General features: G+C 48.4%; 10 protein-coding genes across 24 annotated transcripts; 6 read left to right on the forward strand and 4 right to left on the reverse strand.

Annotated features, from left to right (window-relative positions):
* Nucleotides 1–1399: 1399 nt before the first annotated feature.
* Snu13 (small nuclear ribonucleoprotein 13) lies at nt 1400–7724 on the reverse strand. The gene is made up of 3 exons (XM_057792109.1): nt 7627–7724; nt 4278–4398; nt 1400–1767 (listed from the first exon to the last, which is right to left on the reverse strand). The coding sequence occupies exons 1-3, from the start codon at nt 7627–7629 to the stop codon at nt 1505–1507; spliced, it is 387 nt and encodes a 128-aa protein (XP_057648092.1). The 5' UTR covers nt 7630–7724; the 3' UTR covers nt 1400–1504.
* Nucleotides 7725–8935: 1211 nt separating this feature from the next.
* On the forward strand, nt 8936–17702 carry LOC130888897 (uncharacterized). Its single transcript, XM_057792266.1, has 2 exons — nt 8936–9145; nt 13377–17702. Exons 1-2 carry the CDS (start codon nt 8936–8938, stop codon nt 17700–17702), a joined length of 4536 nt encoding a protein of 1511 aa, XP_057648249.1.
* A 3327-nt stretch (nt 17703–21029) lies between these two features.
* Mei1 (meiotic double-stranded break formation protein 1) lies at nt 21030–84019 on the forward strand. The gene is made up of 31 exons (XM_057792249.1): nt 21030–21188; nt 22702–22825; nt 23562–23612; nt 30981–31054; nt 34286–34391; nt 36032–36235; nt 38089–38219; nt 39513–39627; nt 40888–41004; nt 42900–42999; nt 43104–43238; nt 46905–47019; nt 48401–48492; nt 50071–50212; nt 52762–52873; nt 56910–56970; nt 58838–58935; nt 61580–61748; nt 62052–62199; nt 67530–67805; nt 71944–72109; nt 72685–72789; nt 76230–76340; nt 76579–76739; nt 78935–79016; nt 79164–79339; nt 81036–81117; nt 81502–81608; nt 82647–82778; nt 82944–83056; nt 83935–84019. Exons 1-31 carry the CDS (start codon nt 21030–21032, stop codon nt 83978–83980), a joined length of 3810 nt encoding a protein of 1269 aa, XP_057648232.1. The 3' UTR covers nt 83981–84019.
* Nucleotides 84020–85093: 1074 nt separating this feature from the next.
* On the forward strand, nt 85094–97730 carry Ccdc134 (coiled-coil domain containing 134). Its single transcript, XM_057792071.1, has 7 exons — nt 85094–85220; nt 87146–87264; nt 88452–88573; nt 88782–88866; nt 90373–90554; nt 90862–90933; nt 96448–97730. The coding sequence occupies exons 2-7, from the start codon at nt 87162–87164 to the stop codon at nt 96571–96573; spliced, it is 690 nt and encodes a 229-aa protein (XP_057648054.1). The 5' UTR covers nt 85094–85220; nt 87146–87161; the 3' UTR covers nt 96574–97730.
* A 4012-nt stretch (nt 97731–101742) lies between these two features.
* Nucleotides 101743–161664, forward strand: Srebf2 (sterol regulatory element binding transcription factor 2). Of its 2 annotated transcripts, none has more exons than XM_057791588.1 (19): nt 101743–101986; nt 125431–125856; nt 126794–126975; nt 128494–128640; nt 130710–130931; nt 131208–131322; nt 131475–131656; nt 134121–134313; nt 134824–135005; nt 137657–137933; nt 140937–141106; nt 147334–147502; nt 148712–148829; nt 149798–149907; nt 151967–152099; nt 153849–154017; nt 155855–156040; nt 159524–159635; nt 160051–161664. In XM_057791588.1, the coding sequence occupies exons 1-19, from the start codon at nt 101899–101901 to the stop codon at nt 160269–160271; spliced, it is 3402 nt and encodes a 1133-aa protein (XP_057647571.1). In that variant the 5' UTR covers nt 101743–101898; the 3' UTR covers nt 160272–161664. The 2 variants fall into 2 exon arrangements, with proteins under 2 accessions (XP_057647571.1, XP_057647573.1); XM_057791590.1 differs by lacking the exon at nt 101743–101986 and adding an exon at nt 102533–102643.
* An 886-nt stretch (nt 161665–162550) lies between these two features.
* Nucleotides 162551–168386, reverse strand: Shisa8 (shisa family member 8). The gene is made up of 4 exons (XM_057791913.1): nt 167465–168386; nt 164766–164899; nt 164030–164176; nt 162551–163845 (listed from the first exon to the last, which is right to left on the reverse strand). Exons 1-4 carry the CDS (start codon nt 167986–167988, stop codon nt 163451–163453), a joined length of 1200 nt encoding a protein of 399 aa, XP_057647896.1. The 5' UTR covers nt 167989–168386; the 3' UTR covers nt 162551–163450.
* A 9186-nt stretch (nt 168387–177572) lies between these two features.
* Nucleotides 177573–178784, reverse strand: Tnfrsf13c (TNF receptor superfamily member 13C). Its single transcript, XM_057792668.1, has 3 exons — nt 178637–178784; nt 178240–178443; nt 177573–177751 (listed from the first exon to the last, which is right to left on the reverse strand). The coding sequence occupies exons 1-3, from the start codon at nt 178782–178784 to the stop codon at nt 177573–177575; spliced, it is 531 nt and encodes a 176-aa protein (XP_057648651.1).
* Nucleotides 178785–187584: 8800 nt separating this feature from the next.
* Nucleotides 187585–197792, reverse strand: Cenpm (centromere protein M). Of its 2 annotated transcripts, XM_057792301.1 has the most exons (7): nt 197678–197792; nt 197218–197297; nt 196411–196503; nt 194308–194387; nt 193142–193233; nt 189562–189564; nt 187992–188141 (listed from the first exon to the last, which is right to left on the reverse strand). In XM_057792301.1, the coding sequence occupies exons 1-7, from the start codon at nt 197732–197734 to the stop codon at nt 188001–188003; spliced, it is 546 nt and encodes a 181-aa protein (XP_057648284.1). In that variant the 5' UTR covers nt 197735–197792; the 3' UTR covers nt 187992–188000. The 2 variants fall into 2 exon arrangements, with proteins under 2 accessions (XP_057648285.1, XP_057648284.1); XM_057792302.1 differs by lacking the exons at nt 189562–189564; nt 193142–193233 and having other exon boundaries at nt 187585–188141.
* A 5537-nt stretch (nt 197793–203329) lies between these two features.
* Nucleotides 203330–208121, forward strand: Smim45 (small integral membrane protein 45). 4 transcript variants are annotated; one of them, XM_057792099.1, is made up of 3 exons: nt 203330–203617; nt 204348–204689; nt 207041–208121. In XM_057792099.1, the coding sequence occupies exon 3, from the start codon at nt 207055–207057 to the stop codon at nt 207259–207261; it is 207 nt and encodes a 68-aa protein (XP_057648082.1). In that variant the 5' UTR covers nt 203330–203617; nt 204348–204689; nt 207041–207054; the 3' UTR covers nt 207262–208121. The 4 variants fall into 4 exon arrangements, with proteins under 4 accessions (XP_057648082.1, XP_057648083.1, XP_057648081.1 ...); XM_057792100.1 differs by having other exon boundaries at nt 204348–204571; XM_057792098.1 differs by having other exon boundaries at nt 204348–204434.
* Nucleotides 208122–220376: 12255 nt separating this feature from the next.
* Septin3 (septin 3) lies at nt 220377–243663 on the forward strand. Of its 10 annotated transcripts, XM_057791455.1 has the most exons (13): nt 224625–224861; nt 228023–228160; nt 229210–229401; nt 231777–231905; nt 232360–232441; nt 232719–232856; nt 234467–234584; nt 235220–235315; nt 237830–237929; nt 239519–239570; nt 239861–239954; nt 240307–240372; nt 242316–243663. In XM_057791455.1, exons 3-13 carry the CDS (start codon nt 229239–229241, stop codon nt 242379–242381), a joined length of 1104 nt encoding a protein of 367 aa, XP_057647438.1. In that variant the 5' UTR covers nt 224625–224861; nt 228023–228160; nt 229210–229238; the 3' UTR covers nt 242382–243663. The 10 variants fall into 10 exon arrangements, with proteins under 10 accessions (XP_057647432.1, XP_057647433.1, XP_057647434.1 ...); XM_057791449.1 differs by lacking the exons at nt 224625–224861; nt 228023–228160 and adding an exon at nt 220377–221760; XM_057791456.1 differs by lacking the exons at nt 224625–224861; nt 228023–228160 and adding an exon at nt 224560–224618.
* Nucleotides 243664–244273: the final 610 nt, after the last annotated feature.

Consider the following 244273-nt stretch of genomic DNA (forward strand, 5'->3'; position numbering starts at 1 on the left):
TTAGGAAATCCTGCTGTATAGAACAAGTGGGAACAGAAATTTTTAATATTTTTACCTTTATGTGGTTTGCTACTTTGTTTGCATGTGTGTGAGGGTGTTGGAAACTGGAGTTAGACGGTTGTGAGCCACCATGTGGGTGCTGGGAATTGAACCCAGGTCCTCTGGAAGAGCAATCAGTGCTAGTCCCTCTTTTCCTTAAGAGACAGGGTTTCTGTGTAGACCAGGCCTGCCACTGTGTCCAGCATGCTGGGATTAACTGTGTGTGCATCATCTGGCTTTTCATGGCCTCTCAGTGAAGAGTTAAGGCTGGAGATATAGTTCAGTGGTAGGTGTGCTTGCTACTTAGCACCAAGTGAAACAACAGCTGGGCTTGGAGCAGTAGTAGAGTACCTTGGAAGCCCTGGGCTTGATCTCCAACACCAACACACATTATCAAAATACAATAAAGCAGGGGTGTAGTGCATACCTACAATTACAGCATGGGAGGTGGAGGCGGGGGATCTCTTAAGAATTCAGGCCAGTCTGGTCTATGCACCCGGAACATCTCAATGTTTCCTTACCCATGTCACAACTGCCCTAGAAATGCTAAGCGTTTCATTTTCAAATATTAAATGATAAAACCGAAAATCAGGCACTGCTGCTACATTTCATTTAAAATGTAATATGAACATATTTATTAGGATGCTCAAGAATGAACATTATTTTCACTCTCTTCATGTGACAGAGAATACATCTGACCCATGTTGAGGGAGGAAAGGGATAGGGCTCTCAGACTGGGTGTCAAACAGCCCCACAAGAAATCCCCATTCAACGAAGGGCAGAATGTCCCTGATAGCATTGCTTCTGCTCTAAGTTCCAGCCCCATTGTTCTTTATTCCAACTATTCTGTCCTTGTCACTCTTCAAGATCCAGGCAGTCAAACTCAGGCCACCTAGGAGTCTGCAGACCATCCTTTTGGATTGTTACTGCCTTGATACCCTCAGTAGGGAATGGGGTGAGAACAGAAGGTTACACACATCAAAAACACAACATTAATAAACGGCACTTGGACGTAGGTTTAACATTATCAGACTTTCTCTTCAAATGATGGTGGGCGGGAGGGGCTGCTGATAGATCTTCAGTCATGGTAGCATATATGGAGATCTCATATGCAAAGGCGTGAGGGACCAGTGTTACTGTCATCTTGTCCTGCACAGAGTGAGTTTGCAGATGAAAGTAGACACTATCCTTGGTTTAGGTGTTCGCTGGTTCTTCCCACTGTTAAACTGTGACATTCTGCCTCTCTCCTGCCCTAGATATCATTTCACTTAGATTAAGTGAAACATTTAAAAATGGTAGGAGAGGGCGGGGAGATGGGACAGAACAACCCTGTAAGACTATAAAAAATACAAAAACCAGATGTAGTACAATATTTATAATAGAAACTGGCTGAAGACACTACATGCTAACAGACGGTATGATACAGAGTAGGGTGGGAGCGGACAGGAAGGGCAGAGCCACAGGCCTACACCAGGAGCCTTTCGATAGACTGCTGGATGGACTGGATCTGCTGCTTTAGCTGAGAGCCTTCTTTGATGGTAACAGAACAGGCGATGACAGGTCTGGAGACCCCACAGGCCCGTCCTAGGGCCTGCTTGGAGCGCACAAATACATAGGGGACATTCTTGTCTTCACACAGCAGTGGGAGGTGCAGGATGATCTCCAAGGGCTCAGCGTCTGCTGCCATCACGATGAACTCAGAGATGCCTCTGTTGAGGGTTTTGGTGGCTGTTGAGACAGGACATAAAGTCAACAGATGACATGGGACGTGGGCAGAGCAGTCACAGCAATGCAAAGAACAAGTAACAGGTACAAGGAAACAGACAAAATGCTTAGAAACAAGTCAGGCAAGGTGGCACACACCTTTAATCTCAGCAATAGGGAGGCAGATCTCTGAGTTTGAGGCCAGCCTAGTCTGGTCTACACATTGAGTTCCAGGACAGCCAAAACTACACAGTGAGACCTCAAAAAGAGGACGAGGCGGGGGGAGCAATTTTCTGGCTGGAGCAGCCCTGTGATAAGGCACCCAAATGCTAGCCAGTTGCTTAATCCTTAATGTCTTCCTCACCCACTCAGCATAAAGATCGACCAGCGAGAAGTAATGCTTCTATAGTTTTAACTGGTCACCAAGCCTCAGTGCTCTGTCCCCACTACACACCCTAGTCTCACCACAGCACTGCTGCCTTGCAGACACAGGACACACCTTCCTTCACTCTGTGAGCTCAAAAAGAGGACACAACAGAACAGGCCCCAAAGCGGTTTATTTTGCCTTCTGCCACAACATAGGTAAAAGATTCTCATTTTTTCAGGGTTCTCCTAAAATCTCAAACATAGTATTTAAAAACAAATCAGCTCTACCACAGAAAATTATTTGGTTTTATTTTCTCTGGGCAGAAATGTCATGGTGCATGTAATTAGTCCACTGAAAAATTGCTCACTCACCAAACCAAGCTACAGCCAGGCATGGTAGAACGTATTTATAATCCCAGCACTTGAGAGGTGGGGACAGGAGGATCGGCTGGCTACAGAGTAAATTTGTGAGGCTAGTCTGTGTTCATGAGGCTCTCCCAAACAAACAAACAAACCAACAAAACACAAAACTCCCTAGCTTCAGTCTGTCCCTACCTGTACCACTTCCTCCACAGACAAAAGGGAAATGTTTCTGAGAACCATTGGAATCCATGCATCCAGGGCTGGAGAGGTGGTTCAGTGGTTACCAGTACTGCCTGCTCTTCCAAAGGTTCTGAGTTCAATTCCCAACAACCACATGGTAGCTTACAACCATTTATAAGGATGAGATCTGGTGCCCTCTTCTGGCCCGCAGGCATACATGCAGGCAGAACACTGCATACATAATAAATCTTTCGGCCGGGCGGTGGTGGCACACGCCTTTAATCCCAGCACTTGGGAGGCAGAGGCAGGCGGATCTCTGTGAGTTCGAGACCAGCCTGGTCTACAAGAGCTAGTTCCAGGACAGGCTCCAAAACCACAGAGAAACCCTGTCTCGAAAAAAGCAAAACAAAAACAAAACAAAACAAAAAACATAATAAATCTTTCTTTTCTTTCCGAGACAGGGCTTTTCTCTGTGTAGCCTTGACTGTCCTGGAACTCACTCTGTAGACCAGGCTGGCTTCGAACTCAGAGATACATCTGCCTCTGCCTCCAGAGTACTGGGATTAAAGGCATGTGCCACCACATCCTGGCATAAATAAATCTTTAAAAAAAAAAAAAAATTCACTGTAGTGGTGGGAACCGCCACTCTGTTGTAGGAGCTGCGGGCAGTGTTCCTTCCTCCAGCTCCCGGCCGCCTGGCTAGCTTATGCCCCGAAATAATTACACAGAAACTGTATTCTTTTAATCACTGCTTGGCTCATTAGCTCTAGCCTCTTACTGGCTAGCTCTCACATCTAGATTAACCCATTTCTAATATTCTGTGTAGCACCACGAGCTGGCTTACCAGGAAAGATCTTAACCTGTGTCTGTCTGGAGTGGGAGAATCGTGGCGACTGCCTGACTCGGCTTCTTTCTCCCAGCATTCTGTTCTGGCTACTCCGCCTACCTAATTTTCTGTCCTATTAAAGGGCCAAGGCAGTCTCTTTATTTAACCAATGAAATTAACACAAAACAGAAGACTCTCCCCCATCAATTCACCTCACAGTGCCAGATACTGGGGAAGAAAAAAAAAAGCATTAAAATCCTTTTCCTTTTGATGGTTCTAAAGAGTGAGTACAACTTCATACATAAAGTTTAACTGCCTTCCAAATGGCCCCATAAAAAATAAATTATATATTCAAGAGAAAGATAGCAAAATATTAACTAATGACTACATCCTAACTACCCAATACATCTTTCATTGGTCAGTAAAGAACTGGTTTTTCAAGAGAGGGTTTCTCTGTTTAACAGTTCTGGCTATCTCGGAATTCACTTCATAGACCAAGCTGTCTCAAAAGAGATCATCCGCCTGCCTCTGCCTTCCAAGGCCTGGGATTAAAGGTGTGCGCCACCACTGCCCAGTCTAGAGTGCACTGTTAGCCCAACTATTTAGGAGGTTGAGGTATGGGGACTTTGAGGCCACCCTGGGAACACAGCAAGACTCGTCTCCACAAACTAAAAACAAAAGTGAAGAAGGGTGAGGGAGAGTGAAAATAAAACACTCAGTCTTTCTTCCAAACTAGAAATGCAGGACACCCTGCTGAAAACAGGGCCCTTGGCACCCCAGAATCACCCTGGAGTCTCACCCTCGTTGGCTCCTTTCCGAAGCTGCTTGTAGTTGCACGACTGCTGAACAAGGTCCAGCAGCTTCTTGGTGAGGTGGGCATCTGCGAGGGGATAGGCCTTCGGGTTCACATCAGCCTCTGTCTGTAAGGAAACACAGGATCAAAAGGGATTTCAGACAAATGACAAAGTATCTACAACCGAGACAAGGACCAGCTTGGTTCTCTCCTTACACACAGACACATGCATATCTCCCCCCATATTTTAGGGAGAGACGATGTTCAACTTCAAAAACAGTCCCTAGGGATTCAACAAAGAACCCAACTAAGTACAGACACAACATGTCTATTAACACAGGCCTGACCACTCGTGCTGTCTTCTGGACTCCAAGGGCAAGAGTGATCACACCCCCCCAGCATACCCATAATTACAAAATAATTGTTTTTGTTTGGTTTTTAGAGACAGTTTCTCTGTATAGCCCAGGCAAGCCTCAAACTCAGAGATCTGTAATCACCACCAGGTAAAACATTTTTTAGGCGAGCGGTGGTGGTGCACACCTTTAATCCCGGCACTCAGGAGCAAAGGCAGGGGGATCTCTATGAGTTCGAGGTCAATCTGGTCACGAAGAGAGTTCCAGGACAGCCAGGGCTGTTACAACACATAGAAACCCTGTCTCAAAAAACCAAAACCAATACCAATGAAAAAAGATCCTTAAAAAAACAACTTCCATACTTTTATTTAGCCTTAGTGGGTTGTCTAGTTTTATTTTAGCAGTCTGATAACTAACATCTTCTATGGTCCTGCATCTATGTTTCGTGGAGATAACCTCATCCATCACCAAACTCACCAGGTCAGGATTTCCTACCACAACCACCCAGTTCAGAGCATAATATTCAAGTTATTCAAATTAATTTTGCCGATGAGGATATTAATATATACAGTTCCTTATAATGATCATTAAAATATCCTTTAATTAATTAATTAATTTTGGTTTTTCGAGACACGGTTTCTCTGTAGCTTTGGAGCCTGTCCCGGAACTATCTCTTGTAGACCAGGTTGGCCTCGAACTCACAGAGATCCGCCTGCCTCTGCCTCCCGAGTGCTGGGATTAAAGGCGTGCGCCACCACCGCCCAGCTTAATTGTATTTTTCAAATATACAAAATAAGGTTTTATCTTTTGACAAATTCAGGGCTAGTGAGATGGTGCTTGCCTCCAACTTGAATGATTTCAGAACCCACATGATGGAGAGAACCGACTTCCCCAAGTTGTCTACTGATCCCACATGTACATCCATACCAGTGAGCAAATGCAGTAAAAAAGAGAAAAAGTCAGGAGTTTTGGTCGTATGCCTTTAATCCCGGCACTCAGGAGGCGGAGGCAGAGGCAGGTGGGTCTCTGGAGACAAATGCACTCTTGGGCATGCAGAGCTGGAACATTTAGAGCCTATATTTTAAGTACCAACATAGTGGGTTCAATCTTCATTTTGGGTTGCTGGGGTGTTGTTTCTTTCCTCTCTTTAGATTTATTACTATTTTTCATTCACTTGTTTTTTTCCCCCAAACAAACTTAACTAGGTTGGGTGGACCTGAATTCCTGGGCTCAAATAATGCTTTCAAGTAATCGGAACTCCAAGTTCTCAAATATTAGACAATAATCCAAAAGTTTAGGCCTCTTTAATGTCATGTTTTTGAGGTGCTGGCAACTGAATTCAAGACTTTGGGCATGCTACCAAGAACTTAACCTATATTTTCAGCCTACACCTTTTTGAGACAAGGCTGGTTATACAGCCCAGGCTAGTCAACTTGAATCCCTAGCTTGATCAATTTGGTCTCCTTGGATACCTGATAGTCAGACATGCATGATTTTCATTTAGCAAATACAGCCATACATAACCATAATGCCTCAGTCAACTAGACCCTGCTCACATAAAATGCTTCAGGGAGCTGAAAAAGGCCAGTGACACTAGTCACCTTAAAGTTCTAGCAAAATACCTTCTTAATATCTGTAAACTCATCGCCGTGTTGCTAGCTGTATACAGGGGCACATAAAATTACGCACAGTAATAAAAGGCTTGCTGTTTATACCACACTGCACTTCCATATTCTTTTGTGTATTGAAAAATGTTTCCTGTAGACAGTACACTTGTCATGGCAGCAGTATCCCGGTTTCTAATCACGAGGACCAAGAATGACTGACTAGCTCTGGTGTGGCGGCACGCACCTGTAATCCCAGCACTCCGGAGGCCGAGGAAGGAGGATCTAGAGTCCAAAGCTAGAAGGTACCTGTCCTTGAGGGATGCGTGCGCGCACAGCAAGTCTTACAACTAACTCATTCTGCCCATTTCACAGTCGATGCAAAGTTCAACCTGAGTGCACCGGAGCTCAAAACTTTTCCCGGGTTCAGCACTGCCTTAGAGGCTTTCTCAAACCAGACCGGGGCGCGAACATTATCAAAGCAGAGAAGCAAAGGGCTGAATGAGTATCTCACTAGAGACGTGAAAGAACTCGGCCAAACTCTTTCCTCCTTACTGTGTTCCGATCCCAACTAGTTACGACAGGAACACGAGCTGGAACCCTCTCGCCTCAATATTCAAGCGGAGCCGAGGAAGCGTTATCGTCACACGTGAGGCTCTCAGAACCTCTGACTTCTGAGGTGTCGGCCTCACCGTAGTACTGCCCGAGCCTCCAGCGGAGGCCACGCCACATTTCCCTTGACCCCCCCACCATCAATCCTTAATGAGAGGGCGTGAAGACACACGCCTTTAATCCGGAGGCAGAGTCAGACGGATCTGAGAGTTCGAGGTCAGCCTGGTCTACGTGTCGGGTTCCAGGCCAACCAGGGCTACATACTGAGTCCCTCAAAAAACAAACCGTAATCCTCCCCAGAATTCCCTAAACCGGGTTAGTTCCCGACAGGACAGCAGATGCAGACCCCACGGAGCCACGCTCCTGAACCCCGGGGCGTGGGAAGCCGGTGGGTAGCAGTCAACTACCTGTGATTTCACGTCATCTTGTGGAGATTTTAAAAAAGGGAAAAAATAAGGGAAAGGCAATGGAGGTCGATGTTTCCATAGCCCTCCGCCATCCCACGTGGGGCGATCATTTTTCCCACGCTGCGCCCGGCCTCTGGCCACGCCCACCGCTGCAAAGTGGCTCGAGCCACAGCGGTCCCGGGCTTCCCGCCGCCTGAGTTCTCCACTCTGCCGCCCGCGACCACGCCGCGGCGGCCCGAGTTCTACCCCGGGAACCGGAGGTCGGCCATCGCCGGGCGGACGAGATGGCGCACGCGCTCCGCCTCCCATCGGCCGGAGCGAGCAGAAGCCCGCGTCCCCCGCTCCCCGCGCCGGCGGCCTCACACGCTCACTCACTCACCATGGCTGCGGTGCGCCGGCCTCGCCGCGGGTCGAGAACAGCCAAGCTCCGACAGACCGAAAGCGCCGCACGGAAAGACGAGCGGAAGTCACTTTCTGCGCGGGAGGAAGCGGAAGTGATATCACTCGGAGCGCGCAGTGACGTCGCCCCGGCCCCCGACCCACCCTGCTTAAATACTAAAACCGGTTTGTGTGAGGGAACGTGTTACTGGTTTCCTTAGTGACTTAGTGTAAATCGTCGGCCAAAACTGTGATTTAAACGTTCGATACAAAGGGATTCAAGGGTCACCATATAATTGCCATTTTTTTCTTGCTTGCTTTTTTTTTTTCGAGATGGTCTGTGTAGCCTCGGCTGGTCTTGCACTCACTCTCTGTAGACCAGGCTGGCCTCGAACTCAGATCCGCCTGCCTTTGCCTCCTAAGTGCTGGGATTAAAGGTGTGGGCCACCACCACCCAGCCATTGCCTTTTTGTTTTTGTTTTATTTTATTTTATTTTGAGCATATCTTGTACCCTTTGAAAATCCTCTTCTCAGGCCTGAAGGTGGTGGTGGCTTGCCTGTCACCCCAGCGTTTGAAAAGTGAGGCAGGAGAATTCGTTTGTTGCCCTCTTCGGGTTCGAGGCCAGCCTTCGGCCACATGAGACCTTGTCTTCCTCCACAAGAAAAATTTGAGGACAGCCTGGGCTATATAGAAAAGTCTTGTCTCAAAACCAAGAAACAAACAAAAAAATTCAATGAAGTGTTGTCAAACATAGTTATCCCACCATGCTGTAGAACATTAGAAGCTATTCCTTCTGCCCAAATGCACCCAACTACTCATCAACGAGATAAGCTTTTATTATGCCACTAGCTCCTTTAGGTTCAAAGTCCTCTGTCTAGTCTTTGTTACCAAGGGATCATCTTAAGCTATTTATCAGTCCCTCCCTGGGCACAGTTTATGGCCCCAATTATGGATGATATTTCCCTCGCTGTCCTTGGTGAAGGCTCTGGTACCAATGTCAGGGAAAGCTGAACAGGTCTCACTTGTACCCAACCCACTATTTAGCCATTTGGCCACATGGAGGCCATCTTGGAGTTCCTGTCTGAGCCTAGTCTGGTCTGGCCAGGAAAGGTTTCCTCTCCCAAGGGCCTGCTAGCCAGAACTAGCTAGAGCTGAAAGTGCAGCGGCAGGCAGGCTCCTTTGTGAGGTGGCCTCAGTGACAGAGGTACTATGAAGTAAGGGGTATATCATCCCAAACTGGCTAAGCCAGCCACACCAGTGTTTCCTTCCCACTCCCCTAAAACACCATCTACCTGACCTAATCTTTGCCATGTTGCTACCACTTCTGGGAGCCTGTGTCGTGGTGGGTCCATTCCATGGCCCTGAGTGGGATCCAGTAAGGGGCCTACTACCCCAGGATCAAAGCTGCAGGGACCCCCGGTGTTGTGGTAATCTGATTGTCTTCTGCCTTTTTCTGATCTGGCAGATCCGACAGTATTGGTACCGGGTTTCCAGGACCAGCAAGAAGAATGCCACCAAGGTAAAGGGGCCACTTCCTTAGCATCACAATTGTTAGTCACTTGCTACATGGACCCCGTTCTGTGTCTTGTGTATCAGAGATGAACTAAAGAGCTTAGGCTGGTCTGTGTAATTAACATCTAAGCCTTAAACCCAGGAGACACCCCAGATTCACCTCTGTTCCTCACTCCATACACTCAATCATTTGCAAGTTTTAGGAACCCTCCATGCAATCCATCACCCTTAGCTATGACTCTGGAGACCTCACTATACCACCCGGGCCGAGCTGCCAGCATGTAGTTCTGGACCATGGTAACCACTGTCTGCGTCTGCCTGGAGTAACCTTCCCTTTCTCCTTTTAAAAAAGTTATGTACAAGCCGGGCGGTGGTGGCGCACGCCTTTAATCCCAGCACTTGGGAGGCAGAGGCAGGTGAATCTCTGTGAGTTTGAGACCAGCCTGGTCTACAAGAGCTAGTTCCAGGACAGGCTCCAAAGCCACAGAGAAACCCTGTCTCGAAAAACCAAAAGAAAAAAAAAAAGAAAGAAACAAGCCATCAAGTAAGAAGTGTTGCTTAGTGAGAGGGAGAATGTTTAGCCAGTCATAAAGCCTTGGCTGTGGCTATCTGGGGGGGCCAGCCTCCAGGAGCACAGGGCCTTGAGAGGAATCCACAGAGTAGGTGTAAACTAGACTTTTCTATCTGAGGGGGTTTAGGAAAAGAAACATTCACACGCTTTCTTGATGGCTTCCTTCTTTATTCTCTGTTCTCTCTTGTTCTTTCTCTTTTTCTACGGTATGCTTTTTTTCTACAGCTTCTATAACCCAACAAAGTTTTTCAGGCAATATAGAACTTACAAGGTGGTTACATTCTGTTTTTCAAGTGAACAGTTATAACAAATACAGGCAAAAACATGTTTTTCATCTCCCTTATGTGATGAAACATTTATGTACTACAGGTGAAAAACAAATTGCCACAAGAACCCACATCCATTCATGCCCAAGAAGCTTGTTACAGATTAATCGTGCGGGCAAGCAAGGTGTTCTTGTCGGGTTTTTTTTTTTTTTTACTGGCAGGCTGCATTTTGCAGCTACAAAGAAAGGGCCAATTGCTCGATTACTCATCTTGAAAGGAGTCTTAAAGGAATTAAGTCTTAAAGACTTAAGGAGTCTTAAGGGACTCACAAACCCAAGCTTTTGTATATGAAAAAGAATCAGTCAGCTCTACTTTAAAATTTTAGGGTACATATCCACTCTTAATAGTTTTTTTTTTTTTTTTTAATATCAGGAGATTGAGGGCAGAAATGGGTATAAGGAATTAATCATCACCTTTGGTCATCAACCAATCCTAGCAAGGAAAGCTAACACAATCAGGGTGTATGTTGTATTTTGGATCCTACCCTAACCTAATGAATCAGACAACCCAGCTATGTGTTCTTGTGAACTTTAGCTTGTTTTCTGAGGATATTTATTTATTTATTTTGGTTTTTCGAGACAGGGTTTCTCTGTAGCCTTGGAGCCTGTCCTGGAACTAGCTCTTGTAGACCAGGCTGGTCTCGAACTCACAGAGATCCGCCTGCCTCTGCCTCCCGAGTGCTGGGATTAAAGGTATGTGCCACCACCACCTGACTTGAGGATATTTATCTTAAAACCGTTATCAAGGCATCTGCTCTAAACTGAAGTTATTTTGAAGCTTTATTTTAGCTAATGGTATATGACAGCCTCTCTCTCTCTCTTTTTTTTTTTTGTTTTTTTTTTTGTTTTTGGTTTTTCAGATAGGGTTTCTCTATAGCTTTGGAGCCTGTCCTGGAACTCGCTCTGTAGACCAGGCTGGCCTCGAACTCACAGAGATTTGATTTGCCTGTTTTTGCCTCCTGAGTGCTGGGATTGAAGGTGTGTGCCAGCACTGCCTGGCTATGTGACTGACCCTTTTCAGCATTAAGAGAATTAGAGTCAACCTGGTCCCTGAGCAGGTCCTAAGGTGGAACTTATAGGCCTTAGCTGTGAAACATATCCTTGTATTTATTTTTATTCATCAAAACTCTGTATAGGCTATCATTATTATTATTATCAATTTAGACAGTACAGTTTAGGGAGGGGTCATCTTCTTGACAATCTCTAGATAAAAATGCCCGGTAGAACGGGATGTTTCCAAGAGATGACCACACTATATTACAGGCAGTGGAGATCTTCCCACATCCACACACACCATGCTAGATACCGGAGAAAGAGAGCCGCAGCAAACATGTAAAGGCACAACAGAAGCAAAAGATATTCCAGGGTCTGCAGTCCCGTGGCCTTGCCTAAATTGGCCCATCAGAGAGTTTCCTCCTGGGAGGTTGACACCTGGAACTTCAATCACCACCTGCTACTCCTCTGACAAGGCCATCAGCATTTGGCTTCAAACACTAGCAATGAAAACCAGGCATGAGACTGGGCATGGGGCGCACACCTTTAAACCCAGCACTCAGGAGGCAGAGGCAGGCATCTCTGTGAGTTCAAGGAAAGCCTGGTCCATATAGTAAGTTCCAGGACAGCCAGGGCTATATAGAGAGACCCTGTCTCAAATGAAAGAGAAAAAAGCAAACTGGGTATGGGTGGTTTATACCTGTGATCCCAGCACTCAGGACCCAGGATGCAGATCAGGAGGAGTAATAGACTCTGTTTCAAGCCTTGCCTCCTCTTACTCCACACCAAGCAAGCAAGCAAGCAAGCAAGCAAGCAAGCAAGCAAGCAAGCAAGCAAGCAAGCAAACAAAAATCTACTCCTCAAAAAACCAGACTAAATTGGGTGGTGGTGACGTATGCCTTTAATCCCAGCACTCAGGAGGCAGAGGCAGGCAGATCTCTGTGTGTTTGAGGCCAGTCTGGTTTACAGAGTGAATTCCAGGACAGGCCCCAAAGCTACAGAGAAACCCTATCACAAAAATCTAAAATACAAACAAACAAACAAAAAACTCCAGCCGGACTAGAAGATCCTGGGTTCGAATTCCAGCACTGAAAAGATGCCCTGAAGCCCCACAACGTGACTTGTAGCTGCTGCTAGTGCAGACCTATATGAAATCACAGGACAAGCATTCTACACTGACCTTCTGTCCAACACCGTGCTTGTGTGCCAGACAGACTTCAAAACAGATCAAAACTCTGTGCTACATAAAACCCTAGAGTGGTTTCTGTGAGTCCACTCCCTTCTAACAAAACCAAAACCCTGGCCTCAATTCCAAGGCCTGATAGGGTCTAGCCTGCACCCATCTCTGGCCTCATTTTCCAGGGTTCTCCTTGTTGCTGGCTCCATTCTGACCACATGGCTGCTCCTTCTCTTTCTTCCTTGTTTTTTAACGCTGGGGCAGAACTCAGGGTCTCACACACTAGGCATTGTGCTGTGCCATTGAACAACAGTAAGCTCTCACGGAGCGTCTTTGCTGTCCTACGGACATAATCTTTCTTGTTCTCTTCCTGGGGTCTTTACACTTAATGTCTTTTCTGTCTATTGTACTCTGGTGTCACTTGGCTTGCCCCTAACCTCATTCAGTTTTCCAGACAGATATCACCTCCTCTGAGAGGCCTTCCTTGACTCTTCTGTCTAGCGGAGTTAACTGCAGCCCCTCCTATGCATTTATTTCCATTCAAATGCTTTTTCTGGGTGCTAACATGGATTTTTGTTTTGTTTAAGAAAGAGTCTCGCCGGGCGTTGGTGGTGCACGCCTTTAATCCCAGCACTTGGGAGGCAGAGGCAGGCGGATCTCTGTGAGTTCGAGACCAGCCTGGTCTACAAGAGCTAGTTCCAGGATAGGCTCCAAAACCACAGAGAAACCCTGTCTCGAAAAACCAAAAAAAAGAAAAAAAAAAGAAAGAGTCTCACATAGCCCAGGCTGGCTTCTAACTTGCTATGTAGCCAAGGATGACTCCGAACTTCTGATCCTCCTTTGTCTACTTTGTGAGTGCAGAGATTATTGGAGTGGATTCTTCCCATGCTCGGCACAGACTCTATGAATTGAGCCACAATTTGCCTGATAGTTATGTATTTGCTTATAGTCTTCTCCATGTCTAGATTATGGTTCCCAGCATGGACTTTATCTTATTCACATTGGTACCCAACACACAGAACGGTGCCTGGCTCAGAGCAAGCTCTCAGCATTTTGGGGTGAATACATGCTGTTTGCTTATGGGAAGTGCCTCCCACTTAGCACCAGCACCTACATCTGGGTAGTGGGACACTTAGTCGGATCTGTAAGGATCTCGGTCCTCGCTTCTACAGGTACCACCGCAGAAATGGGCAGTGTCATCCGCCAGACATGAAGCTTTCTCTGGGATGGTTCCCCAATTCTTTACTCTTGGAAGAATCAGGGACCTGGATGCTCCTGTCCAACAATGGACACAGAGGCAGAGATGGGGATACAGGAAGAATGTTAGACAACAGTGGGGCACCCAGTATCTACTGTCACCACAGAACTCATGCCAAGACCTGCCTTGGTTTGTCCACACCTCTTCTGAGTCCATGCTTTGCACCTCTTCCTTTTCAAGCAGCACTCGTCTTCTTCCTCGGGACAATTCTTGGGACGTATGGCAGGTCCCCTGGTGTTCTAGCAATAGCCAGGCCCACCCTTCCCTGGACATGTGCCAAAGAATGGAGCAGCTACTGGCTCCCTCCCAGGAGAAGGTGGTGCCAGGAGAGCCTGTTAGCCTGAAGTACCACCTCACCTCCACAACTTTAGCCATATCCCCTCTAAACTTCCCTTTAGTTCAGAGGTCAAAGTTCTGCCTCAGAGGGCTTCTGCCTGGTCCTCTTAACCAACAATTGGAACTGCCCACCAAGAAGTCCCCGGATAGCACACAAGATCCCTCAGAACCACAGGGTAAAACCCAGACAGTAGACATAGACTATAGTGAAGGTACTCCACAATACACAACCAGAGAGAGCAGAAGGGAGGTTGCTTCAGAAATACAAGCATCTGGAGACTTCCTCCCAGGAGACTATGGGGTGGAGAAGGCTAAAGCCCTGGCGTGTGGAAACCAGAGACTAGTCATGAAAACCGATGGAGAGATGTCAATGCCAGGGCGGGAGAAGCAAGACCAAATGGGAACCGAAGATAGAGAACAAACTGAGGAAGTATGGAAGAAAACCAAGGAGCCTGGGGATAAGAATCCTTCTACCCAGGCTCTTATGGGAGAGGATCAAGAACAGTTCCGAGGTAAAACCGACATAGCAACTCAGACACCAGAGTGGGAGAACAAGGAAGATGCTATGGAAACTCTGGCAAGGGGAAAGAAGAATGAGAAAGAAGCTAGAAGGGAGGATGAGGCAGAGGCCCAGGACCAAGGATCGGAAACACAGAGCTGGACTGGAAGTAGGAATAGTGAGAATTCCCAGATGCTAACTCAGGGGACACAAGGCCAGACTGGAGGGAATACAGGGACAGAAACTGAGGCAGGGGAAGGAAGAAGCAAGGAGACTGGAGGTGAGGTTGGTGTGAAAATCCAGACATCTGGGAGGGAGAACCTGAGAGAAGTCAAACAGCAGGACAATGGAGAGACACAGGCCCTGCGGTGGGAGAAACAGGGATGTATTAGAACTCAGGATGAGGTCCAGACTCCAGCGGGGAAGAAGCAAGGATGGAGAGGAAACGCCAGGCAGACCCAAGTATCTAAAAGAGAGGACCAGAATCTGTCAAGACAAGAAGTTCAGGTGGGGCTGAAGAAGCTCAAGGAGATAAAAGAAGAGGACTGGGTGGTTCTCCAGGCTTCGTGCTGGGGAAACCAGAGACTGGTGCTGATTGCAATGGACAGAGGACTCAAGATATCGTGTTGGGGGAATCAGGATCAGGTTGGAGGGGAATACGCGGCAGGGAGCCTGACACCTGAGGCTGAGAATCAGGGTCAGCGTGGAGGTAAAGCTGAGACTTGTCCAGTAGAGAGCAAGAACGAGGGAAAGACTGGAAAGGAAAATGGGATGGATGAGCTGGCACCAGGGGAGAGAGACCCGAGAGGGGCTAAAGGCGAGGATGAAGCACGGCCCCAGACACTTGGGGAAGAAAATCGGGATTGGTTAGGAAATGGAGTTCATAAAAAGATTCACATACCAAAACAGAAGAATCAGGAGCCCACAAGAGACAACAAGAGTGTAAATAAGCAGATATCTGAGGCAGAGAACTGGGAAGAAAAATCAAGTCATCATGTTGATGATACAACCCACACAGCAGGGTACAAGGAGGCAGAGAAGGCTGGGCATGAGGATGGGGCAGAAGTTCTAACACAAGGAATGAGGCTCCTGCGAGGAGCTGGAGGAGAGGAAGGCACAGAGACCAAGGCAGCCATGAAAGAGAGCCAGACCGGGTTAGGAAGTAACAGGGGTACAAACACCCATTCGTCAGAGTCAAATAACCAGACGCAGGTGGGACGTGCGGATGGAACGGACGTTCAGGCTCCAGAGAAGAGAAACCAGAGAGAACCTGGAGATGATCATGTAAAGACCCAGAGACCCGAGAGCGAGAACCAGGGACAGTTGACTGAAACTGGAGGGAGCTGTTCTACCAGGTGGAGGAGCTGGGAGCAGGCTAGAGGGGAGAATGCTTCAGAAAATGGGGCGCTGGAGAAGAAAAACTGGAGAGAGGCTGGAGGCGAGGATGGCAAAAAGATCCAGAGAGCCAGAGGAAAGAATCAGAGAGTGTTAAATGAAGCTAATGGACAGACCTACTTGTTAGAGTGGAAGACCCAGCAAAATCTCAGAGACGGGGATGATGCAGAAATTCAAAATCAAGGGAAGAGAAACTTGAGAAATTTCACGAGTGATGGTGACCCAGAGACCCAAGCCTCGGTGGGACAGGACCAGAGACAGTCAGGTAATGAAACTGATGGAAACATTCATACACGGGGGCAAAGAATCCAGAGCAAGGGTCCGGATGCTGCTGCAGAAACCCAGGATGTGGGGGCCCAGAGAAAATGGCGCGCTGAGGATTCTGAACAGTCTCATGTGAGGAGGAGGGGAGGCAAGGGCCATGTCAGAAGAAAGGATGCTGTCAGGCCCAGTCTTCAGGGTGACTCTTCTGTGACAGTGGGACCCCCGGGCAGGAAGTACAGCTTGGTTCAGCCAGCTTCTCTCATTTTTAGGCACAAGCAGCCATTAGGTGGAAATGGTGTGGACTCTGTCCCCTGTCCTGAAGAACATCTAAGTAGCCAGGACACAGCCCCTGCCCGGAAGCACAGAGGTCGGGTCACTGAAGGCTCCCAGGGGTCCCAACCTGGATCTCAAAGACAAGAAAGGGACAAGCGGGTGGATGCAGGAAAGGCATCCAGGACATGCCAGCACTCCCACCCACAGCCTCAGGCATCCTCTGTCTTTCCCTCCCTCCTGTGTCCCCAAGTCTCCCAAACTGCCCCAGCTCTGGCAAGTGCACCCGTTGTTCTCACCGCTCTGCCCAAAGGGCCAGCCCTCAAGAAGAGCAAGCATCTGCTCCTGGAATCCCTTATGAAGAGGAGGATTGCACACCTGAGGTGGGGCCTCCCTCGACGAATCCTAGAGTCTTACTTACTTTTTCACTTCTTAGAATCTTGCTCTTTGCCTCGGGCTGGTGTGAGGCTTCCTGGAGTACACAGCAACCAGGATCGCCAAAGGCAGCAGGAACGGCATTGTGAGCCCCAGGGATCCCCGTTAGGCCCTGAGTCTCGAGGCAGCTCTCAAAGCTGTCCAGTTCTTGAAAGAAAAAGCTCAAAACTTTCTACCCAAGTCCAGGCTCTGGAGAAGTGTAGGCCACCCAAGTCAGAGCCAAAGGGCAGCTCCATGCCACCTAAGAAACCCAGGAGAACTAGACCACCAGGGGGCGCAAGAGAACCACAGATTCAAGAGGAGGCCCTGAAGACCAATATCCCTGCTCCGAGGAATCCCAGGCCAGCAGCAGAGTCTAAGAGCTGGTGTGGCCCAGGGCAGATCCAAGAGCTTTCCACTGAGAGCAGCAGGGGCAGAAAAATGGCCAGGCCTCGAGTCTCCCATGTGGAAGAGAGGGCTTCCAGCAGGGTGAGGGCTTTATCCTGCACAGAGGGCCACAGCCACTGGAAGAAGGAATGCATAACAAGGGAAGCCTCTGAGCACCCCAGACTCAAATGCCAGCAGCCCCCACACTGGAGAAGTAGAAGCATGGGACCTGCAGAGGGCAGAGGGGCCTGGCATCTGCCTTCCCCCTCTTCTGCACGTGTCTCCAGCTTCAAGAACAATGTCCACTCTGCCGCAGCCAGGCTGAGCATGACAATCTTGAGCAAGATGCCACGGTCGCCACAGCAGGCTAAGCCCCAGCGCTCAGCCCCCCTTCTTACCCTGAGGAATCCTACCCCGCTTTCCAAAGTGAGTGACCCATACACAAGGGCAGACGGCACCAGTGCCCCCACTGCTTTGAAGAGGGGCCATCAGTCACCAGAGCAGTGCTGTGCAGGAGTGACTGCTCCCCAGACTGAGGAGCATGAGGCACCTGGGAACCCAAATGGGGCACCCCCAAATCCAGCAGTTTCACAAAAGTTTGGTTTTATGAGGCACTTGAGATATTTTCTCGGACGGCGTGGTCTTAAAAAGCAGGCCACAGGCCGAAGTCCTTAGGGTGTGCCAGAGAAGTCACGAGAGTGATCTGCTTAGTCCCAGGGCCTCTAATAAATTGGTTATTTGGATTCTGTAGGGCAGCAGATGCTTTGGCGTGTTGTCCGACTGTTCTCTTTTGGGATTTGGGATTCTTTGGGGACAGGATTCCACTTCTACCCTCCGGTTTTGAGGGCTAGCAGAGTGTAGGACGATGCAGTGTCATCTACTACCAGCCCTAATGTTGAAGGGAGCAGGCCCCTTGTTCCGTCCTGCCCGGCTAGCTTACACCAGAAATAATCACACAGAAACTGTATTAATTAAATTACTGCTTGGCCATTAGCTCTAGCCTCCTACTGGCTAACTCTCACATCTTGATTTAACCCATTTCTTTTAAATCTGTGTTCATCACGAGGTCGTGGCTTACCAGGAAAGATTTCGCATGTCTGACCTGGCAGCTCCATAACTGCTCCCTCTTTCTCTCTGATTCTCTTTCTTCCTCCCAGAATTCAGTTCTGTCTCCCTGCCTACCTAAGTTCTGCCCTATCACCAGGCCCAAAGCAGTTTCTTTATTAACCAATGAAAGCAACACAAATACAGAAGGACCTCCTCCACCATCCTAACCTTCTTAGCCCCTCCCCCACATTCCTAGCTCCTCATGGAAGAGTGCGTTGAGGCTGTGTCACGGCTTTGTTTTGCCCCATTCCCAACTAATCCTGATGGAAGCAGGGTACTCAGCCCCGGTTGTTTGGAGGGAGGAGTCGCCCTCTGCATGAGACACTACTATTCAGACCCCTTTGAGGTCCTGTCAAGGCTGAGAAACCATTGAGAAAGAGGGGACAGAAAGACAGCAAGAGGCAGCAAAAGAGGACCAGAGAGAAACCGTGTCTTCTGGACCTGGCAGAACTGCTCCACCTATAAACTCACAGCGCCTATGATCGCCTGCACAAGACCTGTACAATATCAAGCCAGTCAGCATCCTAGTATGGAGCGGGAAGGGATGAAGAAGCCTCCACTCCTGGGGAGCCCTGCAGACTTGATGGTCTCTGTGGAAGGGGAGAGTCAGTTTTCTTTAAGGTGTAGCTCTTGATAGATCAACCATACTCTAATGGTTGACCCCATACTCAGGAGTATATGTGTTATGATTTCAGCCACAATAGGACTGATACTTCTGGGTTCTAGGGGCCATGCATGTACAGACAAGCCCTCAGAGAGAAGTGCCTAATGGCCTCCAGGTATGTTAAAGGGCCCCATGTGACCCACATATGACTCAGCTAAGCCCTTGCGGGCATGCGTGAGTCCTGTCACCTACATATGCCATAGCCACACTAACCCCTTGTGCCCATGTGCTAGGCAGCTTTTAAAAGCGGACATGCCTCCAACTTAAAGGTGGGTGGTGGTGGCGCATGCCTTTAATTCTAGCACTTGGGAGGCAGAGGCAGGCAGATATCTGTGAGTTTGAGGCCAGCCTAGTCTACAAGAGCTAGTTCCAGGACAGGCACCAAAGCTACAGAGAAACCTTGTCTCGGAAAAAAAAAAAGTGGGGAAAAAAATGCCGGGTGGTAGTGGCGCACGCCTTTAATCCTAGCAATTGGGAGGCAGACGCAGGTGGATCTCTGTGAGTTCAAGGCCAACCTGGTCTACAAGAGCTAGTTTCAGGACAGACTCCAAAGTTACAGAGAAACCCTGTCTTGAAAAACCAAACCAAACCAAACCAAAACAAAACAAAAAAAGCTGGAAGCGCCATCTTCCTCTCTCTCTCTCTGCACACTGACTTCCCCAGGCCCATACATGCCCCCTCTAATAAACTCCTAAGTGGATTTGTTGTGTTCCATGTTTCCTTCTCACTTGCATCAGGTAATTTCAATATGGCAGTCTAAGCTGGAGCCAAGAAGCTCTTTAAAACAAATACACAGAGCGAGGCGTGGCAGCTTGTGGTAGTTTGAATGTAGCTGACCCCATAAACACACAGAGAATGATACTGTTAGCAGTGTGGCCTTGTTGGAGGAAGTGTGTCACTGTAGGGGTGATCTTTGAGGTCTCACATATTCTGAAGCCACACCCAGTGTTTCAGACTGCTCCCTTTAAGATGTAGTAGGACACTGCCGCTTCTCCAGCACGATGTCTGCCTGCCCAGCACCGTAACCCACCATCATAATACTGGACTGAACCTCTGAAAATGTAAGCGACCCCAATTCAATGTTTTTCCTTTATAGGAGTTGCCATGATTATGGGTGTCTCTTCACAGCAATAGAAACCCAAAATAGCCTGGCGATGGTGGCGCACGCCTTTAATCCCAGCACTCGGGAGGCAGAGGCAGGCGGATCTCTGTGAGTTCGAGTCCAACCAGTCTCCAAAGCTACAGAGAAACCCTGTCTGAAAAAACCAAAAAAAAAAAAAAAAGCCAAAAACCAAACCACAACAACAAGAACAAAAAACCCAAACTAAGACAGAACTTGTGGTTTAGTTAGTGTTTGACAAGTTGACCCTGTCTTTAAAAAGTGGCTGGGAGGGAGGCCTGTCCTGGAACTAGCTCTTGTAGACCAGACTGACCTCGAACTCACAAAGATCCACCTGCCTCGGCCTCCCGAGGGCTGGGATTAAAGGCGTGCGCCACCACCACCAAGCTGAAAGCCCCTCTTCTTGAGTGTGATTTGGCACTACTGACTTCCAGCAGCGAGGTACAGCGGAGATGATGGAGCAGCCCTCCCGTCTCGGTCGCAGGAGAATCAGGAATTTAAAGTCATCCTCGGCTGCATTTCATGTTTGAGACCAGCCTGAACTACACGAGGGCCTAACTCAAAACAAAACAAAACCAAACAAACAAAAAGCAGGCTGGAGAGATGGCTCAGGGGTTAAGAGTACTTGTTCTTGCAGAGGACCTGGTTTTGGTTGCCGACACTCAAATGGTGGCTCCCAAGCCTCCTTAACTCCAGCTCCTGTGGATCTTTCTGACCTCCAGGCACTCACGTAGTGCACATACACAGGCAAACACTCATACGTAAAATTAAATCTGAAAACAAACAAACCCAAGTAAATAACAGCAGAAATCAATTTTCTTTCTTTTCTTTAAAGTCTGACAGCTACTTTATACTTTTCAACTTTCGATGTACTGAGCACCACTTCCTGCCGAGGTCTAGGTAGTCCTTTTGGGTTTCGTTGCACACAATTCAGTCCTTGCCTACATAACCCGCCCTTGCATCGGCTGCTCGCTGGCGCTGACTGCAGCCTCGGCGCACAGGAGACACGAGCAAGTACACGTGTGCGGTTCGCGCTTCCAAGTGCGCTTGCGCAAAAGCTGCGCGGGAAAACTTGCTGCAGAGCCGGAGCCTGGAGGTGGCTGTGGTGCAGATGACGGCTGCTGACCATCCAGCGTTTGGGAGAGATGAAGAAGCGGTGCTGCTCCTTGAGAGGACCCATCACCGGCACGATCCGCGCTGGCTGCTGCCCGTGTCCCCTCATGTCTGCCTGGCCTGCGCACTGGAGCTGCTGCCGGAGCCCGGCGTGTCGGTGCGACCTAAATCCTCCCCCGTGGATCTGGCGCGGCCATTTCCCTCACCCCCCTCAGCAAGCCGGTTTCTCTGAACTAGGCTTTCCTGAAAGAAAACCCAAACCCCATACGCTTCCCCTAGGCTCGCCCCTCTCTCGGCTGCAGCGGCCATTGCTGCCCCCACATTTGGTCTCCCCTGCAGCCCGCTTCCTCACCCCTCGGTTCAGGTCGACCTTCCCTCAGCGGGTGCTGCCTGTGGCTTATCCTGTCTCTAGTGAGCCTGCCCCTGGGTGCACTGAGTTTAGATGAGCCCCGGAGCCACGTACACCCCTAGAGCTCAGCGCCCAACACCATTCCTTCCTTTCCCCACACCTCCTGCTCCCATGTTTACTGCCCTTCTCCCTCTTTAAGAAATAGTTCTGACTCAGCTCTTCCACCCCACTTCCTTTTAGCCCTAGAAAAATGGGTGAGAGGCTGTTTTGAGCTTTGCGATAACAGGAATGGCGACAGGCCGAGGTTCCTGACAGGCAGAAGTGGGAAGTCTTTTTTTTTTTTTTTTTTTTTTTTTTTGATACAGGATTTCTCAGTAGCCAGTCCTGGAACTCGCTCTGCAGACCAGGCTGGCCTCAAACTCACAGAGATCCTCCTGCCTCTGCCTCCTGAGTGCTGGGATTAAAAAGGCATGCATCACCACCACCCTGCTTGGGAAGTCAGTTTTGATAGGCAGAAGTCCCTACACTTACCTTAGTAATGCTGCTAGTTTGGAGACAGGATCTCATAGATATTCCAGGATGGCCTTGACCACACAGAGATCTGCCTGCCTCTGTCACCTGGATGCCGGAATTAAAGGCTCACATTGCCATGCCTAGTGTTTCCCCCCTTTTCTTGGCCTGCTTTTGTCTTGGGCATTTCGCAGGAACTGTACAGGGGACTGGCCAGTGTGAGGGTTTATGTTTTTTCCTCTGTTTACTGCTGAGGCTCATGAAGGGTTCCCTGAATCCTTTCCTGGGACTGCTGAAGAGGAATGAGCATGGGCCTTAGCAATGTCTACTTAGAAACTTGGATTTGAGTCCCTGGGAAAGTCTCTGAGCCTGTCTTCCTCATCCACAAAATATCGGTTTTTGCTCGCTTCGCCAAATTGTTAGGCTGAGATGTGTTGGTGGCACACACTTGTAATTACAGCACTTGGGAGATAGAGGCAGGAGGATCAATTCAAAGCTAGCCTCAGCTACACAGTGAGTTTGAGGCCAACCTGGGCTACATGAGACAAAAAAAGAATGTCTCTCCTCCAAATGTATTGCTGGAGAAGAGTGACTGGAAATATGTGTTATGTAAATATAAGGTAGGAACATTAGTTTCTATATACTTCTATATAAATATGAATTCCTTATATATGTGTGAAATAATGGTGCATTTATCTATACTCCCTCTGGGGAGTATGACTCTCCCCACAGTTTAAATGGTTACTGTAGTATTTTGGGCTATTTGATTATATTTGGTTGCCAATGAATACTTCTCTTCATCCGCTCAAAGTTGGTGCGCAAGAAGCACGTGGTGTTCTGCTTCCAAGATGCTCTCGTGAGACACACCTGCTTGGTCACACAGCTGGTAGCTCAGGACCTGAGAGTCTGCATCCGTTTGGTACGCGTGCTTTTTGGTGAGCATCAACGGGAAAACTGCCATGAACTTGACTTGTGGAGCATAGTTTTCCCTCGGAGGATTTGGAAAGACGACTTCGATGTTTTGTATCATATGGCAGTTTACTAGCAAGTTTTGTTATACTCATAGCAAGATGACTCCCTTCCTAAGCTACACGAGACATTTCATGGCAACTGTCCTTATTAGATCTAAGAGGCTAGTGAATTATGGGAAGTGGCGAGTCCTCCTGTACAGTTGAGGTTCCTCTCAGGGTCGGAGGCCTGGAATGGAGTCTGCTGACCTTGGTTATGATACTCATCAAGTTGCCTTTTCATGTGCCTTGGTTTCTTTCCCTGTAAAGTGAGGTGGGTCCTTCTTTTATATGAGTCCAGTGTCCGGTGGAATGAATCCTTGTGGGGAGGATGTTAACATGAATTTGTGCTCTGTGTTGAGGCTTTCTCGGCTTTCAACTGCCTGCTTAGACCTTTGTGGGAGATAGGATGACCTTTGAAGAAAATAACAGCCAAAATTCATCTTTTAACCCTTAGATGTGTCAGACTCCAGAGCACACCATCTGTTTGCTGTGCACATGGACTATCTTAGACTGGACATTGAGGAGTCTAGGTGTTGCTGAGGGTAGAATTTAGCAAGGGCGTTACTTAAAACTGCCGGTTTGAGAATGATGCCTGCCTTTGAGGAGCTGTATCTTAGACGGCTCTGTTAACCACGTGTTTCTTGCCTCACTCTGCTCCAAGGACTGTTGAACAGCGTGGAAGATGGGAGTGTAGCAGACCTCTGTACTGAAGGTAAGGCGCGCCTACTGAAACTGTGATGCCTGCCATTCACACTGAACCGCAGCCGTGGTGGCTGAGGCTGTAGTGAAACTGCCCACTTCGGAACACAGGAGGGAACCCAGTCAGTTCATAAGGAACTCCAGGTTTCTTCTGAGCATCAGCTCTTTGCGAAGTCCTGCATTAGGTATTAGGGACATTAGGGGTAAGATGTGGCCCCTGCCTTCTAAGAGTCTACAGTCCGGAGTGTAATGGTAAAAATAAAAACGCTGCTATTCCCCGAGGGGCGCAGTGGCAGAAATGCTGCAGGTCCCCGAGTGGCTGCAGGCAGCAGGCAGCAGGTCCCGAGACCAGGGAGCCGCATGGTGGGTGACAGACTAAGACGGATTGGCATGCCATGCAGAGAAAGTGGGTATTTATTTAGTGGGTTATGGAAGGGAAGGGAAAATGGGGAGAGAGGGAGAAGGGAGAAGAGCAGAGAGAGAAGGGGGGAGGGGAGAAGTGGGGAGAAGGGAGCGAACAGAAGCTGCCTCTTTGGGAGAGAGACAGAAAAGGCTACAGGCAGGAAGGAAGATCTATCTGCCTCTGAGGTAGATAGGGGAAGGAGTGGGTGGGGCTTGTCTCTTAAAGGGGCAGGACAGACGGAAAAGAGATTGACTGTTAAGTAAGTGGGGTTGATGAGTGCTGTTACAAAGGCATGCATGATGACTGTGTGCTGGGCATAGTGGCGCATGCCTTTAATTCCAGCATTCTGGTGGCAGAGACAGGAGGATTTCTGTGGGCTTGAGGCTGGCCTGGTTTGTATATTGAGTTTCAGGACAGCCAGGACTACCCGGTGAGACTGCCGCGCCCCCCCCCCACCAAACAAAAGAAGAAAAGAAAGGAAGGAAGACATGGCCAACACAATTTTTTTGAGCTCTGTGTGGTAGTTCGTGCCTGTAATCCCAGCACTTGATAGGTAGAGGCAGAGGTATCAGTAATTCAAGGACATCTTTGGTTCCCTACCATCCTGAGATACCTAAGAACCTGTTTCAAACAAACAATAGGGCTGAAGAGATGGCTCAGTGGTTTAGAGCACATGTTGCCCTGCAGAGGGCCTGAGTTCAATTTCTAGCACCCACATGGTAGCTCACAACCATCTGCAATTCCATTTCCAGGGAATCAGTGTCCTCTTCTAACCTCCCTAGGCACTAGACATGTGCCTTGGGTTTCTATTGCTGTGAAGAGATACCATGACCCCAGAAACTCCTATGAAGGAAAACATTTAATTGGGGTGACTCACAGTTCATATTGAAGTTTATTTTGGGGTTAAGCCCACTAAACCTCTCAGGGTTTAGAAAGATTTGCCATAGCAGGCAAAAACTGGCTAGTTGGGTCTGAGGGTAAATGAAATAAATTAACTCACATCACTCTTTATCAAGTCCCATCTTTCTGTGGCCTCTCCAGTTTTTCATAACAAGCTATGTGACTGCTGGAAAGAAGATTCTCTCCCAGGACACACTTAGAAACCTTTAGACTGTTTATGTGTGTTCAGAACAGGCCAGTTTTGTTACTGAGTTCAATGCTGCCTTTCACCATATTCTGAGATGCTTAATTTTATCACAGAGTTCATTTTTTTCCATTGTCAATTTACCCAGAGATGCAAGAGCATCATTTTCCTTATTTTCCCACAAATTGGTTGGTCATGGTGGTACATGCCTTTAATCCCAGCACTGGGTAGGCAGAGTCAGGTGGATCTCTGAGTTCCAGGTCTGCCTGGTCTACAGAGTGAGTTCCAGGACATCCAGGGCTACACAGAGAAATTCTATCTTAAAAAAAAAAACCAAGCAAACAAAAAAGAGTTTTTCAATAACTGGAGAGGTTTCAGTAACTGTAGGTGTTGACAAATTGGAAAGCCTATTCCAGATGCTTAAAAAAGTTCATCCTTGCTGGGTGGTAGTGGTGGTATGAGCCTTTAATCCAGCACTCAGCAGAGACAGGTGGATCTCTGTGAGTTGAAGGCCCACCTTGTTTACCTTGTCCTTGTTCCAGGACAGCCAGAGATACACAGAGAAACCATGTCTCAAAAAACAACAACAAAAATTCATCCCTTTACTTCCCCAGATCCACCTCTGGTACCAAAATCTGTTAGCATTCTCTAAAGGAATATAATTTACTGAATAAATTTGTCTATATCTATCTACCTATCTATCTGTCTGTCTGTCTGTCCATCCATACATCTATCCATCTATCTATAGAGAAAGGATTTATTAAAGTGGCTTACAGGCTGTGGTCCAACCAGTCCAAAATGGCTGCCTACCAACAGATGGTCCAAGAACCCTAATAGTGTTCAGTCCGTGAGGCTGGATGTCTCATTGGGGATCCAGAACCCCAAAGAGGTGAGCTTCTAATGGCAGTAAAGGAATGGGCTTGTCAGCGAGAGCAAGCAGGCAAAGAAAGAGCTTCCTCCTTCCATGGCCTTTAATATAGGCTGCCAGAAGAAGACATGGCCCAGATCCAAGGTTTATCTTTCCCCTCAAAAGATCTGAATTCCAGATTACAAGTGGGTCTTCCCACTTCAAATGATTTAACTAAGAAAAAAAATCCCTCGCAGGTGTGCCCAGCCACTTGGGTTTTAGTTAATTCCAGATATAGTCAAGTTGACAACCACAGATGGCAAAGATGCTGGAGTGGAACAGTTCTCGCCGAGAGTGAGAAGCGTGCCAGTTAGGTCAGGAACCATTCCAGTCGTCTGAACAGAAAAACAAAGCCAACAAAAACATTTTAAAGAATTTTTTTTTGAGACAGGTTTCTCTATGTAACAGCCATAACTGTCTTGTAACTAGTTCTGTAGACCAGGCTGATCTTGAACTCACAGAGATCGCCTGCCTCTGCCTCCTGAGTGCTGAGATCAAAGGCATATGCCACCACCACCCAGAAAGAATTTCTAAGTAGGTAACTGAAGACACACAAAGTCTTCTTAGAGGCAGGTACTGTAGAAAGCAGCTTCCCCTCCTGGGGCTGCGTCTCTGAAGGAGAGGTTAGAGTTGTTAAAACTTAGAAGTTTGGAGGGCGAGCCGGGCGGTTGTGGTACAGGCCTTTAATCCCAGCACTCTGGGGGCAGAGGCGGGTGGATCTCTGTGAGTTCAAGACCAGCCAGGTAGAGAGTGTGAGTTCCAGGATAGTCAGAGCTATACAGAGAAACCCTGTCTTGAAAAAAACAAACAATTAGAAAAAGGAGTCTGGAGGGTGAGTCCTGTGAATGAAACAGTATCCTATTTAGATGCTGCTGAGCCGTGCAGTTCGCCTGGTACCCAGGTCTGAGGCAGGGTGTCCACCGGAAGTGTCTGTCAGTGGGTGTCTTCTAGAGAAGAGGGGTGCAAAGAAGCTGATTCTGGAAAAACTGCAGGCTTAATTCAGCTCCTGTGGTGGAAAGGCATTGTTCCAGTTAAGATAAGGAAGTCTTAGGGAAATACTCCTCAGTATAGGAAGCAGACAGTGAACAAAATAAATAATAAAAGAAGCAAAGGGAACAGCTCACTCTTTCCACTGCCCGTTATTGGAAGACATTAATTCAGCCTCACCCTCCCCAAATAACACCCAAAGGGTGGGTTTGTAGCTAAAAGACCATATATTGTGGGTTGGATTATGTCACTCCTCCAATCCCCAAATTCATATGTTGAAGGACTAATTTCCAGGACCTCATGTCTATTTGGAGACAGAGCCTTCAAAGAGACAAGTTAGAATGAGGCCAGCGAGTGTGGTCCTAATTTAGTCTGACCAGTGTCTTTATAAGGCGGACGTTAAACACACAGAGAGACACTTAGTATGTACTTGTATAAAGAAGAGGCCTTGGGAGGACACAGAAGGCAGGCAGGCATCTGCAAGCCTGGGAAAAGGCCACATGGTGTGTTTCCAGCCTCCAAAAACCGTAAGAAAATGAATTTTGATTGTTTGACATATTTCATCTGTGATATTTTTATTATGGAATTCCCAAAGAGCTAATACAGGATATAAAAATTCTCCAACTGTAAGAGGAGTGTTTCCACTCATTCATTGGTTCCTGACCCATGTATTCCGTGGTGCAGAGGGCGCTTTATGTCCCACTCAAGGAAGGTACCCACTCTTTTAGAGGGGTGACCTCTCAACGGTGCCATAACTGAGTCTATTTTTTTGATTTCCTTTTTGAGACAGGGTTTCTTTGTGTAGCCTTGGGACCTGTTCTGGGACTCTCTCTGTAGACCAGGCTGGCCTCGAACTCACAGAGATCCAACTGCCTCTGCCTCCCGAGTGCTGGGATCAAAGGTGTGCGCCACCACCCGGTGCCATAACTGAGTTTTTATAGGCTGTTCCATGTTGTTAGTCCCAGGCCCACATTGGTTCCAGGTGGTGAAATATAGGACAAGATCGGTGGGTTTCATGAGCTGAAGCCCCTTTGTGCCCTTTTGCTGCGGTGAGATGAGTTATTTGATCAAAGGGATGCTGTGTGGGATACCCCAGCAGTGAACAAGGATTCTGTGAACTTAGAGATGTGCTGCTGGCAGAACGAGCATGGTTCAGGAAGGTAAACCCATAGTCAGAATATGTGTGTATTCCAGTGGGGACAAATTTGTGCCTTTCCGCCATGCAAGGGCACAGTATATAATCCACCCATTGCCATGTGAATGGTACCCTCAGGGAATAGTGCCACACTGTAAACTTAGAGTTGGTCTCTATTATCTGTGGATTAAACATTCAGTTGTAACAGGGCTGGAGAGATGGCTCAGAGGTTAAGAGCATTGACTGCTCTTCCAGAGTTCTTGAGTTCAATTCCCAGCAGTCACATGGTGACTCAAAACCATCTATAATGACGTCTGGCGTCCTCTTCTGGCGTTCCGGCATACATGGAGGCAGAATATTGTATACATAATAAATAAGTCTTTAAAAAAAGCAGTAATTAGTCCAGCCTTCGGCGGAGTCCATGTTGAGCCCATCCGTGCACAGCCTCCAAGTCTGCCAGCACAGCCACGATATAAATGTGTCTATTAAACAGACGCTGGGGGTTCAGAGAGAAGGATAGACACCCATATGTGCCATTCTGTGACCTCGAGTGTTCAGAACAGATACTCCCTAGAAAATGCTCATATAGGAGACAAATCTTGTCAGCTGATCTATGTTTTTTGTCTTTCCCATGTTTGTGAACATCCCATAAGTCAATGTGATCTGTGTCTTTTTCTGACCACATCTGTCCAGACAAATATGTGGACCGACATTTATTGTTTGTTTATTTATTTATTTATTTTTGGTTTCTGGAACTAGCTCTTGTAGACCAGGCTGGCCTCAAACTCACAGAGATCCACCTGCCTCTGTCTCCCGAGTGCTGGGATTAAAGGCATGCGCCACCGTCATCCGGCTGGACACACATTTATTACTTCATGTTCTGGCTACTGGAGGAACTTCTTCCGTCCTCTTTATATTCTTCTTCCCTCCCTTTCTTCTTCCCTCCCTCCTCCCTTCCTCTCTTTCAATTTCTTTTCTTTTCTTTGTTTGAAACAGGGTCTTCTGTAGCCCAAACTGGCCTTAAACTCTTGTAGCTGAGGATAACTTTGAACTTGGGATCCCACCTAGTGCTGGGATTATAGGGTATGGCACCACACTCAGTTTTGTGTGGTCCTGAAAACTGAACCTAGGGTTTCATGCTTGCTAGGCAAATATTTTACCAACCGAGCCTTCCTGGGTGGGATTTCGTTCGTGAGCACCACTGCAGTGATTCACTTTTAGCTGGTGCCGATGTATCGTACAGAACCGTTACCAGACCCCTACGAACGTCTCTTGAGGCACTAGAGGGAACTGGAAAGTGCTAGGAGGACCTGATTCTTTTTCCTGGTCCTTGTTTGCTTCCTGCTGCATCTTGGCTTTAGGGATGCTGTCTTAGACTGCTTCTTTTTTAAAGAATTTTATTTATTATGTATACAGTGTTCTGCCTGCATGTTTGCCTGCAGGCCAGAAGAGGGCACCAGATCTCTTTACAGATGGTTGTGAGCCACCATATGATAGCTGGGAATTGAACTCAAGACCTCTGGAAGAGTAGCCAATGCTCTTAACTGCTGAGCCATTTCTCCAATCCTGTCAGACTGCTTCTTTGTTCCAACAATGGTAGAACATTCCAGCAATGGCTATAAATCCACATTGTAGTTTTTCTAACCATTTCATGCTTCTTAAAAGTGCCAGCAAAGTAGATTTGGGGCTGAGAGATATGTTAATAATTGGCCCAGGAACTCAACTTATAATTATCTTTTCTTAGATATAAAGGAGCAAACTCTGAGGAAGAAGAAAAACAGTTAAAACAAAGTAATTTCCAACCGTGGCTTCACAATAGATTTACTAAGAGACCTCAGCAATGTACTCACATTTTATATTAAGAAAAATGATTTTTTGGGAGGAGTCCAGTGAGATGGCCCAGAGCGTAAGGACAGGTATTGTCAAAGCCTGATGCCCTGGATTCAGTTCCTAGGACTCATATAATGGAGGAAGAGAACTGACTTCCAAAGGTGGTTGACCTACACACACACACCACAAATGTAATAAAATGTTTAAAAAAAACCAAAATATATTAATAGGTAAGTATATGTAAATATACCAGGAAATTTAAATAAATTATATATATATATGCTTGTATTTGTTCACATTTAAGAACTGTTAATTCTTTTTAAAAAAAATTTATTTATTTATTATGTATACAATGTTCTGTCTGTGTGTATGCCGGCAGGCCAGAAGAGGCCACCAGACCTCATTACAGATGGTTGTGAGCCACCATGTGGTTGCTGGGAACTCAGGACCTTTGGAAGAGCAGGCAATGCTCTTAACCTCTGAGCCATCTCTCCAGCCCCCAAGAACTGTTAATTCTTAATGGTTAATTCTAATTGTGGTGGTGCATCTCCATAATCCCAGAATTTGGGGAGGTAGAGGCAGGAAGATCAAGGGTTCAAGATCAAACTTGGTTATATCATGAGTTCAAAGCTATTCTGGACTACATCAGACCTTGTTTCAAAACAAACAATAAATAAATAATAAAGATACTTGGGTTTTTGTAGAGATTCTGATTGGTCTGGAATGGGACTTGGGTACTAGTGCTTTCTTATTCTTGTTTTGGTGTTGTTGAAGGTTGAACCCAGGACACCACACACGGTAAGCAGGAACCCCACCATTTTCATGGTCTCCGTTCCATATTGCTATGTTTTAAAAGCCTAGGTGACCCTGCTGTGCAGCCTGAATTGGGAACGGCTCATACAGAACAATGAGGGTTAGCACACACGCTTTAATGAGGGAGATAGCAAAACCGACACCATTTGCAACAAGCTAGTTATAGGGGGATCATAGGCGTGCGGTTGTCTTCTGGTTTGTAATGCAGTTGTGTCTCTTCAGTTCTTATCCAGCTCACCACCCAGCTGAAGCTGGAGCAGGTCATCCATTGCCTGGTGAGCGAGTGCTACAGAGAGGTGAGTGTGGAGCTGTGGGTTCTTGAGACCCTCAGAGTCCTCAGGTTCTATCGGAGCTAAGTCGGTCCTTCCACCTTCAGCATCCCAAATCCTGTCTCTGTGCAGTAGAGCCTCTTCTTGCCTGTGGAGTCCCCCCCATAGCCCATGCCTGGTATCTAAGTACAGCACACATTTCTTTGATGAATTTGTCAAGGGAATGGGGATTCTGTCTGGATTCGGGATTTCCACTCGGTTTTGAGTTGTATGTGTGACTTGGTATCAGTATCTGAAGCAAACCTTGTACACGCATGTACAGTGTGCTTCTTTTGCCATGCTCACAGCCAGTTAAACAAGACCAGACTGAGGGATAATATCAGAACCACCTTTTTGTTTGAGTTGAAATCTTAGCATGTAGTCTTGGCTGGGGGGAACTTGATGTGTATGTAGTTCATGCTGACCTTGAATTCATGGAGATCTGCCTACGTTTGCCTCCTGAATGTGGGATCAAAGGTGCGTAGCAACTTAGAATTCTATGCACCCAGCTTAGAATCACTTTTTATTTATTTTTCAGAAGGAAGATAAATGTTTACCTTAATCTCATTAAGAGCAATATATAATTACATATATATATATAATTACACAAACACACACACACACACACAAGAGCTGTCCTGGAACTAGCTCTTGTAGACCAGGTTGGCCTCGAACTCACAGAGATTCGCCTGCCTCTGCCTCCCAAGTGCTGGGATTAAAGGCATGCGCCACCACTACCCGGCTTAATTTTATATTGTATTTAAATGATACAATATTTTGTATGGAATAGATTAAATTTATAATTATTGTAAATGTTCATCATGATGCCATTAACACCTATTGAGCACTTGTTCTGTATTAGGCACGGTAAGGTGATTTGTATGCAATATTTCTTTCTTTTTCTTTTTTTTGAGATCATCTACCCATATGTAGTCTAGGCATTGAACTTTTGGGCCTTTCAAGTGTTCGCATTATACACAACAATATCCAGTTTACATGAAATATCTTTTAAAATTAAAATTAAACTTTTATTTTAATGAGTATGGGTGTTTTGTCTGCGCGCATACCTGTGCACCACATGCGTGCCCTCAGAGACTAAAAGATGGGGTTGGTTCCACTGGAACTGGAGTTACAGATGATTGTGAGCTGCCATGTGGGTGCTGGGAATCAAACATGAGTCCTTTGAAAGAGCAGCTAGTGCTCTTAACCACTGAGGCATCTCTCTAGACTCCCTCCCCATTTTTGAGACAGGATCTTATTCATAGACCAGGCTATGCTTAAATTTAGAGATCCCACATCTCTGCCTCCTGAGTTTGTGTGATTAAAGGCATGAGTTGCCATGCCTGCCATGTGTGCGGTATCTTATTCAATCTCATCAATGAGTGTAGGAGACTACTGCCGTTACTGTTTTCCACCTGGAGAGTCTATGCAGTATCATCTCAGGCTGGAGAGATGACTCAGCGGTTAAAAGGATTGTCCGCTGCACTTCCAGAGGTCCTTAGTTCAATTCCCAGGAACCACATGTTGGCTCGCAACCATCTTTTTTTAAAAAGATATATTTATTTATTATGTATACAGTATTCTCCCTTCATGTATGCTCCTATGCCACAGAGGGCACCAAACCTCATTATAGATGGTTCTGAGCTACCATGTGATTGCTAGGAATTGAACTCAGGACCTCTAAAAGAGCAGCCAGTGCTCCTAACCTCTGAACTGTCTCTTCAGCCCCCCTCACAACCACCTATAATGAGATCTGGTGCCCTTTGTGGCGTATGGACATATATGCAGGTAGAACACTGTATATATAATAAATAGAAGAAAGAAAAGGTTTTTAAAAAGACAGGAAAGGTTACTCTCCCTGTAAAGCAAAAACCATAGTGCTGGTCACGCACAGAGCGTTCATTAAAAACAGCCCGGTGTTGCTGCCTGTAATACCCAGCCACAGCTATATAGAGTTTAGGCTAGCATGGGCAATGTGAGATCTCAAAAAAACAAAATAGTAAAGGTTCACATCCATCATAAGGTCAGTAAGATAGAAATGATTACTCAAGTCATGTGACACTCATTCATTATTTTGGGGATATAGTTCAGTGGCATAGTGAAGTCCTGTGTTTAATCCTCAGTACTACATCCGCAAAAAAGTTAATTGAATGTTCAATAACAGTAGCTAAAATATGTACGTATATACATTTAGAGTCTGTAAATGGAGGCTGCTCATTCATTTCCCAGCCACCTGGACACAAATAATCACACGGAAACTATATTAATTATAACACCATTTGGCCGGTATCTCAGGCGTATTTCTAGCTGGCTCTTAAATCTTAAATTAACTCATTTCTACTATATTTTACCACGAGGTTCGTGGTTTGTAACCTCTTGCTTCTTGGGCAGCTACATGACATCTCTTATTTTCTCTGTATATCTCTATTTGGATTTCCCACCTGGCTTTATTCTGTCTTGCTGTAGACCAAAGCAACTTTGTTCATTAACCAATAAAAGCAACACATATACAGAAGGACCTCCCACATCGAGTCAGTGTTTTTTTTTTGTTTTTGTTTTTTTAAATATTTATTTATTTTTTATGTATATCGTGTTCTCTCTGCATGCATGCCTGCAGGCCAAAAGAGGGTACCAGATCTCTTTACAGATGGTTGTGAGTCTTTACAGATGGTTGTGAGCCACCATATGATAACTGGGAATTTAACTCAGGACCTCTGCAAGAGCAGCCTGAACTCTTAACCTCTCAGCCATCTCTCTAGGCCTAGAGTCAGTGTTTTATCTTTATGAGACTTCCAGATTTTATCTTCCAGTTTCTGGTTCTAAAGGAAGCAAAAAAAAAAATACTTACCTATTTATATATTTTGCATTTTAAAACATTTTATTTCGTGTGTGTGTGTGTGTGTGTGTGTGTGTGTGTGTGTGTGATTGAGCCCAGGTCCTCAAGCATGCTAGGCAGGTGTTCAACCACCAAGCTACATTCCCAAACCAGAATATGTTAATATTAGTACAGTTTAACAAGCGTGTACTGAGCCAGGTTCTGAGGCCTTGGAGAGGAATCTGACTTGGTCCCCTCCTTCAGGTGCTCCCAGTTGAATGGAGGAGACAGAGACTTAGCTAAAGTTAACTGTGGTGAGAGACAGGCATAACAGGCACTAGTCTGGGTAGGGCAAGGTCTTCACTGGAGGCCAGCCATGACTCTGGCGTGCTCACTTTCCGCAGCTGTGTTGCATGCCCTCCATGGGAGGCAGCCTGGCCATCATGACTCTTCTCGGCAAGCTGGTGGATGCCGTTTCCGGTTTGGCGGATGAGCTTGTAATGGAGCACGGTGAGTTTCCTATGGAGAGGGTGGCTCCTACCCTTTACCTGCTTTGGTCACATTGCCACTTGAGTGTCCTGTTAACTGTGTGCTCATACTTGGGAAGGCATTGCTTTTCTTACTGTTCTTGTTTGCTTGTTTTCTTAAATCTGCAGTATGTGCTTTATAGTGGTCAGTTTGAAAACAAAACAAAAAAACAGTTTCTGAGTTGTTTTTTTTTTGATTTTCGAGACAGGGTTTCTCCATAGCTTTTGGTTCCTGTCCTGGAACTAGCTCTTGTAGACCAGGCTGGCCTCGAACTCACAGAGATCCTCCTGCCTCTGCCTCCCGAGTGCTGGGATTAAAGGCATGCATCACCACCGCCCGGCAGTTTCTGAGTTTCTTGACTCTGATCTTGGGCTTTTTTTTTTTTATTAAAGATTTATTTATTTTTATTATGTATACAACATTCCTTCCATGTGTGCCTGCAGGCTAGAAGAGGGCACCAGATCTCATTATAGATGGCTGTGAGCCACCATGTGGTTGCTGGGAATTGAACTCAGGACCTCTGGAAGAACAGTCAGTGCTCTTAACCGCTGAGCCGTCTCTCCAGCCCCCGGCTTTTTTTTTTTTTTTTGAGGCAGGATTTCACCACATAGTCCAGCCTGGCCTTAAACTCACAGTTTTCCCTCAATCTAGGGAGTACTGGAATTAGAGGTGTGCACTACAAATGAACTAAGGGCTTAGCATGACCTTCCTTCTGGGTGAAAAAATAAATTAGTTCTGGGACATAGAAGCACCTTTACAGTTTACTAGAGTGTTTGTGAGTGTGTACATGTGTGTGCAGCGATGTACGTGCCACAGGGACTTTGTGGAATGCAGAGGACAACTCTTAGGAGTCATTTTCTTCTGCCAGCCTGTGGGATCTGGAGACCAAGCTCAGGTCATCAGGTTTCCAGGCAAGCCCTCTACCCACTGCTCACAGACCCAGACACAAAAAGGATCAGTGGCATGCAAATCGTATCTCCTAGAGGGTCGACCTTTAAGTTCTGACTTTCTCTTTTGGTTGTGTACTTAGGAAGCGTTTTTTTTTTTGTAGGGAAATCACTATTACCTCACTGAAGGCCCAAAGAGAGTGTCATATCCCCTGGAGCTGCAGTTATAAGGTAGTGTGAGCCTCTTGATGTGGGTGCTGGGACCTGAACTCAGGTCCTCCATAAGAGCCGCAAGTGCTCTTTAACTCTGAGCCGTTTCTCCAGCCCCTAGTCTGGAGTATATGGTAACTGACGTAAGATTCCTTGTTTGGAGGCAGAGGTAGGCGGATCTCTGTAAGTTCGAGACCAGCCTGCTCTACTGAGCTAGTTCCAGGACAGGCTCCAAAGCCACAGAGAAACCCTATCTCGAAAAACCAAAAAAAAAAAAAAAAAAAAAAAAAAAAAAAAAAAAAAAAAGATTCCTTGTTTGTGGCTGGAGCGATGGCTGAACAACTAAGACTGGAGTTCAGTTCCCAGCACCCACATCGGGTAGCACACAGCCGCCTGTAGCTCTTGATCTGACACCCTCTTCTGCCATCCTTGGGCACCTGCCCTCTGCATCCACATGCTCAAACCCACCCGCAGACACGACATCAAAAACAAAACTTAAAAGATTGCTTCTACTTTTCTGGATAGGCACGTTGATGGAGCATCTGCTGAGGGGCTTGGTTTATCCCAACGAGGCAGTCCAGGCCTCCGTCTGCTACCTCTATGGGAAACTCTACTCCTCACCGACGGCAGCTGAGATGCTTGCAGGCCATTTCCGGGAGAAGCTGTGTCCCCTGTTCCTTTCCACCCTGGACAATGCCCAGACAAAGGACCTACAATTCAACTGTCTGGGTAAGACGATGTTGGCAGGTAAAGGAAGAAGCTCTCATCTGAGGACTTACGAGACTGGCTGTTGGAGGTGGAGCGGAGGTTTGCTGCATTGGAGAGGGCAGAAGGCAGGTCTGGGAGAGAAGATTCATAGTGAGAGATGCCTGCATTTGGTGTGGCACTTTAGGAATGTTGTCTTTGGGAGAAAAGGGTAAAGGGAAAGAGAGGGTGTTTTGCTTTGAATCTTTGCTGCCTGAATTTGCTGTCATGGTTAATTGTTATACCACACAGTTTTCATCTCCTGGACAGTCACTGTCCTAGTCAGAAAAATCCTCTATGTCCTTTTCTGGCCTCCAGGGTAAAGGTCAGGTTTCCCTGCTTGTTATATAGGCGGATTCTTCCCCTTCCTCTTCCTATTCTTCCTCCTCTATTTGAGACTGGTCTCAGTTTATAGCCTAGGCTGGCCTTCAACCTTGTCTTCCAGACTTGTGGCACCATGCCTGGCTGTTTGAGGATTTCACGAGCCTTGGTTTAGCCTTCAGGTCCTGCTCCTTACGTGGATGCACATGAGCTGGTGGATGCTTCTGAGCTGTGAGCTGTCTAGTTTGCTGTATTTGTTGGTACCGGTGATTGGACTCTACGCCAGCTCCAGCTTTCCGTTTTCAGACAGTGTGGATTGACGCTGTCATAGGGGACCGAGTATGGGCTGCTTTTGGAGCAGGAGCTAGAGGGAAAAGCATCATCTATGTGACAACAACAACTTCTTTTCACAGTCTAAGCCAAGAGCTGTCAGGAACAGCCCAGCCAATCAGAGAGTGTTAATTCTGAGCCAGGCTGTGAGCTGGACTCTTGGATCACAAAGATGGTCAGATCCAGCTTCTATCCTGTGGGGACTCACAGGCCATGTGTAGGACAGACATGGACAGCTAGGATACAGTGTGGCATCCTGACATAGAGATGCAAAGAGGGTGAGGCGGGCAGAGGACAGGAGAGGCTTCCTGTAGGGAAAGATACTTAGACTGAGCCTGTGTGTGCACGGGAATGGGAGGGAGGGAAGTAACATGGACAGAAGCACCAGGCATGAAGCAGCCTGATGTGTAGCTTGTGATAAGACAGTGTTGGAATCAGAGAAGATTAGCATTCAGAGGGGCATTAAGTTGAAATCCTGATTGCTCCCAGAGCTGGCCTAGGGAAAGAAGAGGGAAATCTCATTTTAAATCCTCTCTCTTCTCTGGAGCCTTTCTCTCCAAATAGGTATGCAGTTATATTCTTATTTTTTAAGCTTTTTTTTAGAAGAATTTATTTTTATTTTATGTGTATGAGTGTTCTGCTTCTCTGTATGTCCAAGTGCCACATGCACAAAGAGCCTGCAGAGGCCAGGAGAGGGAATCAGATCCCCTTGACTGGAGTTACAGATGGTCCCTGTAGGCAGTGCCACCCCTGAGTAGGCGGACCTGGGCTGTAGGAGAAGGGAAACTGAGCGAACCCTGCAAAGCCAGCCAGGAAGCAGCATTCCTACATGGTTCCTAACTGGGTCTGCTCGAGTCCCTGCCCTGCCTTCCCTCAGTGGTGGACTCTGAGGAAGTAGCAGACAAACGCTTTGCTCCCTGAGTTGCTTCTGTTCAGAGTTTTATCACAGCAACAGGAAGCCAGACGAGGCCACAGCTGAATTCCTAGACTCACAGGCCTTACAGTTGTAGGTTCTCCTCAGGTGTTTGTGGGAGAAAGCTGGGTCACAGACAGCAAACTGATGCCTAAGCCTTCTAACCCAACTTCACATCTCCGGAGACCCGAAGAAGTCTCTCGGGCTGTCTGAGGGGCCGTCTTGGGAGGACCCTGGTGCCCTTCTGACCTCAGTCAACCCCTCTGCATCCTAGGTTTGCTAAGGCAGCTGCTGAAGTATGATCTCTTTGTGTCCGTGATCATGAGCAAGTCTGTGCTGGTGGAGAGTGCCGAGAGTGTTGAGCGGCCATCAAGAGAGACCTCGCTGCCTTTGGTGCTCAAAAAGGTAGTGGTGGGCCAGGGTCCGAGCTCCGTTGGAGAGCATGTGCATAGCATGTGGGGCAGGATCAGGCATGCAAGATTACCTGGGCCACATGGGATCCTGCCTCAAAACAACAGCAGTAGCAGTAATAACAACAGCAACCCTAAAGAACAAAGCACAACCCAAACAACCTCTCTCAAAACAACCAAGTTTTGATGAGACAATTTAGTTTTGGTAGGACCTCAAATTTACCATTGTTTGACCTTGGCTTTGCCTCTTCTTGATGATCTGCATAGAGGACTCATTGGCCTGGGTGTTTATTATATGACAATGACTTCTTTTTTGTTGTTTAAGATTTATTTATTATGTATATAGTGTTCTGTCTGCATGTATGCCTGCAGGTCAGAAGAGGGCACCAGACCTCATTACAGCTGGCTATGAGCTGCCATGTGGTTGCTGGGAATTGAACTCAGGACCTCTGGAAGAGCAGCCAGTGCTCTTAACCACTGAGCCATCTCTGCAGCCCCCCTGACAATGACTTCTTACACTGAATGGCTACAAGACAAAATTAAAAAGGGAAAAGGCACATGCAGTAAGGTCCAAGGGAAACCGGACAGAAGTTCCCAAAATTCTCTCACAGGGTGCTGTAGCTCCTCCAACAGTTCGCTGGGAAAATTGATGGGAAATGTTGCCTACTGAGGGAGGTTTTTGTGTCCTGGAGTTTTGCCTGGAGCAGGGTGGTCACGAAGGTACCCTTTGCCTCCCACAGCCTAGGTTTCTGGGCTCCCAGAAGGACAGCAGCTGCTCTCAGATGCATTGGTGTTCTCATTGTTTAGTCATAGCTGCCCTCATTGGGCCCGACAGGAGCAGGGACCACCCCCCCCAACCCAAATTCCAAATCCAGCCAAAGTTCAGTTTTGTAAACACTTCTCGCCAAGAGCAATAGCTTCAGACATGGACTCTTTTTGACACACTCAGAAAAGCAAAGATCACAGTGGCGAGCTCTTCTCTTGTGTCTGTCACGTGGTTATAGCGAATGCCCGGGCCAGATAAGAGTTTTCGCTAATGAATCCCCGTTTATGAGTTGGTGTTCCTTTTAGAACCGGGCGTCACTGTTGGATTTCACGTTGAGTCCTTCACTCTGTTTTCCCCTGAGTCAGGCAGAGACTCATTACCATAGTTTATGATTGTTCTTCTGCCTGGTGCCACGACATGGAAGCGATGACGATTTGGGCTCCTGCTTCAAGACGCTTAGGTTGGGCTCTCTGGTCTTCTTGGTGATGTGACTGGGGCGCTTTTCGCTATCTGTTTCTCCAGTTTCTCCTCTCCAGAGACGAGATCCTGCAGGTGGCCAGCTCCCACTGTATAACTGCGGTGCTGGTCCACTCCCCGGCAAAGCATGCTGCTGCCTTCATTCATGCTGACATCCCAGGTATGGGGAGCCGCTGATCTTCCTTTCTGGGGACTCGAGGATTCTGACTAGAGCTGGGAGGCCGTAGCAGCGGTTTGTCAGAATATCTCTGATAACTCGCTCAGGAGGGACTGGGCAGGGCTAAGGTCAACTATATGTCAAGTAGGCTTCCTACTAACTTATGGACTTGAGCAGTTTGTTACTGAGACTTGCCATTCATTTGACCAGGAGGTGTCAGAAGGACCTGAGACAGGAAGGCAAATGTCTGTTGAGGAGCTTTGAGGAGCCAGGAAATAAGCCTGGCGGTTATTGCAGATGTCAAACATGGTGGAACCCATCTTGGTTGTTTTACTTTTTGTGGTCAGGGTTTCAAACAAGGACCTTGCTCATGCTAAGTGGGTACTCTGTCACCGATGGACGTTCCAGCCCATCTTTATTTTATGGTTTAGGAAACTAATTTTTTTCCTAGAAAAGACACAAACTTACATATATGGAGACCATTACATAATACTCACCAGACCCATGTGAATAGATGCACCTCTTTTGGTAGAGGAGGTGGAAGAATGTGGAATGTGCAGTTTGGAAGGGCTGTAAATGATAACTGGGGAGAATTAAGGTTTGGAGAAGGGAGACGATATTCCAAGCCAGCCAGAGCAGTCGCTGGCAGAGATGCAACGTGCAGCTGGCAGAGATGTGACGTGCAGCTGGCAGAGATGCGACGTGCAGCTGGCAGAGATGTGACGTGCAGCTGGCAGAGATGCGATGTGCAGCTGAGACTGATTATCAAAGTTCTTTATTTCTAAATTGTGCTGCTACCCATCTGCCCTTCCTGAGAGTATGAAGACCCCAAGTTTCCGGGGCTACCAAGCAGAAATGGCTTTCACTGTTACTGTGGCTTTTCCGGGTCCTTGGTTTCTCCATCTGTTAAAAAAGAAATACCTTGCCGGGTGGTGGTGGCGCACACCTTTAATCCCAGCGCTCGGGAGGCAGAGGCAGGCAGATCTCTGTGAGTTCGAGGCCAGCCTGGTCTACAAGAAGTAGTTCCAGGACAGGCTCCAAAAGAAACTATGGAGAAACCCTGTCTCAAAAATTAAAAAAAAAAAAAAAAAAAAAAGAAAGAAATACCTTCACGATCCTGAGAGCACTTTGAAGGTTTATCTGTGAATTGGCAGTTTCTGATGGAGAAGGGTGTGTGGACAGACAGAAGGAGAAAGGGGTGGTGTGTGGCTAAAGGACCCAGACCTCCAGCTGTCATCCATTGTTCTCTCCATCCCTGGCCAGAGTTCCTCTTCGAGCATCTTTCGGCTTCCAGCGAAGTGCTTGTCTGGTCCAGCTACAATTGCTTGATCCTCCTGGCAGAAGAACCGCTCCTCTTTTCCAAGTGTCACACAGTGTATGGTTGGTAATGGGGGCCCCGTGCCGACTCCAGGGTCATGGACAGTGGTTGGGTTGCAGCCGCAGAGGCAGGGGCTGGCATCCACTCTGGGGATGCAGCGCAGACTCATTCCATATGTAAATGTATCTAGGCATTTCTGTAGAGACTCTTCGTCAGGAAGGGGCATTCTTTTTAGCCACTCAGTGAATTCTAGCTTCACACCAAACAATTTCAAACAGTTAGATTCAGCCTTGGATTCATTTCGGTGTGTGACCTAGATATCTGTCTGTCTATTTAGTCTCAAGGTTTTCCAGTTCATCCTTCAGGGTCTTTTGAAACTGTTCTTTGCTCTTCATACTAATGATCCTATTTGGGATTTATAAAACCATATCCAGATTTTTAGACTCAAAATAGTCTTTTCTTTTCTTTTTTGATTTCTCTGTGTAGTCCTGTCTGTCCTGTAACTCTCTGTAAGCCAGATTGGCTGTGAACTCACAGAGATCCTCCTGCCCCTGCCTACCGAGTTGCTGGGGTTAAAGGCGTGCACCACCATGCCCAGCTCTGTGTTGGATTTTTAAGGAAGGTAGACCTTTGGTGTGGATCCCTACTTGGGAGTCGGCCAGTGTCCTGTCTGCTGAGTGTGTGTGACTTTGTGCCGGTCCTTTTCTCTGAGTCCCAGTGCCTCCATCTGGAGAGGAGGGGCTGGTGAGCTGTCTCCTTCCAGCTTTGGGAGCCAGGGCCGGCCATGCTCATCAGTGGGACATGCCTAGCACTAGAACTCAGGTTGTCACCCACTAGCCTGGGCAGCTACATTGCTGACCTGTTGGTTAAACAGGGCCCTCCAGTCACTCTGCCCACTGACGTCACCCTCCCTGTCTCCTCTGCTCAGTGAGTCCAGTTGGGGCGGGACACAATGGGGCTGACTTGGGAGGGAGAGAAGGGGCCTTTGGTGGAGCTTGGCAAAACATTTGGTGACTGGAGAGATGCTCAGTAGTTAGCAGTGCGTGCTCTTCCAGAAGACCCACGGACAGCTCACAACCACTTGGACCTCTGTTTCTTCCTGGTTAGAGTTTTGTCACCTTGACACAAGCTAGCTTTTGGGACGAGGGACTCAACTGAGAAAACACTTCCATCCAGATTGCCTGTACACAAGCTTGTGGGGCATTTTCTTTTTCTCTCTTTTTGGTTTTTCGAGAGAGGGTTTCTCTGTTTAGCCCTGGCTGCCCTGGAACTTGCTCTGTAGACAAGGCTGGTCTCAACTCAGAGATCTGCCTGACTCGGCCTCCTGAGTGCTGGGATTAAAGGTGTGCGCCACCACCACCCGTCCAACTTTGTATGCTGTTTCTCATCTATGTTGGGTATCAGACTGGGGCCAGGAAGTTTAGAAATACATATAACATGGTCTGTGTGCCTAAGAAAGGAAGAGAGGTGTGAATAGGCAATTTTGATACAACTTAATTCAGTCTCTTAAATAGAAGCAAAAAGAGCTCAGGAGAGAGAGAGGTTCCCAGCTCTTCCTGGACGGAGCTGGGGGCTTTGTGGAGGAGCAGAGGAGGAAGGGGAAAGAGGTGACTTAATCAGTAGGACCCACTGACTCCCTCCTGTGCTTGAGTCTGTGTGGATGTAGGGGGATAGAATGAGACAGATGAGGACCTGGCCTTGAAAACCACACACCTGGGTCTCATCTTATCTCTACCCCACCCATCACTGGTGTGATGGAGCCCAGGCCTTTAGCACACTAGGCAAGCACTCTGTCCCTGGGAGGTACCTGTAGTCCCGGTCTTAGGGATCAGTTCAGCCGTGTCAGGGTCCTGTATACAGCCTGTAGGTTCTGTTTAGGGTATGTCACCTCTCCTGGGTGACATGGAAGAACCACAGAGCACTGACCCCGTGTCTGTGGTCTGTTATCCTGAGGCAGGGATTGAGGCAGTGGTCAGGAGCCTCCATGGAAGCCTACAGATGACCAACACAGAACTGCATAAGCAGGGCCTGCTGCTCTTCGCGGAAATTCTGACTCGGTAAGCAAAGATGTCAGGTAGGACTGGTGACGGAGAGGTGAGCATTAATTCCTGGTAGGGCCAGGGATGAATCAGTCACTCGTTCCCCACCTGCTGTTTCACAGGCAGCCCGAAGAGATCCGGCTGTTCACAACCTCAGCCATGTGCAGAGATGCCAGCCGTGCCCTCCGGCAGGCCGTGAGCAGCCCGGTGGTAGATGTGGCTGCTGAAGCACTGAGGGCCATTTCGGCTTTTCTGAGGTGAGAGGCTGAGGCAGGCTGAACTGAACATGCCTGAGGGTCTGTGGAGGCCAGGCAGCTTCCGGGATGCTTTCTTGTACCACAGTCATTATTATCATTTGTTGCTATTGTTGTTTTGTTGAGGCTGGATCTCATAGTGTAGCCCAGGCTGGCCTAGAACTCACTATGTACCCCAGGTTGGCTTCAAACAGTAATTTTCCTGTCCCTACTTTCTAAGTGTTAGGACTAGCACGAGCCCCACACCTGATTTCCTATAGTTCCTTCCTCCATTTTGTTCTTTTCTGAGACAAGGTTTCTCTACATAGCCCTGGCTGTCCTGGAACTCACATTGTAGACCGGGCTGGCCTCAAACTCACAGAGATTCTCTTGCCTCTGCCTCCTGAGCGCTAGGATTAAAGGTTTTGCCACCACACCCGGCTTCTGTTTGTTTCTTTTTGAGGAAAGATCTGTGTAGTCCAGGCTGGCCTCAAAGTTGCTGTGTGGCAGATGATGACCTTGGATTTCTGTGCATCCTGCCTCAGCCTGGGATTATACAAGCATGTACCACCTCAATCAGCTAAATATGGTTTTTGAAGCAATATCTGTTGGTTCTCGTTCTCTTAACAGCCCCCACGCCCCCCACCAAGCCCTCTCTTCTTTTCAAGGTCGGTCAGCTGTAACTTTATTTTTACATTGTAAAGGTTGTTAACATTTATAGTTCCTTCCTTCCTTATATTTAAAAATCTTTGTGATTTAACTCCAGGGTGGTTCTAAAAATTGAAGCAAAAAAAAAAAAAAAACATTTACATTACAATAACTTGATTCTCTCCTTCCTTTTGTGGTTCCCTGGATTTGAATCTCTAAATCTGGAGCACGAATCCCAGGGTGGATGAGATGAGTAAGCCCCCACGGTGCCAGGGCACAGCTAGAGTAAAAGCCATGGCAGTTAGGCTCCCATGCACAGGAGGGCTGTGCTTGGAAGAGACAGGAAGCAGCTCTCAAGCAGGTGGTGGTATTTGAGCTGTGCCTGGAGGGCTGAGGGAATGCAGGTTGTAGAAAGACAGGGTGGGTGGAAAGGCAAGGGGAGCGTCCTGAGGCGCAGCAGCTGGCTCAGTTAGCAGGTTACAAGAAGTGGGCAGTACCAGCAAAGCTGTTTGGTCAGAGCTGGGGAGAGTTGGGGAGGAAGGTGAGTGAGTCATTGATATTTGCAAGGCTGCCGAGGGGTTGACTTTACCCCCCAGAACCCTGACTGAGGTGGTTGCTCTGAGATGGAGTGGTTCGGCTCCGGGAGACAAACTAGAAGGAGAATGAAGAAAGCGAGAAGTTGAAACACAGATAGATAGTGCACACCAAATATAAGGGACCCGGAACTTGAGGATCACTGTAGGGAAAAGTTAGAGGGCCAGCATTCACATGGTGGTGCACCCCTGCAATCCCAGCACTTGGGAGGGTTGCTTGAGGATAGTGAAAACCCATCTGCATGGGCTGGCAAGATGGCTCTGTGGGCAAAAAGCCCTTGCAGCATAAGCCGAGGGTCCGAGTTCAGTCCCTAGAAAACCATGTTGGAAGGAGAGAGCTCACTCCTGAAAGTTGCCCTCTGACCTCTAGATGTGCACTCTGACGTTCCTGCTCACACGTATATGACAGACGACAATCAATAATTTTTAAAGAAATGGTCTGTGCAACATATCAAGACCCTGTCTCAAAAATCTAAACAAAGGCCAGGTGGTAGTGGTGCCCACTTTTAATCCTAGCACTTGGGAAGTGGATCTCTGAGTTCGAAGCCAGCCGGGTCTACAGAGTGAGTTCCAGGACAGCCAGGGCTATGCAGAGAGACCCTGTCTCAAAAAAACAAAAAACAAAACAAAAAAACCAAAACCCAAAACAAAACAGCAACAACAAAAAGCCAAAAATCAATCAAAGAAGAAAACAAGAGGTTTCCCGAAGGAGGAAGGAGAAGCCAAGCCTAAACTATGTGCAGTTGGCTGAGAACTTACTAGAAGGCCAAATAGCTCACTCAGTGTCAAAGGACCCAGGAATGAGAGATGATAGTGTTCCCTAGTTACTCCACTCAGTTTAATGGAGTCCTTCCAATGTCCTGTCTACGTAGACCTGTGAGTATGTCTTCAGACATAGCGCTTTTGTGGATATTGTCAAGTTAAGATAAAGTCATATAGCAGGGGTTGCAAATTCCAGGACTATTGTCTATTGGTGGCATTTACCTATAATCCTAGCACTGGGTGGTGGAGATAGGAGGATCAGGAGTTCCAGACCATCTTCAGGTACATAGGGAGCATTTGAAGTTAGCCCCAGCCACTTGAGACACCATCTCAAAATAAAAAACAAAACAAAACAGAACACAATCCAGACATGATGGTGTGATGCCTGTAATCTCAGTACTTGGGAGGCTGAGACAAGAGAATTTCTGAGAGTTTTGGGTTAGCCTGGACTACATAGTGAATTCTGAGCCAGTAAACTAAGAGTGAGACTCTGTTTCAAAAAGGTTGGGGTGAAGGATTGGGGTTAGAGAGATAGCTTGGTGGTTAAGAGCACTGGCTGCTCTTCCAGAGGACCTGGGTTCAGTTCCAAGTACCCACATGGCAGTCACAACTGTCTGCAACTGCAGTTCCCGGGGATCTGATGCCCTCTCTTGGCCCCTAGTGTTACCAGCCACCACATGTTGTGCACATAAATACACATGTGCACATTAATACAAATGCAACCAAAACATTTGTATGTATAAAAATAAATGAAACTTTAAAAGGGGATGATTTAGATACATGGTAACTTGGAAAAGAGGAGGGAGAAGATACCATTGTGAAGATGGGCAGAATTAGGGCAATGCCAAGGAATGCAAAGATTGCTGGCAACCACCAACAAGCTAAGACAAGGAAAGATACTTCCCAAAATGCTTTAGATTTGCAGGTTAGTCCCGTCTTCTAACATTATGACAAGACATTGTTGTCTACAGAATTCACACTCAAGAACTACGCAATTGAACCAGTCAGTGATGACATGTATCTTTAATCCCAGCACTCGGGAGGCAGAGGCAGGCGGATCTCTGTCAGTTTGAGGCCAGCCTGGTCAACAAAATGAGTTCCAGAACAGCCTGGTACACAGAGAAACCCTGTCTCAAATAAATACATAAATAAATAAATAATAGCATAAACCAAACCAAAACAAAACCCAGAAACCAAAATTTAAAAAAAAACACAAAAACCCTACACAATTGAATTATAAAAATTATCTCATAATATTCTTATTGTGATTGGTTTAATGTCAGCTTGCCAGACATTAGAATCACCTGAACAGGAGGCCTCTCCTGAAGAGCTGTCCTGATGGCCTCGATTGATGTGGGCAGGAAGACCCACACTCAGGATGGCACCTTCCTTCTGTGACAGCTCAGACTTTTAAAAGAAAGAGGCATGTCAGAAAGAAGGCCATTTCCGTTTTTGTTCCCTGGCCTTCTCTCTTGCCACCTTGGTTGACTGGCCTGGTATGATCACCAGCATCAGTCTGTGAGGTTCCCTGCTTGTTAAGCTGCCCTCCATGGGTGGTGAGTACAGAGGGTGAGCATGTACAGAAAGCTATGCATTTGCTCTGGGTCTCCCAATGCCCCAAACTCTGGGGCGTGAATTTTAGGGATCTCTTACCTCTCCGAGCTTATTCTTGTCTCCGTGGTTGTAGGAAGGACCATCAGAGCTCTCTACCTGTGCAATACAGAGCCCTTCGGGCCTTGCTTGAAGCCATGCTGAGTCGATGCATGGAGTTTTCCCAGACCCCGCTGAACAGGAGGCCCCTGGTGAGTGAAGTGCAAGCCCCTGCCCTAATGTCTGTCCGTCTTTTTTTTTCTCTGCCATGGGACTGGAAGCATGCATCATCTTGCCTATCTTATTTATTAAATTTTTTTTTTTTTTGGAATACTGGGGATTGAACCTAGGGCCTTGTACATGCAAGTAAGTACTTTACCACTGAGCTATCTCTCCAGCTCTACAAACTTGTCTTTAGAAAAGTAATTTGTACATCACCTTATCTCCCGTGCCAATTTACAGGCGTAAGGATAACTATCTCCATTCTGATTGATGAAGAAACTGAAGCCCCAGGGTTAAACACTTTTCTCTAAAGAGCAAAATTTTGCTGGGCAGTGGTGGTGGCATCTGCCTTTAATCCTAGCATGCACTTGGCAGACAGAGACAGGCGGATCTCTTGTGAGTTTGAGGCCAGCCTGGTCTACAGAGTGAGTTCCAGAACAGGCTCCAAAGCTACAGAGAAACCCTTTATTGGAAAAAAAAAAATCAAGGTACCTTAGCAAGCTAGGCTCATACCTATAATCCTTATATTCAAGAGGCTGAGGTAGGAGGATTAAAGAGTTTGAAGCTGGCCTCAGCTACATAATGTCCCAAAATAATTTAGCTAGTATCCAAACAGGGTTAATTACATTTTTCCTTGTTTTGTTTCTGTTTTCTTGCTTACTTTTGTGTTTCTGGGAATCAGTAAAAGGCAAGTACTCCCCACTAAGCCACATTCCTAACCCTACCTTGTAGGTATGGTAAACATTTTCACATTATGTCATTCTGGATGCTTTAGGATCTTAGAAAGAATCTGACTGATGGGTACTATGTTATAATCATTGGCTGTTTTTGGTTTCTGAGCCCTGGCTTTCCTGAAACTAGTTCTGTAGCCCAGGCTGGCCTCAAACTCACCTGCTTCTGCCTCCCAAGTGCTAGGATTAAAGGCATGTACCACCACTGCCTGGCTAATTATTGGCTTTTTATGGTTCATAGCCTTATGATATCAGGAAAGATGCTCTCAGTATGAGTGTTCTGTTTTTCAGGGTTGTATTCTCAGACTGCTGGAGTGAGGGCTTTCTTGTGTTATGGAGCAAAAATATGGATGTTACAACTACTTGGCTATTGTTCACAGCTGTGTTAGCTTCCTTTCTGTTTGTAATAGACCAAGAGCCATTCTTGAGGTGCTAGGCACATGGGGTTAAAGTTATTGCCTCTATTATTTTTAAGGGAGTTACTCAGATTTGTGAAGCTATTAGCATGATCCCTTGGAAAGTTAGGTGTATGTCCAGGGCAGGCTGCAGCGAGGGAAGGAGAGACCTGTGCCATCCAGGCCTAGGTTTGCACGTGAAGTGGGTGTGTGACTCATAATCTCCTCTCCCCTCCTCACCCCAGGGCCATGCTTGCAGTAGAAACTCAGAGAAGGCCACTCTTCGAATGGGGAAATTCCTCCTGAGCACTCTGGAGGGGTTCAGGAATGCCTGCAGGTAAGCCGCCTCTGCAGCTTGAGGCTGGAGAGTAGGGTCTGGCGAGTCTTAGGCATAGGACAGAGTAGAGCTTGGCCTCTGTTGCTCTTCAGAATCATGAAAGAACTCTGAGTGGGGTTGGAGTATGTGGAGGAAGCTTGAGGATGGGTAGCTTGAGGTAGGACAGTTCTAGATCCCCCCAAAGCATCCTGGTGATGCTTTCGCTACCGTACCGTGAGTTTGTTTTAAAAACATCTTTTAAGCTTTATTTATTTTTATTTTATGTGTGTGGGTGTTTTGCTTTAATGTATGTATGTATACCATGTACACACATTACCCATGAAAGCTAAGAGAGGGTATCAAGCCAGGTAGTGGTGGCGCACGCCTTTAATCCCAGCATTTGGGAGGCAGAGGCAGGTGGATCTTTGAGTTTGACATCAGCCTCATCTACAGAGTGAGTTCCAGGACAGCCAGGGCTACACAGGTAAACCCTGTCTCGAAAAACCAAAGAGAGAGAAAGAAGGAAAGAGAGAGGGAGAGTAGCAGATCCCCTGAAACCGGAGTTACAAGTGGTTGTCAGCCATCATGTGGGTGCTGGGAATTGAACCTGCATCCTCTGGAAGAGTAGCCAGTGCTTTTAACCCCTTGAGCCATCTCTCCAGCCCCTATAAAGTTATGTCTTATTCATTTTTGTTTTGTTCCTCCCTGAAACTAGCCTGACGTCACCCATTACTCTTCTCTGAACACACTTCACATAAACAGATGTTTGTCACATCTGTGTGCCAGACCTGGAGATAGAAAGATATGTCAGAGTGACTCCTGCTCACAGGGAGCTGACGGTCACTGCAGGGGAGACACTTTGGGGCATATGTGCAAATTCTCTAAGTTGTATACAATCCAAGGAAGGTGGTATAGGCAGGGAGAGGAGCATCAGCAGATAGCATGAGATGGTCAGGGGGTACCGGGGATGGATACACATGGGTATGGAAGAGCTGTATGTAAAAGGACAGCAGAGACTTGGAGGGCTAATTAAAGCCCTGAACTTCTCATTAAGAACTCTTAAAATTGCCCCCACCTGAGGGTGGGAATACTTTCCCTGAATGAGCTCCGTCTAAGAGGGTACATCCTCTCTCTCTTTTTTTTTTAATATTTATTTATTATGTATACAATATCCTGTCTGTGTGTGTGGCTGCAGGCAGAAGAGGGCACCAGTTCTCCCCATGTGGTTGCTGGGAATTGAACTCAGGACCTTTAGAAAAGCAGGCAATGCTCTTAACCACTGAGCCATCTCTCCAGCCCCTCTCTCTCTTTTTTTAAAGGTATATATATATATATATATATATATATATATAGTGTTATAATATATATAGTGTTTATATATAGTGTTCTGTCTACACGTATGCCTGCATGCCAGAAGAGGGAGGGCACCAGATCTCATTACAGATGGTTGTGAGCTACCATGTGGGTGCTGGGAATTGAACTCAGGACCTCTGGAAGAGAAGCCAGTGCTCTTAACCACTGAGCCATCTCTCCAGCCTTGGATACATCCTCTCTTACAGTGCATGGGTGTTAATAATAACATATGTACTGATTTCTCAGGTTGGCTGTGGAATTCCAAGGCGAGCCTTCCACTCAGGAGAATCCCTTCACAGCTCCAGGTGCAGAGAAGGAAGACACCTTGGAGGCCTTCTCAGAATTTCTTCTTAGTGCCTGTGACTCCCAGTGCATCCCTATGGTGATGGTAGGCTCTCCTCTGTGACTCCCAGTGCATCCCTGTGATGATGGTAGGCTCTCCTCCATAGTTTATCCCTGTGATGATGGTAGGCTCTCCTCCATAGTTTATCCCTGTGATGATGGTAGGCTCTCCTCCATAGGGAGCATGAATCTCAGGGAACACTCAGCTAGTCCTTAGCCCCTTATCAATGTTATTCCTGCAGCCACCTTACTTTGGTTGTAACAAGAAAGTGAGTTTCATTATAAAAGTAATAGACTCATCTGACAAAAGAGTTGAAATCAGTAACAGGTAACGTTTGTAATGTGGTACCTGTTTTACAGTTACATGTAATTTTGTCCCTGTGACCATGGGAGAAGGGTATTAGAATTTTCCCTGTATCTCTCCCCTGCCTCAGACCTTACACATGGCTGTCACTAAACTGTAGCATGAATTCTAATTGGTCTTAATAACAAAAACCTGGAGTTAGATATGGAGTAAGTTCCGAAAGATCAGAGAAGATCCAGCCACTAGAGAGACATTTTACCTCTACCAAATCCTCAGAGCAAAGTGGACAAGATCCTGTCTCCACGAATCTTCAGACCGAATTTTTGAGCTTCTGTCTCCTCCCGCCTTATATAACTCTCTGCCCAGTTATATCCTTCCTGTCTCCACCTCTTTAGTGCTGGGATTAAAGGTGTGTGACTCCCAAGTACTAGGATTAAAGGTTTGAGCTACCACTGCCTGGCTCTGTATCTCTTTTTAGACTGGATCAAGCTCGTGTAGCCCAGGGTGGTCTTGAACTCACAGAGATTGTCTGTCTCTGCCTCCTGAGCGCTGGGGTTAAAGGTGTGTGCCACCACTGCCTGGCCTCTATGGCTAACTAGTGGCTAGCTCCGCACTCTGATCTTCAGGCAAGCTTTATTTGTTAGATCACAAACAAAATATCACCACACTAAACTATATTCCGTAATTTTTAAATGGTACTCTTCTACTGTTAGAAAGCACGTGTGTGCCAGGCATGGTGGTACCCGTCTCTAATCCCAGCACTCAGGAAGCAGAGGCAGGTGGAATTCTGTGATTTTGAAGCCACTCTAGTCTACATAGTAAAATCCAGGACAGCCAGAGCTATGTAGAGAGACCTTGTTCCCACCCCCCACCAAAAAAATAAAAAAAAAAAGAAAGAAAGAAAAAAAAGAAAAGAAAAGAAAAGCAAGTACATTACGGTGCCGAGAAAGAGCATGTAATTTCATATTCATAGCTTTTCTTGCCTTTCCCCTCCGAGTAGTTAGCAACAGTGAATGTCTTTGATCCTAGCTTCAGTAAGGACCTGTGGGTTCCATAAATCAGAGACACCAATCTGAAATGAGACCTGGTCCCACAGAGCTTTGTTTATGGTTGACCTGGAAGAATATGGTGGGAAACAGGTTTGGGGAGGGAGGGGGCAGAGTGGTTGACTCTAGGGTCATCCAGAGTCCTCTCCTTCTGAGGGTTGGAGCATCCTATGAGCTGCCAAGAGTCCCGTGTTAGTCAGGGCAGACTATAGAATTATTATATTATTACTGATTCCTACTTTCCTTTATTTTGTAGATTTTTCTTTAATAAGTGCACATACTACTTTTTTTTGGTTTTGTGGTTTTGGGGACAGTCTCACTGTGTAGTTCTGGCGATCCTGGAACTTGCTATGTAGACCAGGCTGGCCTCTGACTTGCAGAGATTTACGTGCCTTTGCTTCCTAAGTGTTGGTATTAAAGGTGTGTCTTACTACCCCCAGTTACTACTTTTATAATAATTTATATGTATTTAAATGTTTTGCTTAAAAACTAAAGGACTAGCATGTCCAAGAATAATGTCTCAAAGTTCCTGCTGCTCACACTTAGGAACTGAGGCGCACGGAGGGGAGAAGGTTACTGTCTAAGCACATACAGAAATAGCCCTAAATTGAGCTTGAGTTTGATAGAAGACAAATTCCTTTAACCTCAATCCTGAGGTACTATATCAGGCTGTCTCATGACTGCCCAAGGATCACACGGGAAAAAAAAATAATGAAGGCAGAAGTTGGGTATGGTGGTGCACGTCTTTAATCTTCCAGCGTTCTGGAGGCAGAGACAGGTGGATGGATCTCTGAGTTCGGGGCCAGCCTGGTCTACAGAGTGAGTTCCAGGACAGCCAGGCTACACAGAGAAACCTTGTCTTTGGGAAAAATAAAAATGAAGGTTGAATTCTATAATCCTGTTAAAATTATAACTGTAGTGAGAGAAATATGTCACCCTGCATTATGGCCTAGAAATGCCTTCTGTACATTATAACTTATCTTTTCTTGGAGATAGGTGTTCTTGTTCTTGTTTGGGGGAAGGGGATAGAGCAGAGGCCAGGGAGGTGAAGTACCTGGTACGATCTATTGGCAGAGTCCTTTGGGGTAGGCCTGTGAGTTCAGAGTCCCTAGTCTTTCTTGTGTTGGTCAAATGGAAGTGGTTATCCCAACCTGGTTCATTTGATGCTGGTTTCTGAAGCTGTCTTTTCTTATTCGGAGACTCAGGCCTGGTGCTGCGTTGTCTTCTCACTTCTGGTACTTTCAGAGATACTCGGAGGAGGCCATGCATCCAAGCCTGATGGAAGTTTTCCTCTCAGTTCTGCACAGCCTCTTTGTCATCGTTCCCCACATGAAGGTGAAGTTCTCCAGGAAGCTTGGTAGGTGGCAGGCCGTTCTGGGGGTCTGCAGAGAGGTGGGCACTGTCAGCAGCTGTTGAGAGTACTCAAAGCGAACATTAGCTACAGGGTATATTTGCATGTCTCTTAAACTGTATGTCCTTTTCTCTGTCCAGTGTTGGTTGGCAGAAAAATCATGGAGCAATCAAAGCTATTGAAATCAGTTTTCCAACTTATTGATACTTTCAGTGTTGTCTTTCTTCTTTTTTTTGAGACAGGGCCTCACTATATAGAGCTGCCTGTCCTAGGATTCACTACATAGACCAGACTGACCTTGAACTCACAGAGAGTCACCTGCCTCTGCCTCTTAAGTACTGGGGTTAAATGTGTGTGCCTCTAATCCTGGATCCCCATTACTTTTATATACCATATCCCTTGAGACTACAAATGATGTTTAGAAGCTCTGCTTTCTTTCTTTCTTTCTTTCTTTCTTTCTTTCTTTCTTTCTTTCTTTCTTTCTTTCTTTCTTTCTTTGTTCCTTCCTTCCTTTCTTCCTTCCTTCCTTCCTTCCTTCCTTTCTTTCTTTCTTTCTTTCTTTCTTTCTTTCTTTCTTTCTCTCGGTCAAGATTTATTTTTATTTACATGTAATAAATATTTACTAAAAGTAATAAAATATTTAATGAAATTTAATTAATTAAATTTTGTTTTTCGAGACAGGGTTTCTCTGTGTGGCTCTGGCTGTCCTGGAACTCACTTTGTAGATCAGGCTGGTGTCGAACTCAGAGATCCACTTGCCTCTGCCTTCCTGAGTGCTGGTATTAAAGGTGTGTGCCATCCACACCCTGCAAAAAATATTTTAAAGATCATAAAAAATAAATAAATTGCATGGATGTTTGTGGGTGTATGGATACGGATGGGTGGGTGTGTGGATGTATGTGCATGTGTGGATATGAATGGGTGGATTGTGTGGGTGTGTAAATATGTGTGCATGTGTTGGTGTGTGCCGGTATGTGGCTATGGATGGGTTTGTGTGTGAATGTGTGTGTGTGTGTATGTAGATATGGATGGGTGAGTGTGTAGTAGTGTGTGGACATGGGTGTGTGGATGTGTGTGTGTGTGTGTGTATGGATGGGTGGGTGTATGAGTGTGTGTGGATATGGGTGTGTGGAAGTTTGTGTGTGTGTATGTGTATGTATGTGTGTAGATATGGATGGGTGGATGTGTGTGTGTGTGTAGATATGGATGGGTGGGTGGAGTGTGTGTGGATATGGGTGTGTGGATGTTTGTGTGGGTGTGTGGATATGGGTGGGTGGATGTGTGTGTGTGTGTGTGAATGTGTGTGTGTGGCTATGGATGGGTGTGGTTGTGCGCATGTGAGTGAAGGTGCTTGCAGAGGCCAGAAGAAGATGTGGAACCCCTGAAGCTGGAGTTATAAGCGGTTATGGGTCACCTGACATGGGTGTTGGGAACCGAACGTAGAATCTCTACAAAAACAGAATATGCACTTTGATGCTTAGTCATCTCTCCATCCCCTAGGATCTCTGATTCTGAGTACTGGATGCCGGGGCATTAGTCATTGTGAAAACTGAGAAAGGTCTTAATATACTTCCAAGTGTCTTCTAAGGGAGCCGTTGCACTCTATATAGAAGCTACTATTTAGTGGTCCATTGAGGTTCCTTCCATTTCTTTCTATCTGTCTGTCTATCTGTCTATCTGTCTATCTATCTACTATCTATCTATCTATCTATCTATCTATCTATCTATCTACTATTTATCTATCTATCATCTATCTATCTACTATCTATCATCTATCTACTATCTATCTATCATCTATCTACTATCTATCATCTATCTACTATCTATCTATCTATCTATCTATCTATCTATCTATCTATCTATCGTCTATCTATCTATCTATCTATCTATCTATCTATCTATCATCTACCTATCTATCTACCTATCTATCTATCATCTATCTCTCTATCTATCTATCTATCATCCATCCATCCATCCATCCATCCATCTATCTATCCATCCATCCAGCTAGCCATCTATTATCTTCCTTCTTTCTGTCATGTGTATATGTGTGCATCAAAGGATAACTTACATAAATCATCTCTCCATTTCTATTGTGTGGGTCCTGAGGATTCAACTCGGGTGATCAATCTTGGTAGGAAGGGCCTGAGCCATGTTACTGGCCACCTGGCCTCTGTTTTTTGTTTTTTGTTTTTTTTTGTTGTTGTTGTTTTGTTGTTTTTGTTTTTGTTTTTGCCTTCTCCATCCTCAATAATTTAAGTTCTTATTGTGTTGTAGAAATAAGCTTGATTCGGGAAATAACCAAGCTAACTAAAGGATAAAACAATTATATTTTTATTTATTACAAGGGGAAAACTCTGAAACAGGAATGAGAAGTCCAAGCTCAGTTGTGCCCCGCAGGAATCACACAGAGAGACTGATTTTGTTTTTCCTCTCCCGGTCCCAGAAAGCCACGCCTTAATTTAGATCCACCTCTTAAAGATAATTGGCTAACAAGGTTTCCCCATCACTGTCTGAGACACTATTTGATATGCTTTACATTTTTTGATGGGAAAACTCATGGGAATTACACATAGTCTTTTTTTTTTTTTTTTTTTTTTTTCGAGACGGGGTTTTTCTGTAGCTTTGGAGCCTGTCCTGGAACTAGCTCTTGTAGACCAGGCTGGCCTCGAACTCCCAGAGATCCACCTGCCTCTGCCTCCCGAGTGCTGGGATTAAAGGCGTGCGCCACCACCGCCCGGCTACACAGAGTCGTCCCTGAAGTGATGGATAAACTGAGTTATCAGGGAGACACAGGAACTTGCCCGGGGTTACACTGTAAGTAATCCTGTGACTGCGTATTTAGAGCTTTCTTTCCTTTTTAACGATTGTTTTTTTTTTTAAATATTTATTTATTTATTATGCATACAATATACTGTCTGTGTGCAGGCCAGAAGAGGGCACCAGACCTTCATTACAGATGGTTGTCAGCCACCATGTGGTTGCTGGGAATTGAACTCAGGACCTTTGGAAGAGCAGGCAATGCTCTTAACCGCTGAGCCATCTCTCCAGCCCTTTTTTTTTTTAATTAATTTATTTATTTATTAACGATTGTTTTTGAGGTGTGTGTGTGTTATGTGTGTAGGGTATTTGCTCGTAATTGCAGGTAGAGGCCAAAAGAGGGCATAGACCCCCTGGAGCTACAGGTAATTGTGAGCCACTTGATGTGGGTGCTGGGAGTGAAAGCCAATCTGAGGGAGAAACCTAGGAGAAACTTTGCAGTGGAAGCTAGGCCAGGGTCACTAGCTAAGACAGAAGCTGTTGTCAGGTCTGTGGTCCGAGATCCAGTCTCCTTCACATAGACAGTTTAGAGATAGGGATAAGACAATGACTACCACTCTTCTTTCCGAATCTGAAGCTAGAAACTAGATTGTTTTCTTTTTTGGATTTTTTCGAGACAGGGTTTCTCCGTGGCTTTTTTGGTTCCTGTCCTGGAACTAGCTCTTCTAGACCAGGCTGGCCTCGAACTCACAGAGATCCGCCTGCCTCTGCCTCCTGAGTGCTGGGATTAAAGGCGTGCGCCACCACCGCCCGGCAACTAGATTGTTTTCTACAAAGATGAGACAAGGTAGAAGCAACAAGGTGCCTGCAGAAATTACCATGTTAGAATATAACTGAGAGAGAGAGAGAGAGAGAGAGAGAGATCCAGCAAGCATTTGTTAGGTGTGCTATTCCCACCAGGTGGTAGTAGCATACATTTGGGAGGCAGAGGCAGGTGTGTCTCTGTGAGTTCGAGGCCAACCTGGTCTACTGAGCCAGTACCAGGACAGCTGAGGGCTGTATAGTGAGACCCTGTCTCTAAAAATAGACAAACAAACAAAAGATGTATTTATTCCCAACCTATGAGGGGCAGATAACGAAAGCAGAGTCTCAGAAGTTAACCGCTACTAGATCCTGTGAGCCAGGCCCCATGACTACAAAACCAGTACCCTGACACCAACACCTGCAAGTGTCTGTGACAAGCCCGGTTTAAACAGCTCTTCTTTTCCCCACTTCCTCAAAGCTGACTCATCATTCATACGGCTGGCCCTGGAGCTGAAGGCCAAGTTCTGCAATGGCCAGAGGTAGGTATGGCTTCCTGCAGAACTGGACAGCAGGGGCCAGAAAAAGTTCTGCTCAGACAAGCGGGAGTGTCTGGTTGGTGGTTTAGTCGTGGGACCCTGGTGTGTTGGAAACCGTGTCAGTGTTGCCCAGCAACTGACACACGAGCTGAAGATGCTTCTGTGAGTTGAGATTCGTCTGCCACGGAAAGGTGATATGTGAGCAGGCAGCTGCCACATCAAAACTGGGAGAGCTCTGTCCTCATTTCGTTTCTGTGGCTGCGATAAATCACCCTGGCAGAAACAACGTGGGGGAGAAAAGGGCTTGTTTCAGCTTAGAATAGGGAAGTTAAGGCAGGTCCTTCAAACAGATGGTCACATCGTATCCACAGTAAAGGAGAGAAATGAATGTGTGCTTGCTTGGTTGCTTACACTGTTGGCTTTCTTTATTCTTTTTTATTTATTATGTATGCAGTGTTCTGTCTGTGTGTATGCCTGCAGGCCGGAAGAAGGCGCCAGATCTCATTACAGATGGTTGTGAGCCACCATGTGGTTGCTGGGAATTGAACTCAGGACCTCTGGAAGAGCAGCCAGCGCTCTCAACCGTTAAGCCATCTCCAGCCCGCTTTCTTTATTCTAATACAGTTCAGGGCTCCCTACCTAGAAATGGTGCCACCCATAGTGGGCTGGGTCTTCCTGCATCAGTTAACTTAGTTAACACAACCTTCAAAGACATGCCCAAAGGCTACCCCAATACAGACACCTTCTCACCAACTCTTGGAGGAGAGCCTAGGTTGTGTCAAGTTCATAAGGAAAGATAAACACCGCAGGCTCTTGGAGATCATTTGTGTAATCTAGTTAATGGAGAAACTGAGGCCTGCAGAGATGAAAGAATACAATATTTATTAACTTGTAGTTGTTGCCAGCCCGGCGATTTCAGAGGGTCAATTTTTGCTCAGAGTGGATGTCAGTATTTCTAGATCTTCCTTCTGTACCTTCCCATCTGGGATTTGCCACTGTCCAGGGCTTACAAAGTGACCACAGAGTCACATGTGGCTCTCCTTCCGTAGCTCTGAATAGAATGTCCACAGTCAAGATTATTCAGGAATCAGTTTGGGTTCAAGGTCAGAACTGCAATTCAGCGTCTTCTTCCTCCCTCTTCCTTTTCCTCCTCCCTCTTCTTCCTTCTTCCTCTTCTTTCTCTTCTTTCTTCATCCTCCTCTTTCCTCTTCCTTTTCTTTCTTTCTTCTTTTCTTTTATTTGCAAATTGTCTACCCCAGGCTGGATCCTCCTGCCACAGCCTGCTGAGAGCTGGAATTATGGATATGTACTACCGTGTCAGGTCACTTCTTACATTTGTACTACTCTTAGGCCTGTATGTTTGGGCAGCCTTCCTTAGTGTATTTTGCGTGTTGTATGTTTGGGCAGACTGCCTTAGTGTATGTTTCAGGAAGCTTTCAATGATCCCACAGGAGCAGGTGCCTGTTGCAAATGTGGCAGCTGTTACATATTTACTTTTAAATATTTTTGATTTTTATTTTGTGTGTGTGTGTACCTACTTGTCTGTATGTGTGCTGTGCTCATGGAGGCAAAATATGGCATTGGAGTCCTTAGAAGTGGTGGTTGAATGCTGTCCATTATGGGTGCTGGAAACCGAACCTGGGTCCTTTGCCAGATCAGCAAATGCCCTTAATTACTGAGCCATCTCTCCACTTCCCCTCCCCAGCTACTTACTTTTTCTAACCACCTTAGGGTCTCCTCTACTGTAGCCATGATTAGACTTTCACTGGGCTCTGGCACAGGGCAGTGATGTCTTAGCACATGTTGGGGTTAATGGTGTTGGAGCCCAAGCAGTAATGCTGCCTCTTTTGTTCTTATTTCCCCCTTCAAGTCACTCATCCCTCAATCAGGTGTGTTCCAGTTTCCTCTACTACATGTGCCTCAATCTGCTCTCAGCTCCAGAGAAGACAGAACCATTGTCCCAAGAAGGTAAGATGAAGTGATCCGACCACCCCCGAGTCCCGTGACAGTTCTCAGTCTGCTAGTCTTGCTGATTGGTACACTGATGGAGTTCTAGAATGATTTCTAAGGATGTGGAATAACAGTAGAGACACTGATGGGATCCAAGGTTACTGGGATGTGAGCCTCTGGAAGGTTGAGAAGGACCCTGGAGTTTATTGGGTCTAAATCCTTTCTCTCAACTGTCTCCTTTGCGCCACCCCATCCCCACACCAACACTCTCCTGGTCTGCATCTGCCCAGGACTCAGTGTCTCTCAAATAGTCCGTTCTATTTCTTTGTTCGTTCATTCATGAAGTAGTTCTTGTGCATACATTTTATGCCAGGTGCTAGTGAAAGAGCTGGGGAGACAAGGCCCTTTCTCTCCAGTGAGCAAGGCAGGTATTATACAATAGGTGCAGTGTCGGGCATAGCACTATGAAAGAAATAAAAGTGGGCAAAGGGATGGAGGAAGACGGAGGAGAGGAGGCTATGCCAGACAGGGGACCAAAGGAGAGCCATGCGGGACCCAGGCAAGAAGAACAGTGGGTGTAGGCCTCTTGTTAGAAATCTTCTCTTTTATTGAATATTCCCTGAATTTTTCCCCTATGCCTGGTGAGGCACAGGTAGATCAGACAATGATTACGGGGCTATTTCTTATGAAATTCCCCTATTCTAGACTTATCATTTGAGATAACATAGGACAATCACTGTTTTATGTATGCACTCATGTTATCCTGTCTTTGTGGATTAGATAGGTGTTGTGTTTCTTCCTTTCATAATGACGAAGACTGGGTCATCCCCTATCTCTCCAGTCCATTGCCTTTCTCAGATACTGTGCCAAGACAGACAGGACTCCAGGCAAGCATTTTATTGCTTCCAGCATGTCCTGGGTCCTGATCCTTTCATTACACTGGCCAGTTTTGGCCGAATGGTTCCCAGCAGTCTGCTGCTCAGGCATAACTTGCAGAGAGAAGACCTCAGTGCCTCCGCTGTGGTGACCGGAGACTGTTGGCAGCCTCATCACTGGGGCTGGCCTCTCACACCCCCTCACCTGTCAGAACAAAAGGAACCCCCCACCCCCACCCCAGTTCCCTTGGGTACTGAGCACTTGTCAGAGTTCAGAATGCCAGGGGGAGCAGCTGACTTACTCTCACACTCGCGGCTTTATTTCCTTTTCCTGTGTGTGTCAGAGGAGAGGGCAGGTGGGTGTGTGAGGCTCAAGGACACTCATCTCATTATCATATACACATTCTGGAGCTTGTTGCTGGAGAAGGAATTGAATTGGAGTTAGAAAATCTGATGGGCTGTCCCCTCTGTTGTTCTGGGGATCCCCTCTGCGTGTTTAGGACTTGGCCTTGGCAGGGTGTGTTCTTTCAGCTGGTCTTTAGCTTGGATGCCGGCTTCTAGTCGCTCGTTCTCCAACCTGTCCCCACTCACTGCTGGGAAGTTTTATCACCTTACTTCCCCTGCTCTTCAGCTGTGGTTCTCACCCATCAGTCTGCGTAACAGCGTCAGATAGTGAGGGGAGAGCTCGCTGGCCTTTGGTGAAACGAGGAATAGTGGTAATGTGGTAACTTTCCCCAAAAGTTGAAAAAGCTCTGAGATTCTTTTGTTTCTGTTCCTCTGCTACCCTTCTTTGTAAAACAGGTTCCATAAGAAAAACTAGGATCTCTACTCCCAGGAGCAAATACAAATGGTTTTGCTGTTTTGTTTCAAGTGTTTTTTTTGTTTTGAGAGAGAGAGAGAGGATCCCACTATGTAGGCCAGGGTGTCCTTGAGCTGTCTACCCTTCTACTTCAGCCACCAGAGTCACAGTCAGTATGTGACAGGAACTGCATGTGCCACCACTTCCTGCTCAAGTACTAATCTGCCCTGCTAATATTTGAATTCTTTTTTTTGTTTGTTTGTTTTTTTGTTTTTCGAGACAAGGTTTCTCTGTAGCTTTGGTGCCTGTCCCGGAACTAGCTCTTGTAGACCAGGCTGGCCTCGAACTCATAGAGATAATATTTGAATTCTTTAAGCAGCTGCATCTGATGTCTTTTGCAGTCAAGCTGTGGATTATCCACATGGCCCTATGGTCCCTGACGCCCCGTACGTACCTGTTCATAGTGAACAGAAATGTGACCGCCTATGGCTCTGGGTCTCCAAACTCCTTGCTTCCCGTCCCTTGGGAGACAGAAAAATCTCTCTCCTCCGCCTGCTTTCTGCTTATCCTCTGTAATTCTCTGCCCTTTAAGGTTGCCCCCTCCGCTATAGGTAGCCTGATTTACCGTTTCCACACTGGAACATGGCACTGGCCACTTCTCTTGCAGTTCTGTCTTATCACTCTCTCCCTTCAGGGACTCCAGTAGGTCTCACAGTCTGCTCTAGAGTAAGCCACTCAGGAAACATATCAGAGGAATGAATGAATGAATGAGTGAGTGAGTGAATTAATGAATGAATACTGTCTGTGTCCTTCCACATGTTCAGTCTCTTCTGAGATACTGAGAGCTGCATAAGGGAAGAGAAGCCTCTAATTTGCACGGTGCAGCCCTTGGGTGCCTTGTGTAGCATCTATGTGCAGTGGTCTTCAGGCACCGTTACCAGCTCTCCTGTGTTCTCTTTGCGGCCTTCCCCTACCTGCCGCCTCCCAGAACTCAGTGCAGTGTCTGAGTTCCTGCAGCACGGACTGCCCCAGATAAGCAGCAGGACCCGAGAAAGCCTCGCCTTCCTGTCAGATCGCCAGTATGTGGAGGCCGCTGCACGCCAGAGACAGTACTGCATCCTGCTCCTCTTCTACCTGGCTCATATCCATGATGACAGGTCAGTTCTCAGAGCTGGCCCCCGGCCGGTGGTGAGTCCTGGGGCTTTTATCTGTAACCCAGTTCTGCGGAATGCATGTGTGCATGTGTCTGTGCTCATCTGTGCACACGTGTTTGAGCGCATTTGTATTGCACATGTCTGACAGTGCTTTGAAAGTCTATACAACACACTGTGCCCGGAGTGACCAGGCTGTGGGCGTGCTGGGGATGGACGCTGAGCAGAGGGAGAATGGGGCCAGCAGGACAGGAGGCTGCACCCGCCCCGCAGCTCTGCCTTTCTCACTCAGGCTCTTCTGGTCAACAGGTTTGTCCCGGAGGCAGAGTTACTCGTGGCTGTGCAGAGCTTCCTTTTGTCTCTGCAGGACCAGGGCGAGTGCCCTCCGCCAGCGGCCTGCAAAGCCTCCCTCTACCTGCTGGCCGTGTGCCAGGACAGGGACGGTGCACTGAGCGAGGTACGAACGAGAAGGCCTGGGGCTCTCCTCTATGGTCTTTGGGAGAGCGTGATGATCTGTGTAGACAGGGATGGCAGAGCGAGGCTGAGCTGAAGTGCCGTGCGACAAGAGAGGACAGTGCTGACACACCGCGAGTCTATAAACTCACTAATTCTCTCGATAGCCCTGGCTGGTGGAGATTGTGATTTCCATTTTATAGGTAAGAAAATGGAGACAGAAGTGAAAGTAGCTAAGCCAGACGTGGGATCACACCTATAATGCTAGTGAGGTGGAGACGACAAAGGCCAGCCTGGGTAGCCTGCCCCTAACAACAACCCCTGCCAAATATAAAAAGATAAAATAAGATAACTTTCTCAAGGTGCACACGTGTGCCCTTGGTGCCACCTCTGTGCTTTGAGGGAGCTGTGATGACAGCGCATCAGACTGAGTGGCCATCGTTAGTTGGACTGATTGTGGATCTCTCTCTCTCTCTCTCTCTCTCCACCCTCTCTCTGCACATGTATGTATATATAGGGCGGTTCTGGAGATTGAACCTAAGGCCTTCCACATGCTATGCTCAACTACTCAACTATATTCTTAGACTTTTTTCTTCTTATTTTATTTTGAAACAGGATTTCACTAAATTGCATAGGCTGGTCCCAAACTTGGAATTCTCCTGCCCCACTCTTCCAAGGAACTAGAATTAAATGCTCTGCCACACCTGGCTATTGGATCTTTTTTTTTTTTTAACTTCCCACCTACTTCAATGGTGGTGATAGTTGTATTGTACAAGTTTTCTCTGTTTTATCAGTCCCGGAAATCAAGAACAGTGTCTAACTCATAACGGAATGTTTTTCTTAGAAGTTTGCTTCTATGTCTTTTTAAAATGCATTTTATTTTTATTGTTGTCTGTGTGTATCTAAGTGAATGTGTAGCACAACTGTGTAACCTGTGGTAGCCAGAAGAGGGTGTCAAATTCCCAGAAAAGGCAGTTGTGAGCTATGTGACATGGGTGCTGGGAACAGAACTTGGTCCTCTGCAGGAGCAGGAAGTACTCTTGACCACTGAGCCAGCTTTCCAGCCCCACTTCAATTCCTTGACTGTGAACTTCTCAGTTTTTACCTAAGAATATATAGGGTTGTTTTTTTTTTTTTTTTTCAAAACAGGATTTCTCTGTGTAACAGCCCTGGCTGTCCTAGAACTGGGTCTGTAGACCAGGCTGGCCTTGAACTCACAGAGATCCTCCTGCCTCTGCCTGCCAGGTGCTAGGATTAAAGGCATGTTCACCTCCTGCCTGGCTACCACAGCCTATTTTTATTGCTCTGTTTACTTGATTTTTCAGTGCTGGGTATTGAACTCAGTGTGTTGCATATGTTAGGTATCGCTGGTCTACAGTAACAGTTCTTTTGTTTTTGGTTTTTTGAGACAAGGTCTTACTATGTACCCTTGCCTAGCTTAGAACTCACTTTGTAGACCATGATGGCCTCAAAGTCTTAAGAGATCTGGCTGCTCCTGTTTCCTGAGTTTTGGGACTAAAGGTGTGTGACACCAATTAACTTTTATTCTTTTTTTTTTAATTGATACTGGTCCAAATGTTATGTAAAGAGATTAAGTTTCATTGGAATAGAAGCATAAAGAACATGGCATGACTCTGCGGTCTAGCACAAAGGGTCCCATTGCTTGTCTTTGTGAGTTATCAGCAGCCTCCAGTGATTGTTGCCTACACTCATTACTTCACTGGAGATTTCCACACAATACTATCCTAATTCTATCATTCTTTCTGTTTGTAGATTAAAAGCTTGATTATTGTGTGAGTATATATGTGTGCATGACGTCTGTGTTAAGTGCGTGCACACATGCTGAGCCATGTGTGTGGAGGTCAGGGGACAACTCTGTGGTATTCATTCTCTCCTTCCACCCTTAAACAAGTTCCAGGAATCAAATTCAGACCGTCAGTCTTGGACAGCATGGACTTTTACCTGCTGAGTGACATCTCACTGGCCTGAGTTTAACATTCTTTATTTAGTCTTTGTTATTTTCAGACATGGTCTCTTTTAGTTGATACTGGCTTGGAACTCAACTCACTCAACTTCCTGTATAGCCAAGGATAGCCTTGAACTCTTGCGCATACTTCCTGGGTGCTGAGTTCACAGGTAGAAACACCGTGCCCTGCCCTCGCCAGTTATTAACTAGAGTATTTTATCAACTGTTCATTCACTCTCAAGGGCAGATTGCATAGGAAATAGCTGAAATGATTGATTCCTATTTTGGGTGCCAGGAATGAAACACAGGACCTCATATAAGCAAACATGCATTCCACTACTAAGCTGTATCCCCAATCGGGATTCTCTTTCTCTCTCTTTGGTTTTTCGAGACAGGCTTTCTCTGTGGCTTTGGAGCCTGTCCTGGAACTAGCTCTTGTAGACCAGGCTGGCCTCAAACTCACAGAGATCCGTCTTCCTCTGCCTCCCGAGTGCTGGGATTAAAGGCGTGCGCCACCACCGCCCAGTGATTCTTTCTCTTTAATTAGCAGTTTTCAAAAAAGAAATAAAAAGAGTTTCTTATATTTTCACACCTGCTGCATCTTTTTTTACGTGTATTGGTGTTTTGCCTCCATGTATGTCTGTACCAACATGCATGTAGTCTGCACAGAAGCTAGAAACACGCATTCTACAGAAGTTCTGTGGCAGTCAGATGACAGCGAGCAGGAGTGGGTTCTCTCATTTCACTGTGTGACCCTCAGGGATTGAACCCAGGTTTTCAGGCCTGAGTGGACAGAACCACAGACATGAATAGCTGAGGCAGGTGGAAGAAACTGGGAGGAAGTCACAGACTTTAGAACTCAGGGTTCTGGAAGTAGGGAGGTGGGACAGAAAGCACCTCTACTCAAGAGGCTAAAGGCAAAGCCAGTGTTTGGAAGGGAATCGAAGTAGCAGAGGGGAGGGAGTGTTCAGAGAAGTTTGAAAACACAGAATTTTTCAGTAACTTTTTGTGCATTGGGTCGGAGGGCACAGTGCACAGTTTGGGGAGATGAGTAAGACAGGACAGGAGGGCAGGAAAGGGTGTGTCCTGAGCCCAAAGGGGATGACTCTGGACTTCTGTGGCTGCCAGAGACAGAGGAGAAAGGCATGATGGGAGCAGTCCCAGTGGCTTCTCAATTGGTGTGTAGCAAGGCTGGATTGCTGGGTCTTTTTCACATCTGCTGCTGATGTGGGAGCCAAGAAGGAATTGAATGAGACTCTGGGCTTTCCCTTTTAGGCACGAATCCATAATATTATATAATACTTGAAAAAATTACAGCCTTTACATGGCAGGCAAGCACTCTATTGAGCTATAGTCTTATCTTAATTTTTCCATAAATATGTAAATGGTAATTCACAACCACAGCCTGATTTAGGGGGAGTTACGACAGGGTTTCATGCTATAACTCTGGCTGTCCTCAAACTTGAAATAATCCCCCAGCCTTAGCTTTCTGAGTACACCACCATGCCTATTACCGCAATATTTTATTTATATAATTTTATTTTATTTATATACTTTGAGAATCTAGGGCAGGAAGGTCTTGGCCAGCTTAGACTACATAATAAGTTCTGGGCCAATCTGGGTGAGGCTCTGTCTCAAGCAAACAAAATCTAGAGATACTATTACTATGCTTAATCCTTAATTTCACTTTTTGGGGTGGGGTCTGCTGGGGATTGAACCTGCTGCTTTTTAGACATGCTATCGAAACAATCTACTACTGAGCTATACAACCTTAGTCACCAAATTTTACTACTTAAACTAATAATGTTCTTTGTAGCGATTTTTCTCCACTCCAAGATACAGTGCAAAACTACGTATCACATTTACTTGCTGTTTCCCTCTCTTTTTTTTTTTTTTCCTAAAATAAAAATAGTCCATGATCTTGACTTTTTTGCTTTTTTGAATCAGCAGCTCCTGTGGTTGGCCTTGAACTCATTATTTGGCTAATAATGTTCTTGAACTTCTGATTCTCCTGTTTCTACTTCCTCAAAGCTTGAATCACAGGCATCTATCACTACCCCTGGTTTATACAGTGCTGGGGATAGAACCCAAGGCCTCGTACAGGCTAAGCAAGCCGATTGAGCTCTCCCTCTACTTTTAAAAAAATTAACTAGCTGGGTGCTGGTGGCACACACCTTTAATCCCTTTTAATCTCTGTGATCTTGAGGTCAGCATGGTCTTCAGAGCAAGTTCCAGGACAGCCAAGGTTGCACAGAGAAACCCTGTCTCAGGAAAACAAAACAAAATATAAAAGATGTATGTTTATTTATGTGTGTAGAAGCTCTTGGAGGCAGGAACTAGAGTTACAGATGGTTGTTAGTTGTCCGAAATTGAACTCAGATCCTCTGCAAGACCAAATGATGCTCTTGACCACTGAGGCATCTGCTGGACTCACAAAGCTACCTCAGCCACAACCTATCTTGCCTTTTTTTTTTTTGAGTCAGGGTCTCTCTGAGTAGCACTGGCTGTCCTGAAGTTCACTGTGTAGACCAGACTGGCCTTGAACTCAGACATCTGCCTGCCTCTGCTGGATTGGAAGCATGTGCCATCACCTCCAGCTGAGCCACACATTTATAATGGATTGTTTCCCTTTTCTCCCCTTTATCTGTTCAAGCCCCCACCCTCTACGATGGTAATACTCACATTCAGGGTAGCTCTTCCCCCGCCTCCTTATGTAATTAGGCTTTCTGAAAATGCCCTCCCAGACACACTTGGTTATGTCTTACTGATCTCCTGAGCAGTTTCCAATCAAACCCAGCCTTTCTGTTACTCTTTACTATCAAGACTATAAGGAATGTGAATGCTGGTCAGTTTTCCACGGGAAGGGAGTGGTTGCTAGTGTTTAGTACAGGGCACATCTGCTTTCTCCCTTCTGAGGCAGACTCTCTGCTAGGTGCACTTTCAGTCTGGGGTAGGAGACAGACAGAAAGATTGATAATCATTTTACACTGCGGTGCTATGACAGGCCTGGGCTCCTCAGCCTCAGGACTAGTTTATCTTGCACTGGGGTTTTCCCAGTGCAAGGATCTTTGCTGGGCTTTGTAGGGTATCTACCAGCATCCCTGCACTCTTCCCCAGTAGATGCCAGCAGCACTTCCCCTGTCGTGACAATGAGAAACATCTCCAGACCCCACCAGACATCACACAGGGAGCAAATCGCTCCAGCCTGAGAATTGCTGTTAGAGCCAAGCACTGGGGGTTTTTCTCTCCAAGCCGTTGGGATGATCAGCGAGATGCCCTGGGATGCTGAGATACCTCAGTCGTTGGTTACCTCATTGGGGTTTCAGGTCCTCTGCAAGGTCTATTCCTTTGCTCTCTTCTCCCTCCAGACTGTGATCAGTGCAATCAGGAAATTCCTAGAAGGCATCTCAGACCTGCGCCTGGTCTACACCCATCACCCACTGCTACTCAGGCTCTTCCTGGTCTACCCAGAGCTGATGAGCAGGTTCGGGTATCGTGTCCTGGAACTTTGGTTTTCTTGGGAAGAGTACAACCATGAGAACCTAGATCACGACTCGTCTCCTGGATGTGCCGTCCTTCCTGCCAGCTTGGCAGCCCTGTTCCAGATGCTCAGAAGCACACCTAGCGTCCTCCTCATTTTGCTGGTGGGTGCACTCATTCATTTCTGCATTCATGGACGGCAGGCTTGGGGAGAGGCAACTCGCTTGACAGAGTGCTTGCCTAGCCTGCAGGAGGCCCATGGTTTCATCCCAGTTTGCATAAACTGAGTACGGTGATGAATAGCAGTAATCCCACCACCAGGGAAGTGGAGGCAGGAGGATGGAAAGTTCAAGGTCATCCTCTACTATACAGTGAGTTTAAAGAAGGAGGAGGAAGAAGAAGGGAGAGAGAGAAGGAGAGAGAAAGAGATTGGTTTTTGTGTGTGAGTGTAAGCCCCGCTCACTGTTCTCTAGTGGCTCTGAAGGCCTTCTCCTTTTACCTACGGGCTCCCGAGTCCCTGCCTCCTGCTCTTTTTGCTTTAATTTCCCTCCTTGACACAGCCCAACTCTTAGAAGTAATTGTCTACTTCCAGTTTTTCACCTCCATCTCATTAATTTCTCTACCCTTTGGCTTCAGGCCCCGATGCTCCTTAACACTGCATCACCATTATAACAAGGAAGTTTCTGCCTAATTACCGCCGGCTTGCTGGTAATCATCTTAAGTGACCTGTTGATATTGATGGCTGTCCTTTTTCTTTTTAGTGGCCCACTCTTGGTTTAAGGTATGCCATCTCTCAATTTTCCTCACCCTTCTTCTGATGCTCCTTCTGAGTCCCTTAGAGATTTCCCTGTGCCCTGGCTAGGTCTTGAAGGGTGGTATTCTGCCAAGTTCTGTCTGAAGCTGTCCTCACTCAGTGCATCTCTCCTGGGTTGGTCACCTCTCCCAGACTCTGGTAGCCTCTACCTATATGCTGATGAGTCAAGTCTACACCTCACTTCTGACCACTCCAGACTCAGTCTTATAATACCAACCATGTACTTGGCAGTTTTGTCTAACATGAAGCTCTGTAGACAGAAGTTTCTGTCTACCTGGTCCTGCAGCTGCTCAGTCTCAAAGAAACACACAGGGACTTATATTAATTATAAATTGTTTGGCCTATTGCTCAGGCTTATTACTAACTACCTCTTACAACTTAAATTAATGCATAATTCTTGTCTATGTGTAGCCACATGGTTTGGTACCTCTTCTCACTGAAGCATTCTTATCTTGCTTCCTTCCTCTGCATTTGTCTGGTGACTATGTTTCTGCCTTTCTTCTTCCCATAATTCTCTTAGTCTGGTTGCCCTGCCTATACTTCCTGCCTGGCTACTGGCCAGTCAGCATTTTATTAAACCAATACAAGTGACAAATCTTTACAGTGTACAAGAGAATTTTCCCACAGCAGAGCTCCTTGGAATGGAGGTGTAAATTGGTGATAGAGCTTGTGCTTGGAACCCCTGAAGTACTGAATAAGTTCATGAATAAGTAAACATATAAATCCATAATTCATATGAAAACAATGCAGCTCGTTATCTCTTCTTTCTGTGCCTTTCATAGTTTGGACCTTGTTAGGGTGGAGACTATCCTGAAAACTGCCTTGGGCCACCAGTGTCTAAGGATATAAACACTTAGGAGAAGCAAACCAAAAAGAAAGTGAACCTCGCAAGACCAAATCCTTAGATTCCACGTGCTCAGGAAGGGATGGAGTGCACCATTTATCTATCCAGCTCAGACCTTGCCCTCGAATGTAAACTGTCCCGTTCATCGTTCATCTCTTCTTGGAGGCGGCTACATCAGGCCCCAGGAGTTTTTTACTTCCCTTTGCCTCGAGCTCAATAGGAAGGAGCCACCTTCAGGGCTGGATGCTGTTTAGAGATCTGGGAAAGGAGGCTTTCCTGTGTTTCAGATAAAATGGAGACAGCTGGAGGAGGGGGAGTTTGAGGGATATTAAGCAAGCTCCGTATACAGATAATCGCTTGTTAATCACTGGCTCTGAGTCTGAGCTGGATAATACTCAGAGATGCTAATAGAGTTGCCCAAGGTGATAAGGATCATGGCCTGGACTGCAGACCACAGGCTACCGAGTCTTACTAAATTAGGTCCTAGAAACATCAGTGCTGAAAAGAACAGCAAGGCACAACTTTGCTTGCTGTTCACACATATAATTCCCACCATTTATTCCCAGCTTTTAGCCACAGCGGGGAAAGGAGTCTAAAAATATGTGCTGGGACCAGTTTCTGGTTTTGATACGGGTAATTAGCAGCTAGCCGTTAATGGCCACTCTTATCCACGGGTGGTCTTTCATGTATATTGTTCGGCTGTGAAAAACAAGGCTGTCACAGATGCTCTGTTCTGAGTCTGCACAGCATTGGACAGTTGAAAATGCAGTGGGCCATGGGTCCGCCCAACACCTTCTCACCAACCCATGTGAGGAGGTGCACACCAGCACGCCGCATTTACTGCGGCCCACAAAGACCACACAACCCCTCTCCTTTAGACCTTTAACGCTCACAGATGTCTGGGGGAGCAGTTTTGTGACGCTGGAGCAGGAAGGGCCAGCAAAGGACAGCAGGGAGACTGACTTGGTCTTTTCTCCCTTGGCCCTAAGTAAGTTATTCCTACTTTAGGTTTCAGCCTAAAGCAGAGGAGGTGGATAAATTTGAGACCCACCCATCCCCGCCCTCGAGTTCTAGAATTTTAGGCTGAGGCCACACATCTATCTCTGAAATTATCTTGATTTTCCTTAGCCCTCTAATTTGTGATTTTTGTCTTCTCAGAGATGTGTTTTGAGTCTCCATGAAGTGTCAGAGATAAAGCTGCTTCACCCGTCCCCTTCATTAACACATCCTAGAGTAGAATTCACAGCGCTACTATTTCCTTTTTCTTTTTAAGACACCATCTTATTCTGTAGACTAGGCTAGCCCAGAAATTAATACCTAGCCCAGGCTGGCCTCACGCACATGGAATTCCTCTGCCTCATCCTCCTGAGTGCTGAGATTGTAGCACTCTGTCTGGTTCTCTACTATTTTCTAGATTAGTTGATAGACAACTAATCTATTTGCCTCAGTTTCCCCATTTGTAAATTGGAGTTATACCTAAAATTATCAGGAAGATGCAAAAAATATATAGACAGCCAGGCATGGTGGTGCATGCCTTTAATCCCAGCACTTGGGAAGCAGAAGCAGGTGGATCTCTGTGAATTCGAGGCCTGCATGGTCTACAGAGTAAGCTCCAGGACAGACAAGATCACAGAGAGTAACCCTGTCTGGAAAAACCAAATAAATAAATGAATGAATAAATAAAGATGAATGTATAGACAAATGTATAGCTATCATATATAAACAAAGCAGCACCTATGTTATCAGGTTCTAATTGCTGATATTGTCATTGTTTCTCCAAAGCCCAAGCCCTATGCTCATGTTTCCCCATTGTGTCCTGCCTGCCCAGAGGTCATCACATCAGGGTTTGTTTGGCTGAAGTGCCCTGTAGTCTCGTTTCTCTGCACTAGAAGTTGTTCTCTGCGTAGCAGCAGCGTCTGAGCGACCTTGGCTTCATAGCACCCTGTCATAACAGGCTTGACACATTCACTTGTCCAAAGGCATTGGCGTATTTGAGCTGGTAGGTGCCAGGAGCTATCAGGGACAGCTCCTGGTATGCCTTCTGCCTGCTTTGCCTTCAACATACACTCATTAAAATAACTCCAAAAGCAAAACAAACAAAACAAAATGTCCTTTTCCATTTCCTGAACCCAAGTCCTTCACTGCTTGGGGCAGAGAAGGGCAGATGCCATGGCAGAGAAGGGACCTGACCTGGTCTTCACTTCCTGTCCCTGAATCTTTCCCAACCTATTTTTCTCCTGACCTGTGACATCTCTGCCCTCTCTGTCATCTTCTGGCTCTCAGGTTTCTGGTCCTAAAAGCAACCTCTTCTTGCCTCAAACACTTTAGGTTGCAAGAGAGAGACATCCTGAGTTCAGAGGCATACAGTCACATCCTTGGTGCCACTTACTGACTTTATGTGACCTCGGGCAAATCGTGGGATGTCCGTGTTTGCTTCTTCATGTAATACGATGGAACTATTCTCCAGGATTTGTGAGGAGTCTGTTCATCCACCAGGGAATTTGGTACAAAGTTAGGTGCTAAGTGAGATCTCGCTCAGTTTCTGTGAAACCATCATCCTGGGTATAGTTCCTGACTCTTCCCTGCATTGTCTACCTGTCCCTGGCTGTGTGCCCTCTGAACTCTGGCTTCCTTCTCTTCTCAGGACCTCATCTATTCCAGCCCCATGGACACAGCCCGGAAGGTCCTGGTTGTCTTGGGGACCTTCATCCGGGAGAATAAAGATATTGAGGTGGGTGGTCTCATCCGAGGCCACTTCCTGCTCATCCTGCAGCACCTGCTGGTGGAGTACGGAGCTCCCACCTCAGGAGGTCAGTTTTCCTTGGACATGTTTTGACATGTAGGGTAGACCATTCTATTTTGGTGAAGTGTGCTCTAAGAAAGAGCATCAGGTTTTGCAACAGAAGAAAAATCAGGCCAGTCCCTACCGTGCACAGCATGTGCACAGAGCTGTTTGTCACAAAAATGGCAGCTCCCAGAGGAAAAAGGAAAGTGCAAATCTGGAGGAGGCTGGGGAACCAGCAGGGCTGTGGGAGTAGGGTGGATCTGTGATGTGTTGAATACCCAGTGAGCCCCAGGAGGATATGCTAGCAGTCACAGAAGCTGGCTTCTCAGTATGAAGAAACTCAAAATTAGGGTTGATTTGTCTTCAGCTATTTTTAAAGAAGGTGACATTTTTTTTTTCTTTGAGAATTTTATTTTGCTTTTGGGTTTTGAGGGAAGGTCTCATATAAACCAGGCTAGCCACAAATTCATAGAGATCCACCTGCTGTCCCTCGTGAGAGAGCCAAGTGCCCTTACTTGGGAATGTTTGTGGCAAGGCGGTATTCGACCTTTGGGTGGTCTGAGCTTAGCTCTCTGAGCAGCCGGTTCTTGTTCTCCATAGCCTCGGGGAACCTGCCACTGCTGCTGAACCTCCTCTCCTTGGTGCAGCTCAGGAGTGAGTCGGAGCAAGAACTGGACAGCATGGCCATGAAGCTGCTTCATCAAGGTGACTTGGCTGCTTGAGACAGTGCCCACGGGCCTGAGGCTGAGTGTGCTGGGGCCCTCTCGGTTCGGAAAATGTGAACAAGTCAGTCTGTTCCTAAGGTCGTCTTTTGATCCCCTCTGCTCATTGTAAAGGAATATTTGGGAGACACCCACTCTAAAAAGCAAACAAAAACCCAAAACAGCAAACTAACAATCAGTGTATGATAGGTACCAGCTATAGTGAAGTCAGGAAGACATTTGCATGTTAGCTATTGATAATTGTATGCAGAGCCACCTTGCCTGTACTGAGTTCATAGGTAAAAATGGAGCATCCCTCATATAGGGTTGAGATACAAATATGTGTTCTGGTAGATGTGCAGTGCTTGGCACACAGAGGCCTTCTGGACGCAGTCTGTGTCAGGTAACGCTTCCCAATGTCTGGTCGGCTCTCTTCCCTGTCTCACAGCTGACTCAGGCCATCTAGTTCACAATTCTCTGGGCATCTTTTTAAAAATATGTTTATTCAGCCGGGCAGTAGTGGCGCACGCCTTTAATCCCAGCACTTGAGAGGCAGAGGCAGGCGGATCTCTGTGAGTTCGAGACCAGCCTGGACTACAAGAGCTAGTTCCAGGATAGGCTTCAAAGCCACAGAGAAGCCCTGTCTTGAAAAACAAAAACAAAAATAAAATATTTTTCATTATTGTGATCCCAGAACTTAAGAGGGAGCAGGATCAGGAGTTCAAGGTCATCCTTGGTTATATAGTGAATTCAGGGCCATCCAAGACTGCTAACTGCTGTCTCAAGTGTGTGTGTGCATACACACACGCACAAGCGCGTGCACATACACAGGGAATGATTTTGATTATTCTGACAAAGAACAACAGACTGAAAACCTCCATGTGAAATATAGTAGACATTTCCACACATTCTCGAGTCCTACTGTCTGAGAGAGGAAAGAACTGTATTTCTGGAGTAGAGACACTGTTGAGGGGACACTTGCTTGCTCGGCTGAGCACAAGCCAGTGAGAAGTCAGATGTAATATGGCTGCCAAAAAGTGGAAAAAGCCTTATGTGGGATCGGTGGAATGGTAGGGGGGAGGTGGATGGTGCTTCCAGGATGAGAGGGAAGCCTTTTCTCGAGCTCTGCTCTTTGGTGCCGTGACTGCCTGTTTCGGAATGTTGATGAGCCGCCCAGATAGGCATAACGGTTACAGAGATAATCTGCCAGCTGAATATTTTTGTTTTGTTTTTTATTGCGGAGACAAGATCTTGATAGATAACCCATGTCTGGCCTGAGCCGAATCTTTCTGAGCTGGTGTTCTATCTCTCCTCCCTCTTAGCGGCCTTTCTTGCCAGATCAGAGGCTAACATGGAGGATTGCGTCTTCATGGCCTTTGCACACTCTTATTTCTTCCTCAAATGGGCGTGCTCCCTCTGGACAGCCCCGGTGTGTGTCCTATCACATAGCAGAGCCACAAAGCTGACACTGTTTTAATATTACTCAGTATGTGTATGATTTGTATGTGACTACAGGCATGCTATAGCATGTGTGTGGAGGTCAGAGGTTAACTCTGTGGAGCCAGTTCCCTCCTTCCATCTCCTCGTAGGTTCTAGGCAGTGAACTCAAGTTTTGAGTCCTTGTGGCAGATGTGTATACACACTGAGCCATCTCACCAGCAACTCTCTTGCTTCAAATTTTTTCTTATCCCACCAAAGCTCCTTATAATCCCATTCAATATGTGTTTTCAGGAATTGCAATATTGCCTGGGCTGTCACCCATTTTGGGGACAAATCTGTCCTCACATACATGGAAGACGACATTTTTTCAAGGAAGCATGCCACCCCATGTAAAGATGGCTATCCTGGGATTTCTCCATGGATGCTCCATTCTCAGATGGTTTAAGCTTAATTGCATATCTTACCACCTTTAACAGAGGCCATACAATTGCTCCACTCTGAGTCATCTTTGGTTGTATAATGTTTGTAATGCTACATTCCTCTTCCTGGGGAGATGTAAGGAAACGGCTGTTCAGCTCACATGGGGCACTGACAGACCAAAAAGGATTCCATCCCAGTTCAGTCAGTGAGGTTAGTAGAATTAAGAACGTGGATGACTCAAAGGTAGCAGCATCTATGAAAAATCTAGCCAGGTGTGATGCACACCTTTAATCCCAGCACTCGGGAGGCAGAGGCAGGCGTATCTCTGTGAGTTCAAGACCAGCCTGGTCTACATAGTGAGTTCCAGGACAGCAGGACTACACAGAGAAACCCTGTCTCTGAAGAAGAAGGAGCGGGGAGGAGGAATCCCCGATCTGAATTTTGGTGGCTGAATAGAAGTACAGTTAGCCAGAAAGCACTGCTGTAAGAGAACACACCAGATAAGGGTGTCTGCCTGTAACCATAGAATTCTAGAGGTAGAGGCAGGGAGACTGGAAACTGAAGGTCAGCCAGGACTGAACATACAGCCAGATTCTGTTATTTCAAAAATAAAGTTTGGTGTGGTGGTGCACACCTGCAATCCCAGCACTCGGGAGGCAGAGGCAGGAGGGTCAAAGGGGTCAGTCAGTACTATCATCAGCGAGTGATGAATTTGAGACTAGTCCAGGATACATGAGACCCTGTCTTAAAAAGAGTGGGGAAGGATGGAAGGAAGAAGGAGGGGGTGGAGGCGGAAGGGTAGCAAATATAAGGACTTTTGTCAATCCAGCATCACAGAAGTCCCTTGGGATAATTACGTGGCTGAACAACCTTAGGGAACAAAGATCACTGCTAAGGTATTGTCTTAGGGTTTCTATTGCTGCAATGAAACACTGTGACCAAAAGGCAAATTGGGAAGGAAAGGGTTTATTAGGCTCACACTTCAGCATTGCTGTTCATCACCGGAGGAAGTCAGGACAGGAACTCAAACAGGGCAGGATTCTGGAGGCAGGAGCTGATGCAGAGGCCGTAGAGGGGAGGTGCTTACTGGCTTGCTTTCCATGGCTTGCTTAGCCCAGGAGCAGCAGCCCTGGGATGTCTCCATCCACCATGGGTTGGGCCCTCCCCCATTGATCACTAAATGAGAAAATGCCTTACAGCTGGATCTCAAGGAGGCACTACCTCCATTGAGGCTCCTTCCTCTGATGACTCTAGCTTGTATCAAGTTGACACACAAAACCAGCCAATACAGGAAGCAGGCTGACACATGCACAGTAAGAGGATGCCCTTGACAAGTGAACTCCTAACAGTGTATTCAGATTGCCGGTTGGTTGTGGGTTGCTCATGTGTTTGTACAGATGGAGGGTGTGGACAAACATACCTTCAAGTTTGTCGCCATACTTCTTTCCACTGGCTATAACACAATGTTTGTCTTCTCCCCCATCTGAAACCAGCCAGTTGTTGGCCCGCATCTGTGTGAAGTGTAAGAGTGCTTAAACTAGAGTGCTGTGACATGGGCTACCCGTGGACTCTGGTTTCTTGCAGTCAGCAAGCTGTGTGGGAAGTGCAGCCCTGCGGATGTGGACATCCTGCAGCCCTCCTTCAACTTCTTGTACTGGAGTCTCCATCGAACCACACCCAGTAGCCAGAAAAGAGGTACAGGGGCTCCGACAGAGTCACTGAAGAGGCCGGTGTCAGGGGTCCTTGGTGCCCTTGGGTTTTTCTTCCTAAAAAGTAACTAGATGTTTGTGTGTGGTTGACGATGAGATGTGCAAGGCTCCTTAGGTCCCCTCGATGAGCCATTGTTTGGTTTTGTGTGCTCCAAGCCCTACTAGGTACCCAGTATCATAGAGGTGGTAAGCTAGACGATTGCCCCTCCCCCCTTTCCCTGCAGCTGCTGCTGTACTGCTGAGCTGCACAGCCTTGGTTGAGCTTCTGGAGAAGATGCTGGCCCTCACCTGGACGGAAGCAGGCTCTCCCAAGACTCCACTGCTCTGCTCTGCCTGGCTGCTCACTGCCTCCATCTCTGTCCAGCAGCATGATGGCAATTTGCAGGTTAGTGTCTGGTGCTGTATCCTCGGGACGTGAGATAGCGCTCACAGAAGAGGTAAAATTCTGAGTTCTGTCCCCAATTCTGTGGCATATTATCTGTGTGACCTTGGCAAAATACTTAACTATACTGAGTTTCAGAGTTCTTACCTACAACTATAAGGGAGTCAGGGTTATTTTTTTTTAAATATTTATGTATTTATTATGTATACAATATTCTGTCTGTGTGTATGCCTGCAGGCCAGAAGAGGGCACCAGACCCCTCTACATTTGGTTGTGAGCCACCATGTGGTTGCTAGGAATTGAACTCAGGACCTTTGGAAGAGCAGGCAATGCTCTTAACCTCTGAGCCATCTCTCCAGCCCCGGGAGTCAGGGTTATTGACAGCTTGGTTTAAATTACTCTTTTTTAACAGGAATGGATCACCTACATGTCAGGCTGTATTCTGGGCACAGAGAAATAAAAATGACTATCGCATTTGCCCCACCCTTAGGGAATGTGTTTTCTAAGTAAAGCCTTGAACGAAGACTCTACTTGGCAGAGGTAGTGGGAGAAGGTGCTCCAGGGCAGAGAGTACAATGTGAGCAAGGGCATAAAGATGCACGAATTTAGGACATGGGGTACGTATTTAGTGATAAGCTGGTATGTGTGGCTGGAACGAGGGAGTGAAAAAATAGATCGGTTTAGACAAGAAGGCAGGAGCCAGCTGTGACCTTGTAGTGCCCAGTGGCAAGATGTGGAGTGCCACATGTAGTTAGCTGTCATTGTCATTGTTGGAGGTGGACACAGAGAACACAAAAGCAGGGGACTTCTCCACAGAAACCCTTGTTTCCTTCTTGTGTCATCACAAGGTCCTTTGTGAGCTCCACTCCTGGCCATTTCATACACATCTAGCTCTTCCCCAAGCTGCTCCTCATGGGCAGACACCATCTCTGGCTTCCGCAGTATTTGTGCAGCAGCCAGCACGGCCAGTTCTCTGTTACAAGGGAAATCAGCTTTGGCTCCTGTGGTAGTGGCAAATGACGGCAGTTCTGTGCTGTGGCAGACCCTGCGTGGCGTTGCCTAGGGCTGATTTTTATTTATTATTTATTTATTAAAACAGGATTCCTCTCTGTAATCCTGGAGCTGGCTATGTAGATTGGGTTGATCTCCACCTCACAGAGATCTGCCTGCCGGTGCCACTGGAATGGGAGAATTAAAGGCATGCATAGCCATGCCTGTCTCTCTCTTTTTTTTTTTTTTTTTTTTAAATTTTATTGTGATAGGATGTCATGTGGCCCAGACAGGCCTCAGATTTGTTAGGTACCTAGTTCTGGCCTTTGATTCCTCATCCTCCTGCCTCGACCTCCCAGATATGATTTTATAGGTTTGTGTCACTGTGATGGTCCCATGGGTGATTCAGAACAGAACCTTCCCTGATTTACTCTGTGAGGAGCTTGGATCACTCTCACTTCTCTGGTCATGTGCCTGGGTAGAAGGCTGCCCTCCTTCCTCCTTCTTGACTGCGCCTGGCCATCAGCATATACCTAGCCGGCCACCTGCTCCTACCCAGCTGCACTGTCCTAATTCAGCCTCAGATCTGTAAGGGATCTCCTTGTGCTAGACTCTGAGTCGAGCAGAGTAGTAGTCGCCCTCGGGCAGCTCGTGTTCTGATGGAGGAGGGCAGAACAGACCGGCTTTGAACCCGCCGCCCTGTCCAGCTGCTCAGTTGGACATCTGACTCATGTTTACTCCTGCACCAGTCTCCAGGATGACACTGGAGGCAGAAAAGCAGGAGGCAGAGATTCCGTGACTTACCCGCTATGTTTACCTAGTGATTCACTATATAATTCAGGCTGGCCTTGAGCCCCCAATCCTCCCCTCTCAAGGCCACAATCGGCATGTGCCACCACCCTTGGCAAGAGCCAAGGTTCTGATTTGGTGTGTCGAACTCTAGGTGTTCCGGGTTAGGTGAGTGGAGCCAGAGACCAGGCTGCAGATGAGGCTGAACAAGGCTTCCTGGAGGCTGTGCTGTCTGGGACGACTTCAGCGTGGAGTTAGTTCTCTAGGTGCAGGCTTGTCCTCCTCACACTCCTGGCATCAGGACAGGCTCAGAGGCCTGTGTCTTGATGCAGCAAGTGCAATAGGAAGTGGGTAGCCATTTCTACTTCCACCTACAGAACACTGATTGGGATTAGCCCCTTTCCCTGCTTCTTTGCCAGGTCCATCAGACGTTATCTGTGGAGCTAAGCCAAGTACTGAAGGCTCTCAGCTTTCCAAAGAAAAAGTCTGCACTGCTGTCAGGTACGGTGTGGACTTCCCAGTGGGAGAAAAAAACCTTTCCCTTGGATTCTTAGACAGGACCACGCGCCCAGGCCATAATTCTCTATCAGCACCATTTCCCCTTCTGGGTGGAGGAGGAATGGGGTGTCAGGAGTCTCCTCTTTCTAGCTGCCATCCTACGATTCCTGCGGACAGCCCTGAAGCAAAGATTTTCTTCTGCCTTGGTGGCCTTGGTGCCCTCAGGGGGCCAACCGCTGCCAACTCCTGAGGACACTGTCCTAGCTCCACTGGACACATCACAGGTGCTGTCCCTGCTCATCGGGCTTCAGAACCTCCTAGTGCAGGTAAGGCTCCGGCTGAGCAGGCCCCTGCGGTGGGACAGCAGGAAAAGACGGCTTCCTCTCAGGAGATGAGTGTTTCTGTCAGAGCAGCCATTGAGTCACGTATGTGAAACCCCAGCATTTGGGAGGTGGCAGCAGGAAGACCAAGAGTTCAGGTCATTGTATTAGAGGCTTCTAGAGGGACAGAGCCAATAGTATAGTGTAGTTAAAGGGGTCTTTTAGAAGGCATGTAAGATACAGGTCTGTAGGTTGTTTGTTTGTTTTTTTAACTCTTTGAGGGCCCACCACGCAACTCCCAAATAAATACACAGAGACTTACTTATGAATGCCCAGCCTTAGCTTGGCTTGTTTCTCGCTAGCTTTCCTAACTTACATGATCGAGTTTTTCTCTAACTATCTCTTGCCTCTGGGCTTTTTACCTTTCTTTATTCTGTATTTCTTTTTTTCTTACTCTGTGGCTATGTGGCTATGTGGCTGGTCCCTGGTGTCCTCATCTTCTTTTTCTTCTCCTATCTATTCCTCTCCTTCCTAGCTATTGGCTGTCCAGCTCTTTATTAGACCAATCAGGTGTTTTAGACAGGCAAAGTAACAAAGCTTCACAGAGTTAAACAAGTGCAGCATGAAAGAATGCAGCGCATCTGTGCACCATTAAACAAGTGACTGGTGATAGTGAATTTGTCATGTGTTTGTTAGAGTTTAAAGTTTTGTTTGATAAAAGGTTCTGATGTTTAAAAAGTAAACCAGGTTCTGCTGGTTTAGACACACTGTAAGTCTTCCAATGTCTTATGGGTGAACCTTTTAGTGGGTCCCAGGGTCCATCTCCTTTTCTAAAACAAATCACATTTTCAAAAAAGGTAACTTTTAAGGGCACTTCCTCCTCTTGCAGAGGACCTGGGTTCAGTTTCCAGCATTCACAAGGGTGATGACAACCATCTATGACTCCAGTTCCCAGAGATCCAGTGACCTTTTCTGGCCTCTGTGGGTACTGCATTCACATGGTACACTTTCATACATATACTCATACATATAAAATAAAAATAAATACATCTTTGGGGGCTGTAGAGCTGGTTCAGTTGTTAAGAGCACTAGATACTCTGGCAGAGAACTCAGGTTCAGTTTCCAGCAGCCACACAGTGGTTCACAACCATCTGTAATTCCACTTCTGTGGGCAGCAATCCCTCTTCTGGCCTCTGTGGGCACCAGGTACACATATAGTGCATAGATATACATATAGGTAAAACACTTGTATACATAAAGCAGAAGTAAATAAGTCTTCCTTCGAAAGTTTGTTACAACTGGGTGCCTTGTTGTGCCCCTAATCTTAGTACTTGGGAAGTAGAAGCAGTAGGATTGCCCCAAGTCTGAGGCCAGCCTGATCTCCACAGTAGAATCTAAGTCAGCTGGGAATGTAATAGTGAGACCTGTTTCAGGAAAAATAAAAGAGTATGCTTCACAAAAAGGTGTTATTTAATATAAATATTGTGCTTTGTACATGACAGATGACTCTGACAAACACTTAAAGTTATCTACAGTATTGTATTCCATATCTGAAAAACAAATCTAAATAACTAAAAAATTAAACCTTATTGGTTAATATATATATATGATGTTCCTGGAGTTTGAGGCCAGCCTAACTACATGAGATCTTGTCTTAGAAAAACAAATAAATCCTGGCTCTAATTCTGTTTTGTTTTCCCAGAAAGACCCTCTATTATCGCAAGCCTGTGTTGGCTGTCTGGAAGCCTTGCTGGACTACTTGCATGCCAGGAGCCCAGACATTGGTAGAAACCGTCCTTATTCTCTCATTGTCCATGATCAAGATGGGAGGGCACCAACCCATCATCTTACTGCCCCAGTGCTGACAACCATGCAGAGGACTCTGTATGCCCATTGTATAGATGTGGGCACTGAGCACCAGAGTTTTAAAGTGATCTGCCTAACCGTGGTCACAGTGCTCTTAAGTAGCAGAGACTTTCTAGTTGTCTACCTCTCATAGTTATGGGATAGACTGTTTTGCTGAGAGTCCAGATAGGTGGGTAGAAGTCCAGGCAAGAGACCTCATGAACCCAGCCTGTTTTAAGCCAATAGGAGAAACTCCTCTTTGGGCATGTTCCCCGGGTCTCTGGAAGGACAGCGTTAACCACGGGGACTGATGTTTCTTACAGCACTCCATGTGGCCTCCCAGCCCTGGAATCGGTTTTTGCTGTTCACCCTCTTGGATGCTGGAGAGAATTCCTTCCTGAGACCTGAGATACTGAGACTTATGACCGTGGTAAGTGCAGACAGGAGAGCTCTATGGTTGGAAGATACCAGCAGGGTGTTGCTAAAGAAGTTCAAAACACAAAGGTATTTTAGGTGACCCTAATCTTTAAGGAGCAGTTGTAGGCCTTCTCCCTACAAGAGACTTGCCCAGGGATTTCCTGTGAATAGCTACAGCTAACCTTAGGACACATTTTCTCTTACTTCTTTAATGAAGTCTTTTGCCACATGACAGGTCTAAGTACTAAGGATGTCCCAGAGTCACATACTCTGCCTCCAGAGGTCCCTTATTCTAGAAAATGAGAAAGACAAGTAAATGAATAGTTAAGTTTGATATTTTTTTAATTAATTTATTTTTTTAAATTTATTTTCGAGACAGGGTTTCTCTGTAGTTTTTGGTGCCTGTCCTGGAACTAGCTCTTGTAGACCAGGCTGGCCTCGAACTCACAGAGATCCACCTGCCTCTGCCTCCCGAGTGCTGGGATTAAAGGCGTGCGCCACCACCGCCCGGCCTTAAGTTTGATATTTTGAGTGACAGGGTATTTGGCACATTAATAATTCTTGCTGAATGAAGAACAAAGGGACAAGCTCATGGCTGACAGTGAAGCTCACCCACAAATAAATCAGAGGTGAAAACACGGAGAGAATTCATTGCTTTTGTGAAGTGTAAGTAATGTGTCAGTCGAAGCTTAAAGGAGCAATAGGCAGAAGGAGACAGTATTTTAGGAAGTGAGGTGGGAGTAGTAGGGTCAAGAGCACATAGGGAGGTTACAGGAAACACACTCAGTCCATCTTGGCCATGAGTTTGCAGTGCAAGGCTGAGGGAGGGAGCCTGATGAAGAAGTCACTAAGGCCAGCTCTCTCTGGACCCAATCTACCTCATTTGCCCTGTTCCCCTGTGAGACAATCCCACCCATTCTCACCAGTGCGACCCTTAAAAGCAGGACTCTGGACTTGAGAATGGTGTTCCCTGCTCAGTGCTAGGCACAGCAGTGGACAGAAACAGCATCTCCTCTAATTATGGGCTTTTGGGGCTTTTCTTCTGGGCTAGTTTGTGCGGTACCAGAGTAACAACATCCTCTCTCGTGAAGAGGTGGGTCTTATTTTGCAAGCTGAAGCACTGGCTGACCTGTCAACTCTCCCAAATGATACCCTCCAGGCTCTGCGTGGCTTCTTCCTGCAGGTGAGTGGGAAAAGGATACTATACAGTTGTATGAGGCTAGACCCTCAAGACCATCTTCTCTGTGGCGAGTGGAAGCTCTGGCCACTTAAGCCATTAGGAAGTCAAGAATCTGAGTGGTGGGGGACAGTTAGAGAGGGCCAGTCTCTCCTGTCCCTTCTCCTGCAGGTCCAGAGTGCGGGTCTCCTGACTGACCACAACAAAATCCAGACTTTGCAGGCCTCCTTGGAGAGACTTTGTTCCAGGACCTTCCCAGCCCAGCCAGCCCTTCAAGACATGCTGTATCCTTTCTTGCTTCTGGGTGGGCGCTGTGGCCTGAGCAACATCTCCAAGGCCACGGAGGCTGTAGCAGTATTTGTTTGTTTGTTTTTTCAAGACAAGGTTTCTCTGTAGCTTTGGTTTCTGTCCTGGAACTAGCTCTTGTAGACCAGGCTGGCCTCTAACTCACAGAGGTCCACCTGCCTCTGCCTCCTGAATGCTGGGATTAAAGGCATGTGCCACCACCACCCGGCTTAACAATACCTTATCTCAGAGAGAGTGACAGAGACAGATGGAGAGAGGGAGGTAAGGGGGAGAGAAAGAGAGAGAGAGAGTTAGTTACCAGGCACTGGTAATGCTCACCTTCAATCCCAGGACTCAGGAAGAGGCAAGTGAGACCAGCCTGGTCTACAAAGTGAGTTCCTGGGTAGCCAGGGCTGTTACAGAGACACTGTGTCTTGAAAAACATGGGAGGGGGGAGGAGGAGAAGAACAGAGGGGGGACGACTGGCTGTCCTGGTGGCCACAGTCCTCTAGGTTGTGATGTGCTGGAGACATTATAGTGCCTCTGTGTGTGTGTAGGACTACTTCTCCATTTTAGAAGCACCCATGCTCCTTTTAATACATAATTTATTTCTACTTTATGTACATTGGGGTTTTACCTGCATGTACGTATTGTGAGGGTGTATTCCCTGGAACTGGAGTTACAGATAGTTGAGAACCACCATGTGGGTCCTCTGGAAGAACATCCAGTGCTCCTAACCACTGAGCCGTCTTTCCAGCCCCACATCCATGCTCTTGTCCGACCGTTCTTGCCCTTTGGGGTTCTGGAAGTGTGGGATTCCCTTCCCTACCCCTTCAGCTCCATTTCTCTCCTATTCTCCTCTCATGCTTCCTGCCAGCTGCCTTGGGGGTGTGTCAGTTTCCATGTCCCACATCAGAGACTGAGCTCTAAGGACACGAAGGCCCAGACGCGGAAAGAAGGGAGACCTGTAGAAACATTCAGGACAGTTGTTGATGGAAAAATGTCAATCTCAGTCCTTCGCCGGGAGCCATTTACTCCACTGTGAAAATGGAATCCTGAAATAAAGCAATGAGTTCACATTCCTGTGTGGGCTTTCTTTCTGAACTCACCTTTCTGAAACTTGTTCCTCAGCTGTCAGTTGGACACTGGGTTTTAACAAAGGTGGAGAGGGGCGGAGTGGAGACGGCATTTAAGGAGCCTGTGCAAAGTGCCTCATAGTAGATGTGCATAGAGAACGAGAGGACCCTGAGCTGGGAGGGCAGAGCAAGGGCTTGTAGTTGGAACTCTGAGGGTGTCTTTCCCTCGAGTGGTCATAGGGAGAGGTATAAGTCTCAGGCAAAGGCAATCAAACCCTCAGCCTGCCTTGCTGGGCAAATCTGCCTCAGCTCCCCTGGCTCAAGCCAGCCCTCTCAAAGCCCACATGGGCAGTGATCTTTTAACAGCTACCCGTCGCTGGCTGCTGGCAGACAACTCTGCCCACACCTGTTTATCAGCCCAGCCTGGGCCTCTGCGCTCTAACTGACCACTCCACCTGTCTTCCCGGATCTAGCTGTCCCGACACCCTCCCCAGCCCCACCACCGGGCAAAACTGAAAATGTATGACCAGACGGAGCGCTCTAGTTTAGAAATTAGTGTACCGAAGCAGCAAGCAGTGGGTGCCCGCGTTCCGCACTAAGAGTTCTGCTAGTTCTTTCAAAAGTTCTCGGGATCTTGTGAACTGCGGTTGAAAGAAGACTCAGATGAGACATCAAGCATCACACTTGCAGCGCCTGGGCAGCCAGGGTTTCGGGCCTGGGCTTGCTGACGCGCTTTAAGCAAAGTAAAGCCCCCACCGCAGCTTAGCTTAGTTTCCTCTAACTCGACCAGAAATGAGATCTGCCGCGCCGAGGGACGCCTTCGACCGGACCACGCCGGGGCCAACAGCTGTCGTGACAGGCACCGGAGCCCGCCGGGGGCGGGGCCGGAAGTGAAGTCAGCGGCGCGCGGCCGTCGCGGCCCGATCTCATTGGTCCGGAGCAGCGCAGTGGGTGGGACGGTGGTCGGTCTGGGTGCGCGGCGGGCCAGGTACTCTTAGAGTTCCGCGCTTTCGCCGGAGTTGGCTGGGTCCGGGAGTTGAGCTGCACACCGAGGGGCTGCCCTCATCTCCTTGCACCGCCGGCCCGGGTAGGTGGTGGCGGGGGTGCCGGGCTGTAGTGTCGGCTTCTTGGGAGGGGAGTGCGGAACCCACTGCCCTGCGTCCGGGTTTCGAGACTCGGACACCTCTTACACGGGCTCGCTACCAACGGCCGGCCGCTACCACTGACTCTTCTAAACAAGTTCAGAGAGGCTTGCAGAGTCTAGGGACGCTTGGGACAGAAGCGAGGTTTAGAGGCCGAATAGTAGAGTTACAGTAAAGAAACCAGACCTGTCCCCACAGTCCGCTTCTTTCCTTCCTTTCTCACGTTTGTCCTGCTCGAGTTATTTTAGTTTGTCTTGTAAATTTCTGTTTTCCTAAGTTTTGCTGTGGCCTGATTCAGGTTCCCTAGGGTCCTGGAACGTGAAGCGGGTGGTGGAGGGTCCTGAATGAGCTTGGAGTCCTTCTCTAGACTTCAGCTGTCCCATCTAGGAAGTCGGGACAGAGGTTCTTTTTTTTTTTTTTTTTTTTTTTTTTCCGAGACAGGGTTTCTCTGTAGCTTTGGATCCTGTCCTGGAACTAGCTCTGTAGACCAGGCTGGCCTCGAACTCCCAGAGATCCGCCTGCCTCTGCCTCCCGAGTGCTGGGATTAAAGGCGTGCGCCACCGCCGCTCTAACGGCCTCTGACTGAGCAATTCAAACTCTGGGTTGAGGTCGGGTGTGGCCAGCTTTGATATCAGGTGCCCTTTCCGTATTTAGAGACAAGGGACGCTGAACTGAGAGTTGGACTTTTGGCTCAGTGTAGGAACAACTGTGAGGCTCTGGACAGGCCTTTCAGTCGTTCATTCATTCAGCCGTTCATTCATTCGTTTGTTTATTTTTGTCCCCCAAATGGAAACATTAGTAAAACCGGGTATCTGAGTATGACGCCTCCCTTGACTTTCATCTTCCACCCATTATTCTATCCATTTTGGAGTTTTAGACACGATCTCACCATGTACCCTAGAATAGCCTCAAACTTAAGGAAGTTCTGCCTCAGACTCCCAAATGATAGGCTTAAAGTCATGAGCCACAACTCCTGGCCCCCACTTACTAATGTTGTACCTGATCATCTTCTTCTTATGATTTTCTTTTTAAATTGTGTATGTGTTCATGTGTGGACACTTCTGTGTGTGTGCATGTGGAGGTCAGAGGCCAATATCAAATATCTTCCCTAATTGTCCTCTACCCTATTTGTTGAGACAGTGTCTGTCACTGAACCTGGGGCTCCTAGATTCAGTCAGACTAGTTGAGTCCCAGGGATATTCTGTCTCCAGCTCTAGACCACAAACATACACTGTGCCCAGTGTGTACGTAGATACTAGGGAGTGAACTCAAAACTTCATGGTTCCAACTTTACCAATCGAATCATCTCCCTAGCCCTGTCTTTTTTTTTTTTTAAAGTATATTTGCTTGTATGTTTGTTCTGATGTTGGAAGAAGTTGGAGAAGGAGGGAACCCACACAAGTTTTACATATTTTTTCACTGCCTGAGAGTTCCTGGTTAGTACCCTCCTAGGAGGCTAGGACAGGGAACTAGAGGAGTGCTATTGACCAGCCCCTTCCTCCAGACATAGTACATCATCCAGACCTGCCTCTCTGCATCAGGAAAGAGACCTCCTAAGTCCTGCTTTACAAGTAAAGAAGCTGTGGTTTAGAGAGCTGGGACAATTGCCCAGTTATAAAGGCAAATGTTCTCACACTCCGTCCTAGAGCCCTGGCCTCAGTCGCCCCAGTATTGTAAGCATTGCCAAGTCCCTCTTCCTGTCTTTCTCCTGCAGTCCTATAGACCTGTACTGTGTGTGTGTGTGCTAGTCACCAGTCCTGGCTAGATCTTCAGGGCTTCTCAAAGCTGAATTCTTGGCATTTGGAGGCTGGGCCATGTCTGAGGGAGTTGCTTTTCACTGAGCTCACTCGTTTCTGGTTTACTCCCGCAGCTCCAGAGTCTCAGACATGGCCCTTCTTCAGTCCCTCGCACCCGTCTTCGTCCTGCTGTTGTCCGGCACAGAAGTCACAGGCACCCCAAAGACCAGCGTGGACCCCAGCCTCAAGATCTGTATCTCTTTGGGGATTGGGTGGGGTAAATGAGATCTCTCAGTGCCCGTAACTTCTTAGGGGAATCCCAGGAATGAGCAGAGTTGGGAAGAATGGGAGGAGGAAGCAAGCTCTAACCAGACTATGAGCAAATCAGTTTTCTCCTGAGCTGGTTCCCCACATGTTAACTGAAGTTTAGGCCCATCTCTCAGCTCTGCAAATGAGGAGTGTTCGTGTGTAGCACCTGGCTGGTGAGACCCCAGGCAGGTCCTCCAGAACTCTGGATTGCTAGCTTATCTTGACACTGGTTCTCTGAGCCATATCTAGGCAACACAAGGACAAGACCATCCCTGGTTTTGAGGCATTCACAGAGCTAGAAGGAGAAACATGCACGTTAGTTACTGTTGCTGTGAAGAGAAACCATGACCAAGGCTGCATTTGATTGAGAGCTTGCTTACAGTTTCAGAGGGTTAGTCCTTGATCATCATGGTGGGAAGACAGGCAGCCATGGTACTGGAGCAGTAGCTAAGAGCTTATATCCTTGTCTATAGGCAGGAGGCAGAGAGAAAGAGAGACTGTGCTTGGTGTGGGCTTTTGAAACCTCAAAGCCCATCTCCAGTGATACATCTCCAACAAGGTCACACTTCCACCTCCTAATCCTTCCTAAAGGGTCTAACAAACTGGGAACCAAACATTTAAATATGAACCTATGGGGGCCATTCTCATTTAAACCACCAGAACATCCAAGTGAATGGCCTTGATTCTCTGGATCGAGGCTCTGGTGGATACTGGAGGTCTTGGGAGAAGCACTGTACTGTGGACCTTCTTTCTGAGCAAGGTCTTGAGGATAAAAGCTCCAGGAGAATTGTGGGGGCATTTCAGGCTGAGATTATAGTTTAAGCGAATTGCTGGAGGTCCTGGAATAATGAATGATTGTGAGAGACAACGGGAAGACACAGAGATGGGAGGGTAGGTGCCAGGTCTTGGAGTGTTGGCTTTCGGTTCTTTTATGGGTGTGGAGTCTCTGAGATCTGGAGAAATGGTACATTACAGGACCTATATGCTTCACAGACAGCCTACCTCTTCTCAGGGGCATCCCAGCTGTGGCCATCCAAGACATCACAGGTCAGAAAGGGGCCCTCTGAGTCAGGACCATCGGGTTGCCCGGGTAGGTGTTTTCTGCTAGTCCCTTAACTTAATGGTGCTCAGACAAGAAGATGTTTGAGGTGAAGCGGCGGGAGCAGTTATTGGCACTGAAGAACCTGGCCCAGCTGAACGACATCCACCAGCAGTACAAGATCCTAGATGTCATGCTTAAGGGACTCTTTAAGGTGTGTCAGGGAACAGGGCAGCTCCCAGCAGGGCAGGGCTTTGATTTGTGCAGACAGAGGTCTCGGGGGGGGGGGGGGGGGGGGGTAGTGTTCAATGAGGAAGTGACTGTATATGCGGAAGAGTGGGAGCGGCGTTCAGGTAACTGGGCCTGGAGCTAGGTTGTGAGGGTCTCCCCAGAGCCACTTAGCAGACATGGGGTTCCTGCAGGTGCTGGAGGACTCCCGGACAGTACTCACCGCTGCCAATGTGCTCCCCGACGGGCCCTTCCCCCAGGACGAGAAGCTGAAGGACGGTATGGTCTCCCCAGCACTTTGCTTTGCTGCCTGCCACCCTGATATTCTCTAGCTGGTCCTTCTCTGTTCTCATCATTTGTCCCCTGGGGATATCCTCATATGTGCCTGAGTAGTTGGCCTGGGGTGGATAAGTGCCTTGTCTGTGGTTCTCTAAGCATTCCTGGGGTCCAGAACCAGTTTCTCTGCCCTTGCACATATTCCCTTATGTTGTCCTATGCTTAGGACAGGGAAACCAGAAAAGAATCTCTGCCCTCCTCACCCAGGGCCTGGATAGAGTCTGCCAGCTACTTTTTGGGAAGGCAGGTAGGGATTATTTCTGTTGGAAGGTGAAATGGCCGAGGCTTGTCAGATAGCTGAGTCAGAGTATGATTGCCAGCACTCTTAGCTTCTATAGTAAAACACACAAGCTCCTTAAATCCCTTTTTAGACAAGGGGAAAAAAGCGAGTAAGATGAAAGAATGTTTCACGTCCCTTTGTCCCTCTAGCAAGAACGTCTCTTCAGTGGCGGTCCCTCCTCGCTCATGCCTGCCAAGAGATGACGTTTTCGTTTCTTCTCACTATGTAACCGTGGCTGTCCTAGAACTTGATGTGTAGACCAGGTTGGCTTCAAATGAATTGCGATCCACCTGCCTCTGCCTCCTGAGTGCCGGGGTTAAAGGCCTGGCCTCACCAGTCCTGAGAGTCACTGAGAGGAGGGAACAGCTCATGCGTAGGAACGATGACTTTTACAGGGGCCACCCCTCATGCCTGGGAATTGCTTCTCTTCTCCAGTTGGAAGAGAACAAGTCATTTGCCTTTGCTCTTCTCTGTGAACCAAACTAACTCTTCAGTTCTCTGAGCATCAAGATTATTCTGAAGTCTATGGGTCCATGTCCCACATGCCAGCCTGGCAGATCTTTGGCTTCTGCTTGCCTCCCTGTGATGCCCAGCCAGTGCTAGGCAGGGCTCTCCAGGTCCTCTCTGCTCTAGGAGTGAAGAGATGGCTACTCTTTGTTGTTATCTGGGTCGGGGGACCTGTCATTAGAGTGAACATTCTAATCCCAGTGTAAACTGATCTGTTGGTCTCATTTGTGGGAAAAGTGACCAAGTTCAAATAACAAATAGTTGTAGGTAAGTTAAAATATTGCTGATTTCCTGATTTAGATACAGTGATCTAGGACCATGGCATTAGAGGGATGTGATTGAGGTTCCCTCTTCCCAGATGACTCTAGCTTATGTCAAGTTGAAAAAAAATCCAACAACAAATAAAACAAGCACCTAACCAACACAGTCTGTAAAACAGGAACAGCCATTGCCACTCCCTCCAGATTCCATCAATGGGGACTTTAGAGGGTCTTATTGCATATTGCACATGCAGTGAACAGCCTGTGATCAATGGGTGCCGACCCTTCTCTGGTTGGGGGATTTTGTGAGTGCCTCCATTCCTGGAGGAGGTCTGGGGCCATCTGGGTGGACAAGAGGAGAAGAACAACTACCCTGATGACTCACTAAGAGCCTCTTGCCAGCTTTCTCGCACGTGGTGGAGAACACAGCCTTCTTTGGTGATGTGGTGCTGCGCTTCCCAAAGATTGTGCACTACTACTTTGACCGTAATTCCAACTGGAACCTCCTCATCCGGTGGGGCATCAGCTTCTGCAATCAGACAGGTGTCTTTGACCAGGGGCCCCACTCACCCATCCTCAACCTGGTAAGGACTGGTAAGAAGGCTGGGAACCCTGTCAAGTGGTGGGCTGGGAGCCTTGCATCTGTCTGTGGTTGGCCCTGTCAGTTATCTTTGGTTGTGAATGCTTAGTTACATTTGTTTGTGTGTCTCAGGGCACTTTGGGTCATAGAGGCTTAATGCTAGGGGTTCTGTGCTGACTTGGAGGGTCCCTAGGCATTGTTTCTGGCCCACATCTAGGCCTGGGTTTGAGGCTTAAGTCCATGTATAGTGGGAATGGCTGGTAATCAGGGAGCAGAAGGCAGAAGAGGGTGACTAGTTTTTTCATCCACAGATGGCCCAGGAGCTGGGGATCGCTGAGAAAGACTCTGACTTCCAGAACCCATTTAGAATGGACCGGACAGAGGTGAGCTGCTGGGTCCTGTGACTGCTTTGTGTCTGATGGGCGTGGGAGGCTGGGTCTGCAGGGCTAAGGCCTAGGGTAGACTGTGAGAGCTTTAAACTTGGAAGTGGACACCCCAGCGAATACAGGTCCAGAAATCATTACTCAGGTCACTGAAGGTTTTGGCAAGTCATCATTCCTCTCTGAATATATACCATAGCTGGGGATAGAGTGGAGATTGGGGGACGGTAGGATTCTTGCGGCTATGAGCATCTTTATCTCATTGCACAGTATGTACCTCAAGTTGTGAATGTCAGAATGACCAGGTGAGGTCAGATGATGTTCCCAGCTTTGAGCCTGTGGTTCTGGTACACTGGGGCTTCTGTTCTCACTCCTGCACGTGCCTTTCATCTAGAGTTCTAAAATTGGCTTTTGGGCTAACAGCTGCAGTTTGAGAAGACAGATGGTGACACATACAGGGAAGAAGGGACCAGAGGGAGCAGGGCAGGGCCAAGAAGGATGGGAAGGAAGGGCCCCTTCTATGCCTAGGAAGCGAGGACTGACGCCTGTGCAGAGGGTGTGGAGTCTGACGGGTCCAAGGCTGTACCTGCTAGCAGACTGACAAAGTAGCCTGCTACTGCTTATAGATGCCGGCAGGTCACAGACGCTCTTCAGTGCAGCAAAAGCGGTAGCTTGACTGTTGGGCTATCATCTTGGGTACTCTGTTCTTCCAGATCTTTACATGGAAGGCCAGGCAGATGCTGTGTGTTTAGTGGGTTTGCATTATGCCTGCAGACTTCAATGCTAGGAAAGTTTGTCATCTTTCTTCACAGTGAATTGACTTGAGCTGTGCATTATCCAGGGAAGGATACTCATCCTTCCAAGATTAGTCTCTCTGCAAAAGTAATCCTGGAAACGCTCTGGGTAAAGTTGCTAGCAGGGCGGTGTGGTCCTCACCTGTAACTCCAGCACTCAGGAGGCTGGAGCAAGAGGCCACCTTGGTTGTCTACTGAATCTGAGGCCAGCCTGACCTAAAACTGCTTTAAAACAAAACAAAATTAATCAAACAAAAGAACTTCCCAGATTTTGCATTATTAATGTTCCCAGCAAGAACACAGGAAGGTGCCCAGCACCCTCGCAAGTAGTGTACTCCATAGCCTACTGCCTGGTTAATCTGACTGAGAGGCGAGGACCAATCCGCTCAGTTTGTTTCATGTCATTTGTTGAGGCTGCACTCAGATACTGCTTTTTGATCGTTGGTTTGGGTTTTGAGACAGAGTCTTGCTCTGTAACCCCAGTTGACCTTAAACTTTCCACATTCCTGCCTTAGCCTTCTGAGTGCTGAGATTACAGGCACAAAGCCACCACAGCTAGCTAGTCTGAGTACTAGGGCAAAGCCAACCTGCAGAACTGACTACAATTATCATGTTCTCTGGGTCCCTGACTCAACCCAGACTTAAATATTGGGGGGGACTAGTGAGTCTTATTTTGAACCATCAGAATATCATCTAAAATCAATGTATATTATCCGTTATATTCACCTAAAATTTAGATTTTTTACCTGCCAATCTCACTGAATGTATTTGTTAATAATTATAGGAACCAATACATAGGCCCAAAGCAATATTCATCCACCATGGACAGACATTCCTGTGGCCCTTTCTCTTCTGCTTTACACTTTTAAGTTTTCAGTACATTGAGGGTATTTAACTGCAGAATTTTAACCTCAGTTGCCTGTGTCATGTAACCCAAAGCTGCTTAGGTATTAGGAATAAAGATAGACCAGGTCATTTTGGCACACACCTTTAATCTCAGTACTTGGGAGACAGAGGCAGGCAAATCTCTGTGTCCAAAGCCAGTCTGGTCCTCTGTTGGAGCGGCGGTTGGCTCCTGGCCACCAGCTAGCTTTACCCAAAATAATTACACGGAAACTGTATTCTTTTAAACACTGCTTGGCCCATTAGCTCTAGCCTCTTACTGGCTAATTCTCACATCTTGATTAACCCATTTCTAATAATCTGTATAGCACCATGAGGTGGTGGCTTACCGGGAAGGATCTTAACCTGCGTCCATCTTGGAGAGGAGAGCTATAGCATCTGCCTGAATCTGCTTCTTTCTCCCAGCATTCTGTTCTGTCTACTCCGCCTACCTAATTTTCTGTCCTATCAAAGGGCCAAGGCAGTTTCTTTATTAACCAATGAAAGTAACACATAGACACATGACTCTCCTTCATCACTGGTCTATAGAGTGAGTTCCAGGACAGCTATGGTTACACAGAAAAACTCTGTTAAACAAAACAAAACAAAAAAGGAATAAGGGATAGTTTATCTGTGAGAGTAAAGCAGGTTTGTGCCATCCTTCATGGGTACATAGGTACTCTGAGGAGACCTCTGATGGTGTGAGACACAGACTGTGTCAGTGTGAGTGTTCCCAACCCCCACTGTTCCTCTGTGCCTTCTAGAGTCTCAAGCCCTTCCTAGGTGCTCGAGTCATTGCTGAATTATTCATGTGTCCCATCTCAATGCCTATAATTTTTCTTTTCTCTAGTCACCCCCTCTTTCACCTAGAGCCTTCAGAAGGTTCAGATGTGAGTGGGACAAGGGAGTTTCTACAAGATTATAGAGATCTGTTGGCCAATTGTGGCGGCACACATGTAATCCCAAGTTATAGACCTGTTGACTGGTTGTGGTGGCACACATGTGATCCCAGGTTATAGACCTGTTGACCGGTTGTGGCAGCACACATGTGATCCCAGGTTATAGACCTGTTGGCCGGTTGTGGCGGCACACATGTGATCCCAGCTATTTGGGAGGCTGACTAGGATGATCACTTGAGCTCTGGAATTTGATACCAGCCTTGACACATGGGAAACCAGCTGTTAGCATTTGCTTCCAGTGGTCACAGATGTATTTAATTCCCTAGCAACAAGTTGTAGTATGCAAGAACTTTCTTTGTCAACTCACTAGGGACCTAGTGCTCTGGTTTTTACTGGGAGTTGGTTATATGAGTGCACTGTATCTTTTGTCAACTCACTAGGGACCTAGTGCTCTGGTTTTTACTGGGAGTTGGTTATATGAGTGCACTGTATCTAACTAGTACCCAAACTCCAAGCTGCTGCGAGGAAACTTATCATAAACCATTTCGATTTCACAGACTGTTTGAGAACAGTGAACCACTTTTACTTATTTAGACTATGGTTCCCAGCTGCCAGTCAAGGGCCAACTTTAGACACATGACTTTTAAAGATAGCAGCCAGACCTGCAACTCCTTTCCTATGTTTCTCTGTTGTTTCCTTATTTGTTGAGACAGGGTCTCATGAAGCGCAGGCTAGTCTCAACTCCAGATTTGTTTGCTGGGACTCCAAGTGCAGGGACTGCAGCCATATGCCACCACACATGGCCATACCTGCAACGTTTACTAATTTCTGTTTAGCACCTTAGTTTTTTAACCCAGCTGAACCACAGTGGACCATGCAGAACCTCTGAGGTTCCTGTTTTATACAGAAAGGGTAGGGAATATGGTTTTCCCATCAAAGTAGCTACTACCCCTTCCCAATAGTATACCCCTCAAGGCTGCTTTCTATCATCATAACCCTGATAAGTAGCCCTGGACAAGACCTTGATTCTAGGTGTACTCAGTCAGCGCACTCAGGTGCTCAGGGTCTTGGATAGATTCTTTCCACCACAAGGGGGCACCTAGGGAGATGCTAAATTTCTGCAAGTAGTTCTCGCAGTGTAAGTCATATGTGCTTCTGTCACACAGGATGGTGTCAGAGTACTTCCAAGATAAATTTAGGGAAGCCAGGCAGTGGTGGTGCACACTTTTAATCCCAGCACTTGAGGGAGGTGGATCTCTGTGAGTTCAAGGCCAACTTGATCTACAGAGCGAGTTCTAGGACAGGCCCCAAAGCTATAGAAAAACCCTGTTTTGAAAAACCAAAATAAATAAATAAAATAAATAAATAAATTTAGTGTAACATTATCATAATATAATATAATGTCATATAATATCATTATCATAATATAGTGTCTTAGACACTACTATAGGAGCAACATAATTTCTTCTTATTGGTCAGGGATGATCACGATAGTTCCCCCCCGTACTGGGGCTTGAACCTAGGGCTTTACGCATGCTATCCAAATGATCCCCAGCCTGTCTACCATTTTGTATTCAGCGAGAAGATTCTCTCTTTTTTTTTTTTTTTTTGGTTTTTTGAGACAGGGTTTCTCTGTGGCTTTGGAGCCTGTCCTGGAACTAGCTCTTGTAGACCAGGCTGGTCTCGAACTCACAGAGATTCACCTGCCTCTGCCTCCCAAGTGCTGGGATTAAGAGAAGATTCTCTTATGAGAGAAGAGTGGCAACTATCTAGAGGTGCATGCAATGCCTGGTTGGATTAGTTCTAGTTAGTTGGGCATTCCACTAGCTCTGTGACCTGTCTCTGAACCACTGCTGGGACAGACCCCTTTTCCCAGAGGCATGGCTGCGTATGTGGCAGGTAGGTTAAGCCACAAGGTGGCACTCTTAGTTTGTTTTTAATGCCTACCTTGATCACACTTGTCCATTCACAGTCTGAGTTTTGGATACTTTTGTATTTTATAGTCTCATCTTCATTTTGTTCGAAGTGCACACTGAGTGCTGTTGTGAGGCTTTGTGCTTGGGACATAGTGGAGTACAGCACCCAATACCATCATTGCGTCTTCACAGGACATGCTGCCGTAGGTGACCACAAAGGAGGAGCACAAGAATAAATTAGTACAAAGCAGAAGAGAGGGTGCCAGCGAGGAGGCAGCCGTGCAAGAGATCCCCAGGGTAGTGGGAGCAGAGTTGGAGCAAATGAGACAAAGCAGACAGGGCTGGAAAGGGCATTCTGGGCCTAGGCCACAGCATGTGAAAAGACCTGCCGGAGTGTCGTCATGGAAACCAGCCATCGGTTACAGAGACAAATAGACATAGAGATGCAAGTTTGATCGTTATTTAGCCACAGAGACCAACAGAAGCTATGGGTTGAATGAGACTTGTGGGAAAGGGTGGAGGGAGGAGAGTCGTGCCCTGGGGTTGAAGTTGCCCCCAAATCCTTCCTTTCCTATCCCTGCCTGCCTGGAAATCCCATCTCTTTCTCTTCTGGTCCACTTTGCTCCTGTGTGCTCCTCTCCTGAGGGATTGTTCCTTGTTCCCTAGTGGCAGCACCTGTAGTCTAGGATTCCTAGCTTGCTTTGCTCCTGAAGGGTGTCAGGCAGGTATTTCAAGAGCCACACAGCTCCCTCTTCCTTGAAGAGGGTATTTGTTTTCCAGTTCACACCTTAGCTGACATTTGTCCCCCAGGCCTGGAATCTCCTGTCTTCCCTGTCTGCCTGTCAAGCTCCTGATTATCTCAAGATACAGTCAGCCTGTCCCAGAGCCCTCGCATTGACTTCCTTGTCTGGGATTTCCTGGAGGCAGGGCCTTCTCTGGGACCTTCTTGTTTTACATTCCATGATTTAGCTGGGCGGAAACTCTTTGGTACTCCTAGACTAAATTAAATTACTCTGCTCATCTCAGTTCATTCCTAGCACTGACCCTTTCCAGAAGGCCCTGAGGGAAGAAGAAAAACGCCGGAAGAAGGAGGAGAAGCGGAAAGAGATCCGCAAAGGCCCAAGAATCTCAAGATCCCAGTCCGAGTTGTAGCCCTGCAGCAGTTTGGGGCCTAAGGGTTCAGCAAGAGGCACAACCGTGTGGCTGCGGTGTAGCAACGTCTAGCACCATGGTGAGCAACAGCCAGTTCCAGATGGGGACTCTATGTTTTCTGGGTCTTCAGGAGCTGGGTCTGAGCCTCGACCAGAAAGACTGAGCCTCTGGGATCTTAGACCGAGGGGACCTTGAGAGGACACGGTTCTGCAGACAGGACTTGTAGGGAAACTGTTGGGGGAGGCTGACTGAAGGGACTCCTGGTCTGGATCCTCTTGGTGAGTGAGGGCTGCAGGCCAGCTGCTGCCTTTTGAGGAAGCAGTAGAACCTGGCTCTGAGTTATAGATGAAGGTGCCATGCTTGCAGCTGGCCTCCCTGTATTCCTGGGCTGCCTATCACCAGTCCAACAGCTCTCTGCAGAGCAACACTACAAGCCAGCAAATCCATTGGCCTCACCAAGGCTGATGAAGAAGTTCTGAAGGTACCAGGAGCTCCTAGAGATGTCAAGACCAGCCTGGAGTATGTTTCTCCCTCATCAGGAGGGAGCCCCAGGCCTTTGCATTGCAGAGAAACGAGTCAGGTTTAGGCTTCTTCTTCACTCAGTGCTGCTCTTCATGAGGGACTAGTTTGGAGAGGGGACCCAGAAGTGTCCTGGGAGGGTGTTTATCTCAAGGAGATCTCTATTCTCAGATAACTGGGGACAGTCATTGAGCTGGTTCAGGGGACAATCAACTTGTTCTCTCTACTGCTGAAAAATAGAGCCTGTGTGTGGGAAGAGGAGTCAGGTTACAGGAGACTGTGCATTGTAATGGGGCTACTGTGAGCTGCAGTGATCAGACAGTGGGCTTCCCAGTTCAAGGTTCAAGCAGAGTCCCATGGCCACAGGGCAGGAAGATGTGGAAGGAGTTTAGGCCCTCAGAGGGCAGCCTGGTTTCTGTGAATCCCAAGGCACGTGGCTGCCTTGACTCTATTGAAATTACAGCACCGCCTCTTTGATCTTGCCAAGCCAGAATATATCTCCTAAAGGCACGGAGACACCCACCATCCCTGTGTCATTCCCAGCCATCCCCTACCTTCCAAATAAAGTTTTCCTCTTACTGCTGACCGTGCTCACGAGACCTGAGTCATAGCCTGGCTGATCCTGGCCTACTCTCCCTTCCCTGTGCTGTGCCTTCATTGGTAAAATAAATTTGATGATGTCTGAATCCTCTGCCAAGCTCTAAACTATTTCCTTGGAGGCTGACTTTTCTACTGGCCAGGATAGCAAAGGGAAGCCATGTGTTAGGGTGATTTCATGGAAGATCCTGACTAGCCTGCATCCCAACAGCCATTCAGGAAAAGTAAAGAAATGAGAAGTCATTGGGAGGAGGGCTGGAGAAATTTTCCCATCAGAAATGCTTCTCTCCCTTGTGAGGCAGAAGAAACACCCAGCTGGCTCCAGAGACCAGGGCTGCTTTCCCAGTCCTGTCCCCTTCCAGCTGTATGACCCAGCCCATTCCTGTGAGGTTTATAGGAGATGATGGCCCTAGGCCTATGAAAAGGATGACATCTACCCATCACCGGCCGAAGCTGAGTGAGTGCTTGTGAGGGTCAGAGCCAGCCATGAGGGTCCTCTCTGTTCGTCTTTGCTGGCTCTGCAAGGGAAAATGTTTCTTCCTTTAACTGAGGGGAGAGCTTCTAAAGAACCAGGCCAGCTTGGCTGGGGACCTATCTTTTTGTTTTTGTTTGTCTCTTTTTGTGTCTTTGAGACAGGGTCTCACTATGTAGCTCTGGCTGCCTTGGAACTCACTCTGTAGGCTAGGCTGACCTCATAGAGATCCACGTGTGCTTGCCTTCTGAGTGCTGGAATTAGAGGCATGTGTCACCATGCCTGGTGGTGGGTAGGTGGGTGGGTGGATTTAGGAAACAAAAACACAAAACACTTGAGGGAGGGCACTGGCTTCTCCAGCTCACCCAGCAGCTGGGTTCAGTTTTGTGATAGTAGCTCTACCAATCGTGTGTTTAGGTAGTGGCAGTGTCAAGGTAACAAGATTGTGTATGTTTTCTAGTGGCCTGATCAGTGGCCATTGCTAGGGGTGCTCATGATGGCAACAGTGACAGTGTGGTCTTGGATTGTCCAGTCTTGTAAGTCCAGGCTATGGCACTCCTGGAGACTCTGGGAGCCCCTGAATTATCCCTTAAGGAAGGGCAGCTCAACAGTGGCACTGTTGACATTTTGGACTACTTTACTGTTGGCGTGAGAAGACTATCCTGAGTGGTGTAGGATATTAGCAGTACCCCTGGTCACCACGTACTAGATGCCAGTAGCAGTCCCGCGCTTAGGACAACTAAGAATATCTCCAGTCAGTGCTAGATGTCTCTCCTTCCCTCCCCTCAGTCCTCCATTTTCTTCTGCCCTCCCTAGTCATTGTCCAGGTAGATGTTGAGGGCTTTGGGGGATGATCTACCACGGTTATTTTATTTATTTTATGTGCATTGGTGTGAAGGTGTCAGATCTGCTGGAACAGGAGTTACAGATGGTTGTGAACTGCCATGTGGGTGCTAGGAATTGAATCCCAGGCCCTCTGGAAGAGCAGCAGTGATCTTAATCTTAACCACTGAGCCATCTCTCCAGCCCATTCTGGGTTATTCTTGTTCCGAGCTCTGTCCTTGTCTGCTCTGTCTTCCCTCACCTCTTTAAATGGATAGTTATTTTGACCTAGCTTCCTGTCTCTGCTCTTTTCTTCTTGGACAGTCAAACTATCTGGACTTAAATCTGCCCTGCCACCCCTGACAACCATCATTACCTATGCTTCAGCTCATTCCAGCCAAACTCTTGATTCATCAGCCAGAAAGCTTCCCAGAAGTAGTGACAGCTGAAAAATGATGGAGGAGGCCGAGAGCAGAGCTCCTAGAGGAAGCCAGTGGGTACTATCTCTGTCATGTACAGCAGCTACCCAACCCACAGGGCATACCGTGACGTAACACTTAGACGCTTCAGACGAACAGCTCAGGTCCTGGGGAGTAGTGTGACAGCCTGGCCTCCCAGTGGGAGCCGGCTGGAAGAGAAATTCAGTTATGTGGGCAAGGCTAGGAGATGTCAGCGTTTGCTGAGGTTTGGGCCCGGTGCAGTGACTATCTTGTTACCATTCATTTAATTTATTAGTTTATTTTTGGTTCAAGACAGGGTTTCTCTGTGAAGCCCTGGCTGTCCTGGAACTCACTCTGCAGACCAGGCTGTCCTCAAACGCAGAGACTTGCCTGACTCTGCCTCCTGAGTGCTAGGATTAAAGGTGTGTGCTGACACTGTCTGGCTTAAAAAAATAAAGATCTTTAAGAGAAAAAACAAAAAAGACTACACACCTAGTTCCAAGGCCAGCATGGACTACATAAAACCTTGTCTCAAAAGAAAAGGCTAGAGCCACCAGCCATTTCTACTGAGCCTTCATTTGTGCTTTCTCAGGCCTGTTGGCTAAGCACACACACATGTAAAGGACAGAGAACTTCCAGGAATTGAACTTGAGTCATCGAGTTTAGTAGCAGGCTTACTGGGCCTTCTTACTGGGCCTTCTTACTGGCCCCAGGCGAGAGTCTTGGTCTCACAAACCAGGCTCCTTGTTAGTCTCATCACACCTCTTTTCCTTAGTCACTTGTACCATTGTCTGTTATTTTATGTTCAGTATTTTTATTTTTACACACACAAACATAGAGGTCCTTTGTGTAAGCTCCTTGGGGCCCCTGAGTGGCCAGATTCTGTCTCCCAGATTACTGTAAGGACCTTAAAAGCAGTTTTCAGCCCCTGGAGAGACAGGTGGCCAAACTCTGCCCTACAAAAAAAGAGGGGGGGTGGGGAGAAGCTGCAGTCCAAGACCAGGCCACAGAATCCCACCAGGAAACCTTTCCCCAAGCCCACCTCCTGCTCAGTTCTTTGCTGCTTCTCCCAGCCACACTCTTGTGTCTTTGCTAATAAACATCTGTGTGAGGGTTGTTACCTTCCCCTCAGAGCTGCAACATTTATACCCTCAAGGTAAAAGCTGTGTGCTTGCTAAGGAAATCAAATAGATATGAAAATTACAAAGGTGGGCCTGTGCTACTTTCAAGATGGCAAAACTGAGGCTTAGCAACAGTTGCCTAACCAGCCCAGTCAGCACAGAGTGGATTAATGTATCCACAAGTTTCTCCATACAGCCTGTATGTTCTTTAGTTCTGACCCCTAAAACAGTTGCCTCAGACTCACAGGAAGATTTTCCTATGTATGGCATGAAAGCCTTTTTTTTCCTGTCAATAAATACACGCGTCTTTTTTTTCTAATGTCCATTCCATAATCTGTTAAGGATGCCATGGTATTTCACTGTGTGAAATTTACTTATATAGTGCCTTCCTGGGCTTCTTGATTTTCCTTAGTTACAAAGAACTCAGCGATGGATGTCTGGGTATGTGTTTACTCAGCATTTCTTTGAACACTAATCTTTGTTTTGGAAGTTTGCACCTTTGTGTACTGTGCGACCACCTGTAAGACGATGCCGAGATGACTGCTGCGGTGGGGTGCTTCAGAATCCTGGGAGTCCCACCTCTAGACACCATTGGTGGGCTTGGGCAAATGACCACCTTTAAAGGTCTTGAATAATCCTGAGGTTCTCCATATTGAGGGCCAGTTGTAATATGTCGACACTGAGGCGATTCAACACTCTGTCAAGTCTTGGGTGGAATAAAGCCTGACCCGCCAGGCTGGATGGTCTATCCCTAAGTGTTGGGGTACTTTGAGTCTAACCAGGGCTGGAGGAGGGAGAGGCAACTGGGAAGATGACGTAATGTGCTCACAGCGTAAAGGGGGTTGTGGAAGGTGATGCCGGGCAGCTCTGCATTAACCCTTCTATTTCCGGACTCGACGAAGCCGCTCCTGGAGCTGATCCAACGGTAAAGTAGCGACTCCTTTAAAGCAGAGGAAGGCTGGGTCGAGGGCCTGGCGGCTACTCTCCGCTGGCGCTGGGAAGCCGCGAGGGGCGGAGCCTCGCTATGCAAATCTGAGCTGCTGATCGATGACGCGCCATCACCCCACGAGCCGCTTCGCGCGCCCATTGGCTAAGGGGAGCCTGGTCCCATTGACAACAAACATGGGGGCGCGGGGGCTGGGGGCGGGGCTGCGGTAGGCGCGGCCCGGGGCGGGGAAATCCTGCCCCGCCCCTTCCGTGGAGTCGGGGCGCAGCTCAAACATGGCGGCGGCTGGCACGGGCCGGTGAGGCGGTACCAGGTGGGGGCTGTCGGGTGTCATGGGCGGTGGCGGCGGCACCGCCTCCGCGTCTCCCTGAGCCGGACCTCACGGGGGACTCTGCGCCAAGCCGGGCGATGGACGAGAGCGGCGAGCTGGGTGGTCAGGAGACCATGGACACCCTGACTGAGCTGGGCGACGAGCTGACTCTGGGGGACATCGATGGTGAGCGGCTGCTGGGTGGGAGTGCAGGGGCCGCGCGGGGAGGAAGGGGTTACGGCGGCGCTGGCGGGTGCGCGTGCGCCCACCCCGCGACCGCCCCGGCGTGCGCGGGAAGGAACCCGTGGCCCGGGCGGCCCCGGCGGCTCCCGCTTCTTCCTGCTTAGAAGCCTGAGCCCGGGCCGTGGCGCAGGGCTCCCGGAGGATGAGGTGTCCTGGGTGCCGCGGGGCCTGAAGCGGGGCTGGGGGCGTCGCGAGTGCTGCCGGAGGAGGAAGCGACGGCCGCCTCCCTCGCGCGCCCACACGCGCTCTGGGTTGTCCGGTCTCGGTCGCACCTGTCACTCCCTGCTTGGCCACTGGAGCGGCTTCGGGATTTCCCGGACTGGGCTCCTAGGCTCGGCTCCCCACGCCCCTGCTCTTTTCGCGCTTGACTGACAGCCGGGTCTCGGGGCGCTCTGGAAAACTTTGGGCAACAGCTGCGAAAGCAAGTTACTGATGGAGCGGGCAGAGTGCGGCGTCCTCGGATGGAGACCCGGGCGCTCCTGCTGCAACTCTGCAAAGGGAGTTGAGCAGCAAGAATTTTGAGTTGTGGCCCCCTCGGGTACAGACTAGGGAGCGGGTGGCCTTTGTTTCGGCAGCCTTAACAGCGAAGTGGACGAACTGGTAGGAGCCCAGGGATCCTCTCTTGCAATTCTTTCCCTTTTCAGCCACAGGAACGAAGGTTTGGAGAGGGTCCCAGACTTGCCCGCGGTCATCATGCTGGTTAACAAAGCCCAGTTCTCTCTGTTCCTGAGCCAATATTAGTTTCTTTCCACTCCACCTTTGAGGATTTGAAGTCCAGTGAATAGGGTAGTGATTTAGTAATTCTCAGTAGTTGGGCGCTTTTGACATTCTCAGTCCCAAATACTCTGCGTTATTTCATTTAGTCCTTGCACAATCCTGTGAAGTAGGTATCACTCTCTTTTTTTTTTTTTTTTTTTTACAGGAGTGTGGTTTAAAGTCCCTTTAGTGAGTCTGGAACTCCTAAGCAGTGATTCAGTTTATTGGAGTGTTATTACTTCTAGAATATACACCCTTGCAGGCAGATAGGGTGGCTACATCCTCATTTTGCAGATGAAGAAACAGGTAGAAGGAAGAAAGAAGTAACAAGTTGTTTGAAAAAAGATGTTTGCCCCTTTCCTGTTTTGTTTTTATATCACGCCCCCCCCCGTTTGCCCTTACCTTTTTTTTTTTTGTTTTTGTTTTTGTTTTTCGAGACAGGGTTTCTCTGTGGTTTTGGAGCCTGTCCTGGAACTAGCTCTTGTAGACCAGGCTAGTCTCGAACTCACAGAGATCCGCCTGCCTCTGCCTCCCGAGTGCTGGGATTAAAGGCGTGCGCCACCACCGCACGGCTACCCTTACTTTTTATTCTGGTCATCCAGGCAGTGTGACAAGACCCTGTAATTGAAGTTCCACTTTTAACCGCAGATTCTTCCACTAAGTATTGCTAAACACAAAGAAGGTTAACAAATGGGAGGGGTTGGTCCTTGGGACACAGGGTAGCTGATGTGTTTTGAGCGTTCAGGTGCAAGACACAGTGTCAAGCGCACAGACACATTCTCAATCCTTATAATAGCCCTTTCAGTTAAAGATGACCTTTAGACCAGTCAGCTCCCCTCATGGGTGCTGGAACCGAAGCCCATGTGTTCATTAGCTTACCAGGTGTTCCGCAGTCAGAAAGAAGGAAGCCTGAAACTGCCTGCTGTCAGGGTCCCAAGAAGAAATTCATGTGGTTTTTTTTGTACTTACATTTTATAATGACTTTTATTTGTCTTAATTTTCAGTATGTTAAATTACCTAGTGGTTGATGCTAAGGTAGATTGTTAGATCTATGTCTAAATAAAATGAGTGCTCTAGGAAGTAGAGCGGTAGATCAGTAGTTTCATAGGCCTCTATGCCAAGTGTTTCCTTCAAGAACGATAACTCACGGGCTGGCTTTGGTGGCTCAGTTGTAAAGAGCCATGGAAGATAAGAAGGATGGTGTTTTATGGCCATGGGATAGAGGTGAGAGCTGGGTGCTGAATAGCTTGCCTTTGCATAGGGCAGTAAGTGAGAGTGGATGAGGAAGGAAGCTGGGTGAAGGCTCCTTTACCAGTAAGGTCTCACGGAGGAGACAGCCATTGACTCTTGAAAGACAAGATGAACCAGTTGGACAGACTAAAAGCCATTGGTCTAGAGGCAGAAGTGTCCCTTGAAACCCATCTGTTCCCCTTCGCATGTTACTAAGGCGAAGGAGAGGAGGGAAAGGACCTTTTCTTCCCATGGTTCTTTGCACCTAGAACAGCACTTGGGACAGTGAGAAAGTTCACTAAGTATCACTATGGAATGCCTATATGACACGGGACAGGATACACATGATTAGGTGTAGTTTTCAGGGTTTGAGTAGGTCAGGGTGACCAACCATGTGCTCTAGGGTGAGGAAGAAGAGAGATTATATGAATGCATTTACTTCTGTATGGAATTGGGGTGGTTTACAGCCATGCCTGCCCAGCTCCTCCAGGAGCTATGAGTCTGAGACCAACAGGGTCTCTACTTTCTCATACCTTTCGGGTTTTGTTTCATTTGAGTAAAATCAATGGTCAGTGACTGGGAATGTAGCTCTGTGGTAGGGTGCTTGCCTGGGATGTGTAAAGTACCCAGTGCTGGAAAGACAAACAGAATGTGGGTGAACATAGTGGCTCACAATTACAACCTCAGTTCTTCAGGGGCAGGTCAGAAGGTTTGTTGCCTCATGTTCCAAGACCAGCCCAAGCAACTCAGTGAGACCCTCATCTCAAAATGAAAAGTAAAAAGAAGGCTGGGGTCTAGCTCAACAGTAGAGCTCCTGCTTAGCATATATGTGGTCCTGGGTGCAAGCCCCAGTACTATTGGAAGTAGAAGAAACAAACAGTTGAAGCAGGACACTGTGTGATAAAATGGGGCTGTCTTACAGAGAGAGACTGGGATAACCTAGTTTAGATGGGTAGTGGAGGAAGCCCCATAGGCTATCGGTGCCATTCTCTCTGAAGCAGTGTCAGTCATGATTTTTATGTGGCATCTCAGGGTTTTTAAACATCTTTTTTCTTTGTGTGCGTGCATGTGAGTGCAGGTTCAGCTGTGCCCTGGTAATTTGTGGAGGTTAGAAGCACGAGTTCTGGTATCAGTTTTGACTTTCATCTTTGTAACAGGGTCTCTTCATTTGACACTGCATACTGTGTCTGGCCTCCAACCTTCCAAGGATTCCCCTGTCCCTGCATTCCATCTTAGCGAAGGAGGAGCACTGAGATTGCAAACTTGCCTTGCCATGGGTTGTTGGGATTTGAACTTAGGTCCTTACGCTTGTGTGAAATTTCCCCAGACTTTATTTTTTACATTTATTTATTCAGTTTGTGGGTGTGCATTTGCCCACCCATGTGCCCATGTTTGAATGTATGGGACCAGAGGACAACTTTTAGAGTTGATTCTCTCCCTCTACCATGTAGGTTCTGGGGATTGAATTCAAATGATTAAGTTTGGCAGCATTCCCCCTTACCCACTGAGCCATCTTGCTGGCCCATCCTCTTAAAAAAATTATTTTTGAGAATTCCATACGTATATACAATGTATTTAGATCATATCCATCCACTGAACTCTCCTAAAACATTTCCTTTCCAACTTCACATAGTCTTTCTCTTTTTGAATAACTTGGTAGTCCAAATAGTGCTGCTCATATGCACGTAGGGGTAGGATCTGTTGTCCCCTGGAGCATGGCCACCTTCCAAGATCCACACTCTCTACTCCATCAGCTGTTTCCTTGTTTATTTACTCTTTGTTTTTGAGACAGTGTCTCACTCTGTAGCCTTGACTGGCCTAGAACTTGCTATGTAGAAGAGGCTGCCTGAAACTCACCAAGATTGCCTGCCTTTTTCTTCCAGGTTCTGAGATTAAAGGCATGTGCCAAACCTGTCTTGTCCCTCTTATTTAAAAAAATAATAATAATTGATGTGATTGGTGTGAGAGTGTCAGATTCTTTGGAACTGAGTTACAGATGTGTAAGCTGCCGTGTGGATGCTAAGAATTGATCCCAGGTCCTCAGGAAGGGCAGCTATTGCTCTTAACTGCTGAACCATTTCTGTAGCCTTGTCCCTCTTATTTTTAATGATGAAAAAAACAAACACCTAAAACCAAAACTTGTGAAAGAACCACTTGTTTGGGCCCATCTTATATATCTTGCTTCAAACTTGACCTTGGCCTCCAGCCTGAGTTCTGCTTCAGAGTAGGGTCTCTGAAGATATCCACGTCAACAGCAGCCAGAAGTCAGGCTGGAGAGATGGCTCAGCAGTTAAGAGCACTAGCTGCTCTTCAGAGGACCTAGGTTCAGTTCCCAGCACCCACATGGTGATTCGCTGCTGTCTGTAACTCCAGTTCTAGGAGGTCCAGTGACCTCATAGTAAACAGACATACATGCAGGCAAAGCAGCCATATACATAAAAATAAATTAACAAATCAATTTTTAAAAATAAGTGTGAGGAACAGCACTGATAAGTGTATAAAAGAATAACCAAGGTACTTAGAAATAAAAGGCTGCTAAAGGTTTTTTTTTTATAATTAACATTATGTGTAAGAAAATGGTGAATGAGATCCACGAGGTGAGTTAGGACTAAACTGTGCTCTAGATACAGGGTTTTGTGGAATTTTAGGAAGGTAACTGTTGAGCATTTCAAAATAGAGATAACTCTTATCATGATTAAAAATTTTCAACTCTTGATAAAAGAGTTCCAGGTGTAAGGTGTGACCTCTTTGAAGGGTTGGCCCTGAACACAGAACAGAGGTAAAATTGTAGGGTTCCATTGAGACCTTGAGCATGGGCCTTTGAGGAAGCTTAGAAGGTAGCACCACTAGGAAAGCTTGCTGGGGAGATGATGAAATTTAGTCTTAAATGAGTTTAAGTGGGGATTAAACACAGTGTAGGAAAGGGGAAACGTATTCAGAACTGGCAATGGAGATTGATAGGAAAGAGGACAACTGGAATGGCTGAAAGAGAAGTATAGTAAAGTAGCAAAGGTGAACAAGAAGAAGTGAGCTTCCCGAAGAGCGGTCAGTGTCAGTGCGGCATAGACACAGTGCTGCAGAGGGCAGCGAGGATGGCAAGGCCATAAAAGGAGTCAGGAACTGGGCAGGAGGTCAACCTGGGGTAGAGGCTTCCTGTGGAAGGGGAGGAATCCAAAGTTAGACAGTCCAAACAGTCAGAAATGAATGGGTGAGGGGGATGTAGAGGCAACTGTTCACCTTTGGAGAAGGTTGAAGAACTTTTAGAAAGTGCACCTAGGGCCTTGTGCATGTGAGGCAGCCACTCTACCACTGAGCTATATTCCCAGCCCCATTTCTACATTTTATTTTTAAATGGGCTCACTAAGTTGTGAAGGCTGGCCTGTCTCAACCTGCAGAATAGCTGGGGTTGCAGGCTTGTCACTACCAAGCCCAGCTTTACTTTCCTGTCTTATGAGTTGTCTGCTCTAAACGTTTAATGTAAATGGACCCAGGGCCTGTGGCTTCTTTCACTTAGCACACATTCATATTCATCCATGTTGGAGTGCAGTGTTTCAGTATGGCTCATCTTGCTAACTCCCTTGTCAGCTGTGGTTAGGAACAAGCAGCTGAGAACATGTGGTTCTCCGTGGACATGTATGTCTGTTTCTGTCCGTGTCTCTGAGCTAGACTATCTGCACTGTTGTTTATCCACTTACTCACTTTCTTAGTTTCCCAGGTTAGTTATTTTTTTCTTGGAGCCCTCCCTTTGTTCGGCCATCTCCTGGGTAAGTCAGCTACTCTTAACCAACCTACAGAGTGATGCTGATGTTCCTGTTCCCTTGTTCTTGCATTGGGGTAGTGGTGGTGTTTGCTTCCTTGTTTTTACAAAATACACCTAACTTCTCAAGGTGATTTGTTGTTGTTTGATCTTGAGTTTAATATAGCCCAGAATGGTCTTGAACTGTTAGCCAAGGTTGGAACTCTTATCCACTCACTTCTGACTTTGGACCCCTCCCTTTATATCTGACTGCTCTACTGAAGGTTGACCCAAAGTTCTGGAACCACAGGCATGGCTTAGAGGTAAATTTTTGAGGACTGGCCTGTTTAAAAATACATAGTCAAATCTCATTCCAAATTAATAGTTTGGCTAGGTTTAGAGTTTTAGGCGGAATTTTTTTTTTTTTTCACAAGGTCTTAACTGTGCAGCCCTGGAACTCACTGTGTTGAAGAGGGGAATGCTGGGATTAAGGGTGTGAACCACAACTCCCAGCTAAGCATAACTTGTTTTGAGACCGGGCCTTGCTTTGTAGCCCAGGCTGGGCTTGTGATGTCTTGGCTAGGCCATTGGAGAGCAGCAGTAGCAAACACACTGTGAAGCCTGGTGTGACAGGTAGGACAGAGTTTATGTCAGAATTTTGAAGAGGTTGATTGTGTTTTAGCTCCTAGAAGTCGAGAATTTTGATCCTATTGTATAGCACAAGCTAGCCTAGAACTCATATCCTCCTGCCTCTGCTTCCCTGCCTTGAGTGATGGCATTAAACATGTGCACTGCTGTCCCCTTTTTGCCGTTTTGATGTGCTGGGGACTGAATTGAGTGAGGGCTTTATGCCCACCACGCTGCACTGAGCTACAACCCAGCCCCACCATCTTTCTTTAATTCCAAAAACTCTTGAGATCTTGCTGTTGTCCATAGCTTGTTTATTTTCCACATGCTTTAAGCTCTTCGTCTCTTCTGGTTACATTTTCTGGGGTTTCTCAGACCAGCAGACCAGTGTCCTCTTGAGTGTCCCCTTTCTCTGTTTGACCTCACCCTTGTTAAAACATTTTGTGTTCACACCCAGACCTTTGGGCTAATAATGTCCTTGAGCATTGCCTGTCTCTGATTGAAGTCTTTAAAAATGCTTTTAATTTTTTTATAGTTTTCATACTTTTTAGAAAGTGTGTTTTTGCTTCTATCTCAAGTAGATCTTAAGTTAGTACCTAAAAAGGAAACTCAAGCAACTCTATGTCAATTATAATTTCCTGGGGCTGGGTGTATAGCTTAGGGGTTCATTCCTCAGCACCACGTAAAGCTGTGTGTGGTGGCCTGCTTCTGGAGTCCCAGCACCTGGGAGGTGGTGTAGAAGCAGCAGAAATCTCAGGCTAGCCAGGCTATAGAAGAAGGCCCTGTCTCAACAACCAGCAGCAACAACAGAATAACCTGAGTAGCAGATTGTCTAGACCTGTTTGTACTCTTTTGTTTGTTTTTATTTTTTGAGGTGTGGTTTCTCTGTGTAGTCTTGACTTTTCTAGAGCTCTTGAACTGAACTGGCCTTGAACTCGTAGAAATCTGCCTGCCTTTGCCTCCGTAGTGCTGGGGGATAAGTCTGGCTAGCCAGAATGCTTTAAGTATATACACAGTTGTCATATTTTCATGTACAAATTGTCATATGGTTTCTATAGTTGCAGTATAATAGGTATATCATTGAGTATAATCCAGCCAAATTAGACAACTTGCATGTCTTTTGCTCTGTGGAACATTTTCATTATTTGTAATCTCTCATTGTCATAAGTGCTGTTGCTGGGAACATTCAGGGAAAGTTCCTGGGTGTGTGTTTCCCGGAGAGGAAAAGCTGTAACCTTTGCACTTTTCAGATCTTTCCATTGCTACAGATTACCATGGTGGCTATTTTATTTATTGGGGGTAGGGAGGCGCTGCAATTATATGGATCAAAATTTTAAACACACATAAAACAGGACTATGGAAAGTCTTACTCTGTCTGCTAATCTCCCTAAACTACACCTCCTCAAAAGAAATCACATAAGAGCTGGAGATTGGTCCAGTGGTATAAGTAAGCACTGTTCTTCCAGGGGACCAAGGTTCAATTCACAGCACTCACATGAACTCCAGTTCTAGGAGATAGTACCCTCTTCTGGCCTCTGGAGGTAACTGCATACACAAGGTCTACAGGCATACATGCAGGCCAGGCATCCATAGAAACACAAATAAATCTCAAAAAAAATTTAGTTTCAGGGGCTGGAGAGATGCTTCAGAGGTTAAGAGCACTGACTGCTCTTCCAGAGGTTCTGAGTTCAATCCCAGCAACCACATGATGGTTCACAACAATCTGTAATGAGATCTGGTACCCTCTTCTGGCCTGCAGATATACATGTAGGCAGAACACTGTATACATGATAAATAAATAAATCTTTAAAGAAAAAAAAAATTAGTTTCTTTCACCTTCTGCTAAACGTATTATAAGGACAAGCAGAAACAGATGAGATGACTTAACAGATGAAGGCGCTGACTGCTGAGGACCTGAACTCAATCCACAGAACTCCAAGATAAAAAGAGAACTGACTCCTGCAAGTTATCCCTAACCTCCGTGTTGTGAGTGTGTTTTAATACACACACACACATCCTATAAAAAAAAAAAAAAAAGGTATGGCAGCACTCTGAGTTCAGGGCCAGCGTGACCACTTTTCACCAGAATCTTCAGATAAATTAGGAAATGTCCTTTTGTGTTTTTTCTCATAATACATTTAAGAAAAAAAGAATCTCTCTTGAAGGACTAGTGCAGTGGAGATTGGTCCAGTGGTATAAGCACTGTTCTTCCAGGGGACCAAGGTTCAATTCACAGCACTCACATGAACTCCAGTTCTAGGAGATAGTACCCTCTTCTGTATGTTGTGACCCCTTTGCCAAGGAGGAGAGGTGTGGGGGGGTGTCAGACAACCCTTTCACAAGGGTTGCCTTATACCATAGGAAAACACAGATATTTACATTGTAATTCATAACAGTAGCAAAATTACTGTTATAAAGTAGCAATGAAAACTTTATGGTTGGAGTCACCACAGCATGAGGAATTGTTTAAAAGGGTCACAGCATTAGGGCGGTTGTGAAGCACTGGGCTAGAGAGGTGGTTCAACAGTTAAGGACTGTACTGCTTTTACAGAGGACCTGAGTTTGGTTCTTGGAGTCCATATCAGGTAGTCTTTGCCTGCTAGTAATTTGAGCTCTGGGAGTTTGGCCAGGGAGGGGGGTTCTATGTCCTCTTCTAGCCTCTGAGGGAACCTGCTGCACTCATGTGCACATACTCATAAACAAATACACACACAATTAGAGTTCTTAAAAATTTTTGTTTTGGTCAGCCTTGAAGTTGGGCTTGGTAGTGCACACCTTTAATCCCAGTACTTGGGAGACAGAAGCAGGTAGGTCTCTGTAAGTTTGAGTTCAGCCTGGTATACTTACGGGTTCTAGGCCATCCAGGGCTTACATAGTGAGATCCTGTCTAAAAAATAATTGGCTTTGGTAGTTTTTGTGAGCTAGTTAGGGGCAAGCTTTCTCTTTATTTCTTGGGCAGGGTTGGACTACAACTTGAGATAGCTGTTTTCCATGGTGGGTTTTTTTTTGTGCATAATACACATACATAAAAATACATATAATTGTTTAAAAGATTATTTTGTTTATATAGTGGAAGGGCATGTGTGGAAGGGAGTCAGAGGAGTTGGTTTTCTCCTTCCGCAGTTGGTTCTCTAGTTCAACCATGTGGGCCCCAGGGTTATCAAACTCAGCTCTTCAGGCTTGGTAGCAAGTTCCTTTATCTACTGAGCCATCTTGCTGCCCTAGGACCATTTATTTGTTCTTGATTGTAGATACTGACTTTGATGTTCTCCAGGTATATGTGACTTGTTTCTTTCCTTACTAGTTAATAGCCATCTGCCTTCATTTGCTTTCTGTTGCTGTGATGAACCCCATAACCAAAAAGCAACTTGAAGAGGACAGGCTTACTTTGCTTACACACCTGGAGCTGGAGGCAGTAACTGAAGTGGAGGCCATGGAGGAGTACTGCTTACTGACTATCTCCCCTGAGCTTGCCCAGTCTGCTTTATTATACAGTCCAGACCTACCTACCCAGGGGTGGTACCACCCACACTGGGCTGAGTCCTCCCACATTAATCATTATTATAGTCAGTAACATTAATCAAGAAAATGCCCACAGATTTGTTTACAGGCAGTCTGATGGAGGCATTTTTTCATTTGAGGTTCCTTTTGCCCAGATGACTGTAGCTTGTGTCAAGTTGACAAAAACCTACAGCAAACTAACCAGCACACTGTCCCTGTAGTCACATCTACATGTTGATCTTCAGATTTTAAAGTCACATGTAGGCAGCAGTCACCATGTGCTCAGCACCACATCTGTACAGACCTTTTCAGAGGATCCATTTTATACTATAGCCTGGAGTGTGATACTCTTGAAAGGCAAACAGAATCCTTGATATCATAGCATGAATGTGTTGGTCCTGAGTTCCAGGCACTGTTCACTCTCTATATTGTCTTCTAATACAGTTTCGGTTTTAGTCTTTTCTCTAGTTCTCCAGTAACTTAGGATCTGAGCCATGCCACACAACTAGAAACTACCAACTGTTGGTAGCCTTAATCCAGCTGTGTCCAGTTCTAAAACTGGTTTATTTTTCCTCTGGCCCATGCCACCTTCCTGTCTGATGTAAGCAGTCTTCTGGATTACAGAAGCAAAGTAATGTGATGGAATTCAAATAGATAGATGCTAGCTAGATTCTCTGGTCACCTTCAGGGGACATGTGCAAAGTCCTTGGGCAGTTGGAAATGGCTTCCCCTGGGTTCCCTGGTTCTTCTGTGCCTTTCTTTCTCTTTCTTTCTTTCTTTCTTTCTTTCTTTCTTTCTTTCTGTCTGTCTGTCTGTCTGTCTGTCTGTCTGTCTGTCTTTCTAAAGATTTATTTATTTATTTACTTAGCATACAATGTACTGCTGGCAAGGAAGGCACCAAGTCTCATTACAGATGGTTGTGAGCCACCATGTGGTTGCTGGGAATTGAACTCGGGACCTCTGGAAGAGCAGCCAGTGCTCTTACCTTCTGAGCCATCTCTCCAGCCCCTCTGTGCATTTCTTTCATGCATAGGATGGGGGTTGGAATAGCTGTACCTTGGGTGCTTGAGGTGAGCTAAACGCACATGGTGGTATTTTTTTTTTCTTTTTTTCTCTAATAAGCATAAAGGAATTGAGTGAACTTCAATTTGATTGACTCTAGAGCCCAGGGCATTTTTAGAACAGTTTTAGAATTTTTTTTTTCCTTTTGAAAGGGCTTTTGTAAGTAGAGTAGGTGGAATACAGGAGGAGTCACAGTGTGGTTTTCCTCCACAAGACTCATGGGTTAAACTTTTTGACGTGGTGGAATTTTTTTAGAAGATGGCACCATAGCCTGGGTCTCCAGGTAAAAGCTCTTTGGGGAACTCCTGCATAGAAACTAATCTCGAGTGCTGACACAGTCTGGAATACGGCTCTTTCTGCTTTGCTTTAGCCTTGGAAGTTGCTAGTGACCTTCACAATCTTACTTTGTCATCTGACTGGGAACAGGTCTGTTGGGTTCAGGGTCTGGTTTGGAATGGTGATGAAATTCTGAGCTGCAGAACCAGATGTGGAGCCGCATTGTTGCACCCTTCTGCCTAGCCCTGGCTCTTGCCATTCCACAGCTGCAGGGGAAATAAGCTGTTTCCTAAGTGCTAACATTCTCATGAGGCCTTACACTTTACAGAAGTCCTCCTAGGAGCATTTGTCTGTCTTAACAGTGTTGTGAGATTGATCCTTGATTTTTATCCCCGTTTTTCATGGCCATTTATAATGACTCTGTAAAAGAGAAAGAAAATGATTTATCCAGGATTTTTTATGCTTTCAGAGTGTGCCATTCAGCCTCTTCCTTGCCCTGTGAGTATGAGGTGGGAGATGGCCTGTTGTAGGAAGCCTGGTTGTCTAGGAGCCTTTTCTCTGCTCAGAAGTTGCAGTGAGTGAACACCATCTACTCATCACCTGGTGCTAGAGAGCATTTGAAATTAATGAAACAGTCCCTGTTTTCAGGGAACTTTTTTTTTTTTTTTTTTGATTGCTGTACTCAGAGTCCAAGCAGGCATCCAAATGTTCACAAGGGGAAACTATAATAGGTGCCATTCCAAGAACTCCAGATGTTTGAAGCACTAAGGAAGGAACATAGGAAGGTCTTCACAGGGACTTTGTCACTTGGCCTAAGTTGTGAAGGGTAGGTGAGTAGATCCGCTCTTGATAAACTGTTAATCTTCTCTGTTTGGGTCAGGTTCTTCTTTACTTCAGTGTCTTTATCTGGCTAGCTTGAACTAAAAATCAGGATTTGTTTGGGGAGGGTAGTGTGTTTATTGACCAGAGAAGCTCTAGAAAGCTGGGCTTGGAAAATGGGTTGGAACCCAGAGAGGCTCAGGAGCCCCAGGCCCAGCCAGTGTTAAGCTACACAGCAGCCTGCTTAGGACCCCACCACACCCCATCATCTTAATGATGTGTTGTCTACTTTCCTGGGTCATTCCCTGGTAGGAGCCTTCCTTAATCAGAGCTGACTGTAGGAAGCCTTGTCAAGACATGCCTGGTGGGCATTCTCCAAAGGAAGATTAGGGTGTACATGGGGGATACTGGCTTGATGGTGGGCAGAGTAAACAAAACAACAGCTGTCTGTTGTGCTTTTACTCTTGATGGTGGCATTAAGGCCTTTTATATTTTATCTGTAGGCAGCTCCATCTATCCCTCTTTCATTCTATGATCTCTGTACTAGCAACTTGGAGAATGTTTCCTGGTGCTGTTTTGTTGTTGTGTCCATCCCGCCCCCCACCCCTGCGACAAATTGTTTTCTTTTCTTTTCTTTTTTTTTTTTTTTTTTTTTGGTTTTTCGAGACAGGGTTTCTCTGTGGCTTTGGAGCCTGTCCTGGAACGAGCTCTTGTAGACCAGGCTGGTCTCGAACTCACAGAGATCCGCCTGCCTCTGCCTCCCAAGTGCTGGGATTAAAGGCGTGCGCCACCACCTCCCGGCTGTTTTCTTTTCTTTGAGCATTCTTCCATCCCTTTAACTCCTAAAACCCTTTTAATCCTAGGTTTAGCTTTCATTCTCCAGAACGGATTGGATCTTTACTCTCGGGCAGCCTTTTCTTTTTGAGGCACTTGTCTGTTGTCCCCTCTGAAGTTTGTGGGTTTGGTTGAGTTTCTGTCCTCCTTGAGATTTTCTTGAACGTGCTAGGCAGGCATTCTACCACTAATACCACTAAGATAGAAGCCTAGTGTGTCCTCCACCCTCCCAAGACACTGTCTCACTGTATTGGAATGGCAGCAAATTCACAAACCTCTAGTTTGAGTCTCCCCAAATGCTGGGGATTAAATCCAGGGCCTTACCCTTGGTAGGGAGGCACTGGACCTGAACTACGTCCCAGCACTTCTGAGAGTGAAGGGCGAGAACCAATGCTTGTTCTTTCTCTCTTTGTCTCCTTTCTTTCTGTCACTTTTCTTCAAATCTTTTCCTTCCTATTTTTATGTCTTCTAAGATAATGATGTTTCTCTTTGTATCCTCAAAGAAAGGCTGGTCTTTCCTTACCATGCTATCTTAGCCTGAGTGTTGAGATTACACCTCAGTACTTTTGTCCTTGCTCTGTACAGGGTCTCTCACAGGTATTTGCATAAGATCCCCCAAGCTATCAACACATAGTAAACATCATAGACAAGTAACGGAGGATATTTGTGTACAATTTAATGACCTACTTTGCATGTATTTTTGGCCTTAGTTTTAGGGAGATTTGAGAGTGTGATAGTGAATGGTAAAGTCTTGGTGTCTTACATTTTTCCTTAAGGGTTTTAGTGCTGATAAGGGTTGGGGTCTTTGCTTTGTGGACTCTGCCCTCAAGACCGCAGTTCAGGTGAAGTGGTTTGTGACTTACTTTTTGATGGTGGGTCATCTATGATTGTGATGAAACATAAGGCCCTCTTAGAGCACAGAATCGTGTAGGATCAGTTCTTTGAGCATCTTGCTCAACTTCTACCCTGCTGTTTCAGGAGCATTAAAGAAAGCTGTGTAACACTAGGGTGGGGGCAGATAATGAGCTAGGAAAGGCCTGAGATGATGATGTGTGCTTTCCTTCCTGAGCTTGGGTGTTCACTCTGCTCGCTCATCAACGAAGCACTCACTAGTGTCTGCCCTGTCCTTCCGCTACTAGTCTTGGTTTGGTGTGATCCACGTGATAATGCAGCCAGAGCTTGATTTTAAGTCCCAGCTCCACTACCTGCTGGTTGTGTGACAGTGGCCCAGTTACTTAACCCCTATGCCTTGTTATCCTGTCTGAGACATGGGTGATGACAGCACCTGTCTCAGTGTTGGAGAGCTCGCATGAGGAAATCCATGTGAAGTGTTCAGTGGGGTGCTGTCATATGCTGGTTTTGCTACTCCTCGGACTAACCCGCCCAAAGCCATTTCTTCCGATTGCTGTACTCAGAGTGCAGACACGTCAAAGAATAAGTGGAACATCATGGGGACAGCTCTTGAAACATGGGGTGCCAAGAGTCTGGTGTCTCCTAACAACCTTAGGTACAAACTAGAGTGCCTGCATAGGATTCTTGCAGGATTCATAGGAACCCCCATGAAGCATTCTAGAATCCAGCTGCTGTAAGGTGGGCAGTCCTAGTGAGGGAGTTCTTGCAGAAAACCACAGTGTATATGTCTATAGGGATAACTTCTGCGGTCGGGTGCTTGTAGGGAAAAAGCAAGACTTCCCCAAGAAAGGCTTCCACCCATATCTATCTCTCTTCTCATTTATATGCCTGAGGCTATGTGTAAAACTCCTCTGGATTTAAACTTGTTTTCTTAGGCACAGTCAACTCCACATTTAAGCACTTCAGAGCCAGGCAGTATGTAAAATGCCTTACGCGTCAGTACTTGAAAGAAGTACCTCGTGGGGTGATGTTGAAAATTATATAACAATGTGTGTGAACGTGCCTAACAAAGCTTTACAAGCAGAACAGCAGTGGCATTGCTAATGAGGTGGTTTTCCAGTATTAAAAAAAAGACATGATTCTAATAAACATATCCAAACATACACAAACTCATGCACAAACACTGGTAAAGAGCCAACAGTGAAAATGCAGCATCTTTTCAGGCAGCAGACCCCTTTTTACAGTCTCTGTGCTTTGTGCCCAGCCCTAGCATGTTTACTTGGCTTTCACCACCAGAATCTGTCACTTGGAGGCATTTATTTTTGTGGTTGATATGTAATAGGATTCAGGTAATGTTTATTCCATGCATACCTTCCTTGGTTTGTTATCTACTGAAACAGAAGGGGGCTAAGGAGAGGCTATTTTGGAAGGAAAGCTTGTCAGAGCAGATGATCTCCTTTATAGGCTAAGGATTTGGGTAGGAAGGTGTACCTATAAAAATTATAAACCACCAGGCAAAACTATCTCTTCTTTGTTTCCCTCGATGAGTCAGTTACACACATTTCCTAAGGTTGATGGTCTTCAGTTAGCTTGTGGGGAGTTGTTTTTATGATGCTGAAGATGGACCCCCAGATCTCTCCCACTTCCAATATTCACAATATTCAATCAGTACCGAAAGCAGTATATGCATTATTTCCTAAGCACCTTCCGACACACCTTCATTTCCCCTTCACTGTCACTCAGATCTGTAGTACATCTTTCTTCCAAGTTGTAATTCACATAAATGCAAAATATAAGTCATATTTGGGAGCCAGGTTGTGAGGCACACCTCAAATCCCGATGCTCATCAGGAGACAGAGGCAAGGGAATCTCTATGAGTTTGAGGCCAGCCATTAGAAGAACAGCCTAGAACAGAGCAGGTTCTAGGACAGCCATTAACAGAGACACATTGTCTCAAAACGAAACAAAAATTAAAAAAAAAAAAAAGATAAATGGGCATTTTGGAAACCAGGCATAGCGACACATGCCTGTAATCTTAGTACTTGGGAGGTGGGGGCTGAGAATCAGGAGTTCAAGACTAGCCTGGGATAAATGAGACCCTTTCTCAGTACCCACACCAAAAAGGAGGGGGGGGGTCATGTTATCACATTAAATGAATTTGACTTTAGTTGTAATCACCATCTGTACACTTAAATAAAATATATTATTTCTAATTAGAAAATAAAATTTGCTTTTAGATAAAGTGTAATGGCTTTTTGAAGAAAAAATTATTTACCTACTTATTTATGTGGGAGGAGCACACGAAGGCCATAGGACAACCTGCTGGGGATGAGCACATGGAGACCATAGGACAACCTGCTGTATGCATTCTAAGGGTCAGCTTGGGTCATCAGATTTGGTGCTGTGCCTCTTTACTCACCGGACCATCTTGCTGGCCCTCCTTTTATATAGAAGAATGAAGTTGATCTCAAGCAGAAGTCAGGATATGGCAGTCTTGCCCTGAGATTGACTGCCTAACCCCAAGCTATGCAGAAAGGGAAGTGGGTGTTTTTCAAGGGTAGATGAGAAACTAGTGAGTGAGTAGTGAAACCTTTAAGAGTTGGAGAGAGTGGGGCTGGAGAAATGGCTCAGAAGTACTTACTGCTCTTCCAGAGGACCACAGTTCAGTTCCAAGCGCCCACAATAGTTGGTTCACAACTACCTGTAACTAACTTGAGCTCAAGGGAATCTGACTGGTCTCTTGCAACACCACATAAGGTAAACACACACACATACCTTTAAAAAAAGAAAAAAAAAACTGGGCAGTAAATATCACATGCCTTCAGAGATAGGTGGATCTCTGAGTTTGAAGACAGCCAGGCTACATAGAGAAATCCTGTCTCGGGAAGAAAAAAGAAGAAAAAAAAAAAGGAAATCAGAGCAATTGGTAGGAAGCTCTGAAGCTTGTTTTTAAGAAATTTGATTTCAACCTAGAGAGATGGCTCAGTGTCAAGAGTACTTGCTACTCTGTAGAGGACCTGAATTCAGTTCCCTGCACCCACATAGTAGCCAGCAACCATTTGTAACTAGTTCCAGGGTATCTGATGCCCTCTTCTGGTCTTTCTGGGCATCAGGCATACATGTGCAGGAAAAAAAAAAAAAAAAAAGCCAGCCCTTGCTGTTTTTGTGGAGGACCTGGGTCTGGTTCCCAGTACCCACATGGCAACTCACAACAGTCCTTAGCTAAAATTCCAGGGGACCCAATTCCTTCTTTTCTCTAGGCACCAGGCACACCTTCAGTGCCCATACATACACACTCATTGAAAACAAACACTTATGCACATAAAATAAAAAAAATTTAAAGTTTTAAATATGATTTGAAAGATAGTTCTACCAATCAGATACTCAAAGCTGATTGCTATTGGACAGGAGACTGGTTGAACTCAGCGCAGGGTGTAGGAGTGGAGTGGTAGCTGCTGGGGAGGTGCCTGAAAACAACACCTCTGGCGGGGGTGGGGTGGGATAGATGTTTTATGCGTGCGAATGTGCTGTTATGTGCAAGCCAAAGCAGGGCCATGTCCATGTCTGCCTGTATTGACCTCTTACTAAACTGGGAGCCAGGGGGTTCTCCAGTCCATCTCTCTCTACCTGCTAATTTTAGGGCAACAAGCACACACATTCATGCCCAGATTTTATGTGAGTGCTAGGGATTTGAACTCAGGTCCTCATGTGCACAGAGTGAGTACTCTTACGCACTAGGCCAGGCCTTTTAAACTTTAGTGCAATATGTATGCAAAGGAATCCATGATTTATGAACACAAGCATTTTAGAACCTCTATTTCCCCACCCCATTTCCTTTTTTGGCTTCTTTGGCAATTAAAAAGAATTCACTCATCTGTCACTTAAAAGTTCAAGATAACTAGCTGGGCATGGTGGTGCACAACTTAATCCCAGCACTCATGAGGCAAATACAAGTGATCTCTGAGTTTGAGGCCGGCCAGGGCTACATGGTGAAACCCTTAATCCAACACATTATGACATGGATGACCTTGGGGTAATCTTGAACTCCTTCTGCCACCTCCTTTAGGTACAAGATTGCAGGCATGTACCACCATACCCAGCTTTTCATGTTTTTTTAATCTTGTGACCCTGATTCCTCTTTCATATAAGCCCTATGCTTATAAAGATTTCTTTTTCAAAATTTATTTCATTTGTGTGCGTCACATTTGTGTGGGTACACATGGAGGCCGGAAGAAGGTGTCAGAGCCCCTGGAATAGGAGCTGGAGTCACAAGTATTTGTAAATTGTTCGATATAGGTGCTGGGAATCAAACTCGGGTTGTCTGAAAGAGCAGCAAGTGAGCTTAACTGCGAGCCGTCTCTCCAGACCTCAGTTTTGTTATTTTGTTTTTGTTTTTGTTTGCTTGCTTTTTTTTTTATTGTGTGTCTCTGTGTGTGAGATTTGTCAGGGGAAGGGGACCATGCCACAGGGTGTGTGTGAAGGTCAGAGGACAACTCTCTGGGGTTGGTTCTTTCCTACCTTTATGTGGGTTCCAGCAATCAAACTCCAGCCTCGGGATTGCACTGTTTTGGTGGAAGGTGCCTTTACCTGATGAGCCAGTAGTCTTGCCACCCTGTTGGTAAAGCTGAAGATTTTTAAGTAACTGTCCATTTTCACTACCTGAGTCAGTAAACTCTAGCACCGATATTACAAAATGCAGTACTATAGAACTCCTGTGTTTGTTATTTGAGACAGGGTTTCTCTGTGTAGCCCTGAGCTCTCTGTGTAGACCAGGCTGGTCCCAAGCTCAGAGATCACCTACCTCTGCCTCCCAAGTGCTGAGATTAAGGCACGTACCACCACCACCTGTTCTATTTCCTAAATTTGTCTGTAATGAATACATTCCTTTCATGATTTAAAACATTGTCTAGGGCTGGCAGGATGTCTTTGCAGGTAAAGGCATTTGTCATCAAAGCTGATTGATGGCTTGAGTTTCATCACTAGAGCCCACATAGTGGGAAGAAAGAACTGGCTCCTAAAAGTTGCCCCTCTACCTTTGCTATGCATGTGTCCCTTCCCCCCCAGGCAAATAAATATAATTCAAAAATAATTAAATAAAAATAGATTATATGATTTTTAACACATTCACAATAAATATAAAATGTAAGAATAATGTATGAAAGTCTCAAAGAATTAGTAAAATATGTATTAAAAAATTAAGTAGTAGGGCTGGAGAACTTGCAGAGAGGACTCTTGTCCAGTTCCCAGCATCCGCAGGGCAGCTGATAACTGTCTGTAATTCTAGGGGATCCAGTGCCCTCTTCTGTCCTCTGTGAGCACTGCAGACACATTCAGGTAAAATGCCTGTACAGTAAACATAAACAGGTGACCTTTGCTGCATGTGGCCACTCATTGTAATGTCAGGTCTGAGGAGTATAAGAGAAATGTGTAGCCAGCCTTGGTTACGTGGTAAAGTCCATGTGGTAAGTGTGTAGTAAGACTCTGGCCTTGGCTGGAAAGATGGCTCAGTGCTTAAGAACACTGCCTGCTCTTCCAGAGGTCCTGAATTCAATTCCCAGCAACCACATGGTGTAGTAATATGTATTAAGTTCTACTACTCTAGTAAGATCTGGTGTCCTCTTCTGGCTGGCAGGCATACATGCAGACAGAACACTCTACATAATAAATAAAAGTCTTAAAAAAAAAAAAAAGCCTGGCTTAACACTTCTTCCTACCCCAACCCCACAAGAAACAAAGAATAATTATTTCTGGTTCTTCCCTCACCTCCCAGGGCTAGATAGCTAAAGGATTAAGACATTGCCACCCCATCTGGGAGCTTTGGACTTATTCCTAATCAAAATTAATCTAATCAGGGGCATGTCTCAGTGGTTGAGGGCCCTGGCTGCCCTTCCGGAGGACTCAGGTTTAATTCCCAGCTACCCCTGCACACATATCAGCTCACAACCATCTGCGACGCCAGTTCAGGACATCTGATACCCTCTTCTGGACTCCTTGGGCATGATGTTTTTACACTTGCTGGGACAGATATATATGCAGGCAAACACCTATATGCATAAAATGGAATAATAAAAATTTGATCTGATCATATTTCAGGTTATTGTATGTGTACTAGATGCTGTGTGGCTAAGCCAGCCAAGATAATTTATGTTGCCTCTAGGTCATAAACTCCATAGAGCAATGAACTTGTGTCTCTTTGAAGCATGAGACTTCTTGAAATTCATGGGTGGTAAACAATGCCTCTAGTTTTGTTTCCTTGCTCTTAAAGAGACAGAACCCAAATGTAGTCTCTTGGTGCCCCAAGCAACTTACCTCTAAATTTCAGAGACAGCTAAGCCTGGGAATATGGTGTGGAAGAGAGTGAGGTAAGCTTGGGTAGGCTGGTCCACTTCTGGGAAGCCTTTTTGCCCCTGTGCTCTGTGAACTGCAACTGGAACACAAACTCCATTTTCACAGCTTCATAAAACCTTTTCCCAGGTCTCCCTTTCCAGGTCTCATGGCTCTCTATGGAAATGAGAGCCCATATAATTGCCTGACACAAAGCGTGGAACAGGAAACAGTAAAGAGACATTACGATGCTCCCACACAGTGGAGCGTGGAGCTAAAGAGCATGACTGTTCCTTCCTGGAGCCTATACCTTAGCTCACTGGGGTCCCTCCTGGTGTCTCTGTATGGCGCTCTTCCCCACAAGCACTCCTCTTTCCTTACTACTTTGTTGGGGCCTGCTCCCCAGCTGTCTGGAGATGGCATCGCTGGAGCTCTCATGTGAGAGTTAAAAGGGTTTTACTTTAAGAAAAAAATCAGGCAGTTCAGTTCCATCTGCCTATACACTCTTAACCTGCTTTGTCAACTAAAACCTTGTGACCTTTGCACACCAGCCTACATATCCACCAAGCAAAGTGTTTTGGAGAGCACTTGATGGAAAACCAAGTGGGCACAAGTGCCTGTGTAGTGGGTGCTCGAAGGGTGCCACTAACGAGGGGCTTCATAAGGGCCTGCCCCTTGTAAGCACTTTGCACATATTATCTTATTACTCCTCAGAGCAAAGAATCAAGTGTGTGTTTCCCGGACAGCCTTCTGTAGTGAGGAAACCGAGTATAGAGAACTAATTTGTCTTCACAGCTTCTCGAGCTACTGTCCTGAGACCCAGACCCACATAGTACCAGAGCCTGCGTCCCTCCATCAGATTGCTCTTTCATGTTGGCTTTATATTGTCAAAGAGTCAACAAATTGTTAGGTTTCTCTTGATGATTTTTTTTTTAATAGAAGACTCCATTTAATAAAATTCCAACCCCTCTGGGGAAGAATGCAGTGGAAACCATACAGCTGCCTCTTTGGATTACTAGCTGTTAATTTTCATGTTTACATTTATTGATTTTTTTGTGTGTGTGTGGGGAAAGGTGGGCATGTGCTGCACAGCACACATGTGGGGCCAAAGGACATCCTCCTTGTTTCTTTCCCTCTAGCATACGGATTTCCAGGGATCGAACTCATGCTATCAGGCTTCACAGTGGCTTTACCCCCGAACCATCTCTTGATGATTTTCTCAAAGTTTCTATAATCTCATGTTATGTTTGGAATGTTTGAGCATTGGATTTGTATTTGGTTCATATTTTGTTCTGAGATTAAGGATGGCTCCTAGTTAAATTGTGTATAAGGAATTGGCCTTAGTTGACAGAGTTGGGATATCTGTTTTCTGCGTGTTTCTCCCACCCACATCCAACAGGCTAGTGATGGCAAAGCAGAATGATGAGGTGTTCATAAGTACTCACACTGTGGGAAGTTAGCATGATTGAACAGTTACTCCTCATGGTTAAACTGCCTGAATCCTCACAGTGCTGCAATTGAAATGCTAAGCTCCAGTTGCTCAATTTGGACCACACTAGGAATCTCCAGTAACATGCTAACATGTCCCATATATGACTCTCCTACCTCAGACATCTCCCCAAGTGCTCACATCTTCTTGGGCTTACTGTCTTCTTTCCCAGAGGGAAAGGACATAGCCAGAAGTCCAGAAGGGCCCTGAAAAGCATGGGATCTGGTGCAGGACCAACTGCTGTGCCTTGGCCTTCAGGCAGGGCTCTGTAATACCATAAGTGAATGAAATAGTACGGCAGAAAACTGGATCTGAACCTGGCTGTGTACTGACAGTCACTGTTACCATGTTCTAGTTATTTCCCGACTTTATATATGATCTTTGCATCCTTTCTTCCCCTAAAAATTCTTGACTGTTTCACTGCTTCAAACATAGTAGCTGAGCCTCTTGCCTCTGCCTCCTGGGTGTAGGAATTACAGGCATGTACCACCAGACCTTGTGGTTCCTAGGCTACCAGTGACCACCCAGACATGTGCCTTGGTTGGAGCAATGACCAGAGCTTGTCTGTTGAGGATGAAAGTGGTTGAGAAGTAGAGTTCTGGTACAACTACAGCCCCACTAGCTCAAGCCCTGCCTCCAGGAGCATTGCTGATGCTAGAGATTGCTTCTTGGCCAAGGTGACTGTACTCCAAAGTTTAATGACAGTGGCAGCCACCCACACTGTGCTTTAGGGTGTGGGTTATGTAGACCCATCCTGATCCATTTCTGCTTTCGTCTTAGAAAAGTCCTTTCAGTTTACACCTGCAATCTCGCACTCAGATGACAGAGGCAGGAGGATTGACGCAAATTCTAGACCAGCCTAAGGCTATGTAGCAATACCTTATCTCAGAAAAGATTCCTTTCTCTCTCTCTCTTTTTTTTTCCCTTTCAGACAGGATTTTTCTGTGTACCCTGGCTTTCCTGGAACTTGCTCTGTGGACCAGGTTGGCCTCAAACTCAGAGATCCGCCCTGTCTCTGCCTACCAAGTGCTGGGATTAAAGATGTGACATTAGATTTTCATTCCCTATATTTTCTTGTTTTGTGTTACGTTGCTTATGGTATCCAGAACAGAGCCCAGAACTTTGTACATTTATATAACTGCAGAGTGCCACTCCCAACTCGAATACATCAATTTCTTAATCAAGTTTAAAAGTTAATATTTGTGGACCTGAGGATGGAACCTAGCGACAGACTCTGAGTTCATTTCCTGCACCTCAAAAGAAGTTACTAAGTAGTTAATAACCTGAATCACATAAAGGAGAAATTGGCTCTCAGTTCAGCTGTTAGTCAAGAGCTCTGAGCAATAAGATTACTGTTAGTCAAGAGCTCTGAGCAATAAGATTACTCCTCTCTGCCCACAAATTATATACAAATCCATAGGAGTCATTAAAAAAAAAAAAACAACCAAAAACCAAGTAAAGGTGCTTCTGTTCCATCAGCCTATTTATTGTAGTGCACCTGTCTGTAATCCCAGAGTTTGGGGACTGAAACGGGGATTGTGGGGTTTTGTTTGTTTGGGGGGATTTTTTGTTTGTTTGTTTTTTGGGTTTTTTTTTTTTTTTTTTTTTTTTTGGTTTTTTGAGACAAGGTTTCTCTGTACCTTTGGTGACTGTCCTGGAACTAGCTCTTGTAGATCAGGCTGGCATCGAACTCACAGAGATCCGCCTGCCTCTGCCTCTCGAGTGTTGGGATTAAAGGTGTGTGCCACCACTGCCCAATAGGGGGATTGTTTTGATTACTAGATCACCCAAGTCTACTTAGCAAGACCCTGCCCCAAAAGACAAACCTAAAAAGTATATATTTTGGGTATCAATAAAATTACTCCTTTTCTTTGTTCACAGAAATGCTACAATTCGTCAGCAATCAAGTGGGAGAGTTCCCTGATTTGTTTTCAGAGCAGCTATGTAGCTCCTTCCCTGGAGGTGGTGGCAGTGGCAGCGGCAGCAACAGTGGCAGCAACAGCAATGGCAGAGGCAACGGTGGTGGAACCACAGATCCTGCAATACAGCGGGCTTTCAGCCAGGTCCCGTTACCTACCTTCTCCCCCTCGGCTGCCTCCCCTCAGGCTCCAGCCCTACAGGTCAAAGTCTCTCCTACCCCACCAAGGGCAACCCCTGTTCTCCAGCCCAGACCCCAGCCCCAGCCCCAGCCTTCAGCTCCGCTTCAGCAGCAGACGGTAATGATCACACCAACATTCAGCACTGCTCCGCAGACGAGGATCATCCAGCAGCCTCTGATATACCAGAATGCAGCAACCAGCTTTCAAGGTGACTCGGGTCAGACAGTCATCAGTTGGTTCCACAGCCCGTGCCAGTGTGTAGACACTACAGATCTACCATCTGAGAGTAATAGAGTATTTTGGTGTGGTCTATCTGGACAAGTTTCTGATCATAGGCAGAATGGTACAGGAACGTGTCTTCTTCCTCAAAGACCTTATACCCGTTTAGACCTACTTCAGAGTCCAGCAAACATGGTAGATGCAGGCTTGTCCTGATAACTAGAGGTAGAGTCCTGAATAAAATTAGGTCTGAAACATACATAGTTAGCCATTAGATCTGGGCATCCACGGACGAGAACCATTCCCTCAACAAATAATTCCTAAACAAGCACTGTGGAGACAAATATCATTTTTCAAATAGGTGCTGCTTCTCTGAATAGCAGCCCCTCATGGCGGGCTCTCAGTGTATGTTGAGCGAGTAAGTGACTGGAGCACTTGTTCTTTCTGTGGTGTGCTATCTCCAGTGACAGTGGGGAGCTCTGGATTCTCTCAGTTTGAAGACACACGTAGTTTTCTGGTGGGTTTGAGACTTTGGAGGAGGCAGTATAGCAGAAAGCAGAGACTATAATCCCAAAGCAGATTTCCCATTTAGAAAGGATAGGAGGCAATGAGACTCTGGGGGGTTGTTGGTTCTCAACGTCTATTAACTTCATTGCGGGTGCAGCCATTTGCCAAGTAGCTTCCCTTACTTTCACTCCAGCACCCAGAGTAATAAAACAATTTGTACTCATTCTATCAGAAATTGATGCAGCCCTCACGGGATGTTCCTATTCTCTAAACCAGCTTGTAAATGGCTGTGCACATCTTCTTCAGCAGCAGGTGGGGAGTAGAAGTCATGATGAGACACTCCATCCTCAAGTTATGCTGCAGCTACAGAGACACGGTGCATTTCTTATCCATGTAACTTTTTCTTCTCTTCCCCAAAGTCCTGCAGCCTCAAGTCCAAAGCCTGGTGACATCCCCGCAGGTACAGCCAGTCACGATCCAGCAGCAGGTGCAGACTGTACAGGCCCAGCGGGTGTTGACACAGACAGCCAATGGCACACTGCAGACCCTTGCCCCAGCCACAGTGCAGACAGTTGCTGCACCCCAGGTGCAGCAGGTCCCGGTAGGTAGCTTGGAAAGGATTCAAGGAGGACTGGGGGCGACTCTGAGCTATTCTTTGGTAGAAACTCTGGCATGCTAAGGGTCATCAAGAGGGTATACACAACAGCTGGGAGGGCTAAGAAGGGAACCTGGACAGGATATACCTGTGAGTATAGCAGAGACCAGAGTGAGCTCCACCTGTAGATACCCTCTGGCATCCTTGGGGAAGGCCGGGATAGTGACTGTATGGTGTTGACACATATGATGAGTCTAACCTGGAAGGAGGGCTCATGAAGTGGCTCAGTGGACGCAGGCACCTGTTACCAAGCCTAAAAGTCTGAGTTCAGTCCCCAGGACCTACATAGTGGAAGGAAGAACCAACTCTTACAAGCTACCCCAACTTCTGCACCTGAGTTGTGACCCCCCTTATCCTCTCCATATCTTTCGTTTGTTTTCCCTGTTCTGCAGTGGATACTAAATGTGTATTATTTTTGTAATTTAAAAAAAAAGCATGTTTTACGGGGCTATGGAGGTGACTTAGTAGGTAAGATTGCTTGCTCTTGTAAACATTAGGACCTGTTTGACTTTTGTTTGTGTATTTGGTTTAAGACACGTTCTCTCTGTGTAGCTCTGGCTGTCCTGGAACTCACTCTGTGGACCAGGCTGTCCTCAAACTCATAGAGATCCACCTGCCTCCGTCTCCCAAGTGCTGGGATTAAAGGCAAGTGCCACCACCACCACAGCTACATCCATCAAGTACTGTGTTTGCATCCTCAGTACACAAGCATGGCTGCTTGTGCCTATAAACCGAGCTTTGGGAAGGGGTTTGAGATAGGCTATCCTGAGCCCACTGAGGGTGATAGCCAAAATGGAAGCTTCTAGTTCACTAAGAACCTGCAAGACAGTAAGACAGAGAGAGCTCGTGTGTACTCTCAGATAGATGTGTGTATCTGCACATACATGTGCATTCACTTCACACATACAAAAACAGGCTATATGCAATACAGTATCTGAGCTGTTTTCTTACTAACAAACGAGTCTTTATAGTACGTGAGATCACGCCCAAAGTGGGTGGGTCTCTTAAAGGCTATTGGCTGAAGGAGTTTCACAGCAGTTCTCTCTTCCCACCTCGTGAGTTCTGGGGGTCAGAGTCAGTTCATCGAGCTTTGGTGACAGGCACCTTAACCATGGAGCCATCCTGCTGACCACAAATTAATTTATTGTAAAAAACAAACAAAACCTAGGTTTATCACTTTTAGTTCTTGCCCATGTACCTGGCTATCCTGGTTCTCTCAGCTGTACTTCCCTGTTCTGTCCAGGCTAGCAAGTCTGAAGCCTTTAAACTCTTGAGCTGCCCCTTCAGCAGGGGATGCAGGCTGCACAAAATAGCCAACTTCGGGAATTGTCTGTAGGGGATTTCCTTTTTTGTTTGTTTTCAATTCTGTGAAAATGTTTTTTTTACTCTTCTGATGAGTCTGTGTAACAAGAACCAAATGAAAAAAAATACAAAAAATAATGCTACTTTTTGTCCTCCTCCTAGGTCCTTGTTCAGCCTCAGATCATTAAGACAGATTCCCTTGTTTTGACCACACTGAAAACAGATGGCAGCCCTGTTATGGCTGCAGTCCAGAATCCAGCCCTCACTGCCCTCACCACCCCCCTCCAGACGGCTGCCCTTCAAGTACCAGTAAGAGTTGCATTCGCCTTCTATTGCTTGTCAGAGTATTTTAAACCTGCTAAGTAGACATTGGGAGCTTTTATAGAATATGTCAGATTGTAAATATCACTCCACTTTTAGTTTTGCTTTTTCCCTTGAAGAAATATTGCCAGAGTGTGTTATTAATCTTGGGAACTTGCAAGGGGGTGGAAAAGATCACCAGATGAACCCTGCAGCTGGGGAACAGCTCCACATAGAGCCATCATCTCTTAGGTACTATTGTTGCCATGGAGGTTTGACTTCTGCAGTCACCAGACAGGGAAAGGTGTCAAGACAAGGAAAGCACCATCCTTCAGTTCTGGGATCCCAGCCACTTTGAGTAAAAGATGATGTAAGTTTTGGAAGCACTAGCTTTATTCATAAAAACCAAACTCTAGGGCTGGAGATGTATAGCCAGTTGATAGAATATTTGCTTAGCGTGTATGAGACTCTGGGTCCAAACCCCAGCAACACATAAACATGTGTGGTGTCACATGACTGCACATGATTCCCCAGCACTGGGGAAGCAGAGGTTGGAGGATCAGAATTTCAATGTCATTCTCAACTACGTGGCAACCTTGGGGCTAGCCTGAGCTATGTGAGATTTTTATCTCAGAAGAAAAACTGTGAAGAACGGGGGCACCCAGTACCCATTCCTGGAATAATAAAGAACTCACAGCACACCCGTAAAATGAAACTCCTGCCAACAATAAGAAAGGGGGTACCGATGCATAAGGCAATTTGGTTAATCCTCACAATGATAACAAGAAGCCTGTCTCAGAAATTCACACTGGTGATTCCGTTAGTAAGAAGCTCAAGAGAGGAAACATGGCTGTGGTGATTGTCACAGAAGGGCTATAGGGCAGGACAAAGGGAACATTCATTCCCAGAGGATGAGAGGGGACATCCTAACGTGAAGGTTTTTGTCTTGGCTTGGGTACTGCATCTTGTATTCATGTAAAACTTCATCAAACTTCTTTAAAATGGTATTTGTTATGTATAAATTATTTTTTGTTTTGTTTATTTTATTTTTATATAGGATCTCTCAAAATAGCCCTTAGGTTGGCCTCAAACTCAAAAATCTTCCTGCCTAAGCTTCTGAGGGCTGGAGTTAAAGGCGTTTGCCTTCTTGCCTAGCTGACTTTTTAGATAGAGTGTTACTGAGTAGCCCTGGATGGTTTGGAATCTGCATCTCCTCCTAAGTTCTGGGATTAAAGGTGTGAGCAGTTACGACCAGCTCAGTGAATTACCTTTTTTTTTTTTTGGTTTTCCGAGACAGGGTTTCTCTGTAGCTTTGGTGCCCGTCCCGGAACTAGCTCTTGTAGACTAGGCTGGCCTCGAACTCACAGAGATCTGCCTGCCTCTGCCTCCCAAGTGCTGGGATTAAAGGCATGCGCCACCACTGCCCGGCTCAGTGAATTACTTTTAATTTTAATAAAGTAGAGCATGGTTTTGTCTCTTTACTGACCATTTGGATTTCTAGCCATTTATCGAAGAAAATTAGGGCAAAAATTAGTAAGCATGGGAACAGTGAAAAGTAGAAATGAGGGATAGGGGCTTCTGTGGTTGATCTGATTAGTTAAGAAAACAGCTCTGAATGGAAATGTGAGTTTTACCCTTGTAATCTCTAATGGCCAAACAGTAGAAAGAATTATGGGAATTTACTTGTCATTGAGAAGAGAAGAAATGTGTCACATACTCAGAGAAAGTGTTCTCTTGGTCCAGTTAATGTAGTTCAGTGAAGTTCATGCGTGTCTATTCAGAGGTGGTTTTTTTCTGTCACCCCCAGATCAGAACTCTGAACTGATCTTTGGGTCGTACAGCTTACTGACAGTGACTCTGAGGGCAAGAGAGGAGCCAAGGAACTCTTGATGAAGTCTTAAAGTTTTTAGGGACCTATTCTCATTAGCCCAGGAGGTATTAGACTATACAGAGCATTTCCAGCTGACACCCCATATGCAGGAGCACTCCCAGCAGATACCCCATATGTAGGAATAAGCAACTTTTTGTTATGAGGTTACTTTATTTAAACTAACAGGATAACTCTGCCCTTGTTCTAGACCCTGGTTGGCAGCAATGGGACCATTCTGACCACAATGCCTGTAATGATGGGACAAGAAAAAGTTCCTATTAAGCAAGTACCCGGGGGTGTAAAGCAGCTAGAGCCCCCCAAAGAAGGAGAGAGGCGGACAACACATAATATTATTGAAAAGCGCTATCGATCCTCTATCAACGACAAAATCATAGAGTTGAAGGACTTGGTCATGGGAACAGATGCCAAGGTAAGTGCCAAGAAGAAGGTAGATTGGTGCCTCAGTGTTGCCTCTGTCTTTGTCATGGGAGTTCAGGGAAGATGAAGGCAAAAGCTGAATGGACACCAGAGTGAGTTAGAAAGGAAAAAAAAGAGTTTCAGAGTTAGGGTGAGTTTTGTCCCAGTTAGCCACATTCGAGCCAGCATTTGACACCCCCAGCTATGCTCTCACTCGTGAACTCTGGCTCTGCTCTCCTGACTCCAGCATGCACTGCTTTAGCTGTATTTCCTGTCTCTTCCTTCCCAGATGCACAAGTCTGGCGTTCTGAGGAAGGCCATTGATTACATCAAATATTTGCAGCAGGTCAATCACAAGCTGCGTCAGGAGAACATGGTGCTGAAATTGGCAAATCAGAAAAACAGTAAGTCTGCCTATTGGGAAGGCCTATCAAACCTCACAGTTGTTTGGAGAAGTCCTGTGATGGGCATAACGGAAGACTCAGATGTGTATGAGGCCCCATCCATGCAGGATTTTGTAGAAATGAATCGTTTTCTACGGGGGTTTTCTTTACAGAGCTCCTGAAAGGCATTGACTTAGGCAGTCTGGTGGACAGTGATGTGGACTTGAAGATGGATGACTTTAATCAGAATGTCCTTCTGATGTCTCCCCCGGCCTCTGACTCAGGGTCCCAGGCAGGCTTCTCCCCTTATTCCATTGACTCTGAGCCAGGAAGTCCTCTGCTGGATGATGCAAAGGTATGAGTACCCTCAAAATCACTCATTTTCCCTAAGGCAACAGTGGCCGCAGAGAGGTGACTGGATCAGTGGAGAGGACCAGGAATTCTGTGATATTAGCTACATCTAAAGGGGCGAAAACTGACAAGTGTTGCGGTGCATGCCTATAATCCCAGCACAAGGGAGGCTAAGGCAGGAAGATACTGAGACGGCAGCAAGACCATCTCAAAAACAAAAACAAAAAAATCCAAAAAGGAACAAGCTGCCTCTGGATGACACAGACATTCAGATTTAACAGGTCCTACAGAAAGCCCCGACAGAGAGGAATGAGTCCAGATCTTGAATGAGCAGCTGCCAGGCGGTAGGCTCTGGGAGTTGCTGGATGTGCTCCATTACTTCCTCTGCCCATAATGGGCCTGGCAAGACCACTTTCTGAGGCTGCTCTGCTAGTTTAGAGTGAGGCCGCCTCTGGCTGCTCTTTCCAGAACGACTACAATTTGCAATCTAACAGATAACATTCCACCAACCCAGGGCTCTTAAATGGTCCCTGAGCAACAAAAAGCCCATGGCAATTGAAGTTTTGTCGAATTAGTTAGAAAAGGCCCTAAGCTTAATGACTTTCTTGGGACCTTGGGAGACTGGATCCTATACCGCATCTTGACATTGGCATTCTTAACTCCAAAAGCGTATAGTTTTGTTTGTTTGAAAGTTATCATGTTGCTCTAATTGGCCTAGAAGTTGCTATGAAACTAGGATGGCCTTGACCCCCATTTTCTTGTCCCTCTACCAAGTGCTGCGAATGTAGGCATTGCCAGTGCCTTCAGTGTAGGAGCTGCTAAGGAGCCATAGCAGGACTTCATGCATGCTAAATAAACATTCTGTTTTCTCTCTCTCTCTCTCTCTCTCTCTCTCTCTCTCTCTCTCTCTCTCTCTCTCTTTCTTTCAAGCGTTGATCTCACTATGCAGTCCTAGCTGGCCTTGAACTCTCTATGTTCTCTATGTAGGTCAGGCTCACCCAGCATTCTTGGAAACATTTTTGTAAATATGATTTGGCAAAAGTAGTCCATATAACATAAAATTTTGAATGTGTGTGTCAGGACTAGGGAAAAATCTTGGCTCCAGTCCCCTTCCTCACCCCTTGTCAGTTCTCTAGGGCCTGTGTTTCCAGTTCTGTCTGTAAAATCAAAGGGACACAAAAAGCACATTCCAGTTTTTGTTTTTTTCAAGACAGAGTTTCTCTATAGCTTTGGAGCCTGTCCTAGAACTTGCTGTACAGACCAGGCTGGCCTCAAACTGAGAGATCTGCCTCCCAAGTGCTGAGATTAAAGGTGTATGGCACTACCACCTGACCACATTCTAGTTTTAATAAGCATTCTCTCCTTTTCTGTGTTTTCCCTCGCCACCAAGGTGAGATGAGCTACTCAGCTCTGCCACCACAGCTGTCCCTAGTATGAGGAACTAAAACCTTTGAATCCATGAACAAAAGCAAACCTCCCCCTAAAAAAGTTAGACTCTTTACTGTAAAGCATGGTTTCTATCATTATTGAGGTGTGGTGTGAACACAATGAAATAGTGCTAAGCATGCAACATTGAGCGCCTGAGATATAGAACCTGTGATAAAAACCCAGATATAGCGGGCCAAATGAGTAATTCTCTCTCCAGGTCTCTTAGTTTGTTTTTTAGCCACAACATTGTTGCTCATGTACTCTACACAGTGGCAAAAATAACAAGAGACCCTGTCTCAAAAACAAAAAATAGTAGTCATGGGAGTGCTCCTTGATTTCTACGTCTTCAACCCCAGTATGCTCTCTGTTCTTGTAGATATCCATTTTGTAAGAAAGTTGACCTGGCACTCGGGAGGCAGTGACAGGCAGGTCTGTGAGTTCAAGGCTCATCCTGGTCTGTACAGAGAGTTCTGGGCCAGCCAGCGATATACATTGTGAGACCCTGTACTCCTTACTTTTGTTCTGTGGGATATACTCAGTCAGCAATAAAAAGATTCCAATGTTTGAGTAATAGTTTGAATTGTGGACTTCTTAGTTTCCTTCTGGCTTTTTTCCTCTCTGACTTAATGATTTTGAATTTAAAACCCACAGTCTGTTTCTTGGTGTATGGATAAAAATAGTATTTTAGGTACTTTTCTCTTGATGTGACAAAATACCATGACCAAGGTGACTTATTGAAAGAGAGGGTTAGAGTCTATGATGGCAGAGCAGAGAAAGGCATGGTGGCCGGAACAGCTGAGAGCTCACACCCCGATCTACAAGCAGAAGGCAGAGAGCACACTGGGTATGGTGTGAGCATTATGAAATCCCAAACCCACTCCAAGTGGTGACATACTTCTCCAGGAAGACTTTTCCTCATATTCCTCCCTAAGGCACCAACTGGAAACCAGATATCAAATGTCTGTGACTTCTGGGGGCCCCACAAAGTGCTGCATGAACACAGATGGTAATCATGCTAAGCCTGTGTTGCTGTTTTGAAGGTCAAGGATGAACCAGACTCTCCTCCTGTGGCACTGGGCATGGTGGACCGATCTCGAATTCTGCTGTGCGTCCTCACCTTCTTGGGCCTCTCCTTTAACCCCTTGACTTCCTTGCTTCAGTGGGGAGGAGCCCACGATGCTGAGCAGCACCCATACTCAGGCTCTGGCCGCAGTGTACTGTCATTGGAGTCAGGTAGGTGGGTTCCCTGATGCTGCCTGGGTTAGGCGGGCTGCTGTGGCGAAAGGACCCTGTGTAAAACTGCATGGTGTATCCACCTAATCAAAATGGGGTTTGGGCCTCCCACCACTTGCTTCCATCAGGGGCTGGCCTAAGTTATGCATAATAAGTCAAGCTTTAGTTTAGCTGGGACAGGCAACTAAAGCAAACCCAGAACCTGCTTAGTTACAGTTACTGTGGAGAGGGATTGGGAGAGATGGGGGAAGTGCCTGTTTGAGGGACTATGTGGCATTATGTCAGGTGTGAGTTTGATGTCCTAATGTCCTTAAACTGAGGTTTGTGTGGCACTCAGTTCCATGGTGCCAGGGGATATAAAGATTTCTCTTTATACTCTACAATTGTCTACTATTTCTTCTGAAAATGATGCAGAAGGCTCTTTGACCTCACACTTCTGGAGACCGTCAGGAGCCTTGGAATTTCACAAGGGGCCTGCCTGGTAGTCTGAGCTGAGCTGCCCCTCTTTAGGTTCTGGGGGCTGGTTTGACTGGATGATGCCGACTCTCCTCTTGTGGCTGGTAAATGGTGTGATTGTCTTGAGCGTCTTTGTGAAGCTGTTGGTCCACGGGGAGCCAGTGATCCGTCCACACTCACGCTCCTCAGTCACCTTCTGGAGACACCGGAAGCAGGCCGACCTAGACCTTGCCAAAGTGAGTTCTGTCATCCACCTTTCTTCACCTTCCTCTATGCTGAAACAAGAACTCAGTGCATGTTGTTGTATGAAGTCCGGTGACCTGCAACAGGCCCAAGGCAGTGATGGATGGTGCACCTGTGCATAGGTTATCTTTGAACACTAGATGAGCTTTGTCTGTGGTATGGCATACTGTGCTGTGAGTCTCGGTATAGGTGGTGCTGTCCTCACTAAGGACAGACAAGCAGGCATGGCAGGACCTTTCAAGCTGATAGTGCCATGAGTAATGTATTAGTCGCTTTCTTTTTGTAACCAAGTACCTAACAGAAGCAATTTAAGGGAGAAGTGTGTTTGAGCTCATACTTTCAGTCCCTCCTGGGGAAGGCTGGTAGTCACAGGGCATGAGCTTGTGGTATGGTATCCTGACATCTCGGCAGATGAGGAAGCAGAGAGCTCATCAGTCATCAGGAGCTATAAATGGAGATCACTTGCAAGATCTGCCACTAGCACCCCGCTTCTGTCAGCCAGGCCTTAGTCCTGAAGGTTCCACATGAAGGTTCCACAACCTTCTAAAGAATTACTACCAGCTGGGGACCAAGTGCTGGACCACATAAGCCTTTGGGGGGAGGGGAACATTCACATTCAACTCTTGACAAGTAGAGGATATATGTGTCAAAAGTGAAGGATCTATCAAAGAGATGGCAGTGAAGGCTGGAGGTGTAGTGGTCCACCTTTGCCGAGTACTGACTTTGACTTATAACTGAGTTAAGTCTTTTTTTTTTTAGACTTTTTTTTTTTTTTTTTTTTTTTTTTTTTTTTGGTTTTTCGAGACAGGGTTTCTCTGTGGCTTTGGAGCCTGTCCTGGAACTAGCTCTGTAGACCAGGCTGGTCTTGAACTCACAGAGATCCGCCTGCCTCTGCCTCCCGAGTGCTGGGATTAAAGGCGTGCGCCACCATCGCCCGGCTTAGACTTATTTTTATTTATGTGTGTGTGTCTGTATGAAGGTATACAGGAATGCACACGAGTACAGGTACCCACAGAGCCAGAGAAGGACGTCAGAATCCCTAGAGCTGGAGTTGTAGGTAGCTGTGAGCCTCCTGGTGTGGCTGCTGGGAGCCAGACTTTGGTCCTCTGGAAGAGTATCAAGCACTCTTAACTGTGTGCAGTCTCTCCAGTTCACTGATGAATCGGGGCTCAAGGAAGATTTTTGAGCAGGAAAATTAGCTGATGGTTTTTATTTGGAATCAGTATAAGGAGAAGTTACGGGGAGCAGTCTGTAGCATCTTATGACCCTGAAGGAGTTAAACATGCACACTTTGGGAGTCATGTGACAGAGAACAGTCCTGAACAACAGTAAGCCAGTGTTTACTCTCCCTGTAACAGGCTGTCACACCTCAGTTGTAGTTCATTGGAGTCTGCCCACAGCCCTGGGTCCTAAAATACAGATGTGATGCTGGAGGTCACAAGACTGTCATAGATGCAGGTGTAAGGGTGTTTCATGATGCCATTCTGGTGACTTTGTTAAGGATAGATTGGGAAATATGAACGGTACAGAAACAATTTAAGAGGTTCTTAGAAAAGGTGCAAAAACAGATAAAAACCTGGAATTCAACACTTCAGAAAGGTAGATGTGAATAAGTATTTTTAGATGTAAAGTAAGTAATAACTGTGTTAACTCAAAGGTGGAAGAAGCTGGAAATCACTAAGGGCTCTTTCGAGGTTATTTGGAAACACTCAGATGCCCTTGTATTTGAGCAGTGACCAGGAGGCAGGCTGCAGGGCCGGAACAAGTCAGCTTCCCTGAGTGGGAGGCTGCATTCTTGCTAGGGAAGGATTTTTAGGGAGAGCTGGACTGATTGAGACAAAGGAGCAAAATCAAAGATATCCTGGAAAACAGTGAGTCTTTTAGGGAAAGAGCTTCTCATAGCCATTGATAACCTCTCTCAGTCACCAGAATCAGCAAGGTGCCGTAGACTCCTTTGGGGACCCTCAGCTTGGCAGAGATCCCAAATTGAGGTAGTTTAGCAATTTGGCTATAAGTTGTCCTTAAAGCTGTGCTTCTTGGCCTTCTACAGGCCACAGAATCATAGGCTACAATTCCAGAGCTGTGGTTGAGCAACTCTGAGGTGAGGCTCAACAAATTTCCAGAACCTAAGCATGTAATTTATCTAAAATCTAGTTTCTACCTTCTTTATAAAAGCTGCTGTGGCAGCCGGGCAGTAGGTGGCGCACACCCTTGGTCCCCGCACTCAGGAGGCAGAGGCAGATGGATCTCTGTGTTCTAGACCAACCAGTTCTACAGAGTAGGTTCCAGGACAGCCAGAACTACACAAGAAACCTTGTCTCAAAAAAGAAAACAAAAGAGTTGCTGTTTTGAAGTTGCTGGAAACTGCCAACATTTGCTCAAAGACAGAACACAGTCCTATTTCATTTAGTAAAATGGTCAGGGAGTTCATCAGAATGTCTGTGGGGGTGAGGTTACACGTGGCTTCTTTTTATGTTTTTGTAGCTTTCCAAAATTTTTGAGAGTTTCTTTAATGGAAACTGTGTTTTATTCTCATAACAAACATGCTTTATTCTAATAACAAGGTTGGTAAAATAGAAGTGTCTGAAAACAAAAAGGCCACGGCCAAGACTAGTGACCATTATTACCACTTGCTGCTTTATAGGGCGATTTTGCGGCTGCTGCTGCCAATCTTCAAACCTGCTTATCAGTTTTGGGCCGGGCACTGCCTACCTCCCGCTTGGACTTGGCCTGCAGCCTCTCCTGGAATGTGATCCGGTACAGCCTGCAGAAGCTGCGCCTGGTACGCTGGATACTCAAAAAAGTCTTCCAGCGCTGGCGGGCTACCCCAGCCACTGCAGCTGGCTTTGAGGACGAAGCTAAGAGCAGTGCGAGAGATGCAGCCCTGGCCTATCACAGGCTGCACCAGCTGCATATCACAGGTAAGAACTGAATTGTTGCCTGGCCTGCTGCCTGGTTACACACCTCTCTTCCTTAGCTTGCTTTGCCAGAGTTCCACCTTGATGGAAGCCACTTTTACTTGGCTGTAATCCAGCCATCACCCTGTGTTACACAATGCTATAGCTATAGTTTACCATTTCTGTCTTTCTTTTTTAATTTATTGATTTTATGTATATAGATGTGCACCATATGTGGGCAGTGCTTTGCGAGGCCAGAAGAGGGCATCAGATCCCCTGGAACTGGAGGTACATATGGTTGTGAGCTGCCATGTGGGTGCAGAGAATCCAACTCCAGTCCTCTTAACCACCGAGCCCCCTCTCTAGCCAATCTTTTGTTTACCATTTCTAAGACAGATATCATTCACAGTGACACTTCTAGATTCTTCAGCCTGGCCAGGAGGCCCACACCTATAATCCCCACACTAGGGAGGCTCAAGAGTTCAAGATTATCCTTGCCCAACTTGTGCTCCCTGAGATGCTGTCTCTAAATAAATAAATAAATAAATAAATAAATAAATGGTCAGTGAGATGACTCAATTGATAAAGGCACTTGCCACCAAGCATAACATGACACTTCTAGATTCTTCAGCCTGGCCAGGAGGCCCACACCTATAATCCCCGCACTAGGGAGGCTCAAGAGTTCAAGATTATCCTTGCCCAACTTGTGCTCCCTGAGATGCTGTCTCTAAATAAATAAATAAATGGTCAGTGAGATGACTAAATTGATAAAGGCACTTGCCACCAAGCATAACATCCTGAATTCAATCCTGTTGATTCTCATGACAGGAGAAAACTAACTCCCTCAAATTGTGCTCTGACTTATACACACATGCCCACATAAAATATCAATAAATGTTTTGAAAAACAAAAGTGCTGCTTAGGATGGCTTCCTGGCTTCCTGCTCAGGAGTTTGGTTGAGTTGTGGTACCACTGGTGGCTGAAGGAAATGAGGAAAGTTGTTTTTCAGGAAAAGATGTGATGCACTGTTTTGGACACTTGCCTATGAGACACAGAAGAGAAATATTCAGTAGGCATTGGACCTATGGGATCTACAGCCCAGATAATGGGCCCTGGTCCTTCAGGGGAGAGTGAGAACCAGGGGCATATAAAATATCTCACCAAAGAACAGGTGGAGTAGTGTAGTCAAGACAGACACTGCCTAGTGTGGTGGCACATCCTTTAATCCCAGCACTCGGGAGGCAGAGGCAGATGGTTCTCTTGAGTTAGAGGCCAGCCTGGTCTACATAAGGAAGTCATGGTCAGCCAGGGGTACATGGTGATGCCCTGTCTCTAAAAACAAACAGAAAAAGACACTGCCTGAGAGGGACAGCAGTCAAAGGTCAGGAGAATCAAGAGGTTTGGCAGGTAAGAGGGTCAAGGTGAGGGCAGGGATGGTTAAGGAAGAGAAGTTTGCTGCTGCTATGCCCTCTAGCAGTAGATGCAGTCAGAAATACCTATAGGCTGTGGTCCTGAGGTATGGAACATTCCTTGTGGCTTTGAGAGGAAGCAGGCCTAGTCATCTAGGATGGAGGAAGGACCAGGAGATGAGATGGTGGCGTCAACTTTAATAGGAAATCCCTATCTTCAGACCTCTCCTACTGGTTTCTTTTTTCCCTGCCCTCACAGTGCCTTAAGGACAGACTCCACACCCTGGTCTCCGAGACTGAGCTGTTAGGGTCTGGAGTTCCAGCTGGAACATGTCCCACCACTCATCTCCACGTTCACTAAACAGTCTCCACCCCAGGACCCATGGGGCTCTTCAGGGATAGGGTGCCCACAGCATGGTGTTCGTGCTGCGTTCTGGCCCTTCCCTGAAGGAGAAAGCTTAGAGCTTTGAGGGAAAACAGATACCCCACACTAGTACAGAAGGAACTTTGGGACGAAGAGCTCCCCATGTTGATAACAAAGGCAGCTGGGTAAAAAGAACCCTCAGCTAATGAGGTTAAGAGGGCTTGGTTAGCCGGGCGGTGGTGGCGCACACCTTTAATCCCAGCACTCGGGAGGCAGAGGCAGGCGGATCTCTGTGAGTTCGAGGCCAGCCTGGTCTATAAGAGTTAGTTCCAGGACGGGCACCAAAAACTTCAGAGAAACCCTGTCTCGAAAAATAAAAAAAAAAAAAAAAAAAAGGGCCTGGTTGCTCCCTAACCTCAAGGCCCTGAGGTCAGGAGACTGTCCTTTTCCACCTCCCAGCTTCCGAGGATCAAAGCAAGAAACTGTAACTATATAAAAGCTTCAGGACAGCCATAATGGGTCCTTGGGCCTATACCAGGGGCACTTTGTCCTCTGATCTCGTAGTGTAGGCCTTCTACCTACTAATTCAACATGTGTGACAGCATTGTTCAGTTTATATTTTCCCTTCCTGTGACGCATATGGGAGGAGGGTGATGAAAATAAAATCCATTTGGTTTTTATGTTGTGTTTTTATTTTCTCCCTTCAAATATTTGGAAATTCAGACCTTTGTCAACAGAATGTGGCCATGCCATTGGCACTGCCTTGGAAAATGTTGCACCACCTGAGTTCTGTCCAGTGGCCAGCAAACCTAACAACTCCATTGTCACAGAGCCAGAGCCGTGTCCCTGTCAGTTTGAGAGGTAGATGAGCACATATCTAGTAACTTGCTGAGCCTGCATGCCATCTGGCCCCGTGATCACAGGGGTTACTTTTTTCCCCTGGCACCTCGTAGATTAGTTACTGTGCTCACCACTGTGGCAGAAATGGGAGCAGTCGTTTACTTTGATTCACGGTTTGGAGAGTAGGGAGAGGGGGTTTTCAGCCACAGGTGGAGCGCTGAGTCAGACTGGGTCTTTAGTCCTCAAAGACCCCCTCAGTAACCTCCCCAGACAGCACCACCAAGTGGGAACCAAGTGTTCAAATACCCAAGCCTGTAGATGACAGTTGACGGATAGAGCCCTAGGCTAGAGGGGCAGAGAGACTTGTGGTTTGGAGATTCTGTCAACACTAGTGTCTGTCTCTGCCTGCCCTAGGGAAGCTTCCTGCAGGATCCACCTGTTCAGATGTACACATGGCTTTGTGTGCTGTGAACCTCGCCGAGTGTGCCGAGGAGAAGATCCCACCAAGCACACTTATTGAGATCCATCTGACAGCCGCCATGGGGCTCAAGACCCGATGTGGAGGCAAGCTGGGCTTTTTGGCTGTGAGTATCCTGTGATTCCTGTATTAGTTTCTTTCCCCATCACTGTGGTAAAGCAACCTAAAGAAAGGATTTATTTTAAGAAGGGTGTGGTCCATGGTAGGGAGGAGGAATCAGGGATAAACCAGAAGCAGGACCAGCCTACAACCCTCAAAGTTACCTCTATTTCTCTGTATCCGCTAAGTAGGCCCCATGTTCAAAGTTCCAACACTTCCAAAACAGTGCCACCAGCTGAGGACCAAATATTCAGACAGTCTGTGGGTGATATTTCATCTTCAAGCTGTAGTGTTTCTGCTGAGCACCTTCCCAGCCTGGAGCTAAAAGGCAGTATGTGCTGCACCACTTACTGGTTGGTTTTCACTTGCTCTTCCACGAATAATTAGCGCAATGAAGAAAACGCATCAAGATGTCCCCCTTGCTGGGGTTTTTAGGCATAAAGCCTTCTGGGGACATTCTGGTGCACTAGAGTAAAAGTTTCAGTTCGTAGGCGTAGACCGCTGTACGTGGGATTCGTGTTTTCATCTCTTGTCTCTTTAATTCACCCAAAAACTATTGGGTGGCACCTTGTGTTGCTCTTGGTACCATAAACCTAGAAATAAAAGCCAGGAGCCCTCTGCAAAGAGCTCGGATGAGATGCAAGGTGGGATTGAAGTTAGGAGGCACGGCCCACTTGTCTGGCAAGGTGCCAGCTTGGTGTTCCCAGCTGGTTGATTCCCAACTCCTGTTATCAGATAGTCTGTGTAGCATCTGCTAACCTCAGCCTTTCTCTTGCTCTAGCAGAGACAGGTGCATTTTACTCAGCGCTTTACTTTGCATAGATAACTGAATGCATTAGATATGTTGAAAATGGAATTGTCTTATCTCAGCTTGTTGCCAATCGGTAATGAGGTGATATGCTGAGAACAAACCAAGAATACCCTGTGTGGTAACACGATTCATTGCCTCAAGTGGACCATTGTAGTTTACAGGACAGAGAACTCAAGGAAACTCTCCACTGTCTTTATGACCATAAATGAGACATCCATTGGTTGATTTATTCAGCAGATCTTACCTAACTCCTGTTCTGGACCAGGTACTCCCTGAGGGGATAGTACACAAAGGATATGATCTGACAGCAGACCCACAAGGGTTCAGGCCTTCAGAAAAACACATGGGTCCGTGCTGACACAGGGTCATCTTGTCACTCTGAAGGCCCACTTAGCTTCAGCTGTTGCTAATGCTAAACTGCAGCTACCTTTAGAAAGGATTCAGCCTGTTTGAGTTAAGCACACATGTGGCAGCTGAGGATCAGGAAAACAGCTCCATTGTAATTGTCTCCAGAAGCTAGGGGCTGTGGCATACCTTGTTGAACCATCTACTTGGGATGTTGAAGCAGGAAGATCACTGGTGCCTAGAAGTCCAAGGCTAGTCTGGGCAACACAGCAAACCTTATCTCAAGAAAGAAAGAAAACCACCCTGCCTGTAACTTCCTTTCAGTCGGCAGTTTAGTGTATAGTTCCTTAGAAGCTCCTGCACATTAACATAGCATTATAATCCCCTGTACGTAGTTGATTCTACCTTAAAGCTTGGTTTACCTCTGGTTTTTTTTTTTTTTTTTTTTGGTTTTTCAAGACAGGGTTTCTCTGTGGTTTTGGAGCCTGTCCTGGAACTAGCTCTTGTAGACTAGCTCTTTCTCTGGTCTCGAACTCACAGAGATCCGCCTGCCTCTGCCTCCCAAGTGCTGGGATTAAAGGCGTGCGCCACCACCGCCCGGCTTCTGGGTTGTTTTTTTTTTTAACTTAGAGGTCTTGGGCATCTTGTTCTGCAGAGGTAGTTAGCCCTGATGAGGGATGTTTGGAGTGCTTCCCCTCGTGTTTGCTGTTACAAACTGGTAGAGGGGGAATATTTTTATATTGTCACCCACCTCTGGACTTCCTCATACTAAATCCCTAATGACATCTCTAGTGACAGTGCTTCTGATGTTGCCCAATTTGCATAGTCAATAAGGTCAGGGAGAAGAGTGATGGCTGGCTAGAATGACGACCCCTTTCTGTTTACTCCCTTTTGGAGCAGCTAGATTAAGAGATGCAGACAGTAATGTAAACATTGCATTGTGGATCAGATGGAAAGAGATCCTGGTAGTCAGGAGCCAAGAAATACTGAGTGTAACAGCCGGGTGGAAGAGTGTTCTGGCAGTAGGGAGCAGGGAGTAGCACAGGTCACAGTAAATGTAGCAACTTACAGCCCTGCTCTAGGGAAAGGTTTCCCCAGTGTAATAGCTCTGCTCCAGTAGGAGAGAACTTCCCCAGCGAAGTAGTTACCACTCGGCTCAGGAGTTCCTGAGTGTGTAGCAACTCTGTTCTGCTCAGCCCCCCCTCCCCATCTGTGACTTCCCTGGTGAAATTGTAACAATATTATGCTACTAGGGGAAGGCTCCCCCAGCGAATGTGTTAACATTCTCACCCTGCCCTCCCCTCCCCTTCCCTCCTCTCCTCCCTTCTCTTCCTTTCCTTTTCTTCCTTTCTTTTCTTTCTTTCTTTTTCTCTCTTTTCTTCTTTCTCTCTCCCCCTCTCTCTTTTTCTTTCCTTTCAATTCAGAGTCTCTATCTACCCCTGACCGTCCTTGAACTCAATACATAGATGAGGCTGAGGTCAAAGTCACAGAAATTTGACTGCCTCTGCCTCCTAGGTGCTGGGAATAAATGTGTGTGCCACCACACTCAGCTTGCCTCCACTTCTTAAGTGTGGCTATTACAGACACCTTCCAGCACATCTTAGAGTCAGACTTGACACCATTCCCTGTTCCCTGCTGATTTTCACATACTAATTGCTTTTTTAGAACAAGACAAGACAGACAAAACCAATAGCTTCCTAAAACTCATCTTTACAAAAAATATGATGTCATTTAAAGGAAGGTAGTGTAGTCTGGCTTTTCCACCCTGATCTAGTATTTTACATAATGTCCACATGATATTGAATATTCGTGTTTTCATCAAAAATTTTAGATCTCACTTGGCTCCCCAGCACTCGATGTGGCACTTAGGGTACTTGACACACAGTTTGTGAACTGTGATGGGGGACTGGAGTTGGGCCTGGTCCAGGAGTACTGGAAAGCTCTCAAGATCTAAGCAACCCTGGGCTCCTGCCTGGCTTCTCACAGCAGGCAATTAGCAGATGAGCTATAGGAGAGGCTTCTGTGCTGCAGCTCCAGAGAGGTCTGCTGTCTATAAAATTTACAGGGAAAGTGGTTTTTTAATTAGGAACAGTATAATTGGGCTTATAAAGCTGAGAAAATTAAAAGAACAATAAAAATTCTTTTCCCTTTTAGAAGTCAAGTTGTACTGTCTATCCTGGATTTATATTTCTTATTAGTTCAAACTACTAAACTCAGGTCTCCCCCAACCCTCCCATGGAGATTTGTTATTAGCTAGTACTTCTTTCTCTTGTTTGTTTGGTTTTTGGTTTTTTGAGACAGAGTTTCTCTGAAACAGTCCCAGCTGTACTGGAACTCGCTCTGTAGACCAGTCTGGCCTAAACTCACAGAGCTCTGCCTGCCTCTACCTCCCAAAGTGCTGGGATTAAAAGCCTGTGCCACAGCTGCCTGTAACTCCAGCTCGGGAGACTCCAACACCCTCTTCTGGCCTCTGTGGGCACTGCACTCATGTGCACAAACATACAAATAAAATCTTTAAAAATTCTTAATGTCCTGCCAGACATAGTGGTACACGCCTTTAATCCCAGAATTCAGAAGGCAGGGGCAGATGGATCTCTATGAATTCAATGCCAGCTAGAGCTACAAAATGAGATTCTGTTTTAAAAAAATTGTATTCTACAGCATGATTTCAATATTTTTTTTAAATTCAGCTTTAAAATTTACTTTTACTTAATAGTTTCCTAAACGATTTCTATAGATTCTTCTTGCCAACTGACCTGATAGACTCTTTGTGCTTCTCCCTGTTACATTTGGACCCCTAAGAACTTTGTTCATTTTCTTTTGGGACAGCTGCCTTACCTTGTTGACCAGCTCTTTGACCTGGAGAGTTGCTCAATTGTTAGAAGGTTCTGGGATGCAAGAGGCCCCAGAATTACACACACAGCCGCATACATGTATGCATGCATGCATGCATGTATGCGCGCGCACTCACACACACACACACACAGAGCCTTTGTTGTCCCTCAGTGGTAGTTATTAGTTCAGCTTCATTGAGCACTTTGAAGGTCTCAGCAGGTCACAGAGTTCTGCTCTGTTTGCTCTCACAATACCTTGTTGTCCAAGCTGGAAAGTAAGTAAGAGACTGTGTCACTGTCTGTCTGAATCTAAATGAAGTGCTCTCCTGTCCATAAACTGCCATGAAAATGTCAGTGTCTGTAGAGCAGTTTAACCAGGCAGCTGTCCCCATGCTCCCCTTCGGAATCTCCCCATTGCATCCTGGAGTGGCTGTGCTATTTCTGACTCTGGCATTCAAGTTTTTTGAAGCTGTTATATTAGCTGATTGCTGCTTAAAGTCTATTAAAGGTCAGAACCATCAGACTACCAGACCATGAGATGGATGCCCTCATTGTGCCTGAGCGGAAAGGGGAGGTTCCCAGGCCAGCAGCCCCTGAGTGAGCTCCATGTATGCTTCTTCCTTCCCATCCACCTCTGCTCAGCTCCCTGTTCAGATTGAGTCATTTTATAGATCAGAAGCCATGAGTTTTAGAGTAGAAATTTTATCACTCAGAAAATGACAAGAGCTCAGGGTCAGGATTGGGGGAAAGTTTCTAAAAACAACAAACAGCCTTGTCCTTGAGTGTGCTTTACACTGGGTCCTGTAATGTTTTCCCAGCTAGGGCACTGTTGGCTTGTATTCCTGGGAGATGCTTTCAACATCTATTTGAGACACGGTCACTCTGTAACCTCCTGACTGACCTGGAACTCACAGAGATCCTCCTGCCTCTGCATCCCTAGTCCTAGGATTTAAGAAAGGTGTGCACCACCATACTCGGGTCAACGTCCCTTTCTTATGAAACTAACCTAGATGTCTATCAACAGATACTGATAGGATAATGAAAGTGTGTGTGTGTGTGTGTGTGTGTGTGCGCGTGCGCGCGTGCACACACCTGTAATGGAGTTACTCAGCTATGAAGGAAAACTGAATCATGAAATTTGTAGGAAAATTGATAAGGCATTTATATTCAACAAAAATTATTCTATTAAGCAAAGTAGCATGGCTTCAGAGAGGTGAGCCCACATTCTTGTTCATCTCCTAGTGGTGGAGGTGAAACTAGAAAAGAGACTGGGCAAGCAGTGTTCGCTAGAACATATAGAAACAGGAGGCTACCGGAAGTGGACAGGTGTGTGTTTGGGGGAAACTGAGGAGCATCAACATGCTCTGTTTGAAAATGCCATAATGAAAGTTGATCCTTTGATTGTTAATTTGAGGCTGGAGAGGCAGCCCAGCAGCTAAGAATACTTTCTGTTCTTGCAAGTCTGGTTAAAGGCCGAGTCTGGTTTCCAGCACCCATACCTGGTCTCACAAGCACCGATAGCTTCAGTTTCAGGAGTTTGGACACCTCTTCTGGTCTTAGGAATACACACGTGGTGCACATACTCATCACCCTTAGGTTTGCCTAGGGGAAAAGAAGCCCATGTTTGGTCTTTCTCTCAGGTTGGGGCTCATGCAGCTAAGGCATAAGATTCTTTGTAGAGGATGTTCAGAGTCACACATGGGGACACAAACATGAAACGGTGTTTGGCAAGGCTCCTGCTGCCTGGCGTGGTACTGAAAGCTGACTTTTCACATGCAGCTAAGAGCTGACGAACTAGTTGAACAACACAGTTTACCTAGAAACACTCTAAAGGATATGCAGTTTAAATCACCTGAGAAGTCCCAGCGTTGAGGGGCTGCTTGGCTAGGCACTCGCAGGGTCACAGATAAAGTTAGAGACTTCGGAGGCCCCTTCCTACGTTTGCATCTGTTGAAAACTAGCATGTGAAAGAGAAGTAGACTCTGGAAGGCTCAGACAGGCTCAGCTGGACAGGATGTAGCAGGAATCCTGCTGCATGTGCCTTGGCCCTGCTCCCTGGTGACAGGTTCCCCAGAACCAACTTGGCTACTTTCTCTTGTTTCCGTGAGGGGATCGTTTCCAGGGGTTTGTGCAGAGCTTGTCATCTGTTGACCCTCTTTCCCCAGCATTTTTTTCTGGTGATTGCACAGTAGCTGCTGCCAGCATTCTGCTACCTTGTGTCACTCCTAGTCCTTTTTTTCACAGAGCTACTTCCTTAATCGTGCCCAGAGTCTGTGTGGCCCAGAGCACAGCACTGTCCCTGACTCCCTGCGCTGGCTCTGCCACCCCTTGGGTCAGAAGTTTTTCATGGAGCGAAGCTGGTCAGTCAAATCAGCAGCCAAGGAGAGTCTGTATTGCGCCCAGAGGAACCCAGGTGAGTGCTGTCTCCACTGCTCAGAGCTGGGGACAAGCTAGGGACAAGGGAGACAAGAGACCCAGGTGTCTCCATCTTAATCAGTGTTCTTTCCTGTCTTTTTTTTTTTTTTCCACAAATGATTGGGTCTCATAAAGGTTAAGTAAGTTTCCTGAGGTCAAGCCTCCTCAGAGCCTATCTGTACCTTAGTTCGGCTCACAGCTCTGCTGTGTGGGGCAGTCAACACCTGTGGTCACTACATAGCAGGGCCACACATGGTAAATTGTGATTAAGACTAGCTGTATTCTTAACCACTGTCTTTGAAGATGGAAAAGGTGGCCTCGGGGCCTTCCGGTCCCATTGGGGAAGCAGACAGACATATATGGAGCAGCCAGGGAACAATAGGCGGCAGGCAGTCATCAGGGCTCCGAATGGTGACAGGGACAGGGCTCCAGGCATCAGAAGGAGAGGCAGGCTTTCTGTCCCTGGCATTTGACAATGATTGGAGTTGACTGGCCCAGTCTTAGAGTGCAGAGGCTGGCAGGGTAGACTCACACAGGGAACGGTTGCCTTGTGTTGTTCTTGGAGAGGCTGTGAGACAAGGAACCATACTCTGTGAGTACAGAATGGATGCCAAATAGGCTTTATTTTGGGAGGGGGGTAACCCTTTTTTTTTTATTTAAATAACTGTTATGCAGTATAAGGATTATGTTTGACGCCAAAAGTCGAAGAATAAAAAAAATGAAAGTAACCCCAAGTCTTCTGGCAGCCTCGTCACAGGGTAGACCTGGGGCTATCTCAGGTCTTCTGGCAGCCTTGTCAGAGGGTAGACCTGGGGCTATCTCAGGTCTTCTGGCAGCCTTGTCAGAGGGTAGAGCTCTACAGATCTGCACTCCCAGGACTAAGTTTTGTCACAGAGAAAATGTCCAGAAACATTCCCCCTCCTCTCGACCATATCAGGCTGGTGATGCTATGCAGGCCTACTGGTAAAGGGACTTGTCGGCCATTACAAGTTTGCAGGGCCCTTTATCAGTCAGCTTAGTCACAGCATAGCTAGCATGGGTTCTGCAGTAGAGAGAAGTGGGCTCTTTATAGTCAGGAGTGCTGCAGAGCCCCTGCCACCCTTTCCTTGACTAGCAGTTCTCACAGAAACAAAAGGCCTCTGAGATGTGGCATTCACCTTTTTAGTTTCTTACAAGTAAGACCCATTTAACCCTTCTTTCTGTTCAGCTGACCCCATTGCCCAGGTCCACCAGGCTTTCTGCAAAAACCTTCTGGAAAAAGCCGTGGAGTCCTTGGTGAAACCTCAGACTAAGAAGAAGGCAAGCGACCAGGAGGATGAGAGCTGGTAAAGTCCCCAGTCTCCTCGGGCAGCATTCCTAGACCAAAACTGTCAGCCAGGAAATGGAACTCTGATTTAAACCCCACAATGTCCTTTTTCACCTTTTACATCCTTTTTCCAACGGGGGGCCGTTGTCAGAGCGGGTTAGAAATTGGATGAATTTGCCAGGCGGTGGTGGCGCACGCCTTTAATCCCAGCACTTGGGAGGCAGAGGCAGGCGGATCTCTGTGAGTTCGAGACCAGCCTGGTCTACAAGAGCTAGTTCCAGGACAGGCTCCAAAACCACAGAGAAACCCTGTCTCGAAAAACCAAAAAAAAAAAAAAAAAAAAAAAAAAAAGAAAGAAAGAAATTGGATGAATTTGCTTTGCTTTTGGAGACAGAGAGCAGTGAAGTGTTGAGAGAGACAGGCGTGAGATACGGAGAGCTCACCAGGCAAGCCCATCTGGCCCAGAGTGCTTGGAGACCCAGCTCTGTGTGAGCATGCGGTCTTTAAATTCTTATATAGTTACTGAACATGGCCTTTCTTTCACAGATGAAGACCTGGTTAACAGAAAGGTATTAAAGTTACTCACACAAGGCCTGGGCCCTGAGGGAGGGGCAGTTCTACCTATGCAGCAGGAAATTTCTGGAAGAGTGTGGCCTTAGTATCTAGTCTGGAGGAAGAGGAGTCAAGGGTGTCCACTATAGAAGGATACTGGCCCTCAAAGTAGACGGTCCTGGTAGACAGAAGACTATCAGTGCTGCCTAGAGATGCCTGACAGAGGCTGGCATGTCAAGCATGTATATGGTATATGCATGGGCAGAACTGGGTGATTCTGGGGTGGTGGGGAAAAGGAGCCACAAAGGGCCATTCAGTCTTGGCACTGGATCTGTAACAGCCAAGCTTAGAGATCTAAGAATGTATGTGTTATGTAAGACCATAAGTATGGTCTTTCTGTTGTTATACACATGAGACCCTTTCTTTTCTTTTTAGTGAATTTTCCAGTGCCCTAGAGTATTTGAAATTACTTCATTCTTTTGTGGACTCTGTGGGGTTTGTGACCCCACCATTCTCCAGCAGTTCTGTGCTCAAGTCAGCCCTTGGTGAGTATCTGTGGGTGGCTCTGTCCAGCCCTCTGCCTATCTGGTGTGGACCCAGAGTGAGTGAGGAGCATGTCCTGAAGCCTCCTCCCTGGTCCTTGGTTCTTATTTGTGTTCTCTAGGCTGCCCAGCCCAGTTATCCCTCATGGGCAGCATTCTTTGAGCGGAAAATAATGGCAGTGAGTGGTGGAGTACCCCACTGGGGCCCTGGCAGGTAGTTCATGTCAGGAACTTTTCCAGATGCACAGGACAGGCAACAAGAGTGAGTACCTGGGGCTGCTGGGTTTTCACCCTAACCACAGAAGCCCCTGGAGCTGGGTCCTAATGCTCCTGGCTGTGAAGACTTTTGTCTGTGTATCTGTGCCACCCAGCTCCCCACTGCCTCAGGTGCATTCTCCCCTGCTGACTGCAGAGCTAAGATTTTTCTCTCTAAACTGCCATCAGAATGACAGCGCATCAGCTGCCACTTCTCAGCTTCTAAAGCACCTGAGGGTAGGGGTTGCCAAGCTACTCTCTGCCCGCTCTTCCGAGGGAGAGAAGTGTGGGCTCTGTTGACTTCTGAGTTGAGAAGAGTACGTGTTGTGCTTTTTTCTGTCACTGGCTGCCCCTCACTGGTCTTGTGAGATTTGTGGTAACAGAGTTTTACAGTTGAGAACCTGGGGCTCATAGAAGGAAAACTGTAGCAATGTAAACATAGAATGGATCTGCTGCTATACCTCTTAAAGACCAGTCCCTATGGCTATTAGACCCTACCTTACATTTACACTTCAGAACAAGCTGAACCAGGAATGGTGGTGCACACCTGTAATTCCAGCCCTTGGGAGACAGAAGCAGGTAGATCTCTGAGATTTTGAGGCTAGCCTGGTCTGCAGAGTGAGTTCCTCTGTTCAGATACCTTGCCTCGAACTAAACAAACAGAAAGAATAACAATCTGGATGGGAATGGAGAGGTAGCTCAGCCCTTGCTGCTCTTCCAGAGAACCCTGGTTTGGTTCTCCTCACCAATATTAGGCAGCTCACAGCTACCTGTAACTTCAGCTCCCAGGAGACGCAGTGCCCGCTTCTGGACTCTGGGTACCTGTACTCTTCTGCATACACCCACATACACATAATCTAAAAAGAGAATAGACGTTTAAAAGCAAACCAACAAAACATTAACACGTTATCACACATCTGTAATCCCACACTGAGACACTGAAGCAGGAGGATCACCACAAATTCAAAGTTAGCTGCATGTTGAGATCCTGTTTCAAAAAAACAAAACCGGCCAGACATGGTAGAACATACCTTTAAATCTTAATACTTGGGAGTCAGAGGCAGATATATCTCTAGGTTTGAGGCTACTCTGTTCTTCGTTGTGAGTTCCAAGTCAACTAGGGCTACATAGTGAGACGCTGTCATTAACTTTTTCAAAAATCTAGCATTTAGCAGGGCAGTGGCTATGGATGCCTTTAATCTCCACACTTGGGAGGGAAAGGCAGAGGCAGGCAGATCTCTGAGTTTGAGACCAGCCTGATCTACAGAGCAAGTTTTGGGACAGCCAGGACTACACAGAGAAACCCTGTATCAAAAAATAAACAAGTAAAAATCAAACATTAAAAAGAACATTTTTTAAAATATTTATTTATTTATTATGTATACAATATTCTGTCTGTATGTATGCCTGCAGTCCAGAAGAGGGCACCAGACCCCATAACAAATGGTTGTGAGCTACTATGTGGTTGCTGGGAATTTAACTCAGGACCTTTGGAAGAGCAGGCAATGCTCTTAACCTCTGAGCCATCTCTCCAGCCCCCTAAAAAGAACATTTTTGTTAAACTTCTGTTCAAACCAGTGTCCTAATGATAGAGTACCAAATACAAGATTAATGGGTTAATAGTAGTAAACATTTTAAGGTTCTTGATACATACTGCCAGACCATGTAGGAGGCTAACACAAAGATCTTTACCCATCACCACAAAATAAAGATGACTCGTGCTGAGGGTCAGGTCCTGTAACCAGAGTTCCTCAGACTTGGTTCCAGTGGGTACTAATGGGTGTTCCCTGCTGCTCTTCCCATGCAGGTCCAGATATCATCTGTAGGTGGTGGACATCTGCAATCACTATGGCCATCAGCTGGCTCCAGGGAGATGATGCTGCTGTGCGCTCTCATTTTACTGAAGTGGAACGGGTCCCCAAGGCCCTGGAAGTGACTGAGTGCGTGAGCTCCTTGATTGTTCATCTACTCCTCTCCAAGGGAATCTTATGTGAGGTAGCAGAAGGGAGCAGGTCCAGACAGCCATGTTGATCTGGGGTCAGAACTGTACGACAGATGGGAGCTGGAGGAGGGGCAAAGGAACCACAGAGATGTGATCTGGGTCAGCACAGGCCTCTCTGTGTGTTCTGTATAGCTCTTCAGGAGCCCGATCAGCTATCACAATGATTAGGCTGCTTCTTCCCTTCTGCTCCATAACGCCATGTAATATAGAGGAAATGAAAACAGCATAGTCCCCTGCAAATTCAGAAACAGCAATGTGGTGTAGCTGTGGCCACTTCAAGGAAGTCCAGCAACTTGTATGAACTCCATTTCCAGTTTTCTTTCTTTTTTTTTTTTTTAAATATTTATTTACTATGTAAACAATAGTTTGTCTGCGTGTATGCCTTCAGGCCAGAAGAGGGCACCAGACCTCATTACGGATGGTTGTGAGCCACCATGTGGTTGCTGGGAATTGAACTCAGGAACTTTGGAAGAGCAGGCAATGCTCTTAACCCCTGAGCCATCTCTCCAGCCCCCATTTCCAGTTTTCTTATAGCTGCTCTCTATTCCCCATCAGCCCTGTCAGGTGTGTGTGTGTGTACACGTCTACTCAAATGTGTGCTTCTCATGGCACACATAAAAAAGTCAGAGGACAGCTTACAGAAATGGCGTTTTCTCCTCCACCCTGTGGGTTCTGGGGACCAAAAGGCCATTGGGTTTGATGGCAAGCACCTTTCCATGCTGAGCCATCTCTCCAGCCCCCAACTTTTTTATTACTAAAGTACCTATAGCATGAGGCATAGCCAGATACTTTGACATTCTTTTTGACGCTTGTGTCTGAACCTTAGAGATGTCTAACAGTTAATGATAAGTGACCTATCTGCTGATAACCTGGCTGTTTGTGGTTAGATTTGGCTGCTTTACAATTTCGTAAAATTATAAAATGCTATAAGGCAAAAAGTCCACCTGGGGTCCTGTCTTGAAAGCCAAAACACATTTCTTGTCAAGTAGAATTCTACCTAGAGCACAGAATGGCTGAAAAGAGTGGGAGTAAGCAGTTCAAGCTGTCCCAGTTTCATTTAAGTGGCCCTATTTTTAAGTCTCCATCCAATAAATACCCAGTCCTGTACCTGCCCTGCAGTAGCTCTTCTACCTGAGTGTGTCTCACTTGACTCACCAGGAGACTCCAAGGCTCAACAGGTAGGTTATCTGAAGTCACTTGGCCACTGAGCCACAGAACCTCAGCAGATAGCAAAGGTGCCTTGTAGGCATCCCTACCCTTGTTCTCGGCTGTGGGCATCCCTACCCTTGTTCTCAGCTGTGGGCATCCCTACCCTTGTTCTCGGCTGTGGGCATCCCTACCCTTGTTCTCGGCTCCTCTGCTGTTGAGAACTGATGAGTGGGAACCCTTGCTACCCAATGCCACCACGTCCATTCTCTCCTCAATCCAGAGACTTTAATAACAAATCTGGGTCTCTGGTCACCTCTAGCACCAAATGAAGGAGGACTGGACAGGTAAAGGCTTGACTTGGTTCAAAACCAGTGTTTTTCATCTGATGCTAACTACAGGATACCACTATGACATTATTATAGTGACAACAGGTAACACAGTGATAGAGGATGTGACAATCCCAATCTTAGGCTTATCCATCTGTTTGTTACCCAGCTAACGTGCTCTTCCCGCTCTCACCTTCTGGTTATTGCTCTAGGAGTCCCTTGGTGAAGGCCGTCTTCTATGCCTGTAGAGCCATGCACGCCTCACTCTCTGGGAAAGGAGATGGGCAACAGAATTCCTTCTGTCATTGCGAGAGGGCCAGTGGTCACCTGTGGAGCAGTCTCAATGTCAGTGGAGCTACTTCTGATCCTTCACTTAACCATGTGAGTGGCACCTTGAGTTGGTCTGTATAAACACTCCTGCCCCAAGTTTACCTAGCTGTTGGGTTGTCTATGAGACACAGAAGCCAGAATAGTAGTTCCCTTCCCCAGAATGGAGTCTACTGGGGCAGGCGTATCTCCTGGTTCCTGGAGCAAATGTGTTTGCACCTTCCCCTCTCCTTGGCTCCCTTAATCCCAGATTTTTCTAGCTGGCAGCCTCCTGTTAGCCAAAAATGAACTGGCCATACCTCTACATTTGCTTCAGGTAGTGTGTGCTACATCCTCAGACTCTACAGTTCCCTAAGAACTGAGGCAACAGATAACCATGGTACCTCCGTGGTCAGCTGCACAGCTCTGCGGGCCGCTGGGGTGCATTGTAGTTGCATTGCATGTTCCTGCAGTACCTGTGCAATGTTTCCACAGTGCATCCCAGAGGCCTGCCCTGGCTTCCCTGTGGCCAACGGGCTCATCACTGGAGAGGACCCTGGTTTGAAGGCACTGCTAAAGGCTGAATCGTCCTGGGAGAGTGAGAAGGATAGACTGTCACAGCTGGGCCCCTAGGAAATGTATGCTGTAACTCCAGAGAGGAGGGACAGGGACCTTTTTGGAAGATTAGAACTAGCTGCTCTCTGAGGTTTAGTCCCAAGTGGCTGGACTGGATTTTCAAGGTAGCAGTTGTCAGCAGGTGTGGGTGCTTTATTGAAGTCAGGGTAGCGTGTCAACCTTACAGGATAGCATTGTGTAGATCACATGCTAGATGGCAAGCCACTGTTGGGCTTCCCGTGGGTCTCCTCTGTGTATGTCTTCATGAGGAAACCATTGTCAGCCGTATTGAGGAACTAGAAAGGCTTGTAGTTGCCATCCTTGGAACTGTTCAGGGTGGGAGAATGGGCCTAGAAGAGCGTGGTCAAAGAGCAAGGTCCAGTCCAGGCTACTTTGCCACACACAAAGATGCTGTTCCACCATCTACAGCTTAGAAACGCCAGCTTTGATAGGAGTGTTTCTCATTTGCACTCCCCTGAGGCCCTCCGCAGCCATAAGATAATGGCCCAGGGTTAGGGCCTTGTGCAGGAATGGGGCTGTACAGATCTGGGCTGCATGGTACCCCAAGTCCGATGCCTGCAGGAAAGCAGAAACAACCTAGGTGAGATGACAGTGGCCTGCAGGGAATCCGTGTGATCCATTCAGGGTCTCTCGTCTTCCTGCTGCACATGGTACTGTCGGGCTATTGGGAGCAAGTAGGCAGGAGTAGTAACCTTGTCAGTGGTTGCAGAGTACATCCAGCTCATGGCGTGCATGCAGAGTGCTGTTTCCTAAAATGCTCATACAGCTGTACTGCCATTCCCATTTTATAGATGAGGAAACTAAGGCTTAGGTTAAGTCAGCATGCCAGGGTCGTGTAGCTGCTACATGGGAAACCTGGGAGTTCAGGTCGTTGACTCCAACCTGACTACCAGTGTTCTGTCCTCATTGATGCTCCACCTCCTTGTCCCCTTCGTCCTTCCCCTACCTTCTCCCTCTCGGCTTCACTGCTAGAGGGGGAAGCCTTGGTTCCTTTGGGTGACCTATCCTCCAGACTAGTCAGGGTTATCTCCCTGCCCCTTTTAGGGCTTTTATTTTCTTACCTGCAGAATGATGAGAGCAGACCTCCTCACTCCTGGGGAAAGAATTAGCATTCTTCACAGCTGTTCTTTCAACTCCAGCCCCTGGGTTTTACACCTAGGTTCAGGCCCTAGAGCTACTGAGTGTTAAGCTGATGGAAGGCTGTCTGGCAAGGTGCCAGGATCCTTGCATTAGGCATAGGCCAATCACCTGTCTCTTCTTTTGATTTATTCCTTAGGTGGTCCAGCTGCTTACCTGTGACCTACTACTGTCTCTGAGGACAGCACTGTGGCAAAAGCAGGCCGGCACCAGCCAGGGCCTGGGTGAGACCTACCATGCATCAGGCACTGAGCTGGCTGGCTTCCAACGGGACCTGGGCAGCCTGCGCAGACTGGCTCATAGCTTCCGCCCAGCATACCGCAAGGTGAGGCCTAGTAGGCTGGTAGGGTGTCCAGATTAGCATCTGTAGGTCCTGAGCCCCAGGTCCCTTCATAGGCATATGTTGAGAAACTGGCTCTCTGAAGTCAGCCATATGACCTGTCAGGCACCTACTGGAACCAACGCTAAACCGGGTGCCATGTGTTCCTTTGCGTATTCCTATGTGCTCAGCCCAGAGCCATGTGCCATCAGTCAGGCACGCAAGAGCGTTCAGTGGGTAGAGGAACAACTGAGGCGTTCCCAGTCCTGGCCACAGGGGAGCCTGACAGTCATAGCTAGTTGTCAGGGGCACCCTTATCCTAGAGCCTCATTCAAAGTGAAGTTCACCATGATCTACCGCTAAGTCACTTGGGAACTGCCTTCCCAGCAGCCCCAGCTCCGGCTGCAGATGAGCCTCTGAGGATAGCTGCACAACCGCACTTCTCCTAGACACAGGTCATTCCTTCTTTATGTTGCTCATTAGAATTATGTACTGGGCATTTGGTTTTTGTTTTAAGCAGAGTCAGTATATTGCCTAGGCTGGTCTTGAACTCCTGGGCTCAAGTAATCCTCCTGTCTCAGTCTGCCTCGGCACCTTATATATGAAATTACAAACACCTACCTCCAGGCCTAGATTGTATTAAACATTTCAAGTTGGGGGCAAGGGGTTGGCTAGAACTTGCTATGTTAACCAGACTTACCTTAAACTCGCTGAGATACATCTGACTGCCTCCCAAATTAGGATTAAAGGGTGTACCACCATGCCCATCTTAAGAGCATATTTAAATTTTTTATTTGACACATAGTAATTATACATATTTATAGGTTTTATATATATATAATACATATATATTACAAGCTAATATGTACATAAGGTATAATAATCATAATTGGCATATCCTTCAGTTCATTTTTTGCTTTATTAGAGTATACTAATTATACATAATGGGTTTCATTGTGACATTTCCATGTGTGATACATATGGATAGAATGTACTTTGCTCCTAGTCTCTCCTGTTACCCTCTTCCTCCCACTCCTGCAGCTCCCATTCATCTCCCTGGCTGTTTTTTTTAATGACCCAGTGACTTTCATCAAGTTTGTTCATAGGCTCATGGGACTTTACCATTGGCTACACCGCTGGTGATAATGTCTGTCCATCTCCCATCGGTCAGTAACTGCATATAGATCCTCACAAGAGAGCTGACACCTCATGAGCTCCACGACAGGAAGTGGATGAGCCTAGTCTGTGCAGAGCTCATGGAGACTATTGTAGCTTCTGTGTGTTCCAGAGTCGAATCTAGAGTGCACTGGCTAGGTCCTTCCCAGCAGCCAGTGTTCCACAGCACTGCCTGCTTCCTCTGCTATTGCTGGGGAAGGAACTCCTTATCCTAAGGTCGTACTGACCGCTCTGTGCAGCAAGCCAAGACAGTTGGCATAGTAGAAGGATACAGTCCTCAGAACATTGCACTGGCTGCAGGAAAGTAGCCAAATGGATAGTGTGCTTACCTGGAGTACACAGATCCCACATCAGTCTCCACACCACTTGACTCTTCTAGTGTGATGGCACACACCTGCAGTCCTCGCACTTGGGAGATAAGAGCAGAAGGATCAGGAACCCAAAGTCACCTGGCCTACATAGTGAGTTTGAAGCCAGCATGGATTCCATGAGACCTTACCTCACCTAAAAACAAAAGGGGACAGTGTGCCCCAAGGTTTAGGCCACATTGACCTAATGGAATGCACTCAGGCCAGACATCAGAGGCCTCCATTAAAATGTCCTCCCTTGGGCTAGAGAGGTGGCTCAAAGGTTAAGAGCACTGGCTGTGGTCCTGAGTTCAATTCCTGACAACCACATGGTGGTGCATAACCATCTATAATGAGATCTAGTGTGCAGGCAGAACACTGTATACATAGTAAATAAATAAACCTTTTTAAAAAATGCCCCAGAGGCTTGCATGTCAATCTTACGGAGGCATTTTCTCAGTTGTGTTCTCCTTTTCTCAGAGAACTCCAGCTTGTCTCAACTTGAAAAAAACAGATGCCCTCCCTTCATGCCTGTTGTTGCTCAGGAGGCTTCAGTGCCCCCACTCCCTCCCAGCATCACTGAGTGGCATCACTAGCTACTCCAGAGGCTGGAGCAGGAATATTGCAAATTCAATGCCAACCTCCACAAAAACCGTATCTCAACGCTTAAAAGACTGAGGATACAGCACCATGTGGAGAGCTTTGCAGGCATGTGTAAGGCCTTAGAAAAACAAGTTAGAGACCTAGACCTGGGCCTCCACCCACCAGTGATTCTCTTTACCTAAAAGCTGCTGGTCTAGGCCAGAGAGATGGCTCAGCAGGGAAAGACACTTGCTATCAAGCTTCAGGGCCTGAATTCAATCCCCAGCACCCACATGGTGGAGGGAGAGAAGCAGTTCCCACAATCATCCTCAAAGTACATGCATAATGTGGCATTTTCTGCCCACACTCACATACTCACACACAAAAAAAATAAATAAATATTTTTTTTCAGCAGGCATGATAGCTCACGCCTTAATCCTAGCACTTGGGTGGCAGAGGCAGGTGGATCTCTGGATTTGAAGCCATCCTGGTTTACAGCGGGAGTTCTAGGACTACACAGTGAGACCTTGTCTCAAAGACAAAAAAAGAACTGCTGACTTATCCCAGGAAACATGTGCCAGGTCTGACCAACCAATCTTCAGCCCACATGTGACAAACGAGAACGAATGGCTCAACTCAAAATCATAATTTTAAAAGCCAAGCATGTAATCCCAGCACTCAGGAGGCAGAGGCAGGTGAATCTCTTGGGTTCGAGGCCAGCCTTGTCTGCATAGGAAGTTTCAGGACAGCCAGGGCTACAGAGAGAAACCCTGTATTTAAAAAAAAAAAAAATCACAAATGAGATTTCTTACATGTATGATCTTTTGCCAGTGGGAAGTGGGGAAGGAAAGGGAAGACCAGCCTTATTGTACGGTTCTTAGGCATGACCCTGGTAGAAGACAGTGTTGTGTTGCAATGTCAAATGGTCAAATAAGACTGAGTCTAGACTCCATTCCTTTCTGAAGAAATAAGATATTGAACTTGATACCAGCCTGGCTGTCCCCCTCATCCCTCTCTCCCTTTGTCCTTTTGTCTGACTGGGACACAGCCTTCAAGGACAGGGCTTCACCCTAACTAACTTGCAAACCCTAGAGAACACCTCAGGGCTTTGCGGCCAGCAGGAAAAGCTGCCCCTTGCCTCTGGCTCATCTAATATTGCTCCTGCCCAGCAGCTGGCCTGTGCTCTGTCCTCATTCCTGTGGTTCATCTAGGTTTCTAGCTTGGCTTGAGGACAAGCTACATTGCTTTCCAGGAGCAAGAAAGGCAGGGTGGTATGGAGAAAAGAGAGGAGGCGTCAGGTAGCAGAGGAAATTGCTTGGGAAGTACCTACTAGGCTTAGACAGGCCAGACCCTAAGAGTTGACTGTGGTCCTTGTACCTGCCAGGTGTTCCTGCATGAAGCCACTGTGCGCTTGATGGCAGGAGCCAGCCCCACGCGAACACACCAGCTGCTGGAGCATAGCCTTCGGCGGCGTACCAGTCAGAACACCAAGCATGGTGAGTCTAGCAGCTCCCTTACCACAGGCCTGGTGTAGCCTTGCGCTCGGAGCAGGGAGGATGGAGCCCTGGCATCTGGGGAAGTGCTCTACACACTTGACTCTCTTGGCCACTTAGTGGGAATGAAAGGAGCTGGCACTTGTCTCAGTAGGCAGCAGGAATGGTGTTAGCTGAGTAGTCATGAATGGGGCTTAGGGTGTCATCCAGTGCAGGAACAGGGTAGAAGTTGCATAGGTTCTAATATCTCAGCCCACACAGTGACTGTATGGGATGCCTGCCAAGTTCATCTTCTGTCCTGTGAGGAGGACTAGGGAGAGAGCAGAACATACCTCCTCACAGGATGACGGGGTGAGTTCAGCAAATGAGGCCACATCAAGTCCTTGGGACAGTGCTTACATAAATCTCATTCCCACAGGAGACCTAGACACCTGGCCTGGCCAACGAGAACGAGCTACTGCCATCCTGCTGGCCTGCCGCCATCTTCCCCTCTCTTTCCTGTCTTCCCCAGGCCAGCGGGCAGTACTGCTGGCTGAAGCTGCCCGCACCCTGGAGAAGGTGGGTGACCGACGTTCCTGCAATGACTGCCAGCAGATGATTGTCAAGCTGGGTGGTGGCACTGCCATCGCTGCCTCCTGACCACGTCCGGGGCTTGGTCCACCTCTTTCCACCTTTGTCCCTTTCTTCCAGGACCTTCCCTTTGTGTCTCAGACTGTCTCCCCATCTGTTTTTCTTCCTTCTCCAAGAGCTGTGAGGATGAAGGCAAGACTGACTTTCTGAGCTGTACCTGCCAAGGCTTTTGGATTGTTTCAGGCCAGTAGGACCATGGGCAGAGCTCTTTACAACTGCTGTGGTCTCAGCCCAGGTGGCCTGAGCAGGAATGGGGTGATCTCCTCACTTGAAAGCAACGTAGGGTGCTGCCGAGCCCCTTCCCCAGCCCTCTGGAGACTCTTGAGTGTCTCCCTCTCTGCCTCTTCGGGTTTTTTTGTTATGTTTTGTTTTTTGTTTTTTTTTTTATCAGGCTTTCTCTGGGAACTAGGTCTCTGTGCAGCAGAGAGCATTTTGCATTCTGGACTTATCTGGCATGCCCCTTTTTATACAGATGTTTTTATATGTGTGTGCTTGGGCCTGCCACGATACAGGGCAAAGTTGCTGTGGCATCTTTATTTCTCTCCCTGGGTCTGCATTCCTCTCCTGTGCCTGACTAAGCCTGTTCATTGTTTTCTTGTCATTACAAGGGACAGCCAGGGAAGGAAGGGAGCCCAGCCCTGGGAGGTGGGTGGGAGGCAGGGGCAGGTCTAGGGATGGATGAAATAATGTTGGCATTGTTTTTTAATTTTTTAAAAAATAAATGGTATCTTATTTAATTGTCCTGTTCCTTCCCACTCCTCCACCCCCTGAGATGGCAGCCTGAGCTCAGGGAGGCCCAAGGGGCTGGACAGGATAAAGCCACCATTGGGCCTGGGATCCAGGGGTCTTCAGCATGATTATTTGTTCCTTCTAGCTCAGCCTAACTCCTACCTCCCGTATAGTGTATTTTTATCCTGAATTCCTGTCTGTGAATAAGCCAGGGTGGCAGATACTGGTCCCAAGCCCTCCCCAGCAGCAAGCCTCTCTTTTTCAGGGTAGGAATCAGGTCTCTTGCCTTGGGATGGGGGAGTCCTAGGAAGAAGTGGTCCTGCTTTTCTGGACTGCTTGGTCAGGGCTTCCTGAGAGACTTAAGAGGAATTCTCCCACCTTGTGCTTCTCTTCCCTTCAAGCTGGTTGAAGCAGAGAGCAGACAGGGGTGGGCCCTTCCTGTGCTTGGACCCCATTTATCCTATTCTCTGTCTCTCCCCAGCTATCACTGTAATTTATGGCCCCCGCCCACGGGGCAGCCCAGCCCTTGTGTCTTGTGTATATACTGTGCCTTTTCTCCTTGTTGGGGGGGGAGGGTGGTTTTTCACTGAACAGGGGATACACCTATGTCTTCCTTGATGTTGAAACATTCACCATGTGCTGGACATAGGTTATTCAATAAACACAGATTGGTACCACCTAACAGGCTGTGTGAGTCTGTAGTATACCACTATAGTCTCTTAACCAAATGACTGCATAACATGGCCAGCAGTGGGCTAGGACTAAGAGCAGTCAGGTGGCTGCAGTCTGCTGGTCCTTTGCTGCCCACAGGTGTACTTGACAAATCCTAGGGATGGGTGAGGGTCTGGGATAAAAGGGCTGTCATCCAGGTTCCAGCCCCTTGCCTGACCATTCAGCTGGCTGGCTGGTGGACAGTAGCAGTTCTTTGCAACTTGAGGTGTGAAGTCACTCCTCCATTAGGTGGGCCACTCCTTCATTTCCACTTATTGGCGGGCAGGGCCCTCCTAAGCAGCTCAGCAACTGATGGCCACATACAAGTGTGGTTTCTGCATTTCCGGCTGAGTCACTGGTGAACTCACCTCTCGCCCCCACTTGCATGTATGCAGACTGGGATAATCCATACCCTTGACCTCGGCACCACAGGCCCGTTGCTCAGATCAGAGTGATGGACGCTCGTGAAGTACCAGTGTGCAGTGAGCACTTGGTGAAGCTGTGAGAGGGGGTGGCATGACCGCGTGCAGTACTCGGGCCTTGGTAGAGATAGAGTGGAGAATTCTGCCTGAGAAGGAGCCTCAGGCTGACCTGTTTGGTGTGTGGCTGAGTCTTGTTCATCTGGCCGAGAAACAACTCTGAACCACATGGTAAAGGACATCAACAGCAAAGTACACCGCAGAGGATTCGAGCAGCCAGGAGGCACAACTAGTGCATTTATTCAAGTCAGCATTTCGGTAGTGACCACTGCCCTTGGCCTCGGTGAGCAGATAAGGCTCTTGAGCAGAAAGGTCATGCTTGGCAGCCAAGACCTGCAACAATGTGGCAGGTGGCCTGAGTGACCGACCACCTTATCTGTAGACAGCCCGTAGATCTCTTAGGATTAGAGATGGCAACAAATGATAGCAGTGTGCCACCCTTTGGAACACAGGAAGGACTGTAGCTAGGGTATCCCCACACATAGCAGAACCTGGAACTGAGGAATTGGGGAAGGTGCAAAGAGGCAATGACAGTACGCTGGGCTTCAGCCAGTACTGGGAGCTTCTGGCAGGAAGGGGGAAAGAGAGCTAGCAGTGCCAACCCTGTGCAGTGGGAGCAACCCCAAGGGAGGGGCATTGCTAGGCTCCCATTCCAACATCTCCATCCCCCTAACCCCAGAGCAGCTCCTGGGAGGAGGCTAGGCTCCTCTATCCTGAGCACCAGATGTCCATGTGGCCTGCACCCATTAGGGGGGTGGCCCTGGGCCAATCTGGTCAAGCAGCCTGCAAGCTAGGAGCCGGCCCAGGGCCAGGCTATGTCCATGAGGATCAGCGAGGCTGAGCTAACTGAAACTTGAGTGAGAGATCAGCTGTGGGGAGGGGAGGGGCTAGCCTCTAGAAGAGCACATGGACCCTCTCCCCTGAACCCAGATCTTAAGACACAGGCCTAACCGCTCTCTATGGCTTGTTCTGCTCTGAGCAATGTTTGGCATTAACCCAGCCGTCCTCTCTGGCCACTTTTCTCGGACCTGCACTGCTGTCATGTATGGTCAATGACTGACGATCCCCTTGAGATAGGAACCACATTAGAGGGTTTATTTACACAGGTAAGGATAGCCCTGCATTCCCAAGGACAGAACACATGGCCCTACCCTTTTGGCCCCTTAGCCACAGGCTCCAAATGTCCCTAGTCCCGTGTGGATCGAAGCCAGCACTGCCACTCCACGACCTGGGGCCCCAGACCCCACAGAAGGCTCCAGTGGTTCCATTTCAGACAGTGACTTCAGCTTTGCTGTTGGTGCTTAGGTGCCGGGGCCCTCTGCCGGCGCTGCTGTAAAAGGTGGTAGGCTGTGTGCTGAAGGCCTCGGGCAATTTCTCCACGCTGAACTGACGCCGTGGCACGTGACTGGGCCGCCGGGGTGCAGGGGAGACGTGAGCCACCAAGTGGCCACGGGGGACCGGCCTCGTGGGGCGGCCCGCGGTCCAGGCTGCATAGGGGACCGATGCGACAGGGCCGGTGGGAGGTACGTAGCCTGGAGGGGCCCAGGGACAGGCTTCGAGCAGCGCAGGCAAGTCCTCCGGGTTACGCGGGCCCCGCGCTGGGAGGGTTCGTGGGGCCGGCTCGGTAGAGGGAAAACGTTGATAGAAGTCCTGGGGTGCAGCCTCTGCAGGGTGGAGGGGTGGAGACAGGGTCAGTCGACACAGCACTGGCTTTAGGAGACGGGTCAGCTGCTGAGGAGGGAGTCGATTGGCTGTTTGGGGATGTCCTGAGCTCGGATTGGCCAAGCGGGCTGCTATTGAGGGAAAGTAGCATTTCTGGGGAACTGGCGCCAGCAACATGCACCTCACCTGTGGCCTTCAGGGCTGCTGCTTTGAGAGTAGCGAACTTGGTGTAATCGGGCTGCAACGTCAGGCTGCCACCACCCTGCAGCCGGGGGCCGCGCGGAGGTCCCGGGGTGGTAGATCCCAGAGGCGCATTATTGAGGCGTTTCTTGTCTGGAAGGGAGCGGGGCGAGGGTGTGTAGACAGCAAACTGACCCTGCCTGCGCCACCACCTCTTCTCAACACCCTTCCCAACAGCAACTGCAGGCAACCTGGGACACGGACAGCTCTCCAGAATGTCCTGGTTTAGCTCACAAAACCATGAACAATGGCAGCATGCCCCGAAGGGTGCTACCCTAATGCATGGCTCGCTAGCTAGCAAGGCGCTAAATCCCTGGACCGCTCCCCAGACATGGAGGGGCACTAAACTCCATGTAAATAGTGGAGGAACAGCCAAGAAGACCAAGAAATGTGTTCCAGACTCACAAAGCCAGAGCCTCGGAACCACGGCTCCAGCCAGCGTATCCTGAATCTGGAGCCTTTCTCACCGCATCCTTGCCCAGGAGACAGGAGGCAAAAGGATGGTTCCTCTCCACCAAGGACTTGTCCGGACCCCAACCACACTCCTGCACAGGCAGCCCCCTCCCCACATTTATATACAGCAGGCAGCAGTTCCAACCCCCCAACCCCCACCGGGCTCCCTAGCCAACCAATCAACTCTCCCCACTCCCACGGACCAATGGCCGGCCACTAGCCTGCTCACCTGTGCTGTTGTGGGGGGAACCCCGAAGAATACCATCACCCATTTGGACCTGGACACAGTTACCCAGGGGTGGGCCCAGAGGTGGAGGCAGTGGTTCCTGGGGGCTTGGCTGTTTGAGAAGTTCTGTCAGTGTCCTGTGGAGAAAGGAAGATGTGGAAGGGACTTGTAGGCCCCGGCCTCTCCAGTTAGATAGGGCTGGCGGTCGTCACCTCTGTCTCACTTTGAATTATTTTATCATTTTATGCATACCGGGGCTTTGCCTGCATGCATGCATGCTCAGTGCCCTCAGAGGCCAGAAGATTCTTGGAACTGGGGTTCATAAACCAGTGATCCTCAACCTTCCTAATGTTGTGACCCTTGAATGCAGTTCCTCATGTTGCGGTGACCCCAACCATATAATTATATTCATTACTACTTCATAACTAATTTTGTAACTGTTTATGAATCATAATGTAAATATCTGTGTTTCCCAATGGTCTTAGGCGACCTCTGTGAAAGGTCATTATTCCCCGCCACAGGCTGAGAAGCGCTGTCATAAGCCAACATGTGGTTGCTGGGAATTGAACCTGGGTCCTCTGAGAGAGCAGCCATCTCCCTGGTCCCCCATGGGGGACCACTTTGTATCTCTGGACAGTTCTTTTAGCCTCTCTGGGCCTCCCTTCTGTTCTTTCTAGTGGGACATCTCACTTCCCCTACCAGGCATGACCTGTCAGCCTCGCTTGTGGCCCCAAGATGGCCATCTCCCAAAGCAGGTCAGGGAAGTAATGAGGTCATATGGAACTAGGGCCACCTTGTGTTCCTGAGGCTCCTTCCTGTGGCTCACTCTCCGAGACCCTCCCTACTGAGCCTCTGCATCTGATATCCTTCTCCCCAACTTCTCCCATACTCTGTCACTCAAGTGCTACCAGAGTCCCCCCTCCAAGGTCTCCCTTACCTACCTGCACTCCCGCTGTGTGGGGTTCTGCTGGGCCTGGGACCTAGCTGCCACACAGGCAAGGAAGGCAATGAAGAAAACAGGGAAGCCACGGAGATCCCTCTGCACCCAAAGGCTGTGTGACCTTGGGCAGCTGCCTCCCTGGGTACACAGAACACCCAGCCCCCACCCAGCTGTGGCAGTGTCTGACTGAGCCTTTCCCATAGGCAGCCCGGCCCTCAGCCCAGCTGCCTGCAGTACCCAGAACCCATGATTTCCTCCTACTCCGCCTGACCCTCCTTCTGACTGATAATGAAGAGGCACACTGGAAGACACCTGAGGTAGCCCAGGGTTAGCTGCAGAGTGGCAGGCTCTAAAAGGGTCTGCAGCCTGTCTGAGTTGACCTCTCCTTGTCCCACTCTTCAGTGGCACATGCCAGTTATGCCACACAGGCACGGATAACCCAGCTCTCCCAAGGAAAGGAGGAATCGTCATGCCCCTGGGCCTTTGCACAGACTCCAATCTTGACTCCAACCCCCTCCCCAAGTCATCCGCATCAGCATGGCAGAATTAAAGAGAAACTTGGGTAGTAGCCCAAAGAAGAAAGTCAAGGCACATTGTTATAGGGACATAACCAAATCTGGACGTTGCACATCCATAGGCCAGTCATGGACTAGCCCAACACCCCTCTACCACAAGGGGCCTCAGCGCCCACTGTTTCTCCGACCTCCCCACTGCTATCTCTGTCCTGCAGGAGAGATCCAGGGCTGAGCTTTTTTCTGCCTCTGCAGCATTCAGAACCCCCTGCTAACGCTGGCGATTCAGTAGCTCGGAGAGAAACACAAGATCCAGGCCCCCAGTTCTGTCCTCCAACTGCCTGGAAGAGATGGGCTAAAATGGTCTGGTGGCGACAAGTCTCATGCTCTGCCTCTGGGACATCCACATCTGGTCCTCCAGGGGTGTGTGCGTTTGCGTGTGCGCGTGTGTGTGTGTGTGTTGGGGGGACCTCCCTCTGTTGTCACTCCCAATTGCAGCCTGTTGCATGTGGTGTCAACAGTCTGAGCAGGCTGGGCCATGGGTGGACAGGCGAGCACCAGCAGGACATGGGATGTGCTGGGGGCATAAGTGGAGGAGGTAGAGGGGGAGCTCCAGGGTCGGCACAGAATTCCCATTCGGCTGAAAACTCAAAATAAGCTCAAAACTTCAGCCAGCACCTGTCAGGTCCTTAAACACACTGGTCTCTCTCCCCTCCAATCTGAGCAACTGGAGAGCCAGACATTTGCCTGGGGGCTATTGAGGGGATGCTTCTGAAACTCTAAGGAATGAAGGTCAGGTTTGAGTCACACTGGGTTGGGAAAATGGATGGAGGTGGGAGGAGGGAGGGGAAAGCGGGAGCCGCAGCAGGGGAATCCGCCAAGCACCAACATCTCCTCTCTGCCTAAGCCCACCCTCAGTACTGCCCCAGTCCGTGTGTGTCCTGCCTGGTCATCGTCAGTGCCCCCTCCCTTGGATGCCGCCTTTTTTTTTTTTTTTTTCTTATTCTTCTGCAGTGGAGGTGCAGAGCTACAAGGAGAACGACCCAGAACCCAGTCTAAGCAGGGAAGGTCAAGGGGTGAAGTATCAGGTGTCTCCGGCGGGGGGGGAAGAGAGACAGACCCAGAAGAAAACAAAAACAAAAGGAAAAGGAGGCCGAGACTTACAGGGGGTCGAGAGGGGTACAGTTGCAGGGGAATTTGGACCCAGCCGGGGACTGTGAGGACATGGCGGGACTGGAGGGCGCGCTCACCTGGTCACCGTGCGCCGAGCGCGCGGGCTGTGCGCTCTCTCCAGGCCCAGGCGTGCCCCGATGCCAACCAGCACGAGTAGCGCGGCGACACCGCACACCGCGTAGACCGCAGTGTGGCTGCGCTCGCGGGCCGGATCGCGCGGGGCGGCAGTGTCACGGGCACGGGCGGGCGGCCGGCCAGTCTGCACCCAGGCTGGCGTGTCGTAGTTAGAACAGCGGCTCTGATCCAGGCGGCGCGGGCCGTCGTGGCAGCAGAAGCGGTAGCCGCACGTGCCGCAGCAGAAACTGTAGACACCCGAGCTGCAGTTGAAGGGCGGGTCCCACTGGCCCATCACGTCGTAGTAGCCCCGGCAGCGGTCGCCTCCCTCCGGAGCCACGGTGCCGGACGCTGCGGGCTCCTGCGTCTCGGGAGCCCCAGCGCGACCCGACGGCGACCCAGCCAGCAGCAGCGCCAGCCGGAATGCGAGCGGGAGCCCATGCAGGCGCCGGCCACCGCGCTGTCCCCGCGTTCCAGCGCGCTCCATGCAGCCCGCGCCTTCTGCTATTGCGCCCCGCTCATGGCTCGGCGCGCGGCCGCTCTGCCCGGCTCCCCCGCGCCCTCCGGGACAGATCGCCTCGTTGTCCGCGCTGGCTCCGGGCCGACGCCTCCTGCTACGTCCGCGGCTCCGGACACAAGTGAGCTCGGTGTGGAGTGCGCGGGGCTGGACCTCCTCCGGTGGGCGCGCCCTCCTCCGGGGCTCACCTCGGACTGCTCACGGTGGAGTCGGGCGGCGGATGCTCGCTTGCGCAGTCCCCGGTTCCCCCTGGCCTCAGCGGGCGTCCGATGCCAGGGTCTTTCGGGGACTGAGCCGGGCGGCGGGTCGCCGGACACCGCTACCTTCCCGCCGCCCGCTCCGCGCTGCCCGCGCTCTGGCTCCGGCTCCGGCGCGGGCTCGGCGCGGGCTCGGGCGGGAGGGTGAGGGAGCGAGGGGAGGAGGGCGGGAGGGAGGCAGAACCGGGGGAGGAGCGCGGCCGCTGCGCGGGGAGGGAGGGGTTCTGTAGGGCCAAGCGCTTCAGGCGCACCCCACCAGGGACCCTCTCCAAGCCTCACTCAAATTGTTGTCTGAATTGGACCCACGAGGGGGCTCAGCTTAAAGCTCTGCGGACTCGGATCCCGGCGGCCTTGGATGAGCGGTTGGTTCCTTCTTTTTAAGTAAGAGGACAGAGTCATAGAGATCAAAGCAGCCTGGACTACGCCAGAAAGGTCGCTACCCACCCTCTCCCTCTTCCCAACGTCCCAATGTTCTTTCACTCTGTGTTCTGACTGAGATATGGGTGAAGAGGGCATTTCCCCTTCTGCAATAAGGATCCCCAGCACAAAAATGGCAGAGCGGCGAGCCTGGATCAAGCCCTCGCCGGTTTGCCCTAGAGCATGGCTCTGTTTCCAAAACCTGGACATTTGGCTGGGGTCCTGGGATATCCCAGTTCTGGGCACAGCCTGACCAGAGCCCACTTGAGTTGGCCACCTCAAGACCACTGGAGGAAGTGGTCTGCTCCCCTCCCCAGCCCCTGGGGACCAGGCCAGTTGCACTCCCCTGTATGTCCTTGGTGTCTCACTTTTGGAACGCCCAGGTCTTTTCACAAACAGAGGGAAAGAATGGCAGGCCATGGCTCAGTGCCCCCCACCCTCCGGGTGAGTTTTTAAGGAAATGTGACCCTGATGCTGGACCATGCTCCTCCCTGCAGCAGTAGCTACTGTTAAAATCGAAAGGTTTTCCCGGTACCTGCAGCGATGGAGCGGTCAGTAGACTTGGGAGGCTAAGTGAAGACCACCTGGGCCCACAACTTTGAACAACCTGGGCTACAGAATGAGACCCTGTCTCAAAATGCAAACACAACACCCCTAAGATGAAGCAGGAGAGTTGCTTGAAGCTGAATTGGTCTACACGGTGAGTTCCAATCTTTACTGGAAAACTCTGCCTCAAGGAAAGAAAGAAGGAACGAAAGCTAGCAATCTGGGTTTGGTGGTGCATACCTGTAGACATGCGTATTAGGACTTCAAGATGAAGCTGGGCACTGGTGGCGCACGTCTTTAATCCCAGCAGAGGCAGTTATGACAGCCTGGTCTACAGAGCGAGTTCCAGGACAGTCAGGGCTCTACAGAGAAACCCTATCTCGAAAAACCAACACTGCCCCCCCAAAAGGGAATTCAAGAGCAGCCTGGACCATATGAGACCCTATCTCAAAGCCAAGCCAAACAGACAAAAAACACCAAAGTAAATAAAAACCTTTTTCTGAAGGGCAGATTTATGATCGTCCCTCCCATTCCTTCTGGGAGACAGAGATTAACAGGATACTTCTCCATGTCCAGACGGGACACCAGGAAGACAAGGACTAGGTTTCCAATTCACCCCAGTGTCCCTCTGCTCCCAGCCCAGCTCGGGTGCCTGTCAATATTTGCCTAAGGAAAGCGTGAGATGATACGTGCTTCTAACTCCTGGATGGTGCAGAATTTAGCCACTCTCGGGTCCTTTCCTCTCTCCTCCACTTCCCCTCCTTTGGAGCCTGGAATCAGCTTATGAAATGGAGAGAGGAGGAGGAAGGATTTACAGCTTAAGGAGGATCGTGTCCTTCTTGTGTGTGAGACAGGGGCCGACAGGCTCTTAAAAGCGTTGAGGCTGAAGGAGGGCAACTCTCCCCTTGTGTCAATCAGGCTGTCTCCATTTACCCTGACTAAAAAACGGCCTGTCCCCTCCCCAGACACATACCCACGTGATCCCCAGCCAGTCCTGACGACCCTGTCCCCATAAAAACTTTCTACATTGTCATTTAGAAGGTGGGGGAGACACGCTGGGCAGGGACAGGACAGGCTTTAATCCCATCACCCGAGACAACCTGCCACCAAGCCGCTGGCACTTTGCTGCCTGTGTTGGGGCTGGGTTTTAGTTCATGTTCTGTTGCTCTGTTCAGAAGTCAGTTGTTCTTTCTGACCTTTCGTGCTTCCTTCCCCGGCTTTCCTGGAGATAGGGTGACACCAACTGTGCTGTGTGTGTACATTAGGTTCACTAATGCCAAGCTGACCTTGGGGCCACAGGGGCTCTGGGGGTGTTCTCCCTCCGCTCCCATCTCTGAGCAGCGCTTTAGAGCTGGGTTGTCTTCCGACATCCAGAGTCTGTCTTTGTTGCCCTCTTACCGCTACTGTGCTGGTTGGCGTCTGCTCAGCATCGACCTCATGCTGACCCCTCAGGACCAAGAAACTGGATTCCAGTTCCTCATCCTACGCGGGGGCTGATGTGCAAACCTCACCCCATCTCCAGCCCTCTCCCCATCTTAGCCTGAGTCTATGGAGTCTGCGGTCAGTCAACAACCACAGGTGCCAACAATTACAGGGGCTGTGTCAAACATTTGATGCTTGTCTGTATGGACACGTGGCCTTGGGGTAAGGGGCAGCAAGAAAGAGTTACAAGACACAGCTGGTCTGTGTCTGGAGTCTGGCTATCCATGCAGCTGACACTCCCACCTCAGGTACATGGCCATGAGCTGGGCTAGGGGTTCTAAAGGTAATGCTATCCAGTGAAGGAACGACCCTTTGACCCTGGACCCCAGGGTCTCTGCTCACAGCAAAGGCTCTGGGGCACCTGCCCCCTGCCTCTTCCCCTCCCAAGCCTGTGCCACCAAAAAGTTGCCCATTGATCCAGGCTTAAAATAACCCCTGGCATCTGCAGTGAGCCCCAGGGGCGGGCGAGAGGAGCTGAGTGTCTGCCTGAAGGGCACCGCCCCGCCCCCAGCTCCCAGGGCTGGCAGCTGAGTGTGAGTGTGTGTGTGTGCAGGCGGAGTGTGCTCCTGAATGTGAGTGAGAGAGCGAGTGTGTGTCAGGTGCAAGGGTGACTCTCGGGGCCTTCCCTGCACTACGGGTATACACTGCCTGACTGGCTGTGGGAGCCTGAAATCCTATGGGCTTTAGCAAAAGCTTGTGTTGGGCCTCAGTGTCCCCATCTTAGATGTTAGGTGACCTGACTCCATTCTGTACAGTTGTAGACAGGAAGGTTTGGAATTTACTAGACAGAAACCTAAGAACAGGAGCGGGGAAGTGAATTGCTGTGACTGGCACAGAGCCAAGGGGAGCCAGGGACTGGCCTGGAGCCATACTGCAAGTCCCAAGCCTGCCTTTGGCCAGCTCAGTACACAGCAGCTAGAAGCCCCCACTGTCCCAGGGAGGCATTTCTCCCCCATGACCTGCACATGGGCAGCCAGTGCAGAAGGCCTCCCCCAAGTGGCTTTTCCTTCTCCCCTCCTCTCTAGAAAGCCTTCTACTGCCCTTAGGATGATGTTCCCGCTCTGGGTGGACCCATCTGGTCGTCTAGGTCTGTTTTCTGTTTTCTCATCAGCAAGATGGGCAGCTAGAAGGCACAGAGCTGCAGGGAGATGCTAAAAGCCCTGACTGGAAACACCTAGTATAGACAGCCCCCTGGGAGTGCCCCTGCAGAAGAGTGACGTCAGCTGTCACTCAAGTCAGAATGCAACACCTGAGTTCTTCCATTTCCTCATGAGGGTCTAGGGATGTTGGACTCCCAGCTAGTACAGATGCTGGCACCAGGAGGGGGTCTGGAGGGAGGGCCTTGGGTTGCCTTTGTCTCCTGAGAGGCAGCTCGTGACTCAGGCTCCAGCTGCCTGTGGGAGGGAGGGGGCGACGAGGCTCCTGAGGTCTCAAGGGAGCAGCAGGATTGGGGGTGCGGGGCTGGGCGCTGAGACTCAGCCTGCCCGCCCCAGTATTTATGCTCTGTATCCTGGCCTCTGCCTTCCCCTGCCTGGAAGGCTCAGGTAACCCCTTTCCCTCTGCTTACAAACACCACCCCCACCTCCATTAGTGTCCTTCAGGAACCTCCAGAGGCCAGGGCTGCATGGGAATTAGACGGTGCGGCCACCGGTTCAGGAAAGTCCTTCTAGCCCAGGCTGCCCACGCCTGGGGGCAACTCCACTGAGTCAGCTCAGGAAGTGGGGTGTGGGGTGTCCTGATCCCTATCATTCGCACAGCATCCTAAAGTATATGATGGCTCACATCCAAGCCCCTCTTGCTCCAGCCGCAGTCCTCTGAAGGCCCGTGGAGACACAGACCCCTCGTGAAGAGAGCTAGTAGGGCAGTGGGGGTGGGGTCTGTACTTAGCGGCAGAGAACTTGCCTGGTGAGCACCAGGGATTCCATCCTCAGCACCACGAAAAGGAAAAACAAAAAAACCTAGCGTGGCAGCGAATACTACCATTTGTAAGGGGTTGACCAGATCAGTTCAGGGTCATTCTCCGCCACAAAGCGAGTTCGAGCACAGCCTGGGGTCGAGTTAGAGACCGCTTCTCAAAACAAGAAACAGTTGCCTCCGACCCGACCTGTCCTTTATCAGTCTCCGCCCTTGGATTTGCCTCTTTCCTGCAGCCCAGCCACCGCCTCAGCCCCGCCTCTCCTTGGCCCCGCCCCAAGCCCCACCTCACCCCTCTATTCCGACCCTCTAGTCTCAGCTGGTGGTCCGGCGAAGACTTCTGCGCTGCAGACACAGACCTGGAACCCAGATTCACTAAAGCTTAAGGATCTGTCCCATCCCGCCCCTTCCCCTGGCTGAGTCTTGGGAGGACGCGGTGACAGCTGGGTGGTCTTCAGGAGACCTTTCTTTTGTTTCGTGTTTTAAAGACAAGGTCTCGTGAACTGGATATTCCTGCATCCACCTTCCAAATGCTGGGATTACAGGATTACAGACGCGAGCCTCCATGCCCCATTTTATACCGTGCTGGGGGTGGAACTAAGAGCTTTAAGGATGCTAGGCAAGCACTCCGTCAACTGAGCCACACCCCTACCCAGAAGCCCCAGTCTGAAGATAAAGAGGCAGACCTGAGCAGTGCCCAACTTTTAAAGACGGGGCTGTCCACCTCTGCTGACAAAGAGGAGGTGAGAGGGAGAATCAGCAGACTTTCCTATCTAGCTTCACTAGTGGGTCCCCACCTCCACCTTGAGCCCCAAGGCCCGGAGCTGCCAGGCAGGAAGTGAAAATGCCCTGCAGGAAACACCAAGGGGAACTGAGACTTCTGCCCTCTGCCCCCACCTGTTAGTCCCTGGGGACCTTGGGGAAACCAGACCCTCCAAAGGAAACCCCAGACAGAAGCAGGCTGGGGGGTGTCGGGCTGCCTCCCTCTGTTCCCACTTCATCCAGCGTGCCTTCCAGAACCTACCTTGGGCCAAAGCTAATGCCAGAGACAAGTCTCTGGGTAGCGATGAAAACAAGAGGTGGGGTCCGGGTCAGGACCTGAGTCGTGGCTCTCCAGGACCTAGCTTGGGTAGGTGACCCCCTGTTGGGTAGGCAGACCGGGTGAGAGCAGGTACCCCAATAGAACTCAGCCCCAACACTGGTTGTGATTTGTATCTCGCAACCACATAATCACAGCTCTCAGGCCAGTGGTGTCACCCAGAGGTCGTTAGAGAGGTCAAGGCATTTGTCCCTGCAGGCAGAGGTTTCTTCTGGAGAAGGCGCTTGCTCTGTGCCTGTGACGCCAGCCGAGCCTGCAAAGGACCAGATGCTCACACGGAAAACTTGACAACTGTCGAAAAATTCCGTTGGGAGTGTTTAAAGCCAGAAACCTACCTGATGTGCCGATCAAGATGGAACTTGAAGGAAAAAAGTGTGAGGGGGGAGGGGGTCGGTGAACACTTGTGGAGGTCAGGGGGCAGCTTGTGGGAGTCAGGTCCCAGGATTAAACTCAGGTTGCCAGGTTTGGCAGTAAGCACCTTTACCGGGTGAGCCATCTTGACCCGCGATGGGAAACTTTCGAGACTGCAATGACTGCAGTGGTGAGCAGCTCACGGCACACAGAGGCTAGTGCCTGGGCCGTGGTCAGCTCACGGCACACAGAGGCTAGTGCCTGGGCCGTGGCTATGGTGGTGAGCATCACACACAGCACACAGCACAGAGAGGCTAGTGTCTGGGCCGTGGCCAGCTCTCCTCAGCCTCCACTCTATTACAATGCACTTTCCGACTCATATTAAAAAATATATATATATCTTGATTCCCCACCCCCACCTCAGACAGGGTTGCTCTGTGTAGCCCTGGCTGTCCTGGAACTTGCTTTGTAGACCAGGCTGGCCTCAAACACACAGAGATCTGCCTACCTGGCTTATTTTTAATAATTTTTTAAAAAACTAATCACGGGTCCCTTCCTCCTTCCAGGTGTTGCTATGAAAGCCAAGCTCAGAATGGCTGGAATGATGCCTCAAATGACACCTTCGGCAGCGGAAGGGTACTGATTCATTCCCTGGTAGTGCTGCCCTTGGGGGAGGGGACAGTGTCCCTGCTCCTTGTCCCCCTCCTCTTGCTTTTCCTGGCTTTCCCAAAGAGCTTCCTTCTTGTTTGATTATGATGACGATGGCGGGTCCTCTCCCTACGTAGGCCTCGCTGTCCTCATCTGTGAAATGGAAGTGTGTGAGACTTCCCTCAGCTTCCTTCAGCCCTTCTCCTTTAGGGGCCAGAGTCCAGGAAGGGAACTTTGTATCCATCCCGATTTTCTCCCAAAGAAACAGGTTGAGGGGAAACTGCCAGCCAGAGGCTTAGCTGGGACGAAGAGGTGCCAAAGGTTTGCGTGCCATGGCCCCACAGGGTTTCACGTCTTTTCTCCTCCAGAGCTTAGATCCTGGCTGTTGTTGTGACAGGTGGCCAGGGACAGCTCAGACAGCAGTGGCTTGACTCACCCATCACCGACTGTTTGTCATCTGACTTCATTTACTCATCTAGCCCCCTGCAGAGAGGGGCGTCTGGGAAATGAATGGCCAGGTCCTGGAAGCTCTAAGTGTCCCTGGATACTGTTTTCTAAACTAGGGAGTGGGCAGGAGGGGTTAGGGCTGCCGGGCAGGTATGGTGAGCTCAGAGAGACCGGCAGGTGGGGACAGAACTCAGCCAAAACCCTACAGCAGGACTGCATTTCTGACTCCCAGGCCAGTTCTCCTTCCAAACAGAGACTCAGTGGTGACAAGTTCCAATAAGTTATGAGATCAGCTTCACCATGAGGAGGGCAGGCAGGAGACATGATGGTTCCCGGTGAGTGCAACATGCCCAAGACTGGTTTCTTCAGCAAAGAGCACACCATCAGGGAACAGCTTCTACAGGGGTGATATTGAGCCTGGGGCCAGCACAAGCTTGGCCAAGAAAGCCCAGTTCAAGGGGAGAACAGTCCACAGGGGAACACAAAAGGACCTCAGTTCAGCCTGCCCCGGCCTCGCTGTGAAGGGTTGTCCTATAGGCCGGCCACTGCTCTGTGCACTACTGCAGAGTGGGCCATGCCCCAGGGGACACTGGGCCCCAGGTGTTCTCTGCGGGGAGAATACCACCATGATGTCCCTTCAGCTTGAGTTTAGACTCCAGCCTGAAACTACGGACTTCTTCCCGTGACTCTAGAAACTGCCCTCGTGGTAAGATGGCATCTTCTGTCCTGGCAGACTGCGCCAAAGAAATCCATGATTTCTGAATTATTCCTGACTTACTAGCACCTGAGACTCAGCACAGCACAGCACAGCCCAATCATCTCCCCGACTCCCAGGTTATTTCCAAAACTTGATCTTACAGTTGGGGTTTAGCTCAGTGTAACTACTTGTTTAGCGTGGGTCTGGTCCCCAAGGGTATGGACAATAAAATTACAGAGCATCTTGCATTAAATACCAGAGTCAAACCATCAGCTCATTGCTGTCACTTGCATCAGCATCAAAGCAGGGCAGTTCTGAAAGCAAGAATTAAAGAAACACGGCACCCACAACAGACAAAGCGTCTCCCCACTAGCCTTTATTCAGATTAATTTTGGCAATAACGGCACCTTTCCCTACTAAAAGGAAAATCTCTCTCACGGTGCCTGTGTTAATCTGTTTTATAATACTGTAACAAAACACCTAAGGTTAAATAACTTTACAAAGAAATAAGGCTGATTTAGCTTACAGTTCTGAAGGTTCAAGGGCCACATCTGATGATAGCCTTCTCGCTGGTAGAGCCCAGAGTTAGCACAATATATCACGTGGCCAGAAACAGAGACTGTTCCTTGTTTATCGCTCTGTCCTGATGACTCTACCTGACCTTCCAAGCATACCACTTCTAAACACCAGAATGAATTAATTTTCTAATAATAATAAAAGAAAAAATATCAAAATTTAAAAAAGATTTTATTAACTATTATTTTGAGACTTGGCCTCACTATACAGCTCTGGTTAGCCTAAAATTTGCTCTGTAGACCAAGCTGGTCTCCAATGTACAGACATCTGCCTGCCTCTACCTCCCCAGCACTGGGATTAAAGTTGTGTGCTGCCATGCCCAGCTTATATTTTATAATTTGTAAGTGTGTGTGTGTGTGTGTGTGTGTGTGTAAGGTGTGCATGTGAGTGAAGATGCCCATGGAATCCAGAGGCAGCAGATCCCCTAAAGCAAGAGTTCAAGTAGGTACCGACTCACCTGAAGTGCATGCTGGGAATCAAAACTCTGGTCCTCTGGGAAAGCCGTCAGCATTCTTAACCACTGAGCCATCTTTCCAGTCCCTATTTTTAACACTTTTAATTGTATGCATGTGCATGTGTGTGCATGTGTGTACGTGTGTGTGTGTGTGTGTGTGTGTGTGTGTGTGTGTGTGTGTGCAAGCAAATGAGGGCTGGTACCTTTGGAGGCAAGAGGCTTTGGCTCTCCCTGGGCCTGGAGTCCCAGGTGGTTGTGAGCTGTCAGACATGGACACGGGGAAACTGGGGAAACTGGGCAACCGCAGTCCTCTGCAGGAACAGAACATGGACTCCACTGCTGAGCCATTTCTTCAGTCCACCACCCAAATTTTGTAGAAAGAGATTGAGTGTCCAAGTCTCTAACTCTTCGAAGAGATTATTATCCCACACTCGAGCCTGCCCAACCGTTTAAGGTATAAGAGTTTAAAAACAGTCTCAAAAATGAGCCAAAGACTAACACAAAATCAGTCTGGTGCTGGTGGGAGCCTGTGGTCTGTAGTGTCTGTGGTTCTGCCGGGTACCCTCCAGGCAATGGGCTCCGTCCCTGAAGGGCTGAACCCCTTTTCCAAGGCCTCGGGGGAGAGTCCACAAAGCCGGTAGGGCTCCCCGGTTCCCTCCATAGCTGCTATTCCTCAGGGCCGGCTGTCTTGGTGGTCACCAGCTCAGTGGAGCCCAGTTCTGTGGCGGGCACTGGGATGCTGTGGCTTGGCAGGGTGGTGTCGGCATCTTCTTTGAGGGTAGGCCAGATGGGAGCGGAGGCAGGGGGGGTTTCTGAGGAGGACACGAAGACATTGTCCAGGGACTCTGGGGTAGGTGAGGGACCGGGGAAGGCAGGTCAGGATTGAATCGCAGCCTCCCTGTGACGCCTGTTCTAGAAGCCTCCTGGGGAACAGCCCTCAGTGGAGGAAGTGGGGCAGCACATGACAAGTCTTCAGGACAGGAAGTGCTGAGTCCAGAGACATGTAAGATGAGGTGGGGGACACCGACATGGGGAGACGGGTGTCTGGGTAGTCCACTGGGCATAACCTAGGACCAGGCCACTCGGACTCCCAAAGGGAAAGGCAGACACTTTCATCCCCCAAAATCTCTTCCTGGACACTGAGTCTCCTTGCTTAGATTAAGGCTTGGCCTGTGCTGTCCTCCCTGCTTACTTGACAGCCTCAGCGCTGACTCCTCAGGACACCCCCCGCCCCCCCCCCCGCAATCCTGGGTCCGGTTCCAGACATCCCCTATAATAGGAGTTGTATCCCCCACCCCAGCCGCCGTTGTGCTTCCCCAGACATGGTTCTCACCTTCCTGGACCCCGTCTGGGGTGTCAGGGGAGGCCATCCTGCGCTGCCGCCACCACCTCCAGATCACCAGGGCCACCAGGACCAGAACCAGCACCAGTCCCAGGAGCGCGGGGGCGCCGAAGAGCAGCCCGGGCAGTGGCAGCGTCGCATCTGGCCCTGGTCCCGTGCCCACCGACTCCTGCGGCTGCAGCGCTGTCCCGGGCGCTGATGGTGAAGGGGATGCGGATGGAGGGCGGAGGACCGAGGGGCCGAAGGCTGGGCGGAGGAGGGACAGAGAAGGAGATGGGCGGTGAGGGCCCTGAGGAACCGCTGGCCCCAGTATCAGCTGAGGGGCACGTGGCGCTGCCGGGCTGGGGACCTTAGGGCAGATCCCGCCTGTCCCCCTGGGCTGTCTTACCATGCCGAGGAGGGTCCGGTGTGCGGAGGAGGTTACATTCCAAGCAGCGTCGCACCAGAGGGTCGAAGCACAGTGCCTGAATGCATGGCGTGGGCATGGGGCTGTCCCGGCTTCTCCGGCTTCTGGTCCCGCGCTTCCGGGCGCCCATGTCGCCACCGCATGCAGGTGGGACAGAGGTCTGAGTCTGGACTCTGTGCCCCTCTAGTCTAGAATGAAACCCAGACAGAGCAGCAGCATCCTCCGCCCCGCCCTTGCATGCTGGGGTGGGACCACTGGGGTGGAGCTGCAACCTCGCCTGAACCCGAGACCTCTTTCACCTGTGGTTCCTGTATTAAACCACTCAACTGTCACCGCAGACGACAGCTGAGCATTGCTAGCGCTGAGGGGTCAAACTAGAGGCTGCTCTTGGACCGCAGAGGGGATGGGACCCAACAGTCACCTACCTCCCTCAGTCTCCCGCTGCCTCTGCTGTAGCTCACCAAGGCCATCTGCCCCTAATCCCTCCTGCTTCCTGCTCTGCCCTTCCCAGGGTCAGGCCATCAAATGCCCACAGTGGTGGCTGAGGGACACAGATATCCTAAAAGATTTGCCAGTCTCACCATCCACTAGTCATCCATATCCTTGTCCTTTGCCCAGCCCCGCCTCCCTATCCCTTTGTCCCCTTTGAGAGTAATGGGGACAGGCAGCTAGTTATCCTGAATTCCATGGGAATGGGTAGGTATGGGGCCTGCCTGAGGGCCACCAGCACAGATCACCACCAAAAAAATGGCAAGAAAACTTGAGAAAAAGACACGGTGTTGGTAGAGAGGAGATGTCTAGGGGCCAGTAGTGGGGTGGAGTATGAACAAAACCCTGGTGGCACAAATGGGAAGGCCAAGGAGTACTGGGACTTGGGGAGTGGTGGGGGGCTAGGGTGCTGGGGAGCTTCGCAGGTCTGAAGGCAGAGCCTGGGTAGGATCTGCAGATTAGTAAGGGGACTGATTCCCTACAGTTCCTTTTCCAGAGCTGCAACCCTGCTTGGTCGTGTCTTTGCCTTGTCCATGTCGCTGCTGTATCAGGCCCTGGTTTTGGTCTCTTGCTTGTACCTCTCATCAGCATCGCTCAAACCCTGTCAGTCACACAAACAAGCTCTCTGGGTCTTGGGACATATGCAGTCCCCTCCTCAGAGGTCATGGGCTGAGCAGTGCCTGAGGGGGCTCCCAGCTAGAAGCTCGGGCCTGTAGTCCCTTGGTGTGCCTCATGGGGGGGGTCATACAGAAGACCTCTTAGGCTAGGGGCTGAGGGATATCTCCGGCAGCTTCAAGGGGCAGGGAAACGTGCCCTCCAGGAAATGGCATGGGGGAAGGCCTGTGAAGGCGAAGGGCTGCACAAACTGGGGGACGGACATGGCAACTGCTGTGGGGTGCTGGGAGAAAGGAAAGCACCACTGTGACGGCTGGACGGGGGCCCAGCTGGAGAAGGAGGCCTGGCAATGGGAGCTGGATTCAGAAGGGCCCTTTGACTGCATCCAGAGACTGGATGGGGAGGCAAGGAACCTGGATGGAGGGCAAGGGATGGTGCAGAGCTGGTCATGGAGTAAGGGAATCAAAGCTGCTACAGGAGATTCTGAGGACCCACATAGAACCCTCATCAGTGAGCCTCGGGGTGGGGGGGTTCTGGCCCATTGCCTCTCCATCCCCTTGCCTATAGGCCAGCAACTCCACAGCAGGAAGGTGTAGGCGTCAGGGTGGCTGCAAAGGAGAAGTGGGTCTGGGGAGGTGGGTGTGAGTGTGGGTGTATAGGGAGGTGGGGGCAGGGAAGAAGCATGGAGCTAGGGCAAGGACGGTCCTTCTTATTGGAGAGAGGCAGGAAGGTTAAGACCAGAAGGCTTGGCTGCACCCCTCTGTCCTCACCCCTCTACAGGACTCATCATTGTCAGAGCCGTGGAGTCCTGCCTATGCACCAGGCATCTTAGCTACTGGGTCAAACACTGGAGCTGAAGAGCTGGGGCTCATGGGAACCCATGGCCAGGAAGCCAGTCCTGGGAGAGAGGGCAGCCAGTAGGGCCTGGGTTGGGAAATGTCCCATGGGCCACACCAAGGAAGCCAGCCTGCAAGAAGATGCTACTTCACGACAGGAAGAGGATCGATGGCCAGCTGCTCCGCTCCAGCAGGAGACCGAGGTCACCTCAGGGTATGAAGCAAGAGGCCTGTAACTCCCGGTCACAATGACAAAGCCCTTCACTTCAGTCAGAGAGGGATGCTTGAAGTCTGGAAGACAGAAGCAAAATTACCCATTTGACACAAATGTGTATTGGGTGTTTCCTACGGGCCCCATTGACACAGGAGGCAGACTAAGCCAGCGATAGCAAAAGGCCTGTGGGATTCACGTCTGTGGCGTGCACAGGTGTCTGACCTCAGCCCGATATTTTCACTCGCGCCTCTGTGGGGGCGGGGGTGGAGGCTGTGGTAGTCCTTGAATCTCCGCTTGAACGATTTCATGGTTAAGAGGGGAGATTTGGGGACTAATGACGTAACTGAGCTGTAGAATGGTCGCCTGGCATGAACGAAGCAGCTCTGGGTTCCACCCTCAACGGCAGATATTGGGCATAATGGAGTACACATAATGGAATACACTTGTAATCTCAGCGTAGCACTAGGGAGTCGGAGGCAAAAGACGCTCAGTTCAAGGCTATGCTTGAGGTTCATAGTAGATCTGAGGAGCCCATTCTAGGCTACACGAGGCCCAGCAAATGGAGAGCTAGACCAAGAGGGAAGAGAGAGCAAGCTCAGTGACACAGGGAATGTTAGGCTACACTTTTTCATAGCTACTAACTCTTTATTTATTTTTATTTATGATACAAGGTTCTCCTTGTAGCCCTGGCTGCCCTGAAACTAACTCTGTAGACCAGGCTGATCTCGAACTCAGAGATTCACCTGCCTCTGTCTTCCAAGTGCTGGGATGGAATTAAAGGTGTGCATCACCTTTAATATAAAGTAAAACTGCCTGGTGTTTACTACTTAATACTTATTTTAGGTGTGTGTATCTAAGTGTATGTCTGTGCACCATATGTGTGCAAGAACCCTCAGAGGTCAGTAAAAGGCTTAAATAAATTCCCTGGACCTGGAGTTATAGGCAGATGTGAGCCATCACGTGGGTGCTGGGAACTGAACCCAGGTCCTCTCCCTCTAGAACAAGTGCTCTTAACCCCTGAGCCACCTCTCCAGCCCCGAGATCACTAACTTCTCAATTCCTTCTGTGTAACGTTTCTAGCTACTGTAAAGGAGTTAACCTGGGAAGCAGCAGAGGAGAGCTGCAGAGGTGGTGGTGGGCTTCTGGGCCTTCTCTGGACTAGCACACCCCCAGTACCACCTTCTCAAGCAAGAAGATCTTCTGTGTCATTCTTGGCTATGAGATGATCAAGAAGTTAGTTTCTAAATTCACTGTAGTGTTTACACATTTTCCTTTTAACAGATTTTTGCTTTTCAGTTTTTTTAAATTTTATTATTAATAAATCTGTTTATGACAAACAGGATCTTGCCATGTTGCCCAGGCTGACCTCAAACTTCAGGGCTCAAGGTTTCCTGCCTCTGCCTCCTGAGTAGCTGGGCCTAAAGACACATCTCATCAGCCCAACCTCCTAACCCTTAAAAAACAAAAAACAGTTTTTACTTTAAGCAATCTGTTATGACTTCAATGCATTTTTATTTTCCCCCAGGGCTGAGTGAGGCAGGAGGTGGGGTGGGGCAGGAGGATCAGGAGTTCAAGGCAAGACTGGTTTACGCGAGACTAAAAAAAAAAATCCCTAATTTTTTTGATTTTATGAGTTGTGTGTATGATGTCTTAAGTCAGGGTTTCTATCGCTGTGAAGAGACACCATAACCACAGCAGCTCTTATAAAGGTAAACATTTCAGGGGGTGGCTCACACTTTCGGGGGTTCAGTCTACTATCATCAGGGCAGGGCATGGCAGCATACACGCAGACATGGTGCTAGAGGACCAGCTGAGAGTGGACAAGGAGCTACATCTTGTTCCACAGGCAACAGGAAGTGGTCTGAGACACTGGGAGTGGCTTGAGCATATGAGGCCTCAAAGCCCACCCCAGTGACATTCTTCCTCCAAGGCCACACCTCCTAATGGTGTCACTCCTTCTGGAAGTCATTTTCTTTCAAACCACCACAATGCACGAGTGGAGGCACATACATACCACAGTGATGTCAGAGGATATCTCAGGACTCCTGAGAGGCATGGTCAGGTGTCAGGTTCATGAAGCAAGCACCTCATGCTAGCCTGTGTGTGTGTGTATACATATACATACATACATACACACACACACACACACACACACACACACACACACACACACATATTCTTGAAACTCCTTCAAGTTTTTGTCTTACTGATCTCAACCTTTTCATTTGCTAAATGATGGCTTCAAACTCCCTGTGTAGCTAAGGATGACCTTGAACTCCTAGGGTTGTGAGTAGACAACCAGGCCCATATCAGATGCCTCTCAGAGATCTGCCTGCTTCTCTGCCCCTCCTGAGGGCAGGATTAAACTTCCTGACACCAAGCCCAACTGCTCTTAAACAAAAATTAAAAAAAAAAAGTGATTGATTCATTTGGGGGTGGAGTGCGGTGAGGAACTCTTGCTCTGAAAATTTCCCCAAACAGCACGAGATGAAGACAGAGGAAGGAGGCTCTCAGAGGATGAGCCAGCGGGAATGAAGGCCAGGATGGAGTTTGCACCCACCTGAGTGTGAAGTATGGCCCAAGTTCTTCATGCTTCAGAGATGGTCAGGGAAGTAAGGCCATTGTATCTATGGGGCAAGCCCAGTGTGATGGGGGTGGGGGAGGCAGCCCCTGGGGACGAAGAGGCCCAGCCCCCCACATCTGGATGTGAAACTGTTAAGACCTGGGATTCTCAAACACCAGTGTTAGTTTTAGCTGTAATCAGGCCAGGGTACCCAGTCTCAGTCCCCTTGCTCGCTCTGGACACTGCTCACGCAGCCTCAGGTCCACACAGGCAAAGTTTTTTTTTTTGTTCTTTTGAAACATGAGTCATAACATGGATTGCCTTGGGGCCTTCCCAGTCACCCTGAGTTGGCTTGGGAACTTCATGTCCACCCTCTCAGCTCCACCCCATTTTCTCAGTGTCTGTCTCAAAGTAGAGGCTCCCTTGCCCCCTCACCCCTTGTGACACGGTTGGAAAGTTCCCTGAGGTGGGGACAGGGGAAAGGACAATGTCAGGTTTTCTGTTCACTGAAGAGGGGTGGGAATGGGGGCGGGGAGATTAGAGTCTGCAGGCCTGAGAAACCGGGGTCGCAGGCAGAACAGTCATCAGGGTGGTCCCTATCCTCTCTCCTGGGAACCCAAGCCTATCAATGGCAGGCCACGCCCTCCCTCGAAGCTGTGTGCACAGCCACTCACTTCACAGCCCAGGCTACAGCCTAGCCCTCACCTTACACACCCACTGTGCACACACTGGCGCAGTCAGGGCTCCTGCTCTGCCGTTCTTTAAGAATGGCCTTGGTGCCAGGCAGTGGTGTGACTTTAATCCCAGCACTGGGGAGGCAGAGGCAGGCGGATCTCTGTGAGTTCGAGACCAGCCTGGTCTACAAGAGCTAGTTCCAGGACAGGCTCCAAAACCACAGAGAAACCCTGTCTCGAGAAAAAAAAAAAAAAAAGTGGCCTTGGTGTGGCCCAGGGCCTTCAGTGTGAGATAAGAAACCACTGATCTTCAGATTCTTGGCTGCAGGAGTAAAGTCCTGTCCAGAGGCCAGCGGGCAGTTGGGCCTGGGACAGTGAGGCTATGAGGTGGAGGAAGAATGGGAGCATCTCCGGGCCTCCTGCCGACCCTAAGCAGGGCTGTCTCACCATCCAGCAAGTGCTGATTCCTTACCAGGCTCCACCAAGTTCTGGAGCAGTGACAGGCAGCCAGAGCCAAACTCCAGCAAGGAACCAGTCTAGTAGGTGAAGAAAGAGGAGGGCTTGGAGAAAAACCTCAAGGAGGGTGCCAGGGAACGAGGGGTATGCTCGTCTTTAAAATTTACTTCAGGTTCTGTGAGAGACACTAACTCAGAAATAGCGTGGAGAATGGCCGAGGAAGCCATCTGGAAGATGCCCACCTCCACGCTGGCAAACACAGCATATGCCGGGCACCTGCAGGCACACACATACCTGCGGAGGAAGGGGCAGGGCCGCCGAGGACCAAGCTTTTGTTTCCAGCCACGAGAACCCCAAGGGGCAGAGCTGTGGGGCTCAGAACAGGAAAGCAAGCTGACCCACGTCACAGGACCCGGTGGTGAGACTCTCGGGCCTGGTCCTTTCCCACTTCACTACTTCCTCCGTGGCCACGCAGCCCAAGCTTCTGTTCTTGGGGGCGGGGTGAAGTGTTTTGTTTTGCTTTATTTTTATAGATGACACTGGGGAGGCACGCACACACACATGGAGGTCAAGGGACAACTTGCAGGACTAAGTTCTGGAGATGAAATTCAGGTCATCAGGGCTGGCAGCAAATCTTCCCAGCTGAGCCATCCTGCCTCGCTGGCCCTGGTTCGTTTCAGATGGGGTCTCACGTAGCCCAGACTGATCTCAATGCACTGTGTATATGAAGATGACCTTGAACTTGGTTTGAACAGTTGTGCCTGCACCTGGTGCTATGGACTGACCTGCGGCTTCAGGGAGGATAGGCAAACACTACCTACTGAACCACACCCACCCCTTCTAAAACATAGGAATATTGCATGTGTGTGAGACCAGAGGACAAGTTATAATGTACACTCTCCTGCTTTTACATGGAAGTCAAGCTCACATGGCAAATGCTTTTACCCCACAGACCACCCCATCTGCTTCCCCCTTGCATGGACTGGTCTTACGTCGTAGCCCAGGCTGGCCCGAAAAAACACTGATCTTCCCACCTCGTCTGGCTACAAAAGTGAGCCACACCCAGCTGGGTGGAGGATCCTCGGTGCCATTCTGCAGTTTCCTTTCCTCTACAGGAATGGCCGGCCACCACAACTCAGGCAGGGACGAGAAGTACCATGTGACTACTGCCACACTCGGGGTCAGCGCCCTCCTGCAGAGAACTGAGCTTCCAGGAGGGGAATAAGAACGGCCCATACTAGGCAGCCTGTGATGCAAAGCAAGCTCTCCCTGAAGATCTTAGTCCCGATTCAGGTCGCAAGCATCTGACAGCTTCCAGATTCAACGGAGCCTTTGAGTCACCCAAGTACGCCACCTCAGCACCAAGCCTGGTCCCCTGCCCTCAGTCAGACCCACTGCCAGAAGCAGCCGCTCCCTGCTGGCTTCGGTAAGGTAAGCGAGGGCACCTGACTGCCATTAAAGTGTCACTCAGCCCTGCTGTGCAGCAGGGGCAAGCCAGCCCAAACCCCAGAGAGGCGCCTCTAGTTCCAGGGTCCCTGCCAAGCTTGGCAGGGATCTGGCAGCAGTGACAGCCTCAAGCTCCCCCGGCACTTGGAAGGCTCCCAGGTTCTCACTGGAGAATGTGATGCCACTTCTCTTGTTAAATGGCACCAGGTGGCAAAGAAAATGTGGCACAGAGACCTGAGGGAGAGATGTGCACATCGTGCTCCTAGGCGAGGGTGAGGGCGAAGCAGGTGACACAAACAAGAGGCGTGCCCGTGCTGCCTCCCTCTCTAGCTCAGGTGCCTCACTCTCCCACCCCACTCAGGGTCCAGGGCACTGAAGGGTCTGGGAACAACGCCCTGAAGACTGCTGCTTTCTCAGGCCCTCCCAGGGGAGGTGCCATGCTTTTGTTGAGTCGCACAGAACTGAGGACAACGCAGGCAGGCCTGCCATCATTGGCTATGATTTTGGGCACACCTTCAGTGAAGTCTGTCTCAGGAACCCTGACACAGGGAACCAACAACCCTGAGGCATGCTGGGAGGTCCACAGGAGCTGCTGCCCTGTGAGCAGAATGCTGTGAAGCGAAGCGTGAAGGGTTCTGCAGGCGTCACGTGACACGCGTGGCCTCACAGGGTTCTACAGAGCTAATCTCCCCCCAACTCCGACTGGGACCCAGGGGCCATCAAGTCAGAAAGCTACGTCTAGCCAGGTCAGGTGGTTCCCACCTTTAATCCCAGCACTGGGGAGGCAGAGGTAGGTGATCTGAGTTCAAAGCCAGCCTGGTCTACAGAGTGAGTTTACTACGCACAGAAATCCTGTCTCAAAAACAAACAAAAGCCCCAAGGCACAAAAAAACCCAACAAGCCGGGCGGTAGTGGCATGGTGCACGCCTTTAATCCCAGCACTTGGGAGGCAGAGGTAGGCGGATCTCTGTGAGTTCGAGAACAGCCTGGTCTACAAGAGCTAGTTCCAGGACAGGCTCCAAAACCACAGAGAAACCCTGTCTCGAAAAAACAAACAAACAAACAAAAAGAAAAACCCCAACAACAACAAAAAAACCAGAGGAGCATGTCTAACTCTTCATTCTAGGGGCAGGCTTTTGGGCTGTTCTGAAGATAGCTACAGGCCCTGTGACATCCAAGCAGAGGCTGTCCCTGCCACTACTGATGGAAGCCTTCTGTGCTCAACAGACCTCCCCCCAGACCCCCATGAGCTAAGCCCACTCCTATAGCACTGGGAATCTTGACGGGGCTAAGAGAACTTCCCCAGTCCAACCTGGCCCTTCTGTAAACTTCCCCTGGATCTGAGGAGGAGTGTGCATTGGCTTCTTGCTTCTCACACTCTGACCTTGCTGGTGTCATGTCTGCCTGCTATAAGACAGCTTTAAGAACCAGCTCGGTCTGGTTTTACATGACTGTTTGCTGAATGCCTTGTTGCTGCTGTGCAGGGCACGACGATCTGCCAGACAAACAGACAAGTTGCAGGAGTAACGCAGTCGCAGGCAGCATGCCACCTACCATGTCATTTAATCCCCTCGACATGACATGAGAACCAACCATACCATTTACACCAGGAAACAGTTCCAGGCGCAACGGCCGGGTTATAAGAAGCAGGGCCAGCACGTGACACTTCTCTGGGATCCTGGAAGCCACGCTCTCCCTTTAATTGCACTGAGTCAGTTTCCTCATTTACAAAGTCAAATGGTGGATGAGACAGATTTTCAGGTTTTTTTTTTTTTTTAAAGTCATGGCTCTTTGTTCCAAAGAAATCTTCAGTGGATGCAGCCCGCCAGACAGGTGAAGATGTGGGCCTCTGTGGGGTGAGTTGGGAGGCATGGGATTCCAATCATGGGGCTCCCTTCCCCATTCCTGCCCAGCACTGCACTGCCTGGTAGAGCAGAGCTCACTCAGCCCTGCAGTGAGCAGGCCGCCTCCCGGGCCTGCCAGGCCCTGACTGGTCTTCACCAACAGTGATTGCTTACAGAGCTAGAGCCAAACGCGGGGAGGGCAGCAGTGCTCACGACTCCTTGGACAGGGGGCTGTCGGAGCTCCTCAGCAAAGACAGCAGGTTCAGCGCTGAGACACCGGGCACGTGGCCAGCGCAGATCTGCAGCATGCGTACCAGGCGCTGGGCCGTGGTGGCTCGAAAGCTCTCCACCTTCAGGGAAGAGCAAAGAACAGCAGTGAGGGGGTGGCCAGAGACTGTGAGTCCCGATCAAGAGGAAATAGGGGATTGACAAGACTGGTTGGTGGTGGTGGTGCACGACTTTAATCCCAGCACTCAGGACACAGAGGCAGGTAGATCTCTGAGTTTGAGGCCAGCCTGGTCTACAGAGTGAGTTCAAGGATGGCCAGGGTTACATAGAGAAACCCTGTCTTGACAAACCAACCAACCAAGCAAACAAAAAACCTGATAAGGTCAAACACAGCACAGGGTCACAGAGGCGTGACTGCAGAGTTGGGACCTCAACTGTGGCTAGTCCCAGGCACCCCAGGAAGACACAGGGACAACAGGGAGGATAGACGGAGTGGCCCTCGACACAGAGAAGAGTGTGTGTCTCATACCCACGTGTCCTTTATTGGGCCCAGGGAAGCCGGGGGTTGTGCAGCTGTCCTGACCTGGATCAGTGAGTTCTGGGCAAGTAAGACATGCTTACAAGCATTTGCCGTGCGAACAGCAAATGCTCCAACAAGTGGCCTTGGGCACTGTCAGTCGGCACTGACTGCTCCTGCAACTGTGCTCATCTCTAGAGGCAGGGCCATCCCGCGGGCCATGCCGGAAGCCTCAGCTGTGCTCACCTCTAGAGGCAGGGCCATCCCGCGGGCCATGCCGGAAGCCTCAGCTGTGCTCACCTCTAGAGGCAGGGCCATCCCGCGGGCCATGCCGGAAGCCTCAGCTGTGCTCACCTCTAGAGGCAGGACCATCCCGCGGGCCACGCCGGAAGCCTCAGCTGTGCTCACCTCTAGAGGCAGGGCCATCCCGCGGGCCACGCCGGAAGCCTCAGCTGTGCTCACCTCTAGAGGCAGGACCATCCCGCGGGCCACGCCGGAAGCCTCAGCTGTGCTCACCTCTAGAGGCAGGACCATCCCGCGGGCCATGCCGGAAGCCTCAGCTGTCCGACTTGTCTTCCTGTCGCCTCACATCTGGCCACTAGCACGTTCTGTTGGCTATCCAGGGAACAGCAAGGACCATGGACCATCCCATGTCACTCTTCCTGGACATCACTGAACCCAGGCCACTCAACCCTTCCAGAAAAATCTCTAAACTCTGTCCTCATTTCTGCACTCCTCTCTCAGAGTCAGAGCAGAGCCGCATCCCGCCCCCCCCCTCCCCCCGACTGCTGGTTCCAGCAACTCCAGCTGTATCTGGAGTAAAAGCCACAGCCTTTACTGACTTGATGGCCCCATCACTACTGACACTTCCCACTGCTCTGCCTTCCCAGTGTTCGGCGATAGACACGCGCTCTCCCCTTCAGTATCCACACAGCTACACCCCAAACTCCCATCCCTCACACCCCAGTCATATTCTCTCTCTCTCCAGACAGGGTTTCTCTGTGTAGCCTTGGCTGTCCTGGAACTTTCTCTGTAGACCAGGCTGGCCTCAAACTCAGGTCCGCCTGCCTCTGCCTCTGTAGTGCTGGGACTAAGGGTGTGCAGAACCACCGCCCGGCTCCAGCCATTCTTTTTAACACAGCAAACAAACAAGCAGAGTGGCCTGCGTGTGCTCCTGACTAGCACACAGCCAGGGTCTCTATATAAACTTCACCATTTTGTTCTGTGCGGTGTCCCCAATGCCAGCAACGGTGCTGGGCACACTGTTTATATGTGAGAGGTATTTTGAATCCCCCTCCTCGAAGGTCTCTATCTCCAATCTATTGCTGCTCTAGTCTGAGCACCACAGATGTCTCTTGCCACTCAAGCCCCACACAGAGACACCCCCAACACCATTCTGATCGCAGTTATGACGGCCCACGCCCACGGGAAGACATGCTCTGCCAGGCTGCCAACCACCTCACTAATGTCTGAAAAGACAGGCCGGTGTTTGCTTTGTGTCCCCAAGCACTAGCACAGGCCGAGGTAGACAGCTGCCACTGGGCGAGTCACACCCCTCCTAGCGCTTCTCAAGCCCCCTAGTGCTGTGACACTTTAATACAGCCCTCATGCTGCAGTGACCCCAACCATAAAATTATTTTCTTGCTACTTCATAACTCTAATTTTGAGGCTTTAGGAATCTTAACGTAAATATCTGATATGCAGGGTATCAGATATGTGACCCCAAAGGGGTCTCGACCCACAGGTTGAGAAATATCGTCCAAGAGTGTTTCCCAGTCTGAGAGAGCTAGCAACCCCTACCACACAAAGGCATCCAAGTATGTTGAGGTTCCAACTTGTTAAGACAGTAGGTATGCTCTGAAAAGGACAACCCAGACACGTGGCCCCCCAAGGCACGTGTTCTGGGCAGGTATCTGTGGCCTTGCTGCCAGCTGAAGACAAGACTGCAGCTTTTGCTTTCCTCTCCACAGCTGGCCTCCGACTTTCCTTCAAAACCACATTTAGAGAGAGAATGTGTGTATATGTACACCTACGCATGAAGGTCAGAGGTCAATTTGCAAGGAATCCATTCTCTCCTTACCTGTGGAGCCCAGGGAAAGAACTCAGGCTGAGAGCAGTGCCTTTACCCACTGAACCCCATAGCTGTCCTAGTCTAGGCCTCAAGTGCCGTGAAAACTCAAAAACTGGCGTGGCCTGCCACCACATGGCCACATGCGGAACAGCAAGAGCACCTGTCAGGGTCAGCAGGCACCACAACCACCACCTGCACCTGCGTTACAAAAGTCGTCCCGTTCATCCCCACTCCCCCCCACCCCCCAATTTTCTTTTCTTTTTTTGGATTTCCGAGACAGGGTTTCTCTGTAGCTTTTGGTTCCTGTCCTGGAACTAGCTCTTGTAGACCAAGCTGGCCTCGAACTCACAGAGATCCACCTGCCTCTGCTTCCTGAGTGCTGGGATTAAAGGTGTGCACCATCACCGCCAGACTGGCAGAGATGATTCTTCAGTAAGAGATCATAAAACTACCAAGAAACGGATCTAAGGCAACTCACACAAAGCCACATGGTCAGCAGGCCTCAATGTGGGGACAGCTGCACACTAACCGGCTGGCTTTACCTTACTGTGTGACTGAGCAAGGCGACTCTTTCTGGAGTGTTTTCTCAGGGGTTTGTTATGAGAAAATCCTGGAGGTGAGACTCTTCGGATGTGCCAGGGGTACAGGGTGTTGTCACCTCTGAGAGCACAGCCTGGATCTAGTCAAGACTTCTGTAAACAATTGTTAACAAGAAAGACCGATGTGCAATGAAAGGCATGCATACCCTGATCCATGTTTCAGTCCAGGGCAGTTTAGCAACCAGAGCACAGCAGCGATGAGTTGCTAACATGTAAATCAGTACCACTGTGTACGGGTGTTCTGCCTGCATGTATGTGTGTGTGCCTGGTGCCCGAGAAGGCCAAGTTATAGACAGTTGTAGCTGCTATGTAGATGCTGAGAATCAAACTCAGGTCCTCTGCAAGAATAGCAAATGCTCTTAAGTAATAAGCCAGCATTACAGCTCCAGCATGCTACGTCTGTTGGTAACTGCTAACTTAGCTATTCCCACTAACACTCTTGGCTACCTCATGAGCTCAGCTCCACCTAGAGGGTTGTATGATGCTGGGGGGGGGGGACGACAATTCTACTTCTCATCCAAATTTATAGATAACCTGAATTCTGCTGTCACGGGCACAGTTCACAGACCAAATAACAGAAAACCCTGGGCCACAGGATGTGTTGGATTTTGTCCTGAGCAGGCCAGGTATGTAGGTGGGGCAGCTTGGGTCCAGAGAACGTTTGGTAATTCTCCCAGGGAGCGCACACTAACTCCTGCTGAACAACACCTGCCAATGCAAATGCACTTCCGGGGCTCCAGAGCTGGCATGGTGGGTGATGCTCAACAAGCATGCGTTCTGATCCTAGCAGCCATGTCAAAAGCTGTACACGGCTGCGGGTGCCAGTCACTCTAGTGCTGTGGGCAGAGGCAGGACACTGCTGGGGCTTGACAGCCACCAGTCTAGTTCCAGATTCAGCAAAGACCCTGCTCAAGGGAACTCGGCAGTGTGAGAAGGACACCTGACATCCTTCTCTGGCTTCAGGGAATGCGCAGGTGCACGATCCCTCCCCCCACATGTGCATACAACACAAACACAGAATAAAAGGAGAAAAAGCGGGGCTGGAAAGATGACTCAGTATAGCACTGACTGCTCTTCCAGAGGACCTGGGTTCAATTCCCAGCACCCACACGGCAGCTCACAACTGTCCACAATTCTAGTTCTAAGGGACCCGACACACATGGCAAAACACCAATGAACATGAAAAAAAAGAAAAAAAAAGAGCCAGGCGGTAGTGGCATACGCTTTTAATCCCAACACTTGGGTAGCGGAGACAGGCAAATCTCTGTGAGTTCGAGGCCAGCCTGGTCTACAGAGTTGAGTTCCATGCCGGGCGGTGGTGGCACACGCCTTTAATCCCAGCACTTGGGAGGCAGAGGCAGGGGGATCTCTGTGAGTTCGAGACCAGCCTGGTCTACAAGAGCTAGTTCCAGGACAGGCTCCAAAACCACAGAGAAACCCTGTCTCGAAAAACCAGAGTTCCAAGACAGGCTCCAAATCTACAGAGAAACCCTATCTTGAAAAACGAGAGAGAGAGAGAGAGAGAGAGAGAGAGAGAGAGAGAGAGAGAGAGAGAGAGAGAGAACGTATACCTGCTTTGTTATGGCTAGTCAGGGTGGAACCAACACACCCAGCTATACACCTGTACACCTAATAAACACCCCTAGCACTTGCTTTGTGTCCTGCCCTGTGACACCACAGACTGCAGTCCATGGAGGGTAGATGACATCAGGTACTCTAACAGCCAGAAAGGCACGAGGATACACTGGTCAAGTACTTATACCCTAGCAGGAGAGGGCAACATTAACAGGGACTTTCAAAGACAAACACACACACGACTTACCTGGACACCTGCAGACCCTTCAGTAAGCATTCCCACTGTGTTTGTTCACTGTGTTTTCACTGCCCTTTCCTTGTACTGAAGTACAATACTGACCACAACGACAGGGCTCTCACCTCTAAGTCACAGAAGAGCAAGGGGCTTCGGTAGGTGTGGGCCAGCTTTACGACGGTGTTCCGGTGAACGCTGCAGTGGCTCTCCCGTCCAGCTGCAAAGAAGCCAGGCACATTGCAGGCTACATCTGCCAGAGGCCCACCTGCCTCTGCCTCCACCTCCTGAACTACACAGTGAGACCCTGTCTCAAAATGTAAAGCAGGACTGTGAACCTCTGCTCTCCACTGTGGAGCTATAGTGCCCGGGGCAAGTCACTTAATCTTATGCCCAGTCTTCTCAGGCGTAAATCTGAGGCAGTGCCCACTCAAAGACCACTGGGATGAGAAACCAGAGTGTTTGGTGTGCTGTGAGAGCCCATGATTACCAGTAAGACTGCCTTGTCTCAGGACCAGCAGGACTTTTTTCAGAGAACTGCAGCTGACCCAAAGGATGAGAGGAAAGGGAGTTAGGCTAGACGCGAAGGCAGAGGCCAACTGCAAAATCCTTGAGACTTAATCTCACCAGGCTGTCAGCTGGCCTTGGACTTTCAGTAATCCCCTGCGCGCTGTCCTCAAATTCTCGACCCTCATGTGTTAGCAGCATCCAGCATGCTGAGATTATAGGTCTGTGCCACTTCCAGGTTTACTTTGTATTTTCAGAGGATTTGAATTTCACTCTGAAAGCCATAGGCGTCAGCAAGGAATTCCAAGTAAGAGCATAATTAGCTACTTGGATCAAGTTAGAAGGTCAGCAGTGCCCGGCATGGTGCTGCACATCTTTAGCCTTTAATCCCAGCACTTAGGAGGCAGGTGCATCTCTGTGAGTTTGAGGCCAGACTCATCTACATAGTGAGTTCCAGGACAGTCAGAGCTACATAGTGAGACCCTGTCTCAAAAGTACATTCTAAAATGGAGGTCGGAGATGGCTCAGCAGTTAAGAGCAATGACTGCTCTTCCAGACGACCTGGGTTCAATTCCCAGCACCCATGGTGCCTCACAACCATCTGTAACTGTAACTCCAGGTCTAGATGATCCTATGTCCTCTTAAGATCCCATGTTCTCTTTGGACCTCCTCAGACAGCAGGTGGGTAAGGAGAACCTCTCTGCAGGCTACCACAGCAAGGGACCACCACTGTGATCACTCTACCGCTCTAGCTGGGGTGGGTGAGCAGGACGGGGCCCACACTTACCCCCTGTGGCAAGGAAGCAGACTTTCCCCAGGAAGAAGCGACTGTCCACATGGTTCAGAGATTCCTCTACCTTCTGGAAGCTGGGATACAAAGCCAAGCAAGAAAAAAAAAAACAAAAACAAAACCGTAAGACAGAATTTTACAACACAGGCCTGCTTGGGTATGCCTCTAATACTACCACTCAGGAGGCAGAGGCAGGCAAAATCTCTAACTCTGAAGCCAGCCTGATCTAGAGTTCCAGGACATTTGAGGCTAGAGAACTCTGTCTCAACATTTCCCCCCATGTTGTTTTTTGAGATAGGATGCCATTATTGTAGCTCAAGCTGGCGTCTATCTCCTGATCCTCCTGCCTCAGCATTCTGAGTGCTGGGATTATGATATACAATATTATGCCTAGCTAAAACCTGGGTTATTATTTTTGATATTTATTCATTGTGTGTGCACACATGCACGCACATCCATGGAGGATACCATGAAGTACTTGTGTGGGTCAGAACTTGTGTGGGTCAGAACTGGGGTTGAACTCGGGTGATTAAACTAAGCCATCTTGCTGTCTACCTTACCCTTTTGAGTCAAGATCTCATGTAGTTCAGGCTGGCCTGAAGATGATCCTGAACTTCTGATCTTCCTGTCTCCACATCCCAAATGTTGGGATTTTCCCGTCTGTTTATTTTTTCAAAGGTTTTATTATTATCATTATTATTATTTTAAACTACGTGTTGACCAGTGCTTGTGTGAATTTAGGTCTACAGGAGTGCTGGTGTCCGGGGGCCAGATGCACTGGATCCGCCGAGCTGAAGTTATAGATTATGAACCTCCTGTTGTGGGTGCTGGGAACCAAACTTTCATAACCACTGAGCCACCTGCCCAGCCCATACCCTGTTTGAAAATTTATTTTTTACTTATAGAGAAATTGATGAATGCTTATAAAATAATCAGGCAGTAAATATGTATACACAAACATACATACATACACACACACACACACTGTAAGAGTCCTCTTTCATTGAGGATTCTTCGCTGCCAACTCTCCAGAGGAAACTGCTGCCAACAGTTTGGAGTGTAATTCTTCTAGGAATTTTCTCTGCAAACACCTGCTGTTTTTCTCAAATACTGTCCTGCATACTATCAACTCCTGACTACTGTGGTTTTGATAGGGTTTAGTCGCCAAGAGGTCATGAGCTGAAATTTAACCCCTGTAGAACCCAGCTCTGACAAGCTCCACAGAGGCCCCAATATCTGGTTCCAAGAAAGACCACAAACTGACACCACCCAGAAACAGACTGTCCAAAGGAAACTCTTAATGTTCCAACCATTGTAGATAGGATCTCCTGCCAGCACACTCCCATCGCTTGTCACCAGGACACCCATAGACAAATGTCAGTCAGTCAGGGGTCCTGAACCTTAGCAATCCCTCACCCCAACCTCTGCTATTATAAAAACCAACCCCAGCTGAGTTCGGGGCTCTCCGATCACTCCAATACGTTAGACACATGGAGAGTTCGAGTTTGCGAACTTGTGTAGGAATAAAGGCCCTTTGCTTTTACATACAGGACTCGTTCTCCTAGTTGGTTTGGGGGTGACTCCGTTGCAATCTGCTGGCTTGGACTGTCAGCTGGGTACCCTGTTCCTTGAAGAGACAAGCTCCGCCCACTTCCAACCTCCCCACCCCCACGTCCCCCTCGTGGGACCGGTCTCAGGTCACACTCCGTTTATAAATGAACTGGGCATAACAACCCCCAGTGTAAAAAACCTCAACAAAGCACTGGTTCACAGCACTACAAACAAGATAAACAGGAAACAGGGCATGAAGTGTAGGCGTGGAAAGTTAAGCGCCCTCTCTTCCAGAGGACTTGAGTTTGCATCCCAGAACCCACAGGGCAGCTCACCACCGACTCTAACTGCAGGGGCTACAAAGCTCTCTTTTGGTCCTCTTAGGCACTAGGCATGGAGGTGCTAAGAACAGGTCGTGGTTCCTCTTTCAAACCGTGCAGCCCTCCCTCCTCACCCCAGGCAGCCTCTCAGGGCCCCGCCTTCCCATCACGTGGTTACGTTCCAGCAGTGGCCAAGCCAGGTCCTCCAGGGGCCTGTCCTGGCTCTCACCTGTGTTTGCTGTGAAGGTTAATCACAAACACAATCAGGTCAATTCGGGGCCGGTTCACGTCAGAGGGCAAAGGGAGGGAGTTGGCCAAGTGGCTGAAAAACAAGAAGGGTAGGACTGAAAACAGGCGTAGCCACCTCACAGCGACTGCTCCGGTACCGTCCTTTACTGAGGAAGGAGCTGCCTCAGGAATCCAGCACTGAGGTGGGACACAACCAGTTCTTCCCAGACCAAAAGTATAACATTTTTAAAATGTTGTCATTTTCCCAAGACATGGTCTTATGTAGGCCAGGTGCGGCCACTAACATTCTAAGCAGCTGAGGCCCACTACAGGTGGCACCATTTTCTGGGAGGGGACCGGATTGTCTAAGAAGAAAGCAACCTAAGTACTAGCATGCATGCATTCCTCTTGACTGTGGATATGATGTCACTGACTGCTTCAAGTTCCCGCAGCGCCGGCTTCTCCAGCCACCAAGGGCTGGAACCTGGCACTGCGAGCCAAGCATCTCTTATCCCTTGAGTTGCTTTCCTCAGAGTATCTTACGCAGCAAAAGGAAGCGAAACCAAGACACAGACCTCTGCTTTGTTTTTAGGTGCTGACGACCCAGAACTCCAGTGGGTAAGTGGGCTTTTGGCGTTGTGTGTGGGTCATGAACATTTGCAGAGACTTGTAAAAAGTCAGTTCCGCTAAGGGTGGGCAGGACGAGGGAGGACAGGTGGCATCTCGGAGAAGTTGGGCCCTCTCCTGCAGGCTCCCTTCCCTTCCCCTCAGGCCAGCCCAGAGTTCAGGCTGCACCTCCGCAACTTACACCCTCAGCTCGGACGCACAGTCGTCTTTGAGCATGGACTCCGCCAGCTGCTGCAGAAGCGCATCCTCCGTGCCCACCAGCTGCGAAGGGAGAGGACCAGACAGGTGGAGACCCGAGCAGGGCGGCTCCTCTGGAGGGCCCGGCGCTTTGAATCCCCCATGAGGGTATACACCCAGCCAGAGGCGGCTCCAAAGAGAACCGGGCGAGCGACACTCCAAGGAACCGCTCGTCCTCTCCCACCGAACGCGGGAAACCCAAGTTCGAACTGAAACGCCCACTCAAGCAGGCGGCAGAGCCAGCCGCGCGCCCATTGGTGGAGGCGCCATTCAGCTTCGCGAGCCGCCGCTCCGATTGGTCCAGAGTAGTGAGCCCGCCCACCCCGGACGGGCGCGCTGTGGCTTGAGGAAGCGCACGGGCCCGGGCTTGCGGGAAGCCGGCCCAGGGCGCCTTCCGTACCTACCAAGATGGTGGCCCGGTTCAGGTCGGGCAGCTTGTCCATCGGCCTCAGCACCGACATCTCAGCGGCAGCCGAGCCACCCAGCTCAGCGCGCCGCTCCTTCAAACCTCCCGGAGTCCCGCCTCCAGTGGGCGGGGCGGGGCGGGGCTTGACCGTCTGGGAGGGTCTCTGCCTGCCCGCGTTCTAAAAGAAACCGCCGCCTCTCTGCCTGCTCCTCAGGAGCAGTAAGTGCTCTTAACTGCTGAACCCTCATTCAGGCCACTACCGTCCTCCTCTTTTAAAAAAATATTTAGTTCATTATATATATTTTTGAAGTTTTCAATTTAGTTGAAACCAGTTTACAGACCGTCGTGAGCTGCCACGTGGGTGTTCCGAACCCAACCTGGGTCCTCCGGAAGAACGGCCAGTGCTCTTAACGGTTGAGCCATTTCTCCGGATACAGCCTATTCCCTACCTGCCTATTCCTGAGGGTCTGATTTCTCTCTCCTCTAGTCTTGGGACCCCTCCCTTCCCCCACCTACCAGAAAGTTCCAATGTATGGTTTTTCTTTAAGTTCCTAAACTACTCTCTTTAGTCTGTCTCAGCAGATTTCCACTTGACTGACAGACGCCATCCAGGAATCAGCTGTGGACTATAAACTTCCAATTGGCTTCAAGCCCTGGTCTTGCCGAAACGTGATGTGTCTGCTCCCAGTCTCTACAGCTGGGTCAGTGAACCAGATGCTTCTGTTGAATGCCCCATTGCCTGAGTCCCCTCCTGGCCACTGACTAACATTCCAGCCTCCCTGGGCCCTGACAAGGGAGTCGTAATTTCAATAGAGAGTAGATAAAGAAGAGAGCATGTCTCCTCTATAAAAGGCTGGAATGTTAGCTCAAAAGGAAACCCCCTGGCAGAGGGGACAAAATGGCTACCTGTAACGCTTACTGGTACAAAGAGAAGTACCAAATAGACCCAAATCTATCAACAGGTACTGATTAGCTGAAATAGTTCTACAGTGTGATAGGGCACTCGACCTATCTCTGCAGTACAAAGAGGTGTGGCTCTAAGAAAAATTGTGTGGCTTTAAGAAAAATCTTTGTGCCGGGCGGTGGTGGCGTACGCCTTTAATCCCACTCGGGAGGCAGAGGCGGGAGGATCTCTGTGAGTTCGAGGCCAGCCTGGTCTACAAGGAGCTAGTTCCAGGACAGGCTCCAAAGCTACACAGAGAACCCCTGTCTCGGAAAGCAAAACAACAACGAGAGAGAGAGAGAGAGAGAGAGAGAGAGAGAGAGAGAGAGAGAGAGAGAGAGAGAGAGAGAGAGAGAGAGAGAGAAATCTTTCTGTGCAAAGCTCTTGAAAACCATTAAAGAAAACTGGAGAAAGGTGGCCTTTGCCTCTTCCTCTAGGAGGAATGTTGCTTCTATGTCAACCAGTCAGGTATAATAAAAGACAAAAATCTGACAACTCCAGACAGATCTCCAAAAACATAATCAGCTTAATGCCTCTGGCCAGTGGATCGTTGACTGTCCAGTATGGAATTGGAATTTGCCTTTTGTTTTGTTTTTCAAGATAGAATTTCTCTGTGTAGTCCTGGCTGTTCCGGAACTCATTCTGTGGACCAGGTTGGCCTTGAACTCACAGAGATCTGTCTGCCTCTGTTTCCTGAGTGCTGGGATTGAAGGCGTGAGCCACCACCACTGGGCTAGAATGGTTTTCTCTTTTTAGAGTCTTACTGGTATTAGGACCCAGGATCTCTTGCATGCTAAGCAAGCATTTTGCCACTGAACTATATCCCCAGCCCACATATTGCCATTCTTAACTCCTCTTCACCTCCTTTCCCTAGTTCTACTAATTGTGCCCTGTCTCATAAACTTCTTGTCTAGACTAGACTTCTTCAACAGCAGACTCAAGATTTCTCATCAGACATTTAATCACTTGTTACAGGATTTTCAGCTCAGGCCTACAGCCCCCATTACACCCAGATGGCGAAGATCAAGCTTGCCCCAAAGACTTTGATACCTCAAACAACAGAAAGTAATCTAGCAATACCCCTCCATTGTTTTTGTTTTATTTTTTTTTTTTTTTTTGAGACAGGGTTTCTCTGTGTAGCCCTGGCTGTTCTGGAACTCACACTGTAGACCAGGCTGGTCTCGAACTCACAGAGATCCACCTGCTTCTGCCTCCCAAATGCTGGGATTAAAGGCGTGCGCCACCACACCTGGCTCTGCTCTACATTCCCCCCCCCCCACTGCAGTATCAGGACTGCCGTTATCATCTATCACCTGGACCGTCTCACCTGCTCCCTGATCTAAGGTTCTCCGCATAGCATCTGGGTCCTTTTGAGACAGATATCAGAAGATGCAACTTCCTTCATCCAAACCAGCCTCTGAATCCCATCTCAGCGTGCTGCAAACACCTGGCATGATCCACAGGCATCCTGACTCCTGACAACTTCTCTGACCTCAGCAGCTCTTAGCCCTGCAGTAAACAGCCCCACCCTCCCGGCAGCCCCTGGCTGTCCTTGTTCAGGACCTCGTCCTTCTTCCTCTTGGTCCTTCTGGATGAAATCTCCCAAACAGTCAGAACTTGTCCCTTACTTCATGCCTCTGCTCCAATTTCAAACTGTCATAGGGGTTCACTCTTTTGTGTGGCTTTTGTTTTGGTTTTGAGACAGGCTTTTACTCTGAGATGCTGGCTGGCCTTCACCTCTGGGCAATCCTTCCTGTCTCAGCCTCTCCAAGGGCTGGGATTACAGGCAGGAGCCACCATGACCAGTTAGAGGGGGGATTTCCTTTGTATTTATTTATTTTTTTACATTTTGCTTATTGACCGTGTGTGCACATAGGGGCACGAGTGCCATGGTGTGTGTGTGCTCAGAGGACAGCCTCTGGTATTTGGTTCTTTCCCTCCACCATCGTCAGAGCCAGCAGCAAATACCTTTACCCATGAGGCCATCTCACTGGCCCATTTTCTTTTCCTTTTTTTTTTTTTTAATATTTGTTTATTATGTATACAACTTCTGCCTCCATGCACACCAGAAGAGGGCGCCAGATCTCATTACAGATGGTTGTGAGCCACCATGTGGTTGCTGAGAATTGAACTCAGGACCTCTGGAAGAATAGCCAGTGCTCTTAACCTCTGAGCCATCTCTCCAGCCCTTCCTTCCTTCCTTCCTTCCTTCCTTCCTTCCTTCCTTCCTTCCTTCCTTCCTTCCTTTCTTTCTTTTTTTTTCTTTCTTTTCTTTTTTTTTTGAGGCAAGATTTCTCTGTGTAGCCCTGGCTGGAACTCACTCTGTAGGCCAGGCTGACCTCAAACTCACAAAGATTCTCCTGCCTCTGCTGGGATTAAAAGTGTGCACCGTCATTGCCCCGCTGACATTTTTCTGAAGACTGGCTTCCGTGAGGCCCTGGTGGGATACCTAAGAAAGATGGGGGAATCTGAGTGTGGCGGTCCAGAGATCTTACCCTTTAACAGAAGTCACTCGGCTTCACCTCTGTTACACACGAGGTTCCCGTGAAGCTTTTCTATGACTAAAAGAATTAGTGGCTGTGCTAGTTTAAATAGGAATGGCCCCCAAGACTCATGTCTGAATGTTTGGCCCATGGGAGTGGCACTATTAGGAAGTGAGGTCTTGTTGGAGTAGGTATGGCCTTGTTAGAGGAAATGTGTCACCATGGAGATGGGCTTTGAGGTCTCATTTGCTCAAGCTATGCCCAATGTGGTACACAGTCTCTCCTGCTACCTGTGGATCCAGGTGTAGCACTCTCTGCTCCTTCTCCTGCCGCCATGATAATGGATCAACTTCTGAAACCATAAGGCAGCCCCAATTAGATGTTTTCCTTTATAAGAGTTGCTTCAGGAGCTGGAGAGATGGCTCAGTGGTTAAGAGCACTGACTGCTCTTCCAGAGATTCTGAGTTTAATTCCCTGTAACCACATTATGGCTCACAACCATCTGTAATGAGATCTGGTGCCCTCTTCTGGCCTGCAAGGATACATTCAGGCAGAATACTGTATACATTAAGAAAAAAAAATGCTGTGGTCATGGTGTCTCTTCACAGCAATAGAAACCCTAACTAAGGCAGTGGCTAAAACAATACCTACAGACCATTTATCACACTTTACATATTGGTTGAGACATGATTGGCACATATGAAGCCACTATACATGCTGAGAACAGGTGGTTCAAGCCTTTAATCCCAGCACTTGAGAGGAAGAGTCAGGTAGATCAAGGCCGGATGGTCTACATAGTGAGTTCCAGGATAGGCAGAGCTACATAGTGAAGTTCTCAAAAGAAAATAAAAAAAGTTATTATGCAAATCAGGTTTGGTGATGCAGAGCTCACACATTAACACATGAGAGGTTATAGGTTCCATATCTGGCATTAAAGAAAGAGAAACCAGCCTGTGAGATGGCCCAGCAGGTCAGGGTACTTGCTGCCTCAAACCCCATGACCTGAGTTCGATTCCTGGAACCCACATGGTAGAAGAGAACTGATTTGTGCAAGCTGTTTTCTGACCTCCATACCCAGACCATAGTGGAACACACAGATAAAAGCATGGCACACAATTAACACAATAATTAAAAAAACAATCTATAGGTATAATAGGTGTATTTTACTCAAAAGTATACTTTCCCTAGCGTACTCGAAGTTTAAAAATCCCCTGAAGCCTCAACTCACTCTTCCTTAACCCACATACATTGGGAAGGACCCATTTCACTTCAGAGCTCTCAGGTAGCATGGTGGCATGCTAGGGGACTGAGGGCCCCAAAGCTACCTCACCCAGAGCCTTCTTCCACCTCTGTGCGTCCTTAGGTTTCTGGGAACACATTCTGGGGAACTGGGTCCTCCACGCATCTTCTGTAACTTCTGGGACCTTGGGGCTGGTCTATCCTTTTGAGACAACAGCCATCGCTGTTCATAGAATGTGCACTGGATGAGACATCTCGCAGATTACAGGTTCAATCTAGAGCCCCCGGGGGGAGAATCCAGGCTTAAAGCTTGGCTCTGAAACTCCCAACCCTTGCCCATGACTTCAAACCCATCATCTTCACTTCCCTGATCCTGGGCTGTTTTGTGGTCAAGCAGGCCAACACCCAGCCAGCAGGAGAACTGAGTGGGGATGCTAGTGCCTGGTGAGATGATAAGGCATTCGTGTGTGTGTGTGTGTGTGTGTGTGTGTGTGTGTGTAGCTGTCAGAGGGGCCTGGAAAGCAGGCTAGTGTGCTTACCTAGAAAACTGCTCTTGTTCAGCCTTGTGACCTTAGATGATTATCAAAATGGTTCATAAAAATGATGAAGGACAGAAAACAGTGTCTAGCCAGGAGCAAATCACTGAAACAGCCCACCCTGGCCCTCAGTCTCAGTTCTGGGTCATCCCTTTATAACATGGAACCCTCATTAGCTCTGCCTGTTACTATTGGTGTGTTTTTGTCCACCTGACAGAGACCCTAGTCTGTCCTGGGTTCCGTCCTCTCTGCCTACCATCCTTGGGACCTAGTCCCTGCTAGGTGACTCTCATCCCTCTCTGAATTCTGCTCTCCCTGTCATCTGCTGAACCACGTGTACAGTGGAGGGATCCAGAAAAGCTGGTTGCCAGGGCAACAGAGGATAAAGCCCTTGCACTGTCTGGCTGCTGATTGGCTGAGACAGGTCCCACCTCCTGCCATCCTGAATGTGGGGGTGCAGAGGGAAGGGTCTTTGATGGCAAGGAGAGGTACCAGGGTGCCAAGCCGGCTCAGGATTGTTGCCTTTTGGCCGACTCAGAGGCCTCCAGACCAGAGGAGCTCCATCTCCCGTGGGAGTATTGGCTTGTCACTCCCTGCCTCTAGCTAGCACAGCGGTCACAGATGGCCGCGTCTCTGGGGACAGCAGCTGCGACTGAGTCTACAGGCCAACCCTGAGCCGCTCAGGCTGAGGCAGCGTGCTCTGTGCAGAGTGCAGACCAGGCGTCTGTGGGTATGAGGTGAGTCTGCAGGCATGCTGTGGACACTGAGTGTAGCTAGCGGCTTGGGGACAGGGAGTGGGGCTCTGTTACACTGTCCCAGGCAGAACCTGGGCTGAAACAGTCTTGGCTATTTTCTTAGCGATTGTCTGGCAACCCTCATCCCCACCCTGCCATTGTGCACAGAAAATCCTGCAGCCTGTAGAGGGTGAGGGGTGGTCCAAGGTCACAGAGAGAAATCGTGGGTGTTTTCCTTGTCATTTACGTCAGTCCCCTGAGAAATCAGGAAAAGGTCTAGGAGTCCTCTGCTGCCCTAGAATGCATGGATTTTTGTCTAGAGTATTGGAAAGGCAGGGGGACCCCAGGCTCTGCAAGTGAAATAGATAGATACCGCTTTGCCCCAGACTGTCGTTCTCAGACTGAAGTTTTGTTCTGTCCTGGGGCCCCTCTCTCTCCCTCCCACCGCAGCCTCCCCACCCAGCAATTCTGAAGGCTTTATTTGGCTCTCCAGAAAGGACGGTGTGTAGGAGGGGGCTGAACCCTGCACCGTCTCCACCTCTGCTGCTCTAGTCCCGACTCAAGACCATGACTGCCCTTTAATAAGTCCCTCCAGAAACAGGGCACCTTTAGTTGTCGGCTGTATTTCAGGACAGCCAATGGAGAACCTGGGGAAGGGGAGAGACAGGTAGACACGTGACCAGAAAGCAGCATCTCTCTCTCTCTCTCTCTCTCTCTCTCTCTCTCTCTGAAGGTGACAGGTCACCTGAGACTAGGGGACACAGGAGGAACTGGAGTTTGGAGTCAGAATAATGGCGTTTCTCCTCAACCTGCTCTGAAGGTGATTCTGTCCACTCCCCTATCCCGCTCGCCACCAGAAGCCAAGATGGCTCATGTCCTCACGCTTGGGAAGTTTCTTTCTGTCGCAGAGGACTCGAGCCTCAGGTCATTACTGGGAATGAGCTCTTCCACTTCTCAGTTGAGTAATCCTTTGTAAAGTGCCTTGTCTAGGCGTCTGTTTGGTCCTCTGTCTACAGACAGTGATGCCCAGCCAATATGCCCTGGCTAAGCCTGTGAAAATGCTGGACTCTGCCAGGTATGCAGAAGGGGGCTCCTCAGACCATGCTTTCCTAGAGCTAAGGAAGGTTTGGGGGTGGGGTAAACAGACCCTGCATTTTTTCGTCCCTGAAGAAAGCGATTGGTGATGGCACTTTTGAAGTATAAATGGAAGTTTGCCCAGTAATTAAGAATGCAGAGAACTAAGGAAGACCAAAGCAGTCATGAAGGTGGGGACTGCACAGCAGCAGGTGACTGGCACTGGGTTCCATGAGAGTACACAGCATGGGACTTGAGGTAGGGAGGCTGGGCGGAGCACAGATGGTGGTTGCATTTGTTTCTTTTCTATTGCTGTGACAAATGCCACGAGCAAGGAAACTCGGAGAGAAAGTTGGGCTTATGGTTTCAGGGGGCCGGAGTTCGTGATGGTGGAATAAAGGCGTGATGGCGAGAACAGCTGAGGGCTCCCGTTTTTATCCACAAGCGGGAGGCCGAGAGAGAGAGAGAGAGAGAGAGAGAGAGAGAGAGAGAGAGAGAGAGAGAGAGAAGCAGAGACAGAGAGAACACGAGTGAGATAATTGGGATTAGTTTTTGAAAACTCAAAATTCATCTCTAATGACACACCCCCTCCAACAAGGCCACACCCCCTCCAACAAGGCCACACCTCCTAATCCTTCCCAGAGAGTTCCACCAATTGGGGACCAAGTGTTGTAACATAGGCGCCTGTGGGGACCATTCTCATCCAAGGCACCACCAGAACAGAGTCTGAGCAGTCTGGGTTCACGTGACTTTTGTGAAACACTTGACATGTTCCCGTCCATGTTCCTGCTTTCTCCTTCTGTGGCTCATTCAAAGTAACAGTTGTCTGGCTGAGATGGCTGCGTGAAGCCCCGGGTTCGATCCCCAGTACTGCATAAACCAGGCATAGTGTCAAACTCTTGTAATCCCAGCACTAGGGGGGCGAAGGCAGGAGGACCAGAAGTTCAAGGTTATCGTCAACTACATAGTGAATTTGAGGCCAGCCTGGACTATATGAGATCCTGTTTCAAAAAAAAAAAATTTTTTTTTTGTTTGTTTTTGAGACAGGGTTTCTCTGTGTAGCTTTGGAGCCTGTCCTGGAACTCACTCTGTAAACCAGGCTGGCCTTGAAGTCCTGGCTGTCCTGAAACTCCCTCTGTAGACCAGGCTGCCCTCAAACTCAGAGATTTGCCTGCCTCTGCCTCTGGAGTGCTAGGATTATAGGCGTGTGCCACCATACCTAGCTAAAATCTTTCTTTTTTCTTTCCTTCTCTTTTCTTTTGTAAATGGGGCTGGTGAGATGGCTCAGCAGTTGAAGTCACTTCCTGCTTTGCCTGGCAACGTGAGTTTAATCTTCCAGACCCATATACCCATATGGATTGATTCAACAACTGAGAATTACCTCCTACCTCCACACTCATGCTATTACATGCATGTGCACATGTTTGAATACATACATGAACATGCACCCGCACACACACATACACGATAAATAAAATGTTTAAGTTTAATTTACAATGTACTTAGGAACTGGGGCCTGTTTTGATTTCTTTTTTCAGACAAGGCAGCTGAAGGTCAGTGTATAAAAACAACATTGTAGCGCCTATATACACGGCAGGCATGGGTATGGGAAGTCTTACATACACTGACCCACTTAGCAGCCCCAGAACCCTACCACTCAGGAGCTGTCTTTTCCATTTACAGCCAAACACGCTCTGATCTTACCCAAGTTATATGGTGCTAGCGACCGTGGCCTCGTAATTACAAAACTGGGTTGTGCAGGTGCTATTGATACCAGGCCCGGGGCCCTAGGGATGTGTGTTTGAGCACCGTATTTCACCAGGCCACACTTTGCCTGATATAGCTGTGGCCTCAGTCATCCTTGCATGTGTGAGTGGGTGGGCGGGGTGTCAGCAAGCCGCAGAAGGCAGGGTTCAGCCAGGCCTCGGGGTGCAGGGAGACCAGAAGAGGTTCCTCCCCACCTGTCCTCTTGCAGAGAGTGCTTTGCACACGCACGAGAATTAGTGAATGCTCACCATGACCTGTGTTGGGTTGGACTAATTTCCCCTTCCATCCCAGGAAGTGGCGGCCCAGACTTAGGCAACTTGTACAGCGGCCCAGACTCTGGAGACAACGCAGTTGTAAATCTTTCTTGACGAATGAGTAGGAGCTGAGTGTTCTCATGTGAAGGGGACACAGCTCGGTGCCTGTGGGAAGGCCGCTGAGTCACCCTGCCGTCTTGGTCAGGCACAGTCTCCCACTACCCTAGGCAGTCTCCCCATCTGTAATACGATGCTGGCAGGCTCTCGGGTCTCTCTCAGGGTGGGTACTACCAAGGAGCCTTCTCGTGTCCTCATGACTGTGTCTTGGCAGCCAAAGCCGCCGCGATGCCGCACTTCCTGGACTGGTTCGTGCCTGTCTACCTGGTCATCTCCATCCTCATCCTGGTGGGCTTTGGAGCTTGCATCTACTACTTCGAGCCTGGCCTGCAGGAGGCGCACAAGTGGCGCATGAAGCGCCCCCTGGTGGACCGTGATCTCCGTAAGACGCTGATGGTGCGGGACAACCTGGCTTTCGGAGGTCCAGAAGCCTGAGCCAGAGGACAACCCCTTGATCTTTCCATCCACGCATCTGTAGCCCAGTAGAGGCCCTTGCTGTTCAGGGAGGCCCGCCCCTTGTGTAAGACACCAAGCACTCGAATATCTTATTTGCTGCTCCGGGCTCAAAATCATGCCTTCCCTTCCTAGCTCTGGGGACATCCTCCACTGGCCCTCAGTGCCTTTAAGTGCTGTCCAGCCCTCTTCCCCTTCACTGAATTCCCAATTGCTTTCAGCTCTCATTTCTGCCTCAAAGCTGCCCCAGGAGAAGCCTTTCATCAGAAGGCTGAAAGTTCAGACCAGCCCCGCCCACCTGGGTGAGCTCAGACTTAGAGGAAGTGATAGTGTATCGTGGGGGTGTGCAGAAGGGCAGGACTTTGGAAAGGGTGTGTGTGTGTGTGTGACAGCGGGCAGGCACTAGAAGGTGGGAAGTTGTGTGTGTGTGTGTGTGTGTGTGTGTGAGAGAGAGAGAGAGAGAGAGAGAGAGAGAGAGAGAGAGAGAGAGAGAGAGAGAATGGGGGCCCTGGCAGAGGAAGCAGCGGTGGGCGTGGAGTGGGCTCTACGCAGCACGCAGCAGTGGAAGGTCTGTCCACTGCAGGTTCCAGCGCCTTCCCTCTGCTGGAGTCTTCCACCCTTCCCCTAGGCTGAGGTGGCCGACAGGAGCCCCTGCCCATGCTCCCTCTCTGTCTCATGCTGCACTTCCGGGACTGAGCCTAGCCTCGGCTGCCCACCCTGGAAGCTCCTCCTGTGTGGAGACTTCATTACTTGACTTTGTGGCACAAATGGGCAGACTTCATCTCTCTCTTCTGCTGTGGCTTCCATTTTCATGTATTCAAATCTAATAAAGGTTTCATGGCTCCCTCTGCAGGACTGTTCTTTCTCAAAAGCAGGATCGTGCCCATCTGGGTACTCGGGAAAAACATAACAGCTTGGTGGTTCCCACACTGGTGATGGGAACACCAAACCTCAGGAAAGGTGAGCAGAGATTCTCAGCCGACAGCATGGACCATTGTTGGTCGGAGGCAGGGGAATGTCCTGTGACTGCAGGAAGATGTCCAACATCTGGAATCTTTACCCACGAGAAGCCAGCAGCATCAACTGTTTCTCCTACCAGGATAAACACAATGTTTTATTTTACATCCTCAAACTTGCTTTGTTTTGGTTTAGACAGGGTCTTGTGTAGCCCAGGTTGGCCTCAAACTGTGCAAGCACAAGGACCTGAGCTTGGGTCCTCAGCACCCTCGTAAAATCTGGGTACAGTGGCATGCATCTGTCTCCCTAGCACTAGGTGGGGGAGGTTGGGGGAGCAAGGAAATCCTGGGGGTTTCTTGGCCAGCCAACATCACTAAAATGCTTAGCTTTAGATACAGTGAAAGGCCCTCTCTCACAAACAATAAGGTAGAGAGGGTTGTTGATCTGAAGCTGACCTCTGGCCCCTACATGTGCTTGCATGGGTGTGCACATCTGCTGCACACGCACACACATACACACACACACCATGCACACATACTTACAAAGCAAACAAGGTGAATGGCTTCTGAGGAATGGCTCATGAGGGTGACCACAAGGTCCATATGCACACATGTACACACACACACACACACACACACACACACACACACCTACATGATAACTGTGCACACAAACACAAAGTAAATATCTGGATGATCAAACACTGTCTTAAAGATTTATTTTTACTTATCTGTGTGTTTTGTACATGTATGCCACATGTGTGCAGGTACCCTCAGAGGCCAGAAGAGGACATCGGATCCCTTGGAGCTGGAGTTACAGGTGGTTGTGGGCCACCTGGTATGGATGTTGGGAGCCACACTTGAGTCCTCTGGAAGAGCTTGAGCCAGCTCTCCAGCTGCGATTCATTAAACATGTTACCTGGAATCCCTGGAGTAGAGAACAGTCTAGGAGATAAAATTAGTTACCAAAATGCCAGACAACAGGGTCCTAAGGCAGGAGGCTGTCCAGAGCTGGTTTGGTGGCCATTTCCACTCAGGAACCCCAGGTTCCTTTGCTTGCTTTGCCACACCTGGGATGTTGCCTGCTCAGCATGAACTGGTTCCCATGCATCCTGAGTAGCTAAGCAGCAGAGAGATGGGGGAGGGGTGATGTTCCCCAAAGGGATGCTTGCTCTGATGATGGTATCTATTCATCTCCTCTGCTTGATATTTAATCACACGGCTATCTTAGCTGCAAGGGAGGCTGGGGATGCAGCCTTGACTTGGGTGACTGTGTTCTAATTAAAAAGCCCATCTAGGGCTGGGAGTGGTAGAACACACCTTTAATCCCAGCACTCAGGAGACAGAGGCAAGATAACTGTAAGCTTCAGGGCAGAGACCCTGTCAAAAAAAAAAAAAAAAAAAAAACCCAGCAACAAAACAAAACCTAAACCAAATCAAACCAAACCAAAACAAACTTTAAGGAAACATGGGGCTGGAGAGACAGCTCATTAAGAGCACTTGTTCCTCTGGCAGAGTACCTGGGTTCAGTTCCCGGCACCTACACAGTATGGCTCATAACTGTCTGTAACACCAGTTTCAGGGAATCTGACACTCTCTTCTGAACTCTGAGGGTACCAGACATACATATGATACATATACATCCATTTAGGCAAAACACACAAAAATAAAATAAATAACTCTTAAAAAAAAAGCAAAAGCTCACCTTGACTAGGTGGAATGGCTCAGGGGGTAAAAGGTACCTACTTCCAAGTGCAACAAATTCTCCATGGTGGAAAACTGGCTTTTGCTGATTGTCCTTGGGCCCATCTGTACCTCAACCCTGCCCCAACCTCTTGACCCCAGACCAGGCCTTGTGCCCTGTCTTGGGCGGCAGGGAGGGGAAAAGAAGCCATTTTCAACTTGAGACACTGGACTGTTATTTATCCATAGCCCTAACCCAGGAACAGCATGAGCTGTTTGGCAGAGCTGGTTCTAGAGTGAGGCTTAATGGATACCTCAAAGCCACATTCTGGCAAAGCTTGCATCCTCCCATCTCCAAGGATGGCCTTCACTGCCTTCTGCCTCACTCAGCAGCTCCGAGGGTTTTCCCACCTTCCTTTGCACATCAGATAAGTGGCCAGAACTGTCTCCTCACTTCTGAAGACTCTTCCAGTAGTAGGTGGAAACCAAACAGGACGGCTGAAAGAGACTCTAGACTCAACTTGCCTGGGGTAAGAACTTCAGGCTGTTACTAGCTCTCTCTCTGTATCCCGGAATCAATCAATCAATCAATCTTTTCTTTCTTTCTTTCTTTCTTTCTTTCTTTCTTTCTTTCTTTCTTTCTTTCTTTCTTTCTTTCTTTTTCTTTCTTTCTTTCTTTCTTTTTCTTCCTTCTTACATAGGTTTTATGTCTCTATGGCTGCCAGGTGCTCTTTCCAGTTCCCTATTCCAGGCTTATACAACTTTCAGCACCTGTTGTCTTAAAAAAATTTACCAAGCTTGGCAGTGGTGGCGCTCGCCTTTAGTCCCAGCACTTGGGAAGCAGAGGCAGGTAGATCTCTTTGAGTTCAAGGCCATTCTAGTCTGAGGAACAAGTTTCAACGAAGCCAGGGCTGTGCAGAGAAACCCTGTCTTGAAAAACAAATTATCTACTTTAATTCTATGTGTGGACATGTTTTGCTTGCATGCCTGTAATGTATGTGCACCTCATATGTGCAGGGTCTGCAGAGGCCAGGAGAGGGTGTCTGATCCCCTGAAACTGGAGTTACAGAGGCTGTGGAACCACCAAGTGGATGCTGGAAACCAAACCTGGGTCCTCTGCAAGAGCAAGCAAGTGCTCTTAACCACTGAGTCATCTCTCCAGCCCCAGCACCTTGATTTCAAAGAGCAAGTCTCAGTAAGCAGTACTCCAGTGAATCCCTAACCCATCACTTCCTTGCAGTGTACCCAATAAGGACTCTTCTAGAAACAAAGACAAGAAAAAAAGAAGAGGAACGTGAGGAGGTCACTTAAAGATGAGAAGGTTCAGAAGATAGGCTCTTATTGACCCCTAAAACCTGTGAGCTCTGGTTGGGGTTCTCTGATTGGCCAGACAACTCTGAACTGATCCTGTAGTTGGAAGATGATGGTGACTAAGGAAGGGGAAGGAGAAGAATGAGGTTATTATTTTACAGAGAAGAAACAAGCCTGCAAAACGGAAGGCTCATTTAGGGTTCCCCATACTTATTGCCACTTGGGTTAGGGTCTGGAAGTCTGAGGGTGGGGTATGTGGATAGCAATCCCCAGAGTTCCGTTAACCTGCGAGTTAGGGGTCTGAGTATGTGCTGTGGGCAGGCAGGGTATGGCAGAAAGGTCATCTGGGGACTGGGCTCTATGTGGACCCGCCAGAGGGTAGAGTTCTTCCTGTGTTTTTCATATCACCCCACAAAATCATGGGGGCCAGTTCCCTCACTGGGAACGCAGCCCCGTGTGGCCTCAGTTTTTTTCTGCAACACCAGGCCCTTGTGTATTCGGAGACTCCTTCCCTGCAGGTCAAACTTCTGACACTTGAGGTGTCAGGTTTCACAAGTCACTTGTGACATTTTTCTTTTGGTGCTAATCTAAATGGCAAGAGGTGTGAAGCTCAGTGCTGAGCTGTTATTATTGGAAATCTTCCCCAGCCATGTTCCGAGGCAGGGGCTGCAAAGGGCCCCAGAAGAAACCATGTGATGGCTTCTGGGGCAGAAAGCCATCTCCCCCAGCTTGGGTAGGAAAGGGAAAGCAACATAGGGTATCGTGAGCTCCGCACTGGTGCGGGAGAATTGTCTGTATTTTGTCAATCATGTTATAAATAAATGCTGATTGGCCAGGCAGGAAATATAGGCGGGAAAACCAAACAAAAAGTAAAAATGATGTTTCTCTCCATTTAGTTTGATGTTGGCTGTTGGCTTGCTGTACATTGCCTTTATTATGTTTACGTATGTTCCTTGTATCCCTGATCTCTCCAAGACCTTTGTCATGAAGGGGTTGTTGGATTTTGTCAAAGGCTTTTTCAGCATCTAATGAGATGATCATGTGGTTTTTTTCTTTCCGTTTGTTTACAGGGTGGAACGTCTCCCCAGGTTTTAAATGGAAGTCTCTCTCCCTTTAAGGCCTGCCATGCTGTGTTTCCCTCCCCTCCCTGGTCATGCTCTCCTACTTCAAGGTCTGGTCATTCAGCCCCCACGGTGATGAGGCTCTCTCCTAATGAAGCTCATTCTGGGGAGCCACTGCTCTTAATAAACCCACGTTTCTTTTGTTATACAAGCTATATGACATCACTTATGTCTTATGAGAGACTCAATATGATGTCACCTGTTCATATGTCATAAAGCATTTGTCTTGAAAAGCTTATCTCTACTATAATACTGTTATTATTGTCCTTGGGCTTCCTGGCGGCCAGAGTGAAAAGAGAAACACAGGAAGTCTTCTTCTTATTTAGACAACGGACGGAGTGACTCCCCACGAAAGGTGTGTTTTCTGCCTCTAAATGGTGCAAAGATCTGTTCTTGCTGGGCTAGGAAGCAGCAGAGCCAACAGTACCCTCAGCATTTCTTACGGGGTGAGGAGGTGTGCTGACCTCCAGCCATAGGCCGGGACTGGTAGAGGCAGCTTTTCCAGTTGCCTGGGCATGACAACAGGAAAACCAACAAAACTGGGGATCGAAGTGTCATACATAGCCTTAGACACGTTTCCAGAATCCACACAGTATTTCTGTGTGCCAGGCAGATGAGTCAGGCCAGGTACATGTCCCTTATCAGCACCTGACTCTTGACTTGCTTATGCCATGTTCTCTGTGGAACCTGTTTATTTTCTCTTTCTTTCTTTTTTTTTCTCTCTCTCCCCCTCCCTCCCTCCCTTCCTTCCTTTCTTCTATTTTATTATTTTATTTTTTTGAGACAGTTTTTCTCTTTGTAGTCCTCGATATATTGGAACATGCTCTGTAGACCAGGCTGGCCTCAAACTCACAGAGATCCATCTGCCTCTGTCTTCCAAATGCTGGGATTGAAAGTGTGCGCCACCACCATCCGGCCAGAGGGTAGCTTTTTTTTTTTTTTTGGTTTTTCGAGACAGGGTTTCTCTGTAGCTTTGGTGCCTGTCCCAGAATTAGCTCTTGTAGACCAGGCTGGCCTCGAACTCCCAGAGATCCGCCTGAATCTGCCTCCCGAGTGCTGGAATTAAAGGTGTGTGCCACCACCGCCCGGCCGAGGGTAGCTTTTCAAGTACAGCTTAGACCCAGGAGAAAATCTGATAAACTTCCAGTTGCCACCTCCTTGTGATCCACCATCAACTTACTCCTGTCCTATTTGTATGTGATTTATTGATATCATGGAGAAGTGTCTTGTCATGATGGCCAGTAGGCCTGGTGTTCAAGCAGGGACCCTGGAGGCTTGCCAGGGGCTGTCATCTGCTCAGAGACCAATATTACAGGAGATTTTTCAGCTGTTTTAGGAGGTTTTGCAGAGTCCCCGGAGCTGGCAGGGCACATCAGGGTGGGTGTGTCTGGGCTCAGCCCAGAGAGAGAGGACAGGGCATGAGGCTGTGCAGAGTCCCGAGTGGGAATGGAAGCAATGTTCAGATTCCAGCTGAGAGGGCAGGACAGGCTTCTCTTTGTTCCTCCCCCACTGTTCTCCACTGTGCCTGAGCTCAAGGGCTGCAAGAGGCCAAAAGAACAGCTTAGAAAAGCAGAGGCTGTCAGCATCCCCAAAAGGTGACCACGGGAGTCGGACATGGTGGTACACGCCTTTAAGCCCAGTTACTCAGGAGGCAGAGGCAGGTGGATTTCTGAGTTTGAGGCCAGCCTGGTCTACAGAACAAGTCCCAGAACAGACAGGGCTACACAGAGAAATCCTGTCTTGAAAAACAAAAACAGCCAGGCGGTGGTGGCACATGCCTTTAATCCTAGCACTCAGGGGCAGAGGCAGGTGAATTGAATTTCTGTGAGTTTGAGGCCAGCATGGATTGCAGAGCAAGTTCCAGGACAGGCTCCAAAGCTACACAGAGAAACCCTGTGTCAAAAAACAAACAAACAAAAAAGAAAGAAAGAAAAAACAACAGACCAAACAACAATAACAACAACAAGAAGACAGCCATGGGCTGGGGAAATACTCCATAGGTGGAAATGTTTGCTGTATAAGCATGAGTTGGCTTCCCAACACCCACATCAAATTCAGGTGTACCTATAACCCCTGCACTAGGGAAGCAGAAAAAGGAGGTTCCCGGGAGTTTGTGGGGCAGGCACCCCAGCTAAACCAGCAAGCTCCACGTTCATTGACAGACTCTGTCTCAGAAAAGAAAATGGAGTGTGACCTCTGACCTCTACATGCAGGCACACATCCGTGCAAGCACAACCTGTCCATATGCACACACGTGTGAACAGGGTCACACATACGGTGGCCACAGTGTCAGTTAACAATCTTTCCGGAGGACCTAGGGAGGCAGACTTTCTCCCCCTTGCCCTGTAAAGTGGGAACATAAGAAAATGAAGTACGGAGACCTGAGTGTCTCGCCAATGCCTCACTGTGTGACGGCAGCAAGTCCATTTCCCCTTTTGGTTCTGCGGCTTTGAACAGCTTTCCACAGCTTCATGAAAGGCCAAAGAAATTATAGGTGTGAACAGACAAGAAAATACGAATTCCAAGGCCACAATTCTTTGTGTGTGTGGCTAAATTTAGGGTTTTATACATGGTCGGTACACAATCTACAACCAGGCTAACCCTAGCTCCAGAGGCCTCGATTTTCACAGCTCACGTGGAGTGAGTACAGCTTACTCTAACACTGCCATGAGCGTCTTCGAGGTTCCCTGAGGTTCTTCTTAGAGCAACCTGGAAATGGGGCTACACCACTGCTTACCAAATACCCCTGGCTCTCCAGGTCTCAGGATGCTGTAGGATTTTACTTTCCTACGTTGCTGTAATGGGTGGGTCATCCAGCTAGTTCTGGCCAGAGTTGTAATTAGGCCAAAGCCTTTAGCAGCTGGCAAGGGGGTCACTAATCTTCAGTTTGTGGCAATACTGGCAAAGCTCTGGAAGGCTCTATCGGGTCCCAGAGTGAAGATGACTTAGTTGGTCCACAGTGTTGTGGACAGGAAGCATAAGCGAGAAGCCAGCTTTTGGTGTTATAAACCCCGAGGATTTTGGAATGGTGTGTGACCTACACTGTCTAACCCAGCCCCTATTACAGCACAAAGTGGAACTTAGAGAGACGAAGTTCAAAATCACATGTTTGAGAGATCTCCTAGCACATGCCTCTAGTCAGGGAGGCCACTATAACGGTTGGAGTGGCGGTCTCTGTTCTTGTCTATGTCTTTGATGGGAAAACGGGAGATGTAAAGGAGGCCATTGCCACTTTTGGCCACTAGAGGGCAGCTAGACCCAAGTTTGTAATTGTTAGACAACTCTTGAGCCCCAGACTCTCAAATCTGTGGGTGGCCGCCAGTAACTGAATGTGGGGGCAGTGAAAACTGGGCACAACAAGGTGTCTGAGTGCACAACAACCAAAAACTAATTCAAACTCAAACTCTACATGAATCTGTGGTGTTTCCGCCAACTCCTGTGTGATGGCTGTGTCTCCTTGGTAGTGAACATTCAAAGTTCATAACCAGCTTTGGCCTGCACATACCAGCACTCCATATACCACCAATGAATGCCACCTAAAACACCACAGAGACTGTGGAATATTACAAATTGCAGTGTTTTTGCTGCTATTGTAGAAACATAATGACGTAATGACGGAAAGTGAAGTCGGTATTTTCCCACTGTCAATCTTCATCAAAGTACAAAATGAGTTCAGGCCGTAGTGGTGTGGGAATCCTCCGTCACCGGAGGCCTGAGGAGCAGAAGTTTAAGGCCATTCTTGGGAGTTTAAGGATGACTTGGTGTACGTGAGCCCATCTGGGACAAAAACACTCCTGTTTTCTGTTGTATCTGGAGTTTCGTAAGAGTCATTAAGGGAAATTTGACTTGGGAGTAGGGAAGAATTCCTAAGAATTTCTGAACACATTCCTGCTGTTATTATACTTCTGATTTATGCAAAGTGGCATTCTCAGTATTGTTAGTTATAAAATCAAAATGTCTTCCAGGCGTGGTGGCACACTTCTTTAATCCCAGAACTTGGAAGGCAGAGGCAGGCGGATTTCCGTGACTTTGAGGCTAGTCTGGTCTACAGAGTGAGTTCCAAGGTAGCCAGGGTTACACAGAGAGAAACACTGTCTCGGACAAAAACAAAAACCAAACCAAAACAACAACAACAAAACAAAATAGCCATCAATTCTAAAAAACCCTGAAGATGCTTGGCATGCTATGGTATTGGGCAAACAGCTAAGATTTAGATCTTTTGTAAAAATAAACAAGCATATGCATCTCATTAATATGCAAATTTACCTTTTGTCTTTAACAAATGGTAAGATTTTACGTGTACCAAAGAATTGTTTTAAAATAAATTTTTTTCAAATTAATGTTATTTGTTTTTGTGAAGGGATTGAACTCAGGGCCTTAAAGCATGCTAGCCAAGGGCTCTACTACACTCTACCTCAGGTAAGATGAATTTCTCTGAATTATTATTAGTAAGTACTGGGTTTATATACTTACATTATATACTTGTATACATGAGGTTGACTATAAGTTTCTTGCCTACAGGGGCGGCGGGTGGAAAGATTATAAACGGTTTGCTCGAAGCCAGCAGTGGAGGGAGAGGAGAGAGGCAGCCCAGCAGGTGGAAACAGAGATAGATACGACTTAGGTACTGTTCTGAATGGAGGGAGGAGGGAGCAGTCTAGATCTCCAGGCAGGAAGAAATCACGTGAGAAATCTCTAACTAGAAAGACAGCTGAGATCTAAGAGTCCATCCACCCTCTCGTCCCAGACATGGTTTCTCTGTGTAGCCCTGGCTGTTCTGGAACTCACTCTGTAGACCAGGCTGACCTCGAACTCAGAGATCCGCCTGCCTCTCCCTCTGGAGTGCTGCCCAGCCTATCAGCCAGGAGTCTTAGGGTGAGTGGTCAGGCAAGGAGAACCCAGCACCCCTGACTTCAGGGCTGCTTGATCACCAGGAGGTGATGCCATGGAGCAGGGTGGGCTCTACAGAGCTTGCCCCCTCCCCCTGGGTGTCCAGGTAGACTTTGTGTCCCTCCCCCAGCCATGTCTTTCTTTCCTTGGGGGGGGCCGCTCAAAATGTGTGTGTGTGTGGGGGGGGGAGAACTCAGACAGTGCCCCTCCCCCCTCCACTGTGATTTCTCGCAGGTTGCCCTGGTAACCGGAGCATAACCAGCTTTGGAAACCTAAAGCCTGAAAGAAGAGAGAACAGGATAAGAGGGGAGGACCCTAGGCCCACATAGCCACAATTCAGTCGCTGTACAAAAACACTGAGTGGCTCTTGCCAGGCCCTCGGGCCCAGAGAAGTCTAAGGGCCAGGTCTTTCAGACCTGGGCTGTCCAATCTAGTAGACACACATTCGGATGACATCAAATCAAATATTCAGGTCCTTGGTCATCAGAGAACAATGGTGGGTGCCCAGGAGCCAGCCGTGGCTAGTGGCTATTTTATTGGGCAGTTGAGATATAGAACATTTCCATTATCACAGAAAGTTCTATCGGCCAGGCCAGAAGCTCACTCGGCAAGGAGAGCAGCACACAGGAAGGCAGGCCAGATCCCGCAGCATTGTGGAGTACAGCGTCCTCGCTGGCAAAAAGCAAGTGGCAAGGTGATGATTAGAGGCGGAACCAGGGGCGTTTCGCTCAGCTCCTGGTTCAGAGGGAGTGTCTGGGGGATGTCTGTTTGTGTGCACTGTGGCTGACGTGAGAGGATCTGTTTACACCTCTGTCGTCCTGAGCAGACTCTAAGCTCCCTCCACCTGACTCAGTGCCTGGCACAGAGTTAAGTTCCTGGCCTGTGGTGGCTCTTCCCTCCGCCGTCCTTATGACACCACCGTGACAGAGGCAGCTGGGTGCTGGGGGACACATAAAAGGGTATCAGTCCCAGTCCAGTGGCCAGGGGCTGCTGAGAATCTGCCTCATCAGAGGCAGCTTGGGTGGGTTTGTGGAGTTCTCTGAGGTCAGGCCTGGGGCCAGTTATTCATACCCTGAATTTTAGTCGAGGATGTGTCCAAAGCAAACTGGATCTCAGAGAATGGTTGTGAAGGGTACAGATGCACACTCAGAAATTCCAGCTTGAGGCAAGATCTCAGGCGCATGGTCACAGATAGCCCCAGGGTCACCGAACTCAAAGGGGGTTGCAGAGGGAAGGCAGGAGGGAAGTTGACATGGGGCAAAAAGAGTAACCTCATCATTGGTGTAACCCTGTTCTCTCTTACTGGTGAGAGAACCTCTCAAGGGGCCAGTCTTGGAGACAAGAACACATGGAGAGGTGGAACGCCAGGGCATCCCCTCCCTAGCGGCCCTGTGTTCAGGGCTGCGCAGCTGGCTGACTCCCATAGCTCTGTGGGATTCCAGAGACTCAGAGAAACCATTCACTGCCACCCACACTCCACCCAGATCTTCCCTGCCCAGCGCCCAGCCCAGCTGCTGGGCTTGTAGCTAGAGGGTCAAGGCAGGAGAGAGCTGGGTCCCTCCGTTTGTGGTCCCCTAAGAGGACCCAGGAAAAGAGGTCTCTGAGCCAGGTCACATGGCCGGCCTCTGGGTGCAGAGGAGCGGGTGGGGTCTACAATTGGTCCAGTTTCCCTGACTGAAAACTACCGGCCCCTTTTCTGAATTCTGATCAAGGTAGGTGTGTGCACACGTGTGTGCGCGCGCGCGTGTGTGTGTGTATGTGTATGTGTGTGTGTGTACCTGCACATTGGGAAGGATAGGACCAATGTGTTCGTGGCACATGGGGCTCAGAGGAGCTAGGGATATGGTGACATAAGAACAATGTGATCTTAGGGCTTGTGGCCAAGGGCAGTGTGACCATGGTGTGCCCAGGGGCCTGTGATGTGAGCAATGAGCAAGAGGTCAGAGCTGCAGGGCTGTGCCAAATTGAGAAGGGGCAACGACTGGACAGTCTTGATACGGATACGCGGCTGGTGATGAAGGCTGAGGACGTCACTTAAGGCGCAATGAGGATGCCCGGGCGCCCTGCCTTTGCTGTCTCCTGTTCCAAACTTCAGAGAGATGGCTACGACATCACTCTCCTCCGCCAGTCCCTTACACTCAGATAATTCTTCCCACCAGCATTGGCCTGGTTCCCCAAGCAGGCTGTTGGTGTTGAAAATAACGGAAATAACTTTGTCCCAGAGGCTGAGTTCTGGGCAGCTCAGAGAGGTCACCAGTTAGCCACCCAGGGAACCCTGGAGACCACCTCAGGGAGTGTGGTTCATCTAACCAGACTACCTGGCAGCGTGGGAGGATCGGTCTGGGTATTCCCTTCTCTCTCAACTCCCTGTCCCCAGGCAGCCTTCTCTCACCCTGTCCCTGACCCACCTCACAGTCCACAGAGCCCGTCTTCAATCACGCCCCGCAGATTGCCTACTCTCAATCCAATTTCCAGCAATCTCCCTTTCGACCTGCCTTCGAATGGCTATTCGTAACAGCAGACTGCAGGACCTGAGCAGCTTTGCAGCCTGGCCTGTGCTCCCACCCCCACCCCCGAGTTTACCTTCAGCCTTATCTGCACCCTGCCAGGCACAGCAGGAGCCCCGTGCTGGGTTTTCAGAAGACTTCATTTTCTCACATTTGGGCTTAGGAGCTGCCCAATGCCAGGCACAGCTGACATCCAAACTGACTCAGGCTTTTCCCAGACGTCTTTCCCACCACTAGTCCAGCTCAGGGGTCCTTTCCTAGTTTGCTGCAGAATCCTCTTCCAGGGTCCCTGCCAGAGCTGTCCAGAGAGAACAGCCACACTCAGACCCAAGAAAAGAGAAAGCTGAACCCCATCCTGGGTTCTCTCATGTCAGGGGCAAGTTGCTCGTCAGCCGAGCCTACAGTGGGATGCTGAAGAGGCAGGTGTGTGAGGTGCATGTCAGTCTGTAGCAGGTGGAAGGTCGGGCTATATAGGAGAACACACACTCTATTAAGGACTCAACAAGCCTCCAAATAAGTTCCCTTCAGGTTGCTAGCGCCATCTGCTGGTTGGGAGGAGGACAGTTGAGACCTCATCCTTGTCTGCCTTCCTCTCTTGTGATTGCCTCAGGGAAAGCTGAACAGCCCGGATGGACCACGACTTTGCACCTCCTCCTCCAGAGATGCAGCCGCACAGGGCTCCAGGCCCCAGATCTTTCTCCCGCGGCCACATGCTGGGGCGCCACACCCACCAAAAGCTCACCAGAGATGTGTCCCCCCTCATCCCTGTCATCAAGAAGACTGTCCACTTGAACGCCTTCCCCCAAGGCAATGTCCTACAGACTTTCAGTCAGCCAAGCCTTAGATCCAAGGCCTGGAGTATGTCCCAACAGGGCAGCATAGGGCCCCTGGGCTCTCTGCCTCCCAATAGCTTTATGCCCAGGAAACTCAGCTCTATTTCCTTAACGATTCGCCAGAACGTCCAAGCGCAGCCCCTGGATGCCCCACTTTCTCATTGGGAAGAGTTGTCCAATTTGGGCAAGGAGGTACTCACCCATGGAGAAGGCAGGCCGTCCACTTCAAGATCACCATCCATGGCCCCAGTGCCAAGGGACAGGACCTCCTCTGAAGGCCATGGGAACCCAGATCTTACCAAAGCCAACAGGACACCCTCAGGGGATAAGCCTCTGGTGTCTTCACATCTGACTTTGCCATTCCAATCTCAGCACACTCAGAGTTCGGGCCCTGTGGCTCAAGTCCAAACCAGAACCTCTCCAGGAAGAGGCAAGTCCAAGCCCAGGGGTATTCCCAGATCCCGAGCGTACCTCCAAAGGGCTACTCCTTCTCCTTCTACAAATTTGTCTGCTGTAGGCACAAAATTAGATATAGCCAGAAATTTAGGCACAATGGTCATCAACAGACCTGAGCTGGCTATCAATATGTCCACACCAAACCCATCCAGAATGGTCAGAGACACTGAACTTCCTAAGATGGGCATGACCGTTGACTTACCTATAGCGTCCAAGGCAGGAAAAGTCACAGATTCGGTGATAACAGGCCCACCCAAACTAGGCACAGCCATGAATTTAGCTGGAGCAGGGACAACCAAGCCAGGCCAGGTTCTGAATTTGGTAACTGCAGACTCAGACAAGCTGGAAAATGTCATGGTTATGACCACGGAGGACTCAGCCATGGCTTTGGAAATACCAGATCAAACTGATCTGGGCATAACCAGGTTGGACACAGCCATGGCTTTGGCTGGAGTCAATATAGCCAAGCTGGACACAACTGCAGATTCTTCTGTGTTGGACACAAGCAGACTGGAAACAGCCATGGATTCAGTTGTGCTGGTCTGCCCAGTCACTGGTGAAACCAAGCTAGACATTGTCAATCACCTGACCATCGCGGACGCTGCAACCTATTCTCTAATGCCAAGCAGAAGCACAGACTCAGGCCAGGACTATGCCGCTGTGGATGCTGCCACAGACAGTGCCACCGAGCCTACCTTGCTGGAACTGGCCAGAGAACCCAAAGGTAAGCGCAAGAACTTGGTTGGGAGGTGGTGTTGCTAGGGGAGCAAGGATGCAACAGTCTCTATAGGTTGGGAAAAAGAATGGGGACTCTAGGGTCGGAATCGAAAGGGTGACAGAAATGGGGACGAGGGTTGAGGGGCTAAAGAGAAGCAGTATGTCCCCCAAACCAAGGTACTGGAAGCCAGGCCGAGGGAAGCCACCAGGAGGAAGGTTCACAGCTTAAGCTGTGGAAAAGCAGACTGAGTCCTCTCTTGGCCATGACCTATGCTTCTTCTTTAGTTCTCTGAAAAGTCAGGATAATTTGGTGAGTCCGGCTTAAAGGAAAGTCTGAGTTTGAGGCCAGCCTGGTCTACAGAGCAAGTTTCAGGACAGCCAGGGCAACACAGAGAAATCCATCTCAAAAAAAAAAAAAAAAAAAAAAAACCACGACCAAAACCAAACAACAACAACAACAAAAAGTCTAAAGCACAAAAAAACAGGCAAAACCCTCAGTCAGTTGTGACTTATCTACCAGTAGCCTGCCATCTCAGTGCTTCTGTGGGTGAGATAAAGCCCCACCTCAGGTCTCCAGGAGACCTAAATCAAATCATAAATAACTTTGTAGGAGATTTGCTTTTAAAAGGTACATCAGCTGGGTGGTGGTGGCACACACCTTTAATCCCAGCACTTGGGAGGCAGAGACAGGTGGATCTTTGTGAGTCTGAGGCCAGCCTGATCTACAAAGTGAGTTCCAGGACAGGGTCTAAAGCTACACAGAGAAACTCTATCTTGAAAAACCAAAAAAGTGTACAGCCAGGCAAAGGATAAGGAGGATAAGAAGTTCAAGGCTAATCTTACCTGGAAATCTTTCTTGACTGTAGTTCTTTTAAAGTTGAAGGAGAGAGAGAGAGGGAGAGAGAGAGAGAGAGAGAGAGAGAGAGAGAGAGAGAGAGATCTATAAAGAGGTCAGTACAAAGGCTAGAAATCCTATGACTGTCTCGGAGAGGTTTGTGGCATACCCGAAGTCATACCAGAGTTAAATGGTGGCAGTACATCAATTGGAAACCAGACTTGGCCAAATTTCCAAAAGCTCAGGTTCTGGGACAGGAAGAAGGCTCGGAGAGTACCCAGTACAGTGCTTGAACAGGGAGCTGGGCTTGTCAAAGCCTTTCTCATCCCTCTCAGCACACAGCCTAGTCCTCACTCTTGCTGTGTGAGCCCGGCTCTCCATCTTCAGCTCTGCTCTTTTCTGAAATGCAGAAGGCTACATCTGCTGGGCTCCTCCACCTGGGTATCTCCAGACCATGTCTAGAGTCAGGGAACCCTTTTCTTCTACGACAGTGGTTCGCGACCTCCACAGGGGTCACAGATCACATATCCTGCATATCAGATATTTACCTTATGATTCATAACAGTGGTAAAATTACAGTCATGAAGTAGGACGAAACAATTTTATGGTTGAGGGTCATCATGACACGAGGAACTGTACTAAAGGGTTGCAGCCCTTGGAAGGTTGAGAACCACTGCTCTAGAAACAGTTGCTGCCCTCCCTGCTCCGTCTCTCAGCTGCTGGCACAACCCATCTTTGATACAGTGATCAGATCCCCAGGTAACCTGCCGTCCTCATTTTCTTCCTTTTCCATCCCATTCTGTTTGTTATCAATCCAATTTATGCATCTTCTCTGTACTTGACCAGCTGTCACTCCTTCCTTCCTTCCTTCCTTCCTTCCTTCCTTCCTTCCTTCCTTCCTTCCTTCCTTCTTCTTTTCTTTCTTTCTTTTTTTCTTTTTTCTTTCTTTCTTTCTTTCTTTCTTTCTTTCTTTCTTTCTTTCTTTCTTTTTTTTTTTTGAGACAATATATCTATGTATCCCTGGCTGTCCTGGAACTAACTATGTAGACCAGGCTGACCTCAAACACAGAGATCCACCTGCCTCCACCTCCCAAGTGCTGGGGTTAAAGATGTGTGCCACCACACCCCACAGCTGTCATCGCTTTGTATCCTTCTTCCGTCCTCCACAAAACTGCCACAGGGATTAGCTATTTGGTGGCATAATTTTAAAGACTCACTATTACCACCCCTCACCCACTGCTCGCTCAGCCTACCTCTCCGTCCTCTTTAGCTGGGGCAGTTCTTGCCCATGACCTTTCCTGCCTTAGCCCAAGTCAGCGTTCTGAGGTATCACCTGCCCACTGCTGTGCCGCCTCTGGGCTTGGTTGGCCCCGTTGCTGTTTCATTTTTTTTTCTTCTCTTCACCATTTGCCTATCCATGTCGGCCCTCACCTTCCATTATCCCTCATCTTCCGTTATCTCCATGGCGCCTGTTCGCTTGCACTACACAGCACCTGTGTGAACCAGCTGTTTGATTTCTGTTAGACTCAAAACCTTAAAGGTGAAGAAGGTTTGGTCATCCTTAGCTCTGTGCTGCCAAGGTTGACCAACAAGCCATCGTCAACGCATCAAAGATTTTTTCCGGTGGGTAAAGGATGGTCAGGGAAGTTCAAGATTATAGGGTTCAGCATCCAGGCTGGAAGCTGGACCTGGAACCCAGTTCTCTGATTCGGAGCTCTGTCAGCAACCGCGCTTGGGCAGAACCGCGGTGACCCAGCGCAATATCCCAATCACTGCGTGACTCACGCACGCGCACGGTCACCGGCAGCTGCCACCGATCTCCTGCGTCCTGGACCCGGTAAGGGGCCGGGGACAGGATCTAGGGAGAGAGACAGGGACTGCGTGTAATGCAGGCACCTTCCCGGGCTGAGCAACCCGAACTCCGGCACCTGCTCCTGCGTGCTGGCTGGGGAGCCGCGGGAAGGGGAGGGGCCCCCGGCGGGGCAGGCAAGCACGCGGGTCACGTGGTGCCGGTGGCAGCGGCAGCATCGGTGAGCGCGGGCAGGGGCGGCTCGGCGCCGAGCAAGCGGAGGCGAGGTCCCGGGTGGGCGCGGGGCGCAGGGGCGGCGCGGCTGGGTGGCTGGTCGGGCGGGTAGGCGGACGGCGCCGAGGGGCGAGGCCCGGCTGCAGGGGCCGCTTGGCCCAGAGGGAGCCCGCGCCCGGCTCAGCCTTGCAGCCCCGCGCCCTGAGCATCTCCCGGAGGACACGAGACAAAGGAGGATTCATGTCCAAAGGTAGGGCTGTCGTTTGGGCGCCTGGCAGCGGCCGGGAGGAGGCTACGGCCCCAAGCGCTACCAAAGGGAGGGTTGCTGTGCTGAGGACCCCACGTGCATATGCATGGACACACGCATACCAGGTGGCACCCATTTGGAGGCATAGTCTCCGGAAAAGGCACACACAGAAGCTTGGGGAGGTATGGAGACTCAGATGCTTAGGGAAAGCCCCTACTGGAGCCCTCCAGGACACTCACACACTGGCATAGCATGTACTCCAACCATGGGTACCAGACCATCTACAACCAGTAAGAGACCCGTGTCCTGACACATCCGTCAGTCCCCTTCCCCCACATAGAGACCAAGTGCAGAGACAGGCACCAGCTGGTGGTCGCCAAGGGAACTCATTGGCTTCCTGACCAGAACCGGGGGTGGGGTGGTGGTGGTGGTGCGGGTGTCCCTTTTTTAATGGGGGAAGGACTTGTTTCCTTTCTTCTTCTCTCTCTTTCTCTCTCTCTCTCTTTGAGCTGCCCAGGGCTGGAACTGGGATGGCCTGGAATTGGTTCTGCGGTGGGGGTGGGGTTATAAAAGCTGCAGGTTACCAAGGAGCTGGAGAAGACCCCCCTCAGCTTGGGAGGGAAGAGATAGTCTAGCATTAAGCTAAAAGGAGGTAACCATTCTAGAAAGGTTCCCTTCTCCTATTGCCATCTTTCTGACAGAGGGTGGGGTCTCTGGACCAGACAAAGACAAAGCCATTAATTTTCCTGTAGGAGAAAGCCCTACATCCTTGCTTGCCTTAGGTATGGCGTGTGCTGTCCTGTGGGGCCAGAGCTGAGTCAGGTGGACTGTCTCTCTTCCTGGAGCACTAATGTGGCAGGTGGTACCTAGCAGGGGGTGCTGCAGACAGATGCACCCTGCTCTGGGGGATCTGGGAGCTTAGGAGGGCCCCACCAGGGCCATCTAGCTGCATTCTGCTGTGAGCACTGTTATGAACTCTTTCCCCGCTCTTGGGAAGCCCCACTCCAATCTCAGATGCAGAGGATGGAGGAGGTCTCTATAGGGTACCTATAGAGACAGTAGCTGTTTGTTGGGGGGGAGGTTCCTGGTGCTCTGGATGGGAAGCAGCATCCAAGAAAGGAGAAAGGTGTCTAAGGGACTCCTGCCTTGTGGGGCTCTCATTCACACACCAACCGTCATTCACTGTTGAGTGTCTGTGATGTGCCAGGGTGCACTGGGCACAGGGAACAATAAGGCACGGCTCCTACCTCAAAGAGGGCTGGAAACCAGTGTGCATTTGGTAACAGGTCATTTAAATTCATGATTTTGTATGGCTTTCGTGGTAACCCAGGAAGGCAGGTACATTCCCCTCTCTTCTGAGAAGAAAACCTAGACTTATAGGGTTCATGCCTCTATAGCTGCCCATCGCAAGATGACCTGGTGGGACCTGGGGAGTGGGAGGAGCACAGAATGGAGCCACAGAGGCCAACTCCAGAGCAGCATTTGCTTTGTACCCTGGAAGTCCCGGTGTACTTGTCAGGCGCCTTCACAGACGATGGACCCCCAGGGGGCAATGACCTTGTCTTGGATACAAATGTATCCTTGGAATTTAATGTAGCACTTGGTTTAGTCCGGCTTTGACAGCATATGGAATGACCTGGAATGAACTGATATGCTAAGTACTCCAGAACCTACAGGGGACTGAGGCAGCACACCAAGAGGGACATCCATATCAGATGGGAAGACTTTCAGAAGGGGAAGTTACTACACTGGGGTTCCAGCAAAGCTGTGACACAGTGACCAGCATCACATCTGTGGTACTTGTGGTACTTGATCAGTGGCGGCTGTTAGCCTGTGACTGACATGTGATTAGAATATGGTTGGGAGGAGGCTGACCTGCTGGTAGGTGCTCTGTACCTTGCTCATCATGGATGCCAACGCTCTTCCTTGGAAGACGGAAAGTGAGAGCCACTTATGTCCCGGACTTCCATCAGGCCAGCCGTAGAGTCTAGGAGTTGTTTGGGCATCTGGTCAGCCCCCTCCTTCACTCAGGGTCTGAGAGACAGAGCTGAGTAGGCCATGGTGAGGACACAAGCTTTCTACGTATTTACATCCTCCACATATACAAGTACCCTTGCCTGCCTCCCAGGTGGCTTATGTCACAACACAGCCTGGAGGTACCAAATGTGCCTAGCAGGCATGCAGGAAACCAGAAGGGCCAGGCTGTGAGAACAGCAGGAAGGAGAAACGTGGCACTGGCTCCCAGGGCAGATGTGCTGAAGGGGGACACGAGCTGGGTGTGGAGTGGAGGAGCGGACTCAGGCTGTGCAGAGTCAGCTGTCATAGGGCCGAGCCAATCCTGCTGCCTTCTGGAGCCACCTGGCTGGCAACAGCTTCCTGGGAAGCAAGAGGGAGCAGAGCCAGGCTCTGAGGAGGTGTTGAGGCTTTGTCAGGTTTAGCTGTGCCTGAGGGGGAACACGGGAAAGAAGGTTCCCATCTTGCCAGTATCAGGGGAAGGACCAGGTGGCGGGGGTATAAGAGCAGATTCCTGGCTGGGCTTGGGAATGGGGAGGGAGACCGTGTTTCCACTTCCTCCTGCCCATCTGCTGCTCCATCAACCCTCCTCACAGGGCTGAGAGGCAGGGTGGTAGTCATGAACTGTGGGGTTCTAAAATGGCACAGCTTCTTGACAGCATGGCGGCAAAGATAGGGGCACCTTCGCTTCATAAATGCGTTCATGCGCTCAGTTTCAATCCCGCTCCAGAAAGCTGAACTTGAAAAGGGCAGGGGTAGCTGGGCATTGGTGGCACACGCCTTTAATCCCAGCATTTGGGAGGCAGAGGCAGGTGGATATCTGTGAGTTTGGGGCCAGCCTGGTCTAGAGTTGGGGCTATGCAGTGAAACCCATCTCAGGACAAAACAAAACAAACAAAACAAAACAAAATGGCAAGGGTGAGAGGGCATGGGTCTGTGGGGCTGGACTCTGGGCTTATAAGCATCACATCTCATGTGATGCTCACCGCAGCCTTAGTCATGATCCTACTATTCTGCAGAGGAAGAAGCGGGCTCATAGAAGGGAAGTGGCCCACACAAGTCTACAAACTGACAAATAGCAGAGCCAAGATCTTTTCCACTTTACCCCACACCCATTTTCCAGAGAGGGAAATGGAGTTGATCTCTTCTAGGACTTACCCTGCTGGATAGTGAACCACCACATCTTACCTGCGTGTGAGCATGCCAAGGGGACGTTTGTCCTTCTCTGGAGAGAGCTATTTCCTCAGCCTCCCCTTCTGCTGCTTACTAGTTTGAAAGTATCCTCTTAGGCAAGTACCGTCCTTGTTTGGGTCTCATTCCTTCTTTGCTGGCTCAAAACTTTGCATGGGGGGTATTGGGAGACCTTCTGCTGCACAGCAGCTTTTGAGACTCATGGCCCAGAGGGGAGACTGAGGCTGAGGATGGAGTAACGCTTACTCTGCAAAGAAAGGTAGCTCTGATTGCTTCTAAAAGACCAAGAAAGCGAGACCATTGACAGTTGACATATAGTAGACCTGGGATCCTAAAGGTTCTTTGTTCCTTGCTTGGCAAGGCAAGATGCAGATCTTAATAACTGAGACATTTCATAGATCAGAGCTCTTTTTGGGGTGGAGTTGCCCCCCAGGAAACATTTGGTACTCTGTCGAGATGCTTTTGGTGGTCACATCTGAGAGACTCCTTCTGGAAACTAGCAGAGACTATGGATGCTATCAACCATCCTGCAGACACAAGACAGCCCCGCGACAGTAACTACCCAGGCATCAGTAGAGCTAAGGTGAAGGAGCCCTTGGATTGCATACACAAAGGTGCAGTACTTTGAGGCAGTGATGTGCTTGAATGTGTCCAGCAACTGGAGAACCTGATTGGGGCTAGAAAGATAGCTCAGTGGTTACTGCTTACTGCTCTTGTAGAGACCTGGGCTTGATTCCCAGCACCTGTGTGGCAGCTCACAACAGTTTGTAAAACCAGTTCCAGGATGACCCAGTGTCCTCTTCTGGCTTCTGTGGGCACTGAATACACGTGGTGACATACTTACATTCAGACAACACATAAGATGAAAATGTATAAATCTTTAGATAATAAGCAAACTGGAGAACCCGGTGCTGGTACAGATTTTGCAACTGACCTAAACGGTGTTCTTGGGCAAGTCCCTGTCCCCCTTTCCTCCTGGGACTCAGTGTTTTCTTCATCTACACAGTATGGGACCCAGATTGGATGAAATTATGGTCTCTTCCAGTCCCAACTCTGCGACCCCATATCAAGATACTCTTGTGCCTTCCACGAAACCCTTGTTCTCCTGCCACTCACCCTGCCTCTTCCTCCCACTTTGACTTTTCAGGGCTCCCAGAGGCCAGGACGGACACAGCTATGTCAGAGCTGGTACCTGAGCCCAGGCCTAAGCCGGCGGTGCCCATGAAGCCAGTCAGCATCAACTCCAACCTGCTAGGCTACATCGGCATCGACACCATCATCGAACAGATGCGCAAGAAAACCATGAAGACTGGTTTTGACTTCAACATCATGGTCGTTGGTATGGAAAGCCATGGGGTCACTGGAGGCCTAGTGGTGGGCAGCGCCAAGGATCCCATTTCTTTCCCCAGAATGGCCTGGCTTCTCTAGGGTGAGCTCTTTCTAGGAGGGAGGATTTCATCATGCTGATCCCAAAGGTCTGGTCTCTTCCTCCTAACCGGTTGATTGGAGGATGGGAGATTGGGGTGGGTGGCCAGCCCGGCTTCACCACTAGCTGAACAGAGACGGGCAACCTCTTCATCACTCTGAGCTGGCTTTTAGGTTTGTGGAATAGGCATCGTCAGCCCTTTCCCATCCCCGAGAGCTGTGAGAGGATTGGGTGAAAGATGGTCTCATTGTTCACACCTTAAAGCGTCAAAGTTTTCCAGGGTCTTAGTCACTGCGTAGTGTCAGTGAGTCACCGTATGTAGTGGGAAGGGACATTTGCTTCATCCGAGTCATTCACTGGGTGTAGAAATGGAGTGAGGCAGCCTCCCCGCTCCCTCTTCTCCCATACAGTCAACAAGCCTGTCCCTTTAACCATGTAAAGATCTCCGGGGCCTGCCAGCTTCTGCCCATCCCCCACGGCTACTCTAGGCCAGCTCACCTGGGTGGTTGCAGCTACCTGACTCAGTGCTGATCTGCAGAAGAAGAACCTTGGCCAGGGTAGATTTATCCAGGTATTTTACTACAAATCCACCAGCTGAGCTGACATGGATGTTGGCTGTCTGGCACCAAAGTCTTAGCTTAAGAACCAGAAGTAGCCAAGCCACGCGGCGGTGCATATCTTTAATCCCAGAACTTGAGAAGCAGAGGCAGGCGAATCTCAGTGAGTTCATAGCCATCCTGCCCAGAGTGAGTTCTAGGACAGCCAGGACTGTTGCACAGAGAAACCCTGTCTCGAAAAACCAAAAACCAAACCAAAACAACAACAACAAAATCAAAACAAAACAAAAAGCAGTAGATGTAGATGGTTCGTGGACCTTTACAGCTGTGCCAATTGGGGTGACATGGGCTCTCCTGGTTCTCCATCTCCTTTCCTCTCCAACTCATTGTCCACTAGCACCCAGCGGCTTTCCCAACATGCGGAACTCATTGAACCATCCATCCTAATTCCCTAACTCTTTTAACCTCGGGATAAATTTAGACTTCTATCCTGGCTGGGAACTGCTCCAGCTCAGCTTTTACCAATTCCCATCTACATTCTACTCATGCACACAGGGAGGCTCTTGACTTGCGTGCTCTTTCCTGTAGAGCCCTTTTAACATAACGATCTAAGCGGCTTCTGCCAGTCCTCAGGTAGGATGAGAACTGCTTCTAGTCACCGTTCCTGGTCCCTGCCAGTTCCCTCCTTCATTACCCATCTGTGAAGAGACGATGGCCTAAAGGTATAACATAGCAAGCCCAAAGCAGCGAGAACACTACATACACACAGCATAGTACATCTCATATACACAGACACACACAGAACATGCACCACACACACACACACATACAATGTGAGCATTTAACACATATACATACACATATAGAATAAATAAATGTAAAGACAGAAGGCTGGAGAGATGGCTCAGTGGTTAAGAGCACTGGCTGCTCTTCCAGAGGACCCCGGTTCAATCCCCAGCACTCATATGGCAGCTTACAACTGCCTGTAAATCCAGTTCCAGGGCTTCTGACACACTCAGACAGATACACATACAAAGAAAACCACCAATAAACATAAAATTAGAATAAAGCAGTTTATAAGGAAAAAAAAGCAGGGTTCGTGGGGCGTGAGCCCTGAAAGATCAGATCATTTAGTAGCTGTGTTGCCTCACACGTGATGTCTCAGCTAGGGAGGAAGACAGCTCTGCTATGAGATGCACAGGGATGATTTAGAGCCATTAGGGAGGCCAAGGACTTAGTTCTATGCTAAAGACCTGACGGTCGAGCACAGTGCGTTGGTTTTCAGTTCCCGGCACCAAGGGGTACAAAGACCAATCTTATTAACAGACGTGGACGTGGCTCATGCACCGTGAGGCGGATCTGAATGCAAAGTTATTCTGTTCTCACTTTTAGTGCCATTAAAGATGGAAAAGCTAAGTTGAGCAAAACCACAAGCCAAACCAAACCAGAAAACTGTATCACACACATACCACACAAATGCACAAGCTGTACCTTCTCCCAGTGGTCCTGGGGCCCATGAAGGAACTTGGAATCCAGCTGCCATTTCTCAAGGCTCCTCTCCATTGAACGGACAGCCATTCCTACCTAATGCTCATCCCCAAGGGGCATTCAAATAGGGCTTGGCTTGGACCACAGCTCTGGAGCCCTGTAAGCTCACAGGAGGGTTCTGCGACTCAGGAGGTAGATGTGCGGCCTGTCTCCCTTTCTCCGTCTCCTCCTCCCTTGCTGCAGGCCAGAGTGGACTGGGCAAGTCAACGCTGGTCAACACACTCTTCAAGTCCCAAGTGAGCCGAAAGGCCTCCAGCTGGAACCGGGAGGAGAAGATCCCTAAGACAGTAGAGATCAAAGCGATTGGGCATGGTGAGAGCTAGTCCAGGATGCCTTCTGTGGGCATCATTCTGAGGGGGCCAATGCCAAGCAAGAGAAAGGGGGGCTTATTGGGGAAGAAGATGTGAAAGGTAACCGCAGAGTGGAACTAAACTCCAAATTTGTTGGTGCAGACTCCATAGGCTGCTAGGGCTAGACAGTGAGGTGGGAGTGGGGAGTGTGTGTGTGTAGAACTGGAGGAGGTGGGTCTCGAACTAGGTGATAAAGCTCGGGGAGGATTTAGATGTAGACACAGAAGAAGCAGAACACGGTCTTCTAGCCATAGGGGGAGTCACAGAGTACAGAGTGGAGGTGAAGTCTGTCACCTTGACTTGACTAATATATCAGCTGCTGCTCAGAAGTATGGGTGTTCCTGGCCAGCAGACTGTAGGGCTCCTGGGGTCAACTATAGGATCGACCTGTCGGATGCTCTTTTTATTCTCTCCAGTGATAGAGGAAGGTGGTGTCAAAATGAAGCTGACAGTCATTGACACGCCAGGCTTCGGGGACCAGATCAACAATGAAAACTGGTATGTGTCTGCTTCTGTGATTTCTTCCCCAAATACTCTGCGAGGAGGACATAATGCAGATTCATTCCCATTGAGGCTTACCTGTGTTCTCCTGGGAAAGAAGCTGGGTCTCCTGGGGGTATGCTACCCTTGCTAACCATCCATGGAAAGCCATCCATGGGAAGGCCGAGGCAGAACTGGCCGTTGAGTAGAGAAGGGAGGATAGAACGTGAGGTGGGTGTGAGGGGATTGGGACCTGACTGAGTCTTGTCCATCTGCGCTTCCCCCTGCCCCTCAGCTGGGAGCCCATTGAGAAATACATCAATGAGCAGTATGAGAAGTTCCTGAAGGAAGAGGTGAACATCGCCAGGAAGAAACGCATCCCTGACACCCGTGTCCACTGCTGCCTTTACTTCATCTCCCCCACAGGACACTCGTATGTACCAGACCCACTCCTACTACTGGCCGGGATCCAGTGTGTGTCATTTGTGCCCAAGGGCTGGAGAATCCATACTTGGACTTAGTTGGGGAGGGCCTGGTGACTGGAAGGTCATGGTCCTGTGACCTTAGGGTTCCCCAGGCTTTCCATAAGAAAGAAAGTAAAGGTGAGCATCACTGCCCCTCTCTCCCCCACACTGGTCACTGGTATCCCAGCACAACCCAGCTATACCACCAGAGAGAACTTGAGCAGAGGGCACCTCATTTGTTCAACAGATACTTGCTTTGGCCAAGACTTGGGGCATGGAAGGGGCAAGAAAGGTAAAGTAGGGAAAATCAGGGCTACTGGTCTGGGGCTGGTATTTAGGCAAGATGTGGAACTTAGCTGTAGGTATCCAGACAGTGGCCATTTCCACAGGATGAGCCAGACATCCAGAGATGAAGGCTGTGCCAGGAACTTAATTTGTAAGTGGCGGACGGGTCCCATGATAAACAACGTGGGAGCAGGCAGAAGTCAGGGATCTCGGTGGTGTTTCTAGCCACCTTCCTACAGGGCAGTGTGTCTCCCTAAGCCCCATCTGCAGGGTCAGAACTAAAGTTTTTGAGGGGATGACACAGCCAGGTAGACCCTGAATTTTGAAGGAGCCAGGGGTATCCAGCCAACGTTGAATTGTGAAATAATACCCTTGGGTCAGACTTTGATCTCAATAAAATGAGGGCTTTTTTGTTGTTGGTTTTGTTTTGTTTTTAAGAATGAGTGCAGAGAATTAAATGTGTTAGGTAAGCACACTACCATTGAGCTATACTCCAGTCCTCTTTTTTTTTTAACTTTTAAAAAATATTTATTTATTTATTTACTCTACTTATTTATTGAGGCAGGGTTTCTCTGTGTAGCCCTGGCTGTCTCAGAACTAGCTCTGTAGACCAGGCTGGCCTTGAACTCAGACATTTGACTGCCTCTGCCTCCCAAGTGCTGGCATGTGTCACCATGCCCAGCCCTCTTTTTATTTTTTAAGACAGAGTCTCACTTAGTTGTCCAAATTTGCCTTAAACTTACTCTGTAGCCCAGGCTGGCCTTGAATTTGAGATTTTTTTTCCTGCCTCAGCTAAAACGGTAGCTTTAGCTTTTCCTAGACCTTGATCCACAGTTAGTGGGACCTATAAGACAATCTGACTTAATGAATTCCCTAGACTGCAAACTAGACTTGGGGCTCCAGAGCCTGGCTCTGTGGGATGGAAGGTGGGGGCTGAAATGAGCCCATTAACAAGAGTTCAGTTGGTAAGGGCCATCCATATATGTCCCCCAAAGAAAGAAATTGTTTGGTCAGAAAAGGTGTCATGGAATGATTTGAGGGGGTTCAAGGAGAGACATGCTTTACATAGAAACTGAGGAAGGAGAGGGGGAGCTTGATTGTGATGGGCTGAGGATGGAGCTGCAGACATGCAGCAGGCACTGAAGCGGTGGACATGTGCAAGAGGAGAGGCTGCAATTGCATGGCCTCAGCTAGGTTCCCAGACCAGTCCTCTCCCAAGGATGGTGTGGAGAGAGCAGGGGCTGAGTCGGGAAGGGTTGGTGCCTCTGACATTCCTGTCTTCTCTGGGCCTCAGCTTACGACCGCTAGATCTTGAGTTCATGAAACACCTCAGCAAAGTGGTGAACATCATCCCTGTCATTGCCAAGGCTGACACCATGACCCTGGAGGAGAAGTCCGAATTCAAGCAGAGGGTGAGCAGCCGCTTTGCCCTTTTCCTGTCTGGGGGTTCCTTCCCCTCCTCTGGGTCTGAGCCGTTCCCTTCCTGCTGTGGCTCCCACTGCCACCCTACTCCAGTTTCCCACTTAACTATCCAGGAGGCAAGGGCTAGAAGTTCCTGGACCAAAGGTACGCCCATGCAGTTCCCAGACTGCCTCTTCCTCACCCTCCATACTTGTCTGCAAAGGCTCCCAGATATACTCATCACGGAGAACCCGAGATCTCACTGCTCCAGTGTTAGGTTACTTGAAAGACTACACTCACCAGTAACCAACAGTAGTATGCTAATACTCATGGGATGAAAAGAACAAGAAACCAACAAAAGCACTGAAGAAGTCCTGGACTTATGCTGGTCTTGAAAGAGGGCTAATAGAGAGTCTTGGAGGTGGACTTTACCTCCCTTGCAAAGGAGAGCAGAGCATGAAGGACAAGGTCATGAGCATGGTCTGTGACATCTGGATACAGCTGTGCTGTCTGTCTGTAACCCCAGGGGCCTGAGCCTGCGTTCCCTCCTCCTCTTTCCTCTCAGGCTGGGCTGTGTCTTTTCTTGGGATCTTTCTGTGGCCTAGGGCCTGGGGATCATCAATGCTGTACTGCCTTGCTCCTCTAGGTTCGCAAAGAGCTTGAAGTAAATGGCATTGAGTTCTACCCTCAGAAAGAGTTTGATGAGGACTTGGAGGACAAGACAGAGAATGACAAAATCAGGGTAGGTGTGTGGGGCCCTCTGCATCACACAGATTCCCGGCCCAGTGCCTCTGGGATATGCCTTCAGGGCCCTTCTCCTGCTTTCCCTACCATATCTCCATGTCATGCCATCTAACCCAGACCTCAGGAAGTGGGGAAGACGGTGACCCTCACTAGGACTGTGAACCCACAAGCAGGGCTTCCTGTAAAGTCTTGCCCACCACCAGATGATATGAAAGCTTCCCTTTCCTTCCCAGGACCTGGCAAAACCTCTGTATCAGGTGATGGGGCACCAGGCAGGGAAAACATTGGGCTAGTACCAAGGGGAATCTATGCTCTAGGCTAAGTTTACCTCATTTCTCACTCTGTAAAATACAGAGGCTAGACTAGGTGAGTGGCTTATAAGCTTACTCTCTCCCTGGAAGAACTACATAAAAAAACAACTGAAGTCCAATGAGATTGCTCAGCACGTAAAGGTGCTTACTGCCAAGCTGACTGCCTGATGAGTTGGATCCTCAGGATCTCTGTGGCCGAAGGAAAGAACTGACTCCCAAAAGTTGCTCCCGGATCTCAGTAGACACTTGAAATAAAACATGCATGCATGCATGTGCACATGTATACACACACACACACTATATGTAATTAAATTTTTCAAACATGAATAATGGGCTAATGCAAGTTATAAGAATTAATAAAAAGCCTGAGCTAATGGGCCAATCAGTTTATGACTAAAGTAGAAAAAAAATTTAAACAAAAAACTTTAGAATTCTAACATACAAACCACTAGACGAGAACTGCTTTGGCTGAGTGTTGTGGGCACAAAGCTCTGCTGCCCCAGCACATGCTAAGATACCTTCTGTGACTCTGGCCTCATCAGGAAACTAGGTTTGGAGACCATCGGCCGTATGACTTCTTAGGTCTTGCCCTATAATTCTGTGATTCTGCATAACAAACCTAGCCCACTTCCAACCCAACCTAATCTGTGACAAATCTCCATTCATGGTTTGGTTTTGAGACCCTTCTGGACTCTTCTAGAAAGTTGAACAATTTAGCGGAATTCCTTTATGCCTTATAGTTGGACAGATACTCGGCTGAAAAAGACAATTGAATTAATGTCATTACTAAAAAAGCTCCCCCTTTCTGGTTGTTTTGCTTTTGTTATTTTGAGACAGGGTTTCTCTGTGTCACAGCCCTGGCTGTCCTGGAACTCTCTGCCTGCCTCTGCCTCCCAAGTGCTGGAATTAAAGGCATGTGCCAACACTACCTGGCATTAAAAAAAACCTTTTTAGTGACATTAATTTACTCACTGGGGTGGTGAGGGAGTGGGAGTCCCTGTGTCATGTGTGGAGGTCAGAGGACAACTTTCAGGGGCTAATTTTCTTCTTCTGCTGTGGCTCTAACTCAAGTTAGATTTGGTGGCAAGTGTCTTTATCCATCCAGCCACCTCACCAGCCTCAGATAATCACCTTAAAAATGACGTCTATAAATCTTAAATGTCTACAAAGGAACAGTTTAGGAAGCTAAAATGTTAAAATATGTGTCACATCTATCAGCCTTTATCTTTGTAGTGCTGGGGATTGCACCATCATTCTGCTTTATTACACACACACACACACACCCCACACACACTGTGCAGGGCTGCAGATCAAACCTAGGACCTTGGGTATGCTAGGCAAGCACTCGATAACTGACCTGCACTCTCAGCCCAAAGACCATTCTTGATGCCAAAGCAGTTCACTGATGTCATCTTTCTGCACAGTTGGCATAATTTTCTGAAAACAGGTCCACACCTATGTCCTCAGTTTACATATGGTATCCATGTGCTGCATGAAGGGCTTTTGGTCAGTGAAGGGCTGGGCCGCATGAGACAGGGCTTCCCTGCAATCATATCATCTGGTGACGTGGTAACTGTTTTACTGGTTTGTGTACGTCTAGGCCATGAGTTTGCCCGTGGCACAATCGCCCATGAACTTTTCTCAGAATGTATTTCAGCCGTTAAGCAAAACATGAGTTGTTTTTTTTTTTGCTTTTTTTTTTTTTTTTTGACGACAATAACAAACACACACCAGGCAGACATATTCAGGTGCTTGCCCTGATAGAGCAGAGCAGCCTAGAGCCCTGAGAATTCGGTACCTGGGCATCTGCCAGTAGGTTCCATGGGAGCCACAGAACACATCTTGGAGTCTGGCTGGCGCCTGCGGGGCAGGGAGAGGTGCCGTTTGTAAGAGTCTGTCCCAGCTAGCTCACAGAGCCGTTCCAAATCAAAGGAAAATATGTACTCGAGCACAATGCACTATACAAAGGGCTCTCTCGTGGAAGGAGAGCCAGCTTACTGAGGCTAACCAGCCAGACGACAGTGTAGTCAGGACCCGAGTCCCAGCTCAGCCTTTTCAAGGGGCGGAGTCTTGCCCTTACCCCCAGGAGCATCATTGAATGAGCAACAGAGTAAGCTGTGAAAGGCTATCCTGCCCTTGGACATTCGGTTTGCAGAAGAGGACTGAGCATGTGTGTTGCTTTGTGCTCTCCCCACATCCAGCAGGAGAGCATGCCCTTCGCTGTGGTGGGGAGTGACAAGGAGTACCAAGTGAATGGCAAGAGGGTCCTCGGCAGAAAAACCCCGTGGGGGATCATTGAAGGTAATTCAGTCCGTCTCCTAGAAGTGGCTATCCAGAGCAGCTATTAATCATCAGGAGGTCAAAGTGCTGTTCTGGGACATTGATGCCAGCCAGTTGCTGCCGATAAGGAGCTTATTGGCAAGCAGTGACACCATTTAACTTGTGACCAGGTGGCCATGACTTGGCCTGTCAAATGAATTTAGAACCTGGGGGAACTATCAAGGGTGGAAAAAAAAAACAGAGAAAGGTTTTCATATGTGACCTGGCCAAGTACCAAAGGGTGGTTCAGCTATTGTCTTTGTCCTAGCATTTATTATGAATAGATGTGACCTTGGGTGGGATATGATGAATCCAAAAGTTTTCAAGAAGTTGCTTCAAGGGTCTCACTCAGGGCTGGGGAGTAGCTCAGTGACAAAACGCTTGCTGCACGTGTGTAAGACCCTGCGTCCCATCTCCTGCAGTCCACACAAAACCAAACCAAGAAGACGAACAACCCTTTATTCAACATGGTAGCCCTGTGAGGAGTGCAGGTGCTCCTGTCTTCAGAACATGAATCTCGGACAAGTGCTTCGCTTTGCAAAGGTCACACAGTCCCCACCCACCACCAGCAGCTGAGCTGGAGACTAAATCCAGCACTTTTTGCGTGCTAGTGAAACTTGAACTTCAAATTTGGATATTTTGATTCCCAAACTGAGATTTACTCCACTGTCTTGGATTGTTCATTATCAATAATGTTTGTGGTCCTGGTAACAGAACTCAGGGCCTCGCTGTGCTAAACAAGTGCTTTACCACTGAGCTAAATCCTTAACTAGTGTTTTTTTGAGACAGGTTTTTACTGTTGTATCCATGGCTGGCCCTGAACGCATGATCCTCTGCCCCTTGTCCCAAATGCTGGAATTGCAGTGGTGGGCCGCCGTGTTCACCACACCCAGTACCTCAGGATTTTAAAAGTAGCATTATCTCATTATTCACCTTGAATTAGAAATATTGATGAGAGGGGGCTGGAGAGATGGCTCAGTGGTTAAGCGCACTGACTGTTCTTCCAGAGGACCCAGGTTCAATTCCCAGCACCCACATGGCAGCTCACAACTGTCTGTAACTCAAGTTCCAGTGGATCCAACTCCCCCAGACACCAAAGCATATAAAAATAAAAAATAATATAAAATGTGGATGAAAATGTTATATACACATTGTGAGACCAGAGTCATGCAGTATCCTCTCTTCCCACCATTCTTGGTGTGTGGTTTGCAGACAGCAGTCACTCCACGTCTCTTAGCTGCGTTTTCTGACCTTGGAGAGCTGGTTCAGTTATGAGCTGCTGTGTGTTTTCCTTTCTTTCAGTCATCTTAGACCTTCACAAGTTTGTCTTTGTTTTTTGAGACAGGGTTTCTTTGTGTAACAACCCTAGCTGCCCTAGAACTAGCTCTTGTAGACCAGGCTGGCCTCGAACTCACAGCCTGCCTCTGCCTCCCGAGTACTGGGACCAACAGTGTACACCACCACAGCCTGGCGTCTCGTGCTCTCTTTAAAGCTGCCCACCTCTGGGCCGTGCACTAGTGAAACACCCACCCATTTTTTTTTTTTTTTTGTTGTTGTTGTTTTATCCATAGTGGAAAACCTCAACCACTGTGAGTTTGCCCTGCTTCGAGACTTCGTCATCAGGTAAGATGTTCTCCCCCTCCCCTTGTGGCAGTTTTAATTATTTTGGATTGAGGGTCATCTGTCCAAATTCACTTCCTGAGTTTCCATGTCTCTCTGACAGAGCTTTCTGGCCCAGTTCTAGCCCCTGTCTCAAAGAAGGAGGGGTTGAAGAGATGTCATTGGTCCTTGGGAGTAGGGCCAAGTCATTGGGTCCGGTCTACCAAAGAGTTGTGGTAGCCTCAGAGGTGGATCTTTCCCTCATCTTCCAACCCGTAATTGCATCCCCTTCTCTTTCTCACTGTGTCCTTCAGGACTCATCTCCAGGACCTCAAAGAAGTCACCCACAACATCCATTATGAGACTTACAGGGCCAAGAGGCTCAATGACAATGGAGGCCTCCCTCCGGTGAGCGTGGACACAGAGGAAAGCCACAGCAGTAATCCATGATGAGCCCCTTCTCTGTGTTAGCTGCCATGCATATCTCACTTCTCCGAACACACACACATCCTAGGCACCACCTCCAGCCACCTTTTCCTGTCAGCTCTGTCCCAAAGGCCTGTCTGGTATTTGTGGAATATTTTGTCATGTGTGTGTGTGTGTGTGTTAGAGAGAGAGAGAGAGAGAGAGAGAGAGAGAGAGAGAGCCTGGGTGTGTGTGCTCAGGGGTGCGGTAAGTTCATTGCCCTCTCTGGAAAGTCTTTTGTTAGTCTGCTTTCTCCATGACTCTCCATTCTGTCTCCTTTTCTCTTGTGCTCCAGAACAAAAAGCTGTGCGCCTCACTCAAGAGGTCTGGGGAAGGTTTTATTTTAAAATGCTGGGAGCAGGTGAGCCACAGGCAACCCTTTCTTTCTTCTGACCCACCCACAAACTGAGGCTGCAAGTGTTCTTCACAGACAGGTGGCTGAGCTAGCCCATGGTGGGGTGCGGGGATTTGGAACAACCTTCGGTGTAAGTTGAGGTGGCCTAGACTTCTTGACAGAGGAAAAGAAAGGTCATGGGGAACAGGGAAGAATGCTGGGGGGGGGTTGCGGTTCCTGCAGAATTAGTGCCTGGAAATGGAGCTCCACCCTTGGGTCTACGTCAAGGCCACCATCAACAACAACACCGTGCTGCAGACCACTGCTTTCTATGCTCACCTTGCCCATGTTTGCAGCCTGGCTGGTTGTCTCCTCTTCCCTATCTCCTGCTCCGCCTCCTTTACCTCCTTTCTTCATATATTCCTACCTCCTCCGTCTCTCTTGCCTGTCTCTGACCTTTCGCTTCCTTTTAGAGTAATCTGTTAGCTTCATTTCTATATTTAGAAATCATGCCCAGCCTACTTCCTAAATTGACTTTCTGTCGCCCTAAAATAAGGTTACAGCTAGGGGCTGAAGAGATGCCTCTGTGCTTAAGAGCAATTCCGCTCTTGCAGAGGACCCAGGTTCGGTTCCCAGTACCTACCTGGCAGCTCACAACTGCACTGAGTGACTCCAGCTGCAGAAGATCAGACGCCCTCTTTTAACCTCCACAAGCCTGGCATATATATATATATATATATATATATATATATATATATATATATACATGGAGACAAACTCTTATATGCATAAGATAAAAATCAACAAATATTCAAAAAATAAAGTCACAAGTAAAAGCATGGGATGATACAAACTGAGATGGCCAGAGAAATCAGAGCTATAGGGAAGAGAGGAGCCAATTTCTGCAGCTGAGCACTGAAATTTGCCCTGAACTCGGGAGTAGCCTAGGGAAAAGGGGGAACTTGGCTGCCTGCTCCGTGTTCTGTTCAAGGAAACACACATACTGGTCAAGTGAAGCAGCTTTTGGGTGGAGGACATGACTTTTTTTTTTTTTAACTAATTCTGAAGCATCAGAAACGATATATAGAATTTTTTAGGGACCCAGGGCTTCAGAGACAAGTTCTAGGACACAGTTCCCTTTCTCTAGATCCTTCTATGTTAAGCTGGCTTTTCTGTGGCTTCGCCTCATGTAAACTTCACTCACTCTTTCTGTTCTCATTTGTCTGTCTTCCTGCTTCTCCCCTCTCCCCCCGACCCAGTTTCCCCATCTTCCCATCCTCTAGATACTCCCAGGAACATCCACAACCATACATTTGGCCTTCTCTTGCCTTTTTCCGGAGCCCTGTAGTTATGCACATGTCCACTGCTTCTTGCGCACAAGTTGTTCTTCCCGTGGTTTCTAAGGCTGCTTTAAGGAAAACAGCCTTGGGAAAGGGAAGAGACTAGGGATTCTGTTTACCACTGCTCTTATGCGCTATCCCATCTCCTGGTCCAGCCTGGGTATTTAACTGGTCCTCAATGAACGCCACCATTTATAGTCACAGTCCTTTATCACTCAGGCGCTAGGAGAAACAAAAGAGATGGATCCCATGATTCAGTGGACCAAGTGAAGGAGGAGGGAATGATCAGATCATGGGACTCCAGTCCTACGGTCTTAGCCTTTCCTTAGCTTTACTTATCTAGCCCTCATTCCTCATCTCATTTTCCCTTAAGTTACTCCAAAGTGGGCACCTGTCAGCTAGAGCGGGAGCAGTGTTCTGGAGCTCCCTGGCTACTCCAGCGAGGTCACCTAGGGCCAGCAGGGATCAGGAGGGTGGGCACTGGATAGTTGGATAGGCTAAGTAGCAGAATGGTGCCTGACCCTTCGTTAAGCTATGGATGGTTTCACTCTCCCTGGAGAAGCTGTTTTGATGTGCTTGCTGCAAACTGCTGGTCTCCACGCCCTCAACCGTTCTCAACTCCCCTTGCAGGGAGAAGGCCTCCTGGTCACTGCCCTTCCACCTGTGCCAGCTACCCCCTGTCCCACTGCTGAATGAAGGCCATTTCAAGCGCTGCTTCTCCCTCATTCCTTCCAGCTGCTCTTGCTGCAGGGCCAAGCCCTCTTTAATGCTGTGCTTGTCCAGCCACCACCACAACCCCTCTCAGCCCTCAGCAGGTGGGAGGGGCCGGCTGCCTATTTAGGACCAGTAGCTTCCTCCATTTAGCCAAATGACTCCTCTCCTCCTACTGGAACGGAGTTCCTGCCAGCCACCATTGCCCTGCTCCATCGTCTGTCAGCAGCCCCAGCCCATGTGTAGAGAGAAGGAACTCACCGAGAGCTTCTCCTGCCCTTGCAAGCCCATTCCAGCGACTTGTAACCATCTCCAAGGGAACCGGCATTGCTCCCTAGCCATTCATCTGCATGAGTACTCTTCTTGGCTCCCTTAAACGGTCAAGAAAGCGATTTTTTCTGCTTGTCAGTCATTGAGGTCAGCTGTGTGAGCCCCCATGTGGGACAAGGGTGTCTCCTTCATTGCTTAAAGGTATAAGGGTGATTCATTACAGAGATTGGGGAGCAAGAGGGCTAGCGTCACTTAAATCACCACTGGTGTCTGGCCCAGTGTGTGTATATGTGTGTGTGCGTGCGTGTGTGTGTGTAAACAACCTCTTTTACCCCCTCTCCCTCCAAATGTGGCCATTTGGGAAGTGGTTTTCCTGAAAAGAAGTTGCTGGGTTTGACTTCCTGTTCCCCAAACAACAACAAGGGGGAAAAAAGTGAATTAAACACACACATGAACCACCCCAAACCCACAAGCTATACATTCTAGGCGGGAAAATAGCACCCTTTTGTACATTTAGCAATAAGAGGGATCTCTTCCCACCTACCCTGAGCATTCCAGCGCCCGGCCAGTCTCCCACCCTGTTAATGTGAGCAGTGTATTAGCCTGACCACAGGTGGTCACTATGGGCTAATGGAAAATTCTCGACGGAGGGCAAAGCCCCCAACAGATGCATGAATGTTTGTGAATGTCGGCTGCCATTGCCCCATACACTGTGTCTTTATAGAAACCCTCCCTTGGCCACCTCCCCTGCCATCTCCACCTAGATACAACTTGCTCAAAGGCTGGTGACTTGTGGGCCATTCATCTACAAGTCCTGATGGAACAAGAGGCCCAAGCCTAGGGGATGCAGGAACGACCCATTTTTAAAATGTTATTAGTCCCAACCAATGTTTTGGTGATATTCCAGTTGAATTTCCCAATTGAAAACAAGCCAACAGACATTCAGACTGGTCATGTAAATGTTGCTAGCCTCTGTTGTACAACTAAACATTGCTGTTTGAACAATAATGGCCTGGTCTTTGTGCTGTGTTCCTTCCTCCTCGATCAAATCAGCCACGGGTGACATCTCGCCCGTGTGTGAGCTAGGGACCCTCTTGGCAAGAAGTAGTCACAGATATTAAGAGATTAAACTGCACAGATTGAACATGTGCAGTCTATTCATTTTCAGGTGACATGAGGTCATATTCCAGCCACTTCCTGGAACTTCATAACCCCAGTGATGAGTGGGAGAGCTGATACTTGATCTTACAAGTCCTGCGTTTTCCCAAAAAGTATTTAGTTCCATTTACTTAACTTCTTAATATCCCCTCTTTTTACACCTTGTAGGCATAAGGACCGATGAAAGCCTAGTCTTGCCTAGAAAACAATTTTACCATGAACATATCCAGAATATAAAGGGGCCAGTGAGATGGCTCAGCTGGGAAGAACACTTTCTGCCAAGGCTGCCGACCTGAGTCCGATCCCTGCATTCTACATGGTGGAAGGAGAGAACTTCCAAAAGTTGTCCTCTGACCTCCATGTGTTCTTGTGCATGTGCGCTCTCTCTCTCTCTCTCTCTCTCTCTCTCTCTCTCTCTCTCTCTCTCTCTCTCTCACACACACACACAC

Source organism: Chionomys nivalis, chromosome 17 (genome assembly GCF_950005125.1).
Source record: "Chionomys nivalis chromosome 17, mChiNiv1.1, whole genome shotgun sequence".
NCBI lineage: Eukaryota > Metazoa > Chordata > Mammalia > Rodentia > Cricetidae > Chionomys > Chionomys nivalis.

Coding starts and splice junctions, on each gene's coding strand:
- Snu13 (XM_057792109.1), bottom strand. Junction 1,768..4,277: donor TCGGAAAGGAGCCAACGAGG/GTGAGACTCCAG, acceptor CTGTCTCAACAG/CCACCAAAACCCTCAACAGA.
- LOC130888897 (XM_057792266.1), top strand. CDS start 8,936: ATGTTGCTACCACTTCTGGGAGCCTGTGTCGTGGTGGGTCCATTCCAT. Junction 9,146..13,376: donor GCAAGAAGAATGCCACCAAG/GTAAAGGGGCCA, acceptor TCGCTTCTACAG/GTACCACCGCAGAAATGGGC.
- Mei1 (XM_057792249.1), top strand. CDS start 21,030: ATGACGGCTGCTGACCATCCAGCGTTTGGGAGAGATGAAGAAGCGGTG. Junction 41,005..42,899: donor CAAGTGTCACACAGTGTATG/GTTGGTAATGGG, acceptor ATCCTGAGGCAG/GGATTGAGGCAGTGGTCAGG. Junction 58,936..61,579: donor AGAACCATTGTCCCAAGAAG/GTAAGATGAAGT, acceptor GCCGCCTCCCAG/AACTCAGTGCAGTGTCTGAG.
- Ccdc134 (XM_057792071.1), top strand. CDS start 87,162: ATGGCCCTTCTTCAGTCCCTCGCACCCGTCTTCGTCCTGCTGTTGTCC. Junction 87,265..88,451: donor GGACCCCAGCCTCAAGATCT/GTATCTCTTTGG, acceptor AATGGTGCTCAG/ACAAGAAGATGTTTGAGGTG. Junction 90,934..96,447: donor TTAGAATGGACCGGACAGAG/GTGAGCTGCTGG, acceptor TGCTCATCTCAG/TTCATTCCTAGCACTGACCC.
- Srebf2 (XM_057791588.1), top strand. CDS start 101,899: ATGGACGAGAGCGGCGAGCTGGGTGGTCAGGAGACCATGGACACCCTG. Junction 126,976..128,493: donor CCCAGGTGCAGCAGGTCCCG/GTAGGTAGCTTG, acceptor TCCTCCTCCTAG/GTCCTTGTTCAGCCTCAGAT. Junction 131,323..131,474: donor ATTGGCAAATCAGAAAAACA/GTAAGTCTGCCT, acceptor TTTTCTTTACAG/AGCTCCTGAAAGGCATTGAC.
- Shisa8 (XM_057791913.1), bottom strand. CDS start 167,988: ATGGAGCGCGCTGGAACGCGGGGACAGCGCGGTGGCCGGCGCCTGCAT. Junction 164,900..167,464: donor GCTCGGCGCACGGTGACCAG/GTGAGCGCGCCC, acceptor CTTTCTCCACAG/GACACTGACAGAACTTCTCA. Junction 163,846..164,029: donor AGCAGCCCTGAAGGCCACAG/GTGAGGTGCATG, acceptor TCCACCCTGCAG/AGGCTGCACCCCAGGACTTC.
- Tnfrsf13c (XM_057792668.1), bottom strand. CDS start 178,784: ATGGGCGCCCGGAAGCGCGGGACCAGAAGCCGGAGAAGCCGGGACAGC. Junction 178,444..178,636: donor ACCGGACCCTCCTCGGCATG/GTAAGACAGCCC, acceptor CTTCACCATCAG/CGCCCGGGACAGCGCTGCAG. Junction 177,752..178,239: donor CCCAGACGGGGTCCAGGAAG/GTGAGAACCATG, acceptor CACCTACCCCAG/AGTCCCTGGACAATGTCTTC.
- Cenpm (XM_057792301.1), bottom strand. CDS start 197,734: ATGTCGGTGCTGAGGCCGATGGACAAGCTGCCCGACCTGAACCGGGCC. Junction 197,298..197,677: donor TGAACCGGGCCACCATCTTG/GTAGGTACGGAA, acceptor CTCCCTTCGCAG/CTGGTGGGCACGGAGGATGC. Junction 193,234..194,307: donor CTGCTTCCTTGCCACAGGGG/GTAAGTGTGGGC, acceptor GCTTCTTTGCAG/CTGGACGGGAGAGCCACTGC.
- Smim45 (XM_057792099.1), top strand. CDS start 207,055: ATGCCGCACTTCCTGGACTGGTTCGTGCCTGTCTACCTGGTCATCTCC.
- Septin3 (XM_057791449.1), top strand. CDS start 220,377: ATGGACCACGACTTTGCACCTCCTCCTCCAGAGATGCAGCCGCACAGG. Junction 232,442..232,718: donor CAGATCAACAATGAAAACTG/GTATGTGTCTGC, acceptor CCTGCCCCTCAG/CTGGGAGCCCATTGAGAAAT. Junction 234,585..235,219: donor AGTCCGAATTCAAGCAGAGG/GTGAGCAGCCGC, acceptor TTGCTCCTCTAG/GTTCGCAAAGAGCTTGAAGT.